Source organism: Sminthopsis crassicaudata, chromosome 3, assembly GCF_048593235.1.
Source record: "Sminthopsis crassicaudata isolate SCR6 chromosome 3, ASM4859323v1, whole genome shotgun sequence".
Classification (NCBI taxonomy): domain Eukaryota; kingdom Metazoa; phylum Chordata; class Mammalia; order Dasyuromorphia; family Dasyuridae; genus Sminthopsis; species Sminthopsis crassicaudata.
Genome location: NC_133619.1, coordinates 242,822,217 through 243,081,590, shown reverse-complemented (window position 1 = coordinate 243,081,590; position 259,374 = coordinate 242,822,217). Strand labels below are relative to the sequence as shown.

The 259,374-nt window shown below is 34.7% G+C and overlaps 4 protein-coding genes and 1 pseudogene across 8 annotated transcripts; 4 read left to right on the top strand and 1 right to left on the bottom strand.

Moving 5' to 3' along the window:
• The first annotated feature begins 18,967 nt into the window (after positions 1-18,967).
• Positions 18,968-65,424, top strand: NIPA1 (NIPA magnesium transporter 1). 2 transcript variants are annotated; one of them, XM_074300305.1, is made up of 5 exons: positions 18,968-19,273; positions 40,183-40,230; positions 41,541-41,631; positions 59,356-59,516; positions 64,036-65,424. In XM_074300305.1, exons 1-5 carry the CDS (start codon positions 19,117-19,119, stop codon positions 64,545-64,547), a joined length of 969 nt encoding a protein of 322 aa, XP_074156406.1. In that variant the 5' UTR covers positions 18,968-19,116; the 3' UTR covers positions 64,548-65,424. The 2 variants fall into 2 exon arrangements, with proteins under 2 accessions (XP_074156406.1, XP_074156407.1); XM_074300306.1 differs by lacking the exon at positions 40,183-40,230 and having other exon boundaries at positions 19,018-19,273.
• A 12,975-nt stretch (positions 65,425-78,399) lies between these two features.
• NIPA2 (NIPA magnesium transporter 2) lies at positions 78,400-97,140 on the top strand. 2 transcript variants are annotated; one of them, XM_074300300.1, is made up of 6 exons: positions 78,400-78,620; positions 91,704-91,934; positions 92,854-92,910; positions 94,600-94,690; positions 95,187-95,347; positions 96,142-97,140. In XM_074300300.1, the coding sequence occupies exons 2-6, from the start codon at positions 91,796-91,798 to the stop codon at positions 96,774-96,776; spliced, it is 1,083 nt and encodes a 360-aa protein (XP_074156401.1). In that variant the 5' UTR covers positions 78,400-78,620; positions 91,704-91,795; the 3' UTR covers positions 96,777-97,140. The 2 variants fall into 2 exon arrangements, with proteins under 2 accessions (XP_074156401.1, XP_074156402.1); XM_074300301.1 differs by having other exon boundaries at positions 78,431-78,844.
• A 4,928-nt stretch (positions 97,141-102,068) lies between these two features.
• On the bottom strand, positions 102,069-251,698 carry CYFIP1 (cytoplasmic FMR1 interacting protein 1). Of its 2 annotated transcripts, none has more exons than XM_074300298.1 (31): positions 251,358-251,698; positions 197,966-198,089; positions 197,558-197,647; positions 196,571-196,648; positions 194,332-194,433; positions 192,900-193,081; positions 184,791-184,887; positions 184,529-184,657; positions 182,420-182,524; positions 181,842-181,933; positions 178,080-178,197; positions 176,534-176,656; positions 174,420-174,545; positions 172,772-172,938; positions 170,241-170,388; positions 168,551-168,704; positions 166,752-166,908; positions 165,858-165,954; positions 162,092-162,168; positions 161,863-161,971; positions 159,080-159,199; positions 156,528-156,727; positions 146,346-146,433; positions 122,970-123,113; positions 115,956-116,046; positions 108,604-108,734; positions 106,149-106,221; positions 105,725-105,819; positions 104,652-104,890; positions 103,340-103,487; positions 102,069-102,878 (listed from the first exon to the last, which is right to left on the bottom strand). In XM_074300298.1, the coding sequence occupies exons 2-31, from the start codon at positions 198,080-198,082 to the stop codon at positions 102,714-102,716; spliced, it is 3,762 nt and encodes a 1,253-aa protein (XP_074156399.1). In that variant the 5' UTR covers positions 198,083-198,089; positions 251,358-251,698; the 3' UTR covers positions 102,069-102,713. The 2 variants fall into 2 exon arrangements, with proteins under 2 accessions (XP_074156399.1, XP_074156400.1); XM_074300299.1 differs by lacking the exon at positions 168,551-168,704 and adding an exon at positions 169,034-169,181 and having other exon boundaries at positions 251,358-251,577.
• LOC141561143 (fibronectin type III domain-containing protein 9-like) lies at positions 131,989-136,337 on the top strand. 2 transcript variants are annotated; one of them, XM_074300304.1, is made up of 2 exons: positions 131,989-132,102; positions 135,501-136,337. In XM_074300304.1, exon 2 carries the CDS (start codon positions 135,530-135,532, stop codon positions 136,226-136,228), a length of 699 nt encoding a protein of 232 aa, XP_074156405.1. In that variant the 5' UTR covers positions 131,989-132,102; positions 135,501-135,529; the 3' UTR covers positions 136,229-136,337. The 2 variants fall into 2 exon arrangements, with proteins under 2 accessions (XP_074156405.1, XP_074156404.1); XM_074300303.1 differs by having other exon boundaries at positions 131,995-132,102; positions 135,443-136,337.
• Positions 245,425-245,522, top strand: LOC141565220 (U6 spliceosomal RNA; annotated as a pseudogene).
• Positions 251,699-259,374: the final 7,676 nt, after the last annotated feature.

The following is a 259,374-nucleotide window of genomic DNA, read 5'->3' as shown; positions in this document are numbered from 1 at the left end:
CTTAGCCCCCCAAGGCAAATTCTGTTGCCTGCTGCCAAGAAATTGGGGGTAGAGGGAGGAAATTAAGGTAAAAACAGAAGTATTCCCTTTCTACTTCCTATTCCTCATCCCTAGAGACTGCTAAGGGGAAATCAATTGAAACATTTTCCGATTTCACCTTGCTTTGGAATCCGAATTTCTGTCAGATGCTTGAAAAAGTTGGGTTAGAACTGGATTTCTATTTTATAGAAGACATATAGAATATGACTGAGTTTCCTGAACTGTAAAATGGGAATAATCCTCACAAAAACCTTGCAAGGAAAGTGCTATTGTTTTTCCCATTCTACAGTTGAGAAAACTGAGGCAAACAGAGGTGAAGTGACTTGGCCAGGATCACACAGCTAGAGAACAAATTTGAATTTAGAGCTTCCTAACTCCAGGCCCTGGGCTTTATCCACTGTACTACTTAGCTGCCCCATTTAAAAATGATACCTTTTGTTTTGACATAATTGTCACCTCCCAAGATTTTTGAGAGGATCAAATAAGATATTTGGAAAGCACATAGTAGGCCTTATATACATGCTAGCTATCATTGTCATCACAATAATTATTTTAGTGGATATCAAATTCAATATGAAAAAATTCAACAGAAGCTAAGACTGAATTAACATGGGAACAGTGTCCAGAACGAGGAAGGACAATCCAGCTGTGCAACACCCTGGGCAGACCTAAATCTGGAATATAATTTTTAGGTTATCATATTTTAGGAAGGACGATGACAAGATGGAACATCTCTAGAGGAGGCTGACCAGGATACTGAGGGAACTTGAAACCATGCCATAAAAGGATCAGTTGAAAGAACTATGTAGCCTAGAAAAGAAAAGATACGAGGAGAAATGATATCAAACTGTTTAAAGGAAATGAGGATGGTCCTAGGATTTAGGTATTCTATATTCAGCTTCCTAGGACTCAGATCTGGTCACAATTAGTCCAGCATACCTTATGTTTAACACAGGGTTCTTTCTCCTTATACCCCCTTACTGACTCCTAAACCCCTACTAGAATCCTAGAAGACCCTGAGCCAGTCTGGATTCTTGAAGTTGGACGTTACACTCGTTACCTGTATGTGATGTTTTTTTTTTCTCATATATCATCATATCTATGTGTTTCTTCTTATATGAATAGCTAAAACTTATATAGATCTTTAAAGTTCATAAAGTGCTTTACATAAATTATTTCATTTTTGTTTTTGTCCAGCAGAGATAAACAAATGCCTAGTTATTCAATAAATAATTATGATTTGAGGTAGAGACCATCATATTCATCAATAAATTATAAAGTATTATGTCAATAGCTCTGAATTTGTGGAAGAATTAAATTACAATAAAAATATTTGCTAAAATGAAAAAAATCATTTCCTTTTATCTCCTACAATGACTCAATGAAATAGGTCATTATTCTCCCCATTTTACTTTTAATAATATTTTTACTTTTTTCCCAGTTTCATGTAAAAACAATTAACATAACTCTTTGAGAAGGCAAGTAATTTAATATAGATTATACATGTAAAATATTTTCATATTAGTTATGTTGTTAAAGAAAACATACACCAAAACCAATCAAATAAAGAAACCTACCATGAAACAAATAAACTGAAAAATAATATGCTTCAATCTGCATTCAGTGGGGCTCTTTCTTTGAAGGTGGATAGCATTTTTCATCAAAAGATCTTCAGAACTGTCTTGGATCATCATATTGCTGAGAACAGCTAAATCATTCATTATTGATCATCTGATTATATTGCTCTTACTATGTATAATGTACCTCTGGTTCTGCTTACTTCATTCTGCATCAGTTCATGTAAGTCTTTCCAGGTTTTTCTGAAATCAGCCTGCTTTGTTATTTCTTATAGCACAATAATATTCCATCACAACCATAAGCCACTTGCCCAGACATTCTCCAATTGATAGACATCTTATTCTCCCCATTTTAAATATGAGAGGCCAAAAGAGGTTAAATGACTTGTTCAGTCATTAGATAGTATCTGAAGAAAGATTTGAAACTATATCTTCTTTACTCCCAAATACAGAATTCTATGCTCTACCACCCATCTCCCTTCTCCCCTTCCCTTTCATATTTCCATATATTTCAGTTTACAAGAATCCATTTTCCATTTTTAAAATGTTTCTTATTAATTAGACTATCATCAGTGTGATGAAAAACTGGTATAACTGGTGAAAACAAACAACTTTGATTAAAATCTCTGAACAACAGAATGGTTATTCCAGAGAAGTATTAGATTTAGAGTATAGACTGAGACATATATATATATTTTTCCAGACATGGACAATTTGAGAACTTTTTGATCAATTATGAATATATGCATATATGTATATTTATATATTTTCATAACATATATTTTTCCTTTTTATTTTTTAAACTTTTTATTTTTAAAACATATGCACAGATAATTTTTCAACACTGACCCTTGTGTTTCAGATTGTCCCCTCTTTCCCCCACTCCCTCCCTTAGATGGCAAGTAATCTGATATGTTATACATGTTAAAATATAATAATGTATATTTTAAAGGGCATTGTTTTCCTTTTCAAGCAGGGGTAAGAATGAGATGAAGAAGAGGCAGATTTTTAACGAACTGGAAAATTTTAATTATATTATTCTTTAAAAAAAAAAAAGAAAGAAAGAAAAAGAAAAGATTTTGAGTATTTCTCCATTACTGATTTGCTAATTCTTAGGTTTAGATAACTATTGTTTACTATATTGTAGAAAGACCTATTTATTCCTCTTCTTTCTGTGTAAATGAATTTTTTTATCAAAAGTTTTTAAGCCTCTTTTGATTTATATAATCCTATTTATTTTAGTTCTTAATATTGCCTATTACATTTATAGTTTTCCTAATATTGAATCAACCCTAAATTCCTGGGAGACATGTATAATGATACATTTCTATGGTCAACTGGATCATAGTATATAATATTTTAATGTCATTGTACCCCTTTCTAATATTTTATTCATTTTTATATTAATATTCAATAGAGATACTGGTTTATAGAATTTTTTCTCTGACATATTTCTATCTTAAGCATCAGGATCAGAATTGAGTCATAGTAGTTTGATAGGATACTATCCTTCTGTATTTTTGCAAATAATTTATATAAAATTGGGTTAGTTATCCTTTGAAATATTTGTTAGAATTTGTCATTCACCTACCTTCAGATTTGTCTTAGGACCATCTCCGTTGCTGAGTTTTAAGCAAGCAACCAAGATTTGCCTTCTATAGTACCATCCATAGTGACCATCTAATGACATCTATGGAGATGTCACAGGACCATCTCCAGTGCTGGGCTGCCATTATCAACTTCCTCTAGCCCTCTAACAAGTCCTTCTCTATCAACACATACAGGCAGCACCTTTATTTTTCCACTTCCATGACTTATGGGTCTTCTCCAGTGATGGAGCAGCAAGCCAGCAGATTTCTCCTCCTTCCCACCTTCCCAATTACTAGTACCTTCCCTAGTATAGGCAAGGTACCATCACCTCCCGACTAGAATAACTTACCTATTCCTGCTTCTGCCTGCTTTCTGATATCTGATCAATAGTGTAGATAGAGGTCCTTTCTTCTTATTTTTTGGGAATACCCCCGATAGTAGGGAGGAAATAAGTAGCTTTCCAATATTTGATCAATAGTGTATATGGAGGTCCTTTCTTCTCATTTTTTGGGGAATACCATCAATAAGAGCCATGTCTTATGTCTTAAAACTTTTTAAGTGATTCTCCCTAAGTTTCATGGGAGGAAGACAAAGAGTAAGGAAGGGCTAGGGGAAAAAAACCTGAATTTTACCTTAAGAGTGCAGAATGGACTACCATAAAATGGAACTCTAAACACTCTAAGAAAGAGGGGCCCTTGGGAAAGAGAAAACAAATGTTTAGTTTTCCTCAGTCTAGAAATGGTTTAATGCAGCTAGAAAAGTAAAGGATGAAAAAAAAATAATGTCCATGACTTGTGAGATCTAAAGCATGAGAAGGGAGAAAGAGTTCATAGTGAATTAAATCTATTTTCTTAGTAAAGTATGAAATTAAGTCCTATGCTGAAAGGCAGGAAGCTTAAAGATAGAACAGAAGGTTTGTAACAGAGGCTGGGGGAAGTGTGATAAGGAATCAGGACAAAAGTACTGCCTTAATGCTATGAGAGGGCTGTATAGCTTAGATAACATAGAGTTGTCCTGGATTCAGTCAACAAGTTAGATGTCTTCCTCTAGATTAGTTTAATTTATGAATAGCAGGTAGGGCAATCCAAGGTTGGGGTTTAAGAGCAGCAACAGTATGAAGGAATGGAGAAGTATCAAAATCCTCCATAACTAAATTAAAATGCAAATGGGACACTGGGAAATGAATGTAAACTGTTATTTTTACCTTCTGAATCCAATTCTTCCTGTGCAACAAAAAATTCGGTTCTACACACATATATTGTATCTAGAATATACTGTAATATATTTAACATGTATAAGACTGCCTGTCATCTGGGGGAGGGGGTTGGGGGAGGAAGGGAAAAAATCTGAATAGAAGTAAGTGCAAGGGATAATGTTGTAAAAAATTACCCATGCATATGTACTGTCAAAAAAATGTTATAATTATAAAATAAAATAAAAATGTAAAAAAATGCAAATGGGAAATGTTTAATAAAATTTGAAAAATAAATTTGAAAAATACATAGATAATGGCTGTTGTCACTTCCTAAGTCATCTTAAATAACTTGGATTTTTGGCCCACAGGGATCCGATTCCATTTGAATTTCATACTACTGATAGAAAATGAAACTAGACAATGATAGAATCAATGCTGGAAAAGGAGGAAAATAAATTCAGAGTAGAAATAATGTCTTGAGAGAGTACTGAGGGATAATAGACCAGAATCAGAATAAAAACCAGATTACAGAAGAAAGAAACACAAGGGAGTGTGTTGGAATCATAGGAGGTTATATAGGGCACAGGAATTTCTAAATTCTTGATGAGGAAAAAAAGAATGCTTCTGGGTGATGGTGAGGTCTTAGGTATGACCATCTCTCTATGTTCCTAAAGTGAAATGAAAGAGTAGTAGTCCATGGGAATTCTATATATTGAGGAATTGGAAGATCAGAATCCTAGAGAGAACATTAACATATGTAACAGATGGGATGTAGAAGAAGACCATTAGCTAAGTACTGAATTCAAGAAAAGGCGAGTACTCTGGATGTCAATAGATAATTGTAACCCAAATCTAGAGAGAGTAATATTGAAGTATACTGATATCCCTTGCAGGATCTGTGTAGATTCTGGAAAAAAAAAATGTAAAACTAGTTTTAAAAAAGATAACTATTGAAATGGTATCTTCTGCAGGGATCCTGGCCTCCTGGAATAACAGAAGAAGAAAGGAAGCCATCCTAGATCTAACATGAATGGAAGTTTGTTAAGGATAGCAGAAAATTCCAGGTCCCCAAACATAGGAAGCTAAAAGGAGGTAGGTTAGCCCAACTCTGGAGAATGGAGTTGGAAACCCATACCTAAACGTTCCCACTCACAGATTCATCTCTTCCCTGGGCCATTCTGATTCTCTGTATATATCTTCCACTTCTACAGGCACTGCTGAGCTCCTATTGTTCCCTAGGAGTCACAGGAGATATGTTATCATGGAGGTAGAATCCTATAACTTTGGGCCTATTGGACCCTTTGGTTTTATGCCCTATTCTCTGCTGAACAAAAGGAATAGCAGTAGACAGAGCTAGGATAAAGATAAACATCTCCCTCTCTCTGAGATGAAGGAAAAGGCCTTCCCTGCATTTACAATCTGGCCCTTACATTCACCACGGACTTTGTCCATAGATACTTAAGCTCCTTAGAAACATGTTATTTCCCACAAATATTTTAGTAACAAGAATAAAATTACCTATTTTTAAAATAAGGATACCTATTTTTAAAATGGATGGAGATGAGAAAACAAAGTAGTGGGATGGAAAAGGGTGATTTTTATTTATGCAACCATGAATTCTGTATTCCTGGAAATGCAAGAATAAAAGAAAAGAATTTGCTAGGCATGTAGTTCTTTGGGACTGCAACTCTCATCCTCTAGAGTCCTATGAATGATAAAGAATATGGGAGATTAGGTTTGATATCAGTAACTGTTCCAGCAGCTAAGATCTGATACCAGTATCTTCAGCTCTGGCCTAGATTGTTGAGAAGAGACCCCATTAACTGTTAGAGGCTCTGGTTCTAAAAGTAAAAGACCTAGATGTCTGTGGCTATGTTCCTAAAGTTGAGAGGTAATAATTCAAATGAAAATTGAACTGAGGCCATTAAATTCAGATTCATTATAATGATCAGATGGATCTGATGAAACACATTTTTCTCCCTCAGAGCAAGGAGACTACGGATGCTGAAGGTTGAATATGGGGGTGGACCGGTTTCTGAGAAAGCTGTTCGCTAGTGTTCATTACAAGGGTGAATTTAGGTATCTCTCTGATATTTTATTTCTTGGGTTTCATTGAAGTGAGGGTCTGGTGTTAGATGCGCTGATTCTGAAAGTGAGGGACTGATTAATAGGGATATAGACTTAGACGTGAGGTTTCTGAGTTGGGTCAAGGGCCTGAAAATAGAAGTATGTGAAATTTTAGTCTCAGGTTGTGTCTTGCCTAGCAGCAGAAGCTTTGCCCTCTTCTCAACCCAGTGATAATAGAAGAGTTACAGTTCTTAAAAAATAATAACAATAATAAAATAAATCTAAAGTGGTAGAAAAAAAGATGGAACTAAGACAAGGGAGGAGAGGAAGAGGGTTTAAGTAATTGGAGAGTTACAAAGCACAGAATACAAAAGTGATAAAAGAGAAAAACTCTACATCTGAGTCAATGGGATGTGATGGGATGGCAGGGTGAAGACATCTGGAAAAAATGTTATTAATGAAGATTAAATATAATCTCCATTGTTGTGTGTACATTAATCCCCCTCCCAAAAATCCTATTATTAAATATTTACCAGCATACCATTGATGTGGGTTGGGGTTCAAACCTTGACCTTGACACTATCTGTGTGACCTTGGGAATTTCATTGCAACTATAAAATGATAGTTGAATTAGATGACCTCCCATCTAAATCCCATCCAGCTCTATGTGTATCAACCTATTATTCTAGAGCTTTTGTTTGGTCTTTTGTAACCTCCCTGCCTCAAACAGCCGCCAAAGTACTACTCTCAAAGCACAGCTCTGTCCATATCACTCTCCTCAATAAATTCCAATAGTTCCTTGTTTCTTTTATTACATACAATGCCCATATCGGATTTACGCATTTTTTTTTACCATTTTTAACATATATTGGATTATTTGCCATCTAAGAGAGGGGATAGGGAGAAGAAGGGGGAAATTGGAACACAAGGTTTTGCAAGGGTCAATGGTGAAAAATTATCCTTGCATATGTTTTGAAAATAAAAAGTTTTTTTTTCTTGTTTAAAAACTTTACTTGTTTACTTGATCAAATAAGCTATTATTTCTCAAGTATGTTTTTTTTCTTGTTTAAAAACTTTACTTGTTTACTTGATCAAATAAGCTAAAAAATAAAAAGTTTTAATAAAAAAGCGAATTAAAAAATGGAATTACATACAAACTCTTCATACCCTGTCTTAAAACCTATCTTTCCAGCTTTAGCATTCATTATTCCCTTTTGCATAGTCTAAAATCCAGCTTCACAAATGACATTTCTTCTGACTGCACATTTCCAGAGGCCATTTACCATGGCTGGAATGCTCTCCTGCCTCAGTACAACGTCTAACAATCCCATTTCCTTCAGAATTCAATTGAAATAACATCTCCTGTATGACAATTCTCAAGATCTTCCTAAAGGATATCTCCCCCACAAAATTATCTTGCAAATAATTTTGTCTTTACTTAGTTTATGTCTCTAATCTCCCCCAAGAGAAAGCAAGCTCCTTAAGCAAAAGAACCATTTTTTTGGTTTTTGACTTTGTGACTAATACAGCACGTGGCACATAATAGGCAGCTAATAAATCCTGTTAATTCATTAATTGAATTGCAGAATATCTGATCATTGATTTAGTTTACTTACACATTAGTATTGCAATTAAAAAAAATACTAAGTGAAACTTTTGATATGTCACTAACAAAACCTAGGAGAAAGAGAAAGAAAGAAAAATTCCATTCAAAATAATTACAAAATGCATAAAATATCTTAGAGTTTACTTTTGGAAATATACTCAGAATATATAAACACAACTACAAAGCAATCATTATATAAATAAAAGAATTAAATATTTACTATTTATGGCTGGACCACGCCAATATAATAAAAATTGTGCTACTTAATACTCTTATTTCAATTTCTTAATTATAAAATGTGGTATTGAATTAGATGGCTTCTGATGTTCCTTCCTTTTCTAGGTTTTTAATCTCAAAATCCTAATTTGCAAATTGGATGTTACAGCAAACTACCAAAGCTCTACTTCAGAGAATAAGACAAAATAATATGAATATTCATTTGGAGGAACTAAAGTCAAAAATCTCAAGGGAAATAATTTTAAAATTCAAGAATGAAGGAAAATTAGCATTACTAAGTTTCAAATTATCTACAAAGTAATCATTATGAATAGGATTTGATATTGATTTTTTTAAAAAGTGGAAGTGGAACAAAATAGACAAGCAATACTTAGAAGTAAAGAATTATTTTCAAGAAGGACTACTACAAAAACTAGAAAGTAGTTTGGCAAAAAATAGGTTTGGATCAGCACCTTATTCCATATACCACATTTAAGCCCCAAATGCATACATGATTTAAATATTGGCATCCTATCATCAATTTTAAAAAAAAGTAATAGAAAAAAGTACAATTATAGCTAGATGGAGAATTTTTTTATCATGGCTTTTTATTTACAAGATATATGCATGGGTAATTTTTCAGCATTGACAGTTGCAAAACCTTTTGTTCCAATTTTTCCCCTCCTCCCCCAGATGGCAGGTAGACCAATACATGGTAAATATGTTAAAGTATAAATTAAATACAATATATGTATACATATCCATACAGTTATTTTGCTGCACAAGAAGAATCGGACTTTTAAATAGTGTACAATTAGCCTGTGAAGGAAATCCAAAATGTAGGCAGACAAAAACAGAGGGATTGGAAATGCTATGTAGTGGTTCATAGTCATCTCCCAGAGTTCTTTCGCTGGGTGTAGCTGGTTCAGTTCATTACTGCTCTATTGGAACTGATGTTCCATCTCATTGTTGAAGAGGGCCACGTAGACGGAGAATTCTTAATGAAACAAGGAATAGAAGACTCCATAAAAGATAAAATTGGCCATTTCAATTATATGTAATTTAATAGCTTTTGCATAAAGAAAATAAAAATGGAATAAGAGAAGTTATAAAGAGAAATAAAGGTTAAAACTTCTAGAAAAGTCTTATTTCTTAATTAAATAAGGAATTAACATAGAGTTAAGATCAAAAGTTATTCCCCAGGAAATAGGTATACAAAGGATATGAACATTTTTCAAAAGAAAAATGGAAATGATCAGTAATTATACTGAAAACTCCTCCAAATCACTAATAATCAGAGAAATACAAACTAAAACAACTTTAAGATTTCATCTCACTGTTGTCGGACATGGCAAAAGTAGAGGAAGATGGGGAAATAAGTATTTATATAGTTCCTACTCTGTGAGGCATTTTTTGTACATTATCTCATTTGAACTTCACAACAACCCTACAAAGTAGGTGGTATTATTACCTCCCATTTTTCAGTTGAAGAAACTGAGGTAAACAGAGGTTATGTAATTTTTCCCAAAGTCACACAAACTAATGTCTGAAATTGGATTTGAATCCAGGTGGTCTTGATTCCTGCCCCAGCACTTTAACCACTATGCCTCAAAAAGGCAGTTTCTTTTAAAATATGGAATTAGTCGGTGCTGTAGGAGTGATGAAATATCATGCACTAATATATTGTTGTTAGACTGTAAATTGTGAAAGTTATGCAAAATTATTTTAAATAATTCAAGTTATTAAATATTTTAGAGTCTATGACTTAGAAATCCCACTACTGGTGATATACCTCAAGAAAGTTAAAGACAAAAAGAAAGATCCAATACATATATCCAGATATTGACAACCATACTTTTTCTGGTAGCCAAAAAAAAAAAAAAAAAAAAAAAAAGGAAATAAAGTAAATGACCACTGAACAAAAAAAAAAAAACTAGAACAAATTTTGCTATATGAATATGTAACACTATTAATGGGGTAGGGTCTCCTTAAATGTCTCTATAATGAAGCATAACAAAGGTTCTACAGTAAGGTTGAAATTCATTCACCAACAGAGCAACTTTTCATCCTTCCTGCTATGTTTGCAAATTGGATGTTCCAGCAAATTACCCAAGTATTGCTTTTTCTAATCAGATTTCTATTCCTTTCCTTCCACTATTCTCTCATTTTTGGGAAATCTTGAGTTTCTTTGGCTTCAGTGAAAGCCCCCTTACTGTCAGTGACTTGCCTTTATCTATCATAACTTGTCAAATATTCTCTGTCAAATCTATCACCCTTTAAAAATCATATTGTCAAGTGTTTTTAGAATTTTCACTTTATTAATTCTTAAATAGTAACACATAACACAAATAACACATTAAGGGAAATATCCAGCATATTAGTCTCCAATAATGTAGTGAACCTTCTGATGCCTGTTTCTTATAACCACATTTCTCTAGTCTTTGAAGAATAAAAGATCTTTCTCTGCTTTTTTATAACAATGAACTGTCCCCTCACAAGTAAGGTATTACATCAACTTGTTTTTTAAAAATTGCCCAAATCCCATCTGTTTCTTCATTCAAATATTGTGGTACATATTAAAACAAAGTTCTTTTCTTCTCTTATTACACATCAAAACATTCATCCATAAAATCACTAATATCCCACAACATTTAGCAATCAATATAAATTTCTCCCTTTTCACAAAATCCCCCTTTTTTTTTGCCTTTTTCATCATTAATTATTCTTTATGAAAAGGGTCCTGAAGAAACTATGTACTTTACCAAAGTAATGGAAAACTTGTTGCCTTGTTGAGAAACAACCAATATGAAAAATTCAGAAAGACTTTCATGGATTGATGCAAAACAAAGTAAACAGAAACAATGGAATAATATACACAATGACTGCAATAATGTGATTAAATTGAAAGATCAGATGACTACTACAGATGTCAAATTTGGCAGATGCGAATAGTCATGGTTTGGTTTTGTTTGCCTGTTTTTCTTTGTTACAAGAGAGAAGCTGGGGGAGGGTAGAGGAAGACTAGATAGGAAAATTATTGTGATATATATATATATATATATATTTTAAAAGGTCACTAGTAAAAGTTAAAAATTTTTAAATTGACACTGTTATTAAATTTCTCACAAGGTTCTAGTCTCAATCATTATTTTTACTTGTCTTAAAGAAGAAACAGAGAATTACTTAGCTGATAGATGAGTACCCTTTATTTAAAAGTACAAACAGGGATAATTAAGTAGCAAATGGTTCCTTATTAATGCTTTAATGTTAATATATGAGGATGGATATGTTAGTTGTTATCTTACAAAAGGGAATTATAAATTCCTAATTTAAAGATAATGAGCTTTGAAATAGTCTTCAAATTAATCCATGCTGAGAGTTCTTGTCAGTAAGATAAACATTTTTATAATGCTGCAAGAATGCTGTAAGAATAATGATAAGAATTAGGATAGATTAGTGGCATAGTAGATAGAATACTGAGCCTGGAGTCAGAAAGATTTAAATTTAAATATTTTGTATAACTTCATATTTGCCTTCTTAACAAGGAGGATGGAATGGAGGTGAAGAAAAATTGTTTAACATGTAACTGGGGGAAAATGAAATATTAACTTTTTTTAAAAGATCCAAATTCAAATCCAGTAGCTGTGTGATCCTGGACAAGTAACAACCCTATTTGTCTCAGTTTCCTCATCTGTAAAATGAGCTGGAGAAGGTGATGGCAAACTATTCCAAGACCTTTGCAAAAAAAATCAAATCCTACATGGGTTGGATATTACTGAAATAACTGAACAACAACAGATAAGAACTACAGCCTCTGCCTTAGTATCCCAAAATCAATTATGTATATAAAGTAGTGTCAAACTCAAATAGAAATGGAGGCTACTGAATCATACTCAAAGTTCCCTACAAGTCACATGACTTAGAAAACCACATATGAACATTATCTATGTTTTATTCTATTTTTAATTGTTTTGCTAAATAATTCCCAATTATATTTTATTCTGGTTCTGGCTGCATTCTGGAATGGTGTGGATCATACAGAGACTGAAAACTGTGTCTGATACTTATGGTGTATATGGACCAGGTTCAATCTTGGGGATGGCCCCAAGATTATATTTGTTTTGTCTACTCACTCCCCAGAGTTTTCTCTTTAAGAAAACTCCAAATAGGGTCATGAGGAATCAGACATGACTGAAAAATGACTCAGCAACAAAAATGAAAAAGGTTGAATTCTGACAGTTCTCTTATATAAGCCTAGAATATACCTGAGCCAATTAATTCATTCTTTATCAGACGTTTAATCATTCATCCTCACTGAGGTTTGAATGATTGACAAAAATGCAGGGGTTTTGCATATATCATCGACTCTGAGCTGAAAAATATCTTAGGTGATCAATGAATCCAAGCCCCTCATTTTAAAAAGAGGAAACTGGGAAAATTAAATAACTTGCCCAGGATCACAGAGCTATTAAGTATCTGAAGTGAGATTCAAACTCCGTCTTCTTTATATACCCATTTTTTCAATCAACTAGTGAGAAGTTGCACCCATAGGAAGGTGCAAAGATCAAAATGAGAGCTCATTTCACTTTAACTTGAACTTGATCAGATGCCTGTCACTTGAAGCTGATCAGATGCCTGTCAGAAATAGAGATAAAATTCTCCTAAAATGAATGTTGGTTCTTATCATTTTGCAGTGCTCTCAGACTAATAAACACTGAATTCTATTTTCAAATTATGTGAATCCTATGCTAGTAAAGAAAACCAGAGTGGTTTGTGATTAAGTAGAGTGGTCACTAGAGGGAGCTTCCTTCAGAAAGGAGAAAATGGATTTTTCCTGTGTTTGAAGTTATTCCTCTTCAGGAATGACTAATTCTGGGTTTTCTCAGTCAAGACTACGAAGTCAAAAGTTGTTATATTATTTGCTGTCCCATTCCAAAAGCTCTCTAACTTCAGTTGTGATACACTATTGAGCACATTCAACACTGTTATGAGTTTCAATGAGAAAATTCCAGTTCTCCATGTTTTAACAACAGCTGAAAAGAAAAGTGTAATTAAAAATAGAACTTTGGATTCAGTACCAGGCCTGAGACAAGAAAAGGCAGGTAGGATAACCTGGAAAAAGAAAGATAGCTAAAGGACTGGAAAAACAGCACTGACAGCATGATCAAACTTTGACTAATGTTTCCATTGGTTTATTTTGGCTTCTATGATTACTCTTGTATGCATCCAAGCACACAATCTTATTTCTTAGATAGATCTTATTTCTTGAATGTGTGAAAAATTTTAAAACTCATTGGGCAAACCCTCTTCCATGAAAAGGTAGGCTACAATTTTCAGGAACATTGACACTCTAGAGAAATAATAGGTACTTTTGTGCATGCCTTTATCAAAGGCTCTGTATTCTATGAACAAAGCAGAATTGAATTGGCTCAGAAGACATGTGAGATGTGCAAAATTAGAGAAGTCACCCCAAATGTTCATAGGGACTATTTGTGTCCGACCTGTGGTACAGCATTCTGAGCTCGTATTGGTTTGTTAGGCTACAATCAGACCCACTAACTTAACATAGAGATGTCATTTGGTCCTCTTCATGAACAAAGGACAGCAAATTCAAAGCATTGTATTAAGTGAGGGAGAGATCCTGCTCTCAAGAAGGTAACTTTCAAAAGGGGGGGTGTCAGCTGCAAGTCAAACTGAATATCCCATAACTATTGGGGTACAATGGCAAAGCATGTGGTATTGCATTTTCCTTATGTCACTTTGATAAAATTATTCATTTCAGACACTGAGCCTTATGACCATGCAAAAGACAATTTTGAGGTTAAATACAGCATTATTTTTTTTTAATTAAGGCTTTTTATTTTCAAAAACATATGGGGACAGCTAGATGGTACAGTAGATAGAGCACCAGCCCTGAAGTCAGGAGGACTTGAGTTCAAGTTTGGCCTCAGACACTTAACACTCCCTAGATGTGTGACCCTGGGCAAGTCACTTAACCCCAATTGCCTCAGAGGGAAAATATGCACGGATAATTTTTCAACATTGACCCTTGAAAAACTTTTCCCTTCCTTCTTTCACACCCTCCCCTAAATGAATGCAAAGGACTTTAAAAGGAGCAAAAGCTCCCTTTAAACAAGAGCTTTCTTGCAGGGATCTTTCTTTAGCAGCTGTAGTTGCTGAAGCAGTAGAGCTGATAGCTCCTACAGAAAGTTACTGGATTTCATCTCCACAGGGATTGTACCCCAGCATGATGACTGCTGTGGCTAAGTTAGAAGCAGGGCTAGTGATCTGGGGGACATTGTCATTCCCAAGGCTTTAGGGTTCAGCCTCCTTAGCCACCTTACCAAGGATATTATCCTAACTAAAATTACAAGGGTAGGTTCTAAGAAAGCATTTATCCCCAAATTCAAGGTACTCTATATATCTAAACTCTTTTTTTATTAATGTTTTTATTTTAAATATATATGTGGATAATTTTTAACATTCACTCTTGCAAAAACTTGGGTTCCAAATTTTTTTCTCTCTCCCTTCCCTCACTCCCTCCCTTAAACAGCAAGTAATTCAATATATATTAAACTTGTGCGATTCTTCTATACATATTTCCACATTATGCTGCACAAGAAAAATCAAATCAAAAAGGAAAAAAAATTAATAAAATGCAAGCAAACAACAAGAAGAAAGGTGAAAATGCTATTTTGTGATCCACACTCAGACCCCATAGTCCTCTCTCTGGGTATAGATGGCTGTCTCCATCACAAGACCATTGGAACTGGCCTGAATCATCTCATTGTTGAAAAGAGACACATCCATCAGAGTTGTCTATCTGAACTCTTAAAACAATAATAGCTCATGAGTCCCTACTGGTGTACTTCCCTCATAATCCTGGACTGTATTCTAACTCTACTACATAGAGTATCAATGGGAAGAGCGGTTGTATTCATAAAATGTTCTAATAGAGAAACACATACATAAGGAACCTATGGCCCAGGTACTCATGTTTCTGGCACTGCAAATCCTCAATGTCCTTCCCTTCAACTGGGGTCCTTATGCTGCTCCTCTGGGCACAGCATCTCTGCTGAGAAGTCCTCTCAGCTGAATTCCCTGGACTTGTTTCTCTCTGAATTTCAGCTCTGAATGGCCCAGAATGATTTACTTCTCCATAATTACAACTTAAAATTCCTCAGAACTGTCTCCTACCTAGATTATTCACAGGGGCCTTCACCTGGGATCTATGAAATTTTTAAAAAATTTCTATAATTATATTTCAATAAATTGGTTCCATTTGAAAAAGTATTTCTTTTATTTAATACATTTTTAAAATTTTTGAGAAGAAATACATTGGATTCATCAGACTGCCAAGATAGTATGGGATGCACAGAAAAAAAAGTCGAGAATCCTTGCATTTATCAGTTTTTAAAAGGGCCATCAAGATTGTGATAAATGACTTAATCTTCCTCTAATTTCATCAAATTTGAGCAGAAATCTTCATATCTTGAATATTGTGGAATATTCTTGTTCTGTAAGAAATGACCAGCAGGAAGATTTCAGAAAGACCTGGAGAGACTTACATGAACTGATGCTGAGTGAAATGAGCAGGACCAGGAGATCTTTGTATACTTCAACAACAATACTATATGATGATCAATTCTGACAGACGAGGCCATTTTCAACAAGGAGAGGTATAACGTGCTCTCCTGGCAGTTACAATTACTAGTCTGTCCTAGACCCACCAGAGTACCTTTGACCACTGTCCTTTGCAGTGTGAACTCTACCCGGCTCGCCTCCTCTGAGGCCTTCTAAGGTCTCTGGCCACAATCTCTTGAATCTATAGCTTAATAACCAGTAGCGCACTCAAGAACAACCACGTGTAATCTTAAAAGCCTTTATTATACCTACTCACATAATGCCCTGACTGATGCCCTGACTTGTTGGTTCCCGAGTGAACACCTGGTCAGAAGACCCATGTGTTCACTACCAAAACCCTTACCTCTTTTGGCTATCCATCTTGGCTTGGCCACCCAGGCTAGGGAGCCAGGGTGAACAGCACGAGGTTAAAGAGGGCGGTTGCTGCCTGCAGTGGGCTTACATAGGGCCTGTGAGGTCACACACACAGCCAATCAGCGAGAGAGTCACCCATTACGAAGCTATCTCAATATGGCCAGGATCCTGCCCAAGGGCAGTCCTAATATCCACAGAAATTACTTCAGGGCCTCAATCTCCCGATGCGCTGTGGCACCCATTTAAAGGCCTCTTACAGAGAGGAACCAAATCAGTTCCAATAGAGCAGTAATGAACTGAACCAGCTACACCCAGCAAAAGAACTCTGGGAGATGACTATGAACCACTACATGGAATTCCCAGTCCCTCTGTTTTTGTCTGCCTGAATTTTAGATTTCCTTCACAGGCTAATTGTACACTATTTCAAAATCCGATTCTTCTTGTACAGCAAAATAACTATATAGATATGTATACACATGTTGTATTTAATATATACTTTAACATATTTAACATGTCTATTTGCCATCCAGGGGAGGGGGGGGGAAAAAGGAGAAGAAAAGTTGGAACAAAAGGTTTTGCAATTGTCAATGCTGAAAAATTACCCATGCATATATCTGGTAAATAAAGAGCTATAATAATAAAAAAAAAGAAAAAAATCTTTATATCTTACAAAGTATAGACATTTCTTTGCATTTTGTTGAAGATATTAATATATTATTGTTTGTGTTACCTTCTCCTTATCTTCTATAATTTTATCAATGGGGAGAAGGAAATCTTGTGATCAAGAATGTCCTGATCATCCTCTACTACATCATATGTTTATATGTATATGTATATGTATACATATATAAACATATTTCTCTATATTCATATCCATGTATACATATACACACACACACACATATATATATATATATATATATGTTGACTATTGTTGACAAAAGCATCTTAAAGAAAAATAAGAATATTTTCCACATGAAATTGGAAGGATATTTATTTATCAGGCAGTACTGAAAGGAAAGTAGTCTTGTGTTTGGTTCAGTAGTCCCTGTTTCAGACGGTCCTTAGCTAAGACTAGCTAACTCTAGGAGTTCATCTGTCTCTGAAGACACAGTCACTTACTTTTGAATTGTAAGTCCAAACATACAGGCCAGTGACAGTATATTAATCATTGTTCCTTGTAATGTAAAGCTGAATGAATTCTTATAGTTTTCCTGTATGTCATGATAAAACCAGTCAGCCCTTTCAAACATCATACTTTTCCCCCTTGTTGACACACTTTAGAAAGTACTTGTAAAATATCCTTATTAGGGCAATGCTGGTTAATCAGTTGAGTGAGTTCCCTGGCCTGCTGAAGGGGGAATGTATGAGTGGGATTTTCCCATTGGTCAGACCGAATATTTGACTAGTAACTTTGCCAAGAAAATCTCAAAAGGGGTTATAAGGAGTTTAATATGACTAAAAATGACTAACAACAATTTGAAATCTTCTTGTAGGGCTCTTCACCTCACAGCAAATAAAACCACTCTAAATGGTGAAGTGGCCATTTATATATTGACTACCATGCTAATTTACATATATTAACTCTGGGTTTCCAACGGGATCATGGCAATTCTTCCTGATAAATCAGTTGGAAACAAGACTGTCAAATTTATCTTTCTTGAGGAATTAAGTCATGTTACTTTTTAGAAATATCCAATTACTTCTCTATTGTCATCTGCCTCCCACTTAAACTCTTCATTCCAGGCTTCCGAACTGTCCCTCTCTGTCATTTTTTCACTTCATCTCTTACCTTTTTTTTTTTATTCCAAAAAGACAAATCTCAATGCTTCTGCATCAACTAGGCTATGTCCTGTCCTTCATAATAACCCAGCGTCCAGAGTATATTTCGGTAACTCGAATTTAGGATTACCTCATTGGACACCGATTGCTACTTCACACTTCCTGACTGTATGTATGACCATAGGAAAGACATCGAGTCTCAGTTTCTTCATCTGTCACATAGGAATTATACCATTTCACTACCTATCTTACAATATTTTTAACAGCAAAACATTAAAGAAGTAAATTATCTCTTCTTTACTCCAGGAAAAGTTTCCTCTCTGGATATGCCAAATTTCAACTTCCCCATTCTTCAAAAACATATAATTTCCACATTTTCTCAGAACATTTCCCTAAAGCTTGACTTCAACCTAAGTTCTATTTGAGGAAACAAAACCATTTCTCTCCACCAAAATCTGTTATGACATTGGTCCTCACTAATATATCTTCCCCTCCCCCACTCCCCATTGCTGGATCTGAAGTTCGGAAGATCGAAACTCTGCCCGTCGTTTGTAACTCTGGACATCACTTAGGTTAGCCTCAGTTTCCTTATCTATAAAATGGGTATAATAATAGCACCTACCTCTCGGATTATTATGAGGGTCAAAAGAAATACTTTATGTAAAGCACTTTGCAAATTTTTAAGCACTATAACAATACTAGCTATTATTGACTGCTATTGTTATTGTTGTTATTATTGTTATACTCCATAAATATTAATTAGAGATCATGACTTTCATCCTGGAAAAATACAAAGCAGGTGCTCGCGCTCCTTTTTCACTCTTTGCTGCCCGCATCCCCTCCTCCTTCTACCCTTGCGTTGAACCCAAAGTTTTGCTTTTCTTCCTGCTTAATTCCCTCCCCTCGCAGTGGCTGCTAAAACCCGGAGCAGAAGAAAAATTCATCCAGCCAGGCTGTTACGTGATGCCAGCGGTGTGCGCAGGCGCGGGCGCCCGGGCAGCTCTCGGCAGCAAGTCGGGAGGAAGCTCGGTCTCTGCTGGGCAAAGATGATGACTGCAACGGCAACCGCAGCCGGGGAAGGGGCGCACAGCCCCAGCCCCGCCGCCGTGTCTCTGGGCTTGAGCGTGGCGGTGGTTTCCAGTCTGGTGAACGGATCCACGTTCGTGCTTCAGAAGAAAGGCATCGTGAGGGCAAAGAGACGAGGTACGGACTGGGAACGCGGTGCTTCTGAAGCGGGCGCCTTTGAAGCGGGCGGGGTGGGATTGTCTGGGATGAACGCTTCGGCGAGGAAGCGTTTATTAAAAACCGTTTTGTCTGGGTTGGCCTGGGGCCACCTAGAGATGCTTCCCTCTGCGCACCTCCCTCCCCCAGTATCCTCCTGTGTGGCTGATGCTTCTCCGGGTGATGCTGTCACCCTTTCCCCCGTAGCCTGAGTGGTCCATAGCGCCCACCCCTGCGGAAGATGGGCTAAGTGCAGCGTGAGCAGCAGAGGCAGGGATGGAGCTGCAGCGCCCATCCGCACTTAGGAGCGCAGCCGACCCACCCCTGCTGCAGAGCCGCGGCTCGCGCCGCTCCGAGGTCCTGCTCCGCTGGACCAGTAACTAACCCCTGTTCCCTTCCTGTGGCCCTAGTCACTTTCCCCGGCCCCCGCCCCATTATTATTGGGGCAGGGTCTCTGCTTCGGCTCAGTTTATAATTTTTTTGTTTGGTTTGTAGACAGCAAGTACACAGCTTGGGGTTTTGGAGAAGAATTTGAGTAAAAATTTAAAAATATATATTTTCACTTAAAGCACTAATTAGAGTTTAGATCCCTCTGGCGCTGTGGGTATGTATATTAAGGGGTGACTCGTCAATAATACTGACCCCCAGAGAACAGAGAATCAAACTAGTGAAGAACCCTCCAGAGGTCATGTCCATTATAGCGAATCTTCTATTCCAACAAACTTTAAAGTTACTCTTCCATCTGCCCAAATACCTGCTTTCCCCTCTTCCGTCCCGCCTCCAGTCATGGAAAATGAGAGGAAAGTGCATTTTAAAAATGTTTCTATTCCTTTTCTGCTGGTGATCTAGTTTCAATCGGGAGGCGGTTAACCTTTATCTGAGAATGAAATTCTCCTAAGTGTTTCAGCCACAGTTTTATATCACCTTTCAAAACGTCAAAGGGCGGAAAATAATCGTTTTCCATTCAAGATCTGGAGGAGGAGTAGGCTTGGAGAGAATGACATACAGTAGTCTCCATTTAAGGAAGCGATTTTGTTGATCCCAAACCTATTGTCTACTGGATTCCACCTCTGGCCTGCCTGGAGTGTGATTTACAAAGTAACCATTTTCACTCCCAGAATTTTTATTACTTTCACGTTAAAGAAATGTTATTGACTTAAAAACTTTTCTTTAAAGCTGGGTTATGCAAAATTATTAGCAGACTTTTAAATTTCATAGTCAATCTCCAAACTTTTAATCATTTAGAGAAAATTATTAGCAACATTTTGGTATTACTTAGATAATGGGAGAGGAGAGCCCTATAGACATAGTATTGTTTGGATCCTGACTAGAAACTTCCAGTGACTATGGCCATTTAATTTTAAGGCTGTTGGGATTTCAGGCAGACCTGTCAATCAGCTTTTTGTTCCTATTAATCCTGGCACCGCTATTCCTGGTGACATCTGGACAAATGAGAGTTATAGTTCAGGATGATAGATTAACCTTGGAGTTGCAGATCAAGTTCTCCTTTTCCCCGTACCTGGTGCGGATTAATTTTGTAGAGGAGCAATTTGAACCTCTTGTCTGAGAGCTTGGCTCCTGGTCAAGTCTACTATTTATATCAAATCCACCCCACTAATACTAATTTATATTATGTACCCCACCTGGACAGGTGAATGGTACAGTATTGTACTTGGGAAAATTTAAGTTTAAATATTGCTTCAGGTGGTTATTTCTATTAGAACTTGGGCAGGGCAATTTCTTCATCTGTGAAATGGGAATAGTAGTAATAGCACCATATTCACAGGGTTGCTATCAGGATGAAAAGAGGTAATATATGTAAAATATTTGTTTTGCAAATTTTTATGAAGATTAGCTATTATAATTGCTATAGTCTTCTATCTAAGGGGAAGCCTGAAATTCACCTGCTTTAATAGTTAATACTTTGAGAATCAGCTGTTTCATTGCTGAACTTACTTCATGGATGTAGTTTGTAACCTATTACTACCTTAGTAGGTATCTATGGCTTCTAATCATGAGCCTCTTGCCTAGACTGGTTCTGAAACAACACTTATGGGCTGGATTCTTTGTGCTGGCAATGCTTTGAGAACCCAGTCACCTCCAAATCTCAATATGACACTATAAGGCAGTGATCCTCAAACTTTTTAAATAGGGGGCCAGTTCACTGTCCCTCAGACTGTTGGAGGGCCGGACTATAGTAAAAACAAAAACTCACACTCTGTCTCTGCCCCTCAGCCCATTTGCCATAACCTGGTGGGCAGCATAAAGGTCCTCAGCTGCTGCATCTGACCCCCGGGCCATATTTTGAGAGCCCCTGCTATAATAGGACTTTAACATGGTTTACCAAAACTGAAGTAAGTGATTGACATGCTGCTCAAGGGCCAGACTGTTGAGTAGGCCCCAGGAGAACTTTGTGAAAATAAAAACTGCTTCTTGACACATTTTTTATGAGAAGACCACAATAAAACTATGGGAAAGAAACTCAAATTTTCCTGAGAGCAACCACTCAACACCCATCACTTTTATAAGAGTAATAGTAATAGAAAGGGAGAACAGATATTATTTGAAAAGGGGGTGTCTATCTATCTTTGCTTCATTAAGTATCACCGCAAGAGATAGAAGTTGTGCTCTAGGATGGGTTCCTCATGTGTTATTACTGTATCTTTGTCATCCTTTCCCCAAACCCACCAGAACTGAAATTTTTTAGCTCTTTTGTCTGTTGCAATTTTTATTAGTTTTGAAATTGTTAAAATGATTACATTTTCTTGTTATTTGCCGATTATTATTAAATTTTCTAGTGGCATATAATTGGTAGAGTCGTAGAGTTGGTTAATTCATTGAATAAGTCAAGTTCTGAAAAGGTCCTTGGCAGGGTAGAGCATTGAACCAAATTGAATACTATAAAATTCAGTAGGGATGAATATAAAGTCTTACCCTTAAGTCCAAAAAACCAGTTTCACAAGTGCACTATGTGGAAAGCTTAGCAGTTTGTCTGAAAAAGATCTGAGGGCTTTTAGTCAATATGAATCAGCACTGTGATGTAGCAGATAAAAATTAAAAAATTGAGCATCTAGGTAATGGATAGTATATTGGGCCTGAAGTCAGGAAGATTCATTTTCTTGAGTTCAAATCTAGGAATAGACTGCCTCAAGAAGTAGAAAGTGCCGGTGGGTTAGTAGTCTTCCAGCAGACTTTTGTTATTATTTTCTTTGTTAATTATTTCCTAGTTATCCTGTATGTTGATTTGTATATAATGTTTGTATGTTGTCTCCCTAGTTAGATTGTAAGCTCTTTGAGGGCAGGGACTACCTTTTGCCTCTTTTTCCTTTCTTTTTTTTTTTCTTTTTTTTGGCTGAGGCAATTGGGGTTAAGTGACTTGCCCAGGGTCACACATCTAGGAAGTATTAAGTGTCTGAGGTCATATTTGAACTCAGGTCCTCCTGTCTTCAGGGCTGGTGCTCTATCCACTGAGCCACCTAGCTGCCCCCCTTTTGCCTCTTTTTGTATCCCCAGTGCTCATTAAAACAATGCCTGGCACATAGTAGATGCTTAATAAATATTTATTGATTGATTATTATGGTAGGGAATCTTTCGGGTAAAGGTTGAGCTAGCCTTTAATGCCCCTTCCAGCTTTATGATTTTTTTAAAAGACCACCACAAAACCCAACCCACAAATCCATTGCATTTTCCTCTGGGGTAAAACAAAAATAAAAACATTAAATTAAAAGAAGAGATAGTTTTTTGCCAGCACGGCTTGGTCTTCTAAAGAGAAAGCCAAAACTTTCCAATATAAGAGAAGTTTCTTACAGAAGTACTTGTTGTTTTCTCTGTGCTTTTGGCAGTTCATAGGATTAGTAACAATATTCCAGCAGATTTTATAAAATGCCTAGGGAGAACAATTATCTCAAAGTCATGAGGTGCCAAAGTAATTAAATTAGTTTGATTAGTCAGATTCTAGAATGTAAGTGTACTATTTTTAGTTTCTAGAATTATGGCCCATGAATGCCTTCTTTGAGATCTTTAAATACACTTAAATACATAAATACATTTGACAGTAATACTTTAGGCAGGTGATAAAGTCATCCTTATTTAGAGTGAACAATTCTATCTCAGAGTGAATGGATTTCATCCTGTATACAAGGATGTAAAAGCTGAATGTGGAACCCAGTGATGTAGCTGTAACTCATAGTCATATATCAGTAATTGATACATTGGAAACAAAGCTGATTTTGGAATTATAAATCTGCCATCAACTACCACTGTGAATTTGCACAAGTTGTTTAATCCCTATGTGTGTGTGTGTGTGTGTGTGTGTGTGTGTGTGTGTGTGTGTGTGTGTGATTAAATATGACTTTTCTTGTCAATAAAATTAGGGGTTGGAGTAGATGACTCTAAAATAAGGGTTTTTTCTTCTAGCTCCAAATCTATGATTCCATGATTGCCGCCTCAAGATTTTAGGACATTCTTTCATTGTCCATCATGTCTTTGTATGATATCTATTTGTCTATTTATTTTGCTTATGTTAGTGATAGCAACACCTTTAGATAAGACTTGAAATTGACAAACTACATTGTTGGATTTTTTTTTTTTTTGCTCAGTTGTACATCTTTCAGAATTTAAAAACACAACTACACACACAGTTATTGATTTCAAGATACCATGTGTTAGATCAATGCTTCTTTAATTGGGTGGTTATGACCCCACATGGCATCTCATAACTGAATATGGGGGTTGCAAAAAATTTGGCAATAGCAAAAGGTATCAAATATTCTACCAAGATTTAATTCTTTACATAAAAATAAACACATCTATTTCGTTAGTATACAAATTTGCTTTTGTGTTTAATAAATGGTAAAATTATATGCATACTAAAATTGTTTTAAAAGTAAATTTCTTTATGATTTATTAACAGCAAACATTTGATTTGTGTAGTTATTTTATATACTTATATACCCAGGGTTGCCTAAAAATTTCTTGGACTAAAAGGAGTTGCAAGTGGAAAAAGTTTCAAATTCCCTGACTTCTAGATTACTGACTCATTTAGGCATATATACAAAGCAATTAGGTTTAAGAAATTTTTATATTGGTACTAATAAGTAAGAGAGAACACGAGATTTTAAATGGGCAGATAATACAAACATCTTTTACCAAGTTTCAGGATCTGCTCTTTCAATACTTTTTTCAATATTTACTCATTCAAGGATGAATAATATTGACTGGTAATTTTATTTATTTATTTTCAATTTATTACCTTATGCCCTGATGTTTAAGTTAATGAATAATGAAGTTATTAAGAAAAGTATGCGTGAGTAATCAGTCCCTGAATAATCAAACATTGATTTTTTTATATATCTCCATTTTTAAAAAATTATCATACTTGAACATATTTAGAAAAGTACCTTTCCTTTATGGAAAACAAATTCTAGAATTGAGGTCTCTCCCTTTTAAGTGTTGTCAGACATTTCCTAAAATTATGTGTGATCTCTACTGTGATCTTGATAATTATTATGAATTTAAAACTTTTACCCAAAACATGAATCTTAAGAATTTAAGACTTTCACCTAGATAGCAATATAATAATAACACCAGAAATCCAGGTAGCGAAGTAGCAAAGAGTGCTGGACCTGAAGTCAGGAAGACTCATCATCCTGCCTTCAAATCAAGTTTCAGATGCTTCTTAGCTAAGTGACCCTGAGCAAGACCCTGTTTGTCTGAGTTTTCTCATCTACAAAATGAGCTAGAAAAAGAAAAGGCCAACCACTTCAGTATTTCTGCCAAGAAAACCTCAAAGTGTGGTCATGAAGAGTCAAGCAAGACTAAACAGAAACAATAAGAACACTAGAAAAATATATGGTATAATTTAATATGGAAAGGATAATTGAATCTTTTTAGCTGAGGTTTTGAGCAATGTGGTTCAGACAAATGATAGGAAAAGATATGGTTATAAATAGATGTCAACTTGTTATTGGGCCTATTTTTAGGTCCTATAAATTAAGTCAGAAGCAGCACGGTCTAGTGGATAGACAGCTGGCTTTGCAGTTAGGAAAACCTGGGTTTGAGTCCTACCTTTGAGTTTACTGGCTATATTTTGTGGTAGTTGTTCTTGTTGTTGAGTTGTTTCAGTAAGAACATCTTTATTTATTTAGATTTTTTTTAGAGTAAGTGAAAGAGAAAATTCTTTGCCTCAGTCGCTAGTCTTAATCACTGAATGGATGTGGCCTGCTGAGACCTGTTGAAGATTTTAGCTTAAAAAGGCCGAGGTCTCCCATTGTATCCAGGCCATCATCAGATCTCCTGATCTATGTCTGCCCACTGGATCCAGATGGCTCTGGAGGAGAAAGATTGCACAGCCCTCCATCACTCAAATCCAATTCACTTGCACATCACTGCATCCCCTCCCTGAGGTTGTGGTCCTCTTCCAGAAGGAAGGACAAACAACAGCAACATTTCAGTATTGTCTGACTTTTCAGGACTTTATTTGGCTATATGGCCCAAGGCAAATGACTTAACCTCTCAATATTACCAATCAATTCTCTTAAAGATTGAGTTGCCCAACTCTATTAGTAGAAAATGTTTCCAACTCCAGTGAAATCACAAATCCTCTCTTTATTTTTTAATTAAAACTTTTTTCAAAATATGCATGGGTAATTCTTCAACATTAACCCTTGCAAAACCTTGTGTTCCAATTTTCCTTCCTTCCCCCCACACCCTCCTGTAGAGAGCAGGTAATCCAATATGTTAAGTAAAAATATATGTTAAATCCAATATGTATAAACATATTTATACAATTATCTTGCTGTACAAGAAAAATCAAATCAAAGGGAAAAATGAGAAAGAAAATAAAATGCAAATAACAACAATAACAACAAAAAAGTGAAAATGCTATGTTGTGATCCACACTCAGTTCCCACAGTCCTCTCTCTGGGTGCAGATGGCTCTCTCCATCACAAGACTGTTGGAACTGACCTGAATCACCTTGCTGTTGTAAAGAGCCACAACCATCAGAATTGATCACCATATTGCTGTTGCCGTGTATAATCTCCTGGTTCTGAGGTCCTGTCTTTAAAAAAAATGTTATGGAATGAAAAGAGGTAATATAGGAAAACATTTCTGGATATTATAAAACCTCAATGCAACTAATGTTTTTACTTAGAGGTCTTTATTTAGAAGAAAGACTGGAATCTCTGAAATGGAACTCAGTTGTTCCCAGTAGGAATTTCCAACCTGTCAGTAACCAACTGGACAGTAACAGTATCCAAGGCTGCTGCTAGATCTAATACCATCTGATCTTTATCCCATACTAAGAAGAGATCTCTGTATCAGCTTTTGTCAATGGCTTGGAGGATGTCAGAGGTTTCCAAGTGCCTCACCCTGTCCTGATGGATCATCTTTCCATAAAGAGACAATAGTATGTGGAAAATAAGAGCTTCTGCTACAGATATTGGCTTTGAAAAAAACAAATAATTTAAATAAACATATGTCTAGTAGAACATATACCTTAAAGACAAATAGTAACATATCCTTATTTATATATAATAGAATTGAAAATAGATTACAAAATCCAGTTTTAATCTAACCAACAATTCTCAAAGTGTGATCCATGGACCTCTGGGGTGTCTAAAAGTTCATATTTCCATAATAATATTAAGATATTATGCTAGCCCTTTCCTAAATATATATCTATGTGAAATGCAGTTTTTTATATGCTTTAACCAAAACAACATTGCAGCAGGTTGAAGGTAGGAAAAAATATGAAAATCAAACTGTTTTCTAATAAGCCAAGTGTTAGAAATTTGCAAATATGTGTAAAATAATGTGTCTTTTCACTAAACTTGTTTTCTTTTGAAAAAATAAAATTATTTTTTCATAAAATGTTTTATTGAATAGTAGATTTCATTATTATTTTAAATGAATAAATATTTTAAACATTTTTCATCTTTCATTTCTAATACAGTAAATATTGATAGGATCTTCATAAACAAAAGCTTTTTGGAGACCTTAAAATTTTTGAGAATATAAAGGAATCTTAAGAACAAAAAGTTTTGAGAACCACTACTTTTGACCTTTTAAATTCATTTTTCTATTTCATAGTGCCATTTAGTTTTGAACTAGAAAAAGACTTTGGAAGTCAACCACTTCATTTTACAAATAAAGCAACTAAGACCCTGGGAAGTTAAATGATTTACTTAAAATCAAGTTCATAGTAAGCCTCAGGGGTTGAATTTGAACTCAGGTACTCTAATTCCAGAGCCAATGATCTTTTCACTGTATTATCCATGTTTCCTGGTCTAGTCAGTTATGCAAAGTAAATCTTGTTTAACAATATTATAAAGACATTGAACTTTTAAAGACTTAGAAACTCTGATCAACATAATTCCCAACCATAATTCCAGAAGTCTTATGATGAAACAGATTACCCACATATTTTTTGGTTGAAACAGTTGGAGTTAAGTGACCTGCCTAAGGTCAAAGAGCTAGGAAGTTTTAAGTGTCTGAGACCCGATATGAACTTGGGTCCTCCAGATTCCAGGATCCGTATTCTATCCACTGTGCCATCCAGCTGCCCTGGTTACCCACTTTTTGATAGAAGGTCTTGATTGAAGATCTTTGATAGAGAGGTAAGGAGCTCAAGATGGAGAATGAAACATAATTTTTTTGGACATGAGTAATGTATGACTCTGGAAAGTCATTTACCCCTATTTGCCTCAATTTCCTCATCAGTAAATGAGCTGGATAAGGTAATAGCAAACCATTTCAATATCTTTGCCAAGAAAACCCCTAAACAGGGTCACAAAAAGTTGGACATGACCAAAATAACTAAACAACAAAAATGTGGCAATTTTTGTTTGACTATATGTGTTTATATCAGAGAATTGTGCTTTTCTTGCATTGTAAATTGGGCAGGGGGGCAAAGGTGGGAGGAAGAGATAATCTTTGTTTTTAAAAAATTAAAAATAATTTTTACAAATCTTTCTTTATATTTTTTAGTCTTTTAACTAAGATTTATAAATCTGCTCTCCATAACTGAGAGACTACAAATCCTTTTAAGTCAAAACACTTAAACTTTAAGTCAAAACAGTAATTCCTTACACCTTTGACACAAGTTTTGTGATTCTGGTTAAGAAAAAGTCCATAGAGATGGTTGAGGAGTTTGCCCCAGGAGCCCTGAATATCCATGAATTTTTTTTTTAAATTTCCAGTACTTCGTTCAAAATATAGATAAAATAGAATTTCATGAGTTCATCTGAGAAATCCATCTATTAATTGAGAATATTTGTATCTATAAATAATATTTATAGTATATATTTAGCTATATTAACATCAGGAAGCAAATAATTGTTTTGGGGATTTTTTTTATTAAGGACTCAGCTAAGAAAGACTATTTAACTTGTAAAATCTTTTTGAAGGAAAGGCATTAATTCTTAAAGGACTGAGTGTCTCTCATTCTCCATTCTTTGTTATAAGCAGACATTTCTTTTGTTACTGGCTGCACCATATCTAAATGGAAGATCTGTTTTTTATTTTTGTGATGATTAAGATTAGTATAAATCCCAGATATATTTGCATATATGCAGAATTGAAAATACATGCTACAAGGAAATTTTTCACATAGATTTATATCTAAATATTAGATGTTTAGGCATAAAATTTATGTACGCCAACATTACTGGCATGATGATTTCTACAAATCTTTTTTGTGTTTTCTATAAACACTTCTTTGTCTGACAGTTCAAACTGCTATGCTCAGATTTAGCTTAGTTTCCAAAGATTTCTCAAACAAGGAGGAAAAACAGAACCACGAACCAGCATTCCAGGAGGGAACTGGAGTAATTTGAGAAGTAACACTGCAAAAATCACATTGTAGCATCACAGATTTAAAGCTACCAATCTTTACAGATGACATCTATATTAAACATTAAAAAAAATAACCCATCCCAAGTATTAATATTATATGTAGATTTTTGAGTATATCCAGTTTTGGGGAAATCTTTAAAAAAGGGTGGAGTTGAGTAGGGAGAACAAATTATACAATAACAATATAGGTGTAGGGAAAAAACAATCTTCAAAGATATTAAAATTCTGATTAATGTAATATTATACCCTAAGAATAAGACTGAAGATGAAGCCTCCTGACAGATAAGATGAATTTAAAATGCAGAGACATACGTATATTTTAAGGTATGGCCAATGTGTGGGCACTTATTTTACTGGACTACACATGTTTATAAGGGTTTTGTTTGTTTTTTGATTCCATGTTGGATGAGACTGTGGGAGGGACAACAGACTATAAAGGCACACAAAAATAGATTTTTTTTTCAAAATGGCACACATACATCTCTGGCTAAAGCCAGAGGTATTAAACTGTAACTATAGTTGATGGAGGCAACATGATACAGCAGAAGGCTTACTTTCTGTGGAGTCAGAAGATCTGGGTCCATAAACTGCCTCTGATGTTTATCATTTATGTGCTATTGGATAAACCACTTCTCACTTTCCCTATCTATAAAATGAAGGGAGTGGCTAGATAGTGTCTGGAGATTCATCCACCAGTCAATCAGTAAACATTTCTTAAGCATCTCCAGGTACTGTACTAAGTCCTGGGGGTATAAAAAGAAGTTCTCTGCCCTCAAAGAGCTTGTTTTCAGTCAGTTTTTTCCCAGTTGTGTTCAACTGGACCCCATTTAGGGTTTTCTTAGCAAAGGATGGTTTGCCATTTTCCTTCTCCAGCTTTCATGAGGAAACCTTGGCAGGAAAGGGTTAAGTGACTTGGCCAGGGTCACACAATTAGTAAGGGTATCAGGCTAGATTTGAACTCAGATCTTCCTGACTTCAGGACTGGTTTTCTCTCTACTAGCTACCCCATCAAGAAACTCCCCTTTCTAATAGGGGAGCCCCTGCCCTCAAGAAGCTTACAGTCTAATCAGGGAGATAACATAAAAACAAATATATACAAAAGTAAGCTAATAAATAATAAATAGGAAGTAATTAACAGAAAGAAGTGATAGGTTGCCAGCCTTTGCTCCTAGAATTTCCTCTCCCCAAATTACAGAAAGGGGGAGATGATGGGTCAGAATCCAGGGGCAAAAACCGCATATCTAGCTAAGGAATATGGAGCAATAAAATCTCTTCTCTGTGTCTCCTTATTTGTTCCCTGCAAAAACCCCATCCTAATTGACAATATCTTTCTAAAATACATCTTGGCTCTTTTCTTACCTTTACCTTGTTCTCTCCATGTAGGCTGTTAGTCTGCTAGTCAAGCCTCAAATTTTCCGAATATAAAACTCCCCCAATTCTGTCCAATTGCTAGACTCTTTAAGAGGCTATTCCATTGTGACTAAGAGAATCTCTTTTAATTCTTTCATACTGTGAGCTATGATTCTCACACACTTCAGAAAGTGAAGTTTTAGTAGAAACTTAAAGGAAGCAGGGAGATTAGTCAGATTGGAAGAGAGTGTTTCAGCATGGGGGAAAATCAGAGAGACTGGCCAGAGTAGAGAGTCTTTCACCATATGGTACTGTGTTAATGTTGTCTGAAAGAGGGATTTTTGAGTGATGATTTCAGAGATAGGATGGTGATGGAGGGAGTTTTTAAAAGAGCCAAAAATGGTAGAGACCAGGAAGAGCCTGTGTAGACAAGGAAAATTGGTCATAGGTTAAGAAGGGAATAGAACTCTTGCTAAACTGAGATTAAGGAAACTCAGCAGGCTAGCTAACATGTAGAGGAAATATGTGGACAGAAGTATGCCATCAATTCATGATTGAAATTGACTTTGAAGAGGGAAGTTTTAATTTAACACCCCTTGGCAGATAGATCTGACTGACATCAGGGTAAAAAGGGCCTTTGTTTTTCTAGCTACTAAGAAAGCAAGAAAATAGTTTAGTCTTCCTTTGGAAACAGAAGGATAATAACCCAAGAATTCAGTTAGAGCAAGAGCTAGCTTTTTCACTAGGAGAGAAGTAGAGGAAATTTCTGTGTGATTTTTGAAGGATTAATGTAAAACTATTGTGCCTATACGATACAAATTCTTTATACCCCTCAATTCTTTTACACTGACTCTGATGGCTTAGAGTAAATATCATGACACTAGAGAAAATGAGGCGAGAAGAGATTGTTTTTGATCTTTAATGTGGAGAGTTTAAGCTAAGTGACCAAAATGGGAATATACTTCCAAAGCATTCTGCCCAGAGCAACTGAGGCACAGAGTTTATATAAGATTTTTAGCAAGCAAAATACAGTAGCGAGAGTGCAATTAGTCTTGCAGCTGTTGTTACCTTTATTTCAAAGAAAGGTATCAGGAGAGTAGGACCAGTAGATATGGAGGACATAACTGCAGGACACGAGATTGTCCTTGACAATAATTCTTTTGCCAGGTTACTTTTTGGTCAGGGATGAAGTTAGAGAGGCAAGTGCCTGGATCCTGTTTTTCTTTTCTATCCTTCATTGTCACAATGGTATGCAAAGGGAAATCGGAGCTTCACGATTTAAAGTTTTCTTTTTAAACTCAATTTTTCCAATTCTAATTGCACAAATGAAAAAAGGGGAGGGAGGGTGTATGGCCTGCTATACAGAGCCTAACAATGTAAATAGCAGTTGTTTCTGTTTTAACCAGAAATCCTGAGGATCTTTCCCTCCCAGATTGATATGTTTTCCTACTAGATTAAAAAAACAACAACACTATTTTCTGCCTCATTTGTTACCTAGTATTATACTGATGAATTTGATGGCACGCTTGCCTAAGTTCTGGATAATGGACAATGCCCTTGAACTTTCCCAGTCACCAGTGGGTGAAACAAGGCTGTTTGCTTGCTTCCATGCTAAAAAGCATGATGTTTTGAGCCATGACATCAAAACCCTTCAACGAGAACAAACATGGCATCAAAGTCAAAACTACTGCACTGGTGGTAAATTCTTCAATTTGAAAAGCTACAAAGCCAAAATTAAAGTGGAGGGAGTGTGTTAGTGCAGGAGTTTTTGCTTGCTGATGATTGTGCACTCAATATGGCCTCTGAAGCTGAGATGAAACAAAATATGGATAGTTTCTCTGCTGCTTGTGTTAATTTTGGCCTAACAGTAAACACCAAGAAAACACAGGTGCACCATCATCAGCCAGCATCCATATGGGGAACCATCGGGTACAGCAAATGGAGAAGTTTTGAATGCTGTGGATAAGTTCGTTTACCTTGACAGTATACTTTTCAGGGATGTCTACATTGAAAATGAGATTGACACAAGTGATGCTAGAGCTAGCTCAGTGTTTGGGAGGCTCTAAGGGAAAGTATGAAAGAGGAGAGCTTTTAGGAGAGCTTATTGTTGCATACCTGTGAAACCTGGACAGTATACCAGTGCATAGTCTTAACCATCAATTGGGCATTGCCTAAGTCAAACTAAGTTCTGCTAATGACCTTAGCTTAAAAATGTCAGTGTCCCATTGCATTCAGGGCCATCTCCAATGGTCCTGATGCATGTCTTATAGTTAACTGAATCCAGATGACTCCAGAAAAAAAAATTGAGTCTGGAGACTTTGCACAGCCCTCCCTCACTTAAATCCAGTTCACTTCTATATCATGGCATCCCCTCCCAGATGTCATGGTTTTCTTTGAGAGTGAAGAACAAACAACTACAACTATAATAAAGATTGTGTTATCTTTAAATTTTTACTATTTACTATTTACTGTTATAGTAGTTGGATAGGTGAGAAATGAAATTTAAAGGCAATGAACTACAGTGGCTTTGTCTCCAGACTAAAAAGTCCCATTGGTTCTGTATTTAGTTAACAATTCCCATGAATGATAGGCAGTAGAACATTATCTAAGTCACAGAGATATAGTCTCAGAATCAGAATGGACTTCATTGGAGGTTCTATTCGAATGGAAGATGTCCTATTATCTTGAATAAGAATCTACTTCTTTGGGTAGAATTGAAATTAACCTTTTTTTGAACCACATTTCTCTCTCTCTTTTTACCCCACATTATTCCTTTTTCACTTGTCACATGGTCTCCTGGCAGGTTATGATTCTCATGAAAATCAAACTAATACTTGTGATTGTGATTTCTGGTCATAGGATTTAAAACAGTGCTTCTCAAAGGGTATATCACTGCATAGAATGATATGAAACTTAACATATACCATCATATGCACTTGTATACATATTGTATGAACTCATGGAAGTTACATGATACTCTCCCAAAGTGTCAGGATTCCTTATTGCAAAAAAAACAAACACTGTGCAATGGACAAAAATAATCTAGTAATCCCCAATCTAGAACATTTCCCTAGATGATATAGAAATGAAAACTTTCAGAAGGATATTCCAACAGGGAATCACCTCTAAAGTGATTGAAAAAAAAGGCAATCAGGTGTTTTGGAAAAAATAAATGAAGGACTCATTAGAGTGTTAGGAGAGAGTTTTTAAATTTGAATTTCACCTGTAGGACTTTCTAGTGTGGGCAAATAATTAAACCTCTCTAAGTCTCAAGTTTCTCATCATTTGCTGTTGCTGTGAACATAGTAATATTTAAATAGTATTTTAAGGTTTGTGAAATACTTTCCTCACACCAACTCTGCAAATATAATTTAGTTCCATTTTCCTTATGAGGAAACGAAAACAGGAAAGATTGTGACTTGTCAGAACTAGATTAAAATAAAATTGGGAAATAATTAACAAAATAAAAATTATAATAGAATGTAGATAATTTTTAACATGGATATGGTTTCTAAGTCTCTATGTGACAGGGATCTTTCTGTATGGTTTAGTGGTACCTATTTCTTTCTGAATTTGCTGCCACTCTTTTAATAGAAATGACACCATTTTTGTGTAAAATGGGCTTCATTTGTTTTAAGAGGGCAGAAAGACTGTTCTCAGCATCTTTGTTGATTTAATTTTCTTATCACTCAAAGTATAAAAGGACCACTTATGGTGAGTTGATATGGGGGGAGAGAAGGGTAAATTGCTATTATAATATAAGGACTATTTCCTTTTTGATTACTTGTTGTAATCTTTGGAATGGTATTTTATCTGAATGAGTATTTGTTTAAACTTCAGGTACCATTTCCTTTTCAGACTTCTATATTATATATATATATATATATATATATATATATATATATATATATATATATATATATTCCTCTAGTCCCTTATTATGGGACAGCTAAGTGGCTGCAGTGGATAGAATACTGGGTCTGAAGGCAGATTTCAGATCTAGCCTTAAATATGTGTGACCCCGGGCAAGTCACTTAACCCTCTTTATCTCAATTCTTCATCAATAAAATGAGCAGGAGATGAAAATGGCAAACCATTCCAATTCTTTGCCAAGAAAAATGGGCTCATAATGAATTGGATGCAACTGAAAAAAAATGAACATCAAAAAGTTCTTTAGTATTCTAATTCTGGACTGAATTTATTGAGTGAAACCTAGCCCCAAATTTCACTACACCTTGCATCTTTTCCATTCAAGGTAATTAATGGGAGATAAATATATGATACAATACCTTTCCTCGTGAAATTTAAACTTTTTGAGATTAAAAAATAAATTTTATCTCATATATACATATATATAGTCCTATAATATTATTTTTATCTTTGATTGACAGTCATCTTAGAGATAATTGAACCCATGAGAGTAGATGAATAAATGAGAGAATAAAAAAAGAGAAGCTCAGGATAGGATTTTGGGCAGTATAACCACCTATGGCATGATATAAATAAGAATTTAACAAAGGTATCTGAGAAAGAATTGTCAGGCAGGAAGTAAACTAGAGAGATAGTTCCACAAAAACCAAAAGCATAAAGAACATCTAGGAGATGAAAAGTCTAATACTGTAAAATGCCACAAAGAAATCAAAAAGTATAAGGACTGAAAAAATGAAAATTGGCAATTTGGCAATCAGTTGATTCTTGATAACTTTGCAGATCTCTTTCAATAGAATGGAGTTGGAAATTAAATTGCAAAGATTTGAGAAAAGGGCAGAGAGGAAGAGAATATAATGAAAGTATCTTTGGAAAGTAGCTTTTTCTGGGTGTTTGACTATGAAAGGAAAGAGAGATATAGGATGCTATAATTTGATTTTTTTTAAAGATGTGGAAGACCTAGGTGTGTTTATAGGCAATGAGGCTTACCTCATTGCCAATAGTTAGAAAGAGATTGAAAATTAGAGAGAAGAAAAATAATATCTTAGGCATAGTCTGTTTGGAGAGATTGTTAAGGGAAGGGTATACATTGAGGAGTTGGTTGAACTTGGCTGAACTACTTCCTCTCAGCGACTGAAGTGTAAGATTAAAATGGGGCATGATGTTAAGGAATTTTGAGTTAGGGAGACGAGTAGGCTCAGGTTTCTAGACTCAGTAAACTATGAGGTAGGTCCTCTGCTGACAGGGAGAATGGGATGATACTGGAGAGCATTCTCTTCGTTTAGGTTCTATGTTGGATCAAAATGAGGTTCTTAGAAGTCACCAAACATTTCAGCCAGTCTCTATATATTTATTAAATATCTGTTTTGTGTCAGGCACTGTGTGCTGAGTTCTGGGGATACCAAAAAAAAAAAAAGAGGCAAAATGCAGTCTCTGACATCAAGAAGTTCACAATATAGTGGGACAGCAAGCAAACAGTTACGTACAAACAAGCTATGTATTGGATAAATAAGAAGTGATTAAGGCAGGGAAGACACTAGAATTAATAGGGTTTGGGAAAGATTTCCTGTAGAATATGGAATTAAAAGGAAGCTAGGAAGCCAGTAGGAGGAAATGAGGAGAGGGAAGGCATTCCCGACCTGGAGGACAGCCAGAGAAAAAGCCTGGAGTCAAGAGTGTCTTATTTGTGGAACAGTCAGAAAGGGCAGTAACACTAAATTAAAGAGTTTGTGGAGAGGGGTAAGGTGTAAGAAGAGTGGAGATGTAGAAGAGGGCTGGTTTATGAAAAAGCTTTTGAATGCCAAACAGAAGACTTTGTATTTGATCCTGGAAATGATAGATACTGGAGTTTACTGATAGGAGAGTGATATAATTAGCCTTATCCTTTAGGAAAATCACTTTGCTCATGGAAAGAAGGATGGATAGGAGCAGGGGAAGGCTTGGGGTAAGCAGGCCCATCAGCAGGCTATTGTAGTAGTTCAGGAATGAGGAGATGAAATCCTACATCAGAATGGTCAGTATCAGAGAGAAGGGAGCATGTTTGAGAGAAGTGGCAAAGGTGAAATCAACAGACCTTGAGAACAAATTGGATGTGGGGTATAAGAAATAATGAGGAGTTAAGGATGACACCTAGATTGTGAGCTGGAGGGACTGGGAGGAGGAGAATGTACTTGTGTTGGAAAGTCCCATCCATATCCAGAGAGCAAACTATGGAGGCTGCATAATATTTTCATCTTTTTTTGTTGTTTTCATGATGTAAATGAAAATTACATTTAAGAAGTTAAGCTTACCTTCAGTGCTTTTGCCAGAAGAACTTATTTTTTCTCCCCTTGATGCTAAATGTAACGTATGGTGACAAACTGTTTCCTGTGACAGTTCATTAGATTGGTTACATTTGTTATAAAGATGGGTTTGGAGCAGGGGTAAGGAAGAGTATATTGGGAAATAAAGGTAGCATAATATTTTCCTCTCAGACACACACAAAGTAATGGGGAAGTATGTGAGACTTTCCAAAGAAAACTAGAGCAAAATGCAGGGACTCTGTGGAACATTAAGGAGGAAGGATCAAAGCTCTTGCCAGGGTGTTGACCCTGAGTCTCCTGGTTGGCTAGCTCATGAAAGGCAAAGATTTTGTTGTTTTTCATCTTTGTACTCCCAGTACCTAATACACAGTAGGTACTTACTAAATAATTTGTTGAATTCATTTGAGTGCTTTACAGGAATTGGTGGTGTCCTTGGCAGATATAGAATGATGGCAAGAAGGAGAGGGTATTGTGGGGAAAGTGATTAATTTCTTCACTGAGTTGTGAGAGGTACAAGGTCATATTTAAAGTGCTTGTTTTTAGAGGGAGAATCCAGTGCAGCATTTGCCATTTCATCTGGGTTTTGTGAATTTTGGTGGGCAATATGTGGGACAGAGTTTCTGCTCAGTTTCTGTGTCAGTAAATTAGAAATTAGAGAGAAAAAGAGCATATTAGGCTTCACTGCTTGAACCTAAAAAAGGCCTTTTTAGACAAAGAATCTTCCAGTGGTCTTCTAGTGATAAGTATATTTTGTAGCATTTTTCAAATAACATTGTTATACCTTATTTAATTTGTGAAATTCCTGAGAGTCAGTAATATAAAACCTTCAATTGAGAGCACAAGGAAGAAAGATAAGCAGTGTAATATTAAATTTTCCACTTATCCTATTTCATATTCTAAATCTCTCACTGAAAATACCTGCTTATGTACTATTAACTGAGTTCAAAATTGAACAGGAAGAAGAGGAGAGAAATTGCAGTTCTTTTAATGTCTCTCAACAAGGAGAACAATTTAAGAGTATGTACAGAATAATACTATTTTTATTATTTATGCTAATTAATAATAATGTACAGAATCAATATAGTGATGGGGTAGGCACATGAACTGCACCTATGATTTCAGTGGTCCTGGGAACCCTTCAGTGAGGAAACCTCCCCTACCTATACAAATAAGACATGATCTGAGTGCTTAGAGGTCTAAAAGTTGGAATAATTTTCTCAGGATCTCAGGATACAGCTAGTATATGTCAAAGACCAAACTTGAACCTAGGGCTTCTTGCTTCAAAGTCAGCTCTTTATCTACTACTCTCTGATAGCCATCATTTAAGGAAAAATGAAGTTATAGTTGTTGAAAGGAAGTATGGACAGTGATTCAATTGGTCCCTCTCCCCAGGGGCAGATCTGCACTTGCATCATCTACCTATTCTTCCTTCACCAGCTTGGGTTCCATTCGGGGTCAGGAATCAAATATAATTTGAGTTTGTCATTTAAAACTCTTCCCAACTGTTCCATTCCTTGTTCCATTGTACATTTCCTGCTATTTACCTCTTTTCTCAAACTCTGGGCAGTCCTAACAGTACCCTTTGGATTGATGTTCCCTCTGCCATCTCTTTGACTTCAACCATGTTGTATCCCAAGCCTCAAACGTACTCCCTCCTCTCTCCCTGTTAAAATCTCTGGTTTACTAAATTACTGAACTCAGTTGAGTCACTTTCTTCATGAAGGCTTTCCTTGACCCCTTAGCTCTCATTCTGATTTCATATTGCATTCATGTTATTTTCCTTCCATACCTCTGTCCTAGTCACATTGGCCCACAAACTATTCCTTATATTTAACATCACTTAACCTCTGTGTCTTTTGACATAGTCTCCCACCCTTAGAATGTTCTCTTTTTCTTTACCTCTTCCTAGAGATACATTTTAGTCTATCAGTATCTAATAATCAATTCACAAGAAGGGAAGTTCTTACTATATTTGAAGCACAGTGCTAACTTTTAGGGATACAAAAACAAAAAAAGCAAAATCTTCCTCAAGCAGCCTTTCTGCTTCACTTGTTTCTTAAAAACCCTACTTACATTAAAAGCTGACATAGATCACTGGAAATAGGAAAGCAATTTCTATACAAGTCATAACATTTTAAAATGTACAGTAACCAACTGTGATTCCAGAAGTGCAATGATAAAGAATACCTGCCCCCCAATTTGAGACAAAGAGGTGATAGATTTGATATGAAGAATGAGACTTTTCTGGACATAGTCACTATAGGTTTTATTTTGTTGTACTGTGGATATTTGTTACAAGGGTTTTGTTTCTTTTGTCTCTATGAGTAGAAAGTGAAAAAAATTAATACTTGATCGTTGGAAAACAAAAACAACCACCAAGCATTACTCAGGTGCCAACTCCTACAAGAGGCCTCTTCTGATATTGCTTCCCCCCAGTTATGAATTATCTCTCTTCTTTCCCCCTCTCTTCCTCTCTCCCTTTCCTTCTTTCCTCTCCCTCTCTCTCTTTTTCTCTTTCCCTCTCTCTTTTTCTCTTTCCCACTTTCCCTTTCTCTTTCTCCCTCCCTCTCCCTCTTCCTCTTTCCCTTTCTCCTTTTACCCCTCTCTCTCTTTCCCTCTATCCCTCTTCCCCCTCTCTTTTTCTCTTTCTTTCCCTTCCTCTTTTTGCCCCTCTCTCTGTCTCTCCTCTTCATCTTTTTTCCCTCCTTCTCTCTTTTCCTTCCCTGCTTTCCTCTTTTTTCTATCCCTCCCATCTTCCCTTCCTCTTTTCTTTTCCCTTAACATACTTTCTCTTTGCTATAATTTGCCTATGCTTTGTATATTATTTTTACTTATGTACATTTTAAAGATAAGCTTTTCAAGAGCAAGGACTGTTTCATTTTGCCTTTATATCTTCAGTGTCTAACACCAGGACCTTATACAGAGTTTCTGCTAAATAACTGCTTCTTTAATTGATTCAGGAGAAGAGATTGAAAACAAGATGAGTTAGGCAATTACAATGATCCATAAAAGAGGTAGGATGAGTTGTTAAACAAAAATGGTACTAATGTGATTGGAGAGAATGGAATTTTTTTTACTAATATGATTGAAGAGTATATTATATATATACATATATTGTGTGTCTGTATGTAGTATATAGACATATAGTATATAGTCTATATATGGTATATATAATTTATAGTATATATGTAATATATGTGTAATGTCAGATAGATGATAGATAGATAGATAGATAGATAGATAGATAGATAGATAGATAGATAGATAGATGTTATAATAGAGGAGAGAAGTCTGTTAAAGTGCAGGGTTGAACCAAATGATCGCTGAGATTCCTTCCAACAATAATTTTGTGATTATTAACTTCTTGCTTTTTCTCATTACATAAAAATGCAGTTGTGTTAATTTTACAGACATACACCTGTTACTATATTTTCTTCTCCTCTTAATCCTTCACAGGTACTTCTTATTTAACAGACATAGTTTGGTGGTCTGGCACAATTGCAAGTAAGTATGTCTTAAAAATGACTTTTTTTCTTTTTTTCTTAAAACCTAGCATTCATTCCAAACATAGCTAGGAATCTGGGGGAATGACATACTGGTTCTTTCTGGATGGCTTTTAACTTCATTCTACTCATTCTGGGTACATGAGGTATCTTTCTGAAGCCATTTTTCCCTCACTCTTCTTTTTTTTTTTTTTTTTTGGAATGGAATAAATAAGGGTAGAAATGGCAAGGAGGCAGGGATGGATAGAGAGAATTGGCATGAGAATGAGGAAGAAAGAATAGGGGGAAAATTATTCCATTATCTTTTTCTTCTACCTCAAACCTTGTCTCTGAGTTAGCTTTTCCCAATGCACAAATTATGCCCATAATTTCAGGCCATTTATATACCAAATATCCTATTTTTTTTCAAATTACCAAGGAGATACTTAGGTACCACGTGAATTAAGTGGAATTTCAAATATTAAAATATTTATTTTTGTTCATCAAAACAAATACTACACAATAATTTATATGATAGCTCATATAGGTAAATGAGAATATTAATTCTGTGCCTTAAATCCCTCAGAAAAAGACATGTTAGAAATTGAAAAGATTCTGTGAGATTTTTTAAAAAGTTTTTTTGTAAGAAATGTGAAATGTCTTTTTATTGAAATTAATGTAAATTATATTATTTTACTATATGTAAAATTATATCATATTTAAGCTTAAGTAAATATATAAATCTAATTTTCAGTATATTGATACAAATAAATGTATATAAATATATGTCACATATAAATACACAAATATTATACATTTTCAGTTAGTATTGGCATGTATATGATATCAATACCAACTAGGACTCCAAATCTGAGAGTGTTTGTGAATACTTTAAGATATTTTGAGAACATTGGTTTCAAGTCTACCTCATATATCTAAAGAACACATATAATATTATGTGTTATCCACCCTAATTATATCAGTTCAGGGGAGAAACTCCATAAAATTAATTTGTCATATTCTAATCTAACTCATACTTTGTTTTTATTTGGATTGCCAGTGCTATTAGTTATTTCAATGCTATATTTTTCTAATATTGGTTAGAGAACTAAAATTATTTTAATCATTTTAATGGTTTCATAATAATTCTCCAGAATTTGGGAGTAGGATACTTTGTAATATATATATGTCAATAGTTTTTTCAAACTAATAATTGAAAAATTTAGGTTCCATCATTATGCCGTCACTCCTAGTCCAAATACTGATTTTTTTATGTTAAAGGACATCTGAATGTAATGATTACAAGATCTGTTTTTATGATTCTCTTGACAGTGGCTCTTGGTCAAATTGGAAATTTCTTGGCTTATACAGCAGTTCCTACTGTGCTGGTCACTCCCCTTGGTGCTCTTGGTGTTCCATTTGGGTGAGCATTGGAATTTTGCATTGCAATATGATATGAAGGGGGTTTTGATTTAAATTTAAAATTTCCCAACTAAACGAATAAAAATAGAAAATTACATTTTTCTACCCTATGCCAGAATTTCTCACATTTAATTTAATCTTACTTATTAGATAACTTTTCTTCCAGAAATTTTCTTTAGTATATTTCAGAATGTGTCAGTATGACTTAATTACAGGCATCTATAATTTTCAGTTATGGAATGAATAATAATTTTTATTTTCCTACTTTTTAAACATGGTACTTTTTCAAAAGAATTAATAACTCTCTTGGCATGTATTCTAAAACTAATTATGAATCCAATTAGATTCAATTCTGTAATTATAAAAAAAATATTTTAATTATTTGTATGGGACATACACTTACACAGCTTTTTTTTTAAAATTAAGTCTTTGTTGAATATTTGTATCCTATTTGTCTTTTGGCAGAAGCTAAATTATAGAGAAAAATAGGGAAGAATAGAGATAAAGGCTGTTTTTAAAATTCATTGAATCATTGGCTTTTAAACTAAATTTTTAGATTAAAAATTCCAGAGTCTTTTTGAAAGTATAGGTGTAGTGAGCGTATTTAATTTTTGTGTCCTCACTGTCACCTTGCACAAAGAGTGCAGACATTTTAAAATTTGAAAATGTTTGAAAAATTGCATTGGAATCTAGTGCTTTATGTATAGTTGTATCCTGTATATGTAAAGGCCACAACTATATGAACTGTCCAAATTCCTAATTTTTTTTATATTCAATTTGCTATAACTTTTTAGAATTAATTTTAGGTTAATAAGAACTTATGTTCTCTCCTTCCATCTCCCCTCCTTCCTCTCTCCCTCATGAAAAAAACTGGTGAGGAGAGAACAAGTCCTTGTAAGAAATTTTTCTCCCTTTGCCCTTCCCAAGATGGTAAGCAAGCTTTTATATATATATTATACATGTGCATAGTGTTAAACATATTTCCACATTAGCCCTACTGTGAAAGAAGAAACAGAAAAGAAAAAAACACACAAAAAGCACACACAAAAAAAGAAAATAGTGTGCTTCGGTCTGTGTTCAGTTTCCATAGTTGCACCCTCCCCCTTCCCCCCCCAATGTGGACATTTTCCATAGTGAGTTTTTCGCCTGCTTGTCATTTTTTATGGTCCAAGAGTATTCCATTGCATCCATATGCCACTTGTTCAGCTATTCCCCAATTGGTGGGCACTTCCTCAATTTCCAATATTTTGCCATTAGAAAAAGATATAAACATTTTTGAATATTTGGGTCCTTTTCCATTTTTCTTGATCACTTTGAGATACAGATGCAGTAGGGGTATAGTTAGATCAAAGTTTGAAAATCACATTTTGACTGCCATTTGGACATTGCTCTCCCAGAATGGTTGTATCAGTTTGATGTGAAATTGTTCTAATCCATAGTGGGGCAGTTTTTGTATATCTTGTGAGCTATTTACATTTTCAAATAAAACAAAACTTTATAAGTGCAAAAACAATTCTTAGCATATGAAAACAGGCAGTGGGTTAGATTTGGCCCCTATAGTTTATGAACTACTCTTCTAATTTTATTATTTTCTCTGTACCTAAGGTAATTTCACTACCACCTTAGTTTTAGCCCTTTTACGTTCTTTTAGGACTATCATAATTGATTCTCAGCCAATCTCTCTGCCTTCTAATTATTCCACATACTGCTACCAGATTAATTTTCCTAAAACAAAGTTCTCATCATCATCATCATCAATGAGCACTTATATAGCACTTTAAGGTTTGTAAAATTATTGTTTCATTTTATTTTCACAACAATCCTGGAGGTTATGTTATTATGCTCATTCTATAGATAAGGAAACTGAGACAGACAATAGGTTAAATGATTTACCCAGGGATTACACATCTAAGTAAGAATCTAAGGCTACATTTGAACTTGAGTGTTCCTTCATCCAGAGCCTTATGCATTGCACCACTTTAGGTGAATATCCTGCTCAAAAACTGCAATTACATAGTCATTGTTTACTAAATGTCCATACTCTTTAGACTGTGATTTAAAAAAACAAACAAACAAACAAAAAAACCTCTTCTCTATTTGGCAATCTACCTTTTCAGTCTTATTTTCTCTTATTACCCTTCTTTTAAAAGTCCTATATGGCAGCCATACTCCCTAAGAAACAAAATATCTTACCAAGAACTCCACTGACTCACCCATGAATGTGGGAAAGATTTATTTTACATTGTTGCAATAGGTGCCTAGGTGAGCAGACACACCTTTGAAACTCCAAAGGCGGGATTTTATTTCCTCTCCTGAAGCACAAGTCCCTCCCCTGATTCCCATTAATTAGATGTTACAGAAGTTACAAAACATGAATCTGCACTCCTCATTACATAGCCAGTCCCAGCTCCCAAGAAGCTTACATTTTAGAAGGGGGAAGTTAACAGGGCAAAGAACAGAAGATTACTTTCAAATCTCAGGCTATAAAAGTCAGTACCTGCCCCCAAGGAGCTTGCATTCTTTGGGGGGGGGGGGGGGGGGGAAGATAAACTCCACTCTTGATTATTTTTTGATATTCTTGTGGGTTTCAGTTTTCTAATTTTAAGTTTCATTTCTCCAACTTAATTTTCCTAATTGTGGAAACGAAATGTCCATCCATTTCTCACACTCTCCTAGCAGTTATTCTACTTTCCTACCTTTACATCCTTAGTCAGACTGTTCACTGGGTCACAAAAATTTGGGGATTTCAAAGTCTATACTAATGGGTCATAAGCCTTGGAAGTTCCTACCAAAGTGGAAAGGCTTTGGCTGTAGGCCTGGTGAAGAACTGGGTATCCTTTGTCTGAGAATCAGCCTAGCAGAGTTTGGAAAGGCTTTTCACATTTGGCTGCAGTGTGATGAAATTTTGGCTGTAATAACTTCAAATTGATCTTCTTAAAACATAGCTCTGGAGTCAGCTAGGTGGCGCAGTGGATAGAGCACTTACCCTGAAGTCAGGAGGATCTGAGTTCAAATTTGTCCTCAGACACTTAACACTTCCTAGCTGTGTGACCTTGGACAAGTTACACCCCCAATTGCCTCAGCAAAAAAAAAAAAAAAAAAAAAAAAAAAAAAACAACCAAAAAACCAAAAAACCCAAAACCATAGGTCTGATAACATAGTAAACAGGCTAAAAGACCATCTACTAAATATCATATAAGGGTTATATGTGACAGGGGAAAACATAATTACATCAATGAAATCATAACTATTGGATGCATAGTAACATACTTGGCCCAGTATATATAATAAGCACTTAATAAATGTTTTCATTTATATATTATATAGTTATTGCTCACTAAGTTATTCATATTGTCATCTGATTGACCATTAATGTTTATTATTATTTTATATTAATATATAATAATATAAATAATAATCATTATTAATGACCATTAATAATTAAAATCAGTCATACTAAAAATGTTACTATTCCAAGTATTCTGTAACATTCACTGACTTCAAGCTCTGCAAAGCACTATTTGAAACAGAAATATTGCATGATTTAATTAATTCCATTCTTTACTAATTTTTCCAATAAATAGTATTTTATTCAATGATTTTATAAAATTATTTTTATAAAAATTATTTAAAAGACTGATTCATTTTTCCTTTTATATATATATATATATACATACATATTTACATATATGTGTATGTATGTATACATACATGCATCACTTCTATAGACTGATTTTTTGTGTGTGGCTTTAGAAACAATATGAGTATACTTTTAAAAAATATTTTTATTTGCTTTGGTCAGCCAAAATCTTCCTGTGCACTCTCCCACCCCATGCCTCCCCCTAGTTGAAAATATAAGAAAAGCAAAACCAATTTCAAACATGTTTTGTCAATCAAAACAAATTTCCACGTTGGCCATACCCTCCACCCCTACCAAAAAAAAAATTGTTCCATTCTATATTCTGAGTCCTTAATCTTCAAGTATCATGGTTGGTCATTTTGCTGATGAGAGGGTAGCACAATAGTCTTCTGTCATATTTATAGTACTTTAATTTGTACTGTGACTTGTTCATTCATCCCCCAATTTCTGGACATTCTCTCAGATTCTTATTCTTTACTTCCTCAAAGAGCTATACACATTTTTTGTACCTTTAGAATTTGTTTTGCTAAAGATGAATACCTCCTTTAATCTGCTCTTCTTTATATTTGTCCTCTCCCCCATCTCCATTTTTCTTTACAGTGAAATGAATGTCTGTACCCAACTGTACCCAACTGCATATGTATGTATATGTGTCTGTGTATGTATGGTCTCTTTCGACTAGTTCATTTGGCAGTGATGATCAAATGTCAGATCTTATCCCTCTCCCTATTTGTATAGATATCTCCTTGTGTACCTCAGTATAAGAGATAATTGTCTCTAATTTTCCTTTCCCTTCTTCCCTAACTCCCAATTCCCTCATTGTATTCCTCTTCCCTTTCAATTCTTTTAAGAACTCCAAGATGATAATGATAGGAATGGGTGGGGCCACATATCATCCTATATTTTAATATAAGCAATTTATTATGATTTAATCCTTTATCATGGTTCATTCATATTTGCCTTTTCGTGTTCCTCTTCATTTGTTAAGAGCCGGAACTCAGTACTTGAAATAAGGATTCTTATAAGATGCTAACTCAGTGGAATTGATAAGATAATGGTTATCTAGTTTAGCATAACTATTATGCTTAATAGTTCTCTAGTCCAGTCCATGAGATTTGTCCATGTCCATGAGATACCAAGCTATTTTTGCTTTATCAAAGAGGCTCCATACCACATGATAAAGAAGAAAACACATAGATCTAAGTGTGTGTATACACATATGTATAATACACAGATATGTATATATTTACATACATATCTATAATGTTCCTGTTGGCTTTCTGGAGGTCTTGGAGCAGCCTTTGTTTCAGCAAAGTAATCACCAGGAGAATAGCCAGGGAGGGAGAAAGTCCAAATTCTTTATTTTCTCCTTCAAAGTCTAGTTTCTTTGCCTGGGGCCCGGGCCAGCTTTCTTGAGGTCCTCCAGAATGTGTCTTGGTTTCTGTGGGGGAGGCAGGAGGACCACCACGACGGTCTCTGTCTTGAAGTCTGTCTCAGTTCCAGGACTTGTGCTCCATCCTCCAGCCCCACAAAGGTGGGAGATGAAATGAATCTGTCTGGCTGAGTTTGTCCCAGCTTATATGCCCTATTATAATTACATTATCTTAGGTGTGAATCTTGTAGAACTATATTAAGTACTAAGTTCATGTATTGAATCCTCATTGGTGCTCCTTCATAATTGAATTCTTTCTTTCTGGCTGCTTACAATATTTTTTCTTTGACATGGAAGTTTTAAATCAGGGATAGGGAATATCCTGCCCATGGGCTATTTAAGATCCACAAAATCATTTGGTCTGGCCCTCCATAAGCAACCACAGATAATGATAAGCTGAAAGCTAGATACAACAAACTCCCACTGTTTAAGTTTTTAAATTGATATTTATGTATGATCTGTGAATGGTATTATAAATATCCATATGGTCCTTTTAAGAAGAAAGATTCCTCCACCTCAATTCTGAATTTTGGCTATCTTGTTCCTGGAAGTTTTGACTTTGGGGTTTCTTTCTAGAGATGGATTTTTTCTATTTCTGGTTGGCTCTCTGTTTTAAAGGGATTTGGGCACTTTTTAAAAAATTGTTTTGTTTTTGTTTTCTAAAGATTCCTTAAAATAGGATGTCAAGATGTTTTTGTCATGGTATTTAGATAATGCAATGATTCTTAAATTTTTATCACCTTAACTTGTTTTCCACATCAGTTGTTTTTGCTTTAAGATATCTTACATTTTTTTCTTTTTTGTCTTTTGACTTGCTTTAATATTTCTTATTGCCTTATAGAGACATTGGCTTTTAGTCAATCCATTTTAATTTTCAAGAAGTTTGTTGCTTGGGCTAGGTTTTGTATTCTTATGCCAAGGTGTTAATTCTGTTTCCAATTCTTTCTTGCATAGGTGTCAATTCTTTTCTAATTTTCTCCTAAAGCACTCTTATTTAATTTATAAAAAACATTTTAAATTCTATTTTTAACTCTTGTCTCATCTCTTCCTGCTATTCTAGTTGAATGTTTAAATGCTCAGGCTCTGTTTTTCTCTGAGGTTTTGCTTCTAGATGTTTTGATGTCATTCTCTTGTTCCAAGTTTATGTCTTGAGCTTCTCTGTCATCATGTCACTTTATTAGAGACTTCTTTTTTTTGTTCTGTTTTTTTTATTTTTCAGCCTCTTCCTACCTTTAGACTTAATATTAGGGCTGGGTTCTGTTGTACTTCTGGAAGGGAAAAGCTGATCCTATTGCTACTTCCTTGGAATATTGAATATTATATTATTCTAGAATCTCTGGGATAATCTAGAGACCTACAAATTTAGAGTATTTCCAGAATGACCTAATCCAAAATGAAATCTGATTGTTTCCTCCTTAGTCTAAGATCTTTTTAAAGAAAAAGTATTTATTTATTTATGAAATATAACTGAAATATAATTATTATTAATATAATTATATATTATGATATATAAACTGGAATATTTATATTTAATATATCATAATAATATAAATATTTAATATTTTCCCAGTTACATTTTTTAACAATTGTTTTTAAGATTTTTGAGTTCTAGGTTCTCTCCCTTATCCCCACCCACAATTAAGAAACCACATGTGAAGATATGCAAACATTTCCATAAAAGTCAAGTTGTGAAAGAAAACATAGATTTCCCATCCTAATGAAAATAAAAATCCTCAAGAAAATTAAGTTAGAAATAAAGAGAGAGAGAGAAAATTAGAGAATGCTTCGATCTATATTCAGACATAATCAGTTCCTTCTCTGGATATGGATAGGATTTTTCCTTCACAGTAGTTGTGGATGATTGTACTACTGAGAATAAGTAAGTCATTTACAGCTGCTCATCCTGGAACATTACTATTACTTTGTATACAGTATATTTCACTTTGTTCATGGAAGGCATTCCAGGTTTGTTTGGGTTTTCCTGAGAGCATCCTATTAGTCATTTCTCAAAGAACAATAATATTCCATCAGAAACTTGCTTCAAAAAAATTTTTTACACTTACTATTGCTAATTGTATTTCTCCTCTTTTCATCCTGTTCCTTCTCAAAAGAAGATCAAAAAGGTCAAAAGGTCAATGCTACTGACCACTCCCTCCCCTAATATGCCCTCTCTCTTATTACCCTCCCCTCACTTTTCACATTGCATTCCCCTCCTATTTTCCTGCAGGATAAGATAGATTTCTATACCTCTATTGTGTATGTTATTTCCTATTTGAGTCAGTTCTGATGAGAACTCACTCTTTTCCTCCCCTCTTTCCCTCCACTGTAAGAGCTTTTTCTTGCCTCTTTTTTGTGGCAGATAATTTGCACCATTCCACTTCTCCCTTTCCCTTTCTCCCAGCATTCCTCTCGCACACCTTAATTTTATCATTTTTAAAAAACGATATTATCCTTTCATATTCAAGTCACACCCATGCCCTCTGTTCTATATATATTTGTTCTAACCGAAATAATGAATGAGAACATTCTAATGAGTTACAAGTATCATCCTACCATGTAGGAGTATAAACAGATAAACCTTATTAAGTGTCTTATGATATCATCTCCAGGTTATCTCCTTATGCTTCTTCAGAGTCCTGTATTTGAAAACCAGATTCTCTATTCGGCTCTGATCTTTTCATCATGAATGCTTGAAAATCCTTTTGTTTCATTAAATGGCTACCTTTTCCTCTGAAGTATTATACTCAGTTTTGGTGGGTAGGTGATTCTTGATTGTAATCCTAGCTCCATTGCTCTCCAGAATGTCATATTCCAAGCCCTCCAGTCCTTTATTGTAGAAGCTGCTAAACCTTGTGTTATCCTGAGTGTGGTTCCACTGTACTTGAATTGTTTCTTTCTGGATGCTTGCAATATTTTCTCCTTGACTTGAGAATTCCTGAATTTGATTAAAATATTCCTGAAAGTTTTCATTCTGGGATCTCTTTTTGGAAGTGATTAGTGGATTCTTTCAATTTCCATTTTACCCACTGCTTCTAGAATATCAGAACAGTTTTCCTTGATAATTTCATGAAAGATGATGTTCATACTCTTTTTGATCATGACTTTCAGATAAACTATTAATTTTTCAATTATCTCTCCTGGATCTGTTTTCCAGATCAGTTGTTTTTCCAATGATCTATTTCACTTTTTTCCCTATCTTTTTTTTTTTTTTTTTTTTGGTTTTGCTTTGTTGTATGTTGAGTTCTCATAAAGTCATTAGTTTCCATTTGCTCAATTCTATTTTTTAAGGAATTATTTTCCTCAGTGAGCTTTTGTACCTCCTTTCACGATTGGCCAATTTTCTTTTCTTCTTATTAGTTTTTTGCATTTCCTTGATTTTCAAAGTACCTTTTGAGCTTTTCCATGGCCTGAACCCATTCTTATTTTTCTTGGAAGCTTTGGATGTAGGAGCTTTGACTTTGTTATCATCTTCTGAGTATGTGTTTTGAGCTTTCTTGTCACCATAATAACTTTCAATGAAGTTGAAATTTTATTGAAACAAAAGATGAAAAAAAAAAAAGAATTCTTTTTCTGCTTATTTTCCTAGCCTAATATTTGGATTTTAACTTTTTGTTGAAGTCGGGCTCTGTTTCCAGGGTGGGATATACTGTTCCGAACTTCAGGAGATTTGTGCAGCTGTTTTCAGAGATCCTTCCAGGAATTTGACCACAAGCACTCTTAGGTGTGTCCCTGCCCCAGTATATTTGTAAGAGCCAGTGTTCTGGCTGGAGCTCTGCACTTGGGACTGCACACCAGACTCCCACTTTGTTGCCACAAGCGCTTTTCATTGACCTTCTGAGCCCTCCCTGGTGTCCCTGAGCTCCCTGGGAAGTCCAGAAGCCTCTAGCACTGTTGCTGTTGCAGAGGTCTGGCCTCACTGACCCTGGGGCCAAGGCCACAGCTGGGGTCAGGTCTGAGCCTATGCTGGGACTGCCCAGTATGCTCCCACTTTGGTTCCACAGACCTTTTCTGCCGACCTTCTAGCTCCTCTTTGGGATCTCTGAGCTGAGAGGTGTGAAAGCCATCAGTCCTGTTACTGATTCAGAGGTCCTGCCTCACTGATACTAGGTCTGAGCCTATGCTGGGACTGCCTGGTAGCCTCCAACTCTGGTTCCACAGATCTTTTCTGCTGACCTTTCAGATCCTCTCTGGTGTCTCTGAGCTGAGAGGTCTCTAAGCCCTAGTCTACTGCGTCTGATTCAGAGGTCGAGCCCCAGTTTGAGGCTGGGGCCAGGGCTGCACCAGTGCACCTTGAACCAGGACTGCACACTGGACTCCCACCCTGTGTCACAGATCTATTTTGCTGAGCTTCTAAGTTGCCTTTGGCTGTATTTTGGGGTATTCTGATGCTCTAAACTGTGATTAGAGTCATTATTTAAAGGAATTTGGAGCAGTTTGGGGGAAAAGTTGGACAGATTCCTGGCTTTTTCTCTGCCATCTTGGCTCTGCCCCTTAGTCTAAGCTCTTAACCTGGGTTTGGGTCTGAATAAGCCTAGACTGCTAATAGACTCAGCACATGGCAGTAGCTAGTAAGTTTTACTGGTTCTGAAAGATGAAATTGTGGACTCTTCTTTGGTTAGGATTCTTCTGCATTCTGAACTAGATGCTGGGAGTGAGACCTTGTTCTCCTCTTGGAATTGGAGCCTCCTCGATGCTGCTGTCTGCTCTAGCTTAATTTTAAACTTCTGCCTTTCTTGTTCTACCTCTCACGGGCTCCTTACCCAGCTATGTCACCTTGGGGCATAAGTTTCTTTCTCAGTTTGCTATGAGTGACTGACCTCAAAACCCGCAACAAAATTTAGAGCTCACACCTGTCCCTGTTGCAGTGCCCTGGTATGGTTCCAGTGGATCTTGGGCAGAGGTCTTACCAATCACATAACTTCTGCCTGGATACCAGTGTTTCATGGCAGACATATTCCTGACCAGAGCCTAATCTACAATGTCTGTAACCTCCCTGAATCACTCTTTATGCCAAGCTGGGTTGGACAATGACTCACTGACTTTTTCTAGATTTCCCATCAGAACGCAGTCTGGCACATATTTTATACCTATTTAAAGGAGTTCTGTATATGGGAGCCTTCTTCCATCTTGGCTCTAACACTTTCAACAAATATCAAACCTTTTGCCAAAAAAAAAGCTATCTTAAGATTCAGTATTGTTTTTTCTAAGTCTCATTTGCCTTCACACAGCAGCATTTAATATGTAAGCAAACACCATGTTTTAAAATTCCTGACATTCCACAAAATCCAAACTTGTAACTTCATAGGGCATTTTGGGTAACTTAATTTTTTACATCATTAAATTATTCCTTCTTTATCAGGGACTCAATAGTTTTTTGTATCATGGACCCCTTGGCAGTCTGCTGTCACCTATGGATCACTACTCAGAAAAAAAAAAAGTTTAAATATTTAAATGTTGGATTTCAGTTAGATGTTGGTGAAAATAAAGATGTAATTTTTATCTGTCCATTATCAGGAACCTCTAGAATTCTATGGGGGTTCATGTAAGAACCCCTGCTTATAAATCCCAGGAGAGATAGAGATTAGCTATCTTTTTAGGTCATAAATTGCTTGTTTCTGTCATACAATTATATGGTATCTTGACTGTCTCAGCTTTTGTTTTGCTATAAGCAAAAGCACAAATGAGCACCAAGTTATAGGACAGTAAAATTGAAAGGAATAATAAAAAATACATAGATCAGCCGATTTGTTCTTACAGATAAAGAAGTAGAATCCTAGAGATTGGAAAGATTTATTAAAGCCATAAAGATAGGTGATGGTAGATCCAGGAGTAGAGTTTAAACTTCCTTTTCCCCAGGCCAATTCCATTTTCCTTCTCCTTCATTGACTTACATATGAGGCTTCAAGTGGCTTTGTCCTTTCTGGTATATTAAAAAAAGGATTTCTGGTAGACTTGTTCACTGTGACAATTATTTTTCGTAAGTATCTCATTTTATCTTCAAAGCAATCTTGGAAATAGATGTTATTATTGTCCCCACTTTTCAGGCAAATGAGACAAACTGAGAGTAAATGGATTTCCTCAGGGTCACACTGCTAGTAAGTGTTCAAAGATTGGATTTGAATTCCAGTCATCCTCAGTCCAAGTCCAGCACTCTACCCATTGCACTACCCAACTTTCTAAAACATATTACTGTGATCAAGGGCTCAAGATCAAATACTTTGTTGAGTACCTCTGCTTTAGATAATACATGAGAACATGTTTAGGACAGGGGGAAGAGAGGATACTCCTTTAACTCTCATGGATGGAAAAGACTTGAATAGTTGTTATATGATCTGCAATCTAGAAATAGAGCATTCCTGGGATCAAGTCACTTCCTTCTAAACATTAAACAAGTCAGCAGTTTTTCCTGCTCTATAGTCAACAGAGATTCACCATTGTCCCGTAAGGGCCAGAATCCCTCAGAACTGACCAAAAGCAAGTTCTGCACATCCATGTTCCTGGTTACACAAAGAAAAAACAGTTAAGTAACATAAAGTGACACATCAGTTTCCAATGAAGTATACAGGATCTCATGCCCATGGTCCTCCACCTCTCTATAGGATTATGGTCATTATATTCATTGGTCTCTTGATCCTATTTACTTTGAAATTCAAAAAAAAAAATCTTCCAAAATTTCTTGAGATTCATCATATTTATCTTTTCTCATGGTATAATTATATTCATATTCCATACTGAATGAAATTTAGCATTGAAAATTTGTCAGTCAGCAGATACCTACTTTTTTTCTGATTGCTCTGACAAAAAAAAAATGCTGCTCTGAATGCGTTGGTATATGTGAGAACTCTTGCCTTCAATCTTTTTGGGGGGCATGGTTCCTGTAATTAATTATATCTTGGGGTCAAAGCATATGAATAACTTAGTCACTTTTCTCTCTAATTTCAAATAATTTCCCAAGAATGGTGGAACCACTTCATAGTTGAATCACAGGATAGTAATATACTTATTTTTCTGAGGCTTCTCTTGTTTATTATCTTGCTGACTTAAGGTATATGAGAAGAAACTTCAAAATTGCTTTATCTCTGACGCTTTACTTTTTTTAATCATCATTATAGGCTTCTAAAAGGGAAGTTTCACCTGGATTAAGATAAATTTCACTATTTACCCTTGTAATTGTTTCCTATTAAATTTTAGTTTGAGTATTTCCTAATCAGTTTAATTCAAATGTTCTGAAGATGGAGGAATTATTTCTTCCTTTTTAAAGGCATACACTCCTCTCAGTTAGCCATTCTCTCTGAAGTGGCTCTCAGGCAGATCTCCAAATGAATGTTTGCAGTATTTCTGAAGTTTCTGAATTAAGTGCCACATTATTTATCTGGTGAATTCCTGTGCCTAAAAATTATTTATTCACTGAAATCCTAACAAACAGTTCAGGATTATTTTCAATTAGAGCTTGGCAGATTTTACCAGATTTCATGAAAGGCTTTGATTTTTCATTGTTGTCTAGTGCTTAATATGTTTCATTTGTAATAGTCCACAGTAGATTTCAAAGCACTTTCATGTGCATATATTCTCATTTGATCTCAACTAAGTCCTTTTTAATAAAAATGGGATTATGCTTACTCTAGCCAGGAAAATAATAAGACTTATTAAAATACAACTGACACATGGGATTAGTTATTATCTTTTTAAAGGGGAATTGTAAAACAAGCATATTTTAAATGACTTAAAACTGTCTTTTGCATAAGTCAGAGCTGTTCCTTCATAGTGAAATGATCTAAGCAGGAAAGGATCAGAGAAGCTGGATAGCTTCTGAGATTCTTCTAGACCAGACTTATTTGTAATATGACCCTGTTATTGTGAGATCCTTTCATTAGAATGTAAGCTTTTTGAGAACAGATACCATTTTTACCTACTTTTGCCTTGTCCCCTCACTGATTACAGTTCCTGGCACATAGTAGGTTTTTAATAAATGTTTGTTGAATTTACTTGTCTAGTTTGAAGTATTAGTAAATTTCAGAGTATCATAATAGAGAAAACAATAAATATATATTATCTTTTTGAATCATTAGTACTTCTATTTTTCTTCAGTCATCCTAATATGGAATACAGATAATTAATTTAGCCCCTGTGTTATGTGTAATAAAATAGAACAGAGACAGAATATACATTTCTTTTTAATACAATTCTCAAATCACTTAGCAAATAACATGAGGACTTCTCTAAGTCTTATGAAGATCCTTCTTATTATAACAAATATTAAATTTAAATCTGGCTTCAGGCACTTCTTAGATGGATGACACTAAGCAAGTTATTTCACCATTTGCTTCAGTTTCCTTATTTGTAAAATGAACTGGAGAAGGAAATGGCAAACTATTCTAGTATCTTTGCCAAGAAAATCCCAAGTGGAGTCACCAGACAAGACTTAACTCAATAACTCTTATAAACATACCAACCTTATTTCCTGATTTAATGCCTTTGCTCTCATTATTCCCCCCACCCAGAATACTTTTCTATTTATTCAAATATTATCTCTTTAGTGAAATTATGATGGGTTCCTCCACCCCCTTTGGGTCATCCCTTTCTCTGACAGTTAACACTACAGTGACTTAATAATGCTCTCCTGTGTTGTGCTTTTTGCTCAGAGTTCCATTTCTGTTAGGTGATGGAAGACAGAGACCTGTGCCCCCTGTAGCACTTAATTTACCTATTTTACAACATATTGTGAGAAAAACTTTGCTATTGTAAAAGTGCTATATAAATGTGAGGGTTGAGTGCTGAGCATAGTACAATGTGGGCAATATAATGAGAAACTTATTAGTGATCTCAAAGTCACTTTATATAAGAAACATTAGCAACTAATGATCTATAAAATGATTTCAGCAATTAGGTTCTTATAAGATACATCATAATTAACCCTTTGTTCTTAGTCTCAATATAAAGAATTAAGAAACAAATTGACAGTGAGATTATATTCATTATATTAAAGAGTCAGTGTAACTCTTAAGACTATAGATAATATTCTTATAAACCTGTGATAATTTATCAGATATGATAACCTTCTGTTCTGTGGTGAGATATTCTATTTTTTGCTCTGGCAACTTTTGTTTTTGTTTTTGTTTTTGTTGTTTATTTGTTTCAATCATGTCTGACTCTTGACCCCATTTGGGGTTTTCTTGGCAAAGATATAGAAATGGTTCTCCATTTCCTCCTCCAGATCACTTCACAGATGAAGAAACTGAGGAAACAAGATTAAGTGATGTAGAGGCCAGATTTGGGGTCTGAGCTGTGTCTGAGATCAGATTTGAATTCAGGAAAATGAGTCTCCTGACCTTCAGCACTTTAAATCCTGTGCTATTTAGATGCCCCTCTCACAACTAAGGCAATTCTTAAACTAGCACACACACACACACACACACACACACACACACACACACACACACACAAATAGTGGGAAATGAAACTCTGTTTGTTTATTATAATTTGGAAGAGAGAGGATTTGATTAAGGGACCCAGATCAGCTGGGTTCCCCTTTATCCAATTTGATGCTGTGAAGGTAAAGTAACAAAATGAGATTTTATTCCCTTAAAAAGATGTGTAAAGGAGTGTTTTGTACTTTTATTACCCCTTTAGGAGGTAGAAAAGCAGTTCCTCGATCAATTTGGTATAATTACAGGGCGACTAATTATTGGCCCCTTAAAGGATCAGTCATACCCTGGAAATCCTTAAAATGACTTAAAAAACAGTCACGCTTTCTATTGAGTTAAAAAGCTCATTCTATGGATGAGATGCTCTTTAGAGATTCATTCAAGAGAGCCAGTTGAGAAGAAATTTATCTATATAACAGAAACTCAACACTTAAAGGCGAATCAATCTTGGGCTTTCCCTTTTATTCTTCTAGTCTAGTGATAGAGAAGAGATTCTCTTTTCATTTCTTCCTTCTTCCCTCCCCTTACCCATCATCAATGGCATCATTCAGTAGAGCAATGCACCCAGTAAGAGACATTGAACTCAGAAGAGCAGATCCAAGGATTCTAGCTGCAAAATTAAGTACAACTGTGGAGAAGATTGTTGCTGTTTGACCTTCTTTCTCCAAGAGGACCTTAACCTCAGGGAATGTAGCCTAAAGTGCTAGGAAGGGAGGAGATACAGAAAGACTCTTGGAGGTATGGATGGTTCTTCAACCAGCTAATGTTCAGTATTTTTTAGTAGTGTCCATCTTTTCATAATCCCAGCTGGGATTTTCCTGGCAAAGATACTGGAGTGGTTTGTCATTTCCTTCTCCAGATGGGATGAGATGATGAAGCTGAATAAATGACTTGCTCAGAATCACACAGCTAGTAAATGTCTAAGGTTAAATTTGATTCAGGAAGATGAGCTTTCCTGATTTCAAGTCTGGCTCTATCTACAGTACCATTTAACTAACTCTTAATTAATAGCTACCCTCCATATAATTACATCAAATTTACTAATTTGATAATTTCTTCCTGCCCCTTAAAGTATAAACATTTATTCATACTTCCTTTAAGAATGTAAAATCTTATTATCTTTGTTATATACTTTTTACCTTACCCTGTAATTTCATCAAGTAGATCAGAGAGGAATGGTATAGAACTCTAACAATCAGTGAGCCTTATTCGGTTTCTTATCAACCTCTGTCAAGACCATCATCACTCTACTCTAAATACTAAAATTTCTTGTTTATATTTGTACATATTTCTAATTTCTTACAGTTAAATTTTTTTAAGAAGCACATTGCTTGGGAGGCCAGATTTATACCCACTCTGCTACATACTGGCATTATAATCCTATTCAAATCAGGACTCTGGGCAATTCTTTTTTTTTTTTAAATAGCTTTTTATTTACAAGATATATGCTTGGCTAATTTTTCAGCATTGACAACTACAAAACCTTTTGCTCCAATTTTTCCTCTCCTTTCTCCCACCCCCTCCCCCAGATGGCAGGTAGGCCAATACATGTTAAACATGTTAAAGTATATGTTAAATACAATATCTGTATACATATCCATACAATTATTTTGCTGCACAAGAAGAATCAGACTTTGAAATAATGTACAATTAACCTGGAAAGGAAATAAAAAATGCAAAAACAGAGGGATTAGGAACACTATGTAGTGGTTCACACTCATTTCCCAGAGTTTTTTCGCTGGGTGTAGCTGGTTCTATTCATTATTGAACAAATGGAACTGATTTGGTTCATCTTATTGTTGAATAGAGCTGCGTCCATCAGAATTGATTGTCATATAGTATTGTTATTAAAGTATATAATGATCTCCTGGTCCTGCTGATTTCACTCAGCATCAGTTCATGTAAGCCTCTGCAGACCTTTCTGAAATCATCCTGCTGGTCATTTCTTACAGAACAATAACATACCATAACATTCATATACCACAATTTATTCAGCCATTCTCCAATTAATGGACATCCATCCAGTTTCTGGCCACTACAAAAAGGGCTGCCACAAACATTTTTGCACATGTGGGTCCCTTTCCTTTCTTTAAGATCTCTTTGGGATATAAGCCCAGTAGTAATATTGCTGGATCAAAGGGTATGCACAGTTTGATAACTTTTTGAGCATAGTTCCAAAAAGCTCTCAAGAGTGGCTGGATGTATTCACAATTCCACCAACAATGTATCAGTGTTCTGAGCAATTCTTTAAAGAAGTACAGATTCTGGAGAGCAATTTGGAACTATGCCCAAAAAGTTGTCAAACTGTGCATACCCTTTGACCCAGCATTGCTGTTATTGGGATTATATCCCAAAGAAATACTAAAGAGTGGAAAGGGACCTGTATGTGCCAAAATGTTTGTGGCAGCTCTTTTTGTTGTAGCTAGAAACTGGAAGTTGAATGGATGTCCATCAATTGGAGAATGGTTGGGTAAATTGTGGTATATGAAGGTTATGGAATATTATTGCTCTGTAAGAAATGACCAGCAGGAGGAATACAGAGAGGCTTGGAGAGAATTACATCAACTGATGCTGAGTGAAATGAGCAGAACCAGAAGATCACTATACACTTCAACAACAATACTGTATGAGGATGTATTCTGATGGAAATGGAAATCTTCAACATAAAGAAGATCCAACTCACTTCCAGTTGATCAATGATGGACAGAAATAACTACACCCAGAGAAGGAACACTGGGAAACGAATGTAAATTGTTAGCACTACTGTCTATGTACCCAGGTTACTTATACCTTCGGAAGCTAATAATTAATGTGCAACAAGAAAATGGTATTTACACACATATATTGTATCTAGGTTATATTGTAACACATGTAAAATGTATGGGATTACCTGCCATCGGGGGGAGGGAGTGGAGGGAGGGAGGGGATAATTTGGAAAAATGAATAAAAAAATAAAAATTAAAAAAAAAAAAAAAAAAAAAAAGATGTACAGAGAAGGAGTTGACCCACATTAGTAGAGGAAGATTTGTCACCCAGAACTTCCTATACCAGTAAAATCACAGGCCTGGGCCCTATCCTTCATTTTTCTTAAACCCAACTAAGAAATACCACAGAGAAATTTGGGTTCTTCTATATTGTTAAATAAAGTAGGACCTGAAGTAAAAGTTGTTACTGTAATATGACAAATAGCTTGATTTTTAAATTCTCATTTTCTTTTTGTTGTGGAAGGTCTATTTTAGCTTCTTACCTTCTGAAAGAAAAACTGAACATCTTGGGCAAGTTGGGATGTTTGCTAAGTTGTGCTGGTTCTGTTGTTCTTATCATTCATTCCCCGAAATCTGAGAGCGTAACAACTCAGGCTGAGCTTGAAGAGAAACTTACAAATCCAGGTAACTCATTTCTTTGTTTAAGTATTTGGGAGATAAGTTGCCTAAGGGAACTTGAGGAATTTTTAACTTTACTGAAAATTTTTACTAATGTAATACTCTCTTGAAAAATTTCCAATTTGTATAATCCTCTGATATCATAATAGTTATTGGTATAATATAATTTTCTAAATATTTTCAAAATATATGCAAAAATAGTTTTTTACACAAAATTTATAATACAAATAATAAAGTACTTTATCACTGTGTATTTCTCAAGCAAACTTTAAGTTCTGATATGGTTTTCTTCTAAATTAATCTTCTTTCTAGAATTTTTTTTACCATATTATCCATTCAGCAGCTTCAGATATAGTGCCATAATGTACTTGTACTTCAAAAACATGGATGCCTGTGTGCTACCACAACAGATTAGCACAGAGCAAAAAGCTTATTGAAGCAACTGTAATTGAAATAAACTGGTTTTGTTTGTGCAAAAAAACTATTTAATTTTATATAATCAATATTATCTATTTTACATTTTGTAATGCTCTTTATATCCTTGGTCCTAGATAAATTGTTCTATGCTCTCTTGATTTGCTTATGATATTACCTTTTATGTGTAAATCATGTATCCATTATCTTGGAATAAGGTGTGAAATATTGGTGTATAACCACCGAAATGATTTCCATTTTTCCTAGCAGTTTTGGTCAAATAAGGAGATTTTGTCCCATAAGCTTGGCTCTTTGGGTTTATTATATACTACATTACTATGGTCATATACTACAATATAACTTGTACCTAATCTGTTCCATTGGATCTATTTCTATTCTATTTTCTAGCCAGTAACAATTATTTTGATAATTACCTGCCACTTTATAATACTGTTTGAAATATAGAATAGCTAGACCACCTTCTTTTGCATTTTTTTATTGATTCTCTTGATATCTTTGAACGTTTTTCCTTCTAGATTAATTTTATTATTTTTTCTAGCTTTATGAAATCATTTTTTGATAGTTTGATTGGTATGACACTGAATAAAATAGATTTAGTTAGAATTTTCATTGTCGTTATATTGACTCAGCCTAGCTATGAGCAATTGACATTTTTTCAGTTGTTTAGTTCTAACTTTGTGTGAAAAGTTTTTTTATATTTGTGTTCATATACTTCCTGGGTTTCATTTGGCAGGTGGACTCACAAGTATTTTATGGTATCTACATTTATTTTAAATGGAATTTCTATCTCCTACTGCTGGACTTTGTTGATAATATTTAGCTGTATTAAGGATCTATTTGGGCTTAATTTGTATCCTGCAACTTTGCTAAAGTTGTTAATGATTTCAGGTGGTTTCTTAGTTGGTTCTCTATTCTAATCCCTTTAATTTTTTTTATTTTCTTATTGCTTAGACTAACATTTCTAGTACAATATTAAATAATAGAAATGATAATAGGTATCCTTGCTTGCTTTATTCCTGATTATATTGGGAAGGCTTCTAGTTTAGCCCCATTACAAATAATGCTTGCTGATGGTTTTAGATATTGCTTATCATTTTAAGGTAAGCTTCGTTCATTCCATGTTCTCTAGTATTTTTTAATAAGAATGAATGGGTACTGTATTTTATCAAAGGCTTTTTCTACATATATTGAGATAACCATAAGATTTCCATTGGTTTTGTTACTAATATGGTCAACTATGTTGATAGTTTTTCTAATACTGAACCAGCCTGAATTCCTGGTATTAATTCTACCTGGTCATTGTGCATGATTCTTGTGATAAATTGCTATAATCTATTTGCTACTATTTTATTTAAATTTTTTGCATCAATATCCATTAGAGAAATTGGCTTTTAATTTTTTTCTCTCTCTTTTGGCTGTTTCTGGTTTGGGTATGAGCACCATATTTGTGTTACAAAAGGAATTTAGTAGGACTCTTTCTTCACCTATTTTTCCAAGTAGTTTATAAAGTATTGGGATTAATTGTTCTTTAAATGTTTAGTAGAATTTGCTTGTAAATCCATCTGGTCCCGGGGATTTTTTCTTAGGAAATTAATTGATGAATTGAACAAATTGAACAAATCATTAGCCTTTTTCTAAGATTGGGTTGTTTGTTTTAGTTCTTCTTATATTAATCTGTATAATTTTTTTCAGATATTCATACATTTCACTAAGAATATCAAATTTATTAGCATATAACTGGGCAAAATACTCCTAACCATTTTCTTCATTGGTGGTGATTTCATCCCTTTCAGTTTTGATACTAGTGATTTGATTTTCTTCTTATCTTTTTTAAAATCGAATTAACCAATGGTTTATCTATTTATCAGTTTTTTAAGTAAAAAACTGATAAATAGATAAACCATTGGTTAATTTGATAAATAAAAAAGTTTCTAGTTTTATTTATTAATTCAAGCTATAATAGGTAGGAGACCTCAGTGTACCACTTTCAGAATAAGACAAATCTAACCAATAGATTTAGAAGAGATAAGTTAAAATGGCAATATATACTTTTTAGTTTTATATATATAACTTAACATATTAATATATTAAGAGATAAATTAAAGACCTGAAAGCATTTTATTTTTTAAAATAGTATTTTATATGCTATTATATAACAAGTAATTATATGATATGACATATATATTATTAAGACTATTGCTTTGCTCCAAAGAGATCAAAAAAAAAGGAGAGCTTTTTTTAAAAAGTGGCTGAGGAAACATGAGCAACAACATTGGACAACCAATGTCTAGAGAAGAGCTTTGCTATCTACAAAATGACCCATAATTGCATCAAGGATATTTTTGATAAAAATATGAAAGGGAAATAGGAATACATTTGCAGACTGCATTTATACAATTACAGCAGCCAACTGAGTGAGAAAAATATCATAATTCCCCTCAGTGTGTGATTTCAGAGAAGCATTAGAGCACAAGTGCATTTTCACACATCCCCAGAGAAAGTTTATCATGTATTCATCATTATCATACAAATCTCTAATATTGATATATCTACTGAAATTATTGTTAGTGATGCATTGAGTATTGACAGCAATCAAACTATTGAAACAGAAAAATATATTTACTGCAGATATTCTCTGGTATCATGAAATTTATCTTCCATTAGATACAAACAAAAGGATAAATTATTAATAAAAAAAATTCTCCAGTTGCTTCTGTTCACATATTACAGTGTATTAGTTATATTGTGTTCTGGTACTATATATACAATCTGCTCAGTGATCCATAGCAATAAGTTAAAAAATATTAGTTCTTGACCATCCATTTTGGGAAAAAAAATAAATAAAACTATGTTGCCCTTGTTGATATGTAGCTGAATGGGTGCTCCATTGAATTAGGCCATCTACTAATCTATGTCATAGATGGAAATTGAAAAAGGAGGGGGAAATACGTATTTATACAGTGCCTCCTATGTTGCAGGCACTATCCTAAGGGTTTGGTTTGGTTTTGTGTTGTTTACAAATATCTCATTTGACCCTCAAACTGTACTTGTATGAGACAGATGCTGCTACTATCCCCATTTTTATAGTTGGTAAAACTGAGGCAAAAAGAAATTAAGTGATTTACCCAGGGTCCCACAACTAATAAGTATCCTAGGCTGCATTTGAACTTGGAGCTTCCAGACTCTGGACCCAGTAAGTTATCCATTGCATCACCAGCTACCTCCGGGCAGATGGGTAATGAGGTAAACCAAGAATTGAAAAGTTTGAGCTCAAGATCATTTGGCAAATTACATAATGCTCAGTCATCTCAAACTGTACCTGCTTTATTAGTATACTCCAGGAAAATGACTGTGAATCACTGAATTCCCTTATATTAGGGTGTCAGGCTATAGCATGTTATCAAACATGGATTATGCATAAAAAGCAGTACAAAAGGCAATTACTGAGGATATACATGATTAAGAAAGAAACCAGTCAAATATAATCAGATCTTTAATATAAGAGATGACAGATCAGCCCAAGTAGTACATTCATATGTTACGTCTAGAGACTAGTAGAAACATGTATTACCAAGTAGAATGGAAGAAAAGGAGAATTGGTTATAGGATTAGGGTAGCTCTTCAATGAATGATTTATGATGAAACAACCAGAAAAATTTTATGAAAAGAGAAGGCATTGCCAGGATGAATATCAATGGTACCATAGATCCAATAAGACAAGAAATTATATATTGGAACAGAATGTAACAGAAAGAAGGAAATTTGTGACAGCTTTTTGGTACAGTGGACCTGACATCAGAAGGACTTGAGTTCAGATCCAGCCTCAGCAGTTAATACTTACTGTGTGACTTAACCCCAGTTCCCTCATCAAAAAAAGAAAAGGAAGGAAACTTAATGAAAAGTTTAATTAAACTGATTAGAGCATTATTTGTATTATAGCCTAATGAGAGCAGATTAAGAATAGTTAATGTTAGAGTATCTTATCTACTAATTTATAATGTTTACTTTAAAAATTTTTTAAATGTGCTGTGAATTATTATTTATTTGTTTGTTTTTCTCTTTAATTAACAATGTGTTATTTATTTTTCAGTGTTTGTTGGCTACCTATGCATAGTGCTCCTCATGCTGCTGCTTCTCATCTTCTGGATAGCACCAGCCCATGGACCCACTAATATTATGGTGTACATCAGTATTTGCTCATTGTTGGGGAGTTTCACTGTACCAAGCACTAAAGGAATCGGGCTAGCTGCTCAAGACATCTTTCATAATAATCCATCAAGTCAAAGAGCCCTGTACCTTTGTCTGGTCCTTTTAGCCGTACTTGGCTGTAGCATCATCATTCAGTTTCGGTATATTAATAAGGCACTGGAGTGCTTTGATTCTTCTGTATTTGGTGCCATCTATTATGTTGTATTCACCACTTTGGTCTTGTTAGCTTCAGCAATTCTTTTTCGGGAATGGAGTAATGTAGGACTGGTAGATTTCTTGGGAATGGCGTGTGGATTCACTACGGTTTCCATTGGCATTGTCCTTATACAGGTCTTCAAAGAGTTCAATTTCAACCTTGGGGAGATGAATAAACCTAACATGAAAACTGATTAAAATACATTTATGGGTATTGGGTGGCTCAGGGAACCAGTAGCGGGATATGGTTACTGGTCTGAATTTGACCTAGGTTTGCAGAGACCGAAATGTACAAACATCTGAGATGTTTGAGTTGTTGGTGGAATTAATAGATGGCCTCTGTCAAATTCCTAGTGAACAAATGTCCATATCCCTAAAATCACCACTACATATGGCATTCATCAGCACTATAGTGGCTATCGTCAGCAGAAGGGCCAAGCGTTGAAACAGCATAGGGACTGACGCACTGCCTCCCCTGAAAATTAAATCCCTCCCAAAATGTCTGAGGTTCCCCATTCAGCATTGTGGAATGGCAGTCGAGGCATCCTACCTTTTTGTTGACTAGTCTTCTGTTTCTCACTGTTATTAACAAAGAAGTTTTCAGTAATGTCATTTCCTTTAAAAAAATTTTTTTTAGCCAATTTAAATAGAAAAAAAAAAAGAGAGAGAGAGAGAAAGATGGTGCTCCCTTTTATTCTTATGATGCCAAATGTTCTCCTTTATGATCCTTACATTAAAAAAGGATGTGAAATGTTAATTCGACCTTAGGCTTGAAATCTTAACAATTTTAGTGACCATTTCCACATTTGTCTTTTTGGATTATGTATGATGTAAAAGTCAGGTATTTATTCAAGTAAAAGATAACCACTAAAAATTAATTGAAAATCTTCTTTTAAAAAAGTAGGTCTCCAAGATCAGTTAATGGCAAACATTGGGGAGGGAAGAGGCAAAGAAAAGAAATAAAGAAATGATGTACTGGTTTGTTTGCAATACATGTCAAGAATTCAAATGTTTCAGTGCCTTTGCATTTTAAAAATACCCCTTAATTTGACTGAGCTAATGAAAAAAAAAAAAACTTCTTTTAAAAAATTAACATTACATAAATCAAAATAACATAGGTTTTTTGAATGTTCTCAAATTCTAAAAATGCGTAAGTCATCCAGAAAAACACAATATGTTTCTGAGAAGGTAATCAATCTAAGACCACTTCAAAGCTATTTGGATTTCTTTAGTATGTAGCTATTATCAGACTAAAGACAACTTGGTATGTAAGGACATCTTTTTTTGCAGTTCAGCTTATGCAATTATAGCAGTTTCAAATTCCAGCTTTAAGTCTATTAACTCTGTAGGTTAATGATTTGTTTCAGGAAGAATTGTGTATCTTGATTAAATGGCTTTTCAGAAATAACTCCTTATTTGCTAAATTCTAATGCTTTCCAAAAAGAGAGTAGATTGCAAACTACTGCAGAGATTGAGTTCCTGGAAATCAAGAACTGTAGGAGAAAGACAAAAAATAAGCTAAAGCTAATTTCAATAAATTGGGATGGAAACTGGACTATAAAACAACATTTGCAACATAAATTTTCTAAAAAGTTTATAGCAAGAATTGATGATCACAGCTGAGTGAGTTTGTTGTCCAATAAAGAACATTCTGACTCTTGACTTTTCATTCATTACAATTTGCAAATTAGTACTTCATTAAACAGTATGTTGATTATGATTAATGTTCTGTACCTAGTAATGCTAAATGAAATAAGACTAAAACACTAAGTGAAAGAAATCCCAGAAAAATGTCACTTATTTTATTGTGTGACAGTTTAATGAAACAACAAAACTATGGAAAATAAAGAGTTAGGGTAAAGAACAATATTATTAGTTTCTGACTATAGGGATTCTAAATAAAACAAAGCCAATGGTTCCTAAAAAAAATCAAATGTCATCTGAAAAGTCTTGTTAATTTATAGGGCTATGAAATTGTAGGAAACTTTATACAAAAAAATTAATTAATTAATTAAATTAGACTACTATTTAATGTAAAGAAAAAACATTAAAATGCAAACTACATTTTATAGAAGTAATTTATGAGTAAGGACACTAATATTGTGATGATTCTTTTTAAAAGTTATAAATCTAACTTTGTTATTGTTAACTGATCTACCATAAATATTCAATTTCTATTAAAGGATATTTTATTTAACTTTTAGAAGGGGATATTTAGCACAAAATATTTAGCAACACAGACTCTAATCAATTATTTCATGTGTTCAATTTTCAGGACAGGACATATTGGCAATATTTTCAATGCTGTGAGGCATAAAATATTTTCATATTATAGTACAACCATATAAAGTTGAGGCGGGTTTTCATGTGTGGCGCAGAAATCTTTTATTCTTTGTCAAACCTAGTATCTGAAGAATGAAAAAGCTTCTAAAATTTAGTGTCCTTTATCATATTTTACTTTTTTTAGGAATGACAGTTTGAATGTTATTTCTTGAGATTTTGTGAGAGTCTGAATGTCAAAATAAAAATAGAATATTTGAAGTTTTCCACAAACAATTCTCTATATTTAGATGCTAGACTAATTATAAGCAGACTCCCACAATACAATCCCCAGAATACTCTATACAGATAGTGTTTAAATCCTAGTTTATATAAAAAGTATCTTATCAGCATAGAGTTACTCTTATTAGGCCAAGTCATACAAAGTTTAATGTTACCTGTCCTTTAGAAATACTATCAAGTTTAAAAAGGAAGAACTATCAGGTGAATAGCACAGAGCAAATAACATCTGATTTCAAGCAGCCTTCTATACATTGTTAATTTAATATTAATTTACAAATAAAATGGGGAAAATGGTTAGAATCATATTTTCAATTTAATTAAAACTCTTGGAATAAGTAGAAGAAAATAGGGCAGTTCTAAGAGTTGAGCCTTTCCAGAAGCAAGCATCATTTCAGCACCTTCTATTTTCTTATCCTTTTGGAAGAAAACACTACAATTTTCTTAATGTAGTTTCAAAGTCAAATAAACTCAACAAGCATTTATTAAGTATCTATTATGTTCCAGTCATTCTTGTATGCACTAAGGACACATAGAAAAGGAAAAACACAGCCCCTATTGTCAAGGAGTTCTTAGACTAGTTGAAGAGATAATGTGGAAATAATTATTTATAGATAAGATATAGACAGTATAAATTGGAGATATTAGAGGGAAGGGACTTGTTTTAAGTGGAATGATAGGTTGTAGCACCATGATATGGATGTGTTCTATCTTTTGCTTTTCCTTTTATAAAAATGAAAACCACAAAATTACTAGTTTACCCTCATAGAGAGGCCTCTTTTACCTCCTGAGCATCTTCAAAGTTTTTGTCTGAAATCATAATTAGACTAGAGTGTTTAGATTTCACTTGACATACAACTAAAGGGACAATTGTCCTCCTGCCTGGATGGTGCCTTGTTCCCTTATCTTAATTTTTTGTTGTTATTTTTGACCTTTTTTAACCCTAATTTTTTCTATGTAATGTTAGGATTGTGATGATGATCCTTCTTCAGACCCCAAGCTGATAGGCCACATCAAAACAGTTTTTCTTCATTCTCTCTTCCTTTTTATAGAGAAAAGGCAGCCTGCTAACTGCCAAATATTCATCTAGACAACAATGGGAATGACAAAATCTAGAGCCTTCGAGAAGGAATCCAAGATTTTCTAGTGGCCTTGTTCATCACTTGCACTGTAACCACAGCCTTTTCAGAATAGAATGATAATGAAATATATGTTTTGTTATTGGTTCAGCAATAAGCAATATTCTTGTAATTCCCATTTGTCAAGCCTGTCTTTAACCTTTTTTTCTGTGTTGTATTTTGTGATCCACTTTCCTTTTTTTCATCTAGCCAGCCTTATTCTTTTCTTTAGCTGTGTTCTTTCCATTCTAAAATCTTATATGTGTTTTCCGGTATAAGATATCACTTTATTAAACGAGCTGTCAGTTTTCATCTTCTGTATTCCACAATAGGTAAACACTTAATAAATATTGGATAGGTCCTGCCAGATGAATAAATTACTTGCTGAGTATAAGTTAACTACTTTTCAAGAAACCTTATTATTACTTAATAAGGTCAAACTCCAGACTAAAAATTGTCATATTGTTTTCCAAGGGAGGGTATCTACTCATTAAAAGTAGATATGTTTTGATGGCTTTCTTTTTCAGTAGCAAAATGGTTTTCAGAAAAGCAGAGAAGGAAAGAAGTGTTTTTTTAGAAATCTAGACCTTTAAATACCTGTTATCCTGATTTAGGCATAACAGGTTTTAACTATTGTGGCTTGCTGTCCTGAAAGGAATCACTGCACTTCCCAAAGTACCTGACACTTGGAAAGTAATTTACTCATCATGCAGATTTTGATCTATTATTCATGTCCTGCCATCTCAGGGAGTAAAAGCATATTATTGACTCCTAACACTTAGTCTTCCTCCCTTTGAAAAAGCAATCTCTGATTATTTTAGGGTTTATTTATATTCATATTTAAGGGCAAAAGTTGTATCAGTTCTGAATCTAAAAGAAAAAAGGATTCAGAATTTGTAAATGGAACATTGCCTCATTATTAGAAAGTTGATGGTATAATATACCTCGACCTATTTTATATTCCTTAGATATATATTATGTTGCTTTTCCTGTGAAGTAGTCTTTAGGTTGTATTCTGTAGTGTAGCTGAGCTTTATAAAGCTAGATTATTGTTCCTCCATTGTGTATATGAAAAGATAAAAGATTAATATGAATAGAAATAAGAATTGGCCTAACAATATTAGAGGTTGGGTTGGGTTTTTTAAATATGTAAACTCCTGGCATATTGCTAAAGTAATAAAAGCTCATGTTTCAAATAAATTAAATTACATGTGAAAACTTTGTTTCTGTATACCAACAAAAATTTCTACAGGAGATACCAGATATTTGATAAAACATAGATCCTTTAATCAATGTCACTGGTATGAGAAGTAGTATGGCTGAGGATTTATAGCAGAGAACAGAGTAAGGCTTTCATTCTATCTTGTGCCAGTGACTTGTGCAACCCTATGAAAGTTAACCTAACCTCTGTGCCTCAGGTCCCCATCCATCAAATGGGGATAATTCTTAAAATAAGTTCTTGTGAGGCTTGATTCACATTTTGGAGTATTTTGATTACTATAGGATAAAAACACTATGTTAATTACAAAATCAAACATTGATTTGTAATAGAGTAATTTTGAGTCCTAAAAAAAGAAAAGAAATACAGGATTAAATTTATGTAAAAATAGGAAACTTTCAATTTTCCATTTTTTCTTTTCTTTTTTTTTTCCAAAACAGGAAGGGTTTAGGGGCAGCTAGGTGGTGAAGTGGATAGAGTACCAACCCTGAAATCAGGAGGACCTGAGTTCAAATCTGGCCTCAGACACTTAATACTTCTTAGCTGTGTGACCCTGGGCAAGTCACTTAACCCCAATTGCCTCAGCAAAAAGAAAACAAACAAAAAAACAAAAAAGGGTTTTATATTGTCTTATCTCAAGTAAAGAAAAAAAAAACAGACGTAAAAAACAAAAATCAGAGCTTCACTGAAAGGTTTGTTTGCATGATGAATCACTCTGACGTTCCAACTTAAACAGAGGTCTTTATAGGCTTTTGAAATCTATCTAGATCTATGTTCTTTAGAAAATTTATAACCTGTAATAAAAAAAAAGATTATAATTTCCTGTTAGAACAAATTTGTAATTAATTATGCTTAATGCCCTGCTTTCAAGTAGTTCAATCTTTATACTTAACTCTTTGATATCCTGGAGCACAGTGTTCACTGCTCCCACACATTTCTGATATATTTTACATTCACTATAGTAAATGTCAGAAATTCCTAAATTATTAGTGCCAAATTATCACAGTGAAAAGTGAAGATTATTTTCTTTTGTAACTCAGAAATTAAAGATCTAATGCTTTTCCATATAGGTGGTTTGCACTTTGGGGGAAAAGGATGCTGTTTGCACAGTAACTTCCTGAGTATTGTTTTTAAAAAATTAAAATATTGTCTTTCTGAAAATGGAAATGTAAAACTTGAATGGGGGGGGAGTACTCTAGAATATAAAAAGGCATAATTGCATTTGGTTACATAAATGTTATTTTAGTTTAGTTGCATCAAAGGAGATCAAAAAGATCTATTTTACTAGCCTCCAAATACTGTATATACATTTGTTAATGACTAAGAATTCTTGCTTATCTTTTGCTTTTTAAAGATAGTTTTGGCATGTTATAGTTGCCTCATGTAAATTATAAAAGGCTATTTACTAAGTTTTCCAATAACATATTTATTATCCTGTAATGTGTTTTAAAATAAAATAATTTATTTCTAGCTGACACTTCTTTTGTTGTTTTTTGCATACTTGAAGTATTTCTATAGGTACAAGGTTTAAATTATCTTAATTTTTTTTTGCCAGAAATTCTCATTATAAAGATTAGTATTCTGGTTTTTCCTCTATATGTTCAAGGAGGTCGTTCAGGTATTCAATTTCTGTCTGAATTATACAGGAGAGGATTGAACCACTGAAGTATACATTTCATAACTATGATAATGACAACTCCATTCTGGTACCAAAGAACAATACTGCTTGTTTTGACATGTTATGACAATAGTTTATATTATATACTTTTAAAAGCTAAAAGTAAATGGCACAGCTTTGAAGCCTCCATCCTATCTCATAAGTCATTTTTATGTATAAACATACTGTAACACTGATTCTAAAGAATGACTGGAGCAGAGATTCATTTGTTCTTTGAGCTAAACTTTCATGGAACTACTAAATTTTTTAAAAATCTTGGCACCTGTTTTTGTTCATAGAGGCAATGTGTTATAATGGAAGGATTTCTGGTTATAGAGTTAAAGAACTTGGGTTTGAATGCTCCTCAAATGATAACTTCCTATGTGAGCTTGAACAAACTCCTTAAGCTCTCTGAGCCCTACTTGCTTTGCCTATAAAATGAGGGATTGAACTAGATCTCTGAAGTTTCTTCCAGCTTTAGGCTGATGATCCTATATGCTGACTATGTTCTCAAAGGCTGTGTGAATGGAATGAAATTCAAGTTATAACAGATCCTACCAAACTGGAAAGACTTCAAGTATAAGTCAGGTGCCAGACTGTGTGCTTCTATTGTAGATATAAAAATGCTTAATCTCTAACTACCTTTTCCCTCTTTCCCACTGCTACCCTAGCTGGGTGACTATAACATGACTCTTCTTTCTCTTATTAAAACATTACAGAAAATAAAAATTTTCTAGGATTTACAGGGGAAAAAGAATATACAAATTTAGAAATATTGCACAAAGGTAAGGTATTTAGAAGAATCAGTTATGGGATAGTGAAAAGAATCCCAGATTTTGAGTCACACAATTTAGTTTTTCTATTATTTGGGTTTGTGATCTTCAGTAAATCACATAATTTCTCTGAGCCTCAGTTCCCACAATTCCCACATATAAATGTTTCAAGATGTTCTCTAAAGTTCCTCATAGCTCTAAATTCTGTCACTGGTCTTCCTCAAAGAAAGTAGAAACAATCCAAGGGCTTCTAAACCCCTCAGAAATATAAAAACCCAGTTCAACCTTCTCCCTATTCTACCAAAAAGAAAAGAGGAAAAAGGAAAGAATTGAGGGGGACAGAATGTTTGAGGAAAGGGGGTTAAAAAACCAGAATTCTTAGACTAAATGAAAAACTAAGGATGAGTGAAGCTATACATACTGCCACAGCTCCTGGTTTGTAGCTGAATGCTATAATCCACTGATAGATCTATTGCCCCCTCTCACCCCAGTAGCTCTTCAAACAGGGGCCATCAATCTCTATCAACCTACTGATATGTCTGTGTGGGTTGAAGGTTTAGAGATCTCTGACATGTTTCTATACCATTTCCTAGTATCACCTCAGATGGGCTCCAATCTAAGAAGTTTCTCCCTCAGGCCAATAACTAACACAGGGTCTTCCTTTATTCTACCTTTCTATTTTGGACTGTGAAAACCTCTAGGGAATGACTATCCCTCCAATCCCCAAATCAGTGGGACTCATTCTTCAGCCTACCTTTCCCTCCCATCCCACCATTCATGACCTTAAGCAGCCTCTGACCAGGGACTGAGACTGTGTGAACCATTCCTTTGTTCTTTGTGTACAAATTTTTCAGGGCATAACAAGTCAATAGCTCAGGTGGTTGTGAGCTACTCTATAGGAAAACTTTAAAAAATAAGGTATGTAAATATTTGGTTAGTTGTAGCATAAAAATAAAATTGTTTGGCACAAAAATATAGATTATGATTAACAAAAGGATAAGAAGTAATAAATTGTCCACATAACACATGTATTTTTAAAGGGGATAAAGGATAATCCCCAATTCAATTTCTCTATCTATAATAATGCAATTAAACCACAGAGAAGTAAAAAAAATTAATAGACTTCTTTAAAAACTCCCTAAATATGCCTTGTTTTTCTTGCTATTTTATGTTGTTTTAGAATATTAATATAGAGTAAAATCCCAACCGGTCCCACAAAAAAAAAACTAAGAAAATTACATAAATCAAATATATTACTTATAACATTAGGCATTAATGTTTTACACTTTCCTACATTATAAACAAACACATGAAATCACAATCACATTATTTTTAGTAATATCTTATTTAGTCAGGTCAGCTAAAAGAATAAAACTCATCAACATACTTTATTATTATAAACCACATAAACTACTTTTTAAAACAACCAAAACAATGTATCAACAGAGGCAGAAAAAGCCTTAAAAATTCATTCATTATAAAAATGCTAGGATGAATAGATATAGAGGGATTTTTCCTTAGCACAGTAAAAAACATTTGTCTTAAATCAAGAGCCAATCTAATATTAGAAGCATTCCCATGAAAAACAATTCTATCACTTGGAGGTAGGAAAAAAGATATTAGAAGAATTAACACTGAAATGAAGTGAAGAGGTCAAATTAAAATTTCTGGAACATGATGTATATTATATAGCTAGAAAATTAACTATGTGGTAGAAATGATATCCTAAATCCATTTAGCCTAGGCAAAAATAAAAAGGAACACAGAAAAGAAAGGTGATGAAATAAGTGTTTTATTCTCAAACTTCCTATTCGCCATCCCGGCCCCCTGAAAGGGGCAGATACAGCAAAAACTAAAATAGAGCAGATAATTTACACCATTTCATCTCTCCCTTTCCCTTTCTTCTAGTACATTTATCATCCTCTGATTTTATTTTTTAGATATTATCCTTTCATATTCAACTCATACCTGTGCCCTTTGTCTATAGAACTTCTAACATGCTAATGAGAAAGTTCTTGTGAGTTACAAGTATCTGCAGGGCAATCCCAATAAATTTTGGATAGAAAATGCTATCTGCACCCAGAAAAGAACTATGGAGAGTGAACATAAATCAATACATGCTATGTTTGTTTTTTTTTTTTTATTTCCCATGGTTTTTTCCTTTTGTTCTGATTTTTCTCTATCAGCATGATTCATAAAGCAATGTATATTAAAAATAAATAAAATTAGTTACAAGTATCATCTTCCCATGGAGAAATGTAAAAACCTTATTAAGTCCCTTATGATTTCCCTTTCCTGATTATCTTCTATTCTTCTCCTGAGTCCTTTATTTGAAAATCAAATTTTCTATTCAGCTCTGGTCTCTTCATCATGAATGCTAGAAAATTCTCTATTTCAACTATGTGGATATGTATACATATATTGTATTTAACATATACTTTAACATATTAAACACATATTAGTCTACTTGCCATCTGGGGGAAGGGGTAAAGGAAAAGAGGGAAAGCATTGGAATAGAAGGTTTTGCAAGAGTCAATGCTGAAAAATTACCCATGCATATATCTTGTAAATAAAAAGCTATAATAACTAAAAAAAAAAAAAAAAAAAAAAAAAGAAAAGAAAATTCTCTATTTCATTGAATAGCCACCTTTTCTACTGAAGGATTATACTGCTTTTTCTGAATAAGTGATTCTTGGTTGTATCCTAGTTCCACTGTTTTCCAGATTGTCATATTCCAAGCCCTCACTTCCAGAAGCTGCTAAACCTTGTGTTATCTTGACTGTGGCTCTGCTATGCTTGAATTGCTTCTTTCTGGATTCTTGTAATATTTAGCTTTTTGTATTTCCTTTTGCATCACTCTCATTTCTCTTCCCAATTTTTTCTCTATCCATCTTATTTCATTTTCAAAATCACGTTTGAGCTCTTCCATGGCCTAAACCCGATTCTTATTTTTCTTGGATGTTTTGGATATAGGAGTTCTGACTTTTGTTATCTTCTTCTGAGTGTGTATTTTGTTCTTCCTTATCACCATAGTAACTTTAAATTGTCAGAATCTTTTCTGTTGTTTATTCATTTCCCCAGCTTATTATTTAATTCTTTGTTAAAGTAGGGTTCTGTTTCCAGGGTAGAGGATATAATATTCCAAGCTTCAGGGGGTTTGGTAGCTATTTTCAGAGATCCTTCTAGCAAACTATCCTGTAAGCCAGCCCTGCAAACCAGAGCTGAGAATGGTTCTGCCTCAAGTATGAGGAAAGAGGCCCCTGTTATCTCTGACAAGCTGGAGAGGAGGTGAGGTCCCTACCTGTAAACAGATCTCTGGAAGCCTCTGCCATCATTGCCATGGTTGTTGCTGCTACCACAACACTGCTATCGTTGATGATGATTCAGTGGCTGCCAAAGCCCCATCCTGGGCTGGGGCTCTCCTCACACCCTAGTATATCAAAGCTTTCCTGATCAGTCGTCCTTGGCCTTGGTGGGCTGAGAAGTCTGGAGATCACTGGCCATCAATTTAAAGATCCCATGGCCCAGGCAGTGCTGGAGTCTGCTGTACAATTGCACTCCAGATCCACCCTAATGCAACAGACCCCTCATGCTGACTTTCCAAGCTGCCTTTGGCTGGAAAATTGTTGAACTTTTTGTAGGTTCTGATGCTCTGGAATTTGTTTAAAGTCATTATTTAAAGGTATTTGGAAGGGTCTGGGGGAAAACTTGGACAAGTTCCTGCTTCACTTCACCATTTGACCTTGCCTGAAGTGGCTACTTAATCTCTTTTGAGATGGTAGTCTTCTCTCTAAACAGTTTTACTTTAAGTGGGAAAAAAAATCCCTTCTATTCAACCTCCATATCTGATATATTCAACAATAATTAGGAAATGATTGATTTTTATAAGAAAAATATGATTCTATTAGGGGCAGCTAAGTGGCACATGGATGGGGTGCAGGCCTGAAGTCAGGAAGACTTTTCTTATTTCAAATCTGACCTTAAATACTTACTGATGAGGGTGTGATCTGAGGCAGGGTTGGATCTGTGGTCCTTCTCTCCAAAGCTTTATGGGCGGGTTTGTAGTGAAAGAATTTCTCATACTCAAGCTTTATTGGTTAGAAAAATGCCAAGATGTCTTGGTGGGCAACATCAACTTCGAGAGAAGTGATGTTGGGAAGAGACATTTTTTGAAGGCCTATTTTATACAGAAACAAAGCATTAGACCAGTTTAGACCTAGGGTTTGACCTTTTCTGCCCTACAACCCTCTGAGAATAGGGATCACATGACTTTTTGAACCTTTAGGGTTAAGGTCTGACTCACTATATCTCATAGACCTGGCCCCATTTAAGACCAATAGTGAATTAATGTACCTGTTTTTCCACAAACCATTTACCATTTTTCCTTTTTTTTTTTAAATCAACTTTGATAATTTGATGGATATGTATTATATGAATTTGTATTATTGATTTGAATTTTAGAACATTTCAAAGAACTTTAAATTGTGTTTCATTGTTTGATATTAAAAAACAGAGGAAACCCAAGTCTCAGAATGGCGAGAAGTACATGTGATGTAAATTGTGTCCCCTTTAATCTTTGGAGGACCCCGATGTAAACTGTGCACCTTTTAATCTTTGGGGGAAGGGTGCTTCTGACTCTCAAACCCTCCCATCCATAAGGGAAATACCCTGATAGGTAGTCTTATTTAATTGGATATCTTGGCCTGGAACATAATCACTGCCCTCTATTGATTTGAAAAATTAGTCCTTGATCTCCTCAGCTTCAAACCTCAGAAGGCTAATGCCTTCTGGGAATCTCTCAAGTGTAAACCTTTGCAGAAGTCGTAAAAGGATTTTGCCCACCGATGAAGGTATTTTCTTCTCAGTGTAAATCCATCTTTGCTAATTCCTAATCAGGAATTTGCCTGCTAAAAAGACTGTCTTCTGGGGCAGCTAGGTGGCACAGTGGTTAGAGCACCTGTCCTGAAGTTAGGAGGACCTGAGTTCAAATTTGGCCTTAGACAGTTAACACTTTCTAGCTGTGTGATTTCATTTATCCCCTATTGCCTCCCCCCACAAAAAAAAAAAAAAAAAAAAAAAAAGGTTTTCTCATACCTCAACATGTGGACTAGCATTACATAAAAAATAAAGATAAAATGAGATGTGTGTAAAAAGGCCTTAGAAAAGTGTATGACACAGAATTGGGACTATATATTTATTTTCTTCTCTTCCTTCATTTAAAAGCAATCTCTCATCTGGAATCTGATAGCAGGAAGGAGGAGCAATGAAACAGATTCTTATTTTTTTCAAGTTTAGGACTTGAACCTGATGCCTTATTATTCTAATGATGTTATAGCTCCTACAAAGGCCACGTGGCTTTGGGAGTGCTACAGTTTCACAAACAATGCAGGCTGTCAGATAAATAAATCTGCTGATCAGTAATAATAAAAACTTCTGAGGCAGTAATGGGGCGCATACCAGACCACTCCTCAACTCCACCTTTCCAGACTACTTCTCAATTCTCCCTTTAAGCGATAAAATTGGCATATCAATTATCAATGACGTGAAGCACAAGATCTACCTTTTCCCTCTAAATCTATTTCTTATTCCTAGTTCTTTGCTAATTTCTTTTGGAATTGAGTCCAGTTAGCATACTAAATCTCAGCCCCTAAACTTGAAGACAAACTGAGTTTGCGAATTCTTTCACTAAACCTGCGCCACCGACCAGGGTGTCTTACGTTTCAACCATAGTAAGAACATTTTATCAGTAAAACATTTATTCTACACATTATCAGGGAAAATCCACTTGCTCCACATGATTGTAACAATATACAGAATACTTTTTTTCTTTTTTTTTTCTTACAGATTTGTATTAATTAATGCAAAAGTGGATTTTGTCACCGGTTCCACGTATGAGAAACCTCCGAGAGGCTAGTTTTGCTGAGTTTAAATGCAGCTTAGGACACATACCTGTCCTAGGCAAGTCACTTATCGCCGTTTGCTTCAGTTTTTTTTCACTTGTAAAATAATCTGGGGAAGTAACTGGAAAACATTTCCAATGTTTTTTCCAAGAAAACCTCAAATGGAGTTTTTGTTTTTTGTAGACAAGAGGCTGTTGTCGAACTACTCTGTGAGGAAATCTAAGCTATGCTATGGAACAATCGGCTTCTAACTTTAAATCTTTCTTTTGACCTGGCAGTTGAGTGCAACTTTTTTTTAATACACCAAATTAGCGACATTAGTCTATTGGCGTTATTAAGCTTTTTGTCCAGCTTGGTATGCCATAGCTGAAAGCTGCAAAAAAAAAAAAAAAGTTTATCTGGTATCGGCAATAATCGGTCTTAACAATAGCAGACGAGTCTACACCGAACTGGAGGTCACATGGCCTTCTCGGAGTCCAACGACCATAGAATCCTACCGCCCTAGGATTCCGGAGCCCGGTACGGGAAGTGGTCTAAGGCTCGGAAGATCCTTAAAGAATTTCCTTCCCCAGTCTTGACCACTCTCTTCTATCCGCTTTGGCTTCCTCCTTCCTAGTAGCTCGCTAGAGGCCTACAAAGGGCTGCAAAGGGCAGTAAAAAAAAAAAAGTCTCAAGAAAAGTGTAGGACAAATAGTGTGAAGAGAGGAAGTGTACGGAACACGGACGTGCATGCGCGACGTACTACGTGTTGCGTGCGCGACGTGCTGCGAACTCCGAGGGGACGCCGGCTGGGGTTGCGTCACTCGGCCGGCGCCCGCCCGGAAGCTTTCTCTGGTTCCCCTCCCGCTTTCCACTTGCCGGGGGCGGTGGCTACCTCTGTGGTTTGTACTTCCCCGAAACTCTAATTGAGATTGGCGCACCCCGATGGAGGAGACAGTGTGCGCGGCCGCTGCCCCGGACCCCAGCAGCTTCGGCTCCATGGTGAAGGAAGAGGGGGCGGCTGCGACGGCTCCGGCGGCCTGTATGGGGATGTGAGAAGTCTCAGGTGATTCTGGCCGGGGCCGGGCGGGGTCAGAGGTCGTGGTTGCGGGCTCACGCTCTGCCGGCTTCTCTTTTTTCTGCTTTTCTTCCGTCCAAATGAGGCTGGTTGCACTCGACCTGTAGCTTGTCCCGGGTGAATGCGCGGTCCTTTGGGGGTATCCACTTGGCTTCCTGTAAACCCCGGTGAGAAGAGAGGAAAGGCCATGATTCATTACTGGAAAGAAAAGGGTGTGTTAATTTACATACGTATATGTAGATTATCTATCATACACTTATACGTAAATAAAGTTTGATAATGGACATATATGTATGCTACGTATCCTACCTGTTTGTGTTAGCTATTATGTACATTCCTAATTTATGCATATTCAAACTAAATATATCTCGTGGCCATTTACATCTCTAATCATCTATATTGTATACATACAAATGTGAACAAAGCTATGGTGTTTGCAAAGCTCTTTACCCGCTACAACTTTGTGGAGTAGGTACGCCGATTTTACCGGTGAAATCGGTTGATTTACAAGTGTAATTAAGCTGTTACTGCGCGCTGCCTCTCTGCTAGGCTATGGGAATGCATATAAAGAATGAAAATATTGGTGCTCACTAAACGCTTGCATTTTAATGACACAAGTACAAATAAAAATGTATATAAATATGAAGCTCATAACTGCGTATGCACCCAAAGTAATTAAATTTAAAGTAATTTGGGAGTGTGGGGCTTCTTAGTTGAAGAGATCAAGAAAACCTTGAAGACAACCATGGCTAAGTGAAGAGGACTGGTCTTGGGGGACTAAAGCTAAATGACTTTCTCAGGTTTTGAGGTCTGCTTGTCTCCAAGTCCAGCAGTCTCTCCTCTGTATCATTGTATTCAGAAATGTGCAGGGAGCAACTCCACCAGAGCTTCTGCAATTCATTTCAACTCCTCATCTATTTGTTAAACACCTCTCAGGTGCAGGGCACTATACTGGACTTAAAGGCACAAATCCCTGCCCATGTGTACCTTATAGTCTTGAAGCTAAGAGACAGAAAATGTTTTGTTTTGTTTTTCCTTTTTGTGGTGCAGAGAATGGTCCCAGACCTGTAATTTCATGAAATTAACCTACTCAGGATTACACAACTAGAACGTGTACAGCCTCTTTGTAACAAAATGGTGCATAAGTGAATAAGCTAGCAACTGTGCAATTGAAGAAAGTTTGATGATAAGATGACATTTGTCTGGGACATTAAAGCAGAAGTCTCCAGATAAAGAGAAAGAGCAATGCAGACAAAACAAACTGAATTTTTTTTTAATGAGTTAGGATTCAGCTTAGAAGAAGCTTGGTATAGTGGATAGAAACTTGTCAGGAACATCTGACTTCAATATTTGCCTCTGACACTGGCTTTATGCCACTCCTACTTATAGATTGCTGAATATTTCCTAAAAATTAAGTTTAGATTCCTTTTCCTGGTGTTTTGGGCATATCACTGTTATAATTTAGACTAGAGAGTAGTATTCACTTGGTTCTTTATATCCTAGAGTTTTGCATGGTGCTTGGCACTCTAGTGGTGCCTGGCACATAATAGCCATTGATGGGTACGTCCTTGTCATTCCACCTTTACCTCATCTTACTTCCCCTTTACATATGTATATTAGTATGCATATTGTGTATCATGTGTGTTACATAATTATTACATACATTCCCTCTTTTCCCGGAGAGAGATAAAGTTGACAAGGATCTTAACCTGTAACTTGGGAAAGTAACGCATTATTTGGTTGCTTATTAGTTTGACCTCATCTCTACTGAATCTCTTAAAAATTAAGGGATTAAAAATTAAGTAATTAATATATGTTATGTGATTTGCAGAGCTGTTAGATGAATCAAATATCATCTGAGTTGAAATACTATTTTCAGGTTGAATTGTAATTAAACTATACATTAACTTAGTGTCTCTAGCCTTTATTACAGTTGGAAACTTGATATTTTGTTGTTGCTCTCCTCTTTTCTTCCCAATAACACAATTTTACCAAATTAGCCTGTTTGTTTCTTATGCCTAATCTGTCTGTAATAAAAAAATATTCAAGTATCAACTCTATCACGTGCTAAGAGGGATACAAGAGAAGTACAAAGTGGGCATCCTGTTGAGAGGCTTGTAGTCTATTTAACAAGACAGTTACTTATCTAATGTGAATCAAAATAATTAAATACTACCTTGTGAGGAATTAAGTGCAATAAAAGTTTCCCTAAGAGATCTGTAAGGGGATGGAATTGCTGGAAAAGGTAGAAGCCTTGAAGGATGAAATAAAATTTAAAATTATTATTAATATCTTTGATTTTCATATTATCTCATTTCTAGGTATATCTTTCCTCCTCCTTTAGGCAACGAATCATCCCTTGTAATAGAGAGTAGAAGCTTTATAAACAAATGGGAGGAGGGAGAGAAGAGCCAAAAGTTTGGGGATGAGTAATTCTATTGCCTTACTTCTGATAACTATTTCATACAATTTATCCTGTTTTTAACTTGTTTTTATGTTATCTCTCCTATTAGATTGTGAGCTTCTTATCCACAGGACTATCTTTTTTTTAATTTTTTTTTTATTCCTAGTGCATAGCATGGTGGTTGGTACATATGTGTTAGGTGCTTAATAAATGGCTTTTGATTTACTAATAGGGAATAGGGTAAGGAAACAAGGATTTACTAGGTATCTACTATATGCTAGATACTAAACTAAGACCTTTGTAAATATTATCTCATTTTATCCTCACAACAATTTTATGAAAATAGATACTATTATTATTCTTATTTTACAGTTGAGGAAACAGGCAGACTTGTTAGGTGCCTTGCCCAGGGTCATACAAGTAGTAAGTGTCTAAGGTTGAATTTAAACTCAGATCTTCCTGATTTCAAAACAAGTGCACAATCCATGGTATTGCCTAAGAAATACAAAGTTGCTGAAAATGAATATGGTTTTGTGGGGCATGTGAGAATACCTGCACGACCCAGGTGAAAGTTAGCTAGGAAAGATGACCCCAGGTTATAGAAGCATTGAAGGAAAAGCAGTTTGGTAGCTGACATTTGAGGAGAGGTGTGACACAATGAAAGTGATATTTAGGAGTTTTATTGGTCTGGTAGATTATTTAGAGATGAGAGAGACTAAAGGTAATAAAAATCCCTGATAGAATTTAGGTTAAGGGCCTACATTAAGTTAGTGACATTGGAAAGGAAAGAGTTAAATCCAAAAGGAAGAAAATTATAGAGAAGGGATTTATTTAGAAGGAAGAATGAAAGGTGACACCAGATTTCTAACCTGAAGATAGTACAGTGATATACTTTTCAAAGTAGAGGAGATGGAAAGTGGAAGTAATAAATTTAGATCAACTTTTCTAGGTATTCAACCTGAATTACTTGTTTTTATTAAGTTGCTATTTGAAAAATTATACATAGCACCTTTTTCATGCAAAAGATGGTTAAAATTTATTTTTAGTTAATTTTTTCAATCCATAATTACTGAAGAATTATTAGAAAGCTTTTAAGCAATCTTATATGTCAGGTGCAAAAACTATGAGCATAGGTTCTCTGCTAGGTGCTGAAAATACAAATAAAAAAAAGGTGGGCAGTTTCTGCTCTTAAGAAATTATATTCTTTCCAAGGAGACACTCTATATATAATATGTGCTATTCAAAAAGTCTTATTGCACATTTAAGCTTTGGATAGTGTAAGCAGAAATGGCACTAATAGTTGGGGTGGGCTGTGGGAGGGATTAGGAAGAGCTTGGAGTAGAAAATCTTTGAACTAAGTTTTATTTTATTTTTAATAATGATAGCATTTTAATTTTTCAAAATACATGCAGATAGTTTTCAACATTCACTTTTGCAAAACCTTGTGTTCCAAATTTTTCTCTCTCCCTCCCCACCTTCTCCCTTCCCTAAATAGCAAATAATCCTATATAGGTTAAACATGTGCAGTGATTCTAAACATATTTCCACTTTATCATGCTGCACAAGAACAACCAGATCAAAAGGGGAAAAAATGAGAAAAGAACAAGCAAGCAAACAACAAAAAGGTGAAAATACTATGTTGTTATCTGCATAGTCTTCTTTCTACATGCAGATGGCTCTGTCCCTCATAAGTCTACTGGAATTGGCCTGAAACATCTCAATGTTGAAAAGAGCCAAGTCCATCAGAGTTGATCATCACATATTCTTGTTAATTGTTGTGTACATTATTCTCTTGATTTACTCACTTCACTTAGCATCACTTCATGTAAGTCTGTCTAAGCCTCTCTAAAATCATCCTGATGATTATTTCTTTTAGAACAGTAATATTCCATAACATTTGTATATCATAATTTATTCAGCCAGTCTCTATATCCGGTTCCTTGCCACTACAAAAAGAGCTACTATAAACATTTTTGCACTTGTGGGTCCTTTTTCATCTTTTATGATCTTTTTGGAATACAGACAGTTTCTGCTGGATCAAAGGATGAACTAAGTCTTAAAGGAAGGACCTTTATGAATCATATTTAGAAGTTGGATTGAATTTAAGAATGGGGAATGAAAGGCATAGAAGTGGAGTGCTGGATGAGGGACAAGAGCACAAGTCTAGCTAGACCCTAGAGTGCAAGATAAAGTAGTTGTGAAATTTTTCTATTTTATCCTAGTGCAGAAATTCTTAATCAGTGGTATTCATCATAATATTAAAGGTATCCATGACATGAAAAAGATTTAAGAACTCTTTCCCAAGGGCATTTGAGAACCTTTATAGTTTATCGAGTAGAGGAAACCTGGATACTTAAAGAACCTAATTTTTACTTTGTGGGGAAGACTTGAAGCTGGAAGAACAGTTAGGAGGTCAGTATGGCAGTTTAAGTTAAAGGTAACAAAGATCTAAACTAAGATGATGTCAGAATGGGGATGAATGGATATGAGAGATGTCTTAGAGATAGAAATGACAAAATTAGGCAACTGATTAGAGATGGGTCAAGGAACGTAAGGAATAGTTAGGTTAAGGCCACTTTTAGAGAGATAAGGAGGATGGCAATACTGTCAATGGAAATATTGCAATTTGAAGATGATTTAGGGAGAAAGACAATGATTTCTGCTTTGGGTATGTTTTGCTTTAACATGACTATGAAATACTTAATTTGAAGTGTTCTGCAGACAATTGGTGATGCAATTCTGGAGATCTGGAAAGAAAGTGGAATTAACTATCTAGATCTGGAAGTTATCTCTATTGAAATGATTTATCTAGAGGCAGCTAGGTATCTCAGTGGATAGTGAACTGACCAGGAGTCAGGAAAACCTGTTTAAATTCGTCCTGAGACAGCGATATTTTGGGCAAGTCACTTAACCTGTTTGCCTTATTTTGCTCATCTATAGAATAGAGATTATATACCCACTTCAGAGGATTGTTGGGAAGCTCAAATGAGATAATTATTATAAAGTGCTATAGGTAATTTTTATTATTTTTATTCATATAGCTATTGTTATTCGTGAAATCATGAATGAAAGGAAGAAAGCATTTAAATGCTCTGTATCTGCCAAGTACTATGCAAAATGTTAGAGATTAAAAAAAAAAAAAAAGAAAGAAAATGCTGTGTGCTATCTTATCAGTTGCAAATAAAATGGAAAGGCCCAGAAAAACCAAGATTGTATCAGTAAGTTGAAATAACAGTACCAAATGGTCTGGAAGATAAAAGAAGACCGTTGGTAAGATCTAGAAGGCTTTAGGATTGTGGTAAGTCATATAGTAAGGCCTGGTGGTACTCCATCTTTCTAGGAAGTTTGAAGTCAGTCTTTCTATCCCATTATAGTGTAGGACTGGGCAGCTGAGGCTCCTCTGGGGAGGGGTGTCTTAAGACAATATAGAACATAACATGCCCTTGCCACCCTTGAAGTGTACTTTAGATGTGATACAGATGAAGAGCTAGAAAAGACTGATTAGACAGGCAAGAGAACCAGGAAAGAGGATTGTCACCAGTACTCATAAGAGTTTTTTTAGGAGGGGAATGTCAAATGCTATAGAAAAACCAAGAAGTTCTTGATTTGAAGAACATTAACCATCCTAAAAGTTCAGTGTTACTATATTAGCACATTCTTTTCTTAGTAGAGACTTATTTCAGAATCCTAATCATAATCATTGTGTCATTGTGTGAACTTAAAACATAATAAAGATCATATTTTCTAAAGTAGGGATTTTTTTAAATAGTTTTTTTCCCCAAATACATGCAAAGATAATTTTCAGTATTCACTTTTGTAAAACCTTATGTTCCCAGTTTTTCTCCCTCTCTCCCCCTTCCCCAAGACAGCAAGCAGTCTGATATAGGTTAGACATGTGGAAACTTGTAAATATTTTCATATTCATCATGCTACATAAGAAAATCAGATCAAAAGAGAAAAAACAAAAGGAAAATAACAACAAAGTGAAAATCCTATGCATTGATCCACCTTCAGTCTCCATAGTTTTCTCTCTATGGATACAGATACCACAAATCTATTGGAATTGCTAAAGTAGGAATTTTTACCATTTTTGTGCCACTAGTCCCTTTTGGTAGCTTAGTGATCTTTATGCAGTTCTCACAATGTATTTTAAATGTTTGAAATAAAATTCATATAATATTGCAAAGGAAACCAATTATAAATTTTTATATAAAATTATCAAAGTTTATAGGCTCCCAGGTTTAAAAACTGAAGGTCTTTGAAAGAATTTAGTAGATTACATTTCCATTATGTTACTGTTTAATATATAGCCTCTAAGGACTTAGTTTGCCATAGTGAAAAGAACATTGGGATTGGAATCAAAAAACCTGGGTTCAACTTCATATAGGTGTAGCCTATACACCTCTTAGCCATGTTACTGTAACAAGTCATCTTAACTTCACGAAGTCTTCATTTCCTTTCATATGAAAGGGACGTAAATGATACTTTAATTGTTTACCTGGCAGGGCTTATAAGAGGATCAAATGAAATAAGATCAGTAAAGCAGTTCACATAGTGTAAAGCATTGTATAAAATGTGATCTGTGTACATTTGCTAAGCAGCTAGTAATTAACTAATAAAAAGGATAAACAAAATTTATTTTTATTCTTTCAAAGTTAACATTGTAGTTTCATGCCTGAATATTTTGAATATATCATATATGTTAATCTAATTTATAAATTATGGCTAGTTTATAATTGAGTGATTCTAGATGACATAATGTTAACCAGAAACCACAAACCTAACTTTTTTCATGCCTTTTTCACTTAGTCAAAGAACAGTCTTAATTCCCATTAATTATTTATTTTCTAGTCCAGGTAGATTTACTATTGTTTCCCCATTTCTCCATATGTGAAAATGTCTAAAGGAAAAATGTAGGATAATACCTGAGGAAAATGTAAATATGTAATTCTGTTTCTCCCTGGCTCTTTGTAATTTAGTGGAAATAAATAATTCTTGATTTTAGTGATTGAAAATTATTGTTTTTAGAAGCTTGACATTACATCAGAAGGTCTTCTATTAGTTTATTGTTTAGTTTCAAAATGTATTTTTGTTTATGTTCTCTTGAAAATAGCTATAGTTTTTGTGTCCAGAGGGAAGTCTTTAAAGATTTTGTTTTTGTAAATAAAGATATTTAAACATTTCAGATATGCATTACATATAAACTAAAAGATTTTTTTTTTAAGGTGAGTTGTGCAAAATTAGTTATTACACAGGGCTACTAGTTCAGGATAAGTATAGCAACAAGAAGATAAATTCTAAAACATTCTGTTGGCAAGAATTACAGTGTTTAAAAGAAAGTTTGTTTTTCTTTGTTTTCTATAAAGCTTGGTTATGATATAGAACTTATTAAGTATTAGTAAGTTACGTTTAATGTTCTAGAAAAGAGAAAGTATGTAGCTGGAAGTCTTGAGGCAGAGGGAACAGTGTGTTATATATTTAATCAAAGGGTGATCAGTCTTCCTGCAAGTTCAATTATTTATATAGTCTGCCCCTGAGGAAAAGAAAGTAAAGTACTAAGGTACTGTTGGCCTGAAGTTGAGAAATGAGTTGGAGTGAGAAAAGGTACACAAATAAAAGACAGGATTCAGAAGAAAAAACTGAGGTTTCACAGTTTTGACAAAGCACTGTTTATTGGGCTGCAGCAGACTTGAAATGTAAGTGATTACTGTTGATTATTGGAGAAATCAGGGAAAGTTTGAAATTTTGGAAAATTATCAATTAAACTATTCTTGGGGTATGGATAGCATTTCAGCAGAAAAAGAGACAGAAAGAGAGAGAGACACAGAGAGAAACAGAGAGAGAGAGACAGAGAGAGAGAGAGAGAAAGAGAGAGAGACAGAGAGTGTCTTTTTTTCTCTAAGCATGTGATATATGAGAAGCATTATGGTAGAATGGAATATTGTAGTATAATTCAAACACTTCAAATAACCTATTTTGGCTTTAGCACCTGATAAATAGAAGTTGCTAGGAAGAAAATAAGAAGGTAGATCAATGGGACATAGAGATTCAAGGATTAAATCCAAATACATATAAAAGGTTAGTTTATGATTATTTAACTTGGTGAGATTTTAAACATTGGGGTGAACTGTCATAATAAATGATTTCAGGAAAATTGTATTTTAGCAGAGGAAAATAAATGTGGATCCTGTAAAATCTGTTGCACCATATGTAACAGTAAATAGCATATAGGATAGTTTCAATTTCTTTTGGAATTAGCTGTGAAGAAAGGTTTGACCTATGGTTTCATTGGTTTAGGACAGTGATGTGAGACTCAGAAATGGGGATCACTAATCTTCACATATGGAAACCAGCCAGCTACATATTAATTTTAGAATGTAATTTTTTTATTGTGTTTTATTTATTTTGTTAAATATTTCTCAAGTGCATTTTAATCTGGTTCAGGCTGTTGCAGGGCCTATGTTTTGTATGTTTGACACATCCCTCTGATATAGGGAACTGTGAGGAAAGTCCCTTTACCAATATAGTTTACCTACTGGTAACTTTAGTATTAAGGAGTTGCCTAGAATGAAAGGTTTTAAGTAGTTTTAAAAATCAAAAAATATAAGGTAAAGTGCAATAGCATATTTATCACAGATATACAAGAGACATCCTGACTATGAAAGTACAGATAAAGCCTACCTACTGTTACTAATTCCTAGGAAAATGACATTAGGTGAAAAGAATATGGGGGCCAGTAATTCTGTTGAGTGAAAGGGGAAATGAAGGATATAAAATGTTAGCAGAATTCCTGCTCTTATGAGGTTTTGCTTGTAATGTTGACAGAAAAATTGGTGGTTGGTTTATGTTATTCTATCTCTGGAATAGAAGAAATGATCTGGAACATAACTTGTTATTTTGATGATAAAATTTTTAAGTTGCACAGTGGATAGCAATAAAACTAAAATAAAAAAGAAACCATGGGGAAAATGTTAATACTCATTATAAAACACTTCAAGATTTACAAGGGACAAATATCAAGTTTATATGAGTAATATTGGCTAGACAAATAGAATATAACCAAAAATTTACAAATAGTAAAACATTTGGGAAAAGGTCCAATTTCACTAATAATTAAATAAAATTATAACTGAGAAGTACTTCACACTCTTTAAATTATTAACTATAAATAAAAGTTAAGACAACTTTGCAACTCTGGAAAAAGCAGGTACATTTATATCTTATTGGTGGCAGTACATTTTAGTGCCATTTTTCAATGTTTCAGTTTGACAATGCACCCAGGAGTTGGTCATTTATCTCTACTATGTCAAGTATGACCTATTGAAATAATTAAAGAAGAAAAAAAAAAGCTTCTCTATTTAAAGAACTTTAAGGATTTACTCTATTTAAAAGTTGGCAACAACCCAAATGCCTAGTAGCTAGGGAATGACTAAGAAGCATGTGGTATATTGATAGAAGTATAATGCTACTTTTGTTATAAAGATTGACAGATAGGAAACTACTAAGAAATATGGAAAAGCTTATGTGAAATAATATAAAGCGGGAAAAAATAAGAAACTTGAGTATTATGTAACTATTCAATATACATAAATTATGTAAAGTGTAAATTGCTATTTATTCCTACCATTTTTAAAAATTGTAATAGTTCTGTGAACAAAAAACAATATCAAAGGTGAATGGGTTTGTAGATTATCTCAGTCTGAAAGAAATAGTGGAAGTCAACTAATAAATCAGTAAAGATCAGAGAAAGGCATAGTGATTTTTCGAAAAACTTCCTCCTTTCCCATTCCCTTGTTTTTGTTTTTTTAAGCACAAGTATAAGTTTCCTGTATAGACATTTTGAAGTCCCTCCTTGCCTTCTATACCTCCTCCTTTTTGGTACTCATTAAGCTGAAAAGGCACTTAAGAAGTCATTTAGGTCAGTCTTCTTATTGTACAAGTGAGAAATTTAGACCCTGGTCATTTGTTGGCAGAGCTGGGATTTGAATAGGCTCTTTCACAAACCAGTGCTCTTTCCATTGTACCAAGCTATCTTAACACTTTCCTTTGTGAACTTTTAAGCCAGTAGCAGAATAATATATATAAAATACTTTATACTAAACTATGTCTATAGATTTAATAATTCCACATTAATTGTGGAATATTTCTAGACTTTTCCAAATGGATACTACATGGTTCTCCGCCTGGGTTCCCATGTGGGAACATGAGGAACTGCAATTTAGCTTCATTTCTGAAAGATCTCCCAGCTTCATGGTATCTCTGTCTCAAATACAGAGATTCTGTCAGATTTCTGTGACGCAGGACAAGTCACTTTTCTCCTCTGGGTCTCACTTGCCTCTTTGTTACACTTTCTCCTTTGTTGTCTTTCTACTTTGATTATAATTCTCTGAGAGTACTCTGCCATGTCCTATTTCATGGGTAATTGGTTAGTATAAGAATATTCATTATCTGGCTTTCAATGAATCCTTGAGTTCCAGCAGTCATCATTTTGAGTCATCATCCCTTCCCCAAGTTTCAAGAGCATTTCTTTTTTTTTTTTTTTTTTTTTTTCCCTTATTCTCCCCAGTTGAAAGTAAAACTTTTTTTTTTTTTTTTTTTTTTTTTTGTTACATATACAATCTTTTTTTTTTTTTACATAATTCTGTGTGAGTCATGGTGGGAAAGAAAAATCAGAACAAAAGGAAAAACCATGAGGGAAAAAAAACAGAAAGAAAAAAAGTGAGCCTAGCATGGTGTTAATTTACATTCATTCTCCATTGAAGAGCATCTAGAATCTGTCTCACATTGTATTCAAATATTTACTGTATTCAACTGTATCTGATAAAGAATCCTTACTGTGAAGTACTGTGCAACAGAGATCATTCAGGTCCTCCCTGCTTGAAAACCTGGGGTCCCTGGTATCTTTGAGTGTCTAAAGGGAAATAAGTACTATATAACAGCCTGGCCTCATTACTGTAGACATGTAAAATAATTCAGTTTACAGGACTTGAGTTAACATTTATTCATCATGTTATTTATTTCTTTAGTTTTCTCTTGCCATGATAGCATTATCCAATGAAGAATTTTCAGATGAAGAAATTAAAACTATTTCTAATCATATGAGAAGGTGCTTTAAATCACTATTGATCAGAGAAATGCAAATTAAGACAACTCTAAGATAGATACTACTACACACCTCAGATTGGCTAAAATGACAGGGAAAGATAGGAATGTTGGAGAGGATGTGGGAAAACTGGGACACTGATAAATTGTTGGTGGGAGTTGTGAACAGATCCAGCTATTCTGGAGAGTGATATGGAACTATCCCCAAAGGACTATCAAACTGTGCATACCTTTTGACCTAGCAGTGTTTCTATCCCAAAGAGATCTTGAAGGAAAGGGACCCACGTGCAAAAATGTTTGTGGCAGCCCTTTTTGTGGTGGTAAGAAACTGGAAACTGAGTGAATGCCCATCAGTTGGAGAATGGCTGAATAAGTTATGGTATATGAGTGTTATGGAATAATTTTTTTCTATGCAAATAATCCACATTCATTTCCCAGTGTTCCTTCTCTGGGTGTAGCTGATTCTGTCCATCATCGATCAATTGGAACTGAATCTTTGTCAAAGATATCCACTTTCATTAGAATACAATGTCATACAGTATTGTTGTTGAAGTGTATAATGATCTCCTGCTTTTGCTCATTTCACTTAGCATCAGTTCATGGAAGTCTCTCCAAACCTCTCTGTATTCATCCTGCTGGTCATTTCTTACAGAACAATAATCCATAATATTCATATTCCACAGTTTAACTAACCATTCTCCCATTGATAGGCATCCATTAATTTTCCAGTTTCTAGCCATTACAAAAAGGCTTGTGTATATGTTTTGAAAATAAAAGGCTTCATTTAAAAAATAAAGAGATGCAAATTAAAAAAAGAAAAAACTTTATCCAACTGTTGCTATATTCATTAAATTCCTTTTTTGTAGACTAAATTTCCAATCCTATTAAGCTTATTTTCATTTTTTTTTTTCATTAAAGGCAGACATTTAATATTATAAAAATGAAGAAAAAATGGGGATGGTGGCTTTTGCCTTTTATCCCTGAGTCTGGGGAGCCTTAAACTCAGGGATTCTGAGTTGCAGGGGAATAAAACTGATAGTTATTTGCACTAAATCTGGTAATGATACAGGTGAGTCCCTGGGGAAAGGGACCTATTAGGTTGCCTAATAAAAGGCAAACTGACTTGGGCTAGAAAAACTGAGCATAGTCAATTGTTCTTGTGCTGATTATTACTGGGATAAGCCTGTTCTGTGGCCATTTTGGTTCCATCCATAGTGAGATAAGAAGTTATAGTCTCCAGAAAAAAAAAATAAGAAAAGAAACTTTTTCTTTCCTTTTTTTTTTTTTTTTTTTTCTGCTGAGGCAATTGGAGTTAAGTGATTTGTCCAGAGTTACTGTGGCAAGAAGTGTTAAATGTCTAAGGTCAAATTTGAACTCAGATCCTCTCGACTTCAGGGCTGGTGCTCTATCCACTACACCAACTAGTTTCCCTGGAAAACTTTTCTTTAGGAAAAAAGGGAGTAGAATTTCTATTGTTCATACATTTTAAGTATTATATTTGTGGTTTGGCTGTATTTGTAATGAATTGTTTAATTTTTTTTTTTTATGTTTGTGTGTGTGTTTAGAATTGAAGAGTGTGACACCTGGCCTCTAATACCAGCAGTTTCTTTGTTCTGTGATCAATGTGACTCACCTGAACACTTTAGTACTTAACGAGATGAGCCAGGATCGTGGAAAATATGACTTTTATATTGGTTTGGGATTGGCTATGAGCTCCAGTATATTCATTGGAGGAAGCTTCATTTTAAAAAAGAAGGGCCTTTTAAGGCTAGCCAGAAAAGGCTCCATGAGAGCAGGTAAGTTATGTCTCTTTTATGCTCTCTATAAAAGATTTATTCTTGATAAAATTATCTTGTAGGTTTTTAGGCTATTTGTGTTTAGTTTTGTTCTCAGTACCCCTCTCCTTCCATCCCTCCCCCCTAGTTTTGAATAGTCTATATTGCTGACAGAATGAAAGTGATCAGTGAAATAAATGCTGCTGCTTCCCCCTTCCCCCCAAAAAAAGGACATTTTCCTTAAGCACAAAAATGTTATTCCTTCCTGTGGTTACTTGCTTGGCTTCTTCACTTTCCCTTCCTTAAGCTTCCTTAAGAACTGTTTCCTTGGAACCCTTCAAATAGAGATTGGTATGTTACTACAGAGAATCTTTTTGGTTCAGTGATGGCCACTGCTGCCCGTCCAATTTTCAAATTCTGTTATTCTGTCCAATTTTTCTATAGATAGATTTGAGTTGGACAAAAATTGACCTATAATCATGTTCTTTAAGTGATAGCAAAAGTAAGAAGTTGTGGAAAAATAAGGGAAAAGAACAAAATTATCAAAGATGAGAATTATGAAAATAAAAGTGAATAAACAATTTTATTTGAATTGACATCTTTTTAAAAAGCTTTCATAATGAATACATTTAATATAGACTTTTCAGTATATGTTTATATTTTTCTTTTTGGGGAAACTTTATTTTAGAGGCAAAAATGTTATACACCCTCATTAATTTTTTTTGAATATTTCATATTTATACATATGTTTGCATTATAAATTAGAAAATTTTTTTGCATGTTTATCAAAGAATATTTTGAAGATGTGGTTTTTTTAAATACTAAATATTTTCCTCCATATTCCCTTTATATTTCTACATGTCCTTACTGATTGTGGTCAGAATGTTTAGAATTTGATGATCTTCCAAAAGTCTAAAAAATATTTTTTCTTCATTTTCAGGTCAAGGTGGCCATGCATATCTTAAAGAATGGTTATGGTGGGCTGGACTTCTGTCAAGTATGTATTAAATAAAATGACAGAAAATATTATCATTTTAGATTCAAACTTTTTTATGCAGTCCCTGAGTTTTAAAAGTAGTTTATGTAAAGGATTTTAATGTATTCTATTTTATTTTAAAATTTAAAGTTATTTTAAGATAACTAATAGATTGTTAGATATATTAAAATATTTTCTTCTACTTATCTGGGTTTAGCAGATTATTGTTGGTAACATTCTTCTCCTCCCTCAGTATAATGACAGCTATTCATGGTCCTTTTGAAAACTTAATAGCACTGTCATTTCTTGTAAAAATTTTATCAGTTGGAAGTGGAAATCTTCAACATAAAGAAGATCCAACTCACTTCCAGTTGATCAATGATGGACAGAAATAACTATGCCCAGAGAAGGAACACTGGGAAGTGAATGTAAATTGTTAGCACTACTGTCTATGTACCCAGGTTACTTATACCTTCGGAAGCTAATAATTAATGTGCAACAAGAAAATGGTATTTACACACATATGTATCTAGGTTATATTGTAACACATGTAAAATATATGGGATTACCTGCCATCGAGGGGAGGGAGTGGAGGGAGGGAGGGGATAATTTGGAAAAATGAATAAAAAAAAAATTTTTTTATCAGTAACATTGGTAGTTGCCATATATTTCAAGTGATGATATATTTTTCTGAATCATCTAGTGTTGAGCATATTCTGAAAATTAAAAACAAAAAACCCAAAAAAACCCTGAATTTCATTAGGACATTTTAAAGAAGAAACAAAAATAATTTTTTTCTCAGTAATTCTTTAACTTATTTTTAAAAGGCATTCAAAGAATGGTGATGACATTTGGGACTTAAATTGTTAGCATTTTGCAATTTTTCTTGTTCCAAGTTGGAACCAAAAGAAACCTTGAAATACATTTCATTAATGCCTTTTTTCTTTGCCTGAGTCATTCCAGGAAGGGTGGGAGGAACTTCAAAACAGCCTCTTTTTCTTTCTTTTAGATTGTACCATTAAAAACATTCAGTATTCTAGATGAAAATATAAGACATTAAAATATAAAAACTAGTAGCTTTATTTAAGCTTCTTGATTTAAAAAAAAAAAAAAACAACAGTTGAGTATATTACACTGTGTAATAGTCAGACTTACTGGCTTGAAACTTCTTGGGAAATATTTTTTTAAAAAAATACAACTGTTTTCTTTCATTTTCTGTATTTCAGAAAAAGTTTATTGTGTACTGATTTGCACTGTTTATATATTTGTTCAGTATAGGAATTCTATAAGTGTCTTACTATTAGTTTTTTGCCTCTTAAATTTAGGCATTAACTTTATGTGCTCTCTATATTATTTCAATTAAGCCCTTTAGTTTATTTATATATATATTATATATATATATATATATATATATATATATATATATTTTTTTTTTTTTTTTTTTTGTTGTTGTTGTTGTTGTTGTTGTTGGTTTGCCATGTTGTCCCAGAAAGTTTCCTTTAACATGGAAAAAGGAACCCCTAACAATTAAATCAGGAAAATGTTTAGAATGCTTAAGCAGATGAAATAATCCATACATAATATTGCATAAATCTTAACTGGTAATTTGTATTAACGTATATAAATACAGGATTTAAAAACAACAACAACAACATAATTTTGATTAATAACAGTGAAACTGACCCTACTCTTTTTTAATTCAACCCACAGTGGGAGCTGGTGAGGTGGCCAACTTTGCTGCTTATGCCTTTGCACCAGCCACATTAGTGACTCCATTAGGAGCTCTTAGTGTTCTTGTAAGGTAAGGAAGACTTTTTTGCATGGCAAGAATAAAAATGTTTAGTATTATCTGTTTTTGCTTATGAATCTTCTATTAACAGTTGGACTTCAGTTTTTAATGTTAAGTTAAAAGTCTTTGTATAAAGCAATCATTGTTGCGGCCCAGTAGGAATCAATATTTAGTGATTTTTAGTTTTACACAGAGAGATCCTCTGAAGATTCTGTAATTGTAAAATTGTAAGACTTATACCAGATTATTTTCTTAATTCAGTGCACTGAACATTTTTATTCTTCCCAAATTTAAATAATTATTTGGATTTATCATTCTTAACAAGTAGCATTTTATTTGGAATGAGATCTAGAACTATGCTATATGCATTCATTATTTGTTATTAGTTCTCAGATTTTATCTCCCCACTGTTTGGATGAGTATTTGTTTCACATATGCTGTAAAACTAGAAATGGGAAAGATAAACTAAACATTTTTAATGTTTGGGATAATTTTTTTTTCTTTATAGTGCCATCCTTTCATCATACTTTCTAAATGAAAGACTTAATCTTCATGGAAAAATTGGATGTTTATTAAGTATTTTAGGGTCTACTGTTATGGTAATTCATGCTCCAAAAGAGGAAGAGATAGAGACCTTAAATGAGATGTCACATAAGCTGGGTGATCCAGGTAAGAAAAAGATCACATAAGTCTCTTTTTTTTGTATTATTTTTCAAATTTGGGCTTTAACTTGTAAGCCACTTCCATGTGATTTTTTTTCCCCCTATGTTGCTACATACTGTAGAAATTTACCCCCTGTCGTCCTAGATTATTCAGTTGTAGTGTCCTTTGAGCACAAAATTAATTTATATTTTTACAAAGCAGGTAATAATCTTTGTGTATTAATTGCTACTGTTTTTTTTCCTTTTTATTTTTGCATTTGTATGTGTACTGATACTTTGGAGAATGTATCAATAGATAGGGCTCTGCTAGGTCTAGAAATTGATCATGTTAGAAGAGTGGAATATAGAAAGAACCTGCATTTTATAACAATGTCTTATTTTAAAGTGTAGGCAAACAGATTAATCCTTTTACACAAATTACTAACTGGATATTTAGCAACATAAATGGAGATACACATTTTGTGTTTTGCTTTTAACAAAAATGTAATAAATTTTACCTGTTGTAGTAAATTTATTCCTCACTTGAAAGTTGAGTGGCATCATGTAGTGGGATGACTGGCCAGGGAACTGGAGACCTGGATTCTGAATCAGCTCTGCTATATGATAACTTTGTGACCTGGGGCCAGTCAGCGTACCTTGGAGATCTTCACTTATTCTCTCCTTAGTAAAATAATTTGGATTATTTTTCTGTGGCCTGAAATTATTATGCTCCTTTTCCCCTGGGCTGTGTTACAAAATGCCAGAGCTTTCTCTTTGCATTTAACATTTTAAACTAAATATTACCCTTCTTCTCTCCTCCAGGTTTTGTCGTCTTTGCAACATTGGTTGTCATTGTGTCCTTGATATTAATTTTTGTGGTGGGACCTCGCCACGGACAAACGAACATACTTGTTTACATAACAATCTGCTCCGTAATTGGAGCATTTTCTGTCTCTTGTGTTAAAGGCCTGGGAATTGCTATTAAAGAACTTTTTGCAGGGAAGCCTGTGCTGAGGCACCCACTGTCCTGGATTTTGCTGCTAAGCCTTATACTCTGTGTAAGTACACAGATCAATTATCTAAACAGGGCCCTGGATATATTTAATACATCCATAGTGACTCCAATATATTATGTATTCTTCACTACATCTGTTTTAACTTGCTCAGCTATTCTTTTTAAAGAGTGGCAAAACATGCCTGTCGATGACATCATTGGCACTTTGAGTGGCTTCCTTACAATCATTGTGGGAATCTTTTTATTGCATGCCTTTAAAGATGTCAGTTTTAGTTTAGCAAGTCTGCCTGTGTCTTTTAGAAAAGATGAAAAAGTAGTGAATGGTAATCTGTCCAGCTTGTATGAAGTCTGTAATAATAATGAAGGAAGCTTAGCCTGCGGAAATGAGCAACAAACTGGTGAAAACATCTCTAGAAGAAATGGAAATCTGATGACTTTTTGAAAATAGATATAATTTTTAAAGACTTAATCTGTAATTGTGTGTTTTTTTGTTTTGTTTTGCTGTAAAATGAGCTTGTCTGAAAATAGAAATTGTCATTTTAAATGCTGTCTAAAGACAATCTTTTTTTTTTTTTTTTTAATGATTTCACTACTTTGGACAAGAACAATAATGACTTTGCTTTTCTTAATATATGAAGTATAAGACAATTCACTAAGATGACCTAAATATTGGTTTGGGTTTCTATTAACAGTGTATAATTGTATGATTTCAAACTTCAAATCTTTCATCCAAAAAAAACCCCTTACTGCACTGAGAATTTTAATTATAAAAATAAAATGTTTTATTTCTTCATTGTTGATTAAAACTGAAATGAACACTTGTCATTTACCAAATGACAATGCATTAACATTTCCTTAATCATCTTCCAATATGTGGAAGAAGAAAATATTCCAATATAGTATCCTGTGGATTACACGGTTGTGACTCATGTTGGATGAGTCATGAATTAATCTATAATTAATAGTAATAGATTATGGGAAATGAGAAATACAATTACTTTAATTTTGAAATATTTTGAATGAATCTTAAGTGAGGCAAATAGATAAGAAATAGAATAATTTTTGGTTCAACTATAAGAGTGATTTTCAAATATATAATTTGTCTTGTCAAGTGAATACAGTGACTCCTGTAAAATCTTTAGGTATTTATGAATGATTCAGTTACCACATTGACAATACTTAATGTACAAATTCAAGGAATTTCTTTAAAATGCAGTTTAACAATTCTGCTTACAAGTGTTTTCATTCCCTTGTGCCTTGCTGACCTTAAAGCATTATATGAATGTGAGTTATCGATAATTTTGCATTTTGTACTATTATTAATGTTCTATTGTAGTTATTCCTTAATGTTAGAATGATATGAGGGTGAGACTTCAGTTTCTAGAGAGTGGAGAGACTTAAATACATTTGTATAATTGTATCTCCATATAGCAGTTTATATTAGCTCATTTGATATTCACAATAATAGAGTGAGGGAGGCCAGTTAATATTATAGCATAAGTGAGGAAAGTTATTGGTTAAATGAGGAAGCCAAGAATGTAACTAATTTTCTTTTCACTAAGTCATAAAATTGTACTTTTGAAATACTTTTTGAGAAACAAATTGAGAAAAGAAATTACTTTTCCAAAAGCCTGAAGAACTAATTCAACTACTATCTTGGACCTAAGATTGTGGAATTAGAGATAGCTTTTCAGTCTAATTTTCCTGATAACCAAATATATGGTCCTGGAATTACCTATTTTCCAATATAAAGTGTGTAATTTTCATCTATAACAGGTTTTGCTGAATGGTTCTGAAAGTAGACAAAAGGAAAAAAAATTCAATTGAATCTTTTTTCCAAATGAATAACTTTAGAGAATAAGTTTTAATCACATGAATTATTGCTTCTGTCACTTAAATTTTACAGGACTTAAGATTTAAAATTGTTTAATAAGAAGTATTTAGAAATAAACATTGCTATCACTTGAAGAGCCTTCATGAACACTATTCACAAATATTACTGGTAGCATTGCTTTTAGAAATCTTTTTTCAGTTCCTGATTAAGAGCATAGCAAAAAAAAAAAAAAAAAAAAAAACACCATGATTTTAATATTTACAAATGATACCAACATGAAATTTTAAGTGTAAGTCCCCTAAATTTATGCTGCTTTTTAAAAAGTATAGTAGTTAGTTGTAGTTGGAAGAGACCCCAGATACCATAATCTTTGTAGGAAAAGTATCCCCTTTATAACCTATCTAGTTAGGGATTATCCAGCTTTTATTGCTACTCAGGGAGTCTGTTTCCACTTTTGGTTAGCTGTCAGTGTTAGAAATATTTTCCTTATATCAAGCCATTGTTCTGTCCCCTGAAGTCAAGCACAAAGAAATCTTAACTCCCTTTTCACTTGGCAACCTTTCAGATTTAATTAGATTGAGTTGTGTACTCTTGAGTTTCTTCCAGATTAAACATTTCTGGGTCCTTCTACCTCTTCTCATTTGTCATCACCATTCTGGTCACCCTTCTCAAGATATCCTACCACTAAATAATATCCTTTCTAAACTGATCTTCCCACAGCCAAAAACAGTATTCCAGAGCAGGTATTTGTAACGTGCCCTCCTGGCAGTTACAACTACTAGTCTGTCCTAGGCCCAACAGAGTACTCTTGACCACTGACCTTTGCAGTGTGAACTCAACCCGGCTCACCTCCTCTGAGGCCCTCAAAGGTCTCTGGCCATGGTTTCTTGAATCTATAGCTTAATAACCGGTAGTGCACTCAGGAACAGGCATGTGTAATCTTAAAAGCCTTTATTATACCTACTCACATAGTGTCCTGACTTGTTGGTTCCCTAGTGAACACCTGGTCAGAAAACCCACGTGTTCACTACTAAAATCCTTACCTCTGTGGGCTCTCCATCCGCTTGGCTCAGGATGGATATGAACAGTATTTCAGAGCATGGGCAGAATATAGTAGGTTGTCACTTTCTTGTGCTTGCAAATTATGCCTCTTTTGCTAGAGTCCATGTTAACTTTTTTGACCAAACTAGGTTTTTTGTCTGCCTTCATACTTGTTGATAACTTATTGTGGTCCAGTAAAATCCCCAGATTTTTCTCAAATTTCTACCTTTCTGACTTTGTAATTATGAGGTGGGTTTTTTGGTACTTTAGTAAGGCTTTATATAATTTTTTAAATTTTTTATTTATTTATTTTAAAATTAATTTTATAATTATAATTTTCTTTTGGCAGTACATATGCATGGGTAATTTTTTACATTATCCCTTGCACTCACTATTGTTCCGAATTTTCCCCTCCTTCCCTCCACCCCCTCCCCTAGATGGCAGGCAGTCCCATACATGTTAAATATGTTATAGTATATCCTAGATACAATATGTGTGCAGAACCGAATTTCTTGTTGCACAGGAAGAATTGGATTCAGAAGATAAAGATAACCTGGGATGAAAAACAAAAATGCAAATAGTTTACACTCATTTCCCAGTGTTCTTTCTCTGGGTGTAGATGATTCTGTCCATCATTGATCAATTGGAACTGAATTAGATTTTCTCTTTGTTGAAGATATCCACTTCCATCAGAATACATCTTTATACAGTATTGTTGTTGAAGTGTATAATGATCTCCCGGTTCTGCTCATTTCACTCAGTATTAGTTCATGTAAGTCTCTCCAAGAGGCTTTATATAATTTATATTTATTAATAATTTCAGTTCATCTGTGCTCTAACCTAGCCAGATCATTTTTTAGATCTTAAATCTGTCATTCAGGGCTTTGCCTATCCTACCCAGTTTTGTTATGTGCAAATTTGATGCCACCTATGCTTTTGTCCAAGCCACTAATAGCAATTCTCAATTGATAGAGAGCCATAAATGAATATTACCAGCTTATAACTCCCTATACTTTCTGCATTAGTATGAGTATTTATTACATGTTTTTAAGGAGCCTTCTGCTGATTTGAAAATTTACAAGTAGAAATAAGATTACTTGTTCTTATTGTGGGCCCTTTGATTTTTGAGTTTTTTCAATTATCTCTTCTCTCTACCCTTTTTCTCCAGGCCTGTGGTATTCATAATTTCTGTGGTCTTCTGTATTTTTCTTGCTAGCCTCAATTTATTCTGAGATTCAGAATGATTATAATCTTCTTAAAGGATTGTATTATACTTTTGTCTTCATTTTATTAACTGCCTTTCTTTCTGTTCTATTTGTCCTATTCACCCTTAAATATAAATTGATAATGAGCACTTGTACTTTTCTAATTCCTTTAACAAACTCATCAGAATTTTGTCTCATCTTTCGGATTTCATTATTTAGAATCTCTCATCTCACCAGCGTATTTCCTTGTAGCTTTTCAAAGGTCATAGTATCCTACCTAGTCATCCCTCCCATTAAAAAAATCTTTTTGAAATCTGTTTTTTCTTAAATGTAGGCCAAATGTCCCACCATATGTCTCATTTTATTACAAACTTTAATTGGTGAAAATGAAAAAATCTTCTTGGCTGTGGTATCACACTCAGAAACACAGTTCACCACCAATCTGTATGTAAAGATTAATGTGGGCTATGTTTTCTTAACTTAGTTTTCAAATGTAATGTTATGTTTTTATTTTATGAACAATTTCCCAATTACATTTTAATTTGGTTCAGGACACAGTTATGGATGTTGTGGCCACATGTTGGACACTTGTTCTGAATGAGTGACCACTCCCAAGTAATGTTCTTCCTTCTGTATGAGAATCTGATCTAGAATAAATTTTATCATGAAAGAAATTATCAGTAAGGTAAGCTAAGGAATTAATAGTTCCAGTTAATGTTTAAATAACTGGATAATCATTGTTACCTTTATTTTGCCTTCATAGCTTTTGTTATCTATTTCTTTAATTCCTACTTGTCCTAATAATTTAGTGTATAGCAAAAATTGTTTTTCTTTTTGTCATTATAGACTGAAGTATGTTTTCCTTCTCAGGTTCCTAGATTTCTTCACCTAAGCATGTAGATTTTATCCATAGAATGTTTTCTCTGTATATTTAAAAAGAAACCATAAAAAGGAGAGAGAAAAAATTCTATTTTATTTTATTTTTATTTTTTTTAAGAAATACTATAGTCACCCTGCCAGGCATGGTCTAATTGAATTTTCTTTCTTGCATCTGAAACTTTATTTCTGGTGTATACCCAAAAACCAAAAATCTTGAGAAATTGTATGATAATCACACCTACTTCCTTTTGTAGACCAATTTGTGATGACATCAGCATGTGGTTTAAGTGTTATCATACACAGACCTTTGAAAGTAATTGAAATGTTACAGTAATAAAGTAGTTGGTTTCCAAGGAATGAAGCCAGGAAATACTATTTCCATTAACATAAAGGAAGACAACATAGCATATGACAATTTTTTTTTTCAGTTTGTAAAATGCTAAAAATAGATGAATTTGTTCCTCCAAACATTTTAAAATTTTACTGTTTTATAGTTTCCAAGGGCGAGACAACTGCCTGCTGTAGAAAATTATGCTTGTTAACATTCTGTATCTTAATGTTTTACATTCAAATTTGTTGTGATGTAACAAGCTGTGAATGTGCTTCATAAGAAAAACAACTTTGCAGCCCTTAAAATTGACTCTGGCCTAAAAATGAAAGTATGAGTTCTAGACTCATTCTGTGACCTCCAGGTCAGCTGGGCCTCAAAAAGGGGTGAAATGCATGGAGAGTTTTGTTAAAGTGAATATTTTAGTAAATGGACTGTGAAACAAAGTCATGATTCACTAGTTTTATTTCCATAACTTTAAATCATATCTCTCACATACTACATTTTGACAGTTCTATTGGGGAAGGGGAAGTAACAACCCTTGGCAAGAAAAAGCAACTATTAAAGAAAGCATTCATGAAACACCACCAGAAAATCTTAATAACACTAAAAATAATTGAGCATGTAGCTTTATTCTAATACATAAACAATTTTATTACAATTAGCTGGTATATAAAGTGTTTTTTCACCCAAGTCCACAATTCTTTCTATCTTCCTTGAACACTGACAATTGATAAATAAATTAACTCAACAGCCTCCTTATGTAATTAGCTGCTGGGACTGTCAGCTGAAGGACTAAATAAGAAGATTATGGCATAACAATAAGCAACCATTACTTTTCTCAGACTTTTTAATTTCCAAAAGCATATAAAATTTTAGTCTAGAAAAATAAGTATAGATCTTATAAAATTAAGCTTTTAGGTTGAAATCAAAAGAGCACCACCTTTTTAACAAGCACACACACACACACACACACATACACACAAAATACTGAAAAATATTTCCTAAACTTTAGCTATTAAGGAGGGAGAAGAAAGCATGCTACTGTGATTTAATGGAACCACGCTAAAGATTTGACAAGCTGTATATCCCTCAGGTGCTGGCCAGAGATTGGTGGATGGGGGGTTGGAAGCAGCGCACATGTTCCACAGGAGTGCTTTCTCCATCACCAGATTTCAAGTACTTGTCTAAGATAGTAATTATTTCATCATTTAAGATCTGGAACTTTCGAATTCTCTCGACCATCTTCTTCAAAGGCTGAAAAAAGTCCAGATTAATAGTGTTACTACTTAAAAGTCAAATTTAAACATTGAACCTTTCAAAGAATCCCATATAGTAGATCAAAGTCTATCCTGGCACAAGTGCAAACAATTCCTGTGTAAGTATGCTGTTCAAATGAAAACTATCAATGCCAAGAGAAACTTTACTCCACCCATTGGTCTAAATGTGCTTCTGAGCCCAATTTGTCTTGATTATGGAATGGAAGGTAGGGGATTGCTGTAGTTTGCCAAATTTACTAACCCTTTGCATTCTTTCCCCTCTCATCCTGAGTTTTGCTTGAACCTCTTCTACTCACATCTTTTATTTAACAGCCATCACTCTTATAGTAAAAATGCAGCTAAGAAATAAATCTTGCTTTTGCCCTAAAAAAGTTCCATCTATGTGGGCATTTAGAAATCCTACTATACAAGAAACTATATGGATCCTTTTCAACATACCACATTCTTTATCACTTCATCTTTGCCATCATGTTTTTGTACTTTAAGTAAATGGTAGCAGAAGTCTAATACATCAAAGCGACGCTGTTGTCCTAGAAGCACAATAATCATACATCCAGCCCAATGGAGCCCATCTCCAAAGCACTGTCTGGAGAGAAAAAAAGTAACAAAGTGTAATTGAGCTTTTTTGAATGGAATTAGTGTTATTACATAATTCTTTACTTACACACACACACACACACACACACACACACACACACACACGGCAATAACTACATAAATGGGGCAGGGGTGGAGTTGGCCTTAAGACTTAAAATTTCCACTTAACTAGCTAAGTAATCATGTGCAAATTTTTCAGCCTCAGTTTGTTATTTATAAATACTTCACTAGATGTGTTATTGATAAACTGAAGGGATAATTGCATAAAATGCTTTGTAAGCCTTTTTGTGATTGTAGGTATGTCAATCTTTCAGTGTTCTTTTACATTACATATTGTATGTGAAAGACATTGGCTCAGATGATCCCTAGAGTTCCTGTCAATTCTGTTCTCTTTAGAATGGAAGGCTTGCTGAAATTAACTTTTCATATTCATCTGTGATAGCACAAATTCCAAATGCATCAATTCTCAGTTAAACAAAACCAATAAAGGAAGTTTGTAAGAAAGGTAAAATGAGCAATTTTCCCTAGAATTCTTCCAAACTCTTATCTTTTAGCAACTTCTTGTTCAAAGATCTTAAAAGTGCTTTTTTAAAATTTTCATCTCCTTAAAGAAGCTAGCTTAGAATTAGGGAAACAGCATAGAGCTTTTTGTCCCTACTTTCTGCTCATTGTCTGGGTATTGGATTTAGTTGTCCTAAATGCTAGATGTTTGCTTAGGTTTGGAGACTTAGTCTCCATTTTACAGGGGTTGGGGAGAGGGAGGGAAGAGTCATCTTCTTTCTTAGCTGAGAACCTGAAGTCCTTAAAGACTGTCTTGTTAAGTGGATCTAAGTGAATATTCTAATCCTCTACTACTATAAACTTGAATTTTTATAATTCCAGATTATCTTTTTTTTTTTCTTTTTCTGAGGCTGGGGTTAAGTGACTTGCCCAGGGTCACACAGCTAGGAAGTATTAAGTGTCTGAGACCAAATTTGAACTCAGGTCCTCCTGAATTCAAGGCTGGTGCTCTATCCACTGCGCCACCTAGCTGCCCCAATTCCAGATTATCCTAATGTAGGAATAATGATGATCCCTTTGGAAACCTTTCATTATATTGAGTATCCTTGCATCTGGCAAAAAATTGGGGCAGATTAAAATTTAACAAACTTACTCCACAGTGAACTCATGTGTTCCTACAGGAATACAGTACACAAACTGCATCGCACTCCAAAGCCTGTGAAATTCCACACATTCATCCACATGCATGACCCCATTGCTTGGGAGAGGTCCACGCCAGATTGGATCATCTAGGAATGTCCGAATCCGCGTCAGGATCACTTCAAACATAGATAAACCACAGCAGAGACGTTCCTTGGTCAGCAAATCTCCTTCTCTTGCTATTGCAATTTGCTAGTATTCAAGAGAAAATAACTTTTAGATAAAATAAGTATGATTTTAAATTAAGCCTCTCCCTCCCTTCACTTAAATATAGCAAAGGAGAAAAAAAGTGGGACTTCAAATGTATCCCAAGAAATATGAGTTTAAAGATACCTATCAACAGACTTCTCAGCAAATCTGCTTACTATATGGTTTGCAAGTAACTTCTCCCCTTTTTTAGTCTTTCAAGTAATGTAGATTAGAACTGTGTATTTGAACATGCTGCTATTGCTACTGACTCTTATTCTTGTACACACTTAATAGTTAAAAAGCCTATTAGTATGACTCAACACTCCCCCTCATGCTAGATGTGTACATAAAGATTGTCTTTGGGTTTGAGTTGATCAGTACAGCTGAAATGCATACATTTGGGACCGTGAGTCAAAGACTCTGTCAAGAGTGTAAAAATCGATCCTATTTCTTATTGTAGCCCAGGTACATAGGTACTATGCATGTGTAATGTATGTATGTAGGCTTTCTGTTGCCTCATAGTAGGCCATACTTGTGTTCTAGACAACAGATAATCCTGGAGACCTTATTATCCTTTTTGTATTTCTTTGTGTCTTCTAATTCTTGTATCAGTCAACTGGCAGCACATATCTTCAAGTAATATTCACTATCTTGAAAAAAGGTCCTTATTTTTCCTACATCTTGCTTTTCTTCTTTCCTCCATGTAATTTCAATGACAATATGTTTTAAATAGAACACATCATTCTAAACCTATGATCCTTTTAGTAATTCCATCATATCTCAATACTGACTAAACAATTTTTTAAATGGCTCATTTCCCCGGAAACAACTACATACCTGAGGTGTTCCCAATCTCTCAATTAAAGGAACAAGATGCAATGGAGCATATTTTGACTCTAATCTTTTCATTTTTGCATCAAGTCTTTCACCTTCTGAAACAATAAAAACAAAATATACATAAATCACATCCTAAATTCCCTGGGGAATGGGAAGTATTTAATTTGTAAGCAAATAAAGTAATGGAAAAATGATTTTGTTTTATGTAATATTTGTAATTACTTTTGATTAAGCAGAAAAATAGTATACTCAAACTAGAAGTTATGTTTTTGCTGCATATATCAAAAACTAATTCAGACAAAATACTGACTTGTAGGTTTGACCTTTCTATTTGTACATACTATCAACTGACCTCCCTTGGAAAAGGCAATGGTATCCTAAATAATACTGGGCAAAAAAGAACAAAATAATGCTTTATTCTTACCTTTGACATGAACCCTTGGCAAGATATTCTGGAATGGAGCAGCATGCAACAAATCACACACCTCTTCTAAGGACTAAAAACCAATGAGAAAAATACAAGTTAGGGGGGGAAAAAGCCTCTTAATATGATAAAAAGATATTTTTGAATAGTCAAGGCCAAAAAAAATATTGCTATTTACAAAAGTTACACTAGAGGGCACTAATCCCACAATTTAACAGTATTGTGATGAGTTTATTTTTCAGCCCTATGCTAGCCCAGGAAATCAACTAATCTAAGCCAAGCTCTGTTCACCTAAAGAGATGACCTCAAGCAAAACTGATTTCAGTGATAGGAAGAGACAACAAATGAGTGAGTTTTAAATCCATAAAATACCTACCTCCCAGGGGAAAAAAAAAAAAAAAAAAAAAAGGTTTCTTAAAGACTCCCTCATACTTTAGCCAAAAAAAGAAATGAGCACAATGGCCTGAAATAGGCCAAAAGATTAATAATGTCAGAATTACCTCATAAGACAAAGGGGACAAATATTTTCCTTAAAAAGGGGGAGGCTGAGGCTAAAAGATTAAATGATTTGCCCAAAACTGCAGCCCATAAAGAAGTGTCGAACCCAGGGCTCTTGACCCCCCCAAGTTTTATGTTTACTCTCTTACACCACAATGATTAAATCACCTTATGAAAATCAACAAAAAACTTAAGTCACTTAGTCACTTCATATCTTGCATAAAGAAATAAACATCTCAAAATATTTAAAATTCTAGAAACCTTCAATAAAACTCAAAAAAGCAGCAACCATGTAGCATGATATAAAGCACTAGTACATCAGGAACCTGACTTCATCTAGTGTAGTGCTTGCCCTATTTGGATGTGGTCTGCACCTGTGATTTCATTATGGGCTAAGGGATCCCCTCCCAAGGAAACTCCACTAATTTAGATCAGCAGCTTTACTACTACAGTTGTTGGGGACCCTGAGAGGTTAAGGGGCTTTGTCTAGGCTCACATAGCCAATTTGTGTCGATTCTTAAGGAGTATGGATGCTGGTGGTGAAGAGCAGATATTCTAAAGGAGAGGTTCCAATCTTAAGCACAAATGATTAATGGGCTCCATATTTCCACGTAATAAAGGAGTATCGAGCAAAAATCTGTTGTGTGGATGAAATGCCTCATGAAGAGTAGAAGAACAAGGAGACATAATAGTGTAAGCAGGAGACAGGTCAAGGAACAGATAAATTTATGGCCTTGGAAGTTCATTATTGAGTTGAAACTTTTATAATTTACCTAAATTGAGGCACTTATCACTGAACAGGCACTGAGACTAGCTCTATTCTTAAGAAATGGAAAAATCCTTCATTCCTGGTGTATCAATTCCCATTTGTCAATTGTTTTTTGTTTAACCAATGCTTAATGAAATTCACTATCACAAATGCTGTAAGGCAGCTCATATAATATGAGCCCTTGGACACAAATGTGCACTTGGTACTTTTTTTGTTGTTCTATTCAGATTCTAAAATTATACAATACTGTTCTATCTTTCAGTTGAGGCAATCTTGGCAGAATAGCTCTAGCTAAAATGTAAACAAGAAAGGACTCCTAACAAGGAAGAGCAAAATTAAGCTTTTAAATATGACTTCATTAAACTATGAGCACATATCACCTAACCATTCTGAGCTGGTTTACCCAGCTGTAAAAATTGTAAAATGCTTTTGGGGTAATGATAGGTTTGTAATCCTACTTTTAAATGTATCCTGATGTGTCATGAAAAGGGAATTTTTGTGAATATTTCAAATATACTAGAAGAGTTTGCTATTTTAATAGAATCTTTTTATATTTTAAATTTTTATTTAAAAAATATATAATCCTTTTATAATTTAAATATTTAAAAAATTATAATTTAGGTATAACCTAGTTGACTAAAAATGTAATTCTTAAAATAAGGCATATTTGTCTATCTATCTAGATGGATTTAAGTGAAGTTACCTGGGTCAATTAAAAAAAAAAAAAATCCCTCTACTCCCACTGCCTCAGGAAGGTTCTTGTCTTTTTTTTAAATCCACTTTCCAATCTCATTCCAGTATTCAAAACTTGTAAATTGTTTGAGGGTAGTGTCATTTTAGATTTTGTAATTTGGCACAGTGCAGGTCAGAAAAATCACTCAATGCTTGTTGACTAACAGTGCCTATTTTTTTAAAAATAAAATTCTATAATCCTGTGGGCACCAATTATGATTTGATGAACATAAGTAATCAAAACACTTTACAAGACTCTCCTGCCCCCTAAAATAAAAATAACAAAATACTCTTCAAAAAAACCATGTTTTCATTTGGGGGAGAGGGTATAGTGTTTGCAAGAATTTTAATCCTTCCCATTAAAAAGAAATCTGATTTCTAAGACTAAGTAGAACTGTCATGAACATTATCAAAGATTTGTAAATTCTAACTCAGATGACAATCCTGAACACTCACCAAACTCTGTTCTATGAGGAGACAAAAGAGGACAGCATTTCCCACTTCCCTTAGGTTCTGGAAACAGACTGTCTTCAGTTCTGCATATTCAACAATGTCCTTCAGCTGATGATGGAAGAACTCTAGGATTCCTGGGATTGCAAAAAGAGCCAGTCAATGCTGGAAGGAAGAAAATGAAAATCCCCAAACCATTGTCCCATGTTCGAGGAGCATATACATATACATATTAGCTATGGCGTTCACATGCTTCTAGGAAAAAATTCTATTGGGATGCAGGCTCATGATACAAAATTTCTCTCCATAAATTGATTTTTTTTCTTGATTAGCCCACATTCTTCTTTCTGAGTAGGGATCTTTTTCTTATACTCTGTGGTAAGTATCCTTTAATCTCAAGTCTTGAAAGTTCATGAGCAGTCCCACTTCTCTCAGCAGAGGACCTAAACCCTACTGAAGTGTGATTATAAAAGCAAACAAAATCTTCTCTCCAATTTCTTTTTTACTCCAGTTTCACAAGGTATATTATCCCTTTGTCAGGGCTAACCTCTTCCATCTTTGTCATCTCCTTTGCCTTTATGCATCTTTAATCTTGACTCCTTGCCTGAATCCTTTCCTTCTGTGATCCGACATATTTCTTCAGTCTTAATTATTTTAAAAATTTATTTTCTGACTCTGGCATCTTTTCTATCATTCTCTCTCCTCTCCATCACCTGCCAATCTAAAAAAGGGGTAGACCACACACAATGGTCATTTCATCTTACAATTTGACTCCTCTTTCAACTACCCTTTTAAAAAAAAGGTCCCATAAAGTTCATTAATATCTTTATTGTGAAATCTAAGGGTTGTTTTTTTTTTTTAAGTTTACTGATGCCTTTTGTTTTTATACTAGTCACTTCTACATATACTTTCTTTTTCACAAAGGAAAAAGAATAGTATGGAAAGCTATTCATTGCATTGAGTGCATCTGATAAGAGTATTCCAACCTCATCATTTCCCATTTTTCCAATAAAAGATAGAGAGATTTCTTCAAATTTTCTCTAGCAGCAATACTGGTCAGTATAACTAGTACTATTGTTCTTTGATGTTTCTATAGCCATATTTATTATTTTACTGATTCTGTTTATTGTACTCTCTATAGGTTTCCTCATATCTATTCAAGTTTTTTATTTTCTCGTGTTTGGAAGTTTTACTGAGAAATAATACCCTATTTTATTAATAAGAAATTTTTCTTAGCCATCCCCCCCAGCAGCAAATAGTTTGTTTTCTATAAAAGGTCACATCATTTCCTTCAGTGTCTCCTGTGCTGACTACTTCTGTCTCGTCATTTTTGCCATTTTGCTGGGTGCAAAGTAATACCTAGAAATTGTTTTTAAATTTGTATTTCCAATTTTTAGTGATTTGGAACTGGATTTTGTATAGTTAATATTTTCAAAATTCTTTTGAAAACTATTCATATCTTTTAACCATTTATCCACTAAGAAGTGACATGGTTAAATTTGTATTCATTTTCTACATATCTTGGATATCAGCCCTAAATGAGAGATAACAGAGGCAAAACATTTTCCATCAATTGAAAGTTTTCTCTTTTTATCCTTGGTTTGTTGATATTGTTCATGCAGAAGGTTTTCTACTTTATATAACTGAAATTACCTTTTTAGACCTTCTATGATTATCTGTACCTCTTCTTTGACTAAGAATTCTTTCCTTACTAGAAAAGTATCTTCCATATATTTTCCTCTATTATTAAAAAACTTGTAGTGCTATAAAGTTTAAGATTATGTTCTCCGAACAAGGGGAAGAAAGAAATTGCTTTTCTAGTTTTCTTAACAGTTCTTGTCAATATTCTTGAGTTAAAAAAAAAAAAAAAAAAAAAAAAAAAAACACTGGGCTACTACATTTCTAATTCGTGCTTATCTATTCTATTCATTTACTTTTTCTATTTTTAAACAGTAAGTTACTGTATCATATCGATTTTGAAGATTAATTACTTTAGAATAGAGTTGGGCCTGAAGGAGTGAGTCCATGCTAGGAATGGGCAAAAGTTTAAATATTAGCATCAGGACACCTCTTTTATATATATATATATATATATATATATATATATATTTTTTTTTTTTTTTTTTTGTTGAGGCAGTTGGAGTTAACTAACTTGCCCAGTGTCACACAGCTAGCAAGTGTTAAGTGTCTGAGACTGGATTTGAACTCAGGTCCTCCTGACTTCAGAGCTGGTGCTCTATCCACTGTGCTACCTAGCTGCCCCCTTTTCCTGAATTCTTAAGTAAAAGTCATCTCTGTACTTTTGGTTGTGATTTCCCATACATCTGTTGATCCTTATGTGTTTATTGAATGTTCCCTTGAATGTTTTTATTTCCTTCTCCTTAGTCTTTATTTAAATATAGATCATTGAAATAGAATTCTGCATTGTAACCATTTATTCTCATTCTAGCATCATGTCTTGCACATAATAGAATTCTGGGTACCCACAACATAATAGGCAGTCACTAAAAATGACTATGGTAATCAGTAAATTTCTTAAGACTACCTTAAAACTTTCCCCTAAATAACTTTTTAAATAAATTATCTTTCTGCTTTAAAAGTCATCTTTAAATTCATGGTTTATCAGCTATTTTTATAAAATCTAAATCATCTCAGAGGCTAGAATAGGGTTTTGCCCAGATAATTTTTGTTGGTTAGGTTAAAGCTAATGTCCACTAGGAAATGTCATAATTAATTTAGTGGGGGTTCTTTTTTGTTGTTGTTGTTGTTGATTTTTTAAACTGGGAGTTTGAATTTAATCTGTTCCCTGGAATGGCAACTGAGGGATTAGGAACAGTGACTTTGATCAATAGGTACTCTGATCCTTTTACCTCTTAAGGTAAGAGGGGGGCTCCTCCTACTTATGGAACAATCCATAACTGGAAAAGCACTGAATCACAATTGCTTTATTATAAGACCCCAGTCACAAAAATCTAACGAGGAAATAAGCACTGGAGATTTGCCTTATTTCAGATGGGACTGAGATTTTTCTTTATGAGAATCTTGGAATGGTTTTGGAACCATCTTCATCTGAAATCAACAAAAACATTAGAATTTTATTTCAGAGCAGCATATCTTTTTATAAATATATTTCTTGAAGGCAAAACAGCACTCATATTTTCTATGATAGACTTCAAAAATATATTGTTGCCTTGTTTCATACACTTTACCTAGTAAAAACTGAAAAACAGTGAAGCAAAACCAAACCACAAAAAATGTATAGAGTATAAAATATTTCACAAAATATTTAGTCCTTCAACCTCCCTATAAGAGAGGTGAGTTTTATTATCCATGCTCTACAATCAAGACTATTCTCATTCAGAGTTCAACTGCTTCTCAGGGTCCATATTCATTTAGTAAATATTAAACACCTACTCTCTGTAAGATACTATGCAAAGATTGAGAATACTTAAACACCAAGCAATCCCAGATCTCAGGAAGTTTATATCTGAATGGATTTGGTTTAAAATAGTTGAGTTTTACTATTCAAATATTTGTGTATGGGGGGAATCTATCTGTTGATCTATTCAAATAAACACACTTATACACACACATATGTAAATATAAAAATTTGCTAGAACTTGATTTATTGCCCTTTTTCTTGACATGTTTACTTGCCTAGAATAATGTAATTCCTAGAATATGTAACAATTTTAATTAATAGCATTCTACATGAACCACACCACTGGATAATAAGGGAAGATAGATTGGTCAGCCTCAGATAAAGAAAACTTGGGTTCAAAGACCACATTTGTTATATACTGGCTGCTCTTCCCAATATACCATGGTATCCCACACTGAGATGCAGAATTGATACCACTACCAATAACTGATGGAAAACCTTTTCTACATTACAAAAATCATAGACCATTATTATTATTTTTATTATTTTTGCTGAGACAATTGGGGTTAAGTGACTTGCCCAGGGTCACACAGCTAGGAAGGGTTACGTTTAATTTAAACTCAGGTCCTTCTGACTTCAGGGGTGTTGCTCTGTCCACTGTGCCACCTAGCTGTTCCTCATTATTTTTTTAATATAGTTAATAATAATATAAATAAGGTACACACACACACACACACACACACACACACACACACACACACTCCCCCAGCCACACAACTGGGCTTTAAACTTTCTGGTCCAACTTTCCTTCTGTCGAGTTCCATCTCCTGTCTCTTACCACCCATGCCTAGAACACAGACTCTTTCTACTTCTGCCTCACCAGATCCCTCTCTTCCTTTGAAATGAAGCTTGAGTACCACTTTCCAAAAGGCCTTCCTGATTGCCTTCAAATGCTTTGTCCCGCCTCCCAAATAACCTTGTGGTTAATACTTAATTATATTCTCCTTGTATTTATTCCGATTATACTTCTCATGTGTTGTTTATTCTTTATATTTGTATCCCCAGCACCTAACATGATGCATCACAAATAGTCATTGGGTCTAGTGATTTATATACTCACATGTGTGTACATATGCATTTTAACTTAATCACTGAATATGAAACATTTTCCCACTAGAAGAATGATTTTTCTGGTAAAACTTTTAGGACCTTTGTTAAAAATTCATTTTCTTTCTGCCTTTTCACCAGAAGGAGAGACTGTCAAATGGAAGCAAGCTAACGAGTTCAGAGATGTCATTGGTTGCCTTGGCTTCTGTTTTTGTAAACTCCCTCCAGAATATCTATTGAGTATGTGTTCCCAGAGGAAGAGCCATAGAAATACCAATTATTTAGTCTTGTTAGTCTTTAAAATATTTTGATATCTGTATTTCAGCATAATTGGTTACTTTGCAATCCTTTGTAGTTTATTTTGTGCACTTAAAAAACATTAATCAGTTTACCACAAGTTCTCTACATAACAAAATCCATATTGTTCACCAAACTGACAACAGGTGAGTTCACGACACCAAAAAGGCTAATGCATACTTTTACTTTTCCAGCCAAAGTGGCAGGAGAAAGTCCATTGTACTGTGTTGCTGTAGTGATGACTTGGATTTCAATGAATGACTAAATTCTCCAACTCCTGCCTACACATAAACCTACCACATATTAATATATCTTGGTAGCAGAATGGATATATAAAATCAGACTCAAAACTAGAAAGTATCTCATCCTCACAACAACCTTGTTAGTAGGTACTTGTCTCTGTTTTAAGGTTGAAGAAACTGAGGCAAACAAATTCTTACAATTTCAATTTCCTCCACTTCAAATTAGAGATTACAAGAGCACCTGCCTCCCAAGGATTATTGTGAGGATAAAATGAAATAGTTTATAAAGTGCTCTGCAAACTTTAAAGTACTATATAGATGCTATTATTATTATCATTTGGAATACAAATAGGGAATACAAACACTGAACATACACACGCACACTCTTTAATTTTCTTTTTAAAGATAAAGACTCCTGCAATATTCAATTTTCACTATGAGACTATGTTACTGAAATCATTAAAACTATCTTATTTGATTTGAATAGCCTCAAAATAAGTATGCTGCAAGTCTCTTTAAGACTGTTACCATGGGAACAGAATCTTTGGTTAAGGCTCCTAAAGACCTAATATGCCCATCTGTGGCTTATGTTTCCCTTAAGTAGGGACAAATTCTCATTAGAAGAAAAATCTGTAAATTAAAAAAAAAACAACAGGCTGGAATGGTTGGATTCTTAATCACTCAAACCCAATAAAGCTTTCCTAATGAAGAGTCTGATTTGGGGAATGAAATTCAGGGAGTGCTAAATTACTTAAGGGTAAAACCTGATGTGTGGCCATAAACAAAAAGAAAATAGATTTCTACTGAAATAAGCAGGGATTCAATATACTTTAGGCCCTAAAGCAAAGGTCAAGACATTTCATTCTAGGACAGGGCTAATGAATATCTCCCTTGGGCAAGAAAAGTTCAGGTAGCAACCTGGTGGTAGAGAGGCTGGTAAGTGGATGAATATATTGAACTAAGATCCAAAAGGAAGTAATGCAGAGTGGAAAAAAGCTTATGGATTTAAATAAGGGTTTCTAGTACCTCCCCGAAGATGGAAATGTGACTAAAATGGGCCTGTGATTAGTTATTACAAATGGCATATATACATATACAGGAATGAAATAGGCTTTTAATGTCTATTCTCCTTCCTGGGAGTTACCTTTCAAATGTACCTGCAAAAGTCTATTTTCTAAATGGATCAGATCTAAATGCTATGATAAGAAGAATAACATATATTTACATATGGTTAGATATTAAGGACCATGCCTAAGTGCACTCTAAGGGGCAGGTCAATTTTCCGAGAGCCTCCACAGCTGTGAAAACAGCCTTTACTGACACAGGTGTTGCTTGTGGACTGGGAAAATAAATTGGAGGCAGAGGGAAGAGGAGAAAGGTCAGACAACCCAACGGCCTCTCAGTGGGGATGTCAGAGAACAGCAACTACCTCTCAGTCTTCTTGAATCACCATCATCCTCTCACAAGAAGAGAAGAAAAGTCTACCAGAGGTAAAGCAAAGTTCCATATTGTGTTCCCAACAGCTAGAGACTGCTCTTTTAACATCACACCCTTTCCCAAAACCTGAATATTACCAACAAATAATGGATTTCTTGGGAATAGAGAATCCTAATTTTATTTGAGCATTATTTTTCTTCAAACATGAGCCAGATTACTTAATATCAACCTACATTTCCTCCTTTTCCCATAAGAATTTCATAAAGAATTTAGACACTCATTTCAAAGCCATCAATTTGATAGGTTATTAACAATGTAAGGTTTTTCCATTTATTCTGTCATCCTAGAACTCCTCCCACTCTTGGATCTAGCCAAAATGGCCTTCTCTCTATTCCTCACAAACCCTTCCCTCTCCTCCCCCATCCTTTGCCCTGCCTAAGAGACAAGCCTAGAATGGACACCCTTCTTTACCTTTACAGATTCCCTCTCTTCCTTCAAGAACCAGCTTATGCACAAAGTCTGAATGAAGCCTTTTCTGACCCCTCTATCTACAACTACTCTGTATATATTCATATTTATTTGCTTTATATTGGGGAAGTTTGTATGGTACAGTTTATGTATATGTTCCATTAGAATGGAAGCTCTTTGAAGTAGGGACTATTTCCTTCTTTGTATTTATACTTTGTTCTTGTAAACCCCAGTGTTTTTGAGAAGGAAGGAAAAACAACAAGAAGTGCTTAAACATCTGATGCTTAACTGAGGGACGAAGTTTAGTTAGTAGTCAACAAATTATTTAAACTGTGTTTCTATAAGGAAAGGAACACACACACACACAATCCTTCCACACACAACCCCCCATATATACCACACACCACACACACACTGTCACTCACCAGGAGAGCCATACTCATGTCTGGGCAGTCTACAGATCTTCGGCATCACCTCCATCAATGTCTTCACATACTGAAGAATGGTACCTTGCAACTGCAGGGAGTAAAACATTGCAAACTTGTGTTACTTAGAATGCTTTGGTAATTCACCAATATGGGTGCTCCAAATATTAACTGGTCATATTTCCTAAATCTCGGGATTCAGTTTCCATGAGCTGCCGTGCTCCCAAGCAATCACCACCACTCATTTACCAATGTGTCTTTCATTGAATCCTTCCTAGTAAACAAAAAGTTAAGCAAAACTGAGCAACAAAACCCTTAGCTAGTTATATGCAACATTCTGCACCCACAGTCTCTTGTGAGAGAAGGGAAACATGTTTTATCACCCTATTTGCTAGGATCAAGTTTGGTCAATGCAACTGAACTGAGCTTGGATGCCTCTGAAGCTGCTTTACTTAGAATGCTGCATTTATATTACTTTCCTTATTTTTCATACTTTACAACTATTCAAGAAAACTTTCTATTTTCTGGAATTCTTCCAAAGTCATTTCTGATGGTGCAAGTACATTCCATTCCATTTATGCTCCCTGTTATGATGTTTATCACGACTCTCAAAATTTCATTATGCAGACATGGCAGCTGAGCTAAGTTTGGTCTCCCTTTATCTGTTAAGGATTACTACCTACTGAAATGGTTCACTATGAATCATTACTACTCTTCATTATGAAGCTACAGGATCTGTACCACACACATGCCCCAGTGCCCCAGTACACAGGCACTTAAAAGAGATGCTAACCTCAGGTTACATTCAAATAGTAATAGCACTGCTAAACTGTATAAGGATCTCCCATTGACAACATCCTGATTTAGAAACAGTATCAGTTGTATTCTATTTCCCATTTTAATCTGGTTCCAGCAGCATGCTGTAGTGTTGAACCTCTTGTGTTTGCCAATTCTGTTTTACATAACACATCTTCAAATTCATTAGTAACTTTGTCCTCGGACCCCAAAATAAGAACTTCACTGACAAGGCAGCTTCACAACAGTAGAAACAACCTTGGTTCTGGACTCAAGAGTATCTGGATTCAAATCCAACTTTGGACACTTGCAATCAAGGGTGATATTAGACAAGATCCAATAGAGTGCTGGACTCAGGAGTCTAGAAGTTCTAAGTTAAAAATCCTACCCCAGAAACTCACTAGCTGGATGATCTGAGCAAATTACTTCACTAAGAGTCAGTTTCCCTAAATAAATGAGCCAGACCATGACCATAATTTCTTTATCTTATAAAACTCATTTAATACAGCCAGTGTTAAATGTTCCTAAACATGTCATGTATTTGCAGAAATTAGGAAGCCTAAGGTTTATCCTAAATTGCTACTGACTTACTAAATGACTCAAGATAAATTAATCTGCTCCTTTATGCTTCAAATTCTATACTATTATTAATATGGAAATAATATTAGTAAGACTTTAACTACCTCAAAGGATTCATCATTGAATCTGTAAAATACTTTTGGCACTGCAAAGGAAAAGTTCTTTTACACTTAACATTCTTGTTATTTAAAGCACTTTACAAACAATAACTCCATCTCATAAATCCTTTCAACTTCAATTGCTATCAACTAGTAGATAAAAGTCCCGAGTTTCAATGATTTATTTTAAATTAGTTTGACTCACCATATCTGAGGGTTGGTCCAACTGTCAAAGGCCTATCTATAATCAGGATGTTAGCCATTTTAAGACAGAAGCACCTATGACTCACAGAAGCAGAGATTGACAAAAGTGGAAGCTTTTGCTCAGAATAAATCTAAAAACTGGTACTGCTAAAATGATTCTCAAATTTTCCATATACAAGAACCATTATTACCAGTCTCTTCAGAGTTTTTTTTGAGCCAATCTATAGCTTATGTTCCCTTGCATTTAAAAAAAAAAAGATGTTTTATTTTTGAGGTATCACCACCTCTAAAGAGCAGTATGTATTTTTGTGACTCAACTCTAGCAATACGCATGATATTCTAGTAAAAAGACGAGATAATTTTTGATTAACACAATCATTAACTGATTTCAGAAGAATGATGTTGAAAGAAGGCTACTACCCATCTCCTGACAGAGAAGGGATAGAATCAGAATAGAGAATAAGACTTTTTTTTTTTTTTTTTTTTGACAGAGTGAGGATGTGACCAAAGTGAGAATTTGTTTTGCCCAATTATGCATTTTTGTCACAAGGATTCTCTTTCTTTCTCCTTCTTCCTCCCACAAAGAATCAGGAGTGAAGATAAATTTCTATTAACCTAAAAAAAACCCAAAAACTGATATTATTACTGAAGAAATGTTTTAAAAGCAAGCCCAGAAAGGAAATTGCCAAGCATACTTTCCTTGCACAACTTCTGAGGCACAGCTGCTACTGCCAAATTATTGTTAAGAATTCTGACTCCTATATGTTCAACCTCTTTGAAAGTCCCTTGGCAAGATTCTTGGACTTTGTAAATCTCCTAGTCTTTGTGGTGATACAACACCAGAATTTACTCTAAGGTGTTTGTGAAATTTACTCCTAAATATCCAATATTCTGCAAAAATCTATCATTGTGGTAGAGCAAAAATGGCATTGGATTGTAGTTTAGTAGAAGTCAGGTTCACAACCCAACTGTCACTTCAAGGAAATTCAATTTCTCTGGCCTTCATTCTTTGTTCTTTGACTTTAAGATACCAATTCTAGATATATGCCCCAGGAGATCATCCAAAAAAAAAAAAAAAAAAAAAAAAAAAAAAAAAAAAAAAAAAAAAAAAAAAGAAAGAAAAAGAAATTGTGTGTTAGTGTATGTGTGAGGAGGCAGTCACTATATATGGCAAAATATATTATAGCAGCACTTTTTTGTGTTAGCAAAGTACTATAAACAAGACAAATGCCCACTGATTGGGGTAAAGCTAAATAAATGATACTACATGAATGCAATGGAATATTAATGTTATAAGAGGAATAAGATGAATACAGATCATTATGGAAAGACTTATATGAACTGACTCAAAGGAAAATAAAACATGTAAATGGATTATAGTAATATAAATGAAAGAACACAAAATCATAAAACTGAAACTGAACATTGTGATATTATAAAAACTAAACATAGACTCAAAGAAATTATATGAAAAGACATTTCTTTTCACTCTCATGCAGAAGTGATGTTTGTGGGTATGACATACTGCATAAAACAGTGGCTTGGTTTTGGGTTTTCTTTTTTGATGTACTGATTAGTTTTGCTGGTTTGGGTTTCCCCCCCATGTTAAAAATTTATTCTTTGTTAGAAGAGATGATTCTTTGGGAGGGTAAATGGGGAAGAATAGAGAGGAAAATGTGGATGTTGTAAAAGCACAAGACATCAATAATTATTTTAAAGAGAATTTGATGGACTTTTAAAATCTGGAACATATAGCTTTTTTATTTTTTTATTTTTATAAAGCTCTTAGTCACAACTGCAAAAAATAAATTTAAAATGTTAATTATAATGGGCATGAATTGGTCAATATTATACATTGATTAAAAAAATAATAATTCTTATTTATGTTCATGAGATGCGTTATTTATTAGAGAAATAGAACTCCTACAGTTTTAACTCCAGTAAGTACCCAAGAGTGAGTGGCTAAGCCTTGACTTGTCTGCAGGAGCCCTTATTTACACTGCTTTTCCTTCTCTCTGTGTAATTAACTACTATCTTAATCACAAGACCACAAAGTCCAGATTCAATAAGAGAACCACAGGAAAAATAGCAGGTTTTTACTAGTCATCATTAAGAGCCAAAACAGAGTATCTATCTGTCAAAAATGTTTTCTACTTTAAAAGAACTTAAAAATGTCATCAGTGACAAAGTTTTTTCTACTTCCAAAGTTCTAAATGCCATCCAATCTAAGTTCTCCTTTACTACCCTACTTTTATTTTGAGAGGTGATGTGGTATTTTGGGGGGAAAAAAAATCCCTTGGTGTCTCAACATCTGAGATCTGAAAAATCAATCACCTCATTTAAGCATTATGTGCTAGATAGAAGAAACAACCCCAAGAAGTTTACATTTTATTCTGATTTTGTAATAAGCAATGTGACTGCTGGGCAGATTGCTTCATCCTAACTAGTTTCCTAATAGTTAAAATTAATACAGTACTTCTATTACTTCATAATGTCATTTGGCGGAAGGCATTTTTTGTTAATTTTAAAGTACTACAAAAATCTTTGAAATTCTGGGTGCAACCCAAATATTATTACATTATATTAACATACTACTTTATTAAACATGAAAGAAGAACATGCATGCATATAGAAACTCTCTAGCAAGAGAACATTCTTCCCTCTCTTGTTTTTAGCAGATACAGAATTGTCTTGAATTATTCAAATTTTTTTTCTTTATATTTGAAGATTTTTTTCTTTGATCACTTGTATTTTGTTTGTTTGCCACTGAAACTATGACTTTATCCACTATGTTTTGGAGTTTGTAGGATAGATTTTTTTTTTTACTAGAGATAACCTATTGATTATCTAATTGGCACTTTTGAAGTTCTGGGCAGTGTTCTTTTATTAATTCTTACATTATGGTATTCAGGTTTTTTGACTTGTGTTCCCCTGGAAGCCCTAAGATCTTTAAGTTGTCTTAATACTGCCTTTCTTTGAGGTCAATGTTCAGTTTTTATAGAGATCTTATTTTCTAGTAACATGACTGCTTTTTGCTTTTTCATTCCAGATCAGCCTTCAATTCAAGTGCTCTCCCCTTCCTCATCTTCATTTACTGGCTTTCCTGATTTCCTTTAGGATATAAATAAAATTTCCTTTCTACAGAAAACTTTTGCATTTCCAACCTACTGTTCTTTTTCTTTCTCTGATGAGGTTTGCTACATAGGCACTATTTCTATTCTGTCGATGATTTCCGGTGTGTAGGCCATAAATCTACTTTCATAACTCTTATTTCCCTCTTGAACTACTGAAAAACATCTTGTGGTTTTATTCTTTCCAGAGAATCCAGTTTCAGCAAATATTGAATAATTTTCCTTTTCCTTGCAATAGTTATTCATAGCTGTCTGGCCATATTTAGATGACTATTTCCCTATTATTAGTACCAAACAAAATCTTTTTTTTCCTCCAATTGTAGTAAGTTCATTTATTTTAATATGCATTGCTTTATGAATCATGTTAGAAAAAAATCAGAGCAAATGGGAAATTATGGGAAATATATGTAAAAGGAAAAAAAAGTGAATGTAGCATGTGTTAATTTACATTCAGTCTCCTTAGATCTTTTTTTGGATGCAGATGGCATCCTTTCCTTTCCCTTGGTTAAAAAAAAAAAAAAAATTAAAAAAGGAAAAAAAAAAAGAAAAAATTTTAAAAAGAAAACAGAAGAGAACCAGCTTAACTGAATGACATTTGAGAGAGGCCACTGATTAGGATAGGGAAAAGACTGAGGCTCCTTAATAGCTTCAAACATCCCAAGGGAGTGATTTCAGGACTGAGCATGATTTAATTAGGTTTGTTATTGTTCAGTCTTTTCAATGTGTCAAATTTTCATGACCCCATCTGGGGCTTTCTTGACAAAGACACTAGGGTCCTTTGTCATTACTTTTCATTACTCATCATACATACAAATATCTAGAGCTGGATTTGAACTTGGGTCTTGAGGTTCTATCTACTGTAAAGTTATATATGAATGCTTTTAATAGAGTCTCTAAAAGGGAACCCAGTTGAGATTCAGCAGAATTCTTCAAAGACCAGACATAAGTTCTTTGTAAAACCTGTGCCCATAATCCCTAAGGTTCATAGTTATGATGAGGAAATGGCATATGCTCTTGGTTAAAAAGACAGCTGCTGTGAGAGGAGTGCTATATGTCTAAGACAGAGGAGTTCCCAAGTCCCATGCTTTTGGAGAAGTGTCAAGAATTTTTGAGCCAACGATTGATCACTTAAGCTTGAGAAATAATAAAGGGATGGGCCTATGAGGGAGAGACACAAAATTAAAGCTTTATATTCCCTTTCTCCTATGAAATATTCAGACCACATAATTCCAGAGTGAATGGAGGTTTCCTCTCTAGCAAGTCTAGGGCTGTTTTCCTTCTGGGGTTAAAGGAATCTGTTTTCCTCCTCTCTAGAGAGGATTACCTTAATACGTAGGGTTGTACTATAAGGCTTCGAGATTTGTATAGATCTGTGGGGTATAAAGGACTCGAGAACATAAGAGATTTACAAATGGCTTCAATCCCAACCCTTGGGGTAACAGATCTGAAACCTGTGTAGATCACAGCAATATGAACTAGAGGGAAAGAGAATAAAATGATTTTTTGGGTTCCTGTGAACCTTCTGCATTCTTTCTTTGACACAAAATAATATATCTGGAATATACTATTACCCTCTGTGCTTCCATGACAGTTATAAACCTTTTATATACAATGACAGAGTTAAAATTCTGAAGTTCCCAAGGAAATCTGTGTAGACAAAATAAGCAAAAGAGATATGACTGAGAAGCATCCCCAAAATGAATTCAATCTATGTAATCCCAAACAGATACTCAGCCATGAGGCTATAGTTGTAAATTGGAGTTTATATTTAGGTAGGCAGTCTTACTGATTTATATCTGCTGGAAATCCTATTCGCATGAGGAAAGAAAGATGGGGGGAAGAAAAATAAAAAATGTGATGTATTTAAAATTGTATTTCAATTTCCTCAGAAATAATTTTTGTACAGTGCCTCAGTAGTAGATAATTATTTTTCAAATTCAACCCAACAAGCAAAATGTTAATGCTACTTTTATGTGTGTGTTTAAACCAGACAAATCAATAAAAATAGCCTGGAGCTATTCCTTCTTGGATTCCAAATAGAGAAGATGAAGCTAAATTTAATCCTTCTTTAGAAAAAAAAAGAAAGAAAAGTAGAATCACAATGGACAGAATGCAAAATGGGATTCTCTCTCCCTTTCAACCTACAACAATTAAAATGTCCAGATAAAAGGAAAAGAGATAGGAGAAATATAAACTTGTAAACTTACCAGGCTCTTGACGACCTTCAGCAATTCTTCCATTACCACAGCAATGCCTTGATAGCCAAGAAGTCTGCAGATGACTTTAAAATGTGGAGGACCCACAAAGTTTCTATAGTTGCTATAAATGCTAGAGTAGGCCAAGTTCAAAGCCTAGAGAATAGGAAAAAAGAAGATGAATGGGGAAAACATTCATTATGAATAATATGTCTTCACATTCAATGGAAGCAGAAGGCAAATGTACAGCTCTTCATCTACAAAGATGAAAACTAAATTCAAGAATAAAATAATAAAACACAAATATCAAATAAATCCTATTAGAAAAACTTGCTTTAAAAAAGTATATTTTTATAATTTTTGAAAAAGGGAGTAAACAGATTTCTGAAAGAGAATTAAAGATTAATGTTTTTAAAGAGAATTTCCATTTAAAATAAAATAGTCTCTGCTTAAGTGAAAAATTGGAATATAGTAAATAGCGTGGGAATGAGATGAGGATTTGGAAGTAGGGAACTTCATACTTCTCCTATATTTCCTTTTGAGTGTTCAACTTTTGAGTGTTTACCTTCTCTAAAAATTATCACTGCTATTCCTTGATTCTTCCTAGGCTTGAATTTTTGGTTCAAATTAAGAGTTTATTTAACTATTAGATATTAACTGATAATCAGAGTACTTGAATAGAAAACAAGAAGTTTAACTCCTGTCCTCCAGGAGCAGAAAGTGAATAAAGACTCAAAGCACATATTCTGCCCAAGTCATATATTCTAGGAAATTGGGCCAACACTACTAACCGTGGTTTTCACATTATGAACTTATCATAATTATATTTCCCTAAAAATACTAGTTACTGAAGAATGTGAGCATTCTTTAGAATACAAGTAAGTTCAGCAGGGAAGAAAAATGTAAGTACTATTTAGTTTAGATTTGATTACAGTATTAGTTTTAAAGTCACAGGATTTTGAGATTAAGCAGCTCAAAAAATATTAACTAATCATACAGGGATAAGCAAACGAACTGGTTTCAATGCCCAGAAACTTTGCAATACAAACCAAGTCCAGATTAATGCAAATAGTGAATCTCTTTAAATAGTAGCATGTGTTTGAATTTGTACTATTTGAAACTGTATGTAAAATATTGTAATTGGGTCCAGCCCAATGAAAATATGCAGTACAAAATTAAATAATATAACCTACTCCAGAGGAACTTATTCACACTAATTCCTCCAATAATAGTAGTACAAATATCATCTGTTCACATTTATGTAGTTTTACTAGACTTATTTTGTAGATATAGAAACTGGTTCAGAGGGATGAAGTGATCTATCCACAATCCAAGAGCTAGTAAGATTATAAACTGGATTAGAGGCCAGAAATCCTGATACCAAATCTGGTGCTCCTTCCCCCAGAAGTATGGCTTCTCATGAAAGGGATCTATGAACTAGGATGAGAAAATTACATCTTTATTTTCACTAACCTCTGAATAAAATTCAACATTTCTTTCGATTACTTACTGTTATTGTGGAAAAGGGCCCCAAAAGCTAAGAAGTCCACACTAAAACTAAAGTTCCACCCTAAAACTAAAAGTTCCACAATTTACAAGGAATCCCTTTTCTGTACCATGAATTCAAAGATAACCAGAGTGGATAGGAGTTTCTATATTCTTTATGCTTCCTAATTTATAGCCCCAGGTGACTTCCAATAAACAAAGAATACCTGGAGGCAAATTAAGTCAGGCACATACCTAGGCAGTTAACATCCTGCTTTTTAGACCTGAAAGTTAAAGAAATATCTAACAGACCTAGGTTCTTCTCTCTTACCAATATGATTGTCAGTGAGTCATAACTACTAATAATGGATCAAAAATGGGATAGTAATTATTTTTGATAACCTTTCCAAATTCAATTATATAAACTATATATAGAAAGCAGTTTATATAAAATGCAAATATTACAGGTTGTTGTTTGGGTAAGCTTTAGAAGAAAAAAAAAAGGTTGAGGACTCCTTTGACTTTAATCATGGTTTTAAAAAAAAAAATCTCAGGGTATATATAAAATCTTTTTCATCTAACATAGTAGATCTTTCAGTTTTAGATTTTTTAAGATTTTAAAAAATTCCTAACAAGTACAAAAATATTTAAGAGAGTCAAAATTCTCAATGTCAAGGTCAAGAAATCTCATTTTGGGCAAATCCATATTTAAAAGACACAGGCTAATAACTATGTGGGGAGTAGCTCTTGCAGCAAGGCAAGAGAGAGCATCTGATGCTGAATGCTGGCACAATCTTTGTTATATGAAGGGGGGCATAATCACAGACATAGAGCCAGACTGCTACTAGTTTGCAAGTTTGAGAATTTGGTCTTGATTTAGAAGTACAGCAAGAGCACAATGGGATATGGTTTGTAGAAGCTTTGAAAATAGATACTAAAATGTGCCCACAGAATTTACCAGTCTGCCCTTTTAATTTAACTCAAGTAATCAAATTGGCTTTCTATTTGTCTGGCACAAATCATATATAAAATGGCTATGATGGGATGGCTATATACAGAAAGAGATTGAGGGGAAAAAAGCAGGTATTCTTCCATAGGAGGGCATAAGAATGCTGGGCCCTAATTATGCTACCCTTCCATTTGGAAACTGGGAAAGGGCCCAAAATTAGAAGTACAAAATCTTAAAGGTTAGAAATGACCCTAAAGTCTTTCAAGTTCCCCCATATATAAACACAAATAAGATCCCCTCCAAAATATACCTGAAAAAAAGTTTTCCAGCCTTTGCTGGAAGGCTTCCAATGATAAGGAACTCACAAAGTATTAGGAAGATTTTTCTCCCTGAAATCAAACTAAAATCTGACTTTTCACAACTATCCCCCCCACATTTCTTACTTTTCCTCTCTTGAATTATGCAGAACAAGCCTAATTCCTTTTCCACGTAAAAAATCCTTCAAATATATAGACAACCATGTCTCCATGATGTTCTGTTTTAATGGAGCTAAATACCCCCAGTTCCTTAAATCTGATCCTCATATGGAATAAACTCAAGGCCTTTCAGCATCTTGGCTGAGCATCCTTCTCCCTCCTTCCCATACCTCAACAATCTCCAGTTATCATTAAGTACCATAATGGAACACAATATTCCAGATGTTGTCTGATCAGGTCAAAAGAACATTGGTCTATCACCACTTTAATGTGGACACCAGATTGCTTTAAAAACAAATAAATAAACAAATAAAATCCCCATGATATCTCAATTCAATCTAATATCATTGGCTTTCTTGGCTGACATAACATATTCTTAAGTCCTAGTGAGTTTGACATCCATTAAAATCTGATTTTTTTTTTTCCAGACAATCTGATGCCTAGTCTATCTTCCCTCCTATCTTGTACTGGTGAGGATGAAAGAACTTTGCATCTAGGTGATACGGTGGCAAGAAGATTGGGCCTAGAGCCAGGAAGATATGAGTTGAAATGCAACATCAAAAACTTACTAGCAGTGTGGCCATGGGCAAATCATTTAATCTGTATGCCTCAATTTTCTCAATTGTAAAATGTGAATAATAATAAATAATCCGATTTAGCACAAGGCATTGTGCTAAGTCCATAACAAACCTTAATAATGCTCATTTCTTTACTGCCCTCCTTTGCAAAGACAACATCTGGAATATAATGTTCCAAATATTATGTTCATCAAATACCCCTTTAATAATAACAGACTTTTTTCATAAGGGAAGGAAAGAGAATATGCATTTTATTTGTGTGGAAAGTGTTTTGTAATGTTCATATAGTTCCTGACTTTGCCTTGGCAGTTCGACTCCCAAATATTTTATATTATCTACAGTTCTTTTAAATGAAATTTCTCTTTGTATCTCTTGCTGCTGTACTTTGTTGGTAATATATAAAAATGCTGATAATTTATGTGGATTTATTTTATATCCTGCAACTTTGCTAAAGTTGTGAATTGTTTCTAGTAATTTTTTAGTTTATTCTCTAACATCAAATCATCTACAAAGATTGATAACTTGGTTTCCTCAAGAGAATATGCATTTTAAAGCATCCACTATGTGCTCAAGCTCTTATCTCATTTGAGTCAGAAGTCAAGTTCAGATAGCAGAGAAAGTTTAACAGTCACAGAAGATGAGGAATGAGGAGGAACAAGGAATTTGTACCACTGAAAAGCCATATGCCTTAAAATCTTATAGAGCCAGGCCATGCTTTTATATTTATCTTGTTACCTTCTTTGCTTCCATCTTCTGTACCTGTCTTTAAAAAAATCAGAGTTGATTGATTACCTAGTTCATCACCACCAATCTCTTTAGACTCTCCTCCTCCATCCTTACAGCAACTGTTTCCCTGTAGAACTCTACTTCTTGTGATCCTACCTGTCCCTTCTTGAAATTCTCTGAAATAAAGTCTTAAAATCTACAGTGGACATCAGACTAAGTTCTTGTTTTCCTCTTTAGTTTTTCATACAAATTCTAAAAGGAAGAGTTTACTAGGTCCCCATTGGTATTACAACAACCTGACTTTTCATAAGGATCTGATACAGAAGAGAAATCCCCTTGGTTTCCTTTACCTTCTGAAACAATAAGTCAAGACTACAAATCATTAGTTACAAATCATTACAAACTTCAGGTATATTTTGGAGGGGTTCTTATTTGTGTTTTTTCCCCCTCAATCTCTTTCTGTATGTAGCCATCCCAGCATAGCCATTTAAGGCAGAGGGAGAGTTCAGCAGATATCTGAATAACTAAAATCTCCTACCACTATCATATCTTTGAACCATGTTTACCGTGCTTCAAAACACCTCTATTTTCTTTCAGGCCAGCCAGTGACAATGCTGTTTCTTATTGTTTTTCTTTATCCTAATGCTCTCTAACATGCTAATAAACGCTAGGTTTTTTCCTCATTAATATAGCTTTTCAACTATGTTATTTGTCCCTTTTTGCGTATCCTGTTTCTTTTGAATTACGTACCATTCTAGATCCACATTCCAGTCACATATTTTAGTCTTATGAGGTTGAATTTTCCTTCCTTGCACAGACTAATTTTGCCTAATAGACTTGTAATTTAATGCTGGCTCTTTTCTTAGATTTCATTCATGTACCCTGAAATTCCAGATGTTCCTACTACTGAACTTCTTCCTACACTGTATTCTAACCTATGCAACTGGGAGAATAGAGCTATTCTATACTTGGATAGCAATTCCCATAATTGGATGTATTGGTGGGCAAACATGGTACTTCTACAGCCACAAAGAGCTTAAAATTCTAAAACTAGAGGACGAATTTAAAAATGCATTCCGTAGTATAAAATACTATAATTTATTAATATTATTAATTTATTATTATATATTATTATATATTTATTAATATATTTATTTATTTTCAAACTTGTAGATAACACAAAGTTGAGATGGATAGCTAACACATTAGATGATAGGATCAGTATCCTAAAAGACCTTGTCAGATTAAACTTTCACAATAAAATAGTGCCCACTCTAAAATAAATTTTGTTCTCTAGCACTCAACTAAAAAAAGCCCTTTTGTTGAGATTTACAAGGCACAAGACAAACTCTACCAGAGCTCTCTTCCTGGCTAGGTACCTGTTATTCCTATATTTTAAATTATGATTCAGAAATCCGAAATTTATTCTCAGATGCTACTTTCTTAACTAATTACCATTGCTTAAAGCTGCCTTTACTTCCAGAATCTGTTACTTTTGATAAGTGTTAATGAGGAAAATAATACTTATGCCTTTTAACTGTGCTTTCTTCCAGCTAACATTATTTGTGCTCGCATGAATGATACCTAAGATACAGAACCATTTATTCAGTGTTCTTAAGCATTCTTAAACCTTAAACAGGGTCAGTACTTTGGATGCAAAACTGTAGATACATTTCAACAAATACAACTATATAGTGATTTAAAGGATATAAAATCCTTTCCCCAACAATCTCGGGAGATAGTTAAAATAACATCCCTGTTGTATAGGGAGACTTGAGCTAATTAACTTGGTCTGTAGTCACACAACTAATTATTTGTGTGACTAAAACCTCCTAAACCTAAGTCCTTTCATTAGATCAACTATGGGGTGGGGGGGAGGGAGAGAGGGAGAGAGAGGGGAAAGAAAGAGCTGCTATGCTATACTTGGATGGCAATGCCAGTGACTAATGTATCTGCTGCAGAATGTGACACTTCACAGCCACAAGGAGATTGAAATTCCAGGGTTGGTATTTAGAGAATGAATGTAAGAATGTTTTACACAGTATAAAGTACTGTAAAATAAAAGCTAGTTAGATTTATTTTCAAATTCGCAAGATGACACAAATTTGGGATAAAAGCCGACACTGGATGACAGGATCAGTGTGCCAAAAGACCTTGTCATACTAAAACATTCAAGCTAAATCTAATAAGGTGAAATTCAATAGACATAAATGTTATCTTATTCTTTGGTTCAAAGAAATCAACCATAAATTTTAGATGGGGTGGGGGGGTATTAAGTATCTGCCAGCCTGAAAAAGGTGGTTTTAGGGGGGGGGGGAGGGATGCAGAAAAAGGCACGGCTTTCAGGAATAAAAAAAAATTATAATCCCCCTGAAATCCGTCCTGATCAGCCCACATCTAGGGTACTATATTCAGTTCTGGAAGTCACAGTTTAATAAGGACACTGAAGAGAGCAGTGGGGGTGGAGGTGGGAGTGGGAAAGTATCAGCTTCATGGCAGATGAGGCTCAGGCGAAGAAGCTAGGATGTTTAGCCTGGAGAAGAGAGGACTCAGGAGAGTTTTGATTCTAGAAAATATGTCCAACAAGAACACCTCAGGATGCTTTGTTGTTCACAGAAATACAATTTAATCTGCAAGGAGGACTCTGTTATGTACCTGGTGACAAAGCTACACTTTAAATATCAGACTGTGGAAACTGGCACACAAACAAAATTACAAAACAAAATTACATGCTATTAACTTCCACAAATTCCAACCATAACTAATATTTCAAGATTGTGAGAAGCTACGCAACAGGACCCTGGAAAAGGTTAAATGCTTTTGATTAGAACATGAAGGATGATTAGAATCCTGAATTTTAAAGAATGTTGCTTTCAAGGAATCACAAATTATAAACAATTATAAGCAATGGGGGTTAATTGACTTACCCACAGTCACACAGCTAGGAAGTGTTAAATGTCTGAGAATAGATTTGAACTTGGGTTTAGGGCTGATGCTCTAGCCACTGCACCATCTAGCTACCTCTAAACATTTTAATATTCTAATGAAATTGGAAGACAGAACTGATAAGGAATGAGCACTTTCAAAAAGGGAAAATGGGAGTGAAGAAGGAAAAGGAACAATAGTAAAACTACTTGAATGAAAAAATTATGAAAGCACAATTCAAATTCACCAATAATGCCATTCTTAAAACAAAGTTTCACTGTCAGGATCAGGGATTTGGACCAGATCACAAAAGCTGCACTAAATTACTGGACATTAAACCAAATATAAAACATAGTGTTGTTGTTTTTAAAGTAGCATATTTTGAGCAAAATGACTTAGCATGAACCAAAACAGTTTCTCTATTGAATTAATATTTTTATCCAGTTCAAGTAAGCTGGAGTAGAGATGGGATGAAGATGGAGGAAGAGTCTATAAAGCAGTGGCCCTCAAACTTTTTAAATAGGGGGCCAGTTCACTGTTCCTCAGACTGTGGGAGGGCCAGACTATAGTAAAAACAAAAACTCACACTGTCTCCTCCCCTCAGCCCATTTGCCATAACCCGGCTTTCTGCATGTGGCCCGAGGGCCCTAGTTTGAGAACCCTGCTATAAAGGATACAAGATTTGTTTGGTAGTAAAAACTAAATGAAGTTCTTTACAAGAGGGCAGATTTATTTTTTCTTTAGATATATCACAGTTACAAATCACTGCAGAGCATAGTACTTCACACGTAGTAGAAATTTAATAGTTACTGATTGATTCTAATGTGTACAAGACTGGAGAGTATATCTGGGTGAGTATTTCTTATCAATACTAAACATGTAAAAAAGGATTTGCTTTTCTCTCTAATGGATATAAAACCACAGGTTAGAAATACTCCAATATGATCTTTCAAGATGGTTTCACGTTTTATTCATTTTGTTCTTACAGATACTAGTCCTGTTTTTCCCACCCATTAGAAATCTAAAATTTCTTTGCTTCCTTTCTTTCAAAATCATTTCTACTATATGCCATGATATTATTTAATGCAATAGAACTCTGTTGAAAACAAAATTAAATATAGCTTATGGTTAATTATGCTTTTAAATGGTAGAGTTTTTAGCTCTGAACATGCTTTTCCTCTTTAATATTACAATTTATCTGGCATGATGCTCTTAGCTTTTAAAAATTATTACATATAAATATGTATATTCATATTGCCTATGAACAGCCTAACCAAATATGCTGGCTCAAACTGTGAGAAGGAATTATCAAATCCTAAATGCTGCAAATTGATAGTTAAGAGTTGAAACCTGTTCCATGAAAGCTTAGGCTGGCTTCATCAAGAAGCTGGTCTCTTTAAAAAATAAAAATCTTACTTAACCCAAACCCTCTTGCCACCCTTCCCCCATTCCCACTCCCTTACAAACACATACACACACACAAAATCTCTCTCTCCCTCCCTCCCTTTCCCCTTTCTCCCTCTTTCCTTCCTCTTTCCCTCCTTTCCCTCCCCCCCCCTCCACCTTTTCACTCTTTCCCCTGCTGATGTCACTGAAATGCTAATGTTTTTCATTTGGAGCATCACGAAGCTACACAATGTGATGGGATGTTCAGGGAGCTGTCCTAGAGGCAGCCAGAGAATGCCAGCATTTCTTGGTGGTGGTAGGAGGGGGGTGTATCTCATGAATGAGCACAGCAACTAAACTACTTAGGAACTACAAGCGTACAGATGAATAAAAGTAAGGACAGAATACAGTGTTGCCTGGAATATTTGGAAGGAAAAAAAAATGAATCGGGCAACAAGAATTCAAGCTCCAGAGGCTAGTGAGATGATGATGGGAATATAGGTCTTCAAGAAATAACCTTCCCTGGCAGCAGGGACACAGAAAAGCTAGAGTTTGCTCCCCTTTCAAAACAAATCAAACGCTGAAAAGCATCTTTTCCAAAAGCACTGGATCCTTTTAAGGTAAGTACTGCTATTTTATTCATACCTCTAGAGGGCTTTTTGAGGTACTTATTTAAAGAACTAGCAATTACGATAACTTTCCACAAATCATTTTCCCAAATGACAGAAGTTTTAATTATTTAAAAACTTTTTTCAAATTCTATGATTCTCTGAAACCTAAGTTTTGGAATAAAGGTAATAGATAATCTTAGTTCTTATAAAGTTCCTTCCACACATCAAATCCTGCCCCCCCATTTAAATTACTATTATTGAATACTTAATTCCTTGTTTTTCAATTCCTTCTTATTCCAACTAAAACAAACATATAAACCTAAGTTCAAAGAAATTTTAAACCCTGAATAAAATTGAGTTTTTTGGGGAAATCTAAACTGTGTATCCAATACACGACAGGCTAAAGCAGATATTTTAAACCTGAGATCCTATTCTTGGACAGATTTTACGGGGTATGTAAAGTTGGATAGGGGAAAAAAAATACATCTATTTCCTTAACCATTGGTTTCTTTTTATTTTATAATTAAAAGCACCAGTCTGAGAGAGTCCATAGGTTCTTTTATGGAAACGCAATTATTTTTCCCCCACAGCATGGTCAGTAAGTTTATAACATTAGCTGTTATCTGCATGCTAAGGTATCTCCCACACGCTAGGGAGTGCAAATAACACTATAGCAGGTGCTGAATCTTGTGTGATGTCATGGAGGCAAACTTTCAAATGGAGAAGAGGATTATAGTCAGAACAGGCATTTAAGTCTTATCAGTCTCCAGGCTGGGCCCTTTGATGTGTTGGCCCATTTAATTACCCCGACTGAAAAAATCTTACCAGGTCTCTTTCTCCCTGTCCTTCCCTGAGGGGAAGGAACACTGGGAGGATCCTAGACTTCCAGAAGAGTTTTCACACAAAAAAAGTTTAAGAATCCTTGAGTTAGATATGTAAATCTTTTTTACTAAATACTACAAGTTTGCATAATAATAATAATAATAATAATAATAAATATTTTTAAAAACTTTACAGAAATTGGAACTTACCCTTTTATAATACCTTAGTTTATTTTTTTCCTCCTCCATCCTTCTCCCTAAATCTGGCCACCTTTTAATTTTTAGAGTGAAGGACCAAGATTGAGTGGAAATATATTTAATTTGTCTTATAATGTTCAATTGGATATACTGTGTGCAAGAGTACAATTTAAAATCTATCTTTAAAAAAGAATGTATAAAGTATATTTGTATTTATAAATGTAGTCATACACATCCAATGGAATAAACAGTGAACTAAAAATGTTAAAACTTTACAAGGTTTTTAGGTTTGAAAAAACTGTCTAGTGTACTATCATACACCATGAAATAAATATATTTTGTCCATAATGTTCTTATCACCAGAAGCATATACTAAACGAATGAAGGGTTTTGTAATCTTCTAAATGTAAGCTCAATCAAAGCATTAACTAAATATCATTACTGAAGACTTTAATAATAGATTGCTGCCACATTTGACATTTCGTATAAAGACATTCCTTATCCTTTGGCATTAAGAAATTCTATCATCTTCATTTGCTTTCATTTGTTTCACTGATGAAAACCATGTAAAAATATACTTAATAATATTTATTTTTCTATGAATGTTTTTTCAGCTATAACAATGAGATACTTTTTTTGTAGAAAAACAGAAACCTAAATATTGTGGGTTCCCTAAGGAAAAAGAAATGGGAACACTATTTTGGGAAAGTTTTTTTTTTTTTTAAAAGGGATGTCTTCCTTAATGGTAATTCATTTTAATAACAGCCAAATTTTCAAAAATTTATTTTACCAGTTCCACTTCTTCCCATAAAAATAACAACAAAAATATAAAAAAAAAAACTTAACAATCACTTACTGAGCAACTACTAACTCAAAATAATTATTGAAAAAGACCAGCAAAAAACTAAAAAATATTAGCAAAAAAAAAAAAAAAAAAAATTGGATGCATCTGAAGAAAAGATCAAGAATTTAGCCTTCAAGATAAAAATGATTCAATTATGTAGATACTGGGGTGAATCTATATTGCCATTCTGGGGTTAAAACATTAATGAAGCAGAACTACTCAAATGTATATACTGTATCTATTAGATTACTGTCTGTCAGTATGTGTCCAAAAATCTATAATTAACATAAAGAACTCCTAAGATAAAATATATATCTCAACATATTTATACCTGTGTTCAATGACTCGAAAAGTAAATTGGAATGAGCATTATGTGAATTTTAAAATGACTTTGAATGCTCTCCAAATTAGGATATTCTAATGTAAACATAGTAGAGTCCTAATTATGTTTGAGAAGTATAATCGATACAAAATGTTTTTAATCAAAATCTGGTTCCTGCACTGATTTAAAAAAATGCTTTTAAGAGAGATCCTCTTTTCTCAACCTTTCTCCAGTCTTTATTTTCACTTGTGCTCCGCCCCAGTGAGGCAGCAACAGGAGAAAACAGACACTAAGAATAAGTCACAACTTGAATGATCAAATTAAGTATTAAAAATGTAGTTTTTCCCTTGCCTTCACCTGGGGAGGTACAAATAAAATGAAATTAGTATTTTTGTTACTTATACAATCTATTCTTATGGCAGCAGGGACCTATTACAATTTTATGTTTTAACCAAGAAGCATCATTTGGTGCCCATAGTGTAAAACATTTAGCAGATGTCTTCCTTTATTTTGATTAGGAAAAATGCCTAGGATACTGAAAAAGATCTTACAACCAAAGACAGAATTCTTATTCACTGATTCTCCTCTGTTTTATTTTGAATTGAGCAAATGGAGAGAAGGGAGTTGTGAGAATTCTAAAATGAAGATTCATAAAAGGCCATGGGATTTAAAAAAAAAAAAAAAAAAGTTCTTTCATTACAAGATTTAGGGCTTTAAATTAGCCAAGTAGAATTTTTCTAAAGTTCATAAGATCATACATCTAGGGCTGAAAGGGACTTTGGAGATGATATAATCTAGCCTTCTTACTTTCCAGTTCTAGTAAATGAGGTCCCAAAGTCAGCAAGGTAACAATTTCCTTTGCAAGGTGAGTTTTGACCCCTCAGGATCTCCAATTTGAGAGCTAATACTCTGCCCAAGTGATAGTCATTAAATGCCTACATTTTGCCAGGCACTGGGTTAGACACTGGAAATATAAATAGGAAGACTAAACGAACCTCTTTGCTTCTTTATTCTATTAATCCGTTGCTTTCAAGTTCTTATCAATAGTCCCTGTCACAATCTTTCACAAATAAGTGCTTAATAAATGGCTACACAACTACATAGAGCTATTACTTAATAAATTCTTTTCAAATTCTACATTTCTTTCTCCTGGGGCTCACTTAGCACATTCTCAAGAATGATTCCTGCACTACACTGAAAAAAGTTCCATTTATTTTTTAAGGAAGAACTTTTTCCTCAAGCAGCATCAAAATGGGAATCATCGTGCAAAATGTAACTGGAAGCACTGCCATGGTTGTGTGGCCAACTGTGGCCAGCTGTGCTGACAGCTTCTACAGTATCATGTACCACCCCAACTGGGACAGCCTGCTGTCTGGATACTCAAGGAAGAGCTTTCAGAGGGAAGAAAGGGTCCCTGCCAGCCAGTCCTCCTTTGTAATTGAAAATCTAACTCCCTTGACCAAGTACATTCTTTGTGTAACCTGCCAATCAGCAAACCCATCCAGTGACCAGTGCAGAATTTTTCAGACAAAGGAACAAGATCCGTCCTCCGTAAGCAACAGAAAGAAAGACCTGGCCTTGGGGATCTGGCTAACTAGCAGTGTTCTGCTCCTCATCATTGCCGGCATTCTGCTCTATGGGTGCCTGAACATATGGTGCCGCAAGAGGCAAGAACAGAACAGAGACCTAAATGGAACGCCGCCACCAAACGGGAGAGAAGGCCGCAGAAACCACGGCAGCAGGGAGCGGGGTGACCTGGAGAAATCCAGCCAGTCACTGGTTCCAAACCTTGAAGACCAACAAGCTGATGAAGTCCAGCTTGTAACAATAAAAGAAAATCTCTCAACTCTTCCGGAGCCTCCTCTGCTGAAATGTAACCACCAACAGCTGTTGTCAGTGGCAGGCCAGACACCCCATGTTCCTCAGCTAGGAGAGGGGATGGTTTTGTAGACACAGGAGTCCAAGAGCTTCAATCAACCACCAACTAATCCACAAGTATTTATTAAGTGCCAGCTCTGTGTAAGGCACTGGAAACACAGAGACAAAGAATGAAACCATCCCTACTTGCAGTGAGCTTACACCTTTTGGGGGAAGACATAAAAAGTACATACAACATAAATATAGTTAATAAATCTGACTCTGTGTGTATGAATGTATTTGGGTCTTAAGCCTGTGCTCTAGTTTCTTTAGATAAAATCTTTCTTTAACTACTTTAAAAGTAAAAACACTATTAAGATCTTTAACTTTAGCTATAACAAATCCTTGTAAGAACCACTGAAAAATGAAGTACTCTAAATTCTGTGCCATATGTGACTTCTAGTTGGTTACATTCTTCCATTTATTATTTTTCTTTGCAGCCTACATTTCCCTGACCTGTACCAGTTTAAGAAAAAAATAAAAGTTCTTAAAGTAAGAGTTTGCTTAACTCAATTATGTGTATGAGGGAGAATACAAAAGAGCTTTTTGATTAGCAAAGGCTATTATACCGTTTTAATGAATAAATTTTAAAAATATGAATGGTAATGGGGATAAGAAAAATCAGAGGTATTTTTCTCAAGAAAAAAAAAAAACAACCAGTTGTGTGGAAAGCTTCTGCATAATTATGTATGTATGTATGTATAAGATATAATTGGTATCAGCATTCCCTGTGTCTGCCAACAACCTGGTACCATAAGTCAACCATGACAGCAAGTCCATCAGGGGCCCACACTCAAAGCTGGCCTTTATATTCTACTGGGATAATCTCTGTAAACCCAGGGTTATATCTTCATGCCAGAAATGGGCACTAGATAGGATTTTAATGAGAGTAATATTGCCACCATTCAAACAAAAGAGAACGGAGGGAGGGAGAAAAGAAGGAAGGATTTATTAAGCACTTATGTGTCAGGAACTGTTGTGCTGGGTACAGAAAAGTTTAAAGCACAGACTTGACTTCAAGAGGCTTATAATCTAATCCACTTGGGGTGGCAAGACAAACAATTCAAAACCAAGAATCCAATTTCAAACCATATAAATGAAAACACTGAATTTATTAAAAACTTGAAAAAACTGACATATTACTAATATTGAAATTTTGAAACCAAAGATGTAAACAAAATGCCACATGCATATACATATATACATACATATGACATATTCTACATGTAAATTTTTTTCTGAATCTATGATTTTTATTGTGAACAAACTCCTTTACCTACCAATGGAGATTTGTATTTGTCTTTTAATTTAAAATCTCCTTGTTCTTGTTGTTCATAGTGATTTATTTTTAAAAATTTTAATAACTTTATTTTCAAAAATACATAGAGATGGTTTTCAAAATTCAACCTTGCAAAACCTTGTGTGCCAAATTTTTCTCCCTTCCTTTCCTCTACCTATCTCCCCTAGACAACAAGTAATCCAAGATAGATTAAATACCTTCCCCAGTTTAGGGTGCTTTTCCTTTAATTTTAATCATTTAAAGTATCTATTTGGAATTCAGAGGAAATCTCTTAGAAACCACTGACCCTCACCAAGAAAATCACATCTTCTGTAAAATAAAAGACAATTTTTTGTTTGTTTGCAAGGCAATTGGGATTGTGACTTGTCCAGGGTCACATAGCTAGGAAGTGTTAAGTGTCTGAGGCTGGATTTGAGCTCTGGGCCTCCTGCCTTCTGGGCCAATACTCTTATCCACTGCACTGTCTAGCTGCCCAGAAAGTCAAATAGTTAAAGCACAATTGCCCCATGAAGACCTTTTAGAAACTAAAGAAGGAGACCATACTGGACTAAGTCCGTTTCTCACAATTATCTGATTCCTACAGCAATGCCCAAACACAAAAGAAGCCTTAAGATATCAGCACGATGAAAATGAAGAATTACAAGTAAGTATGACATTGGGACATTCTGACAATTTTCAGATTGGTTGGTCATTGGGAAATTAGGATTTCAAGTCAAATCTAACTTCAGCCACCAATGGAGAGAACTGTTTTAAAGCCTATTTCTGAGTTTGGTAGTCTGCCGTTATGTATTTTGGTAAAATTGGAAGAGATCCTGGTTGGATCTCTAATAATATTTCGCAATAAAAGTAAACACCAAGCTACAAGTTATGTTATAGGAAGGAAAAAAACATTTATTAAGCACCTTCTGAGTATCAGGCACTATGCTGGGTGCTTTACAAATACTTCATTTGATCCTGGCAACCAAGTGGGCTTATTTCTATTGTACAATTGAGGAAAAAGAAAGATGGAGTTTTAATGACTAGAGTAGGGTTATATAGTTAAGTGTCTGAAGCTTCATTGGAACTTAGCTCTTCCTGACTCTAAACTTCACAATCTAACTACTGAGCTGCCAGCTGCCTATGACAAAAGGTAATTATAACAAAGAATTTGTGTATTATTATCCCTCTTTCCACAGATAAAATACTTAAGGCTATCTAACTTCTGGTTATGATTAAATTTTCCTTTACCTCATGTTGAGTCCTCATCTGTAAGATGTTTTCCTTCTGCTTAAAATCAGACAACTAGAGGGAGACTTTGACAGATTCTTCTGAGTTTTACTCTTGCACAGAAAAGTGCCAGATGAATTTTCATGGGAATAATTGTAATATAACAATAATCCTAACTTAGCTTAAAATGATCGACTTTATAACTAGGAATAGAGAAAGGATATGCTTATGACATAGTAATTTATGCAAAAATGATCTAGGATTTTTTTAGACTTCAAGTTTGATGAGTCAAGTATGTGATGCTTCCAAAAAATAAGATGATCTTAGATAGTCACAAGAGGCACAGAATCTAACATTAAAGAGGCAATCATCCTATCATACTTGACCCAATCAGGCCACTTCCAGGATACTTTAATTCAGTTCTAGGTGACAATCAGACCAGAAGTACTTGCTACATGCTAAGCATTGTACTTAGCACCTCAAGCTCTTTCAATTAACACTCTGATTACATGATTTTGAGAATTAAAGACATGCACTAGAATTCATTTCTATTCATGATTGTGTAGATAAGCAAGTTGGCAATAAAACTTTTGTTAGCCTTATCCTTTTTGACTTTTGTATAAAATCAGCATCATTTTGTGTGGCTATACATGTTAAACCCAGGTAAATCTGATTTACATTTTTAGAGAATTGGGTTCAGTGCCTCATATACTAAACAAATGGATTCATACCCTGGTTTAAATAGGCGATTTCATTTAGAAAAGAAATAATATCTCTATATGAAATCCGCCCTCTGATTCTTCCCCCATGACATGGAAGTAACTTTGGGATCTCAAATGCTATTCCAATAAAGCATAAACTGCTGCAAATTCCACTAAGTTCAAAGGACTTTAAGGACAGACCCAATTAATGCCACAAAGCAACATATTACAATCTTCTAAAGAATGAAAGAGTAATAACTAAGTTATAGGAAGAGAAATACATGAAATCACAAATCTCTTGAAATAAGCAAGTATGCAGAACAGCAAATTGCAACAAATGAAATGAACTCCCCTTGATAATAAGAGATTATTATTATCCCTTAAGACTGAAAAACAATGCATTTAGGAAGAAATCACCTCTTTTTAATGATCCAAGAAATCAATTTAAATATAATGCTTGCTTTCTGCTAATGAATTTGGTTCACAGCTGAATGTTTTTGGGGCCATTTTAGCATTCCTTAAGAATATGATATACCCCCATGTAGTCCAATATTCCATGTATCACCGAAAGCAAAAAGATAGTCAAGACAAAACAGAAAATAACTGTTATCTAGTTGTTCAAAATGTGTCCGACTTTCCTGTTGTTGCTGGCAGAAAGATACAGGATTGAAGCACAAGGATAAAATAAAACAATCAAATGCATGAAAACAACAAGGAAAAATGCTGGAACTCTATCTTCCCAGAAATCAGCAGGAGTCAGGACCACTAAACGTCTTTATTCTAGATCTTTACCGTCGCCTCCAACACCAGGTCACGAGTGCAAGTGAGCGTGAGTTCCACCACCCAAGTTTCTCTTACTCCTCCCACACAAGTTACTTCCCCCTCTTTGTCCCACCAATCAAGTCAGCACAGAACAGTTGGGGAGGGTCAACCTTCAAACAAGTTAATAGGGAACCGTCCAATTGGCAATTAGTCTCACGTGCTTCATTATCCAAGTGCATTGCTCAGTTCTAGCCCTTTACAGAAAAAAATCAGGAAGATATTTGCAAAAGTCCTGTCTGTTGTATAGAGATGTCACTTTAGCTCCTCGTTAAGTAGAAAGACTATGGTGGAAACTGGTTAAATTGGGAAGGGAATAGGAGGGGACTGAGACATGAATTCAAATCTGGACAGTAAGTGACCCTGGGCAAGTCACTTAAGCTCTGCTTACCGCAGTTTCTTTGATTGAAAAAGGGAGGTAATAACAGCACATACTTCCCAGAGTCGTTGGAGCATTTGTAAGATACTAAGCACAGTGCCTATATAAAATAGGACACACATACCACACACAATTTTTGGTAATGATGGTGATGACAATGATATAATAAACCAAAGTCCTGGCACTTTACCAAGGTCTCTGGATCTCAGTTTCCTCATCTATAAAATGAGGAGATTGATCCAGAAGAAACTATCACATTTTTCCAGTTCTCACATTCTATGATTCTATGAGATTAATTAGAAGAGAATGAGAAAATAGAAAGCATGAATGGCTCAGAGAAATTGACTACACACATCTTAGAATATAAGGAACATGTAAATTATCCTTCCTACTCCATTGAAAAGCAAAACAAAATAATTAAAAAAAAAAAAAGCTCTCCAATTGCACTAGACAACCTGACTCATCCATCTAAAAATCACTGGTTAATCCTCAATTTCTCTGTATTTCAGCTTAACATTAAACACGATAAGGTAAATGGAAGGAATAGGAGGTGGTTGGGAAGGAGGGGAGGTTATTGTTGTTAAAATCACTGACAACATGTGAACAGAGAAGGATTTTCTTTCAGCAACCACAGTGAATATTTATTATCATCTAGCCCCAGGTCTGAAAAATCTTCCAATGAGCCACTCTAGTACATAATAAAACCATCATCCTGCAGATATCCTGAGAACAGTTACCAGCATTCAGTTCAGCTCGAGGGCTGTCACTAAAATGAGAACTAGGAAGGGTCACTGTTAAACTATTTATCAGTTTAATACTAAATGAAATGAAAAGATATAGCAAAATCTGAGTTCGGGTTTTCAAGGCTCCAGATCCTGCACTGGGTCACTTAGCTGCCTACATACTTCATATGTAAATATGGGCAGCTCATTTCACTTGTCTGTACTTCAATTTCCTCATCTATAAAATAAGAGAATTGGACAACACGATCCATAAATTTTCTTCCATTTCTAACCACATGATAAAGAAAGGAACACTTTCTCATGAAGATGAGTCAAATGAGACCAAATAAAGAACAGAACACTCCAATGATTACTGATGGGGAAAGAGGACATCTTAATTGTTGCTAAGAAAAGTCATCAGACTTAAAGGCAGTAAATGTGGTTATTTTAGTGAGGGTCATGAATTCAGTCCCTGCTTCAAGATTCTGCATTCAGTTCATCCTCCAATTAGCTGTCAAACTGATCTTCCTACAACACTGCCACCCAGCCAATCACTAAACTCCACTGACTCTCTATGACCTCCAGAATCAAAAAGAAATTTAGCTTTTAAAGTCTTTTATAACCTTCCTATGTTTTCAATCTCTCCTTATCCTATACTTCTCTCTATCTGTTCTGCTCTCCTTACTGTTCCTCACACAAGACATTTCATCTTCCAAGGCCCCAACTTCTCACTGGCTAACAGCATGGAATATCTTCCCTCCTTACTACTATTTCACAGAATATTGTTTCTTCTCAGACTCAGATCCAGCATTATCTCCTACACCCCATTTCTTAATTTCTTTTCCCTAAGTGTTAAAGCCCTTTCCTCCTAAACTTTGTACATCCCATCATGACACTAGGCATGGAATAATACTAAAAGGGGAAGCAAGAAAGTAGGGGGAAAAAAAAAAACCCAGGAAGACAAAAGAGCAGATGCAATGGCTTTAGAAATTACCTTTTTGCACAGAAAAAGGTATTAAGACAGAATATATAAAGAGAGCTCTAAAAAATTAAATGAATTTGGCAGCAGTTTGGGTGTAGGAGAACAGAGAGCCTGAAATAGCATTAAGATTGCCCTTTTGGAAGACGAAGAGTTTAACTGAGTTTAATCCACAATAAAAGGGAGAAGAAAGAGCTTGAGATTTGGAAAGAAAGATAGGGGACCTAGTCTCTATTATGCAGAGTTTAAACAGAGAGAGATGGAGAAAAATAGACTACACCCAAGTGGGAGGGAGATTCAGGAAATATTCCAAAACTCTGACCTCAACTTTGGTTTTGTGCAGTTAAGACATAGGAGAATATATCTGCATGGCAAGCTATAACACCAAATTCATTAAGTGTAGATCGCACAGTGAATGGAGTGTTAGGCTTGGAGTCTCAAAAGTCTTGAGTTCAAATCCAGTATCAGACACTTGCTAGCTGCATGACCCTGAAAAAGTCAATGTTCCCCCAAGGAAAGGCTGGTAAGGGCCAGGCTAGCTTCTTTCATCTGTCCCTAAGCAACCTATTCTATCTGTGCTACCACAAGGCACCTGCCACTGTTTAATGCCAGCCCAATCTCTCGTCAGGGATGTGGAGAATTTCCATTGCAAAGACAGGAATTCCACCTTCTCTCGTGCCTGTTCTTTTTTGGGAGGGAGGAGGACCAGGAAATTGGGGTTAAGTGACTTGCCCAGGGTCACACAGCTAGGAAGTGTTAAGTCCTCCACTTCAGGGCTGGTGCAGTATCCACTGCATCAACTAGCTACCAGCTCTGTGCCTGTTCTTTGAATATAGAAAAGAGGTGCAATAATATATATCCTCATACCTGGTCACATCTTTCAAATCCCAGTAACTCAGAACTCCAGTGGATTATTATGCCTATTTCATGCCCTCCAGCAATGGATTCCTCATTCCCATCTCCCTCAACACTTCCACCCTAAGTTTCAATGTAACTCCACCCAGCCCTTTCATAGTAGCCTCTGAAATGCAGATTCCACAGGCAACAAACTTTCCTACATCTAAAATCTTCTCTTCTATTCCTTCTTTCTACTAGCTCTTATTGAAACTTGTCTTCCCCTCCATGACATAACCACCTTGGCCACCCTTTACAGCACTGGCTGCACTTTAACTTTCTCCTCAACTAACGGGTCAGGGTACCAGGAGTTGGAATATTCTCACCTCTCTCCATCACTCAATAACTTCTCTTTCTTTGGGGTTCATGATATCGCCCAGTCAAAATCTTCATAGCTGTTATCTACACAAACCCCCAAGTCACTCTCTCTCCTTCCTTAATGGCTCATAATTTTTTTCTCCTCCTCAATTCCTGCCCCCTGATACTAGGGGACTTCAATATAATACTTATTCTCTCTCAAATATCCTAACCACTCAGTTCTTTACCCTACTCACTAGCCAAGAGCTACAAATCTATCCTCTTAATCACACCCAAAGATGGCCAATACCCTTGACCTTGCCATCACCCAGAAATATAACACCTCTGTTTTTAAAGAATTCTGAACTCCCTATATATAATCATATCTACACTTAATTGTAGCCTACTTAAAGGAAAAGGAAAAAAAGAATAAAGTAAAAAGTGCACAGCAGAGAATAGAAAACCTACAAGGAAGCAACAAAAACATGGACAATTCTAAATACAACATGAAGCATTTATTATATAGGCTTTCTTGAAATGAAAATTTATTGCTTTGTATTTTGAATCCTCTCTTACGTTCTGTTAAGCACATGGCAATTTTTTTTCTTTTCCTATTTTGTATTTAAGTTTAAAATAAATAGATAAATAAAAAGAAAAAATGAAAGAAAGAAATCCTTTTATCCAGTCAAAATGTATTAGTTTTTCACCTCTCTTTCTGCTTTTCCTTACAAAATCCTTTTCTTTATCTGAATCAGGACATCTGGTAGCTTGATCCTTCAATTCTCAACCTGGCCATTGCCCCATCACTACCCCTTTCTTTCTTCTTCCCATCTTGATCCCTTAAGGAACCAATTCAACACTACACTGTCCTCTTCTCAGGAATCCTTATCTCTTTTATCACTGATTGAACCCGACCAAAAGTCAATTTGGATTACTTCCATCATTTGTCATCTTGACTTCTACAGATGTACTCCTGAAATAATGTGGAGAAAAATGATATAAATGTTCTGAGTCTACTATAAATTTATGCTACATAATTAATCTAGGTCCTCACTGCTGCTAGGTAATTATTATATATCCCTATTAATTTATTATTCCACTCTACACAGTGGCTTTTTAAAATCTTTTCATCACTCCTCAAACCTCCTATGATTTTCCTTCTCTCCACTCTCTCAGATAAGAATCTTGTTTCACATTTTACTGAAAAAATTGAGACCATCTGCCATAAGCTCATTCTTCTCCCCTTGTCCTCACCTCCTATGATTCAGGTGCCTTTTACCACTCTTTCCTCTTTCACTCCTGTCTCACATGATGAAGTGACCTTACTCCTTAGCAAGATATAACATTTTAAAACAATTCATTGGTAAACACATAATTTTACCATTTATTAAAGATGAAAGCAAATTTGCATACAGATTCACACAGCTAGTAAGGATCTGTGGTTGAATTTCAATCCATGAAAATAATGTTGGTGATTCCAAGCCCAGTGCTCTTTCAGTGCACCATCTAGCTGCTCTCTAGTTCTGTTGTTTACTGATTGATTGACTTAATCCATCTAAGCCCCAGTTCCCTTATCTATAAAAAGTACATAATAATAGCAAACATCTCCCAGAGTTGCAGTGAGAACAAAATGAGATAATATTTGTAAAGCACTTTGCAAACCTTAAAATGTATTCAAATGCTAGCAATTATTATTATTATTAGTAGTAGTCTCCTTAGTGCCTAGTATATAATAGGTTAAATAAATGTGTGGATTAATGAAAAGCAAAATGACAGAAGAAGCAAGATCTATATAAGATTCCTATCTATATAATCAGTGCTCAAGTAACCTGGAACACTACCTGGTCAGTCATGAGAAATACAGAAGTATCAAGAAGTTCTGTCTGTGGTGATTGAGGATGAATAAAAAATATCACACTTTAGCTATCCACCTCCAAAGAAAGACTTAATGGGCTCTGAATGCAAATTGAAGCATACTTTTTAAAAATTTTATTATTCTTGATTTTTTTTGAATTGCATTTTCTTTTGCAACATGGCTAATTTGAAAATGTTTTGTATAACATGTATAATCTATATTAAAACTGCTAACCTTCCAGTCCTCTTTGTAGTAGCCAGAAATTGGAAACTGAGTGGATGCCCATCAATTGGAGAATGGCTGAATAAATTGTGGGATATGAATATTATGGAATATTATTGTGTTGTAAGAAATGACCAGCAGGATGACTTCAGAAAGGCCTGGAGAGACTTACATGATGAACTGATGCTGAATGAAATGAGCAGAACTAGGAGATCATTATATATTTCAACAACAATACCATATGATGATCAATTCTGATGGACGTGGCCCTCCTCAACAATGAGATGAATCAAATCAGTTCCAATGGAGATGTACTAATAGCCCTTAGTAATGAGGAAATGTGTTTTACCCCCAAGTACAAATAAATCAGTGGAAAAGTAAGAGGCTTTATAATTTTATGGTTTTATTGAATTTTAGGCTAACTCTATTATTCATTTTCACCTCTGATTTGAAATGGCATGAAATGAATAATAGAGTTAGCCTAAAATTCAATAAAACTATAAAATTATAAAAGCCTCTTACTTTTCCACTAATTTATTTGTACTTGGAGGTAAACATTTACCTGGCAAAGGTTTATTTCTAAGCAAGCTGTTAATAAGATGGAGCAAAACTATATTTTCAACCTTACAACTTTTCAATTACAAAGACCTACAACTATACCAATATAAAAAAATCTTGGACTAGGTATATTAAAATTAAAATTAGAAACTTATTTCATTGTTAACTCACAGATTTCTTTCCAAAAGCATAACAATAATAAAATCATGATGGTTTACCTTGGATCCATGAAGATACTGGGGCTGTGCATTAGGTTGCTTATCCCTCTGAAATTCCTGAGAAAATGGTAACACTGTCCGAACAAATCTAAAAGAAAAAAAATTTACAAAAAAAAATGTTATTAAGTAAAAATATTTGAGCTGAGAAGCTTTAAAATTCAGATTTTTTTTTTCATTAATTAATTGTCACATAACCACTAAAAAACAAATGCTGTAGCAATAACAGCTTACACTGTATGTTTTCAGGTTTGTAAAATGGTTTACACAAAATATCTCATTATTCTCTATTATCTAATTTGGGCTCAGGAAGAGATATTTAGGTAAATGGAATCATCTAGTTAACTATATCTATATATAAAGATCAGAACCAAGACTTTTTGACCCCAGAAGTCATAATTTCTGTCTCTGTCTGTCTCTCTTTCCCTCCTTCATTCCCTTTCTTCCTTTTCCCCTCTCACCCTCCTTCACTCATAGCATAGTGGATAGAATGCCAGATGTAAAATCAAGAAAACTCATTGTTCAAATCTGGCCTCAGACACTGACTAGCTTGTGATCTTGGGCAAATCATTTAACCCTGTTTGCCTCAGTTTTCTCATCTGTAAAATGAACTGGAAAAGGAAATGGTAAACTACTCTAGTGTCTTTGACAAGAAAACCCCAAATGGGGGTCAAAAAAAAATTGGACACAACTGAACTGAATAAACACTACAAACAAAAAAACATTGCTACGAGGATTAAAAGGCCGGAGTTCAAGTACTCCCTCTATTTCAAGTACTCCCTTTCTATTTCTAAGCTAGTCTGAATTTCCCAATTTCTTTACCTGAAAAATAAGAGAATTGGCTTAAACTATCTCAATGTTCATTTTTAGAGTTAAATCTATAATCCCGGCATTCAACTGTCAAAGATTTACAAAAAAGGACTGAACATAAAGACTATATTCAACATGATTTTGTCTTTGATGATTCACAAAATTATTTATTTTTACCATAGAACCTCAAAAATCATTATTAAGGTTTAAATTTGCTGTTATACTTCAGATAGGAAGAATACATTTACTTTAAATGGCAGTTTAGAAGTCTAAATATACAATCTTCAATAACAAGGAGTTCTGGATTTTAGAATCTTGGCAAACAAGCTTTACTCCTTTTTTTTTAAATGAATGTAAACAATTTTTGTTTACATATAATTGAGAAAAAAATTTGAAAAAAAAAAAAGAAAAAAAAATCTAACAATATATCCCTCTTACAAATGATAGGGTGACCAAGGGACAAGAATACTATCCACATTAGGAACTCCAGTTCCAGTTGTGGAGTATTGACTAGAACCAGCTATACCCAGCGAAAGAACTCTGGGAAATGAGTGTGAACCACTATATAGAATTTCCAATCCCTCCGTTTTTGTCCACTTGCATTTTTTATTTCCTTCACAGGTTAATCACATTTCCTCATTACTAAGGGCTATTAGTACATCTCCATTGGAGGTCATATGGGAAGTTAAAAAAGACTTGATTATTTGAATCCAAAACTGGATCCAATTAGGTATGTAGACTAGATTTAAATTTTAAATTCAGGTCTTCTGACTCCAAGTCCAATGCTCTAGCCTCTGACCCACCTAACTTCTTCATAATAGATATAGAAATAATATATCAAGAATAGATACATTAAAAAGTTCAGAAAGGCTCAGAAACAGTGAATTAGTTAAAGAGACAATTTTCTTAATAAAATAATTTCAAATATTCTGAGGCTCACATTAAATATTTCTAGGACCTGTGGTCTCACATCCGGATAGATATTTTCTGGATGTATGGAGATCACAAACCCTGACACACCTTTGTGAATTATTTTGGCCTCTAACAAACTACAGAACCTTTTCCGAACTTAGGCTCAGGGTAGTCCTCACATGACATACAGACACTCAAGAGCTCAATGTCATCATAATGAAGAATCAGAGTATGGCTTCAATAGAAGTGTAAGGCAAGTGGTGTTCCTCAACTATATTGTAAGAATCCCTGAAATGTCCCAAGTTTTTTATTTTTTTATTTTTATGAATGAACTTTATGCTGTTTTATTAAAAGGCCTTAAAATAATAATTTTAGAGGATATGTGACTCTAAATCAAAATCCCTTTAGTAATTAGTTTATAAAAAAGACTTTAAAGTTTTTTTCTAAAAAAAAAAAAAGCTTATATTCAAACTTCGATTTGGAATGCTCTTGTGGTATTCAAAAAAACTCTTTAATCTATTGCAACAAAATATCTCAGAACTAGCTACAGAATGCCACAGATGGTGTTTGTCATAGATACTGGAAATGCCCAACGGAAAGTATTTCTAGTAATTCCAAATGGATAATAATTGGAATAACCTTATCATAAATAAGTCACATTAAAAAAAAAGGCATTTTACATACTATCTCTTGCATCCCTGACTTATTCAGATAGTTAAGATTTGGGGGACAGAGTAGGAGAGGAGTAGCAAGGACCTCTTGCTGAAAGAAAATAAATATGAATTTATGTTAAGTCACTTAAACTTGATTAATCTCATCTACAAAAGTAAAGACATGAAACAAGATGGGGAGTTCTTGTTCTTTTTGGGGGTCCCAGAAACTTTTTGGCAGGCTAATAAAGCCTTCTCAGAGTAATGTTTTAAATGTAATTGAAAAATATGCTATATTTCAGTATATTAGTGGAATAATGATGTAATTTCTTTCCTGAGTGTATACCAGGTAAAATCTATCCATGCCCCAGGCTTAAGATCCTCTGAGCCAAATGATCTCTGGCTCCAACCCTATATGATTCAACAGTCCTAACTAAACAAAATTTCAGACTTACTGGCTATTCACCTTTAAACAATTTCAGTTATGTCAGTTCTGTAAGGTTTGTTACAATATATGCCTGCTATTTGCATGCCTCATTTTGAAGCTAAAAATAAACAAAACTGAGGAATTAGTCTCCCATAAAGAGATTGGTTAGTACAACAAATACAATGTGATTTTAAAAACATTCATGGAAAAATCCATTTGTTACAGAGATTATAATTATGTCTAAAGTCTTAAAATAGCATTGATCCCAAGTTATTCAACCTATTACTATGGAATAGGCTTTTCGACTTTTATACTGAGTAATGAAGAGAACTTGAATCCTAGCAGTAAGTAATAGCCTACCTATAAAGTTCCCTATAAAGTACTTTACCCCCATACACTACCAAACCCCTATATTGCCTCTCTGAAATGTCACCTCCCTTTCCTCCCTGACATGAGAAAGTACCATCAAATAAAATGACCCATTTAAAACTGATTACTGTAACACGTAACAAATCTGGTCAGATTAGTGAGCAGTACATGCAATCCACTAACAATTTTCCATTTAGTTTCATCCATATAATGGATTATAAAATATATGATGTTTGTCTGCATCAAGAAAGAAAGGTGGTTAGATGATAAGAATGTTAATGATCAAACTTATATATAGCCATGGCACTATCTGCTGAAGTGCTTTACAAACATTATCACATATTATCTTCACAATAATCCTGAAAGTACTTTTATCTCCATTTTACAGATGGGGAAACTGAGGCAAGCAGAGGATCTCATATACACAACTATTTATGAAGTCTGACATGAACAATTTCTGAGTCCAGGCCAGACCCTCTATATACTGTTACCTACCAAATTGCCCTAAAAAATCAGTTTGATGGGAAAGTGTGGTCAGCTGAAAAAAATGCTGGTCTGCTAGTCACCAGAAACTCTGGTTCAAATCCTGCATCTAAATCAAGAATAGAGAACTATAAACTATGGTGACTTGGCTTTCTATAGTTTATTGCACATAATTCCACAAACTCTGTTTTACTGTTAACTGGGCCATCCTGGTGCTCCTCAAACACGATGCTCCCTGTCTTACATCTCTGTTGCCTTTTCACAAGGTACCCCAAGGTAATACCCATAATACTTTCCCAGGATTGTGAGGTTAAATGCAATAATCTACACTAAGTGCTCTGTAAATCTTGAAAAGAATATGTGTGGGTACTATAGGCACACAAACATGTGAATACTTTGTATATGGATATATAATATATACCCATATTATGTGTTTGTTTATTTTCATATAATCCTGTCATTTCTACTTCTCTAGATTTTCAGGGATCTTAGATAATTATTTCTGGAATTAAAATGGTTCCATACCTAATGATATCCTGAGGATGACTCTAGGACCACTGAATATGTGTAGCTTCCTAGGAAACTAGGGGGAAAAATATATGGCTGTGTAGATTATAATGGGAAAATGACTGGGTTTGGAGACAGGGAACTTGGATTCAAATGCCAGCTCTTCTTAGAACACCTGTGTGAGACCGAGTACATCATCTGTAATTGCAAAGTCCCAGTTTCTGATTCATAAAATGAAAGGGCAGAGCTAGACTTTTCAGGTCCCTTCTAGATCTAATTCTATGACCTTATGATTTTTATTTTTTAACTGTATGGCATTTATATCTGTGTGTTTATATGTGTGTTTTATTTTTGCCTATAGCTCTTGAAATGCCCTTCTGGATGGCCCTGGGTTCAGCACAGAGCTGATTAAAACATTTGAGGGACAAAGCTATCCCAGCTGCCATCAATGCACCCAATCATGAGCAGGGGAAACATGGAAATACAGAGCTTTTTTTCTCACTAATAATTGGGAAAACATCCTTCACAATGAGGAGTGAATAAGTGGAAGAGAAAAGGAGAAATAAGAGAAGGAAAAAACATGTGTAGGTACTAGCACACCAATTTCTTTGTCAAAAAGGACATTAAAAATAGTAGCTGTAAGATTTCACTTAAAAGGAATTATAAACCTCCATGTGATTTACAGACTCTCAGCTCACATCAACATCAAAGATGATAAATTGACAATGCAAGCGATAGACATCTTGCTTTGTGCTTCATCTCAGTATTAGTGCAATGAAGTGAAAATTAAGACTCCCCCTCCCCCCAAAAAACAACAAAACAAAGCTATTCCTGAAGGCAAGCCAACTGTAGTGCTATATATAAAATTTAATTCCTACACTGTTTCAGAAGGAATGTGAGTTCAGCCAATCCCCAGCACCCAGCACAGAGCAGATGCTTGATAAATGTTTGTTGATTGATGTACTAGATATTTTATGATCTAGCTTACTTTTTGGCACATAGATCATTATGCTAAAGCTCCAAAATTAAAATTTGTTCAGGGTTTTTTATACAATCAAAAATATCTATCAGCCAGCTGATTGCACTGTTAAATCCTTAAGTTCCTGAAATTATTTTTGTGGACTGATAATAATGCCCAATTCCATCTTTATGGTGATCCAGATAAGTTTTGAGCATATTGATGATAAAGCACCCAAATGAACATCTGTAGATGAGAAATGCTTCAGAAGCCAATTAATCTTTCTAGCAATTCTATACTCATTCATCTAACTACTTTTCAGGGAAAGCATCAGTCCTTAGAAAAGTTCATAGCAAAGCAAAAAGACTTTTTGGCATATACTTGATTTGAATCATTTCAGAAGACTTTTAAAAACTAAATTCTAGCTCCTCTACATTCTAAACAGATCACAACTTATTCCTGAAGGCTCTTAACATATCAAGTCCTTCAAGGGCTGAACAGGCATACTAAAACTGACAAAAATTTGGTAAAAGCAGCTGCTTCGCTAATCCAACTGTGTTTCTCTTCTGAAGAAACTTGTGGGCTCAGCAAGAAATGAAATGATTAAAGGGAAAAGGAAATTGAGTCCAAAATTTTAAAAAGGAAAAGTTGATTTGCATTCTCTCATATTCCATCCTTTCAACCCCTTTCTATCTTCCATCTCCCTGTTGGACTATCCTGTTGAACACTGAGTAAAATGATTAATTAAGGGATAAACTAATAACTGTAGTAGAAGATTCTTCCTAAATATTTTTAAGTATATAAATCATTACCCTCCATATATGACAGGTATTTAACCATCTAGCTGGATCAAAAAATCTGTAGGACTTGATAGACAGTCAATTGATATAACAATTTCTACCAACCAATATAGAAAGTAATATCTCTGAATTTTAGCAAGGCTGGACCCTTTGAAAATGTTAAACGGGTCTATCCCCACAATCCTTATAACTTGGTAGGATCTTCCAGAGCTCTCTTTGCACCCGGGACATAACATACCACACATAGTATGTTAGGAGAAAACACAACCTTTAGAAAGCTATCAGGAGGAATGTGAACAACAATTCTGAGCTTTCTGAAATTTAACTGGCTATAACAAGACTCTTAGCTAGAAGTGAATTTTATTGAATACTACCTTCAAAATCTAATGACCTATACTTCACCTTAGTTTTAGAACTCAAAATTTAAAAAAAAAAAAAAAAAAAAAAAAAAAATTCAATTCTGGCTTCAAACACTTCTAGAGATATGGCTCTGAGCAAATCACTTAATCTGAGCAAATCACTGCTTTAGCTTTTTCATCTGTAAAATGGAGATAATAATAGCATCTACATCCCAGGATATAATGAGATAATATGTGTAAAGTGTTTTGTAAACCTTAAAATGAGATATAAATGCTAGTTATTATCATTATTATTTTAGGAAAAGGTAAAAATGATATTAGTACCAAATTGCTTTATATCAGATTTGCTCTTCAAGACACATGGGCCTTCCAAAACAGGCAAGACTTCTCCCTCCACCCCAAAGCTCTTCAATATGCACCTCTATTTGTCAAATGTCTTTGCTTCTGACAGATAATGTGGATTATTTTTAGGAGGCCACATTTGGTACAGAATTTTTATCCCCCTCCTAAAGAAAGAATTATTGAAACATATTAATTTCTCTGAATTAAAATACTATAGATAGTTTAGCACTTTTCCTACTTCAGCCGCAAAAATGACAGTTTTGTCAAGTGTTGGAAATACCCAAGTGTCTAAAGAAGAGTGGTTTTAGAAAAAGTCCACATGTATGTCAAATAAAGTAGGGAAGAAAAAACCTTTTTTTAATTCTGGGGTGAAATGACAATTGGATGCAAAACTTTGAACAGTGCTGGAGTAGGAGAAAAGCTATAGAAATCCCATAATTCCTTTAATGTCCTCAGGCATTAAGACCATCATTGAACAAAAGGGTTTGGGCCTTGAATCTATTACTCAGTGAATCTCTGAACTGAAATAGATTTAATATGTCAGAAATACATGAAACAAAATGTGTCACACAGATAGAGAAAGGAAAAGTGTGGAAGTTAGGGTCAGGAAGTTTGGAGGTCAAATCCTAGCCTAGACACTTAATATATGACCCCATTCGCTTAACCTTGGCTTCAGTTTTCTCATCTATAAAATGGGGAGAATAATAACAACATCTACCTCAGAGGGTTACCTGAAAATGAGAAAGCAAATAAAAGGCTCTTTACATACCCTGAAGGGTTATATAAGTTCTAATATTGTTATGAAAAACCAAAAAGAATGATCACATTTCTTTGATCACATGGAAAGGAAAAACTAGAAGAAAACTACTGCAATTCCTTAAAATTGACTATCCAGAGTAGATGCCCTTTATTCTCAAAGAGGACCATGACATCATGGAAATCAATAACCTGGACTAGGCTATGCAAAGTCATGAGCTTCACCTTGTCCCTCAGAACCACCTGAGTCCAATGGCAAGACACAAGTTAGAATGCCTGGAGAGGTCCTAGATGCAGAGGGAAATTTTGGCCTTTTTAAGCTAATGTCTTAAACAGGTCTCAGTGTGGTTAGGTAAAAATAGAGGGAAAGAATGGCCTTTTTTACCTATTACCTATTACTTACACATACACACATAAAAGGAAAAAACATTTAGGGGTTCTGGTCAAAACAAAAATATCACCATCAACATTCACTCTGAGCCAATCAGGTCCCAAATTGTGACAAAATGGGGTTTGTTCTGGGGCCAACTATTGGTCAATCAATGAAGGACAATCTTTAGGACTTAAAATAATAAGGGTCACTTCAAAGTCAAGAATCACTAGAAATACCTGACACTCTATTAGTGAATTCCTGGCTAATCTCATAATTTTCAAGTACCAAATTAGATAATGTAGGTAATATATGCAAACCTTCAGGTGCTATATAAAAATCACTTTTTTATTACTGTTTAGTTTGCTTAACACAATAATGATAATGCTGAAAGAAAAGCCAGGAAAAAAAAAAAAAAAACCCTAAGCAATTTGGTTATATTTTTAGTGGAAGATGAATGGATGTCAGTTGGAGAATGGTTGGGTAAATTGTGGTATAGAGGTTATGGAATATTATTGTACCTGACTATATTGTAACACATGTAAAATGTATGGGATTGCCTGTCATCGGGGGGAGGGAATAGAGGGAGGGGGGGGATAATTTGGAAAAATGAATCAAGGGATAATATTATAAAAATATATATATAATTTAAAAAAAAATATTTTGCATGAAATTTAAAGTTCTTTGAGACATTAATAGTCAAAGTCAAAAGCCAAAGAATAGGATAACCATTTGATGAGGATAACAATTATATCTTATTCTTCTACTGATCTTTTAAGATCCATGAAATTAAGGATTTTATATTTAAGGACTTATATCAGCAGAATATTCCTACCAGTACCTAGCAAGAATTTAATAAATGTTTCTTGAAAATATCAATGAATATTGTGGCACTGGGCATTGAGCAGATTATCTCTCAATAAGATTGTGAACTCTTTAAGAGCAGAAGTCATGACAGTAAATAGTTAATAGGTGCTTTATTAATTCATTAATTCATTTACTCATAGTTTGGGAAGGAGACTCTTTCAACTCTAAGATTTTATAATAATATACATTTTCATAGTTCAGTTTTATGATATTCATAGTTCAGTCTTATGATATTTATTTGTGATTTTCAGGAATTAATAGAAACCAATATATTAGAAAAGAAAAGTATTGCTGAAAATAGGGGATCCATTATCTACTACTTTTAATTCAGCCCCATCTCCCTCATGCCTTTCTGGAAAAGAGGAAATGTATACATATGCTTTTATCATCCTACCCCATAATTAAGGCTTATTTAGATCAATTAATGTAGTTTTTATTGTTAAAATCATATAGAGCTATCTGTAAAACAGAATTTGCTGTAATATCTAATTGCATTTGGGAACTAAACGATTTCCATTAGAAAATCTAACAGTGACATCTAGAGGTACCTGAAAAAGAAGCTTAGTGATGAAATTAATTGCTAATGTAAATCAAGTATTCACATACTTCCAAACCATCAATTCAGTCACACAGGCAGGTCTGTCTAGCAACAAGGAACTTAAATGTTTGGACAAATCCATAAATTAATCAAACAACAAACATTTATTAATCACCCATGCAACTAGCTGATGTGCTCGGAGTTGGGGATACAAATACCAAAGATGGAAATTATATCTACTGAAAGAGCTAGTATGGGAGAGGGATAAAGATATATATTCATTTAAATTTTAGCTGTAAAAGAGGAAATTTAGCTATGGAAACTAAATTACTATGTCTTTTTAACATGCCCAAAGATAGCTCTATAGAAAAACAAGAGAGAAGAGTACAGATATTAAATAGCTTTTCTCCCTTGTACTCCTACTTTATTCCCTATTCCCAAATAAAATTTTAAAAGCTATTACCTTAAAATAACCAGTAGATGTGCTGCCAATTTACAGAGTCAAAGAGCCACTTCTAACTAAGCAATAAACAAAGTCCTAATAAAGAGCAAGCCCAAAGTTGCAATGTAAAGGCCTTCACAAAAACAGTATTACTCTGAATTCAAGTTGTACTTAAAGGGATTCTGAGTGTTTCAGTAGGATAGAAGAGAAAAAGAAATTATCTAGAGAAGATTAAATGGGGAAGTACTAGGCGATACTGCAGGAGAAACTCCTCAGTCTTAGACAAGTATGATTTTCAAGATAATTTTTGCTGATGATTGAATATAAAAGATAGCACGATATTAGGGGAAATTCAAATCCTGCCTCTACCACTTTCTTGAGCAAGTTATTTAATATCCTTCAATCTTAGTTTCCTCAATTGTAAAATAAGAAAGTCAAATTGGGTGGTTTTTGAAATTGCTTCAAGCTCTGTAACTATGATCCTATAAATGAGTCACTTCCCTTACATTAAACAAGTAGCTTCCCCTACTTGTGTTCCAATTAGAAATCTGGCATGATTAATGTTATCAGGACATATAAAATAGACAATACCAACCTGTTGGTAGACCCATTGTAACAGTAGTTTGGGAGAAAGTCATAGTTGAGTTCCCAGAAGACATGAAGAGTAATTCTTCCATATGGCGCCGACACATTATGATTGGCTTCTCGAAACATTGCATCAAAGCTGTCCAAGGTCATGTACTTGCTCAGTAGTTTGTGGGTCATACGGTTTATTTCTACAAGACCATCCAGTTCCTGATCACAAAGAGATAAGAGAAATGAATTGAAGACAATAAAGAAGATGTAAAAGACACAACTAGAACATGACATGGCTAATGCAGAAATATATTTTGCATGGTTTCCTTTGTATAATGGGTATTATATTTCTTGCCTTCTCAATGGATTAGTAAGGAGGCAAAAGGAGGGAGGGAAAATTAGTAACTAAAAAAACTCTAAATAGACTATGGGTTGATATTAACAATAACACAAAAATAACATCTTATATTTGTAGGGGACTTTATTCAATATTTCAGCCACCATTTTTTTTTTCAAGAAGGGTACAGGAGAGAAAGGGCCAAAGCAAATGGGGTTAAATAACTTTTCCAAGATCACATAGCTACTAAATGTATTGTGTATGAGACTGGATTTGAACTCAGGTCCCCTGACTTCAGTGCTGATGTTCTATCCACTGCTCCAGATACTTGTCCTCAGCCACCATTTATTAAGACACTATCAGAAACAAAGCTCTAAAGACATATAAACAAAGAAAAAAACAGTTTCTGACCACAAGGAATTTACTTTATACTAATTTCTTAAGTGCTTAAAAATTATCTTTTGGAGCAGAGAGAGATTTCTTTGCTGTCTTTCTGCATTTGATTTTAAGGATTTTATGCCTTAATACATGGTCAATTTTTGTGTAGGTTCCATGTACCATTGAGAAAAATGTATACTTTTCTTTCTCCATTCAATTTTTTCCAAAGGTCTACCATACATAACTTTTTAAAAATTCTAATTACCTCCTTAACTTCTTTCTTATTTATTCTGTAGTTCGATTTATCTAGTTCTGAGGGAGCAAGGTTGAGATCTCCCATTCTTTAAACTCTCTTAACTTCATAAAGACAGATTTCTTAATCCTAGATATGATAGGGTAAGAAATACAGTTCTAAGATACTTCAGAAAAAAGAAGTTTTGGATCAAGTACATACAGTAGACATATGATGACAAATGAGAGTCATATCTTTAAATATAAGGCTTAAGTTTTTAATCATCAGGCTTAATTTTGATTTTCCAAATCTAAAAAATTTAACATTCCACCTAATCTGCCATGACTGGGACTTTTACCTCAAAATCCTGGTCATAGGCACTTTTAAATCCAGATATTTTAAACTACATATCGCTAGGCTTGGCACTGACAAACTACCTAAGAAAGGTATCCAATACAATGGTGGTCAGCAAACTTCAGCCTCTGCACTGAATGTCTCAAGATTTGTTTTGAAGTGATGTATAAACTAAGATTGATTTTTACATTTGCAAATATACAAATTTTTAAATATGCAGATGTAAAAACCAATTTGTAAGCCCTAGAAAGTAATGGGCATCCAAATTTGGCTAGTGGGTGAAAAGTTTACTAACTCCACTTTATAAGTTACACCAGATTTAAACATTTGCATAAATTTATCCATATCATATGGAGCTAGAAAATTCACTATTACACCAAGATTTCAAGATAGCTAGCTATCTGGAAATCATATATTATTAGGCAAATTCTGACCCTAAAATAAAATTTAGTCTGACAATATAAATAGTTTACAGCTCTAAACAACAAAAAAACCTTTAAAAGTATTTATCACTGGCCTAAGACAGCTTGCTTGTTGAATTTCTTTATCATAGAAATAATGTCTAAATCTAAATTTCTTTGACAGAAAGGACTTATACACTTACTGTTCTTTGCGTAGGACATTATTTCTGACTAAAATGCATGCAGATAGTAAGGTGGTATATGAAATGGCCAAGTCAATTATGAGCACCAACACTATTAACTTTCTGATATATATATATATATATATATATATATATATATGCATATACACCCTCATATTACATACACATACATGTCTGTACATATATTTGCATATATGGCATATATATACTTCTTAGAAAAAACAAAAAACAAAAACAACCCAAATGATCCATAACAGAAGCTCACAGTTACTTATTCAAGTGTCTTCCTTCTCTTTTGCTTACAAATGTGCCTGGCAATTGGCAGGCATTTAATAAATGTTAGCTGACTGTTAATAATTGTTAATTTTGTGATTTTAAAAAGAAACATTTTTAAAATTATATAAAAGAAGAAAAGGGAGGGGGCAGCTAGGTGGTGCAGTGGATAGAGCACCAGCCTTGAATTCAGGAGGACCAGAGTTCAAATCTGGTCTCAGACACTTAACATTTCCTAGCTGTGTGACCCTGGGCAAGTCACTTAACCCCAGCCTCAGGAAAAAAAAAAAAAAAAAGAAAAGGGGCATTCAACTGTATTACTAAAAAAAGAAGCTAGGTCAAGAGAATGAACAATGTAACCCCAAGTGACTACTATGGTACAATGGTACTTACAACTATTGAGGTTAGATCCTCACTTTCAAATCTCCCAATTGCCAACTCCATTGACTTATACACAGCTGCCGAAATACGCTGAGTAATCAGACGATTGAGGTCTATTGACCTACCAAGAAGCTGAAAGAAAAGGGAACAACTGAAGCCAATTTAAAAAAAAGATTTTCTAAATATCCTTTAAGAAACTGTTTAATAGTTTAAATTTGGTTAATACATAAGAAAGAAAATAAGTATTTGTATAAAAATATAAAATTTCATTAAGATCAAGAGAGTAAACACTTGTTTTAATTAATGTAGGTGTCATCATTGACACTTTTGTAAGAAAGGTTTTCTTCATAGAGCTAATGGAGTTTTCCACATACTAGAGTTTGGGAACCAGAAATAGCTAAATGAATGCTGTTGTTATTGTCTGTCCAAGGCCAATGATGTCTTGACTTGTGTACAAATTGGACTTATGTGAGGCCAAGTTGAACAAAGTTCCCTTCAGTGAATTTTTATACATCTTTTTCCATTTTGCCAATTCCACTTTTTAAGGAATTCTTTTCCCACTTGATCTATTCTGTTTTTTAAGAGGTGTTTTTTTTCCATTATTTTTCTGTACTTCCTTTATCAAGCTATTGACTCTTTTTCTTTGATTTTCTTGCATCACTCATTTCTTTTCTCAACTTTTCCACTTACCACTCTTACCTGATTTTAAAAATCTTTTTTGAACTATTCCAAGAATTCTTTTTGGGTGTCAGACCAATTCACATTTTTCTTTAAGGCTCTGAATGTAGCAGTTTTGACTTTGTTGTCTTCTGTATTTGTATTTTGATTTTTTTCTATCCCCACAGTAACTTCCTCTGGTCAGATTCTTTGTTGTTGTTTACTCTTTTTCCTAGCCTATTTCTTAACTTTTAATTTTATGTTAAAGTTGGGCTTTTTTGTGTAGCTGTTTTCTGAGCTAGTTCTGGGGTTTTTTCCAAGGTGCTATGATCTAAGGAGAAATGTGTTTCTACTAGCCTGTGATTTGATTTATGAATAACCACAAGTACTCTTTGCCACCCTGGAACCAAAGTCCTTCCTTCTCCACCATGAATGCAGGTTTGGGTGTGCTGGTGTTCTTCACTCTGAGACTATAACCAGGATCCACAAGAGGGAATGAAGACTTGCAAAGACACTCTGGTAATCTTCTAATCAGTTTTCAGATCTCCTTATTGTCTGAGAGTTCTGGAAGCCATACTGGGGAGCCAGTTGTTCCCAAAATTTGTTGCTGCTTTTTTTGTTGTTGTTGTTGCTGCTTTTTAGGGTATGGCTTGTGTGGGACTGGGTTCCTGTTATCTTTCCTGCTGATCTTACAAGTAATCTTGGCTGAAAAATTCTTTATCTCATCCTTTTTTGGGTTCTGCTACTCCAGAATTCATTTTGAGGTGTTATTTAAAATTGTTTGAAAGGAAATTTGGGCAAGCTCAGTTTGGTCTCTAACTGAATGATTTTCCTAAGGCTATACAGTAGTATAAAGCTGGATTATGAGTGCTCTTAAGAAGTATTCCAGATATCTTTCCACAATACTAAGTCCCTATTCAATTTGACACAAGATATAACTGGACCTACATTACAGATGGCTCTGCACTATTTATCAGCCATATTATTAAAATAATTATTATAAGGTAATGAAATTAGCAATTTTACAGCAATTTTTAATAATTGAGGATGGGGAGGAAGAAAATTAATTTATATTTATTATTAATATATTATATTTTATTATAACAACTCACATTTGTGGTACACTTCAAAAATGATAAAGTATTTCAGTTACAACAACTCTTAGAAGTTGTCAGTATCTTGTATTATCTATCTACCTACTTTCCTTCCTTCCTTTCTTTTCTCCCTTCCTTCCTCCTTCTTTCCTTCTTCCTTCTTTCCTAGCCTCTCTCTTTCTTTCCTTCCTTTCTAGATGGGGAAATCAAGGCTCAGATAAATAAGATGACTAGCTCACAGTAACACAGCTTTCAAATGATAAATCCAGGATTCAAATCAGTTCTCTTGAGTCCAAGTTCAGCACTCATCCCATTGTCCCACATTGCCTCTTTTTAATGGTTTTCCTTGACTCTCCTCTTAAGTTATTTAATTTTTTTTAATGAGTGCTGGAACAATAAATAAATGACAGAGAAACTCATCAATTGGGTATGTGTGTTGAGGGAAAAGCATGAAGTCAAAATATTTTCACAGACTTAGAAGCAATGAATTAGCCATGGAAAAAAATAGAACAACAGAGTCGCTCATACATGTCATCTTCTCCCAGGGAAAATCCCCAGCAAGAGCTCTCTTCTCCCTGTAATCACTCATTCATGAAGGGCTTTCAATCACTTCCTGCAGGTAACTCATGAAGAAAGGAAACAAACAGCCCTGAGCAACTGCTTCTCAAAGAAATCTGTGAAACTCTGGGCAAGCAATCCATGACCATGAAAACACTCTTGCTAACTACTACCAAAGCTATGTCAGTGTCTAGTTGTAGGCAACAGGGCCTTCATTTGACTCTTGGGAAGGATGATCCCCCTGCTTAAAATTCATGTTCTTTTTCCTTAACCTCTTCCTCCATCCCTCATGCTACTGGTAAGATAGTCAATTTGAGATCAGATATTAATGTTTACATGTTTCACTATTTGTTTATAGTTGAATATATTGTTTTTGCAACTTAAGCACTATCCATGCATTTGCACATGAAGCCCTGCCAATACCCATTTTTATATCTACCACCAACTAATGCTTTTACACTATAAAAGAAAAAACAAATCACTTACTTGCACATGTCTCTGCTTTAATAATGTCTCATAACGGTTTGATGGCGGTAAGTGAATTGTTGCTCCTTGATTCTTACATTCTGACCGCAACCGTTTATCAAGGAGCAAACTAAGATGGAAAGGGAGAGGGGAAAAAGTCTATCATCCAATGACAAATGAATAGTAAATTCTAATAAAAAAATGTTAAATGTTTTCTTGGGCTAATGCCATAATCCTAATTAATACTTACCTTCCTGCCATAACCTTGTAATAAGCAAATATCTGGTCTGCTAATTTGTAGACAAATTGATCAAAACACAAATTCACCTTTAAAAAAAGGAACATGCAACAAGTTTTTTTAAGTATTAATAAATCAATAGTAATCACATTAAAAAAATACATAAAAGTTCTAATTTTCCCTTCAACATTTAGAGGTGTTTTGACAAATAATAATTGACATCCATGTAGCCCTTTCAACTTGACAAACTATAAACCTATGTTTTCTCAGTTGGTCAACCCTGGAATTAAGTACCATAAGATATTATTCATTCCATTGTACAGACAAAGGGAATGAGATTCAAAGAGATTGAATTGTGCTGCAGATCAGATAGTTACTAATAAATGTCAGAGATGGGATACAAAAAAAGGTTCTTTCTTATGCCAGGATCCAGCATTCTACCCACTACACTATGCTTCCCCTTGAAAGAAGAGTCTGATATTACCACTAATACGTAGAATCATGGAATTGTAAAGTTGGAAGAGATTACCTAATCTAATGTATTTTTTTTTTTAAAGGAGAAATAGTTCTTAAGAGCTGAAATAACTTACCCATAAGCTACAAAATAAGTTAATGGAAGAAGTGAGATTAGAACTCAGCCTTATATGCTCCCTTTTAATAGTTTTCTTAACTATGGCACTCTGCCTCGTGATCCCTTCAACCGCATTCCAGGTTTTAGGGAGCCCTAACGAGAAGACATACTCGCTTGAAGAATGTACTCCCCATGCTTTCCCCCAAAGATTGTATGGCTCAAAGTCATAGAATATGAAAGAAGCTTCCTTAGAAAATGCTATGATGAACAAAGAACTAGAAATAGTCACCTATCAATTAAAGAATAACTAAACAAACTGTGGTACGTGAATGCAATGGAATATTATTGTATTATTAAGAAATGATGAATGTGTTGAATACAAAGAAACAGGGAAAATCATATGCAGTAATAAGAAAGATTTTTTAAAATTACCTCATGACTAATAATTGTAATAATAGTAACCAAATAAATAAATAAATAAATCATGGCTGCTACAAAATGATAATGATGAAGTCTGACTCCAAAAAAAGATACATAATGTATCTTTCATTTCTCCTTAGCAAAAAATTCAGGATCATGAGTATTGGATACTGCATGTAATATCAGACTTCTGTGATATGGTCTTTAGCTTTGTTGAATTTTTTTTTCTCTTTCTTCCTTTCTTCATACTTTATAAAGAAGAGCTAAGGAAGAGAAATTAACATGGAAATATAGATGATGTAAAAAAAAAAAAGCTTTGTAATAAACTTTTATTTTTAAAGAATGTTGGGATAATCATTCTAATAGGAGATCCAAATGCTCTTATAAAATGTATTGTAGAATTCTGGAAAATTATTTCTACTACCTGATAAGACCCCTAATTTTTGTGAGATTGATTTCATGTTTCCCTGAATTCATTATATTCATCATTTCTTCCTGCCTATTTACATTCCATTTCTTAAACCAAAATTTGTTAGCTCTTCCCCACTTGATAAGCACATACTATGTTTCTTTTGCTTTGCTCCCATACAAAGTACAACAATAACAATAACATACTACATCTTTCTATCTTTGACCTATTTGAGATGGTTATCTAATAATGGGATCTTTGGATCAAAGGGATGCATTATGAGAAATCATGCTATTAAAAGTGATGATAAATAATCATAATAAAGATGATTAAGTATTGATTTTATTTTTATCAGTGATAAAGTAAAGTCTCCAGCATTTACATAGGCACTTGTGTATAAGGAATTCTATTATTTACTAGTTGTAAAAAAAAAATTCAAGAGATATATATGAGGATGATTTTTAATCAAACCCAGAGAATCAAGGGAAATTAAGTAGAAAATAATTCACCTTGCTTAAATAGTTAATGGGAACAATTTTTTTTTTCTTTTTCTGAGGCTGGGGTTAAGTGACTTGCCTAGGGTCACACAGCTAGGAAGTGTTAAGTGTCTGCGATCAGATTTGAACTCAGGTCCTCCTGAATTTAGGGCTGGTGCTCTATCCACAGCCACCTAGCTGCCCCAAACAGCTAAGAACAACAGGGAACAAAATTTAAAGGCAATTCTCAAAGTACAATTGAAGAAAGAACTGTGGATCACTCTCCAAGGCCTAAAGAATATAAGCTATGTGATCCTATTATATTACATATATTCAATATTTTCAGCTTTTTGTGGTACTATCTTATCTATTGATTCACATTATCCTCAAACAGCATTGGTATCTAGCATTAGTAGAGATAGGATGGTATAATGGAAAAACCACTGGGCATGGAATCAAAAGAGCTGGTTTCAAAATTCTGGCTATCAGTGAATAGTCATGAGATTGGGCAAGTCATTCAATATCCATGGGCCTCAGTTTCCTTATTTGTAAAAGGAAGACAATAACATTCACCCTACTTATCTCACATGCCAAATCAGCTCATTTATGTCAAATTCTTTGCAACCTTAAAAAGACTATCTATATGAATTAAGTATTAGTTTTGTATATTAATTATTTACACTCAATAGTTTTCAACACAGAAAAGAACCTTCAAGAGATCATTCTATATCTGGTTCAGACTATGGTAAGTCAGTATCAAGTTTTGAGAAGAAGTATAATTAATTATTTTGGTTTAATGGAAAAAAGATGGAAATTAGCATTAAATTTTTTATTTTCACAGAACAAAGTATAGAATTGGGATCATCAAATGGTTCAAATATAATTTGTAAATGTGAAATATACTTAAGATTTTTGGTTTTGCCTGAATCTATGATTTCATCACCTTGGGATATTCCTAATCAACAAACTTCATCAATCAATGAAGATTAACAGAGAATAGCCTTGAAGAGATGTATATGATGAAGGCCAAGGTTCCTGAGTATTATGTATGAAATGATTTTTAGACTCCTATTTTATTCAGTATTATTCAGTAGCTATACTTGTTATCTTAGTTATACTTGTTTATATCTACCCTAATCAATTAGTATTAGTACATACTTAACATATATTTAGGGATAATTAGTTAAGGTTAGATTATTTCCTATATTAGGCTCCAAAACTTAAAACTACTAAATTATAAATTCACTTGCTTATTATTAAGATCACCACTTAACCACAGGAAGCTAACTAGAGGATCTCTATCCTTTCTTTGGGCTCAGTAAGTAACCAATCCTTAATGATATGCAAAGTCCCCCAACTATTTTTGATTGTTCCTCTATCTTCATAGTTCCATTGTTGGGAAAATGGGCCTATAGCACTTGGTCAACAGGCCTATGAGCCCTTGACCAGTGGGTGACTCTGTCCTTGCATTGCCCTAGCTACTTACAGCTCTCTATTGCTTAACATGGGGTGGGTCACTGGCATTTACTCTTACCATATTTGGATATCTCTTACTGGTGATTGTCCATCATCAAGAACTGAAAGTTCTCCTGGAAAGTCAAGATACAGGTCTACCAAGCAATAAAACTAGGCCCTAGAGGAAAGGGGTATTTCAGATAGTGAGGAAGACCTTAAGACCCATTCATTAAAGTGAGCCAAGGCCCTTTAATAGTAATTGGCTTGGCATCTCTGCCTCAATAAGTGGTTTTCTTATGGATTAGAGATATTTGTGTCTCACATTTGCCTGAACCAGATTAAAATACAATTGGGGAATATTTAAGCCACTGAGTTCCTTGCATATAGTATACATTTTAATCAATTTTTGTTGAATTAAAAACTATTTGGATAAACAGAACAACTTACCTCTGCTTCAATTTCATCATAAAGAAACTGCTTTTTGAATTTGGTCAAGGCATAATGAGCACTGTCATTATACAGGTCCAAGGAGTAAAGTACATACCTGGAGTAAGAAAAAAATAAGGTTTTTAAGCTATTTTCCCCAAACTTATCTGATGATTTCAAAGGTGAGACATAAAAACCTCACAAGAAAATTAACTCCTGATTTACAAAATATAACTATTCTTATGAACTTGTAACTTTTTACTCTAAATCTATTTCTAAATAAGAAAAAGAAATGTCTCTTTCAATAAGGAACAAGCCAATGTCTTTACATCCACATCCCAACATTCTCACCAGTAGGAAGGCAGGGGCAGGTTTGTTTTATCTTTGTAGTCCCAGGGCCTAAGAGAGTACTTGAAGATTGATGTAAAGAATTAGACTCCACTTCAGATGGCTTATTTAGTTTTTATGATAGGTAATTGCCTTCTGGAGACCCATCCAACAGTATAAAAGCCTCAGAAATGAAATGACCACCTGAATGATGTCAAAGGCACAGCTAGGTGACCCAGGAGAGCATTAGAGTTGAAATCAGAAAGACCTGCCTTCAAAGTGACTTTTGTCAACCAGTTTCCTTAAATGTAAAATGGAGACAATAATCTGATTTTGGCTTCACTGGATTAGAACTAGAACCTTCTTGAAACTAGAGATTGTTTCATTCTGTGTAATTATATCCTTGATAAACAGCACCAGGTTGGGCAGATAGTGGGTGCTTAATAAATAAATACTTATTGACTGACTGATTAATTTTATATCCTTTTTTTTTAAATAAAATAAGTCAACAACAAATACATGTTAGATGACAAAGCATCCAGTGTCCTCATATAAACTCATTAATGGAAGATGATGAGAGAAACTTACTCCATCATGGATGCTTCCTTGGTCTCAAGAATGTGATCTGTCAGGATCCATGGCATAGACATCTCAATAGGGAACTGGATCCTCCTGCCCATGGTCAATTCCAAGAAAAATTCTCTGAACCATAGCTGGGAGAGGTCACAGCATTGCTGAAGAGTTTCTTCAAGAAGTTAAAATCATACTGCATTAGTCTTTTACATTACCAGAAGCTAACAGAAAAAGCAAGCTAGAATAGTGGCTGCCATTTGTATAAAATGACAATGCAGAGGATATTAAAATTTCCCAGAGCTAGGTAGTAATGGGACCTATTCACAAGAAAGAAAGAGCAAAACTGCCCAAATCCTTATCCCCAGGAAAACAAAAATTATGCACGTCCATATAAACACACATTTACAAAAGCATCCCAATAGGCTACTCAAAGCTTCTCTTTAATGGAAAAAAAGATTACCAAAGGATCAACACATTGGAAAAATACAACTGAGTCCAAAGCTAAGAGGCAGGACAGAGGGCTTTAGTATATATTGATATAAAGCATTGCATCTGCAGAAAATTATGTCAGGTGAGTAGTAAATACTACTGAACTGCCCACCATTGTCGATCACCAGACTTTTGCCAATTCAGATGACCAAAAGTTTAGGGTTAGAGGAGAGCATCCTCATTTTACAGAGGAGGAAAGTGAAGTCTGGATAAATTAAATAATTTGCAGGTGGTCACATAATTAATAAGTACTATCTGGGTTCAGAAGTTGGGTTCTCTGACTCCATACATATTTCTCTTTCCACTGCATAATTCCCACTCTCACATCGACATGTCTCTTGGCTAAGGGGCACATTACAGAAAAAAAAAAAAAAAAAAAAAAAAAAAAAAAAAAAAAGACTTTTTTTTTTTTTTTTTAAAATAATGAAAGACGAAAAAGCGTTTGGGCAGAGATATGAAGGATCACTTTTCTTCTCATGAGAAAAAAAAAAATTCTTTAAGGACTACCAGTAAGAAATGGAGACAACAGTTATCACACAATACAGATGGGCAGTAATAAAAATAGTTGAAAGCTTTGTGAAAGGCTATTTAAGATTTTTTAAAATGCCTTCACGATTCTGCCTTCCAATACATGTATTGTTGAAGACAAGCATGAGAGCCAGGACAAATACAGCACTTTAAAAGCCAAGTGCCAGGCAACAAAATCAACATGACAGACAGCACAATGTGGTGGTGACAAAGACTAGATACATCTGATGGCAGTAGGCGAAATCTACTGGGTAGCATGTTTCCGATTACAATTCCAACAAGAACTAAGGGATATCCTGAAGAAAAAGAAGAACATCAACTTGGTTTGCCTGATCTTGGAAGTGGGTTAGTTACTATCTTCCAAATATCAAGTCTAGACATTAAACACTTGTGAATGCTACAGTGGGTAATGAGGTTAAGGAATGCTACAATCCATATTACATGGTGTTCCTTACAATCACATTCTGGTCTAAAATTATAGATATTTAACAATCATTACAAGCCCTGGCTTTTGCTAAGGTGAAAAACAATAAGTTACTATATAGTTGTTGCCAAGAGTGCCATAGCCAGGGAAGAATTAGCTTTAAAAAAACAACAACCACAAGAACAACAACAAAACAGCACAAACACTGAATTATCTAAAGTGACCATGGTGCAAAAGTTACAACACTTCACTGTCCTGGGTGAGTAGAAAACAGACTAGAGCAAAGTTAACTCTTAAGCAATCGGAAACATTCTGGATGGTGTTAGCGGTGTTAGGACATGCTTGCTGAACACTGATCATCTGTATCTCTTACCACTGAAATTTATCAAATGAGTGTAGAAGAATGACTCTCGATGAAATTTTTCTATGTCCAATATGGTGGGCCCCTCAAGGCTACTTCTCAAAGTTTTCTTGGAACCACTTTTGTCTGCAATGAGGGACTCTAGCATGGTTCTCACCATGTAAAGCTGTATCATTCAAGGAAACATTCGTAAAGGGAGGGGGAAAAATACACATGGAACATTAGTTGAGCAAAACTGTGAAAACCAAAGAAAGCGACTGCTCGGCTACAAATTGATAATCCCTGGGGGTTGTCAAGGAAACGGTTCCCCTTCGAGGAAGGGGAAGAACAAGCATCATTGTGGCTATCCCATGTGGGTATCCCATGATTGGAGTTAATAAACCAATGGAGAAAAAACTGGCTTTCTCCTTTGGACAATAATCAACTTCTTCAGACAACTTGTAGCGGAACAGTTCACCTTATTGCCATAAACTTTTAAAAAAAGTAATGTCTTACCACCAAAGGTTAAAAGAGGTGGATAGATGTAGGACTGCCTCAGAAACTTGTTTACCACATGCAAAAGCTTTTCCATTCCCAAAGACTTGAGCTGCTTCAACAGCTCAACAGAGTTCAAGGACTCTGCCATAGTGCGCACCATGTAGAGCTAAAAACCAACAGACAGGGAAAGGCGGGGGAGAGAATCCGTTAATAAAACACACGTGGGTCAATTAGGAAATGGAATCAGACAAGAGGAGAAAATAGATTAGTCTGTTAGGTGTGGAAAGCAATGCAGTCAACATGCAAGTGTAAACTTAGTCACCCAACAAAGGCAAGCCAAATCTAAACTATCGAATTCTGCCCCCCCCTTTTTTTAAAGCTTTGTGGAGACTTTCAAGATTTCAGATAGTCAGCCTTTTTTTTTTTGGCTGACATTTTTCAAAGAAATTTTTCAATATCACTGAAGATATTACAAACGACACCTAACAGAAGAGATCAGTCAGAAGTATTTAGCCCCAGAAAAGGAAAAATAACACAAATGACTGAATAAATCAGTTTGTGAAAGGCAATGATCACAGAAAGCTGCTGAAGTTTAAGGCTCAAACATACCAAAGAGAAGAGAACATTGATGGTGGTTTAATAATAATGAAACACTAAAAGCCACAAAAACTTACAATTTTAACTTTTGTTCTTTACAGAGATTAACATTTTGCAGATTTCCATATATAAAAACATGAGCACATATTTTGAACAACAACAACAAAACTACATAAAAGCACAATATAGGAATTGTTTATAATCACACTTATACATAGCTCTTCACCCAAGTTTTCAGGAAGGGAGATTAAGTAGGTAAATGAGCTTCTGTATGCAAAGAAAGAAATTTGGAAAACTTAACTATTTTTTAAAAATAAATTTGTTTGGCTGTATAACTTCCAAATTTGGATTGTGTTAAAATAAAAATTGACTAAGGAATGGGAAATAAGATTGGGAAAAGTCATTGCCAATGGGTAGGTCATTACATAACCAAAATGACATATTTTCATTATTTTATTCAGGAGAAGAAAGGGAAAGAAACAAGGAAGAGCAATTTGACATTTTTATTTTCCTTTCAATGCCCTATTAATAACAAGCTTCCACCTTTAGAATTAGCAGTCTAAAAAAATATCCCTAGCTCTACTGTGGAAGACATATACATTGGCACAGGGTGAAAAAAGAGGAATACCTGTGTACTGGATGGGCCTACTGCTCGTCTTGGAACTTTAATGTCAAAGCCAGTCTTTGGATCCTTTTCTCCTCTTAGAGCAGGATCATTAAAGGGCTCATGTCCTGCTTCCCAATCACATACTGTTTTCCTGATGGCCTGTAAAACACTGAGCATACCCACAATCCCAAAACATTTGATCACCAAAAATGGACAATGTCAAATCTTTACACATAATCATTAAAGTTTAAATTTATTTTAAAAGTATTAGCGCATTTCAAAACACCTTATACAGTTACTCTCAATTAACTCCAATTTTAAAAGATGAGGGAAAGACAAATGTAGCATGAAGGTCTCATTCTAACATTATAGTTTTTTCTTATATGGCTTTTAAATAAATGTATATGTGTGTTTGTGTGTGTGTGTGTGTGTGTGTGTGTGTGTGTGTGTGTGTGTGTGTGTTGTATCTATACACACATACACATGTTTTAGAAAGAATAATTACATCTCTATCTAAAAGTTTATCTCTTAAGTATAGTTCAAAGATATTACTTAACATTCATTCAACAAAAACTAATTTTTAATATTTATCCAGTTCTAATTGACCCAAACAGACTGTGAGGTTGTGGGCAAGTTATTTAACCTTCCAGGCTTCTGGGTAACTTTTATAATACTTTTAAGTTTCAGAGAAAGGCCCAAACCTACTTTGTTAGAGGTAATTTGCTCATCTAGAAGTTCTGTTTATGAATGAAGCCACAGGTACAGTCTCTGACCTTTCATAAGTTAGATTCACTTTATTTCTACCAGCTATGAACCAAGGGAAAGAGTAGTAAATTAAAATGAGTAACATGAGGAAAAGCTGGCTAAAAAAAAAGTGATCATAATAAAATAGCATTCAGCAACCACTGTGTTTTCTATGCTACCCACCAAAAAGAATCAAGGCAGACACAACCACAGATCAATTTGTCTATGGGAATATAAAATGAAAACTCACCTCTGTTCATCCACAAAAAAGTGGGGTTTTAAAATATTGCTGAGGAAAAAAATCCATTTATAATATAATATATAATACAGAGAGCGCTACTAGGACTTCCATACTGGTTTCAATACATAAGAAAGATAATTTTTTTAAAGAATGAAATACATATGAAGGTAAAAAAAATATATATTATTCTATAAGAAATGATGAGTAAACTGATTTCAGAAAAGTCATGGAAAGCCTCATGAACTGAAGCTGAGTGAAGAGAGCAGGACACAGTAACAACTCTGATGGACTTGGCTCTTTTCAATAATGAGGTGATTTAGGGCAATTCCAATAGACTCAGAATGGAAAATGCCAATAACATTCAGGGAGAGAACTATGAAGACTAAATATGGATCAAAATATAGTATTTTCACCTTTTTGTTTGTTTTCCTTATTTTTTTCCTTTTTGGTCTAGTTTTTCTTACACAATATGACAAATATGGAAATATGTTTAAAAGGATGGCACATATTTAATATTAATATTTGTTTTTTATATTTTTATATTTCTATATTTATTTATGCTTTATGTGTTTATATTTTATGTTAAATTTAATTTAAAATATTAATATTTAATATTAATAAAATATTAGATTGATGTCTTGGGGAGGGGAGAGGTGGGGAAGGGAGGGAGAAAAAACAGAACACAAAGTTTTACAAAAATGAATGTTGAAAACTATCTTACATGTATTTGGAAAAATAAAATACTATTGAGGAAAAAAATATAAAAAGAATGAAATATCATAACATTAAAATACTAGAGTACTGAACCTGGAATTATGGATCTGGGTTCAATTCCTGGCTCTAATGCTCATTAGTCATATGATTTTGTGCAAGTCACTAAATACCTCCAAGCCACAGAAGGCCATTATAGGAGAAGAATTTTAACAATTGGAGCTGCCCCAAAGTAAAATGAGATGGATTATTCTAACAGAGTGAATTCCATCTCACTGGAGAACTTCTTCAAGCAGAAGAAGTTGGATGACCTTATCTTGTATGTTCTAGTAAACAATTCTTTAGACTATGGTTTAGAATTCTGTAATTCTGTGAATTACTTGTAAGTGATGGCAGCATCGCTAGGATAAGGACAGAACTTACTTTTGAAAGAATGAAACCCTTTCAAAGGGGAGACAATATCAGAAATTCTTAAGTTAGTTTTGAGAATTTTTCCATGTAATTTTATCTATATGAAGAATGCTCCCTTATTAACATTCTCTTTATTCTTTCAAGTGAGCAAATCTCCTAGAAATTTCAAACTGAGAGAGCTAGGGGGCACTGAATGGTTAAGTGATATGCCCAAGATTACACAATTTGTATCTATCTATCTGTCTATTTATCTGCCTATCTAAGGCAGGACTTAAAACTGGCTTTTTCTGACTCAAGATTATTCTTCTCTTCAATACCTCATACTTTTTAGTGCATTTATTGAAAAAGAAAAATTAACCCAAAAAGCCCCACTCACAACCTATATGATAAAATAATTATAGAAATCGGGGAGAGGGACAAGAAGGTAAATTAAATCAATATTAACCTCTGAATGACATTCTTCTTCTTTTTGATGGCCTGTCTCAAAGGCTCCCTGAGTGTAACCTGGGAGAAATCCTGAAGAGCTGCATAAATGGTATGACGAATAGCATGATTGAACACACTTTCCATCCTCCCCATCAGTACCTGTAAGCCTTTGATCATTGCAATCACCTACGAAGAGAAACATTATTTTAATCATGTTCCTAGATCAAGCCCAAGGCTAAAGGGAAATAAATACACATCTATAAGAACACATTACAAAACAAGAGAAAACAGGTTTTGGAAACAGATGTGATATGGGTAAAGGGTTTTCATAAACAGAAAACATTTTTTCCATCTATTTTACTACATGTAAATAGCTGTTTGCTCTACTATGATTCTTCTAGGAAAGAGACACATGGAAACCAAATAGGAATGCCTGAATGCTTCACTTTTAACTTGAAATGTAGAAATAACAGAAGGGCAGAATTTTAGAATAAAGCTCTTTTGAAAACAGCAAACAACAAATAAATATTACTATGCTAAGCACTGGATTACAGAGGCAGAACACAGCTCCTGCTTTCAAGCAGCTTACTATATAATAAGGGAGACAACATGCTAACAAATATCAACAAAGTAAGCTACAATCAGGATAAACAGGAAATCATTAAAAGAGGGAAGGTATTGGAATTAAGAGGAAAAAGTAGAATTTTAATTGGGTCTTAAAGGAAGCCCAAAGGAAGTTTGTGGAAGAAGGAGAGCATTCCAGGTATAAAAGACTAAGAAAGAGAATGTCCAGAGATGGTGTTTGTTGTTCATGGGTTAGCCAAGAGGCCAGTGTCAAAGGATCAGAGTGTATGTGGTGTGCAAAAACTGGAAAAGTAGGAAGGGTGTTTTGAATGCCAAATGAAACATTTTGTATTTGACCCTGGAAGCAATAGGAAGCTGCTAGAATTTATTGAGCTGGGCAACATGATTGGATCTGTATCTTAGGAGTTTAAAATATTCATTCCAAAATATCCTTTTTCACTCCAAGATTTCAAATAAAAGAATAAAAAGCAAATAGATGCTAGCTTAGAATAAAGCACCTAATAGTGTGCCTCTTTTTTTAAACTTTTTTTTTTTAAGACTTACATGAATGGATGCTGAATAAAGTGAGCAGAATCAAGAGTATATTGTATCCAGTAATAAGATTATGTGATGATCAACTGTGATGGACTTGGCTCTTTTCAACAACATGGTTATTCAAGGCAATTCCCACAAATCTGGGATGAAAAATTCCAGTAACATCCAGAGAGAGAACTATTGAAACTGAATGTTAGTCAAAGTATTGTATTTTCACCTTTTTGTTTCTGTTTTTTTTTTTTTTTCTCTTTCATGGTTTTTTGTTTTTTGTTTTCCTTTTGGTGTGATTTTTCTTGCACAACATGACAAATATGGAGATATGTTTAAGAGAATGGCACACATTTAACCTATATTATCCGGGAAAAGCGAGAGGTGAAAGAGGGAGAAAAATTTGGAACACAAAGTCTTACAAAAATGGATGTAGAAAACTATCTTTACATGTGTTTGGAAAAATAAAATAGTATTAAAAATAATACCCAATTAAAAAACAAAAAAAGACTCAGGAAAGAAAGCAAAATCCAAACCACAAGGAGAGATAACCCTCTCACCTCCACCAAAGCAAACTTCTCCTCACTGGTGTAATTATATCGCGTCGCTCGCTCATACTCTTCTGCATTGTCAGGGCAGTCCTTGTTGGAGTATTTGTCAGTGGGGTGAACAAGTTTCCATGAATACTGGTATTGAAAAGAAAAATGGAAAAGAGAAAGAAAGAACAATGCATAAGACACAAGTCCCTATTGTATGAAATGTTTTTTATCTACTGCCAAATGCATATTTGTAGTTATTAAGTCATTTCCAAAGGTTTTTTAAGGTTATTCACATCATGTGATTTTCAATTGCTGTGATTCAATAACTGTCCTATAAACTATTTCCACAGCTAGTTCCTATTTTGTTTTAGTTCAATTGTTTGAATTGGTCTGATTCTTCAGTAATTCCACTTGGGATTTTTTTGGCAAACAAACTGGAGTGGTTTGTCATTTTCTTCTCCAGTTCATTTTACAGATAAGGAAATTGAGGAAAACAGGGTTAAGTGAGAAAGAATGATAAACCATGTCAGTATTTTGCCAAGAAAATTAGGGTCACACAGCTACTAAGTGTCTGAGGCTGGATTTGAACTTGGATTTTACTGACTCCAGGTCCAGAGTTCTGAACCTACTATACCATCTAGCCATGCTGAGATAAAGGCAAAATATATTCTTCCCCCCCTCCCCCCCCTGAGGCTGGGGTTAAGTGACTTGCCCAGGGTCACACAGCTAGGAAGTGTTAAGTGTCTGAGACCACATTTGAACTTGGGTCCTCCTGAATTCAGGGCTGGTGTTCTATCCACTGTGCCACCTAGCTGCCCCCAAAATATATTCTTTATGTTCTAAAAGGCACACACACACATATAATACAGAAAGTACAATGTTATGAAAAATGCCAAAGATTTGCTTAATGCATACTACATATATATGTAAACGTATGTAAGCTTAAAAAAAATGAATAAATTTTTTTTTATTATGTTTACTTAAATGTTCCAATGTACCATGCACTATGATAAGCTTTTAAGGATAAAATACCAACAAGTAAGACATTCATTCCCTTCCCTCAAAAAACAATCTGTACAAGAACCAGAAGATCGCTGTACACTTGAATGCTGTATGAAGATGTATTCTGATGGAAGTGGATATCTTTAACATAAAGAAGATCCAACTCACTTCCAGTTGATCAATGATGGACAGAAACAACTACACCCAGAGAAGGAACACTGGGAAGTGAATGTAAATTGTTAGCACTACTGTCTATCTACCCAGGTTACTTATACATTTGGAATCTAATACTTAATGTGCAACAAGAAAGTTGGATTTACACACATATATTGTATCTAGGTTATATTGTAACACATGTAAAATGTATGGGATTGCCTGTTATCGGGGGGAGGGAGTGGAGGGAGGGGGGGATAATTTGGAAAAATGAATACAAGGGATAATATTATAAAAAAAATTACTCATGCATATATACTGTGGGATAAAAAATTCTAAATAAAGAAGCTGAGGAGTAAAAAAAGAAAAACCAATCTGTACAATACTCTGCACATGGTTAAAGTTTAAGGAGAGTTTATGCATGGTGCTTAAGGAGGACCTCTGAGGTCCCTTCAACCCAAACATTCTTATGATGCTATATGAAAAATTAGGGCAAAAATTTCCATCTAGCTGATGAAAATATATTACGAATATCTTTTAATTAGTTCAGATAAAAAGAGAAGCACTAAGAGAAAAAAGTTCTAATTTCTAAAATAGTCTAGTTTATACCATTTATAAATAACATGCCATATTCTCCGACAAAAAAGGAACAAAATTGCTGTTGATAGACTTTTAGTCCAACTGCTTAATTCTGAATAGATGTTTTGCCACTTAAAATTTTGTTATGTTTCATTTGTAAGAAACAAATAAAGGACATTAAAGAGATCATTTTTTAAAAATTGAAATTAGTTATCACTAATATGGCCAAATTTTAAAATGAAAACAAAAGGTTTCTGATTTTTTTTCCACTCTCTTCTTCCCTACCAAGGATCAGAAATTGAGCATTTCTTCCCAAATCCAACTGAATTCATTACAGATGACAATTCTTATGCTCTTTTCCAAGTTCAAAAAAACCCTTTTTTGGAGTAGAAAGGACATACCACTTCCATGACATGCGCACTCCACTGAGACAGCAGCTGTAATCCTTGAAGAGAGAGATCAAAGAGTTTACGGTACTCTCCATCTGTTTTCTGAGCTTCCTGCCGTCCAGAACCAGTCACTACCTGAAATACAGCAAATAAAAATCCAAGTGTGAAGAAGAATAGTGTGTACAGTGTGTACTGCTAATCAATTTCTAAAAATAAAAGAGATTTTTAGAGACTTCTCTGTTTAAGGAATTAACACTTCTCTGAAGCCTTCAAATGTATACTATCAATATTCTGTGAATTACATGCTACACCCCACACTGTTAACCAACAAGGAAAGATTCAAGGGAAATCAGATTGATAATGAGAGCAAGGTAATAACCTTCCACCTAGGTAACATAGAAGGTTCCCACTAAGTAGTGGCCAACTCATTTCAAGCCATTCCCTGACCTCCCTCTCCCTAAATGAGCCTAAATCATCCTTACCCCCTCCTTTGCCCTAGTTACTAAAATCATTAGCTAAGTCTGTGTAAAATATCTGTTTTCTCAATCAAATATTTAAAAAACCACATGCACAGAAAAGAAGATCATTAAAAAGTTCAGAAGGGGACAGAGGCCAAAAGGGTAGTTTTGATAAATTATTAGATTAAATGTAATCAATCCTTTAAAAAACTGTACATAACAAAAATTAAGTTTCATATATAATTTTCTGTTATGAATTACTTTATTAGAATGTTTACATTTGTAGATTTTTGTCAATTTCATAATAAAAAGAGAAACACTTTTAAATAAAATATGCAAGTTATGTTACGGTAAGTTAGAAAATATAGCATAGACAGAGATGGGGGATTTTAGTACAGAAGACTGCAAATATCAGACAAGATCACTTGTTGATAGATTTTTATGTGACTATTTTTTTCTTTGTTGCAAAGGAGAATATAACTATAATATTTTTTTAAAAGAAGATATATATTTTACAAATGAATTAATTAAACATACCACAATTTCATAAATAATCTATTCTAATAATATAAAATCAACCAACTAAACATCTGGGGGGAAATGAAACTGGATCAGGACCACGACTATAGATGATCACATTGCTCAGTATGAACAATGAACTGTGTAATGAATGAAAACACATTTATTAAGTCCATATTATGTGCAATACACGAAAGATGTAACTAAGATAATATTTATCTATAAGAATGTAATGAATGAAAAGACAGATATGTTCTTTTTATGGAGATAGAGATTTTTCTTCTTAGAGTGATACCAACTTTCTTTAAAATTATGTGTCTTAAATTACTTTCTCCTTTTCCCAATTACCTCCTCCTAAGGAGTGCTATTTCTGTACATGTTATTTTCACCTAACTTAGCAACACACTATAAATTACCACTTTGAAGTTCCTAAAACTTTTGTCTTAAATGTGAGATTAAAAACAGTATTCCAGACTCTAATTTGTGCTTTCAGACTTGCATGTTGTTTTTCCTGCAGATCAATCCATCAGCTAGGCAGTTGGTGTGAATAAAGTCAACAGTGCATTTTTTATGTCACTAACCTCATTATTGCTGTAGCGAGCCAACTCTGAGATGAAGCGCATGTGGTCTTCCCTTATCTGGATCATTTGCTCACAGATGTTATATTGGGGACTACTGCTAGAAGACGTACACGTCCATCTATTTGAAGAGGGAGAAGAATTTTAGTTGCCTGAAGTACCACCAAATTGTCATGACTGGTGCCATGTCTTCTCATATGAAACTTCCTGACATGGCAATTAAATTATCACTTTCTAAAGAAAGCCTTTCTCAACTTCTCTTAATTATAACATCTTCCCTTCCCTCTATTAATTATTTCCTCTTTATTCTGTGTATAACTTTGTGTATGTTTGCTTGCATGTTGTTTCCCCTTTCAACTGTAAACTCCTTGAGGTCAGTCTTTTATCTCTTAAAAATTTTTTTAGAGTCTATGTCCCAAGATATCTTGGGACTAGCTAATTTCTTTCTTAAGGATCTCCCTTACACCCAAATCATTCTGTGTCTCAAAGATCCCATACCCCAAGCCCCACTTGGTTTGGGCCCTGATTGCTTTAGAATGAATGTAAATAACAACTGTTTCTGTTTCAGTCAAAAACCCTGACATTTAAACTAAATAAAACAAGATTTTTTTTTTCTTTTTACCTCATTTCCTTCGTAGCCTTTAATCACTGAATGGGTCCTACCTCAGTCAAACTGAGACCTGCTAAGACTTTAACTTAGAGTCTGTATCCAAAGAGATCATAAAAAAGGGGAAAAGACCCATTTGTGTAAAAATAATAGAGCAGTTTGGTGTCAAGGAATTAGAAATCAAGGGGATGTCCATCAATAAGAGGATGGCTGAATAAGTTGTGGTATAAGAATGGAATGACATACATCTGTACTATAAGAAATGATGAGCAAGTTGATTTCAGAAAAGCCTAAAGATTGACATGGACTGATGCTGAATGAAGTGAGCAGAACCAAGAGAACATTGTATACAGCAACAAGAAGATTGTGGGATGGTCAACTATGATTGATCTAGCTCTTCTCAGCAATATCCAAGATAATTTCAAGAAACTTGGAATGGAAAATGCCATCCACATCCAGAAAAATAACTATAAAGATTGAATGCAGATCGGAGCATACTATTTTCACTTTTTTTGAGTTTTTTTTTTTTTCCTTTTGCATGATTTTGGCTACTGAGCTTATTCTAAAACATTGTACCTTTAAGAAATGAAGAAATGTAGCTGAGGGATAGTTCTTAGAAAAAAGGATTTTGCCTGCTTTCAAAAAATACTTACTAATCCAATTGTTTTCCAGAGGCAACTAGGTGGGAATGGAGTTAGGAAGAAGTTCAAATCCAATCTCAGATAACTTGGCACAACTCAGACAACTTTGATCCTAGATAAGTCTCTTAAGAACTTCTGTTTGTCAATACTGTATGAGGATGTATTCTGATGGAAGTGGAAATCTTCAACATAAAGAAGATCCAACTCACTTCCAGTTGATCAATGATGGACAGAGGTAGCTACACCCAGAGAAGAAACACTGGGAGGGGAATGTAAATTGTTAGCACTAATATCTGTCTGCCAGGTTGCATGTACCTTCGGATTCTAATGTTTATTGTGCAACAAGAAAATGATATTCACACACATGTATTGTACCTAGACTATATTGTAACACATGTAAAATGTATGGTATTGCCTGTCGTCGGGAGGAGGGAATAGAGGGAGGGGGGGTAATTTGGAAAAATGAATACAAGGGATAATATTATAAAATATATATATATATATATATATATATATATATATATATATATATATATATATAATAAAAAAAAAAAAAAAAAAAAAAAAAAAAAAAAGAACTTCTGTTTGTCTTAGTGTTCTCAACTGCAAAATGGGGATAGTAATAGCATCTAGCCTGTAGGACTATTGGGAGGATTAAACAAGATAGTTATCAAGTGTTTATTTAGCACTGTGCCAAGCACTTTTTAAAAATGCTTATTCCTTTCCCTTTTTAAAAAGAATTTACTTTCAAAAAGGGATTTATTTGGGTGCTATTTGGTTAGCATCTGTTGTGTGAAAAACAAGAAGTAAAAATCAGCTTTTGTCAAAGAAAGAAAACAGCCTCAGGGTGGCGGATTTATTTTATTTTGTATTTGAAAGACCAGAGATCAGGGAAATGCTCCAACCAATAACAACAAAACATATAGAGAATCTAGCTACCTAAAGATCTCATTCATCTAATATTATTATATGGTAACAAGTTGTACTTACACAGAAGGATATTGTAGAAAGTCTGGGTCTTGAGTCTAAGTATTAACAAAATTTTTTCTCTTTCTTTCATACTGGGTCCCCTTATCTAGCCTGAGCTAGAAATGCAACCTTAACTCCAGGGCCTGATCCCAAGTACTGATCAGGATGGGAGTTCTAATCTTTATTCCAATCTGGTTTTATTTGTCCCTCCCTAAAGCAATTGATGGTACTACTTCAAGAGTGGGGATCACCTTCCTGCTACCAGGCTTAGCAATTTTGGCTTTGTTCATAGTCACTCAGGACTCCAGAACAAGCAATCCACCAACTTTAGCCACCTAGGTAACAGTCAATAAATACCTGGCCAGGAAATTTTAAAAAATATTCTCTGATAAAAATCTTTCTCAATTCCTTACCAAGAAAATATTAAATTTATTACATACTTTCCTAACATTTTAAGGAGAAAATCTTTTTTTGGAAAGAGTATGGGGGAAACAGACAATAATCTCATTAGTATAAAGAACTCTAGGTAAAAAAAATCTCTTTGGTATGCAGTGCAGATATACACCTTCTCAGCAACCTAGATTATTATTGCCTGGGGATAATAAGAGTTCAAGTGATTTGCCCAGGGTCACACCTGTAGTAAGTGCAGGAAAGGAGTTTGAAAGAAATGGAGTGGGTGGTAGGACAGAAAAAAGCACTCAATGATTTGAATGCAAAAGACTTGAATCCAAATTCTGACTCTCCCTATCTCTTGAGAACTTAAATAAGGCACTTATTCTTCCTGAGCCTCAAAATATTTATCTGTAAAATTAGGGTACTGGAATTGATAGTCTCAAAGGTCCCTTCATCTAACCTAGGAGCCTAAAAACCCACCAATTTATTCAATAAATATTTATTAAATGCCTATTGTATGCACAATGCAAGGGCTGGGGATACAAAAAAAAAAAAAAAAAAAAAAAAAAGGCAAAAGTCAGTTAATGCTCAAGGAACTTAGAGGTCAAGTCTCTATTCACTATGCCACAGATGCCTTAGGCAAGTGCACCAATTTAATACTAATTTTTCTTAATGATTAAAGGTTATTAAAAATAACCATTATTGTACTGAGTTATAACAGATCCCAGTACTGCTCTCAGTAGCTATTGAGCATTGTAAGGCTGTTTGGCTCCCAATCCAATGGCTCTGAATACTGAATTTTTAAGAGCTAAAAGGTGTGTTACCTTGATGTTAGGCTACCAGTTCTTACCACTATCAGTACACCTCTCTCTATCTCCCTCTATTTCTAAGTTATTGCTTTTAAAATCTTAGTATCTAAGAAATAAGGCAATCAAATACCCAGAACTGTGAATAAAAATAGGTTACTGATTTAAGTCAACAAGCTTTGCAAAGTTAAAGTACTTTTACCACAAAATAAAGTAGACTTTGAGACAAACTTCTTGGACCTCTGGGTTTGCTTACTTCCATGTTGTTCTTAGCTGGTTTTTGAAGGGTAAGCTAGGAATAAGTAGAGCAACACAAATATGGCAAATTAACAGTGCAATGTACTCCTACCGAGACTTGTTTTCCTCATAGTGGGCACTGGTCTTGATGTATCGCGCCAATTCAATCTGCATGTCACCAAACAGTGGGACCACCTGAAGCTGCTGCACTCAAAATGGGGAAAAAATTAAAATTAAATAGTCATTTCCTACACAAACACACACCCCACATTCTCTGTGGAGACAACTAGTTCTTTATGGCCAGATGCTGTTACCTTTTACCTGGCTGACCACATAATGCTAAAGTGAAGCAAGGTAATATAAGGGGAATAAAATGTTCACATTTACTGTCAACAAATCAATCAGCAAGCATTTATTAAGTGTATACACTGTGCTAGGCACAGTGTTAAGGGATACAAAGAGAATCACAATAGCATTTTTCAATGGCACTTATTTACACCATATAGTTTTTTGCCAGGCAATTAAGGTTAAATGACTTGCCCAGGATCACACAGCTAGTTAAGTAAGGGTCAAGTATCTAAAGACATATTTGAAGTGAGGTCTTCCTTACTCCAGAACAGGTTCTCTGCTCACTACACCATCTAGTTGCCCCCACATCATATAGTTTAAATGGCACTGAAATTAACTCACCTTAAAGAATTTGTCTATTTTAGTTAAATTTATTCTTTTCTTGGCATCTAACTTGTAGATATTACTGACACTTCCATCCATCAGGTAGAGACCAAATCCCATCACCTATAACAAAATGTTTCCATAAGACTTTGATTTCCAAGTTTTATCACCCCAAACACTGTGTCATGTACCCTATAATTCTTTAGTTTTAAGTCAAAATTTATTCTTCATACATGAAACAGTTTAATCAAGAATTTTCATTCTTCTATGCCTGGAATTTTTTTTATGTGTGCTACAGTGTTTAATTATTCTATTTTTATCTTCTAAGTCTTATCAAACACAATTGCTAAATGTTTTAGGCTTTGCTGGAACAATACAAAGCCTCTCAAAGACATTACAAAGATGTAGGTTCTGAATTATCAAGCTAAGATTTTTCAATTGTTCTGTGTCAATGTAGGAATTTCAGAATTAGTATTCACAGCATAATTGAAATCTAATGCTTTAGATTATAGGTTATCTCCAGATAAAGCAAGTAGCAGGAACCATTCCCAGAGGCATCTGTTTCTTCAAAGATGCTTTGCAAGCAGTTTGACATAGCAAGTATACAGTTCAAGTCAAAATTATGGAAAAAATTATATAAAATATGTTCTTGCTTTTGTGTCAAAATACTGCAAAGCACAGGCAGTACCCAATTTATGAATGGATTATGCTCCAAAAGTTCATTTGCATGTCAGTTGTTAGAAATCTGGAATTCAATTTCAAATAGAAACAACTGTAGTTAGGTGCCAAGGTTAATCTAGAAAAATTCTATGCCACCCATAATGTGACCAAAATGTAGCTGGATTATAAAACCTCACCAACCTTTACAACATTGTTTCTAAGGGGATGGGGGGAATGCATTTCAAGGTCCAAAAGAGGATTACAGGAACATATCCCCACCCCATGGAGAAATATTATACTTTCTCCAATTGGTCCAGCTCCTAAATGGATGGAAATGAAAGGAGGATGATCAGTAACAGGACATGGCTTCAATAAAATGATTAGGGCCATGTAAGCAGTAGCTGGGAATACATAACTTTCATCTTAATAAGGGAACAGAAAAAGGAATTGTGGAATATTAATAGAAAGAAAGATGGAATTTATATACATCTTTTGGCAAGGGTGGAAGCTGTATGCATCTTTTAAAAGTTGAGTCTTCTCGAGTCAAGGGAATGTCTGTCCTGCTACTCTTTTAAATAGAGACTAAAAAACTTTAAAATAGCAATCAAATAATGTTAATTAAATACCTACTATGTGTCAGGAATTGAACTAAGCACTGGAGATACAAAGACAATTATGAAACACCCCCTGTCCTCAAGGAGCTGACATTCTAATGGGGAAGATCATAGAAGTATATGCAGAATACACACAAAATGTAGTACAGTACAAAACACAATTTAGTTCATCCAGGACAAAATATGTGCAATTACATTTCTTTACCAACAGTTCAATTTAAGCATAATGTGTTTCTTTTTTATTTTATTTGAAACAAATGTAAAGTAGAAAAAGAAAAAACCCTGCTATTTCAATTTAGGATTCTACCTAAGTGATGTACTATGAAAATACTGGATTTGAAGTTAGTAATAACCTGTGGCTGACAATTCCTGGTTGTGTGACTTCGTTGGATTTATCTTTGATATGCTGTCACCTGAAACATTCACTCCCCCTGAGAATGACCCTAAAAGATTATTAGTAAATGGAGTCTTATTACAAAAGCACTCAGAAAAAAAAAAAAAAAAAAAAAAAAAACAACCAAAAACCTATTTTGTAGAAATAAGCCACACTTCATCCTGCATGGCATTTGATCCATTCATTTCATCACACAAAAGCACATTTTCTTCTAAAACAGAGCTATAATTATACCCCACTGCTTCCAATTTGCGCAATACACAAATCAAAAAATTTGTCACGAACCTGTACTGTGCCTGCTAGGTAGAGGGAGTAAAATGCCTTTATAAGCTCATAAATGAGCACAAGAAGAAAGAAGGGCATTTGTCAAAATGACTCCTGCTCTGTGATTTGATGAGAACACACACTGTTCCCTCACTACTGTCTAAGGCTGGCAACAATCGCTCCCACGCAACTTACTTTGAGAAGCATGTGTTTCTCACTGGGTGTCAAGTACATTTTATTCTCATAGTAGTCCACGCACAAATTTACAATGTCTGCTAGGAGCTCTTCATAACCAGCAATCACCTCGAGCTGTTGCTGTAGAGACTGGAATACAAAAAATGAGAACGTTTTCGCCCACTAATTCCACCCACCAGGCAACCCTAGACCAGAGATTGCCATGGCATCTGTGCACACAGATGTAATTGTGCTTGACTCAACAGTGGTGGTGGAAGCTTACTTGAGTAATCTTGTTGTGGTTTGCCAAAAACATGGAGAGGTTCTGGGACTCTTGGATGGACTGTGGGTCGGCCATTTTACGTAAAAATTGAGCAGCTCTTTGAAAGAAAAAAAAGGGGGGTAGAGTTAATTCTAAGAAAACAATACAATTCCATCTGAATATTTTTTAAATTAGATATGCAAAAGTTAAAGGAAGAAAATAATTTAATCACAGCACAAAATTAGCTATGGAAAACTGGTTTAACAAACATATAGCATTTAAGTTCATTTAAGCTTTTTCTCTCCTAAATAATCTATTTTTCTAAATCACAGATTCTTTTTTTTTTCACAGTATATATGCATGAGCAATTTTTCTCCACAACATTATCCCTTGTATTATCCCTCCAAATTATCCCCCCCTCCCTCCACTCCCTCCCCCCCCCATGACAGGCAATCCCATACATTCTACATGTGTTACAATAAAACCTAGATACAATATATGTGTGCAAATACCATTTTCTTGTTGCACATCAAGTACTAGACTCCGAAGGTACAAGTAACCTGGGTAGACAGACAGTAGTGCTAACAATTTACATTCACTTCCCAGTTCATGAGTTCATGAACTAATTTTTTAAAAGAATAGTTTTGATAACAGCATTTCAATTGAATTGGTTTATTTTTTAATTCTACATATTTTGCTTTTGTATTTAACAATATTCTACGAAAAAGTCCATATACCTCACCAGATACTAGATAAATCCAGGAGGATAAAAAAGATTATAAATGGGACAGCTAGGTGAAGCAGTGGATAGAGCACCAGCACTGAAGTCAGGAGGAATTGAGTTCAAATCTGACATCAAACACTTAACACTTCCTAGCTGTGTTACTCTGGGCAAGTCACTTAACCCCAATTGCCTCAGCAAAAAACCAACAAAAAATAAAATAAAAAGGGGGGGAAGGGGGGCCATAACCCATTTCCAAAATTAAGCATGATTCCTTCCCAGCTCATTTAGTGAGGTATTTCCACATTTTGTCAGTAATTCACATATTTTAGAGTACAAAGATGAGCTAGATTTACCACCTTCTTTTTAAGTAACCAGAGTAGTTAAGGGATTTGCCCAGAAGCATACAGGTAACAAGTAGACAAGCTGAGATTCCAACTGAGCCCTCTGACTATAAATCCAGTGCTCATCCAACTATTGCAAACTACCAAGTGTTAGATCTCTAACTGGCTTATATTTAATATTTATCCATTAATATTGTTGATCCTTTATCTTGTCCTCCAGCATCAAAGCATATCCTATCCATACTAAATCAGGGTGGCTGGCTAGCTTCAGTGAGTCTCTACATAACTAAAACCCTAACTAAAAGGTATGACAAGGCAAGAAATCCCTCTTCTCCCCATTTCAAATTTGCTTTATCTCTTGTCTGCGATAACAATAGAATGCAAGACCCTTGAGGGCTAACACTGTTTAGTTTTTTTTTTTTTTTCTATCAATGTTCAATAACTGTCAGTCTGATTCACTGATTTGAAATAATCCTGGGTTTTCAAAGGCTGTCCCAGTGGAGTGCAAGTTTTACAAGGTTCTGTCAAGCTGGAAAAGGAGAGAACATGGGGCTCATGTTTAGATGTCTAATGTCAAGGACCAGCCTAGCTCAGTGAGGAGAGGCTCATCATCAGAAGTTTGACTATAAGATGAATTTTCTTTAGCCACAGCAACCCATGAACTGTCTAGTAAGACACAGGGAAGAGCACCATAAAAGTGGTGCTGTAAGTTCAGTTGCTTTCAGCTGTGACTGATTCTTCTGGTTCCCATTTAGGGTTTTCTTATAAAAGATACGGGAATGGTTTGTCATTTCCTTCTCCTGCTCATTTTACATACAAGGAACTAAAGCAAACAGTGTAAATGGCTAGAACCACAAAGAATAGCTAGACATAAATGAGTTATGAAACATATTTGTTAGGGGGAATATCATTGAGATCTTTAATTTACTGAAGTAATAATAGCTGACATTTATAGATCACTTTACATATATTATCTCATTTGATTCTCATCAATGATGAAGAAATTGAGTTAATAGCTAATAACTAGTAAGCATTTGAGGCTCAGAATGATAAATCTTCTTGACTCAAAGCCCAGCATTCTATCTACTGCACTTTATAGATATCCAATGAAAGTGCATCCTCTCAAAGAAGTGATGTCTCTTGTTGATAAGATATATATATATATCTTACCATTTTCTACATATGATTCTTCCATGTATATAGTTTCTTCTTGCTAATCCCCAAAGTAAGATTATCTATAAAAAAAGGAACTAACAGAAAATGGTCCCCCAAGCAGTCAAAGTAGAAACCTACTATTCACTTCAGCAGAAAAAATTTACATCAAAATCAGAATGAAATGATATTGGTGACTGTCCAAAATGTATGGGGGAAGGGCTATGACAGTATATTGTAGTAGAAAGACGGGGAGACTTGGAATCAAGAAGTCTATGTGTTCAAACTCCATTTATACCATTCAACCATTAGTTGTATGACCCTAAGTTAGTCACTGAATGTTTTTAATGCTCAATTTCCTCATCATCTGTAAGAATCAAATGAGATAATATATGTAAAGTGATCTATAAATGTCAGCTATTTTTACTCCAACAAATTAAAGTGATATGACTATTTCCCCTAACAGATATGTTTTACAACTCATTTATGTCTGCCTACTCTTTGTGTTTCCCCTATATTAATTCATCAATGGGGCCCCCCCCCCAGCGGGGGTCTCATTTGTATTCCTTTTCCAATCCTTTACCATTATGAGTACACTATTTGAACACAAATTCATCCCATAGTGACTCCTCATCATATCTTGAAATATGAGGTCATCTTTTTGATTTATATATTTCTTTGATGGCATCCTTTAAACATTTCTGCTGAGTGTATATTAGTTCACAGTAGGCTAAAAAAAATTTTATGGCCATTTCTTCATCACTCCTCTAGGTCATTCTAAACCTCAGTTCTTTAAATGCTATAGTTTCCTCAAGTCTCAGCCCCCTCATAAGAATATATGTGTTTAGTAATAGCAAGATGATCAACTATGAAAAACTTGGTTCTCAGTGGTTCAGTGATCCAAGGCAATCCCAATAAACTTTGGATAGAAAATGCCACCTGCATCCAGAAAGAGAGATATGGAGATTGAGTGTAAACCAATACATGCTATGCTCGCTCACTTTTTTTCTGTGTTTTTTTTCTCTTTTGTGGTTTTTCCCTTTTGCTCTGATTTTTCACTCCCAACATGATCCATAAAGAAATGTGTATTTTAAAAGTTAATATACATGAATAACAAAAAAAAAAAAAAAAAAAAAAAAAAAAAAAAAAAAAAAAAGCAAGGAAAAAAATCTGTTTTAAGGGAAAAAAAGGTGAGGGGAAGCACTAGTCTCAGGGGAAAATTTGAACTCACTAAAAGAACTGTTGTGATTTTCCAAAGAAACCTCAGTTCAATGTCCATCTACAAAGTCTTAATCTATATACTGGCTGATCAATGAGCCATAAGATTGTCCATCCATTAGCATCTTACAATTTGGATATAACATTCTTAAGTCCAGTTAACGTGCCATAAATGAGCACAACTCTACTGAATGTCAAGAGATCTTATTTTGGAGACTTTGTAATATTCCACAGCTTAATGCAATTTAGCACAATTTCAACTATCTATTATAATTATTAGGAACCTTGGGAGGATCAATTCATCTATAAACAACTCCTTTCACTGAAATTTGCTACCTAACAATAGCAAATGTCCTTGGCAAGGATATGTCTGCCTGTCTTATGTCCTAAGTGATAATAATAAGCAAAGAGTTGTTCAATGAACAAAGCTATCACTGTTGTCATAGCATTCAAGGACTCGTGTATAATTCTGACACATAAATGAGAGCCATCTTGTTGGAGGAGAGCCTGTAGGGTTTTTATACTTGCCAAACAATGGTTTTTAAAGGAATCAATTCATAATAATAAGCAGAGAGGACTCTTGTGTAATCTGCAACTTTCAATTAATTGACATGATTAATATTCTACTGTATGGTAAAAACAAATGACTTTGAAAGAATTTGGAAATTCTCATCAGTATAATCAACTGTAATTCCAGAAGACTAATGATGAAATATGCTATCCACCTCCAGAGGCAAAAGATTTAAGGGTGCAAAATGAGGCATATTTTTGTTGGACATGACTGATTAAGGGAACTTGTTTTGCTCAACGACAGATGTTTCAAACACTTTTGTTCTCCATGATGGTGGTAGATAGGTGAGTGAGATGAGGAGAAAAAGATTTTTGCTGATTTAAACATAAAATATATTAAAAAATATATATACATTAGACACCGTAGGCTATCATTTGTGAAAGCCTGTCTATTTCCTTCTAAGTCATCAAGGATATGCTCAATGAGTGTGTAGATTACTTGCATAAACATTTTCTAAAAAAAAAAAATAATAAGTACATAGGTAGGTAGTTACTGATGTTACTGAATTGTCTTACAGGCATAAAAATAAAGTCCAAGATATTTTTAACATCTCATCCACCTTCTCCTCCTTTAGACAGAAACTCTTGCAATCAATCCTTCAACAAATTAAAAACTGGGAAACTGGGTCATCTCCTTTGTATACACAGGTTCTAGCCCAAATATCTTTCTCATCTTTGCTTCTTCTAATGCCCTTTCTACTTCCTCCAAAAAACATATCTAGGACTTTAGTTTCTAATCTTTAATAATGAAAAGAATTTGTTATAAAAGTAAACATATTTGAGAGATCTTTTTTCCTTTTGGGGGGGAGGGGGTGGGAAAAGAGGAGGTAAAGAAATTCGTTTGCTGTTCAGCCTTAAATGCCTTTGGAATGATATTCCCTAAATGGATTTCTTGGCAAGTCTTTCTTTCCTGGTTTTCTTTCTTTCTTACAGGGCCATACAGATTATAATCTTCCATCATCTTTCTCCATGAATTGAGTTTTTAGACTCTCTAAACTAGCATTGCCTTTAGTAACCACATGTCACTGCTCTGCAAATAAACCAAGTATTTGCTGCGTGAAGAAATTTTTAGTCTCTGTAAATCTCATTATGATAATTGACACATCAATTAAACTTTTATGCAAAATTATACTTTTCACTATACACCTCTCATTTTTCAGTGTGAGTATGGCAGCTTGTTTCAATAAGACTGGAGTTGTTTTAATTAAGCACTATCTTTTTCTCATTTTTACTGATTCTTCTAATTTTCTGGTCAGCAGTATGACTATACATTGACAATCGACCTAACAATATCCCCAATATGAGTAACAAGTCATTGCCTGTTAAAATATATCTCAATTTTCTGTGATGTTACTTAGCACTCAACAAATATAGTGCCTTGTGGTTATTTTATTGAAGATAACAACCATGATATATACTCGTGAATCTCCAATATAAACTGTCTTTGGTTTCTGAACCCTTGCTACTGAACTATTTTCCAATTTTTTTGACATTTTTTTTTTCTAGACCTATCTTGGAATTGAAATCAGTGAGTTATCAAAGTAGAGAAGTTGATATAATATGGAACATCTTATGAATTCTCCTTTCTCTTTAGCATATGTAAGCATGTAAACTACAATTGTTTTCATAATACTTTTTTGTAAATTATGATTATAAATACATTATATATGATATCTAAACAGCCCACAAAATGATGTTTCTTGTATTTGGACACATGATAAAACCAACTCTGCCAACTCCTTTATTTGATTTCCCAAGCGGAGCTTTGGGAGCCATCCTTTCACTTATGTCAACCTTTCTTTTGTTTTCTAGTTTTGTTTATACTGATGTCAAGATTGAGATGATTCAATTTCTAAATTTTTCAGTCACTACACAAGTTGTCACATTTATAGCATCTTCAACAAGTAAGTTAACATTTACATACTGTCTATAAACTATATAAATCTAAGCATTCACATCTTCAGAGGCTGCAAGAGAAATAGGTCACAAGAGGCTAGAGGCCATTTTATATTTTTGTTTTATGGATTGATGTGATAACCATGATTATGCCAGTAATAATAATAATAATTATTATTATTACAAACACACACACACACACATATATATAAAACAATAATGATGGGTTCCAGTCACAGTCCCTTTCCCACAGAAGCATCCATAGATCTTAGGAATAGTATTACAATAGTGCCAGTACTATGATGGACTGGATCACATTACAAAGTCAACTGGTTGGAGAGTCACAGATATTAAAAATTGAGAAGAATCCTAAAAATCACCAGTTCTACTTCATCCCTCTATTTTATAAACAAAAACTGACCATGAAGGAAGGAGAAAGGAATGGAATAAACATTTATTTACTGCCTCCTATGTTCCAGACACTTTGGTAAGTGTTTTTATAAATATTATCTCATTTAATCCTCACAATAATCCTGGAGGTAATATTATTACTCCCATTTTACAGATGGGGAAATGAGGCAAAGTGAGGTTATGTAATTGGCCAAGGATCACACATCTAATAAGTGTCTTGCAGCTAGATTTAAATTCAGGTCTTCCTGACTGGAGTCCACTTTACCAGCAGCTGCTTGTCATTAGTAAAGTAACTTCACAAAAGTCAAGTAAGAAGAAGCCAAGAAGAGTAGTAAAATAACTGCATAAAAACCAAGATTAAAAACCCAAATCTCCCAACCCATTCCAATGCTTTTCTATGGTACACATAATAGGCACTTTATAAAAAGCTTATAAAAATATATTAAATTTACATAATATGCTGTCACAAGAGTTATACTGCTTGGAAGACTAGAGGAATGGATTAAAAGAACTCCAGGTATTTCTTCAACCCCAAAAGACTATGAATTTTCTGAATTCCTTTTAAAAGAATAAGTATTTATTCATGTCACATAGTCTCTAGAGATATAACAAGGACATCTCTGATATCATAGTCCATGAAAGCATAGGATCACTCCTTAAGTATACAAAATACTTTGTTTATACTTTATACTTCCAAATATTTTAAGTGTGTGTGACAGAGAAGATGCTTACAAAAGTTCTGAAAGACAACTGCAGATATGGCAGCATATGATACTCCTGTTTCATCTTTATAAGTAGTGTAGTACTTAGCAGGGAATAGAGATGGATTAGAAAACTTCTCTCTCCCCCTTCAAAAAAAGCTAATCAACTAGCAATAGCAAGCTCAATTACCCTCAGTCTTTATTACACTTATCCTATTGCCAAGTTTATTTCCATATCACTCCTTTATCAATACACTCTTCCTTATCAATTCTTAGTCTTATACCTCTTTCCAAAGGCATTATATATGCCAACTACTCCTACTTTGTACTACTATCTTTCTCTTTTTCAAAAGTCCTCAGAATTCTTAAAAACATCACACAACCTCCCTTTTAAGTGGGTTCTCCATAATAAAACAATTAAATAGGATAGCAAACATATTGCTTGAGAATAGACATGGATTCATGCGTATAGGGCCTTGAGAATTTCTGGATATCCCAGCCAATGTATGGCTACATTTTCTTTCATCAATTTATTTTCAGATAAGAATTCTCTTCTTTCTCCTTCCCCCTACATGATACCTTTTCATAATATCTTATTAGCAAATATTAGCATGTATTCAAAGGAAGCTTAGTTCCTAATATTTGCAGCCTATGTGCATCTTCTGAGTATGGTGGTAACTGTCAGACATGGTGGGAAAAAACCTCATTTCCAAGGTTAAGGATCTGAAGGACACAGATGACTATTGTTGATAACCTTTCTAAAGAAGCAGACTTTGAGTGCTCAATCCACCCTTTTGAAGAATATAGCATTGCCTATTTTCTTCAAATTATATACTGCTTGTGATTTCTTAATTAGACAATTCCTTTTGAGCTGAAGATGTCTTATATTTCCCTATGAATTTAGCACCTAATGCATGCATATGATCAATATTTATTTGTTGATGACGACAATATCCAAAGCTTGATTTGGGAAGAAATGTACAGAGATTAAGAAACTGGGGGGAAATGACTGCCAGAACATAACAAAGGCTCATATCATGCCCTAGGAAATCTGCACTGTGATGGGGTCTCGTAAGCAGAGGGACATCCTACATGGATTTCTGTCATTGAAGCTCACCGTTTATATGCTGAATGGTCATTCTTCACACTGCACTTCATATTTTTCAATTCATCCAGCACAGCAAACATGTTGATGAACTTGCCTAGGGTGATTAAATATGCTTCAGATACAAAGTCCTTCCTCCTCTCTGCATGGCACAAGCGTCTCACCTCCCCACAGAAACGTTCAATAGCATTTCTCTGAAGAGAGATAGCAAAAAGGAAGAAATTACTAAATCAATGAGAAAAGTTTTCTCATAATCAATCTGATAGCATTTATTCAGAGACAATCAATCAATTAAAAAGCATTTATTAAGAACTTACTATGTGCCAGATACCACGTTAAATGCTGGACATATAAAGAAAAAAATTAAACAATCCTTGCCCTCAGGAAGCTTACAGTTTCTAGAGAAAGAAAAATATATACACATACACGCAATGGATACACACAAAAGACTTAGTAAATGTAAGGTAATGATGGAAGAAACAGTATTAAAAACTGAGGTACTGGGAAAGGCTTGATGTGAAAAGTAGTGTTGAGAAGAGTTTCAAAGAAAAACTAAAACTTCCAAGAGGTAGAGAAGAGGATGGAATACCTCCTAGTAGATAGTAACCAAGCAACAGCTGGTGCTAAAATTACAAACTCTAGCTCCTGGAAAATTGGTGGAGCCCTCAACAGAAATAGAAAAAATTGGAGAGATAAATAAATTCTGTTGAGTTTGATATGTCTCCAGATCATTCAGTAAGTATGTCCAAGAAGCAACTGGGGTTACCAAAGTTCAAAGGAAAGATTAGGACTGAATACACAGCCTGTGAGTTATGTGCACAAAGTCTATAAGACTGACTTCTTCATTTGTATTAAGCCATTAAAAAAAAACAAAAACTCAGAGCCTTATAGATATTTTTAAAATTTCTACTTTTTGTAGATAACTCCCAGTGATAAAAAAAAAAAAACAACAACAACAAAAAACCTCAGGCAATACATAGTGTCTAAAATAAAGGAGCAAGGAAAACTTTCAAAAAATCTACTTAAAAAAATTTTTTTAAGTATTCTTCTGGGGAAAAATGATAAGATATTTTGCATTTTACACCATTAGGAACTGTACAGAAGACAAAGAGCTATACTGAAGGAAATGAGAAGCTTTCAAATGAAGAAGAAACAGTATTTTTTCATGCACAAAGTGAAGAAATAAGCAAAAATGGCCAAGTATCTGCTATATATATATATATATATATATATATATATATATATATATATATATATACACACACACACACATATATATATATATATTTCCAATTTAGAAGGAGTCCCTCATAAATAATATATATTTTCAACAACTCATGCTTGTAAAAATCTCAAATTCAGACCTAGAAGTATTCAACAGGAATTGTAAGTTTGTCAGCACTTCTGCACACACAATTTCCCTGGCTTACTTTTCTGTATTTACCTGAAAGTACATAAAATTCATCAGTTTGGTGACTTCTGGTTCTAGTACTTCCACGGTCTTCTCGTAAATCTCTACTCTGTTTGGTTGTTCATTGCATTTGACCTGAAGAAAAAATAAAGCCATTAAGAAATTTTCATCTTAGATAATAGTCAGTCTTTTCACAAGCACTATATCCTGGCAGGATCCTGGTCTCTGTAAAACTTTTTTTAAAGTAATATTTTGATTTTTTTCCAATTACATAGAAAAATAATTTTTAACATTTTTAAAATTTTTAGATCCAAATTCTTTCATTCCCTCTCTCCTCCCTCAGATGGTAAGCAATCTGATATGGATTACACATATACAATCATGTAAAATATATTTCCATGTTAGTCATTTTGTGAAAGAAAATTCAAACAAAAAATACATGTATATGTGTATATATATATGCATATTTATGTACATATATACACCTATATATATATATATGTATATATACATATATATATATATATGTGTGTGTGTGTGTGTGTGTGTCTACACACACATATACCATATATACATATGAATAAAATAAGAAAGTAAAAAATAGTAAGCTTTGGTCTGCATTAAAATTCCATTAAAACTCCATTCTCAGGAGTTGGATGACATTTTTCATCATGATTCCTTTGAGACTGTTTTGGATTATTGTACTGCTGAAAATAGCTAAATCATTCAATTATTCATAATATAGCTGTTACTATGGAAAATGTTCTGGTACTGTTCACTTCACTCTGCATCAGTTCATGTAAATCTTTCCAAGTTTTTCTGAAATCAACCTGTTCATCATTTCATATAGCATAACAGTATTTGATTACAATTATATACCATAACTTGTTCAGACATTCTCCAACTTATGGGTTGGAACACTTAAATATTTTGAGGATGTGTTATCTTCTTAGACATTATTCTCCTCCACAAGCTCTATAGTCCAACCACACAGGTCTACTTCCTATTCTCACACAAGAGAGTAGTTCTCTCTCTTGTCTATCTTTGCACTGGAAGTTCTCCATGCTAGGAATGGTCCTCCTCTTCTCTTCACCATCACTTTTTTTTTTTTTAATGTCATTTTTTAAAAACTAAAGCTTTTTATTTTCAAAACATATACATGGATAATTTTTCAACATTAGTCCTTGCAAAACCTTGTGTTTCAATTTTCCCACCCCTCCCCCAGATGGCAAGTTATCCAATGTATGTTAAACACGCCATTACTTCTTAAAACTCCTGCACTGCTTCAAGAAGCACCCGCTTCTGGAGAAGACCTTTTCAAGTTCCCCTTGTAATTAGTGCCTCTCCTCTAACATTACCTTTCATCTATTTTATATATATCTTTACTTTTTATTTATATTCATGTTTTCACTCTGTTTAGAATTACTTTTTTGGTTTCAGAGAAAGCTGGGAAAACTTGTATGAACTGATGCAGAATGAAGTGGGAAGAATCAAGAAAACAATTTACACAATAGCCACACTGCAAATACAAACATCTTTAAAAGACTTAAGAAGTGTGATCAATGCAGTGACCAATCACTCAAAAAACATTTATCAAGCACCTACTATGTGTTTAAGTAATGCAGCTAAAGAAAGGAAAGAGATGTCCATGTCTTCAAGGAGCTCACAGTCCAACCAGAGACTTGGTAATAGAGCATGTTTGATCATCTTGACAGAGGTAAAAGTTTCAGAACAAGAAAAATGATTTTGGACAAGGACAATGAGGGAATTGCATTTTATTAACTATGCATATTTAATAAGTTTTGTTTTTGTTTTACTTCCCCGTGGAAGTGGGGAAAACTAGAGTAGGAAAAAGAAAAAAATATGATTTTAAAAATATTGAATTTTAATTTAAAAAAATGATAAGATCCTTGATGGTAGGAAGTCTCTGTAATCCCCAAGCTGAGCACAGTTCTTATGTTGTGAAAGTGTTCTGTCCCCTAATGAGGGCTCAACTCTTCTCTCTGTCACAGCAGACAGTTTCATGAGGGGTATTTAACAACCAGAGCCCAATTCTGTCTGCTGACTTCTTGACACTGAGCTAAAATGGTCCTAGACAAAAATCATCCAATCTATCATTGGTATCATCTTTGAAATCTTCTGACTTCACAGAATCAATTAAATGATGGTAGAGGAAAGAGGTATACATTGCTTCTATGGACACCCTGGGCAGAGCTTGAAAAAAAGATACATATGAAATCTATAAGAACCATGATATTCTATATTTCTTTACCTGAGGAATGGCCCTGGAGCAGCTTCTCCACGTATATAGCATGACAGCATATTCCTGACCTTCTTCCAACATCTCATTCTACAAGTGAATATAAGAACACAAAGGAACACTTAGGCAAGAAATCTCCAAGTGAAAAATATGTAATTAAAAAAAGTGAAGTGTGGTTACAATGATATAATAAGCCAAATTAAACTGAGCTAATTTATTTTTTTGTCCTCAAACTCTGTAGAAAAAACCATTAAACCTCCCCTTCAAATTTTGATTTTAACATTCCTTTTTCCATGGCTTGAGCACTCTCCTTTAAAGAGATAAATATGAAGATACAACTTTAAATGGTATGACATAGCCTCCAGAGCTCAGGAAACCTAACATGTCTTTTAATGCCAAATTCTTCTAACCATTAAATAATGCTTTAATCAGTGCTGAGCTGGGTTTGAGGCATATGGTTAAACCCAAATGAAAGCTGCTTTGGGTATCAATGGAACATTCATTATTTGTCCTCCAGAAAAATGCAAATTCATATCTAAATACTACTTACAAACTTCCTTAATTAAACATACTCAATAAAAAACAAAACTGGCCCTTGGTTTTTTTATATGAAAAAGAGATAAATACTGGGGGGAAAAAAAATCCATGCTGTACCAGAATATCAAGAGAAAAAAGCAGGAGGTAAATTTACAAAAGAATCACAAATATTATACTTACTATACTTTCTACTTTTCAATAATGTAGATGTAAAAGAGGTAAAAATACATCAAATGAAAAAACTAATTATGTTTATTTTTCTCTTTATATATTTTTCCTCTTGGTGAAAATGATATCACCTTTTCTTAAATGGATAATCACTATCACTATTATGGATATCACTATCAACAGAATACCCAAAAAGGGGGGAGGTAAGGGACTAGGGGCTAACTTCAAAAATCTATTATTTGCCATTTAGATTTCCTATTGCAAAGAATAAATAAATATAAACAAATGAATTACCATGCTAGAATGGACAGTTGCTTGTTCGATGTATCTTGCAATGCCTGTGACAAATGCATTTCTGTCTTCAAAGTTAGTGTTGAAGTTTGGCTAAGAAGAAAAAATAAAGTACAGCTTTAGAAAGGAAATGGTAGGTTTATTTAAAATAAAATTATAATTAACATTAATTACAATTACTATTTATTTTGGATTTACAAAACATAATAATAATATTTCAAGTAGTACAAAATTATACTCATTTTACAAATGAGGAAATTCAAAGTTCAGAAATAGTAAATAGTAAAACTAGTATCCAAGCCAAGTGTGGAACCCAGAATTTCTGATTCCAAATTCAGTGCTTTCTAATATCATGGTGCCCCTTATATATTACTTGTTCAAGTGCAATTGCAATTTCTGAAAATTATTTACCTGATAGAGCAAAGAAGATGGTGGAGGCTCAATACATGGCTGCTGGTCTGGCAGTGGCAATTCCTCCAGGAGGTCCACATTGGACAGAGCATCTTCCAGGGTCACCTGGGCAGTCATCTTGATCCTGTCATATAGCCAAGAAAATGAAACAGGATTCTTAAACATGGATAATGTTTTTCAAATTGTTTCACAAATCTAAAAAGCTACCCTTTTTTTCCCATACTGTCATCCCTTCCCTTCCTGAGGTCTAAATGTGTCAGAAGAAAACCATTAGAGATATCAAGCCAGAAACAAGAATGGAGTTGCAACAATTTGCAAGTTTCCTAGTAATCAATGGGTATGTCATCTTCCTCATTCTGATTCCTACTGAAATCTCTACTGCTGCTAATGTAGCATTCAGACAATCAATCCACCAAGTTATTCGAATCAAACATGTCCTCTGTCAACCACAGTCTTACACATGGAGACACACTTTTTATCTATTTAAATATATTTCACTAATGCCCACTGTCATTGTCTTCCTGTATCGGTCACTTCAACTACTCCCCCTGCCCCCAATAACAAAAACAACCATTGAAAAAACCCACCATAGCAGCTAGTTTTTAACAATGCATTCATTCAATGTACTGTAATAGTAGTCCTTCACCCTTCTGCTTTGTAGGGTGAAAGCTGTTTTACTCTCTGTTCTCTGCCACCTTTGCTGATTTTTAAATAAATTCCCCTCCCCCCCAATTTACAAGCATTTATTTTCTCCCGTCCCCAATGGAAAAGAAAAAAGAGAGAAACAAAAACCATTGTAATAAATCATAAAACAAACTAAATTCCTGCCAAAAAATATGTTTCATTCTGGATTTCCTTCACTAGTTAATCAATCATGTGGCAGTTTTATTTCCTTTGAGTGATTTTTCCATTTTCATCATCATAGTCACTGCATATTTTCTCATTTGTGCTTATTTTATTCTGTCATTCTTACCAATCTTTCCAAGTACCTGTGAATTCCTGTTTCCCCCCCCTTCTTTCTCAAGATAGTGAAAGGAAATAGATTTATGATTTCACAAGTATCAGAAAATTTCTAGATGATGAAAACTCCTGCTACCAATGTGGTTCAGAACCTTATCTGAAGCTGTAAATTTCAGTGAGCCACTGAACACATAATACAGCCAGAAAGGCCGTCTTTGGAGTTCCAGGTTACTGTGTCACGTTTAAGTATTTGTCAATGAGTACATGGGAATCTCTTACATTTAAAAGTTCCACCTCTTCACTTTCACCTCTGGATCTAGCTGGTTTCCTCCAAGACTCAAAAAGGCCCAGAACCCACCTTCTTACAGGAGACTTCTGGCTGTCCCACCAGATAATAATGACTTCTCTGAGGTCACTTTCAGTCTACTCTGTAGCTTTACCTAGTTACTATAAGAACAATCTCCTTGAAAGCTGAGACTATTTTCACCCTCTTTTCTATCCCAGAGCTTAATAGAATGCCTGGAAAAGAGCAAGTACTTAATAAAGGTTTGTTGACTTGACTTTTAAACAAGTCTTTTGTGGTCCCTTTTTACAAGAATGTAGCTTAAGCCAAACCTAAGCTCTGTTTTAGTAACTGTCCCAAAATTCCTGCTACAAGCAACCTACAGCCCATCTGGAATAGAAGGGAGCAGTTCTATTCTGGGTTTGGGACATAATGATTCAGAGACACCAACAACAACCTGGAGCCATCTTGCTAGAAATCAGAATTGAATGCAAAATTCAATATAAACTCGGAGCTGGGGTAACTTACTAAGAAAGAGAGTAGGGGATCAGTGGAATAAGTTAGATTCACAAGACAAAATAGTCAATGACTACAGTAATCTTGGGTTTGATAAACCCAAAGACTCCTGCTTCTGAGATGAGAACACACTCTTTGACAAAAATTGTTGGGAAAATTAGAAAATTGCATGGCAGAAACTAACTCACCAACCTCTAAACCCTATACCAAGATAAAGTGGAAATGGGTTCATGATTTAGACATAAAGTGTGATAATATGAGCAAACTAGGAGAACAAGGGATAATCTACCTCTCAGATCTGTGGAGAAGGGAATTTATGGCCAAAGAAGAAGTAGAGGACATTATAATTGCACAATGGATAATTTTTTTTATTAAATTAAAAAGGTTTTGTAGATTAGATGAGAAGCAGAAAATTGGGGAATTTTTTTTTTTTTTCACATCCAAGGGTTCTGATAAAGGCTTCACTTCTAAAATATAGAGAGAATTAGCTCAAATTTATAAGAATATAAGCCATCCTCCATTGATAAATGGTCAAAGGATATGAACGGGCAATTTTCAGATGAAGAAACTAAAGCCATTTCTAGTCATATTAAAAAATGTTCTAAATCACAATTGATTAGAGAAATTAAGACAATTCTGAGGAACCACTTCATACTGCTCAGATTGGCTGAGATGATAAGAAAAGATAATGATGAATGTTGGAGGGGATATGGGAAAAGTAGGACTCTAATACATTATTGGTGGGTTGATCCAACCATTCTGGAGGACAATTTGGAATTAAGCCTAAAGAGTTATCAAACTGTCTATATCCTTTGGTCCAGCAGTGTCTCTACTGGGCTTATATTCTAAAGAGATCTTAAAGGAGGGAAAGGGACCCACATGTGCAAAAATTTTGTTGCAGCTTCTTTTGTAATGGCAAGAAGCTGAGTGGATGCCCATCAATTGGAGAATGGCTAAATAAATTATGGTATATGAATGTTATGGAATATTACTGTTCTGTAAGAAACAACTAGAAGGATGATTTTAGAGAGACCTGGAGAGACTTACATGAACAGATGCTAAGTGAAATGAGCAACAAGATTATGTGATGATCAACTCTGATGGATGTGGCTCTTTTTAACAATGAGGTGATTCAGGTCAATTCCAATAGACTTGTGATGGAGAAAGCCATCTGTACGCAGAGAGAGGACTATGGGAACTGAATGTAGATCACAACACAGTATCTTCACTCTTTTTGTTATTGTTTGTATTTTGTTTCCTTTCTAAGTCATTTTAACTATTATAAATATATAAATAAAAAATAAAGGATATATGAAGATGTTATCTAGAGAAAGAACACATATATGTCTATATATGTGTGTGTGTGTGTGTGTGTATGTGTATAGAGTAACACACACATTCTCTCTCTTACACCTACTAGTGTCTAATGGTACCCATCTCTAAGGTGGATGGAGGAAAGGAAGAAAAAAAAGAAAAAAATGTACATGATATCTTTGTTAAATATTTGGAGGGAATAACAAGTTGTACATGGTAAATTTGCAGTTTCATGTATAATCATGTTTTTTATTGTACTGTGTTATATAAATGCTTGTTTTGTTTCATGAATTTAAAATAAAAGAAAAAAAAAAAGAAAAAAGAAAAAAACCATAAAAATATCTTTCCCACTAGGAGATATGGAGATATTCTTATGGGTTCCTACAAATTCTGATGCCCCATATTCACTCATAAACAAATAAAGAGCTCAAGGTAGACGGCTCATTTGGCCCCAAAAGAGTCAGCATTCTTGAAGAGGCAAAAGGAGTGGGAAAGACAAGGAAGACTGATGTAGCCAGGACTTAGGCAGAAATGGCTCTTTGGGGCGGGATCTGAAGGAAAGAACAAGTATAGATAAAAAGGGGAATTTAAGAAAGTAACAATGCTCTTATCACCCAGATGTAGGTAAACTTTATAATCCCTTCAAAATACCTCCTTTTGTCTGGATTAGATATATATATCATTAGATCCTTAGCCACAAAGGCCACTAAAAAAGAAAACTGGTGTAATCATGTTTTAACTGCCCCAGAATAAAGGGATGATAGAGAAAATTCTGGGACAGAATGGCAAGAACTAAGCCTATTTTTATACTCTACACATGCTACATAAACATTATGAAATATGTCAAATTCTCTATTTAATATCATAGAGGGAAGACTTAAACTTTGTCATGAACTCTTAGTCCCTGTGTGAACAGTTTGGGATTTGATGCTGGGATATGATTAGAGGGAAAATAATATTTTCTACTTTGAAAAATATGACATTGGAATTGTTGTTATTGAATTGTTTCAGTTGTGTAAGATTTTTTTTTTTTTACCCCATTTGGGGTTTTCTTGGCAAAGATACTAGAGTGAGTTTTTCCCTGCCCAGTTTACAGATGAGGAACTAAGGCAAACTGGGCTCAGTGACTTCCCCAGAATAATCAGGTTAGCTAGTGTCTGAGACCAGATTTAAACTCAGGAAGATTAGTCATCCTGATTTCTTGCCTGGTACTCTATGATTACCATCTGGGTGCCCCAATCTCACTTGATTCTCACAAAAAATCCTGAGAAGATGGGAACTATAGGGATTATTTTCCAACATGAGGCTCTTGGATATAATGAAAAGAACCCTGGATTTGAAGTCACAGGACCTAAGTTTGAATCCCAGTTTTTACCATATAATTCTGGGCAAATCACTTAATTTCTCTGAGTCTGCTTCCTTAGCAATAAAATGAGGTAGTTAGAGAAGATGATCCCTAAACTTCCTTTTATCTGGGATCTTAAATTTAGAGGTGGGATTTGAACAATGCTCTTCCAACTCAATCTATAGATCTTTGTTTGCTAAAGGCACTAGAGTTGATGAATTAAACATAGAACCAATTATTTATATTTATCGACTAGAAAACAATAGTGGGAGGACAAAGAGAAAGTAATTGCATAGCTCCTCCTAACTCCCCAAACTGCTGACTCCAAGATGTTTTAAAGAAAGAAACTACAACTCAAAATGAAAATTGGTTTCTCCAGAAGAAATAAAACAAGTTTTTGGAACATCAAAATAGCCAAGAAATCAAATCTTCTCTCTAGAATACCACGGAACACCTGGATCGTTGTTTATGGTATAAACCCCCAAATAATGTCTCAGCACATTTTCTGATGCTGCATGTAAATCACTAGTTTTCAGATCAAAATTAACTAGAGGTTAATAAACAGGTGGGCAGTTTGTCTCAGAACCACAAAGCTTGAGAGAAAAAACCACAGCTGAACAACCAAAAGCATGAAAAACCTTTCAGTGAATTAAAAACTGGTTAGTGGTAAAAAGCCACAAACTTTCTGTTTTTAACATCCTCCATATCTCTGCAATCTCAAGGGGGTAATTTTCCCCTAAATATCTTAACCTCATCAAGTAAGTGCTCTTCTAGAGATGGACAATTTCCTTAACTATCTTGCTTTTGGTTGCTCTAAGTCTAAAACAAGACTTGGGCAACTAGTAACAAAGGTGGTGACCAGCCAATCTCATGGGTCGGAAAATACTATCTCAATGGAAGAATACCTTATTTTAACTAACCAGATATATTTTTTCAATGTAACTGGACAATACATATTTTTAAGTTTATTAATGAAGTTTCCCATTATTCAAACAAATAATAAGCATCTCCTTCAACTTAAAGCAAATTAGACCCATTTCTGCACCATATAGCTAATTTTTCAGATAGTTCACACAAACCAATTTCCTTCAGCTGATAAAGCTCTGAGACAAAACTAAAGCAGTCTTGCTTCTCCCAATCCCACATACATTTTTAAATCTTTTTAAAAATTACTATACCTGTAAAAAGCACAATTTCTGGTATACTATTAATTCACTGTTGGAGTTGTGAATTGAGCCAACCATTCTAGAGTACAATTTGGAACTATGCCCCCAGGACAATCAAATTGCCCTTAGATCCAGTAATACCTCTACTAGGTCAGTATCCTAAAGGCATCATTAAAAAGGGGGAAAGGACCAAGGTGTACAAAAATATTTATTACAGCTCTTTTATGACAGCAAGAAATTGGAATTGAGGGAATGTCCATCAATTGGGGAATTGTGGTATATGAATGTAATGGAATATTATTGTGCTATAAGAAACAATAAGCAGACAGAATTGGATAAGTGAGCAGAACCAGGAGAAGATCATCATACATAGTAATAGCTAAATTATGGGATCATCAACTATGATTGACCTAGCTCTTCTCAGCAATACAATGATCCAAGCCAATTCCAAAAAACTCATGCTATCTACATCCAAAGAAAGAACTATCGAGTTAAGAGTGCAAATCAAAGCAGCCTATTTTCATTTTTTATTTTTTCCTTTTGTTCCACTTCTTCTTTTACAACATGACTAATGTAGAAATATGTTTAACACGATTGTACATATTTAACCTATATGAGATTGCCTGCCATCTTGGGGAAAGGAGGAGAAAAAATTTGGAACCCAAATTCTTATAGAAAAATAAATGTTGAAAACTATCTTTACATGTAATTGAAAAAACAAAGTAATATTTAAAGTTCTAAAAGTAAAATAAAAGGCCTAATTTCTCCAGGCACTCACTATACTAAATACATGAAACTAACCTAGTCCCCAGATCCTTCAGATTTAATTATAACATTACTGAAAATAGTTCCTCTCCCAAGAATAGACTTTTTTTTAAATAAGGTGGCATGTTATGGTGGAAAGAGCACTGGATTTGGATAGAGTCAGAAGCTGAATATGCTATTTGCAGCTAAATAACCTAGATGAAATCCTTTATCTTATCTGAATCTAAGGATCTCATCTCTAATATGAAAGAGAGACATTGGACTGGAGAGATATCCTTTACATCTCTAAATCTAGACTTCTACAAGTAACTACAGTAAATATTGAGAGAAATATATAAAGTATGCTCTCACAGTTGCTAGCAATAGGAAAAAAGTAGGATGAAGAAAAAAAATTCCCCAAGTTTCTATTTTCATTTTAAATGTAATCAGCATGTGGAAACTTAACAAAAAAGGGAGACAAGATAATTTAATTAGGTGACCAAAAATATTATTAATATAATTTTATTGCAAAAACATTTGTTCCTCCCTGCCCAGGCACCTGTTCTAAAATGAAAATTCATCAGTTGAAGGCCATAATACATCTGTAATTTTCATATATTTTCCTATTTCAAAACACTTAGGATTGTTTTGCACATCTACTATAAATGCAAAACAGGGTACAAGTATATTTTAAAATTTGCACTTTGAACTAGAGAAGAGAGGTAATGCAAAGAAGAAATTGGGGTTTTTACTTAGGGTGTGGCACTTATTTTAAGAAAATATCCACTTTATTACCGTGGCTCAGCAGCTTTTCCTCCCGAGTTCACCACAAAATCAAGTCCTGAATGAGGAAGAAGAGTCTTCCTGTTTAGGTGAACATGTTTGTTGATTCTGCGATAGTCATCTACTTCCTTTCTGTCAGCTGCTCAAAAGTTAAGGAGGTACAGAAACTAGACTGCAATGTGATCAACAGAATCTGTTGGGGATTTTTTTTTTTTTTTTAAGCAGCCTGCTGCATGGTAAAGCCTTGTATTGTAGACCACTGTGTCAATCTGATGAACCCTATGAACTCTTCTTTGAATATTTTCCATAATTGAAGGAAATATTTAATTTTAGTTAGAGGTTAGTGAAATTAATTAGGTTAATTTTTCACCACCTAATTTCACATAATCCCAAAGGATCTGAGGACCAAAGGTTAAAAACCTTTGGTGTAAAACTCTTACAAAAATTAATGTTGAAAATTATCTTTACATGTATTTGGAAAAATGAAATACTATTGAGAAGGGGGAAAAAAAGAACTTTTGATATAACACAACTTGAAGTCTTGTCTAATCTAGAAGAAAAAAAAAAAAAAATATATATATATAGTTACTAGTTAGAAATCATGACTTTTTCACAAGGGAAAAATGCTAAACTGTCCCTAATAAAAGGTGACTAAGAAAATTGAAAATAAGAAAGTATAACTGGGTTTGCTGAGTTATGTAATAGCTAGCATTAATAACTAGCTTATATACCTAAATAATGCATATCCTTTGATCCAGCAATCTCACCATTGGATCTGTATCCCAAAGAGATAATTTTAAAAATAAATAAAAAAATAAAAGAAAAATTAAAAAAGGAAAAGAACTCCTATGTGCAAAAAAGTTTATAGGAAATTTTTTTTGTGGTGGCAAGAATCTGGAACTTTAGTGTGTGCCCATCAGCTGAGGAATCGCTGAATAGGTTATAGTATACGAAGGTAATGGAATACTATTGTTCTATAAGAAATGATGAGCAGAGTGACTACAGAAAAATCTGAAAAGACTTACATGAACTGAGGCTGTGTAAAGTGAGCAGAACAAGAAAAACATTGTACACAGTAATAAGATTATGGGATGATCAACTGTAATGAACTTGGCTTTTCTCAAGAATGTAGCAATTCAAGGCAATTCTAATAGATTTGGGATGAAAAATGCCAATCACATATAGAGAGAACTATGTAGATTGATTATAGATGAAAGCATAGTATTTTCACCTTTTTATTATTTTTTCTTTCTCATGTTTTTCCCCCCTTGAGTCTGATTTTTCTTGTACAACATGACAAACATGGAAATATGTTTAAAAGGATGCACATATTATTTAACATATATCAGATTGTTTGCTGCCTTAGAAAGGAATGGAGAAAAAATTAGAACTCAAAATCTTTCAAAGAATGAACATTTAAAACTGCCTTTCCATATAATTGGAAAAATTTAAATGCTATTAAATAAATTCCTTTGATGGCTCCCTTCTGCCAATAAGATAAAAAGTAAAAGTCTAGTAGACTAATGGCAGGAATGAAGATTAGTATAGATATATTGGGGAGCAACATGATAGCATGCAATTAAGCTTTAAGGTACTATGGACCAGTGAAAAGTCTACTGGCTCTGCAGTCAAAAACCTGAATTCAAATCCCAATTCTGCTACATAATTGACCTCATCCATTAAATGAGAAGGCTGGAAGATGACCACTAATGTCTTTTCCAACTCTAAATCTATGCTCTTCAAAAGTCAAACAACTGACCTTATCTTCCAATCCAGCAAATTACACTGCTTAGGACTCTCAAATGCAATGCAAAAGGAGAAAAGCAGTGTGTGTGTATGTGTGTATGTGTGTGTGTAAATATAGCTAAAGCTTCTGTATTTTTTAATAATTAAAAAAAAGGGAGGGGTGACCTTTATTGGCAACAACTGGAGAACTGAATAATTTTTATTAATAATAAATATTGTGGTGCCATAAAAGGATAAATAGGAAGCATAAAAAATATTGAAAACTTATTCAAGGTCGATATAAAGTAAAAAAAAAATAAAATAAAATCAGCAGAATTTGAGCTGTATATACTGACTACAACACAATTGTATGTACTTATTTATTTTTAAAGAAAGATAAAAAATGCATGTCTGACATTTAAGTACCTCCACAAAGACTCTAATTTATCATTTCTATCTTATTTCTTCCCACTTCTATAGCCCAAATGGCCACTATTCTTATCTCTAATCTTTTTTTGTTGTCTCTTGCCTCTGTGTATTCATAGAGGCTATCCCAAATGCTTGGAAATTTGTAAACTCTCCTTGCCCAGTTCAGAAGTCATCTCCTCTTGCTTGATTCCCTATATGGAAAATGATCTCTCCCATCACATAAATTTACTTAGACCACGTTGCTGGGATTTATTTTTTACCCTTATTACTCAGAAAGGTAAAAAAACACAGAATTTAGTCAGAGAACACAGGTTAATATATCAGCTGGTCAGGCTGCAAGAATTTCTTAAATGCTTATTTTGTAGTCAGTCATGTTATTGCCACCTGAAGAAAGGCACAAGAAAGAATCCCTCCCTCAAAAAACTAGCTTCTAATGAGGGATAGTGGGAACAACAATATATAAATAAATATGTACATACAAGACAGACAGAAAGAAACATACAGACACAGAGAGAGACAGAGATACACTTAGATAGTGTGTGTGTATGACAGACAGAAAGACACCCACACAAAGACACAGACACATAAAGACAGACATATAGTCACAAAGACACAGAGAGGCAGACATGACAGAGAGAAACTGCTAGACACAAAGAGAGAGACAGACACAGTGATCATAAATGGACAGCTACTCATTACCTACATGACCTTAAGTATTGTCATTGTCTCAGTTTCTCAATGAAAACAATGGACTAGACAGCCTCTACTTATATTTCCCACTCTAAATCTAAGATCCTAAGTGATGTAACCTTTTCAGTCTCAGTTTCCCCTTCTGAAGGAAAGAAAAGGCAGCCCTACTTGTGTTGAGAGGTGGTTTGACATAATGTATATGTAGCTAACCCCCAAGTCAGGTTCAAATTCCAGCTTGGAGAGATATCAGTTACATACAGGATTCTGAGCAAGTCTCTTAACTTTAGAGTGCCTTAGGCAAATCTCTAAGATTACGTATTGAGGAGTAGTTCTACAGTCATATGCATTGTAAAACCATTTCCTTACCAGGAGTTCCCTCTACCAGTCAAATCTGAGATCTTGGAAAAAATAAGAAAATACCTGTATTTTCTCTATCAAAGAGTTGTGAAGAAAATGCTATTAAAATATTTAAGAGCTACACAGAACTGAATTATTATTATCACTTCTATATCTGCATTTGTGCTAAATTTCCAAAGACAAAGTACTTGTCCTTGAGATATGTTATATACATGTATATTATATATGTTATTACAACATATATATTATATACATTATAACTGATATTTTATTTATCAATGTACATAGATTATTCAATTAAAAAAAATACTCTGTCATATGAAATGGCTCTCAAGGAAGGTGTTGGGGGAAGAAGAGGAAGGTTACCTAGGAAAACCATGGGATGATATATGGAACAACAACAACAACAAAATCAATAGAATGATTAAAAAATTTTAATTTCTCTAACAATATTAAATCACACACACAACAATGATATGACTGATCATATACTTCCTTAGTAGAAACTGCATATGTTTAGCTTTACTAAATAAGCAATCTTGACTTTAGTTTGGCCTTTTCCAAATACCAGAGGAGTACAATCAATGCCAGTTTACCTCCATGACAACAGAAAATGGTAAACTCTGGCTGTTATGAATACACTGAGAACTTCCAAGTCAAAGGTTGCTACAAAGCCAAGGAGGCTACACAATTGTCCCAAAATGCAGCCAGACACTGAAAGCATGATTATTGCCAAAAACAACCACTGAAGATAAACCAACAGTTTCAGCATTACAAAGAAGGCAAACACATCAAGGCTCAAAAATTTTTAAAAGCTAATCATCTCTACCTGAGCTTGTGCCCCTGAAGTTAAGAACAAATTGAATCATTTAAATGAATTTGTTAATTTAATAAACATTAAGTACATACAAGTACCAGGTACTTTGGACACAAAAATTAGGAGTTTATAATCTAATAAGAATGAAAAAATTATTGCACAAATTGCATTTATTTTGAGAACATATTGCACATGTTGCATCTCAAGGAAAAAAAAAACTTTCTGAAGGCCAAGTTTATCTCCAGTTATTCTTGTGTCACCATTAAAAATGTGAGACACTTGAGAGCAAGAGCTATTTTTGTCTTTATTTTGCTATTTCCAGTGTCTGGCATATATACAGTAAACGATGTTTAATACATATAGAGATTTAAACCAATACCTCATACCATATACCATAATAAGCTTTAAATGTATACATAACCCAGAGACAAATTGGGGGCAAGGGGAAAAAAAAACCCTCTAGGATTTATGGATAGGGGAAGAGTTCATGACTAATGGTTAATTTTGATTACATAAAATTTAAAAGGTTTTTCACAAATAAATCTAATGTATATGTGGTATTAAAAAAAAAGTTAGATAAGAGTTTACTGAGGGGGAAAAAAAATCTTTGAAACAAGTTTCTCAGATAAAAGCGTCATTCCCAAGAAACATAAGGAATTGATTCAAATTTGTAAGAAATTCAAATGTATAAGAATAGGAGCCATTCTCTAACAGATTCATAGTCAAAAGATATGAATAAACATTTTTAAATGAAGAAATTCAAGGTATCAACTACCATGAAAAAACTCTAAATCATAAGTAATTTATAGAAATGCAAATTAAAGCAAACATGAGATTTTTCACCTATCAGAAGGGCAAAGATGACAAAAGGAGAAAATGACAAATGTTGCATGATTTGGGAGAAAACAAGAACACTAGTATACTGTTGCTAAAATGGCAAATTGATCTAGTCTTCTGGAAAACAATTTGGAACTATGCCTAGATTTACTAAACTGTATATCCCCTTTGACTCAATTATATCACTACGAGGCCTACACTGTTACCTTCCCCACCAAAATAAAAATCAAAGAAAAGGAAAAGGATCTTCATGTACAAAAATATTTACAGCAGCTCTTTTGTGGCAGCTAAAAATTGAAAACTAAGAGGGTAAAGCTAAAGAAATTGTGGTGTGTGAGCATAATGTACCAGAAAGTAATCAAACAAAATTTCAGAGGAAACTGGGAAGGAATTTATGAAATAACAGAGAGTGAAGAAATACAATGATTTATACAAAAACAATATGATAGAGAAAAATAATCTTAATGAGAGATTTAAAGGAAATTTTTTTTTTCTAGTTGCTTAGCTGGAATGAAGGCACATCATTTTAAACTGCCAATTACTTTGGAAAATTAAAAATCAGTTTCCTCTAGTGTAGAAAAGCTACTGAAAGAAATCTGGGTTCTTATGATCAAATAATGTAAAGTCTTTGAAAGTGCTTCAAAAAGTATAAGATGTTATACCATATACAAAACAACTAATCTCTGATTTCACTTTATTTTGTTTAGTCCACATACCCAGTGCCCCCTTTCTAACTCTAGCTCCCTTTATATATCATTTTACCCACTTAGAATATAAGGGTATCTGAGATGGTGGAGAGTTTAAATGTGGCTTCAGATATTTAGCAGTTATGTGATACTGGGCAAGTCACTTATAACTGTTTATCTCAATTTCCCCACCTGTAAAATGACTTGGAGAAGAAAATGGCAAACCATTCCTGTATCTTTGCCAAGAAACCTCCAAAGATCATGAAGAGTCAGACTCAATTGAAAACAGTTCAACAGCTACCACAAACTTAGTACTGTGAACAGTACTGTCTTGCTTTTTTTTTTTTTTTTTTTTTTTTTGCTTTTAAGGGGGGTAAAGTATATTCAATGGTCAGCAGTGTCTGGAACATAAAAAGCATTTAATAAATATCCTTTTCCATTTATTCACTCATTAATACTATAACTCCTCTACAATCCCTTTGCACCTCATACTCCTGAACCTTCCTCCAACCTTCTTGAAAGTTATGTTTTTGTCTTTCTTTATATCCTTAACATTTAGGTCACTGCTGAAATAATGTAATTGTCTAATAAATGCTTGTTGAATGATGGACAGATTGAACACCATTAAAAGGAAGCAGACTGAAGACTCCTTCCACAAATCAATATCATATTATCTTAGATTTAGGGAGGGAGGGAATGTTAGGAGGCCATCTAGCCCAACTCTCCTGTTTCAGAGATGAGGAACCCAGGATCAAAGAGCTTAAGTGACTTGAGTCTAAGGTTATACTGAGTATAAGTCCATATCAGAGAAGGAATTCAAATCCAGATCCTTGGACTCCAAATCCACTACCATGCTACCTTCTGGCCTTCATTGGAGCTGTGGTCTGCCTTACATAAAGATCCCCTCACAAAACACAGGGACTGATTCAACTGCTCACTTTTGATTGCTCCCATTTAAGTTGTGACTGTCAGGGGCTTCCAGCACCCAGCTTACAAAGCAGTGTGTTAGCTAAGGGCCATGAGTTGATCGCCATAAAATACAACCACCATTATTACATGCTTCAGGAACAAAGCCATGAATCACAGCACCTAATTTCCTGAAAAGAAGGAATGTTCCAATGAGCTCTTTCATGATCTGGCCTTTTTTTCCCTGAGCAAGCTCCATAAGCCAAGAGGGCAGGTCACCCTGGGATCATTTCCATTCATTTGTCAGTTCTGTTAACAAGTGATAATGGACAAAGAACTTTTATATTTATCTATCTAAAATGCATTTTTAAAGCCGGTACAGTCATTAACCTGGGGGACAAACAAATTTAAAAAAAAAATTAAAAATGCCACCTCCACCACCCCCATCATCTCAATCCTAACCTTCAATCTGCTGGTATGGAAGCTGCCAAAAGAACAGAAGAGAGTGCCAAAAGGGATGAGCTTAAAAACAAAATCAAGCTACCTAGCAAAGGCTGAGCTCTGCAGGACCACTGCAGAGAGGCATATGGCCAATTTAGCTCTGAAACAAACTGGATGACTCAACTAACAAAAAGGAAGGCATGGGGAAGGTAAGCAGGAGTGATTACTCCTGCTCATAAGACAGAAGCATTTGGCAAGGTAGATAAGAGGGGATAAAATTACTTTAGGTCTAAGAAAGAGAATAAAAATATACCAAAATAGGAATCAAGGTATTCCTGAATAGCTTGGTTCTTTACCTCTGACCTCACTTTCTAGCCTCATCTCACATACCTCCCTTACCTCCTATATAAATTATAGTTGGCCAACTCTAATTGTCTCTACCATTTCCAATTTCCAGTCTTCTACATTTCCAAGAAATGGCTGACTCTTTCCTGGATAGCCCATCCCCACTTCTGTTCCAGCTGCCTCTTCCAGGAAGCCCTTCCCAACCTTCCCTCTGCTTCTGGATTACTCTTATGTATCTCTCCTTATCTCAGAGTGCTTTGCAAGTCTTAAAATGTTACATAAATGCTCATTTTCATTTTTCTTTATACAACAGTCTCACAGCCCCTCAGTACTGCATCTTTTCTCAGTGCTCAACACAATACAATACACAGTTCAATACTTCAAAAAGTTGGAGGGAATTCCAAAGTTTCTGTGGGAAGGAGATAGGGATTATGGTTGGAATGGAGGTGGTGAGCTGCAAGGATAAACAGAAAATAGCTAGGCTGGTCCAACAATCACAGGTGGCCATAGTGTCTTTCTATGGCTTTTGTTTTCACAATTTTGCAGGCTATGCCTTACTTATACATAAAGAATCCAGGGTCACTTTGCTATAATGGTGAAGCACTAGAAAAGGTTATCTGTGAAAGGTACTGCACAATGGAATTACTTCCATTAAAAAAAAAAAAAAAATTACATCCCTACACAGAAATCCTTAAAGGCTGCCTGTTATTCCAGATCAAATTCTAACTCCATGTCTGGATTTTATAACCTGGTCCCTTGCTATTTTTCAAGTCTTTTTACATACTTATTCCCTTCTATGTAGTCTCTGATTCCAATGATATTGGCCTCCTCCCTGTATCTCTTACATGAAATTCCATTTTCCAACTACCTAGATTTTTCACTGTTTGGAATTCTCTCATTTGTCTTCTATCTCCTGGCTTTCTGCAAGAAGCCTGTTTTGATCCCTCTTAATATTAATGCTTTCTCTTTGCTGATTATCTGCAATTTATCATGTAGAGATTTTGTTTGGATATAGCTGTCTGCTTGGTCTCCCCCACCAAACTGTAAGCTACTCAACAACAAGAATAAACTAAAGAGATGAATTCCTAAATTGCTACTGAATTTTGTATCAGAAAGCCAGAATCTTAAGTCAGAAGTCTCTGCCCTTAAGTACTCTATTGTGAAGATGAAGGGAAGCAAGTGAGTATGGACAAGTTAGGGCAGTAAGTAGAAAAACGATTAGGTAAGACTAGGGAAGTGAAAGCTATGAGGAATAGAAAATAACAGCCAGCCTTAGCTCAAAGAATGGACAAGGAAGCACTGTAGACAGTCATTAGGAAGCAGAAAACAAGAATGTACAGGCAGTTTGTATACCCTTTGATCCAATAGGCTTATGTCCCAGGGAGATCTTAAAGGAAGGAGGGAAAAGGACCCACATGCAAAAATGTTTGTGGCAGCCCTTTTTGTAGTGGCAATGAACTAGAAACTGAGTGCATGCCCATCCATTGGAGAATGGCAGAATAAGTTATGATATATGAATGTTATGGAATATTATTGTTCTATAAGAAATGATGAGTGGGATGATTTCAGAGAAGCCTAGAGAGATTTACAGAAACTGATGTTGAGTGAAATGAGCAAAACCATTGTACATGGTAACAAGATTATATGCTGATCAATTCTGATGGATGTGACTCTTTCCAACAATGAGATGATTCAGACCAATTTCAATGATCTTGTGATGAAGAGAGTCATTTATACCCAAAGAGAGTTCTATGGAAACGGAGTGTGGGTCACAACATAGTATTCTCACTTTTTTTTGCTGTTTGTTTGTATTTTGTTTCCTTATTCATTTTCTTTCCTTTCTGATCTGATTTTTTTTTTGTGCAGCAAGATAACTGTACGAATTTGTTTACATATATTGGATTTAATATATATTTTAACATGTATAACATATAATGGATTACTTGCCATCCAGGGGAGGAGGTAGGGGGAAGGAGAGGAAAATTTGGAACACTAGATTATACAAGAATCAATGTTGAAAAATTACCTGTCCACATGTTTTAAAAATAAAAAGCTTTAGTAATAATATTAATAATAAAAAATGTACATGCAGGTCAATAAAATTTCTATCTTATCCCAGTTAAAGTTTATATAGAAATAGTATATCAGTCTTTGTTGTTGTTGAGTACCAGCTTTGTGTGGTACATTTTCTTTTCTTTTCTTTTTTTTTTATTTTTTAAATTAATTTTATAATTATAACTTTTTTTTTGACAGTACATATGCATGGGTAATTTTTTGCAACATTATCCCTTGCACTCACTTCTGTTCTGAATTTTCCCCTCCTTCCCTCCACCCCCTCCCCTAGATGGCAGGCAGTCCCATACATGTTAAATAGGTTATCCTAGTAGTATATCAAGTCTTAAGAAGAAACAGATTTGGAGATAGCCAATCTAATAAATATTTATTCAGTGTTTACAATATGTCAGTCATAATACTAAGTACTAAGTCCAGGAGATAAAAATAAGAAACAGTTTCTGCCCTCAAAGAGTTTACAATCTGAGGGGGGAAGTTGTTCAGTCAGGTCAATAATTCTTCGAGATTCTATTTGAGGTATTATTGGCAAAGAGACTAGAATGATTGGCCCATTTCCTTCTCCAGCTCATTGGAGAATAAGGAAACCAAGACAGATAGGGTTAAATGACTTGCTCAGAGTCATATAGCTAATACACATCTGAGGCAGTATATAAATTCAAGTTTTTCTGACTTGTCACCTAGTTGTCTACAATCCCCAAAAGAAGGTAGGGATCATTAGCCCAGAAGCACAGTATCAGAGTAGAAACCACACAGAAAACAATTAGTAGAAAATGAAGAGGTCACTGAAAATTCTGAACCCTCAATATATATTAAACTTTGGAAGGAGTTTGTTATTCTATTCTCCAATCAGAGGGTAAATTATCTATATATATCAGAAGTCTGGAAAAAGTAATATTCTTAGTAAAAGTCCAAACTACTTAGCCTAGCCCTCAAGGCTTTCCAGTATATGTTACTTACTAACACTGTTTCTTAAGTGACATTCAATCACTCAATGAACAATCATTTATTGAGCTGCTACTATGTGGCAAAAACTGGCACAGATGCTGGAGATTCAAAAAATGAAGCAATTGCTGTCATTGGGAAGCTTCCATTCTAAAAGAAAATCAATAGGTGCATGTACAAAGTAGCTCAAAATTCTTAGTTCAATTAAAACTGAATAAAAGTTCTACATTTTCTTTCTTTCTTTCTTTTTTTTTTTTTTTTGTAAAGCAAGGCAACTAGGTTAGGTGACTTGCCCAGGGTCACACAGCTAGTAAGTGTTAAGTGTTTGAGACCATATTTGAACTCAGGTCCTCCTGACTCCAAGGCCAGCTGCCTCTTTCATTTTCTAAATAACATAAAACTTAGGGAATCCCTTAACAGTTCTCACTAAACTTGGTTTTGCAATTCTCAATGCTGAAAAATTACCTATGCATATATCTTGTAAATAAAAAGCTATTAAAAAAGAAAAAAGAAAAAAAGAAAGAAAACTATCTTTGCATGTATTTGGAAAAGTAAAATATTCTATTTTTTTAAAGAAAGACATGAATCATATTTCTCCCAAAGCTTTGCAAATCCTTAGTATACAGTAAGTACTCAATAAATGACTACTAAATGAAATCTAAAAAAGCCACTGGTTCATTAAAGCAAGAGAACAGTCCAGATTGGGGTGGGGAGAGGGAAAGCAAGGCCAATGCATAGCAGTTGATCCAGAAGGAAGCTTAGAGACCTGTAACTTTAAAGTTTTATAACATAAGGGGAAAAAAAAGCTAAGAATTTGCCAAGCTGTCAGGCATAACTATATTAAGGGCCTTGTTCCACCCAAGGGTGGGTGAATTTCAGAGGGTTTGAAAGTAGTAATTTTTATATCTGTTTAAAATAGAAACTGCCACAGTAGCTCAACATTAAGGTTGCAAAACATGGTAAATAACCACTAGCCAGAAAATGCAGAAGTTAAGGTTTTAAAAGCCAAGTTAACTCAACCATGTAAAATTTACAATTACTAGGATATATGTGGTACAGTGCCAACTAGCAATTCAAATTCTATATTGTATGTTATATGTTTATATTACAAACATGGTTTTCAAAGCCTTTCTAGATTTTAAAATTTTTAAGAAAAATGTACAAATCTTTGAGACCTAGTAACTCTGCCAACCAAGATTAATTTTATTGTTCATTTTTTTTCACTCTGTGGCCATATTTGAGGTTTTCTTGGTAAAGATACTGGAGTAGTTTGCAATTTTCTTCCCTAGCCCATTTTACAGATGAAGAAACTGAGCAGGGTCACAGCTAGCAATTGTCTGAGGCCATATTTTAACTCAGATGAGTCTTCCTGAATTCAAGCTCAGCACTCAATCTACTGTGCTACCCAGCTGTCCCCAACAAGATTAATGCAAACATGATTTAAAATCCCCAAATCAGAAGTAATTTTGCTTACACAGGCACAATAATTTAAATGTACTATGGTAGCACAGTAGAAAAAAATGAATTAGGAAAGTTATAATTATATTTTAGTTATACATGTAACCATGACCATCACCTCTCTGGGCTCATTTCCTCAACTGTTCAATCAATCAATAAGCATTTATTAAGCTCTAACTATGTTCTAGGCAGTATGTTGGACATGGACGATTCAAAGAATAAAAACAAGCCCTGTCCTCAAGAAATTTTCATTCTAGTGAGGAAAGAATACAAATAATTAGGTACATGGAAGATATATGCAGAGTATCTAAGAAGGATATTATAAGGAAAAGTTTCCAGAGACTCTTAACCATGAATTGGTGCATAGTAAAAAAAAAAAAAAAAAAAAAAAAAAAAAAAAAAAACTTGTTTTGATAACTGTATATCAAATGTAATTGTTTTCCTTTATAATCTTACATATTTTATTTCATGAATTAAAAAAAAAAAAGACAGAAGGGGATTTTGGATAGAAACAATCAGAGAAGATAAAAGGGACAATTTTGATTACATAAAATCCAAATTTCTGCAGAAATAAACCCAATGTAACTAAAATTATAAGAGAAACAAGTAAAATTTTTTTTGGGGGGGATAATCCACAGCCAGGTTTTGTTGATAAGATATTTATTTCTAAGATACCTAATGAACTGATTCAAATATACAAGAATAAGAGTTATTCCTCAATTGATAAATGGTTAAAGGACATGAATGGGCAGATTTCACAGAAAGAAATTAAACTATGAAAACTATAAAAAATTTTATGAAAAAGTGCTCCAAATCACTAATAATTAGAAGTATAAATGAAAGCAATTCTGAGATTCTATCTCATACTAATTAGACTGGAAAAATTGACCAAAAAGGGGAAAATTATAAGTTTTAGAAAATCTGCAAGAAAATAGCCCTATCAATGCATAGAGTCATTAACTGTTCTAGATACTAAGGAAAGCAATTAGGAACTATGCCCCCAAATAATAAACTGTGCATACCCTATGACCTATTATTATAGTAGGTCTATACTTATAGAGATCAGAAAAAGAGGAAAATATCCCATTTGTATAAAAATCTTCAGAGCAGGCCTTTTTTTCATAATAAGTAGTGTGGGATTAAAATTATTCCATCCACAATAAGAGAAACTGAGGCAGAGGTTTGAACCACTGACACAGTATTAAAGGGTCCATGGTTCCCTCTAATGAAGGGGTCCTCAGTTCTTCCTCACAATCTGAGATGTCTTCCAGGGTCCTATTTTTATACAGCTACATGTCCAGTCATTCTAGAACAATTGTACCAAATGAAGAATAATTCCATTGAATTAGCAGGGTCACCATTAGGGTGAAGCAAGGAATATCTCCATATAAGATAGACAAGCTTCTCATTAATTTGCACAGGAAGAAATGGTACCAGCTATCATAGTTATAAAATGTAGTCATAAATTGGTCATCTGCTCCCATTGGACAAATGATTGGCCTAAAGATACAAAAATATCTTGGGGGACTTTCCATGTAGTTGTCACCTCTGCTAAGCTGGGCTTGGTCATCATCACAAGGCAAAACAAGAGTGGAAGGACTTTCATTTCCTATAGCTAAGCAAACGAACTTAGAATTTGCAGCTCACAACTCTGGGGCCTTACATACAGAACTTTGAAATGATTCTATCAAATTGATTAAAACAATAGGGATCCAAAATGAATTACTTCTCTTAGTAGAAAAGAATCAGAAACAATAGGGGTGCTCTTAAATTGGAGAATGGCTGAAAATTGTGCTATATAAATGTAATAGAATAAAATTGTCTTAAGAAATCTGGGGAAACTTGTATAAGCTGATAGAGTGACATGAGCATTAGAGTACATTAGAAAATCAATGATATGAATGACACTATCCACTTCCTGACAGAGAGGTGAGAAATTCAGAGTACAAAATGAAAAATGCTTTTGGGTTATAGTAATGCAAAGGATTGTTTTGCTTAACTGTGATTAAAGGGTATTTTTCCCTTCTTTCTCCCCCATAATAGAAAGTAGGAAGAGAAAAAAAAGATTTTTGTTCATCAAAAAATAAACTTGATTTTAAAAATAGCCATTACAACACTGCCAAAGAGACCCATGATATGAAAAAGGCTAATGACTTCTCCTCTAGCATCTGTGGGGAGCAAGAAAGGCTAGATTATATTTCTATGATTTTTGTGGTTGTATTCTTCCTAAACTTATGTAAATGTCTGTTTCTCCAAACAGTAACTATTAAAAGTCTAGAAAATTTCAATATTTTTGGTGCAACAAGTTCCATATGTAAATTAAATCATTTGAGGAGGGGAAGTATTGTTATGTAAGAAGTTCCTTTTCTTCTTTAAAAGAGAGAAACATATACATACCTACAATAGAGAGAACAGAAAGACAGAGAGAGAGAAAAGAGAACAAGAAGAACAAGAACAAGAAGGATATCTAATACCAGAGAATTTTAGTAGAAAATCAAAGTTTGTTTTCCTTGAATCAATTAGGAGTCTGAGGACACCAAATGTCCACACAGGGAATCCACTGATCAATTTAGATTTTTAAAAGGTACACAGAGAAGATGCAATCAAGGGCAGTTAACACAGTAAGGGATGATGCTATAAACTAGTGCCAGAAGCCAACTTAACTGTAAGTCAGAATAACCTGAGTCAGTTAGCTAAAGGAAAAAAAAAAGGGAGGGGGGTGTAGATAAAGCTGCATGGATAAGAGAAGAGATTCACAGTGAGTAGGACCCCAGTTTCAGAGTGTACAGAACATGATGACAAAAAGAAAACAGATGATGATTCTTACTTTGCCTGATTTTGTTTTTGTGAGGTTTTTTTGTTTGTTTGTTTGTTTCTGTCAGTTAGGATATATTTAGAATGGAAAAAACAGAACAAATATAACTAATAGAAAGCTGATACCCAAGATAGATAAGGAGATAGTAAGAGCACCTAGCCAGAGCCCTTGTTGAGGGCAGTTCACTTGGCTCAGATGAACTACATCCCTGGGCAGGAAAATTACTAGGGGATGTAACTGCTGAGTCACTGTCAGTCATTTAGAAAGACCTCAGAGAACAGGAAGGTTATTAGAGAACTTGAGAAAAGCTAATGTTGACATGATTTAAAGAAAAAAGAAAAAAGAAAGAAAGAAAGAAAAGGGAATCTGCAAGCCATAGCTCAGAATTCTAGTTTTAAGATTTCAGGCAAAATCCTAGAACTTGTTTTTAAAGTGATTGTTAATGAACATCTAGAAGTATTGCCCATAAAAGCATCAAGGCTGAATCAAAAATCATTATCTCTTTATTAATTAAGGGGATGGAAGGAAGGAAGGAAGGAAGGAGAAGAGGGGAGGGAGAGAGGAAGGAAGGAAGGAAGGAAGGAAGGAAGGAAGGAAGGAAGGAAGGAAGGAAGGAAGGAAGGAAGGAAGGAAGGAAGGGGGAAGGGGGAGGGAGTAAGGGAGGGAGGAAGGAAGGAAGGAAGGAAGGAAGGAAGGAAGGAAGGAAGGAAGGAAGGAAGGAAGGAAGGAAGGAAGGAAGGAAGGAAGGAAGGAAGGAAGGAAGGAAGGAAGGAAGGAAGGAAGGAAGGAAGGGAGGAAGGGAGGGAGGGAAGGAAGGAAGGAAAGAAGGGAGGGAGGGAGGGAGGGAGGGAGGGAGGGAAGGAAGGAAGGGAGGGAGGAAGGAAGGAAGGAAACTTTGGCTCTCAAGGAGTTTTAATTCATATAGAGAAAGACAATACATTAAAGAGAAATGAAAAGAAAATGGGTATAATTACCCACGTGGAGATATGATGGCAAAGTACAGAGAAGGAAAGATGGCTAGTCTGGAAAAGAGAGCAATAGGGGTGGAGGGAGGAGGCATCTGAAGCATAGCAGCATGCTAGTTTAAGCACAAGATAGAAAAATGTGAACTGAATATTCAAACAAGTAAGAGAACTCAGAAATTGTTTTTGGCTGATACAATGAATAGTCCTTACTAGGTCAATGTCAATTTGAAAGTTCTACACTGGAGTTCTCCAGAGATCTGTGCTTCTCCTTATGTTAATTTTTTTTTTTTTTTTTGCTCAATAATTCAGGTGGCATAGATGGCATGGTGATACTTCGATACTACATGTAACTGACACAAATCTGGTAGGGGCATATAACATCTCAGATGGCAGAGTCAGGAACCAAAAATTTTTTAGACCAAAAAAGTAAGGCAAATCAAGTAAGATGAAAAGACGCACAAATATGAAGTCTTATATTTGGGTTCCAAAGATCACTTTCACAAGTACTGTACAAAATGTATTACCTAAGTCTAGAGATCAAATTTTCTAAAATATGGAACTGATAGTAAACCCCAACAGTGTTATGAGTAGCCAAAAATATTGGGGTATATTAAGAGTTCTAGGTAGTGATAGTACTGTGGATTGCCTCAGGACTATCTGCTCAGACCATACCTACAAAGCATTGTGTCCAGTTCTCATGTCAAATTTTAGTAAGGACATCAATAAGCTATAGAATATTTTTAAGGATGGTAAAATCAATAGTAAAAGGTGATTTTTACTTCATGAGATTCAGTTGAAGAATCTGGAAATATTTAGCCTGGGAAAGAGAAGACAAAGAAGATGAGACAACTGCCTTCCAGTATATGAAGGGCTGTCATAGCAAAGAAGAATTATTTTATTTAAATCTGAAGGCAAAAGTAAGAATGAGCTGGCTTAATGGACAGAGTGCTGGACCCGAGAGTCACAAAGATCTGAATTTAAATCCTGAATCAGATACTTTCAGGGTAATCATGTGCAAACCACTCAGCTTCTCTTACCCAGTTTCCACATTTGTTAAAATTAAGTTAATAATAGCACTTACTTTACAATGTTATTGCAAGAATCAAATCAAATAATATATGTAAAAGCACTTTGCAAACCTTAAAGCACCATTTAATTTTAATATTAGCTATTAAATTGCCAAGAGGTAAATTGAGGCTTATAAAAGGAAAAAACCTCTAGCAGAGCTATCCAACAAGAGGGCTAGTATTTTCCCCTTCACTGGAGGTCTTCAAAAAAGTAGATGACCATTTGTCAGGTATGTTTTTCAGGAAAAAGAAAGAACTCTTTTTCCAGTATGAGTGAGACAGTGGCTATCCAAATATGAAATATAATCTTAACACTGACAGTCAGAACTTTATCAACTAACCGTAAAAATGCTACAATTAAAAGTTCAAAGGCAGGAACAGCAAATGGCACAGTGGATAGATAGAGCACCAGAACTGAAGCCAGAAGGATCAAATTCAACTTCAGATTATTTAACACTTACTAGCTATATGACCCTGGGTAAGTCACTTAATCCCAACTGCCTCCAAAAAAAACCCAAACTCAAATACATTACATTTCTTTTAAACTCATTCCTAAATACCACTGCTTACAATAAAATCTTTGCAAGCAAATAAATCCCTAATTCTGCAATCAAATTAAAAACTATTTGCTTTTTCAATAAAGAAAAAAAAAATTAATCCTGTCTTATTAAGGAGGGAAGGAGGAGGAAAAAAATCAAATTATCTCTTACATGTCAAAGTTTGAAATCAAGAGTTACAAATATATTGGTCTAAATGAAGCTGCCTCGAATTCTACAAGATTCTATCTATCTAAAGGAAATGTCTTGTTTTATACATGGAATGTATGTTTTATACATGGAAATTTAATCCCAAATATGTTAATTTCAAAGTTGAAATTCAAGTCAGAATATTCTCAATATAGTTCCCATGGCAACATCTACTCAATTTTCTTGCATACGATGACACAAATATGAATAAATTTCATATGATTTTGGCCTTAAAATGTTTTCCTGACTTGAGTGTCTATATTTATCAATTTATCAATGATGAGAAATTATGGCACATTTTTCTACATCTTGTTTTATAATTTAGGATTCAACAAAATGACAATTGTAAGATTTATAATTTGTGATCTCCCCATATCCAAAAAACTAACAGTCTACCTATCCCTTCAAACAATGTCTCTAATGTCATCTCTTTTTGATCTCTGCAGCTAGAAACAATTAAAATTTCCCTTACCTTATATATCCCTTGTGTGTTTATAGCTTAATCTGTATTTGTATTTTTTGGAGGATGTTCAATGAACATCTGTTAAATTCCAACTATGTGCTCAGCAGTTTATTAGGCGCTGGAGAAAATATCTCATTTAATTAAATGTGGTGCTGGCCTTCAAAAAAGTTACTGTTTAGAAAAAAGAAAATGTGTAAACAATACATGCAACACTATATTACAAGTACATAAGAGAACTTCAAAACAAAATGTTACATAAAGTATCAGGAAAAAATTGTTACATATTGTCTTTCTCTATTCCACATGTCCTTATCCTGTTCTTATCACTTCTAAGGCAAACTAATATAATAATTAATAATAATAAATAATCTAATAGTCTTTCTCATTGGTTTCCCTGCATCTAGATTCTTTCCCAAACCAATCTATCCTCTGCTGCCAAATTGATATTATTGAAGCACAAGTCTACTCCCACCCTCAAGAAGCCTGAGACAATACATAAAGTCTTCAGTGTGTTATTTAAAGCTCTTTACAATCTGCCCTCAGCCCATTTTCCCAGGGTGATAACAAAATTTTCCCCATCACACTCTCTCTGTTCTAGGCCAAATGTCCAAACTGCTGTTCCTCCTACACAATGCTACATCTCATGCCTCCATGTTCTTCCCTATGTCTGAAATGATCTCTATCCTAATGTCTGCCACTTGAAAGCCCTAGCCTCCCTCAAGATCAAAGGTCATCCATTTCCCAATTTGAGGGGCCTTTGCACTTCTTTATTTTATATATTTATTCTGTATATTTACATATACTTTATGTATTTTATACACAACCTGTATTTGTGTTGTGAAGACTCAGTAGACTTTAAGCAAGTCTTCCAACGTACCAAAATCCACTTTTGTATTTGTATCTATAATGCCTAGCACATAGTAGACAATAAATGTTTACTGACTTGATCATTGAGAGGACTAGGTCTTACTTCTGTTCATGTTTCTATCATTGTCTAGCAGAATGAATTACACATTATAATCAGAGAATATTTCAGCTGAAGAAATAACAGCACTTGTAACACTATAGAATGTTAGGAACCAACAGTTTTGTTGGGTTTCCCAGAATTAGTAGCAAGTTGGTTGATATGAGATGCGTTTCTTAAAAATTGTTAGAGAAGCTATTGGAAAACAGACCATTCCTCTCTTGGTAAAGCTGTGAATGTCCAACCATAATTGGAACTATACACCCAATGTTTCACTCTTTGACCCAGTGATGCTACTGTTCTTTGCCTAAGAGGTTGGAAAGAGTTCCATGTGTACAAAAGTGGTTATAGTAGTTTCTTTTTTTTTTTTTTTAAACTAGCAAAAAAACACTAGAAAAGATGAGGATAGTCTTCAATTGGGGAATGATTGTACTTGTGTTAATCTTCCACAAAGATCTCATTATTTAAGAGATAAACATAACTTAATGAAAATGGCATCATTTCACCCAGTTTTTTGATTAGGATTCTAATAACAATGAGTGGTTTTTAGAACCAAGGTGGAATAAACATTGGAGAAAGAAATTATTTCATTTCCTGATAAATTCATTGTGGTGAAGTATAGGGAATGGAGTTATCTCTCCTTTAACAACTGTATTGCAGTCTTAAAATAGCAAATAAAATGAGCATTTCTATATAGAAAGCTGAACAAAAACTGAATATTTATATGTGATATATTTATCACATATAGTTCAGCATTTAATTCAAAAAGCTATTCCCAGCTAGCCTCTGTCTCCTTCAGATTTTGATCTGAAGGTTTCTTCTGTGAATTTAAAAAGTTTCAGTGACCTTCTTTTGTTTCTTTTCTTTTGGTAATCTCATCCCTAATCCTCCCAGGATTTCCAACTCCTCTCCTCCACCCAGATATGGGAGTGGGAGGAGAGAGGGAGAGGAAAGAGAACCAAACCCTAGTAACATTCATAGTCAAGTAAAGTAAAACAAATTCCCACATTGGCTATTTCCAAGAATTGACATCTCCTTTCTTCATCTTGTGTCCATCCCCTCTCTCTTATGATGAGTAGCTTGCTTCATCATAGATCCTCAGGAATCATGGTTGATCACTGCACTAAACACAGTCTTATCATAAATTTTGTTTTCTTCTACAATATTGTTATAAATTCTCCTGTAGATTCTATTCACTTCAATCTGAATCAGTTCTTTCATTGCCTACTCAAGTTTCTCTGAAACTATCCCTTTGTCATTTCTCTCAGTGCAATAGCATTACTTTACATTCATATACCATATGTTCAATTATTCCTCAAATGACTGGAAATGCTCTTCATTTCCAATTCTTTGCTATTAAAAAAGCTACTAGGAACACTCTTATACTTCCTAACTTTTGGGTAAACAACTAGAAGTAACATCATGGGGTCTAAGAGTGTAACTTTGCGAGCATAGTTTCAAACTTTTTCCCACAATGGTTATGAAATAGTATAGCTTCTAAGGGAGACAGCACTAGGGAAGTTCCCCTGATCTTGGGGTGCTTCTGTTCTAATAATCTATCAGTGATTCTAAAGTCTTCTGGGTTTTAAAATCTGTGATCCCAAGGTCCCCTCCCCTAATCTTGGAATTCTATTGTTCTGAAAATCTGTCAATGATTTCAAAGTTTTCTGTCCTTAGAATAGTCCTAACAAACATTATTGACTGTCAGATAGATAATCTGTTGGTCAGTGATAACCAAGTTCCTGAGACAATAGTGAATAGACTACCTCTCAAATCTGCTTGTAGGCCATAAAGTTAGCAAATAAGTAATAAAGCTCTGATCTAACTGTCCTATAAATCAATTTTCTTGCTCTTGGTTCTTTGTTAAATTCTTTTGGAACTTAGACCACTTCATTGGCATTACAATTACAATAAACTTTGCCCCTTGACTTGGATATAGATTCAAACTTGCAAATTCTTTTGAGACATCTCATAACTGGAGCAACTAGGTGGCACAGTAGATAGAGCACCAGCCTTGAATTCTGGTCTCAGACACTTCACACTTCCTAGCTGTGTGACCCTGGGCAAGTCACTTAACCCCAGCCTCAGGAAAAAAAAGAAAAGAAACATCTCATAACATCAATCTGTGACCCCCAACCTTTTGGGGTCCCTTCTCATCCTCAACAGTTATACCTGTTCAGGGCTGTACCAAGAGAGAAATAATGTGCTGCCTGTTTACCCACATTGTAATTTCCTTTTTTTTTTTTTTTTGTCATCTTTGCCAATTTTGCAAGGTATGAAGTAGAACTTCAAAATGTTTTTATTTGTTATTTCTCTAACAATTAGAAATTTGGAACATTTTTAAAGTATGGTTATTGACCTCATGCCTATCAAAATTGGATAAAATGACAACAAAAGATAATGATAAACATTGGAGAAGATATGGGAAAACTGGGGCATTAATGCATTATTAGTGAAGTGGAAATGATCCAACTATCCTGGAGAGCAATTCGGTATTATACCCAAAGGACTTTACAGGCTGATTTCAGAAAAGCCTGGAAAGACTTATGTGAACTGATGCTGAATAAAGTGAGCACAACCAAGAGAACATTATACAGAGAAACAACAGGGTTATGTGGTGATCAACTATGATAGACGTGGCCTTTTTCAACAATAAGTAATTCAAGGCAATTCCAAAGGACTTGTGACGGAAAGTGCCATTCACACTATGGAGATTGAATGTGGATCAAAGTATAATATTTTCACCTTTGTTGTTCTTGTTTATTTGCTTGCTTCCTTTTTTTTTTTTCTTTATGTTTTTTCCCCTTTTTGATTTGATTTTTTTTCTTGTGCAGCATGACACATATGGAAATGTTTATAAGAACTGCACATGTTTAAACCTACATTGGATTGTTTGCTACCTAGAGGAAAGGGGTGGAAGGAAAAGAGGGAGAAAAGTTTGGAATAAGATTTTGCAAATGTGAATACTGAAAACTATTTTTATATGTATTTGGAAAAATAAAATAGTATTTAAAAAGAAACTAATTTGGATAATTGATTGGAAGGATAAATATCAATGCAAATTGTACTTTTACTATTTATAGTCTTAGAAAGTACCTTAAAACCCTGAGAGTTTCAGTAACTTGGGGGAAGAAAGTAGGATCACCTAGACAGTATTTGCCCCAGATGAGAACTCAGGTTTTCCTGGCTCTAGGGCTTGATGTTTATCCTCTGTGCAAACTGTCTTTTAAAACTCTGATACCTGAGATATGAGAGATTGTTCAAAATGTATGAAAATGACCAGTTCTCCAACAAATAATCAAAGGATGCAAATAGGCAATTCTTGAAGAGGGAAAACTACAAAAGCTGAAGCTTAACTATTTTGGCCACATAATGAAAGAACAGGATTCATCTGAAAAGATCCTGATACTGGGAAAGACTGAATACAAAAGGAGAAGGGAAATGGCAAAAGATGGGATGAACAGATAGTGCTATGAAAGCAATGAGCATGAGTTTGGTCAGATTTCAGGACATAGTGGAGGACTGAAGGGCTTGGTATGCATTGGGTCCATTGGGTCACAAAGAATCAGGCATGACTAAAATGAACAGCAACAGCAGCATCACAGCATAGATAAGTTGTGATTTTTTGGTAGAGAGATTATTGACATAGATGAAACCTTGTAATCTTCAAGTAATAAAGTAAAATATCAATAAAGTGGTCAATAGGAAAAAAAAATACGGCTCCTTTCTTCCAAATGAAACTCTAAGACTATGAATAGTAAAAGTATAATTTGCATTGATAGAGGAAGTGCCCAGTATCAATAGAAATCACAAATCCCATCCTGATCCCTATCAAGACTTTTATCAGATAAATTTGTTACACAAATTTTTTTCTTTCCATACTATTTCTATAATTTCCCTCTGTGGGTTTATGAAAACCCAATTGTTAACAACTAGACTGTCAATGATAATCCAGTGGAATATTAAGTTGCTTGGTAACAAAAACTACTCCCTTTCTTTCCCCCATTCTTCCCCCCTTTCATGGACATAAGAATGACTTGATTCTCATTTCCTGGACTGATGATTGGCCTCTTTATTTTAACAAAGGTTGTTTGATTTAATTTAACAAACATGGGCCTAGGTTGCTTACTAGAATGTTGAGCCTGGAGACCAGACCACCTGAGTTCAGAACTTCTCTTATACAAGTGATCTTGGGCCATTTACTGACTCAATTTCCTTAATCTTAAAATGGGCAGAATAACAGTGCTATCTCCTAGGAGTGTTGTGAAGATCAAAATAATATTTGGTATGCACTTAATAAGGTGCCAGTAACTTAACAGAAGTTTAATAAGTCTTTGTTCCCTTCTCTTCTATACTTCTCCCAAAGCAGCTGTGTTATAAAGCAGGATTTTCTACAAAGTTTTACGTGCTGGTGTCCTACAGAGTTTAAGTAAAATCAACCACCTGCCACAAGGACTTCAGAAAGTTAACTTTTGGTTAACTCTTTATGTCCCAAGGGTACACGCAGTTTATTTTGAGGTATTAAAAAAAAAAATCCACTGTATAAACATTCAGCTGTTTTGAATTAAGAATAATACAGTGGTCTCGAAGTAGCAGCAGTCTCTAATTGCTGTTAGCTAAGTATCCACCCATAAAAATTTGAGCTAATTCAGGGGGCCACCCTGAACAGTTGCCTTTCAGGCTAATTTGGGTACTCCTATTGAAAATGGAGTTCCCCTCAAGAAAGAAAACACAAATAGTTCACTTCTCTTTTCAGCTTTAAATTATTCTGTTCAGGCCATATCTAGACCCTGTGAGTGATGACTCATCACTATCACAAATAATAGATAAGGTAACAGCTTATGCAGTGAAGTATTTATCCTAGTTACAGGAATTTCTCAGAATAGGAGGCTTCAAGGGTGTGTCCCTTTCCTCTTGCAGATTGTTTATTCTAGTCACAACTTCTTTAAGAATCTCAGGAGGTACAAGATGCCAGATTTAGCAGAACAGAAACATTTAGTATTGTACATCTTCTAGAGTGCCAGATCTGCTAAATATAATCATTTAAATAAAACATCACTACTTTAATCAAATGAAGCTTAAATGCTGGTGATAGCAGGTATTAAGATGACTATGTCTATCTCATTAATATTCTAAATCAACTACATACCAAGCAATCTGAAGAGTCTGTTGTTGGAAGCAATAATACAAGCATTTCTTGTACATCTGGAACTATTCTAGATTCCTAGAAATGAAGGAACTGGACTGACCTTAAGAGTCAACAAACATTTATACAGCTCTTACAACTCTGAATGGGTGGGGCCCCAGTCAAACTGAGATCTTTGAAGACCTTAGGCCAAGGTCTTCCATTGGATTAGGGGCCATCTCCAGTTTTCTTGATCTATATCTTGCCACTGTAGGTAGGTGCTATTATTATCCCCATTTTACAGAGGGGGAAACTGAAGCAAGGAGGTCAAGAGATTTGCCCAGGAACATAGAGCTAGAGATACAGATTGGACTCTCTACTTTTCTCTAGTATCAGAGATGACCTTTTTTCCAAAGTTCAACCCCTTGATTCCATCCTTCTCTCTTCCAAGATTGGGCCCCATCAATTGTTTCCATGGTTATTCTCATGTTTATTCTCTGTCCTTTCTACTGGCTCCTTCTCTGCTGCCCTCAAAACTATTCTGGTTTCCAAGTGCTTTAAAAAAAATTTTTTTAAAGGCCAAAAAATCCAAACAACTTTATTTTTAGCCTTTCAATCCTCAATCTAGAATCCCATATCTCTCTTCCCATTCCATACCAAACTCCTAAAGAGCCCTTTACTCTTCACTCTTCCAACTTTCTCAAAAACAATTTGCCTCATAATACCCTGCAAAGAGAAGCCAGCACCTTGACTACAATATAGCTATCAAAAATTATCAAGGATTTCTTAACTATTAAATCCAATAGTCTTTTCTTGGGCCTTCACATCCTCAATCAATTGCTTTTGGCAATTTGGGACTATTCCATCTCTGTATTATTCTCCTCCCATGACTCCAGCGCCAATGCTTTTATTTCAAATTTGAAATATTCAAAATAGAAACATTTTCCTTCCATCTGTTTGGTATCTCAAGGTAAAACTCTTCACAATCTGGCTCCTTCTTGCATTTCCTGCCTTGTTGTAAAGCTGCTCCTCTTCATGCTTCCTGCAATGCATCCAAACTGCCATTTCCCATATTCTTGTGCCTTAGCTGAACACAACCAAACTGCTCCTCTACTATTTGAATCAATCAACAAACACAAAGTACCTACTATGTGGCAGGAGCTGTGCAGGAGGGCAGAGGAAGGCTCAGAGAATGACGTTATTAGCATACCAGAGGCCTGTTTAGGCTAATAATAACTGTAACAAGCATTTATGAAAGATTTAAGGTTTTCAAAGTCTTTTTATACATTATCTCTCAAGTCTCACAACACCCCTTACTTGATTTTACTCTTTTGTGTTATCCTCAGACTGGAAAAAAAATGATCCAGAATAATTAACAGGAAATTGAAAACCATTCTGAATTAGGAAACTGTAAGAGCAAGTAGCCACCTTCAATTAATTCAGCTAACTGAATAATTATGAACTATACTCTAATATAGCAGTTTTCAAAAATTTTTGTTTCAAAACTCCTTTAAACTATAAAAAATTATTGAGAATGTGCCCTCAAACCTTCTTTTATGTGGATTATATCTATCAATATTCATCATATTAAAAATAAGAATACCTTAGTATTATTAATTAATGGTTTATCAGGGTATGTTACTTCTTTATTAAAATGTGAACTCCTTCAGGGAAGGCCAGTTTTTACATTTTGTATGTTTGCTGCAAAATAAGCAAATAAATAGGGGTTGTGTTACCCTGTCTTCAATCATAGGTTATACAAAGTATAGGAAGTAAAGGATTAATTTTTTTGGGTTTCCTATTGTGATTATTTGTTTTTATCATGTTTCTACCCACAGAAGAGGCTCTCCTTTTTTGTGATTTTTGTCACAGAAATGTTGATATAAAGAGCCTTAAACCCAGTGCTTATGGTGTGGGTCCCATTAAAATCTTTATCATGTTGCAGAAGTAAATACACATACAAAATACAGCAACGAATGAATGCTTATGGCACTCTGACTAGTTCAACTTTTCTGGAAAGCAATCTGAATTATGTTAAGAAAATGACTACAGTGTCCACAACCTTTGACCCAGAGATCTCATTGCTACTCATGAACCCCAAGGAGGACAATACAAAAAGGTCTCATTCATACCAAAATATGTATAGCAGCATTTTTTGTGCTAGCAAAGAAATAAGAACATTGAATAAGGAATGGCTAAACAAATTGTGATGTATGAATGTAAAAGAGTTTGCCCTCAGAAACAATATATATGGAATTCAGATATAAGAAACCTTATTGTATATCAAAATGATATAAAGTGAAGTATATAGAACCAGAAAAATAATAAGTTACAACAACATATATGGGGGGAAAAAACAAAACAAAACAATGTTGTATAATTTGGAAGAAACAAGCTTAAAAAAAAGAAAAATCAACAGAATTCTGGGTTCAAACCCTCTTTAACTAGTTGCTACTAGTGTTATTTAGACAAGCAACCTGATCTTTTTGGGCCTAAATTTCCTAAGTGATTTGGAGTAGATAGCCTCTAAAGAACCTTCCATTTCAAAATATATGATCCTAAGTAAGAGAAAGCTCCTTCAAGCAATGCAAATTTGCATCTGCTAGGTGATACAGTGGTTAGAGGACCAGACCTGGGGTAAAGAGGGACCGAATTCAAATTTCATCTCAGACACTTGCTAGCTGAGTAAGTTACTTAACCTTGTTTCCTTCAGTTTCTTCATCTGTAAAATGAGCTGGAGATGGAAAATGGCAAGCCATTCCAGTATCTTGTTAATCCTAATGGGGTCAGGGAGATTGAACATGACTGAAACAACCCAACAATTTTCATCATCCCCCATCTCTTCAAAGAAGGGAAGAAGATCTGAAACTTATATTATAAAATTAAAATGGACAGAGTTCAAGGAACTTGCACAAAGTTTCCTTCAAATAGTCTATGTCAAAAGACAGGATTTGAATCCTGAGCTTTCTGACTTTAGAAGTTGACTCTCTCTAATTTGGAACTATCCCCAAAAGGCTACAAAACTGTGCATGTATACCCTTTGGTCCAGCAATGTCATTACTGGGTCTGTATCCCAAAGAGATCATAAAAGAGGGAAAAGGACCCATATGTGCAAAAATGTTTGTGGTAGCTCTTTTGGGGATAGCAAAGAATTAGAAGTTGAGTGGATGCCCAGCAATTGAGGAATGGCTGAATAAGTTATGGCATACGAATGTAATAGAATATACTGTGCTATATGAAATAATCAGCAAACTGATTTCAGAAAAGCCTGGAAAGATTTACATGAACTAATGCTGGGTGAAGTGAGCAGAACCAAAAGAACATTGAAAACATAGTAAGACAAAATTATGTGATAATCAACTATGACAGACTTCACTTTTCTCAGCAATGCACTGATCCAATAAACATGATGGAAACTCCCAACTGCATCCAGAGAGAGAACTATGGAGACTGAAATGTGGATCGAAGCATATTATTTTAATCTATATTTTTTATTTGTTTGCTTTTTCTTTCTTGTGCTTTTCCCTTTTGTTCTGATTTTTCTTTCACAACATGACTAATATGGAAATATGTTTAAAATAATTGTACATGTATAAACTATATTACATTGCTTACTGTCTTAGGGAGGGAGAAAAAATTTGGAACCCAAAATCTTACAAAAATGAATGCTGAAAAACATAAACAAAATCACCAGGGCAGTCTTGATTGATGGAGCAGTTCAAAAAGTTGGTCCAAGGGGAATTGCATTTTACCATGATTTGATGGAGAGTTCTTTATAGGTTGTCATAAACAAAAAATTGGATATAATAAAAAGAAAAAAGGCATTAGTATGAAGGGGAATGAGAAAAGCTTCCTGTAGAAGATAAAAATTTAGCTAGAACTTGAAAAAAGTCAAGAGAGGCTAAGAGGTAGAGATTAGGAGAGTGAGCATACCAAGAGGGACAGCCAAAGTAAATATCACTATCTTCTCATGGTCAAAACCTTTAAGTTATATGACTGCTACCCTTTACATTCCTTCTCTGCCTCCAGTCAATTCCTGTTGTGACCCTGGATATCTTCAGCTGGAGTCAGGATAAGCAAAAGTCTTTATTCTTGGTCTTTTGGGTCCCTGTCGGGATTAGACCTAGCAATCTCCATACCTCCTTCCTCTCTCTCCACTGCCAAAAGAATGATCCTGTCTATCCTACTCCACCTTCTCATCTCTCTTTTCCTTCTTTGTCCACACCCACTGATCCAGCATAGAATAGTTGGGGAGGGTCATTCTCCAAGCATATGTTAATTGAGAATTGTCCAATTGGTAATTAGCCCTAAATTCCTCCTACCACCTCTCCCATAAATCTTCCTCTGGTATCTTCCCATTCATTCTCACTAGCTCCATCCTACTTCAGGTGTTTGGTATCAGGATTTTCTTAAAAGACTCCTAATGGGTCTCCCTGACTTCCCTACAATCTTCTTACTACAAATCATCAGAATGTCTTACAAAAACTTGGTAAACTTTGATGTTATTATTATCCTGTAGGCAGATGAAAGCCATGGAACAGTTTTAGAGAAGAGAATTCAAACTCACTAGCTATATTGTATTGCTGGGTCAAAGGACAAGCACAGTTTTATAGCCTTCTGGGTGTAGTTTAAAGTTTGGTTTGTTGGACCAGTTTACAACTTTATCAAGAGTGCTTTAGAGTCCCAATGGACATAACCTTTGCTAATCCTCTCAAGCAAATTTTTATATATTTAACCACTGTATTCTGTACATATGAATATAAATCTTGATTATTCCCCTTCTAGAAGAATATAAACTCCATAGGAAGAAGGATAATTTCATTCATCATCACCCAACAGTGTCTGACACATAGGAGGTATTTGACAAATATTTGTGGACTGACTGACTTCAAACATACTTCAGGAATACTTGGCCATGTGAATTCTCTAGGCAAACAGCTCTACAAACAGCTCTACTCATCAATCCTAAAATATCTTACATGCAAATTCTTAACTCTTCTCCTTTAACTATCATAGTCCCTAAAATGTGAGTTACCCATAAAATATCCAATCAAAAACCATTCAGATGACATCTTCTCAACCCAGACTTCTTTTTTTTTCCCCCTCTGAGGCTGGGGTTAAGTGACTTGCCCAGGGTCACACAGCTAGGAAGTGTTAAGTGTCTGAGACCACATTTGAACTGGGGTCCTCCTGAATTCAAGGCTGGTGCTCTATCCACTTCGCCACCTAGCTGCCCCAACCCAGACTTCTTTAACCCATATTTAACCCAGACCACAACCCAGTATGATTTTTTAAAAATTAAACATTTTTTATTATAGCTTTTTATTGACAAAACATATGCATGGGTAATTTTTCAACATTGACCTTTGCAAATACTTCTGTTCCAACTTTTCCCCTCCTTCCTTCCACTCCCTCCCCTATATGGCAGGCAGTCCCATATATGCCAAACATGTTAATAAACTTAAATTCTTAATGCTGTCATTTATCAAATATCTATCTTTGTACATTTCCTGCTACCACTATTAAACTATAATCTCACTCAGGGGAGAAACCCTATCATTGATTCTTCTCTTCTCCTCCTCCCAAAACACATGGTAAAAGGCCTCAACTACAAAAGGCACTCAAATATTTATTTGCTCAACAAATGAATAAGCTCAAGAGACCAGTAGAGAAAGGGTGTATGCAATAGTCATTCTTGAAATTCCAGATGATATCACTAATGACAAAAAGCTGAACTTGAGGATACACCCTAATCATATGTGTTAAACAAGTAAGAATGCTATTCATTTGGGAGACTTTAGTTACTTGAAGCTCAGTGATAAGTAGATAGAGGGCTGGGCTTGGAGTCAGAAAGAGCAGTCAAAAGGAGAATATGAGAGAAGGTAGAAAAATAGTTCTTGACAATTAACTGTATATTAGAGGGGAAAGACTGAGTGGAAAATTGAGAATCAATACGGCAATAACAAAATTATACAATGATCAATTTTGATGGATATGGCTCTTTTCAACCATGAGGTGATTCAGGGCAGTCTCAATGGTCTTGTGATGGAGAGAGCCATCTAACCCAGAGAGAACAGGGGGAAGGAACTGAATGTGGATCACAACATAGTATTTTCACTTTTTTGCTATTTGCTTGCTTTTTGCTTTTTTCCCTCATTTCCCCCCTTTTTTGTTCTGATTTTTCTTGTGCAGTATGATAAATCTGGAAATATGTATAAAAGAAATGCAAGTGTTTAACATATATTGGATTATCTGCTGTCCAGGAGAGGAGGTGGGAGGAAAGGAGGGGGGAAAATTTTTGAAACACAAGGTTTTGCAAGTGTTTTGAAAATAAAGAGCTTTGTTAAAAAAAAAAAAAAAAACAAGCTATAGTTAAGTAGAAAAATGGATGAGGAAATAACTATGATGTAAAAAATACATACACAAAGGATACCAATTTTTAAAAAGGAAAAAATGTGGAAAATGGGAAAGTCATTTAATCTTCTCTGCCTTCCATTTCCTCATTTGCCAAATGAGAAAGTTGGACCAGATGGCCTCTGAGGTCACTTCCAGATCTCCATCTATTGTTACTCAGTCATATCTAATTCTTTGTGACCCCACTTGAAATTTTCTTGGCAAAAATACTACAATAATTTGCTATTTTCTTCTTCATATCATTTTTACAAATGAGGAAACTGAGGCAAACAGGGTGAAGAGACTTGTTCAGGATATACAGCTAATAAGCATCTAGGGACAGATTTGAACTCATGAAATAGGTATTCCTATGTGTCTATGATAATATTAAAATAAACAAAAGAGACCTGGAACTGACAATGACTTTAGCTAAGCACACTTTATTACTAAATAAACTCTGCATCTAATGAAGCATTATACTGGCAAGTGCATAGAGATGAAGCTAGGGACACTCTTAACTCTTGCTTCTCACAAACAGAACCCCATTCAAGAACAATTTAAAAAAAAATTCTGGGGGCAGCTAGTTAGTATAGTGGGTAAAGTACCAGACCTGAAGTCAAGAGGATCTGAGTTTAAATCTGGCCTCAGACACTTAACACTTCCTGGCTGTGTGACCCTGGGCAAGTCACTTGGCTCAGGAAAAAAAAAAACCCAAAACAAAACAAAACAAAACAAAAAAAACACAACTTCTTTTATTCTGACAAATTATATGTCACAGTTTAGGGAAATGGACAAATCAATCAAATTTGGAATTTTTCAGTATTTCTTAGATTTGACATCAAGAACTATCTCTTTCCATTGCAATGGGCGCTAAGGAATGCAATACTGCTTTCACTCAAGTCCGTCCCCTGTGTTTCATCAGAGTAGGATAATGTTGCTAGGTTTTCAAAGATTAAGAAAGTCAAACACAAGCCCTAGAAGGGTTAGCCAAGCTAAAAAGGCTTCAAATCCTTCAGCCTGGTAACTGTCTAAGTACCAAGCCTACTGAATTTGGAGTGGTTCATCCCCCCAGAAAAACTGGCCATCAAGACATTTTTGACCACAGCAATTCAATCAACCAATAAGCATTTATTAAATATCTCTATGCACCAGGAACCTGGCTAAATCCTTAAAATACAAATACAATGAATAAAACTATCTCTATTAGCAAGGTGATAGTGTTATTATATATGAGAAATGAGAGGAGGTCAGTTTGACTGGGTTGCTTGATGCAGGTGGAAGTGTAATGTATAATAAGATGGGTTGGGGCCAAGTTGTGAAGGACTTTAATAACTAAAAAGAGAACCTTATATTTGATTCAGGGGCAGCTAGGTAATGCCATAGTGCAAAGAGTTCTGAGCCTGGAATGAGGAAGATTCCTCTTCCTGAGTTCAAATCTGGCTTCAGATAGTAGGTATGTGATTCTGGGCAAGTCATTTAACCCCATTTGTCTCAGTTTCCTCATCTGTAAAATGCTGGAAAAAGAAATGGTACTCTAGTATCTGTCAAGAAAATTCTAAATGGAGTCACAGTCAGACATGCCTAAAAAAAAAAAAAAAAACTGAACCTAAGAAAAGGAACTGAACAGCATAATTTGATTTTCTAATCAATAAGAGTACTAGTAGCTAGTACTTATACAATATTTTAAAGTTTGCCAAGTACTTTTTATCTCATTCAATGTTCATAAAAACACTGGGAGGTAGGTATTATCATGCCCATTTCATTGAGAAAACAGAAAAAATGACCAACTATTCATTGTGGCACTGAGTCAGTGGAATTTGTGAAGTGGTCAGATCTGTTCTTCAGTAAAATCACTTTGAGCACAGTGCAGAGAATGATTTGAAATGAGGAAAGACCAATAGAGAGGCTATTGCTATAATGAAGGTTAGAAATGAAGATGGTATCAGTGAGAGAAGGAAGAGGGGAGGAAAACATGGGAGACATGCTGTGAACACGGAAATGGAGAGTTGGAGATTGTAAATTGAAAGAGGAGCAAGTTATAAGTAACGCTAAAGTGATGAACCTGGGAGGCTGGATAAATGGGGTCACCTTCAATAGAAATAGAGAATGAGTTTACAGAGAGAAAGGATAAAGGGGCTAAAACTGTGTCTTGGGGAACAACCACAGAGTTAGAATGTGTGATCTGAATAGTGAGCTAGCAAAAGAGACAAATGTTTAAACAAACAGAGGAAACAGTAGACTATTTCACCAAAACCCAAAGAGAGAGAGCTCAAGAAAGATGAAATCTATTAGATCTGACAATTTGAGAGATGCTTGCTAACTTTGGAGAGAATAATTTTAACTGAATGATGAGGTCAGAAACCATATTGTAAAATGTAGAGCAATGAGTGAGGGGAAAGAAAATGGTGGCAGTAAATTTAAGAGACTTTTAAAAGTAGTTTTGCTGAAAAAAAGAGGAGAAATACAGAGCAACAGCTTGAGGGGATGGTAAAGTCCAGTGAAGTTTTAAAGATGTGTCTGATGTTTTAAAGGGAAATGTGGGAATGTTTCAAGGCAATAAGGAAGGAACCACCTGATAGGGAGAAGGTGAAGATTTGAGAAGAGAGATGACCATGAATATAATCTGCTGAAGAAGTTGGAAGGAAAGGGAGGATTGGCAGAAAGGGAGGGAAAAAATGGGAGATGATGGCAAGGGGGTTTAAGATGAAGAGAGTGAAAGGGTTAGCTCAAATCAAATAGTTTCAATTTTCTCAATAAAGAGGGCAATAAGAGGGAAAGGACATATAGGAGGCTTAAGAGGAGAAGGTTTAGGCAAAACTTTTGTGGGGTGTGAGAAGAAAGCAACAGGGGAAGAAAACAAAGGACTGATGACACAAAGAAAAGCAGGTGAAGTTGGATAACATTAATTTAAAATGTATCCAGTCAGCATGATTGTATGATTTCCTCCCACTCTGTTCAGCAGCCTGTGAGTAGGAGCTATAGAGACAAGTCTAGGTAATCCAAGGATGAGACTTAGCCTTGATAGAACAGGGGTACTAGGCATTTGAAAATAGTAACTAGTGTAGGATTGATCCAACTAACCACAATGTCAAGACTATCTTGAGGGAAGTAAAGTCAGGGCAGAGATAATGATGACCTGAGAAATAAGTGAGAGGCAGAGGAAAGAGAGATCTTGATGATATTAAAGAATGGATTTTTTTTTTTTTTTTGCTAATACCTCCTAAAATTATCTGCAATTTATTCTGTCTCTATCTTGTTTGTGTATAGTTCTGTACATGTTGTCCCCTCATGTTAGACTATGAGCTTTTACAGAACAGGGACTGTATTTCTTTTCTTTTTCTCTTCAGTGCTTAGCACACCACCTAACACAGACTAAGTGCTTAATAACTGCTGAACTGACTTGATTTAGGAGAAGAGATGGAATGGATAAAATGTGGCTAGAAAGAGTTATGTCAAGAATTTTTAATTATGAATTACTTTTTAATTACTCTTAGTGAGTTTCTACACAAAGGAGTAATATCTCTGGATTGGTAGAAGATAGAAATCAAAGAGATGAAATGAACATTCTTCTGAAGAACTAAATTATTCAAGGTTTCCAAGGAAGACTGATATGAAGGAAAAGAGTTACAAGAGAAATGGAATATTCTTGGCAACTCTATGGGAAAGAGAAAAAGAACAGTGGTTTTGGGAATATTAAACAGGATTCTAGCAGAAAATTCCACACCAAATCCTTAAATTGAAAAGTTTGGAAAATCACCAATGCAAAATTATTTAAAAACTTCCCTATATTTCTGAACAACCAAGTGTATTAACACAGAGACCAACTCTTTTAGTAACCCAGGATTACACTCAAGATCTTTCTGTCCCAAATATTTTTGTAGTCATGTGAAGAGAGAGTTTTACAGACTCACCATCCTTACAATGGGAGTTCTGTTTGTAAAAGCCAAACTGTCCTGGAAAAGCCTTTTCCTGCTTTTATCATTTGTTCTAATATGATTTTTCTAGGCCAAATCAGCCTCTCAGAGTTGACAATTTTAAGATATTCTAACTCAGTAGTTTTCAGACTGCACTGCAAAAATACTGCATTCTATTTATAAAAATGTTCCAAACTCCCATCTTTAATTACATACAATTTTGGCATGTGGTTGATTTCTACAATCTTAAAAAAAAAAAAAAAAACCCACAGCAATTATAGAATATGCAGAAGGATAGTGAATAAAGCAATCACTTCAAATTGCTAGATGTGAATGGGGTCAGGAAGAGTCTTTTTTTTCTTTTTTCCAAAATGAAAACTAAAATTTTTTATTAATTTTATAATTATGATTTTTTTGACAATACATATGCATAGGTAATTTTTTTTTACAAATTATCCCTTGTGATAATATTATAAAAAATATATATATAATAAAAAATTATTAATTAAAAAAAAAAGAAAAGAAAAGAAAGTGATGGACAATGAATCGATGATTGTTGCAAGTAAAATTGCATTTTAAAAATTCATGACAAGGTGTTTCAATATTGTGTAACTATTAAAGAACCACATATGTAAATTTGCTAACTGGGGTTGAAAATGTTAAATGATCTTTTCTGAACTTTAATGTAATATCAGTTTGTCATCAAATCATTGTCCTTATCCTGATGATGCCAACTTTCTTCACTTTTTTTACCCTATTAATTTTATTTTATTTTATTTTTTGTTCTTGAAATTGCTGGTCAGTGGAGATAGTGCTTATTAACACTTTTTGTTTCCTCAGGATGTAATTTGGGCAGAGTGAGAAGTATTCTACTTTCTCTTAACAAAATGTACCTACTCACTAACCATTTGTAGGTATTGATTTAACAAATATTAAATATCTGCTACCTGCAAAGTGCTTTACTGGTCAATAGGTAATACTAGACAACTGATCAATAACATTCAAGGGGTAAAAGAGTAAGGAGAAAAAGCAGGAAATGACACAATGTTTTCCCTGAAAAAGCTTAAGATAAAAAAGATGGGATAGAGGAATAGTTGTAGCCAGGTTCACAAATAATGATAAGAGGTCTTAATGTGATAAATGCATTATTGAAATCCCTTTGTATTATAAGTACATTTTGATGATTGTCTTATTGCAACTACTTTGGTTTCTGGAGAAACATGTTACAGTAAAAAATAACTATTTCTTGTTCTAAACTTAAATGATAGGTATAATTTCCATCCATAAATACTTCAAAATTGAAAAAAAAAATTATCCCTTGTACTCCCTTCTGTTCTGAATTTTTCCCCTCCTTCCCTCCACCCCCTCCCCTAGATGGCAGGCATTCCCATACATATTAAATATCTTATAGTATATGCTTGGTACAATATGTATGTGCAGAACTGAATTTTGTTGTTGTTGTTGTTGCAAAGGAAGAATTGTATTCGGAAGGTAAAAATAATCTGGGAAGAAAAAAAAAAATGCTCACAGTTTACACTCATTTCCCAGTGTTCCTTTTCTGGATATAACTGATTCTGTCCATCATTGATCAATTAGAATTGAATTAGCTCTTCTCTATGTTGAAGATATCCACTTCCATCAGAATACATCCTCCTACAGTATCATTGTTGAAGTGTATAATGATCTCCTAGTTCTGCTCGTTTCACTCAGCATCAGTTGATGTAAGTCTCTCCAAGCCTCTCCGTATTCCTCCTGTTGGTCATTTCTTACAGAGCAATAATATTCCATAACCTTCATATACCATAATTTACCCAACCATTCTCCAATTTTTTTTTTTTTTTTTTTTTTTTAACCATTCTCCAATTGATGGGCATCCATTCATTTTCCAATTTCTAGCCACTACAAAAAGGGCTGCCACAAACATTTTGGCACATACAGGTCCCTTTTCTTTCTTTAGTATTTCCTTGGGATATAAGCCCAGTAGTAGCACTGCTGGGTCAAAGGGTATGCACATTTTGATAACTTTTTGGGCATAATTCCAGATTGCTCTCCAAAATGATTGGATTCTTTCACAATTCCACAATGCATCAGTGTCCCAGTTTTCCCACATCCCTTCCAACATTCATCATTATTTGTTCCTGTCATCTTAGCCAATCTGACAGGTGTGTAGTGGTATCTCAGAGTTGTCTTAATTTGCATTTCTCTGATCAATAGTGATTTGGAACACTCTTTCATATGAGTGGAAATAGTTTTAATTTCATCATCTGAAAATTGTCTGTTCATATCCTTTGAAGAGTCTAATAAAATGGAAAGATGTTAAATTCCATGATGAATTTCAATAGTCATAAAACAGGTAAATTTAATTCAATTCACCAAATATTTGCTAAATACTTACTATGTGCAAGATACTATGCCATTGCCAAAGGGTTAGCAAGAAAAAAAAAAAAAACAAAACAAAAAAACAGAGGAAAAAAACATTACTAACTTTGGGATGCTTACATTCGAATATAGGGATATAACATGTACATAATTCAAAATTTCATTCAGAAAGCATTTAAATACTTATTATGTGTCAGACATAGTGGATACAAAGGCAATCTTATTTGGAAGGAGTTTGCATTCTTTTGAGAGAGAAACAACAAATATATGTGATGAATAAGTGCAAAATGTTATAGCAAAATAATTTGGGTAAAATTAGGAAAACCATAATAATTAGAAAAGATGAGGTAGAGAACAGTTGAATTATGTCTTTAAGGAAAGGCTATCCCTAAGATGTTATGCAGGAAAAAGAGCATGCTGGGCACTGGAATGATAATAGCAGGCCATAACTTCAATAACTACAAAAATAGATCTCCAAAAATGTCTTAAGTGAATCTATAGATGCCTAACTTAAACCAACCAAGAATACTTGTAGTCATTTATCACACCACCTTTCTTTGAAAATTCTAAACTCTCTCCCATCTTTTAATTTAAGCAATCATAAGTTACTTTTTTCAAAAATAAAACAAAAATATCCAAGATCCCCACATTCAAGTTCTTTTGTTTTCAATCTTGGTAATCTGTCTCATTTTCTCCTTCTCTTCTGACATTACATCACCTCATACCTAAATTATTCTAACAGTTTTCCAGTTGGAATCCTTACCTCAAGTCTCTCCCCATTACAATCCATTATCCATTCAGAATTGTTAAATTAATCTTTTTAAAGCACAAGACTGATCAAATCATCCCTATCACAAAACCCATTCAGTAAACTTTATTGTTCCATGATCAAATATTAAATCCTCTGTTTGGCTTTTAAAGTCCTCCATAACTGGTCTCCTTCTAGCTTTCCAGTATTTTTAGATTTTTCTCCCCTCCATATATATAGTTTATGATCAGGTAATGTTGCTAAGAAGCTTCACTTCCTAACTCCCAATGCTTTTACTACTATCCCCCATACCTAGTATCCTGCCTTCCTCATGTCTACTTCCTGGCTTCCTTCAATTCTTATCCATCTTTTATAAAGAAGGTTGTCCCAGTCCTCTTTAGTCATAGTACCTGCTCTAGGAGATTATTTCAAATCTGTCTTATCTATATCTTGTTTGTGGATAGTTGTCTGAACTGTTGTCTCCTCCATTATATTGTGAACTCCTTGAGAACAGGAACTGGGTTGGGATTTTTTTTGCCTTTCTTTGTATCCTTAGTGTTTAGCTCAGTGTCTAGCACATAGGAATACTTAATAAATACTTAAACTTTACAACTATAACAAAAAAAAAATTAAACCCTGTGAAAATCTTTTTATTTTCTTATCCAACAAAATGAAAAAAAAAAAAAAAATCAAAGGAGTGATATCCTCACTTTTCAGAATAATTCTCTATTTTTTAAACCAAAGTAGTCATAGAACCTTAAGAATTGAATATTGTAGTAAAAACAATATCTCGTCTTGCACTCAGCTAGAATTTTCTTTAAAAGTCATGAAACTGGGGCAGCTAATTGGTGTAGTGAATAGAGTAACAGTCCTGAAGTCAGGAGGATCTGAGTTCAAATTTGACCTCAGACACTTCACACTTCCTCCTGGCTGTGTGACCCTGGGCAAGTCACTTAACCCCAATTGCATCAGCAAAAAAAAAAAAAAAAAAAGTAATGAAACTTGTTGATTGACTAGATTTTATTTTATACATAAATTAGAAAGATATGCTGAAAATTTGTTACAACTTTTTTTACATCTACTTCAACCTGAGTACCTTCTAAGGAAGTGGTAAAAAGGATTTCTGCTTTAGGTCTGAGATAACAGTATTCTAGACTGCTTTATAAGGTTGAAATTGGAATGAAATAAGACACTGATAGACCGTTTTATAGCTAATACAGAAAGGATACTTAGCAAGGATACAGCATCAGTTCACTTGGGGCAGCTTCCCTTACTTTGTACCTGTCATTCCTAAGGAAGAACTACTATATCCTCCCACACTGGCTTTTGTACTTGAGCTACAGCAAGCCATCTGAGCCTAAAACCCTCTACTATATAAATCAGACACTGTGCTAGGAGGTGAGGGTAAAAGTACGAAGAATGAAACAATCCCAGTTACCATTATTATTTTGTTTCATGCACAACTCAGTCTTAACACTATTACTCACATTTTAATTTTGTAATACTGATAGATATAATTCCTATAAACAAAAGTTCTTTAGGGTAGGGAGGTGGGAGAATCTAAATTTTAAAAGGTTGTGAGACAAAAAAAAAAAGTTTGATCATTACTGCTCAATGCCATCCATTTAGTCTCAATAACTATAGGCCCAATCATGATAAAATGTCTTAGGTTAGGCTTCAAACTAGCAAAAGAATTTTCAATCAGGGCCTCTTCAGAGCTCTGTCCTAACAGGTCATTAATAAATTTTATAACACTAATCTCACTAAACCCTTCTTGTTCTTTCCAACTCAGATTCTATATGTCTATCAATGAGGATTTAAATTTTTTTAAACAGAAGTCAGACTCTTAGAAATATAATTAGAAAATAGAAACCTAAATAACAGTCTTACTCTCCCAGCTTTTTTTGATTTAGCAATAATTAGTCTAAACCCAGGGTAGGGTATGAAAATGTTGACATGATAGACTTTACATGAGAAGATTTTTTTAGTGGTATATTGTTTTGACATAATATATAAGCAAGTAGCTTACACTAAGCTATTTGTAACAAAGGGAAAGCTATATTTTTGTGTTGATTTGATACCTTCCTGTAAAGTAGTATAAGATCCACAAATCACAGTTGTTTACTTAGGAGAAATTTTCTTTTTCTTCTTTTTTTTTTTTTTTTTTTGGCAACCTTAACACTTTAAAAAAAAATTCATTTTATTTATTTATTTTTATTTTTAGTATTATTATTTTCCTTTCCAAATGCTAGGACAATATACTTTTTGTCCTATGCAGTTTGCATTTATGATCTCTCCAAGATTGATGTTTTTGTAATGCTAAATTAGGCCATCTTTTGTCTGAATTCTTACCTAGCCTTTACTCACTGAAGGAGTCTTACCTCAGATAAACTGAGACCTGGGAAAGATCTTAATTTAAAAGACCAACATCATCCACTGCATCCTAAACCAGTCACTCTTGTCTTGCCAATGGACTTCAATGACTCTGGAGGAGAGAGTAAGGCAAATGACTTTGAGTAGCTCTGTATCACTTAAATATAATTTAAGAGCAAGTCAGGACATCACCCTTATGATGTCATTGGTCCTCTTTAAGAATGAAGGATGAACAACAATCTTGAATACTTAGCACAATTCCTGACACATAAAAGGGACTAAAAAAAATGCTTGTTGACTTGACTTGTCAGAATTCACAGGGTTTAGGTATCAGTGCCTTGACATACCTAGAATGTTCATTCTTAAAGTCTCATGAAGTTTTCTTTCATGCAGCTTGTCTATACCTTATTAAAATGGAAGTAAAAAGTATTAATAATTTGTCATTGCCTAACTATGACACTATCTGGGCAAAAGATTTGTCCTAAAGGATGGGGATGATTTTCACAACTGGCCAATAAGCTAACTCAGGTAAAAGTTTCACATTTATTATATTTAAGAAACTAACTTGATATTAACAGAGGCAGTATGAGACAGCTCAAAGGCATTAGAACAATCCTCATTCTATGACCTAAGGTAAATTATATAATCTCTCAGCCCTTTGCATTTCTTCATCTGAAAATGGGGATGATAGTGCCAGCTCTGGCAGCATATATACTAAAAATGGAACTAGACAAAGAAGATTAGCATCATCCCTGTGACAAGTTATTTGTGAACCACTCTAAATGTTTTTTTCAGACAAGATTTTTGTAAAGCTCTTAGCACAATGTCTGGCACACAGTATATAAATGTTTAATAAAAATAAAATGAGGATGCATGCCCATCCTACCTTACAGTTATAAATAGCATGGATATGTGATAGTATTGTTTTGACAAATATAGGAAGAATGATCTTCATTTGCCTGAGGATATTCTCCTCGACTGCCAATTTGAAAACAATTTTACTATTTAACTGGAGAAAAGACTTTACCAATTTAGGAAAAATCCTGTTGGACCTTAAATTTTGTCCCCAAATCAGGAAATTTTCTTTCTATTTTTCCACTCCCTACCAAGATTAGTCTGATATCAGGAAAGTGAAAAGTATTTGATACTACAAAATGAAAAGATTTAAGGGTAAATGAGACCCTGGGTAGCATATAGTCCAATTCTCTCATTTTACATAGATGAAGAAATCCAAATGTGGAAAGTGAATTGCATAAGATCACACAATCAATATCACTGGAATAACCACGTTTCAAATAATCACTGTTCTAGATGCTGAGGATGCAAATATAGAAATGAAATAGTCCCTACCCTCAAGGGACTTGCATTCTGTGGAGAAATGTATATATAAGTACATACAAATAAATATGAAGTAATTTTTTGGATGTGAGAAAAGGACACCAGCAACTGAGAGTATCAGGACACTCGTCATGGAGAAGGTGGTGGCTAAACTGGGCTTTGAAAGAAAACAGGGATTATAAAAGGCATGGGGGAACGTGGGGAACTGCCTATGTAAAAGCCCAGAAATGGATTGTTGTGTAGGAAGAAAGCACTAATCTATGAGAACAGCATGAGAACAGCTCAAAGGCGTGGCCTTGTTGTCAATAGTCTTGCTTTTATGACCACTAGTAAAGCAACATTGTATGAAGAGAAATAATTTATAAATGTTAAAGACAGACTGTGAAGAGGTTTTAACTGCCAAACAAAGGAGTGTTATTTGATCATGGTGATGAAAAGTTAAAGAAAGGGGGACAAAGACAGTCTTGGCATTTACTCATCCTTTAAAGAGTATAATATGGATGATGAGCCAACAAAAAAATTAGAAAAGGAGGCATCAAACAGCTAAGAGGAAAACCAAAATAGAGCAATGCCATAAAAAAAAAAAAAGAGTACCCAGGAAAGGATAGTTAATAGTGCTAAAAGCTACTGAGAAATCAAGAAAGACTAGGATGGAGAAAAAGTCATTAAATTTGGAAATTAAAAGATCACTAATAACTTTGGAAAGAGCAGTCGCAAACAAGAAAGTCAGAAGCCAGACTACACAGGGTTGAAAAGTGAATGAGAGAAGACTGTATGAAGGAACAGACAAAATATTTTTTTTTTCTGCCTTAGATTTCTGGTTGTTTAAAATTTAAAAAAATAAAAATAAAAATAAAGCTTTGTAAGCAAATAACTTGAAGGAATGAAATAATCAATTAAGAATTTTTTTTAAAGGATGGAAGAGGGGCAGCTAGGTGGCACAGTGGATAGAGCACCAGCCCTGAATTCAGAAGGACCCCAGTTCAAATCTGGTCTCAGACACTTAACACTTCCTAGCTGTGTGACCCTGGGCAAGTCACTAACCCCAGCCTCAGGAAAAACAAAAAACAAAACAAAAAAAGGATAGGAGAGCCCTGGGCATGTTCATAGAAAGAAAAAGAAAGATGGAATGGGAGGGATAATTAGTTTTTATCAATATGTCAGTCTTGTTCTTGCTCTCTTAGCCCCTTCACTCCAATAATTTTTCTCCTGCAGTAATTCTGTTTATTTTTAGACAAAGGAAATCAGTATTTCTTTTCTAGCTTTATGTCAAGTGCAGATATCCCACTGAGCTGATCAATAAATACTTAACAAGATTATAAGCACCTTAAAGACAAGAATTACTTCTTAATTTCTTTTGTATCCCCTAAAGAGTCTAGGTTTCCTAAGCACATAATAGCTCTTTGATACAATTTGTTAAACTGAATGTCAGGAAAGACTCACAGAATAGAATGTCTCCAAGGAGTTCACCCTTTTAGGGAAGTCGAGATCCCTTAATGACTAATGTAAGTCTTATAGATGAGCATGTGTTTGAAGTTCTGCTAATAGCAGCCAATGAGGCCGTCTGCTGCCTGGAAGTCTATACCACAGCATTGTAAAGGTATTGATGGTATTTCTCCATTAAATAAGAAAAATCAAGTTCTATTCATAGAGCTAGGGAACTGGCGTGGGTAACTCTTCTTGTCTTCATGTAAAACTCAGACTACAAAAGAACTGGTGTTACCAGATTTCATTATCATGATTATAACTCCATTTCATTATTAATGCAACATTTTTATAAGTCACATGCTTTTTTTTTTTTTTTTTTTTTTTTTTTGAGAAACCCCCCTCTACCAATAAAGATCAGTTATTGTTCTACAATTTTACAGGATATGCCAAGTTAAGTGAGTTGTTCTGGGGCAGGGTTATTTCAGCCAGCAGTTATTTCAAAGACAGAATTTAAATGCAGGTTTTCTCGACTCTTGATATTCTCTATCTAATATGCTATACTCTCAATTTGTTTTTCAGTTGTTGCAATTCTTTGTAATCCTATGGATCAGTCCCCCAAAATTGTCCATAGAGTTTTCTTGACAAGGATACTGAAGTGATTTGCCATTTTCTTCTCCAGTAGACTAAGGAAAGCAGAGGTTACATGATTTCCCTCAAGTAATCCAGAGGAAGTCACATTTGAACTCAGGTCTTCCTCACTCCAGGTCCAGGTCTCTATTCACCAATCAGTGTGGGTGTCTCAATATATTCTTGTTTAAAGTCAAAAAGATCTTAGCTGGAGTCCCAGATCTATCAACTAACACCTAGCTGTATCACCTTGGGCACATTCCATGCCTCAGATCCATCAGTTGTATTATCTTCATATTGATTTATAAGTTCCAGAGAACAACTTGGAACTATGCCCAAAGGGCAATAAAGCCGTGCATGCCCTTTGGCCCAGCAAAACCACTACTGGTCGGTACCCAAAGAGATCAAAGAAAAGGGAAAAGGACCTATTTGTAGCTTATTTATAAAACTGTAACTGTAAACTATTGTATTTTTTTCAATATCTGAATCCTTTGCTCAATTAGTAGAATATATGTAAGGAGGGAAAGGAATAGGTCAAAAAGGGGGCTGAGGGAGGATATATGAAAAATGTAGAAATCCACTACTGTTACCGTGAAAAAAAAAAAAAATCTAAATGACAGGTTCTTCTGATGGTAACTAATTCCATTATCATAAATTAAGAATGAAAATAAGTGATTTGAGAATTTGGTGCAATATTTTAAACAAAAATTATGAAACCTTAAAAAACTCACTTCATCCCTTTGTGTCTCAGTTGCCTCATTAATAAAAAGAGAGAAACATTCTAACCCTACAAACCTCTTTTTTTCCCCCCAGGAAATCTTTAACACCATAATTCCATTTTAATCACAACGGTGCAACAACTACAGGAATGAACACCAGTGGAATTAGCAATATAATGCTAACATTTACAATTTCTTTTCTTTTCTTTTTTTTTTTTAAGGAAATTATGTTCAACTTTACCACCATTTAGAAGTTTCAGGCCCCAGATTAATTAATGTGACATTAAACCCCTTCAAATAGAAAATGTGAAGTAAAGATGCTCCAGGAATGACAAAATAACAAATGTAAATCTAACGTCTGACATGTACTTATATGAAAATGTATAGTTTTAAGAATGAGTCTTTTTTTTTTTTTTTTTTAGTTGTCAGACTCTTGAAAAGACTGGTCAAATGTTCTAACAAATCACCAAAATGCACTGGAATTTTTTCTAGTTGAAACACTGCTTTAAATCTATCCTGTAGACAGCTCATAATCAGTGATTAATTACCATTTTACATCAGCAAGCCAGAATGAATATAAATCATGGTAAATGACATACTGAGGCATACAGTATTGAAATTGTCTATTAGTATAAAATATTGAGATACCAAAGTTTCAGCTGCCCAAAGAAAACAAATAATACAATTCAGGCTTTAATAAGCAACTACAGTCTATCATTGTAAAGACATCAACCCCAAGATTGTCATTGGATCCTCCTCTTGCCTTTAAAATTGATGCTTAAACTTGACTCCTCAATTAATCTTCCATTCCTTTTCTTACACCCACACGATTTGTGTATGTCCATACAAGTTATGGATATTTTTGCATATTATATTAAAAACTCATTATCAGGAGAGAAAAAGTGACTGTTGCTTCCATAATATTGGCTACAGAGCACAACACACAACCTCAGGAAGACTAAGTAAATCTTGCTTTACACTCTCCATCTTGCACATTCCATTTACTTTGGAATGATCCCTCTCCTCTCCCCAGGGAAAGGCACTGCATTGAATTTTTTTTGTTTGTTTTAAGTCTTGATCTATTATCTTCATGGAAGATTAAGGAGCTTATATAAATGATCTACATTTTCCATTACTTAGCCTCTCTCAGGCCTCAGTTTATTAAAAGGATATTAAGGCTTGCTTCCCAGGGAAATAGTTTCAAATGAGATAAAGCATTTTGCAAGTCTTAAAGAACTACATAAAAGTCAGCTATCATTGTTATTATCTACAATGCTTTACACATTACTGGTGTTCAATAATCACTTCTATGGCAAATTCTCTAATTTTGAAAGTTCTCTCTCATCTTTTGTAAGGAAAAGCATGTGAAGAGGATTGCTATAGTAAAAAGCAGAAGTTGCAAACTTAAAAGATCAATCTTCTATGCTTGGTGAGTATGCACCTAATCACTCTCTCTTTTATAAACAATTGGATTATTTCTATTTCATGATTTGAAAATAGAAAAAGAAAACATGCCTTTTAAAAATAAAGAGTTCATCCAGTTCTGATATAATAGCCTGGCCAATACTGATCTGAACCGTACATGACCGAAACAACCCCAAATCTGTGTCATTGTATTTCACATGGCTCTCAGGGACTCTTTGAAAGGTTTCTGTAAATACCGAATTCGAGGCCTCTTTCTCCAAAAGATCAAGCAGGGCTTAGTGGCGAAGAGTTAACAACTGGTGAAAGCCCATGGGGGTTAATTACATCCACTCCCGGTCACGGTTTGCATCTTTTTCTGGGAGTTGATTTCAAGGAGTGACATTCCAGGAGACCCGAAAGGTGTGTAGGAGTCGGAAGGACTGACGGGAGAACACCACACACACACACACACACACACACACACACACACACACACCACACACACACACACACACACACACACACACACACACACACACACCACACACACACACACACACACACACACACCACACACACACACACACACACACACACACACACACACACACACACACACACACACACACCCAAAAGAGATTTTTAAGCGTGGGCTGCCCCGTCCCCAAGCAGGGCTGGGCTCCGCTCGCCCCTTCCTCTAGCCCAAGGGGACACTGAGGCTCTGAGCCAACTCAGAATAACGAAGAGAGGCAGCGGGGCCCCGGCCAGGCTCTCACCCCGGCACAGTGCAGTCCAAAGCCCGCTGCCCCCCCCCCCCGACACTCGCGCACGGGCTTGGACGCAGCCCTGGTCGCGGGTTACGCGCCCCCAGGAAAGGGGCTTCTCTAACTCTGGTTCGAACTAGACGAGAAGCACCCCGCCCCGCACCCAGCTACTAGGGGGCCATCGCGCGGGGGTGGGGGAAGCACTGGTGCAAACGCTTGGTGGACGAGGGAGAAAAGCAGCGGTGGGGACTCGGCTTCTACTCCCTGAGCTCCCACGCCTCGCGCATGGTGCGGGGCCCGGGGGAGAGAGAGAGAGAGAAAGAAGCAAAGAAAAGTTTCTTACCGGGCGGTGGGGGAGGCGCCTCTGCCCAGCTGCTGTTCCCCCGCAAGGCGAACCTAGCCCCCGGACAAGGGAGAGGAGCTCGGTCCCAGCACCCTGCGTTCCCAGCTCAGGCTGGCCGGTCGTGGGGAATTTCCTGCTTTGAGTCACTCGGACTGGGAACAACCCTAGGAAACACCCTTCCTTCTCTTCCTCCTCCTCCTCGTCCTCCCAAGTACACCACAGACACAGTCCGGACGGCTCCTCCTCCTCCTCCTCCTCCTCGCGGCGGCGGCGGCGGCGGCGGGCTGCTGCTGCTGCTGCAGCGGTGGTACTACTGGTGGAGGGGGCGCCCCAGCTGCTTCGGCGGCGGCCGCTGCTGTTGCTGCTGTGACTATCCCATCCCTTCCCCTTCCTCCCAAACAGCTCCACCTCCCGCTCTTCTCGTCCTCTCCCTTCCCCTTCCTCCCTTAAACACGCCGAGCCCCGCCTTCTCCAGTCCAGTCCAGAGGAGTCCAGCGCTGGCGCCGCCCAGCTCCAGCCCGTTGTGCCCCAGATCACTCCCAAAGCCGCTCCTCACCCCGGCTTTTAGGCGGCCCTCCAGATTCCTCTCCTCTCCTCTCCTCCCCTTCCTCAACTACGGAGCTCCTATTTTCTCAGTTTTTCGTCTCCTGTCCCTTCCCCCCCCCTTTATATTGCTCCCTACTCCTACGCCCCAGGACAGGCCACCCATAAAACCTCGTCCGAGAAGCAAAGCTCAGGTCCGGACAATTCCCCGCCCGCCCTAGTGCGCGCACACATATATATGCACACACAGAGATGTACACACTCACACACATTCCCCCCCTTTCCTCTTCCCTAACACGCCCCCATTATCTGGTAAAGAAGGAGGATGGAAGGAGCAGGCTATTGTTCCCCCGCCCCGGCTTTGCAAGGCTGGTAGAGAAGGGAGTTTCCTGCCTTCACAAAATGGAGCCTAGGCTCTTTTATTTGGGAGCCTGGATGAAAAGCCCCAGCCAACTAAGAAGGAAGCAGCCCTGGAAAACTAGGCGCCCTTGAGAAAAGAGAAGGTATTCATGTTCTCTTACAGCATGAGAAGAACATGTGTTGCTTCCTTTGCAGAAAAACCTGGAGGGGTTTGCAAACTTTTGAGAAAAAAACAAAACAAAACATTCCTAGGAACTCTGGTGTAATAGGGAAAGTAATGAGAAGGGTCTTTACGTGTGGTGGATAAGTTTTCTTTAAGTTCCGAATCGGTAAAGGACACCCTCTCTAAAAACTGACGTACCCTCTTGTTAATGTCTCCACATCTGTCGGCAAGAAGAGGATTCAACTAAAGTTAATACCCACCCTGGGCACAGCACCACGTCTGGTGCCAGAGATTCAAAGACGAGCGTGACAAGCTGATGAAATACAAGTTCTACAACCTTGACTTAGTTGGTGAATGTTCAGGAATGAGAAACTACAACTAAACTGTTTCACCATGTTTATTTAAATAATCTGGAAGGAAGATATTTTCATATTTATCAAGCCTCTCCTAAAAAACAAAACAAAACAAAAAACATAAACAAAATCACTAGGGCAATCTTGACTGATGGAGCAGTTCAAAAAGTTGGTTTAAGGGGAATTGCATTTTACTTTCTCTGGTTTATGAAGTTCCAAGGTGACTATACTATTGTCAGATGCACAGATTGAACCCAATGAAAGCAAGATCACTATCACACTTGCTTGTGCACAGCTCTTTCAATAATCTTCTCTGCCTTTTTTAACACAAGGGATGCACAGCAATCTGTGAGTATTCACACATAAATATGTGCATATATATATATATATATATATATATATATATATACATACATACATGCATGCATGCATTCATGCATAGCCCTACAAAAATTATGTGCTAAAAACTACACCTAAACGTTTTATTAGATTAGGAGGAAGTTGGTTGGTGTCCTGACTAGATCCCTGTATAATTGTACTAATAGATCTAAATTTTTTGGAGCTCAGTTTTCTCATCTGTAAAATATAAACAAGCAAGACACCTTTCATAAAGATTATTGCGATCAGACATTAAAGGGTTTTGTAGTTGAGTGCTATTCCAATCTAACTACTCCTGTTAAATAACAGCTTTCCGGATATACTGCAGATTCAAGGAGGTTGAAGGTTCTTGAGCCATTCATTACTTTCTCCATATTGTGTAAATAAGAAAAAAAAAAAAGTGACATCACTTCAGTGATGCTGATTTCTCCAAAGTTATCAATACTTTCTTATTTACCAAATTTCATGATCTTTTTCAGTGTTAGTCTTTATTGACCTATTTTCTGTTTTTATACTATTTGCCACCCCCTCTTCCTAAATACTCTTTACTCTGGGTTTTTGTCATACCTTGGATTCCTTACTCTCCAATCTGATGAACTGCTCCAATCTGCTTAGATTCACCAACCACATCATACCTCACTTATGGTTGCTATTTAGATTCTTGGCTAGGCTTACTGCAGTCTCTCTATACTCTCTCACTTGGTAATCTCATTAGCTTCCAAGGATTTCATTATTATCCTTATTCTGATGATTCTCAAGTCTCTGTATACTGTTCTAGTTATCACCCTTGACTTTTAACATTGCATGACCAATTGTCTATTGGACATTTCGTGGATGTCCCAGAGACATTTCAGATTTCACATGTTGAAAATATAACATTGCCTTTCCTCTCCTATCCCATTCTTCCTCTTCCAAATATCCCCATCTCTATTAAAGGCACCGCATTTCTTCCACTCTCCCAGGATCATAACCTTGAGTATAATACTCAAGGCTTAACTCTCCCTCACTCTACATATCCAATCAATGAATATATATTGAAGTTTCTATCTCCATAATGGCTCTCTCAAACAATACCTTCACTACTCACATAACAACCAATTTACTTCAGGCTCTTATCATTTCTCAACTAAATTATTTCAAGGCTAATTTGTTCTTCTTGCCTCATCTCTGTCTCTCTTCCACACTGCTGCCAGAAATATTTTTTAAAAGAACAGTTGTACTATGTTATTCCCTCTGCTCCATAAACTCCAGCATTTTCTCTTGTTTTGCATTTGATTTCAAATATCTGTCTAGATTTTAAAGCCCTTCACAACCTGTCCTCAAACTTTCCAACTTCTTTGTTTATTAGCCTCCCTTCCTATACTGGTCAATTCAGCCACACTACCCTCTTTATTCTTAACAGGAGATACTCCTGCATCCTTGCCTTTACATAGACCATTCTCCCACGATGGAATACTCTCTTCACTTTTACCTAATAGAATCTCTTTTTAAAAAAACAACCCAAACATTACCTTTTTTTAAACCTATTTTTTCAATGAACAAAAATAAATTTTTTCTCTTTACACCCCCCTCCTTGTTGAAAAAAATTAATAAATATGCATAGTCAAGCAAAAATTCCCCCATTGGCCACATCCAAAAATTATGTCTTATCCTCTCAGTCCTTCACCTTACTCTAAGAAAATGGTTAGAATGTTTCATCACTAGCTTGATAGAATCATGGTTGGTCATTGAACTAATCAGGATTTTTATATCTTTCAAAGTTATATATTTTTACAATGTTGTTGTTTTGTATAAATTGTTCTAGTTATGCTCACTTAGTTATTCATTCATGTCTTCTCATGTTTTAGTGAAACCCAGCCCCTTATTTCTTATGGCAAAATGATATTCCATATTTGTATACCATAACTTGTTCAGTTATTCCCCATTTAGTTTCCAGTTTGGGGATATGCTACAAAGAGCTGCTGTAAATATTTTTGTACATCTGGGTCCTTTTGCATTTTCCTTGAACTCTTTAGAGCACAGGTCTGTTAGTGATATTATGGGTATATAAAAAAATTCTAATTTCATATACCATATTTAATAAGATTCTACTGTTACTGCCCTCTCTCTGACTTGACTTGTATTTAATTACTCTGTATTTGTCCTTTTTATATTTACTCTATATGTTCTTGTTATTTCCTCTTTCTTCCACTAAAATGTAAATTCTTTGAGTAGGAATTCATTCATTGTATTTATATCCTAGCACTGGCATATGTTGTTGCTGTTTGTTCAGTTATTTTCAGTAGTAACTCTCCAGGACCAAATTAGGCATTTCTTGCCAAAGATATTGGTGTGGTTTGCCACTTCCTTTTCCAGCTCGTTTTACAGATAAGGAACCTGAAGCAAACAAGGTGAAATGATTTGGCCAGAATCACATAACTACTATCTGAGGAGGTTTAGTAAGGATTCATTCATTGTACAGACCTGGCACGTAGTAGGAGCTTACTAAATGCTTGTTGATTGAAAGGTACTGATGCTCTGATTTGGTCAGAGAATTGCTATTGGAGATGCAGCATTGGAATTCCAAGGAGTCAAAAGAGCTAGACATATCTATCCAATGGGAGCTGGTAAGATTTCCCAAAAAGAGAAGTTAAGAGAAAATAATTTAGAGCTGAGGGAAACATACATTTAAAAAGTGGGATGAGAACAATGAATAAGTGAGACTGAAAAGAAGTAGCAGAGATAAAAGAACCAGGAAAGAGCTGTATCATGGAAACCAAAGTATATAGAAAGAAGGGGTGGTTAACAATTATTAAAAGAAAAAAAGTCAAGGAAGAAACAAGATAGTATTAGTTTTAACCTCTTTATTAGAATTGAAAGTAAATGCCATGCTAATAAGCTCACACTCACCTTGTAGGCCATGGGGGGGGAGGGGTCGATTGAATGTGTTTGGCAAGGAATTGATAAGATGAAAATGATGTTTAATAATCTAATCTGTGTAGACCTGGGCTTCTTAAACTTCTACTCCTTTTCAATGGAGAAATTTTTACATAATCCTAGGTATATAGGTGTAAAAATTTACTGATAATAAATCATAAAGAAATTTACTTTAACACAATTCTTTGTATACATTATTTATTAAAGACAAAGGCAAATTTACATACTAATGAGATAGATGTGCTGATTTTTACATAAAAAAATTAAATCTCTACAGAATATTTAATACCTTTTACTGTTGCCAATTTTTTTCTTCCCTGAGATAATTGAGGTTAAGTGATTTGCCCATAGTCACACAAGCCAGAAAGTTTTAAGTGTCTGAGACCAGATTTTGAGCTCAAGTCCTTCTGAGTTCAGGGCTGGTGCTCTATCCATGTGCCACATAGCTGCCCCTGTTGCCAAAATTTTCATGACACTCCCCTCCCCAAATTGTTACATGACCTCATAAGGGTAAAGAATTTTTGCTCTAGACCTTAGTTATCTCATTAATAAAAGAGAAGCTCAGATTACATGGTCCCTAAAGTTCCCTTTACCTCCAAATACATGTCTTAAGGAAAAATAATTTGACAGCTCATATGAACTATATATGGAGGTGGACAGAGACTTGAAGCATGGAAATTGCCTTAGAAGTGTCTTCATGAAGCTTTCTGACTTCTTCCTCCAGGATTCTCATGGCATTTTTTGTACTTCTTCTATTCTATTTATGTATTTTGTTTATTTGTGAGTTTCATCTCCCTATATAATTCTTAATAGACAGAGTCTTATGTAGTTTTCTCTCTCTCTTAGCTTTTATTGTAACATTATAATTAATAACATATAGATGGATGGATGGATGAATGAAAAAGTCCTGGGATATAAATACAAAAGCAAAAATTTAAAGCTTCTTCCCTTAAGGAGCTAATATTTTAATAGGAAGAAAGAACAAAAGTTCATGTATCTGTGCAGCTGTGGAGCTAATGGAAAGACCTGGAGAGATTCTTTAGTCTCAAAATCTAGATGGATGACAAGGTGTGGTTTTCCAGAGGATACAGTGGCAGAGAAAATAACAAAGCCTAGACTTCTAGATAAATATTTGTTTCTGGATTAAATATTAATTACTGTTTATTTTCTAAGATTTTTAGATTAACAATAATATAATGATGTAGGTATAAGGTAATTTGGATTTGGACAAAATTTGCATACTAGGAACACAAGGAGAGTAAAGCATCAAAAATAATTTCAAGATGTAATAAAGAGGTGGAACCATAGATTAATTGAGAAGAATGGTTGGTTTGGGAAAAAGATGAGTTTGGTTTTTAAACTTGTTGATTTGGGGGTGATGAGAAGACGAAAGCTTGAAGAAACCTTAGCAATCATTTAGTCCAACCTCACTATCTAGCAAGAAAGAAAACTGAATCCCATAGGAGTTAAGTGATTTACTCTCATAAGTTAGAGTACCTTTTGTAAATTAGAATTGGCCTTTATAGTATGCCATAGTTACCATTGAAAAAAAGAAGGAAATTTGTAAAACATATGGAAATACAGAGCTAGAGCTCAAGAGAGGAACATTAAGGTTATATATAGAGAGAGATTTGATATTCCTTTCCTAAAATTTCAAAATATATATTTTGGAGTTCTTAATAGGGTTGAAATTGTAGAAATGTAAAAGAGCTCAGAAAAAGTGTAAAAAATAAGAACTAAAGATTTCCTGCTGGGAGATTGGTGAATAGTCAAACCAAAAGAGCTCCTATATCAATATCCCCTACTTCTTGTTGTGCCCCAGCCCTAGATTTGGTCCATTAAAGAAAGAGGTAAGTCTGTGATTCTAAACACTCACAGGGCTTCCAGGAGCCTGTGATTTGTACTTGGGATCAAGTGTTTCTCAGTGTAAAACTATTAAAGATTAAAAAATTGCTATGATACTTTGAGAGGTTGCCTGTGTTACACAGGAAGTATGTGGCCCAGGCAGAACTTGAGTTCAAGTATTCCTGATTCAAAGGCTGTTTCTACTTACTATCCCATGCTGCCTTGCTGCAATGAAATTCATCCAGAATATATAGCACCTTCTGAGCAAGGAAAAGAGGGAAGGAAGCTCTCTGTCAAAGCAATTTTAATTGTATCTCAAATTAATACAACCCTATATAGTATGCATCTATATAGAACTTATCTTTAACTGTGTATGGTAGTACCAGGATGATGTGAAGAAAAGGAATTTAGAAAAGGAATCTCTTTGGTATATAGGCCCAGTTAAGACACTGCTCCATCAAAGGTATACACAGTTTTATAGCCCTTTGACTAAATTTCTAAATTGTTCTTCAGAATGGGAACACAAAAATGAATATTGAAAACTATCTTTACATGTATTTGGGAGAAAAAAATAGTATTAAAAAAACCTCATCTACAAATTATTGAACCAAGAATTGTATCTGTAGTTTTCTATTCAGTTAAATTTTGTATTTTTGGAAAAAACCTTAGCCCATAGATGGCACTGGTGTATGCCCTTTCCTTTCAAAAGTCATTATTTACCACAATGTTTTCTAGTATTTGGCTTTTGGGGGAAAAAAAATGTAAATCTACAAAACTTAGGGAGAGAGCAGTACTTTAAGTATCTAGTTTATTCCCTCTGAATAGGGTTATTCCCAAAATATTGCTTGGCTTAAATCCTCCCAACAATTAAATATTTTAATTTTTTCTAAAAATATAGACACCAGCATTTACAATAACAATAAACTTTCCTTTTTCTTTAAAATTTTTGATTTCACTCTTTGTAGTGGCCAGAAACTGGAAACTGAGTGGATGCCCATCCATTGGAGAATGGCTGAATAAATTGTGGTATATGAATATTATGGAATATTATTGTTCTGTAAGAAATGACCAGCAGGAAGATTTCAGAAAGGCCTGGAAAAACTTACATGAACTGGTGCTGAATGAAATGAGCAGGACCAGGAGATCATTGTATACTTCAACCATAAGACTATATGATGATCAATTCTGATGGATGTGGCCATCTTCAACAATGAGATGAACCAAATCAGTTCCAATAGAGCAGTAATGAACTGAACCAGCTACACCTAGCAAAAGGACTCTGGGAGATGACTGTGAACCACTATCTAGAATTCCCAATGCTCCTATTTTTGTTCACCTGCATTTTTGATTTCCTTCACAGGCTAATTGTACACTATTTCAAAGTCTGGTTCTTTTTGTACAGCAAAAAAACTATTTGGACATGTATACGTATATTGTATTTAATTTAAAGTATAAATTG

Coding starts and splice junctions, on each gene's coding strand:
- NIPA1 (XM_074300305.1), top strand. CDS start 19,117: ATGATGACTGCAACGGCAACCGCAGCCGGGGAAGGGGCGCACAGCCCC. Junction 40,231..41,540: donor GTGGTCTGGCACAATTGCAA/GTAAGTATGTCT, acceptor TTCTCTTGACAG/TGGCTCTTGGTCAAATTGGA. Junction 59,517..64,035: donor AGAGAAACTTACAAATCCAG/GTAACTCATTTC, acceptor TTTATTTTTCAG/TGTTTGTTGGCTACCTATGC.
- NIPA2 (XM_074300300.1), top strand. CDS start 91,796: ATGAGCCAGGATCGTGGAAAATATGACTTTTATATTGGTTTGGGATTG. Junction 91,935..92,853: donor AAAAGGCTCCATGAGAGCAG/GTAAGTTATGTC, acceptor CTTCATTTTCAG/GTCAAGGTGGCCATGCATAT. Junction 92,911..94,599: donor GTGGGCTGGACTTCTGTCAA/GTATGTATTAAA, acceptor TTCAACCCACAG/TGGGAGCTGGTGAGGTGGCC.
- LOC141561143 (XM_074300304.1), top strand. CDS start 135,530: ATGGGAATCATCGTGCAAAATGTAACTGGAAGCACTGCCATGGTTGTG.
- CYFIP1 (XM_074300298.1), bottom strand. CDS start 198,082: ATGACTGCCCAGGTGACCCTGGAAGATGCTCTGTCCAATGTGGACCTC. Junction 184,658..184,790: donor ACCACAACAAGATTACTCAA/GTAAGCTTCCAC, acceptor TTTGTATTCCAG/TCTCTACAGCAACAGCTCGA. Junction 165,955..166,751: donor AAGGAAGCATCCATGATGGA/GTAAGTTTCTCT, acceptor TTCTTACTCCAG/GTATGTACTTTACTCCTTGG.